This window comes from Castor canadensis, chromosome 3 (assembly GCF_047511655.1).
Source record: "Castor canadensis chromosome 3, mCasCan1.hap1v2, whole genome shotgun sequence".
Lineage (NCBI taxonomy): Eukaryota > Metazoa > Chordata > Mammalia > Rodentia > Castoridae > Castor > Castor canadensis.
The window spans coordinates 15094606-15382963 of NC_133388.1; the positions used below are offsets into that span (position 1 = coordinate 15094606).

The following is a 288358-nucleotide window of genomic DNA, read 5'->3' on the forward strand; positions in this document are numbered from 1 at the left end:
CAAATGCCTCCCACCCACAGCACAAAAGACTCTTTGTTGAGTCAGTGAACCCCACCTTGCCTGACTGCAGGTGGCTGTTTGGTGACTACCCCTCCTGGATGTTCTCATCTCCTGGGCTCAGTGTGGCCCTTCCTGATCCTCTCTCTCCCTCTGTCTCAGTGCGTCTCCCTCTCACACAGAGCCCATTGCCATGTTGACACTTTTTAGAGTGCATTCTAAGCCTTCTTTTCTTATTCTACAGTCTCCCTCAGGCAGCTGGACCACTCCAACAGCCTCTAACACTCCAGAGGGAGACTCCTGACTCTATGTCCAGACCCAGGTCTCACCAACCATTTGGTCACCACCTCCTTCTGAATGAAGAATCCCAAGTTCAGCATGTACCAAGCTGAAAGTATCTCTTCATGCCACCTCCTCCACCCTTCAGAGTCACCTCTTCCTGTTCCTCTCTTCCAAGACTCAGTACATAGCCCCAACTCCTGATAAACCCAGAACCTTGAGGTCCCCTCACCACCAGCTGGGGAGGTCTGGAGTTTCTCCTCTCTCTACACCACACACCAAAAGAGAACCCACATGCTGTGGTCTATGGCTCCCTTGTCTCTCTTCCTTCTGACCACTGGCCTCTCTACAGCCACTATGCTTATTCAAGTTCCATTTGTCTTACCAAAACCACTGCTTCTTAGTGGGTCTCAGTGGGTCTTCCTGCTTGTGGCTTACCTCCTCCAGCACCCTATCTCAACTTCCACACTACAGTCAGGGCAAATTTGACCTTGTACATCACTGTTCCAATCCAACTGTAACCCTTGGGATGATGTCCCCCAAGGAGGGATGGTGAGACCCTTAAAGGACCCAACCCTTGTTGACTCTTTAATCACATCTCGTTCCTCTCCCTATCCTTCCTCTACAGAAAGCTGTGACAGATTGGCAACATGAAAAACCATCCTCTCCCTTCCCTGTCCTGAGCTGCATAAACCCTGTTGCCTGTCAGCCTTCCACAGGCCACCACCATCTTGGAGTACCCTTTGCTCACCACCTCCCTAGCCAATAGGGACTCATCCTTCAGGGCCAGCTCAGAAGTTACCCCCTGCAGGAAGATTTACTTAACCAGCTCCTCTAGGGTGATTTGCTAGCTTTAGGAACAATACAAAGCAACAATAAATAAAACATACATATATTTAACAATTACTGTTCCTCTGAAGTTCAGGTTTACTGGACATGCTATATTTTATCTGGCAATCCTTCCCATCACCACCCCCAAGTAAGTGAGAAAAACTCTTTGGTTCTAAACACACTGAGTTTGAGGTGCTTCTTGGACATTTGGATGGAGGTGACCAAGTGGCCAGTGGGGATGTGGGTCTGGCATTTGTGAGAGGTACAGGCTGGGTAGAAAGCCAGGAGCCTTCAGTGGGCAGGACAATTTCAAGATGCTGGTGGGATTGACCTTGCCTCTCCTGTGTCCTGGCAGTGCCACATTCATCCCTTCTCTGAGGAAACATGACGTGGTAATGGTCTGACAACTTGTCCCAAGATCACAGGCTCCCTCGTGCAGGAAAATGGATCCATTTGTATAACATCTGACTTTGCAGCATACAGACATTGTCAAGGTTGCAGAGCTTAGAAAGTCAGTAGCTCCTGCCCAGTCAGAACTCAGGCCTCAGTCCCTGCCAGAGCTAGACATGGTAACTCCTGGTCAGAGCCTCAGCTGCCAGGCAGTGAAGGCAGGAAGCTGAGTTGACTCCCCCCACCCTGCTGCACCTGCCTGAGCTCTGAGCACACAAAGTGGCATTCCAGCTTGTCTGGCAGACACCAGAGGAGAGTACGCTATCTTCCATTTGGCAGAGTTTCAGTGAGCACAGTGATAATAAAAGTAACAGCTTACAAGTATTCAGGAACTGTTGAGTGCCAAGATCATACTCAGGGATTTGTTTCTTGCATCTTATTGAATGGTACAGGTACCCAGTAAGGGAGATACCACTACCCAGTTTACACAGGGGGAAACTGACAGACCCTTTCCCTCTGCTTCACCTTCCACTCACCGCTCCCTCACTCCTTCTGCTCCAGCTACACAGGCTTTCCCATGTCCCTTAAGCATATCTGGAATATTCCCCCCAGATATGCCATGGCTTATCCTCTCCTGCTGTCTTCCTCACCTTCTCAAGGAGATATTACATGAAATTATAACTCTCCCTCCTGGCGTCACTTCTTATCTCAGCTAGCTTTATTTCTCTCTATAGCTCACGTCACCACCTAACACATTTGTTCTCCTATTTACCCTATTCTTTGTGTTTCCCGCAGTAAGATCTGTGGGGACAGGGATCTCTCAGGTGTGCCTGGATCACCTACCTGGCATGTAGCAGTCTAAGTTATCTCCCAAATGGCCTGAGCCCTGGCTGGGTATCGTGTCCCTCTGAAGCTGCCTGCTTTCTTATCAGGGAAATGGAAATACCATTTTGACACAAAGCTCACCGAGATCAGACCATTCTCAGTAAGCGAGGGGCTCACGGTCCAAGTGCCCACCATGCAGCGACTGGGCTGGTTCCACATCCAGCATTTCTCCCGCCTACGTAGCCACGTCCTCCAGCTCCCCTATGCCTGCAACCTCACTGCAGTCCTCATTCTCCCTGATGTGGGGAGGGCCAGGGAGGCCGAAGAGGCAATAATGGAGGAGAGCTTTGAAACATGGACTCAGCCTTTACCCCTGAGGTAAGACCCCAGCCAGCTCTGTCCCCTGGGCAATGACACTGTCTCCATAGTCATCCAGCCTCACTTTGGGGGCTGAGATGCTTCTGGTTTTTGGGCCATAACATGAGGGTTTGGGATGAGATCACACACTAATCGTCGGATAGGATCCAGCCTCTCCCTCCTCCTAGAGAAGGGAAGAGTGTGCCAGCACAGAAAAGCCACCACCATCACCAGCACCTTCATCCCCATCTCACCACACTGCATCTTCCTCCCAGTTTGAAGCATTGGTAATGAAATGAACCACATGAGCCTAGACAGCTAAGACCCAGTATTTCCCAAGCAGGATTTGCACATGGCACACAGTATAGCCACAGCTCCATGGAACCCACAGTCAGATGACTACCATAGAATCGTCCTGCAGCTCATAAATGGCAGCAGTCAGTACAGCCCATAAGCAGCTCAGAGGGAGGCAGGACCAGGCTCCTTTACCTGTCACCTTGTGAGGCATGCTTTATAGAAAAGTCCTCTCCTGTGTGCCACCATGCTCAGATCATTTGATTACTCTAATGTTTAAGACCTTTGCTATTCAAAGTCTGCCCTATAGCCAGCATCACTGGCTTCGTCTGGGAGTTTGCCATAAATAGAAGATCTCAGGTCCACCCCACCCCTACAAATCCAAATCTTCACCTTCATCAAATCCCAGCTGATTCACATTAAAGAACAAGAAACCCTGACCTGATCCCAGGTAAATCCCATTGCTTCCAGACAGATCCTCCAGCTCCCCATCACTACAAACCACCAAATGGTGACCTGCATGCTGTCACCAAGCCCCGTCTCCACACTCCTCCTCAGTCCTCTGTCCTGGCCCTTTGTTCTCAACCTCAGCACATTACAGGCTAAAGCATCTTTGTTGTGAGGGGGCTGTCCTGTGCATTGTACGATGTTTAACAGCATCCTAGATGCTCTACCCACAGAATGTCAAAAGTATCCCTCCCCCAAGTTGTGACAACTAAATATGTCCTCAGTCATTGCCAGATGTCCTCTAGAAGTCAAAGTCACTCCTGTTCTAGACCATGAGTCATATGTGACCTGTGAGGTCTGGAAGGCAGGACCTGGCACTGCGTTCAGTCCCCTAAGTCTTCATTCCCCCAAGTCTTCATTGACCCCCAATATGTGTCTGAGACAACAAAGAATGAGCCACGATCCTAAAACCCTCCCCAAGCCAGCAGCCTGGCTCCCCATTGTCGGTTTACCCAGCTACACACGAAATATCTGGAGCTGGTAGGAGACTCTGTCCAGGCCAGCCACCAAGGCGTCATGGGGGAGGGAAGCAGATACCTTCCTTGTGGCTGAAGCAGTTGAGACACTAAAGCCGGCAGCATCCCTGAGCCTATGCCACAAAGCCACCATCAGGCTGCCGTGCAGGCAGAGTCCTCACAGCTGCTTGGCTTTGCTTTTTAATTTTTGCATTTCTCCCAGCTCTATTGAGGTATCATTGACAAATAAAACCTGTGTGTATTTAAGATGGGCAGCACAATGTTTCAACGTAATAGTTAAATGCTTACCAGAATCAAGCTAACTAGCATAGCCGTCCCCTCACACAGGCCCCACAGCTGTTCAGGTCTGCAGGCTTGGCTATTTCAAGACTGCAGTACAGCAGCAATGTCTTCAGGCCCCATGCTGCCCAGTGGTGGCCCCGAACCATCCATCCCACCTAAATGAAACTTCAGCCAGCCCTGTCTCCCATCTCCCCTCCTCCCAACCCACAGAAACCATCCTTCTGTTCTCTGCCCCATGAGTGCAGTTCCTTAGATTGTTGTGTGAATGAGACCACTTCCCCTCATATGCTTTTGAGGTGTAGATATGGAACCATTAACTAAGGAGCAAACAGGGCCTTCCCAAGACCTTCGAGGCCATTGGCACTGGACCTACAGAGAGAAGAACATGAGACAAGGCTGCATTAGGCCAAAGACAGACAGACAGACAAAGAGGTTTTCTTGTTCCACTGGATGAGGGGCAACCAGAACCCATCTGAGAAACGGCAGCACAGCTCAGAAATGAGCTTCAACTGTGAGTCAATCCTCACTGTTTAGAAACAGTGTGACTTTGGCCAAACTCTTTGCCTTTTGTCCTCCCATCCCGCACCACCATTTCTCATTTGCAAAGTAGACACTCTGAGCACCCATCCCCAGAACTACCGTGAGACCCAAAGGAAATTCTCTGCAGAGAACCTGCAAGGCCTGCTTACTGCAGGCTGGCAGTCTACACGGCTGGCACTTGTGTTGCTGTTTTGTGTAGTGAGATTGTGAGCAGGGCAGTTTGCCGGATGACATCTTTCAGCTGTTTTCTCTCATTGTCCGTAGTAGCAGGAGGAGGCTGTATTTCCCCAAACTCTCCCTTCATGAGAGTACTCAACTGGACGAGCTTGTGCTACCCGCCAGCAGCTTGGATATATTCAGTTACGATACAGACCTCTCAGGAATTTCCCTGCAAACCACATCCATGAAGGTCTCCAAGGTAAATTAAAAGCTTGTTTATAATGGTACATGCATTTTCTGCCTTCCAGATACACCCAGTAAGCCCTGACAGCCACAGCCACAGCCACTCCAGAGCTGTTTTGCTTAGTGACGTCAAAGGTGGGAAATAATGACAGATTACAACCTCCAGTGGGGTTCTGAGCGCTACTGGCTGGCTCTCAGAGAAGTCTGGGTAGTGAGGGTCCTGAGCTCACCACCTGCTGGGGTGAGGGGAGGAGCCTCTGGCTAGGATTTCTCTGAGAGCCAGCCAGTGTTCCTTCCACACCCAGGAATGGGCACCCCATAGTTAGGGGTAGGGGAATTACACAGGAATAGGTCAAGCTATAGAAGGGGGTTACATAGGGAATGTGAAGGGGGTTGTACAAGGATGGAGTGGGGATGAGACCCACACACACACAGATGGAGTCCTGAAGTTTTAATAGTACCTGGAATTCTCCAGGGAACAGAAAGAATTGGCCAGAAAGACTGGCTAGCTTCAGGGGAAAGGGTAGCTGCAGGGGATAGGCAGGAGCCAGTGGGGAGCTGGGAGTCAAGGGGGAATGGGTGCAGCATCTCAGCCAGTGGCCAAAGCGCCTTGATTGCCAGGCTGAGGCACTCAGAGTCATGCATCCTATAAACGGGGAGGAAGCTCCCAGTGGACTTTGAGCAGAAAGTGGCTGAATGGAACCTGAGCTTTACGGGACGGCGGTATCCTGGAGCCCTTGAAGATAAAGAAACTGAGTCTCCACCAGGGCATAGACACACCAGGTCCCGCCTCTAGTCAGGACATCAGGACAGGATTCTAGGTTTCCTGGGCCCAGCTCAGATTGAGGGACAGTCTGGTGCCTCCTGGGGGGAAAGGGCAGGCAGTTCTTGCTTGGTCAACACTGTGAACATTGGTCCCCAAAGGCAGTGCACAAGGTGGAGCTGACTATGAGCGAAGACGGGGAAGAAAAGGAAGACATCACTGACCTCCGGGGCCTCCCGAGGCAACTCATCACTGCTCTCCACTTCAATAGGCCCTTCCTGCTACTGATTATTGAGGAAAGTAGCCACAACCTGCTCTTCATGGGGAAAGTGGTGAATCCCAATGCAGTGTCATAGTCAGGTGACAAGAGGGCATGAATCCCAGTCCCCAACCCCAATCCTCCCAGTGGCTCTGAAGGAAAGGGAAAACCAAGACCAGAGTTCACTGGCACAAGTACACAACATAGCATCTTCAGGTCTGTACAAAGCCCCCTTGAACATTATCCCCATTTCACGGATTAGCAAACCAAGATCCAAAACACAACCTTGCCAATTAAAGGCTAAATAAAGTCACTACTCCAATATCAATCTTCCTCTGAGGATCTTAGACCCAACGTACTCTCCAGCTCACCAGCTTCCTGTCCTCTGCTGGTTTCTCATCTTTTCCTTCACTTCTGATTTTCTCAGACCCTTGCCACCCACATTTTAGCAAGCTATGTTCATTTGGAGGGTCGACTCAATAAAGCAGCAAATGACAGCATGGAGGGGGTGTCCTGATGCTACTGGGCAGGTGTCCCACTGGAAGCCTCCACTGAAAATGACCTCGGATCGTGTTTGTGATCCAGAGAGGGCAGAACTATCCTGTCATTGCTGCCTGCTGGCATCTAACAGGTCTAGAGGTTTACGAAGTGTCAGCTGAGTCTCCGTGTCCTCCACAAGGGCCTGGGAAGGAGAGCACGCAGAGAACATGTCTGGGTATCGTTGATGAATGAGCACGTGGTATTCTGCAGCTCCACCTACAGAAGATGACTGAGCGCAAACACTTGCTAAGCCCCATCCACACTGTCCTCTCCACAAGGGGACCGCCTTCTTTGAGACTGCAGAGTAGGCACAGACTTCTTGACAAGTCTCTGTCAGACATCTATCCTCCGTAATTCATTTGGATCAGCATCCATTGCATGTGAAGGCACTGTCCTATGGCCTAAGGATGCAGATGGAGGAGACTGTCCTCATCCTCGAGATCTCATCGTGCTGGTGTGTGTGACATTCGGCCACATTGCAGCCACTCTGAGTGCATGGGCCAATCTTAATAGGGTCCAGGTTCTTACTGGCAGGTGTGTCTGATGGAGCTTAAGCTGAATGAATAAGCAGCCTAGCAGTAGGTCACAGTCTGACCCACTAGGAGACAGGGAGAAGGGGACAGCCTCACCTCCAGCTGGTGCCAGAGAGCAGCTGTGAGTGGACAGGGACCCGTCCAACACCTTTCCTTCCTGCCGCCTCTCCACAGACACTGTCCTTACAACAGCCACCCCCACCTCAAGAACTCCACTCTAAAGCTGGGAGGATAAACCAGCGGTAGAGCATTTGCCTAACATGCAACTTCTGCCTTCTTTCTTTCCATATCATTCTTTTTGTACCCAACTCCAAAGATCCTTCAATCTCACAAGTATGCATAATTCATTCATTCTTTCAGTTTTCACTTCCTTCTCTTCCCTCTGGCACTCGTTGCCCATCTTAACTAACATGCTCAATCATAATCCCCCCCAGCTCCTTTGCTCTTTCCTGGTGTTTCTGGGCACAACCTCCCAACTGTCTCCATTCTCGCACTTGAACAGCTCAATGTTGCTAGAGACAAACCACACACACAGGATCACTAAGCTCAAAGAGAGCCTGGATCCTGGAGAGCAGTGACTTTACTTCTCCAGCCCTTTCACCCTCTGTCCTAAATAATTACTCCATACTTTCACTTTTATGCCTTCGCCTCCCACTTCCTTTTCACTCTCAGCTGATGAACTCACGTCCTCTTCCCCTGGCAAAATACATAGCCTGCCCACCTACCTGCAACTGCTCACACCCCTGCCTTCCCCCGTTACACCAGAAGTCCTGCCAAGCTCGAGCTGAGGCCACCCCTCCACTTATGCCATGACTCCATTTTATCTCTCACTCAAAAACACTGTGGCAGTCAGCCTCCTTCTCATTATAAGTCTTCCTCATCACTGGGCTTTGTCTATCAGGCTTCACACACATGTTCTTATTAAAATAGAGAGGTAGGTAGGAGATAGATAACAGATAGACGGATAATAGGTAACAGACACATAGACAGATAGACAGACAGACAGATAATCATTTCCCCTTCCAGCTAATAAACCATTGCTTGAAAAGCATTCAGATAAGGATACCCAGTCAACCTAATTTGCCTGGGAATGAAAAGGTTACAAAACATGTGGTCTCGAGTTTTATAACCAGAAGGCATGGGATGTAGAATTCTATGCTGAAACCAGAAATATTTCTGAGAAAACCAAGACAAACTGTTTATCCCACAAAATACTGTTTTGGGGCTTAGTGGTAGAGTGCTTGCCTAGCAGGCACGAGCTGGGGTTCCACTCCCAGCACTTCAAAAAGAAAAGTCCTCTTTTCACTTTCTTGAACATGCTCCTAACAAGCTCATCTCGTGTCCCCTCCAACCCCATCACTATGACACCAAACTGCTGACCCATCACCCATGATCAATCACCAATTCTTCTACCAGTCAGTTGCTATTCTGCTTAAGCATTAGTTGACAGAATTTGTCAATTCCAGCTCTAGAAGGATTTTCATCACTTGGTTTCATCATACCCCTGGTCATCTGGCACCCTTGCCGGCTGCTCTTTCTCAGCCTCCTTTACTGGTCCCACCTCACCTCTCTAACCTTTTACATTTGGGTGTCTCAGGACTTGGTCCTTGAGCTTTTTTCTTTCCTATCTATGCTCACTCCCAAGACAATCTCATCCGGTCTCATAGATGCTCCTAAACTTGTATCTCTAGCACCAGGGTACTCTGAACTCCAGACCCCATCCAGCTACATGCTGGCCATCTCTCTTTGCGATCTGATGATATTTCAAGCTTAACATGTTTACAGCTGAGTTCCTGAGCCCTACAGCCCCAAGTGGCTCCACCTGCCTTTAGTTAACAGGACTTTCATACTTTCAGCTGCTTGGTTCAAATATTTAGACTCATCTCTTTTTCTCACACTGCACTTTGCAGCTGAAAGCGAATACCATCAGCCCTACCTGCAAAATCTATCTTGAGTTGGGGGTGTGGCACAAGTGGTAGAGTGCCTGCTTAGCAAACATGAGGCCCCAAGTTCAAATCCCACCATTGCCAAAAATTGAAAAAAAATTTAAAAACCTGTCTAGAATTCAGCTACCTCTCACCACATTCACTACTCCCTCCTGGTCCAAGGCACCATTATGTCTCTCCTAAACCATTACAACTATTGCCTAAATTAACTTCCTAAAGGTGAAGCAAGGGTAAGGGGGGGAAGAAGGAGAGACAGGAAATATGGAAAGGCAGCTAATCCTGTAAGTACCATCTACAGAACTAGAGGGTTCATCACAGCATATAAAATTAGACACAAGAAATAAACTCATATATTAATACTCAGTTTTCAAAACAGATATCAAGAAAATTCATTGGGGAGTGAATAATCTTTTCAATAAATTGACCTGGGACAATTCATATTCCAAAAAGAAAGAGAAAGAGAAGGGGAAGGGGGAGAATTTAAATCCCACCTCATACCACACACAAAAACTAACTCATCATAGCCTAAATGTAAGAGCTAATGTTATAAAAACTTACAGAGTAAACCACGGGAGAAGAATTTTATAAGCTCGGGTTAGGTAAAGCATTCTTATATTTGACACCAAAAGTATGAACAACAGAAGAACAAAAATGATAAAAACAGACTTCACTAAAATAAAAGATACTATTAGGAAAATGAAAAGACAGTGAACCATAACCTTGAACCATAGGCTAATGCTTAATCCAACAATCATCATACCTTTTACCCAACCAAGCTGAAAATGTCCACAAAAAAACCTGTACCCAAGTGTTTATCAGTTTCATTCACAATCACTAAAAGCTGCAAGTAACCAAGATGCCCTCAATAGGTGAATGGATAAGCAAATTGTGGTTACATGCATACGATGGAGTATTATTCAGCAATTCAAAATTAAAGTGATGAAAAGAAATGACTTGTTAAATCACAAGAGACCGGAAGGGTCTTAAGTGCATAGTGCTGTGTTAAAGGAGCTACTGTGACAGGCTACATGCTATGCGATTCCAATTACATGACATTTCAGAAAAGGCAAAACCATAGCAACAGGAAGAAAATCAGTAGTCATCAGGAGTTCAGGGGAGGAGGGAGGAATTGAATAGGTGCAGCAGAGGTGATGAAACTGTTTTGTGTCATGTGGCAATAGTATATTCATGATACTGCACATTTGCCAAAACCTATAAAACATTATAGTACAAAATACGGACCTGAAAATATGCAAAATTTTAAAAAACATAGGAGTTGGGAAATCCCAGGATGAAAAGCAAAATGTGACAAAAGAACCAAATTGTGTCACAGGCATATGAAGCAACTTCACCAAAGGGATGGGGAAAGAGCACTGACCTAGGTGACTTTGGAGTGCGTAAGGTCAACGGCAAAAGAACTTGTACTGTATGCTAGTATAGAACTATGCACTGTGTGCTGGTAACTAAAGTTGTTTGCCACTGGGGTACTGCTTACAATTCAGGTACCACTATATGTGTATCCAGGAATTAAACATTAGCCAATTATAGTAAATGGAGAATGGACGATAGGGACCAGGTTGGAATGGAGGGTGACAGATAATCAAGGTGAAACTAAAAGGACTCAGATCTGGAGACATCAGCACAAACCCAGGTTTAGTTTAATATACTTAGAGTGTTAAACGTGTAAATGCTTACAGATACGTGCGTATACCCAGGTTTGTGTACATGTGTGTATTCCCTTGCTCAGTCAGCTAAGAGAGTCTAGAAGCAATAATACCTCAGGTGCAATGAGCACTTATACTTCCAACCAAGAGCTTCACTTCTAATACCGCCCTCCAGTAAAAATAACCAGGACTCCTTGGAGAAACAGCTGATTCTAGGACCAGGGCAAGGATGTGCAAGATGGTCCAGGAGCACCTACATTGCCAGAAAGCAAAGAAGTACTCTTTAAACCCTTATGATGCTGGGTCATGTCAGTGGGACACAACAGTCAACAGAAAGAGATAATGGCCCAAGCTGGATGTCTTTGAAAAAAATAATTAAAATAGCATCATAGATTATAGTGGTGTGTAGATATTCACACATACAGTAGATTATAACTCAAAGAATAAAATAAATAGCCATACTGACATAACTAGATTATTGAATGAATACACTGAGAAGAGAAAAATCTCCCATGCAGAAGAAGTCTGAGTAATTTATGTAGATTTTCAGCCTTTAAGGAGATGAAGCTTAATTCCCCACTCCCTAACTGTGGGCTACACATAGATATCCTTCCAAAAGAAGAATTATGGAAAAAGGGAGGAAAGAGTAACTTTACAGTAGAGCAAGCTGATAAATATCACCTCAGTCAGGTTACTAAGGCAACATCAACAGGGATAAGTCACACCACAGTGTGTCCTTTCAGCATGATGTGATGAGAATCACACTTTACCTCTGTGATCTGCCTCTGAACAACCCATAACCTCAGTTTAATAATGAGAAAAACAGATAAATTCCACTAGAGGGACATCCTAACTTTAAAAATGGCGGAACAAATGTTCACCAAAGAAGACATCTGGATGGGTAATGAGCACATGAAAAGGTGCTCTATTTCATTATTAAGGAAATACAAATTAAGATAACAACAAGTTGCAACTATACACCCTGTAGAATGGCTATAACCGAAGAGCAGACAATATTAAGTGTGTTGGTTATTTTTGCACAGCAGCGATTAAGATACCTGACAGAATGATTTAAAAGAAGAAGGATTTATTTTTAGCTCACAGTTTCAGAGGCTACCATCAAGAATACAAAACCAAGAAATATTGTCAGGGATGTGGGGGAGAAAGCAACCCTCACACACTGGGGGTGGAATGTGAATTAGTCTGGCCACTGTGGAAATCAGTAAGGAGGTTCCTCGAACACTAAAAACACAAGTCCCATGTGATCCGGCTCTACCACCTCTAGGTATAGACCCAAAAGAAGAAACCAGCATGACTGCTTTACCAATGCACCATTCACATAGCCAAGTCATGGAAGGAAACTAGGTATCCATCAACAGATGAAGGAGCAAAAACTGTGATATACATGAATCATGTCATTTTTATTCAGCCGTAAAGAATGAAATTCTTTCAGGAAAATGGATGGAACTAGAGATCATCATGTTAAGCAGAATCGGTCAGTCTCAGGAAAACACGTTCACATGACTTCTCTTGTATGTGAAATTTAGGGGGGAAGGCCATGAAAGTAAAAGGGGAAATATTAGGGGTGTGGAAGAGGAAAAGGGGGGAATAAGGAGAGAAAGGGAGTGAGTAAGATCAAAGCATATTATATACATGTCCAGAAATGTCATGAAACCCATTATTTTATACAATTAATAGGTGCTAATTGAAAAAGGTAACAAGAGGATATAAAGAACACTTTGTATAAATAAACTTTAAAAGCTAGAGTAAGTAGACAATTTTCTTTTTAAAATTTACTGCTTGAAACAATAAGAAATCTGAATGGTCTTCTGTGAGAGAAATTAAATCCACAAATTAAAAAAAAAAAAAATTCTCCCAAGGAAAACTCTAAGCCCAAATAGTTTCTCTGGCAAATCCTACCAAACATTTAAGGAAAAACAGTATCAACCTTACACACTTCTCTATGTTTTAAAATAGAAAAGACCACACTCCCTGTTTTGTTTAATGAGGCCAGCATGACACTGATACCCAAACCTAGCAAGCAAGGACTGTAGAAAAAAGAAAAGCTACTGACCACAGTGTATTGAACACGCTACACTGGCTATTTCCACTTACCACCACAATGGCCCTCCTTCATGGGCGCTAGTCTTTGCTTTTTCAATGTATAAGAAAATTGAGCTTTTCAGAGAGCAAGGAACTTGTCAAAAATCACATAATTAATAACTCACTGGAATGCTATTGCAGGCAGGTCTGAATGATTGTAATTGTCCTCACATTTTTTCTGTGTAGTTTCTTGATGTTATCCTTCTGTTTCATCTGTCTTTCAGGAAGGTCAAAAGTCAAGAAGCTGAGTCTCAAACATGCAAGGAAAAAGTTCAATTTTCTCTCTAGAAAACTTTAAAGATTCCACAAAAACAAATTAGAACCAATAAATTCAGTAAAGTTACAGGATATAAAATAAACATACAAAAAAATAAGTAGAATTTCTATACACTAAAACCAATTCTCCAAAAAAGAAATCAAGAAAGAAAGCAATCCCATTTATCATAGCTACAAAAAATAAAATTGCTTAGGAATAAATTTAACTAAGGAGGTGCAATGCCTGTAGACTGAAAACTATAAAACATTGATGAAAGAAAATGAAAACTGCACAAAGAAATGGAAAGATATAGCATGTTTGTGGATTGGAAGGATTAGTGTGGCTAAAATATCCATGCTACTCAAAACAATCTACGGATTCAATGCAATCTCTATCAAAATTCCAAAGGCATTTTGGAAAACAATCCAAAACTTTATATGAAACCATGGAACACCCATGGCAAACCTGAGCAAAAAAAAAAAAAAAAGCTAGAAGCATCACATTACCTGACTGCAAACTATATCCTAATCTATACTAATTAAAACAGCATTGGGGCTGACTGGCAGAGTAGCTCAAGTGAGGGAGCACCTGAGTTCAATCCCCAGTATTTTGATTTTCAACAAAAGTGTCAAAGACATACAATGGGGAACGGAGGCTACCTTTAATAATGCTATTGGGAAAACTAGGTAAACAACATGAAGAAGAATGAAATTAAACCTTTGCCTCACCCCATATACAAAAATTCATCTCAAAATGGACCAGACCCTTAAATGTAAGACCTGAAACTGTAAAAGTACTAGAAAAAAAAAAGGAAAAAAAATCACATGACATTAGTCTGGGTAATGATTGTTTTTTTGGATTTGATCCCAAAAGCACAGGCAACAAAAACAAAAATAGACAAGTGAAACTGCATCAAGCTAAAAGGCTTTTGTGCAGCAAAATATGCAAAGAGAGTGATGAGACACTCTAGGGACTGAGAGAAAATACTTATAAACCACACATTCAACAGCCAGCTAAATATCCAAAATACATAAAGACTTCACACCATTGAGAAGCAAAAAAGAAAATAGGCTGATTTAAAATGGGCAAAAGGACTTCAATAGACATTTCTCCAAAGAAGACATAAAAATAACCAACAGATACATGGAAAAAGTGCTCAACATCAAAACTCATTAGTGAAATTTAATTTAATGCCACGGGGAGATCTCACACCTGTCAGTTGGGTATCAAAAGATAACAGATATTGTCAAGAATGAAGAGAAAAGGAAACCTTTGTGCACTGTTGGTGGGAATGTAAATTAGTCTAACCATTATGAAACTGTAAGAAATTTCCTCAAAAGTCTAAAAATACAACTACCGTATGGTCCAGCAATCCCACTTCTGGGAATGTATCCAAAGCAAGTAATGCCAGTGAGTTGACGAGACGTCTGCACTGTCACGATCGCTGCAGAGCCAGGAAGGATAATCAGCCGAAGTGTCCAGCAACTGATAAGTGAATGAAGAAAATGAGGTATATTTGCACAACGAAATGTTTAAAACTAGAAGGAAATTCTGTCATTTGTGACAACATGGATGAACCTGGAAGACATTATACTAAGTGTAATAGGACAGACCCAGAATACAAATATTGCATGACCTCACTGAAAACAGCTGACTTCATAGAAGCAGGGAGTCGAATGTGGTTACCAGATTTTGGGGGTAGGGTGCTAAGAGCATGGGAAGATATTAGTCAAAGGGTACAAAGACAGGAGAGTAAATTGCAAATGTCCCCACCACAGAAATAAGAATGTGAGGTGATGCTATGTAAATTGGTTTGATTTCTTTACTCCATGTTTTACACATATGCCATTACTGCACACATTATGCTCCATTAATATATATAATTATAATTTACCAAAAATAAAAAATAAGTTTCAAAAAAGAAACCAAAAGTTCACATGTTGGAGGCTGTCCTCAGTGTGGTGGTGTTGAGATGGTGGGACCTTTAAGAGATGAGGCCTAGCAGGAGGTTCTTAGGTAACTGGGGTCATGCCCTTGGAAGGGATTAACGTAGCTTGTGGGACTTCACTTAGTCCCCAGACTGCTCTTTGGTTTCCTGTTTTGCCATATGATCACTCACTGGCGTGTGTTCCCAGCGTTCTGAGGTTCTTAGCAGAGCTGAGCTAATGCCAGTGCCATGCCCTTAAATCTCCAGAATTGTGAGCTAAATTAACCTCTTTTCTCTGTAAAGTAACTCAGCTGCAGATACTTCATTACCGTCATGGCAAACAGACTAATACACTGAGCCTCAGAGAATCCATGCAACTTGTCCAAGTTCATGGAGCAAATCGGTGAGAAGGCAGAGCTGGGACCCAGCCCAGTTTCTGCCAAGAGACTTGATGGTGCCTTCAGAACTTGCCCGCGCTTGTCCATGTTTCTGGGGCTTTCTCAGGATGGTTATGAACTCGTAGGACATACCTGGACCAATGGGGCCATTCATGCCACCAGTTCACACCCCAACTCAACACCGTGGGCTCAAAATCTGTCCTACAGAGTTCCTCAGGATAAAGTCTGGAATTATGCAACCTCTGCCTCAATGTGGGATGCGGTGGGGAAGGGCTGAACAAAGCAGAAGTACTCTATGGTAAGAGCAGAAGCTTTAGCTAGATTACCTGGGTTCAAATTCTGACTCTTCGACTAGTAGTGTGACTAACCTCTTTCTACCAGTTTCCAATCTTCCCAATAGCAAAAACCATCAACATCCGTTGTAAGTGTGCTGTGCTTGTAATATGTCAGGAGCTGTTCTGTGTTCTTTCCACATATTCCCTCGATTAACCTTCACAGCAATCCAGAGAGACTCTAGGTACCAGGGTGATTCTAGGAATTGCCCCAGGTCACAAGTAACATGAACGGAGAGCTCTGCTCTTGACTGCTGTACTACCCTGAGGACCACACATCTACTCCATAGGGTTCTTGTGAGGACTACAGAGGTCAACAGACCCCCAACACCAGGGCTGGCACCTGGTGAGAGCCCAGTAAGCAGCAGTTCCTCTTCCCATGAGGTGCCAGGCTCCATGCTCAGTCTTTTCTTGCTTCTGAGTAGAACAGGAACTGGAGGCAACATAGATACCTCATCAGGAAGGCTGGGGGAGCTGAGGCCAAATGAATGGCACCTCAAGGCTGTGTTCCTGCCCTTCCTGTCCCAGTTCCTGGTGGATGAGAGCTGAGGGGCTTAGGGAGCTGCTTGGTTCAAGAACTTCCCAAAGTCTGAGCTTGAAGGTTACCACCTTCAAGGTGGCTCCAGAGGCAATGATCAACAGAAGGGGGATCCAGAAAGTTCTTTTCACCCACAATAGCCAAAAGGCAGGTCTAGTACCAGTGACAGCCTGCCCAGGTTCAGCCCCAGAAGCCTGAGATTTGAAAGAAGAGTGAGTATACCCAGTCAACCCATGCTACCCCCCACACTGCTTGGCATCCCTTTTGCCAACACAGCTCATGATCCTTTGAGTCAACAGCCAGGCAGGGCCCAGGAAGGCCAGCCAAGATGCTTCTCTGGAAAACCTGATCACTGTAGTCTTTGGCTTGACATGACCTGTCCCCTGCCAGGCAAGGCCAAGGCCCTGTTTTCCTGGATGTGAGATTCCAAAGAGCGCTGCTTTACCCACACAGCTGGGTAAGATCAGAGGCCCTAAGCCGCCCTCCAAGTCCAGCTTTTGTGATCAGCAGGGTTGGGATGGTGGACTCAGAGCAACACATCTCTAACAGTGTGACTTCAGAGGATGAATGGTCATTTGTGGACGGCTTCAGCCATAAGTTCCTGCCAAGATTCAGGATAATCCCTGAAAAAACCAGCAAATCATTCTCATATGAGATCCCAATGCAGCAGTGTTTGGCCCAATGGCCAAGGAAGGATTCTGGGCAGATACAGCTCTGCCTGTGAAGGGATAACTGAGCTTCTAGGTAAGCAAGGAGCAGGTCTCACTCATCTGAAGGCCACTAGCTGGGGCCTGGTAGACACAGAACAGTGGTTCAGGAAACACGTGATAAAGGACTCAAAGGTGTTTATGAAGAACACCTTTGAAGAATGATCTTGTGTTTTTAAGGGATCAAGGGGTTGATGATTAAAGAAAAGGTCTTATCTGAACTGTCCACTCCGGATCCAGTATTTGGTGGGCACCAGTTGCCAAAGAGATAAAATGACATTTTTGCCAACAGTTCTCTTGACTGATGACTTAGCATGGGCCAACTACTGAACTAGGTTCACGGGATCACAGTAACTCATGAGGCAGGGGCTATTTGTAGTTCTGAGAGAGCTGAGTGGACACTCTCAAAGAAGGAAAGTCACAGCCAGAAGTTGGCAGTGCCAGCACCATACCCAAACTTTGTTTTAACTCCATATTTGGAAAAAATTCCAAACCTATCCTCTATTCTCTCTCTCTCTCTCTCTTCCTCTCTCTCTCTCTCTCTCTCTCTCTCTCTTCCTCTCTCATACACACAAACATATACGCATTATACATGTGTATGTATATGTTAATATTTGTGAAATATTTTGAGTAAATTTATACCTCATACCCCTTTACCCTTACAGTTCCTAAGAATTTGAGAAATTATATTTTGGTAAAGCTATCAACTCCAGGAAATTTATCACAGACACAAGACTTTTATCATTTATCCATATCCCAATTTCGTCAAGTTTTTCCATAATGTCTTCCATAGCTCAGCACACATTTCTTTCATAAGGGACCTAGATTCTGTATTTAGTAGGTCATCAAAGATGATTTTGTTTGAACTTTCAGTGAGTCACCCCAAATCCTGGAAGTAGCTTCTTGCCTAAGTCCTCCAAAAATGGCCACCTCCTTCTCTGAAAATCACAACATTACAGATGTCATTACTTTTTAGTCTTATCTAATAAGTAGCATATTTTGTATTGTGTGACACTGACTTCTTTTTGTTGTTGTTGGTACTGGACTTGAACTCAGGGCCTCGTGCTTTCAAGGCAGGAGCTCTACCATTTGAGCCATGTCCCCAGCCCTTTTAGCTTTAGTTATTTTTGGGGATAGTGTCTCAGATTTTTGCTGAGGCCAGCCTGGACCACTATCCTCCTATCTATGTTTCTTGTGTAGCTGGAATGACAGGTGCACACCACTAAGACCTTACTGGTTGAGATGTGGTCTCGCCCATGCTGGCCTCAAACTACAGTCCTCCAGATCTCTGCCTCCCAAGTAGGGGGGATTACATTTAATAAATTAACATTTATTAAAATTTTTTGGCAGTACTGGGGGTTGAGTTCAGTGGCTCATGGTCACTAAGTAGACACTCTACCACTTGAGACATGCCCCTAGCCCTTGTGTTGGTTATTTTTGACATAGGGTCTCACTTTACACCCAGGCTGGCCTGGGCCTCAATCCTCCTATTTGTGCCTCCCCACATGGTTAGGATGGCAGGCAGGTGCCACTGTGACCAGCCATTGATTGACAATGAGTCTCATGAACCTTTTGCCTGGACTGTCCTTGAACTTGATTCTCTTTATCTCTGCCTCCTAAGTTGTTAGGGTTACAGGCTAGAGCACCACACTCAGCACAGACACTGATATTTTTAAAGAACATAATCTCTGTTGTCACTAAATGGTGTCAACTTACAAATGGAAGAATATAAATTTGACCCCTACCTCACACCATACAAAATATATCAAATCCAGATAGATGGCAGATCTAAAAGTGAAAAGTAGCTGAATGTCACTGACTCATGCCTGTAATCCTCACTACTTGGGAAGCTGAGATTGGGAGGATTGTGGTTCAAGACCAGCCCAGTGAAAAATCAAAACCTTGTCTTCAAAATAAACAGAGCAAAATGGACTAGAGGTGTGGCTCAAGCAATAAAGTACCTACTTTGCAAGAGCAAAGCCCTAAGTTCAAACCCCCCCCAATCCTACCAAAATAATATAAATGAAATAAAAGTGAAAAGTAAATCAATACAGCTTTTGAAAGAAAACATAAGAGAATATGTTTCAGCATTGGAGTAGGCAAAGATTTCTTAAACAGGACAGAAGTAGCACTACCTGGAAAAGGATAAATGCATCAATTGGATTTCATTGAAATTTTGAACTATATTCATCAAAGAGTTCATTAACAGAGTGAAAAGGAAGTTGGGTGTGGTAGCTTACACAAGAAATCTCAACTACCAAGGAGGTGGAAGCAGGAGGATCACGAATTCAAAGACAGCCTAGGCAAAGTTAGCAAGACCCTATCTCCAAAACATAATAAAAACAAAAAGGCTAAGAGTAGGAGCATAGCCCAAGTGGTACACGGCTTGCCTGTCAAGCATGAGGTCTTGAGTTCAACCCCCAGTCTAGAGAGAGAGAGAGAGAGAGAGAGAGAGAGAGAGAGAGAGAGAGAGAGGAAATAAAGAAAGAAGCTATTTTCAATCCACACTCAATCAAATGCCTCATAATGCTTTGGTCAATGGTGGTCCCATAGGATTACATCACCTAGTGACATCACGGCTTACTTTAGAGTTTGGGTAAGTATACCCTATGATGTTTACGTAACAACAAAATTAACCAGCAACCTATTTCTCATGAGCTGTCCTTATTATAAGTTATGGGTGACAGTACATTTATTTGACAAAGTATTGTTAAAGAACACTTTACTAATCAATAAATCAAATGGCAAAAAAATTGATTAAAAAAAAATTTTGCTGGCAGAGTGGCTCAAGTGGTAGAACACCTGCCTAGCAAGCACATGAGGCCCTGAGTTCAAACCCCAGTACCACCAAAAAAAATATTTTTTAAATTAAAATTTAAAACTTCACTAGTCATCAAAGAAATATAATCTGAAACTATCTTGTGAGTGTGACACAACCACATACACTCACAAGAATGGCTAAAATGAAAAAGATGGACAATATTAATTATTAGCAAGACTGCAGAGCAACTGTATCTCTCATATACTGCTGTTGGGAGGGAGTATAAATTGGTCCAATCACTTTGGAAAATTGTTTGATAGTGCATACTAAAATGAACTATATGACCCAGAAATTGTTGTCTGTTGCTATATAACAGCTATTCCAAATTTTGATGGCTTAAAAGAACAATTTTATTATAAGCCACAATTTTTAGGTCAGGCAGGGCAGGCCTAAGTAGTTTTTCTCCTCCGTATGGCATCAAATTGGATCATCCAGTTGGGTAACTGATCTAGTCTGAAGGATCTAAGATGGCGATGTTCATTTATGGTATACTAGCAGGGAACATCTGGAAGGCAAGACTCTACTGCACTCCTTCCCCTCCACATGCTGTCCCATGGTCTCTCCACATAGGATTTCTAGCAGAGTAGTTGAACATTTCAAATGATGACCCAGAGCCACAAGAAAGAGCATTTCAAGAAGTTAAGACAGAAGCAGAAGATTGCTTACAAAGTAGCCTTGGAAATCCTACAATATATTTTCTACACTCAAGTGGTCAAAGAAAGTCATTAAGAAATGCCAAGATTCATGAGCAGAGCAGGAATAGACTCCTTCCCTTGATGAGGGTCCAAGCTTGCTCTCTGAGGGATGAAAGAAATGGATGGCAGCCATCTTGGAAAATAGGTACTATTGTCTATCCTTAGGCCCCTCGCACATGCAAACTATTTCCCTTATGATTCCCAAAGTCTCATTCTACCACAACAGTCCCTTGAAATCCAGGGTGGCTTCATTTAAATGAGTCATGATGCAGATGAAGATGCATCATGGGTCTTCATGATCCATGGTATGGATCATGATTTGGATAGCTTTCCTCAAATACAGCCCCTCCCAATCTGAAGCTCTATGAACAAAGGAGAAAAGTTACACACACACACACACCACACACACACACACACACACACACACACACACACACACACACACACACACACTGGACACTGGTGAGACATACATAATCCAACACAATGGGAACTCACATTCTGCTTTTCAGAATAATTCTCCTCAGTGCTTTGCTCTGTCTTTTAAGATCTTGCCTCTGCTCCAAGGTCACCCCTCCTTTTCCATAAGAAATGCCTCATGTTTGTGGCTGAGTAGCTTCCCAGCCTGTTTCCTGCCTCACACCAGTGGAGGTTCAAAGGTCTTTCCTCATTTGGTACTGTCTTATCCCTCTCAGACCAAGTTCCTCTATTTTTTTTTTTTTACTTGGGAATTTCATATGAATTAATCTATAAACCTTCTCTGTTCAAATAAAGATCACAACCACCAATCTTTTGAGAAAAGCTTTCTATTGTATTGGCTTTTATTAAAAAATAAAAACAATATGGAACATTGATTGCAAAATCCTTAGAGTATGAGGGCTTTCTGTCTGACAAAATGGTTCTGTAAGGTAATACCTTAAATATTGATGAGGCTTTTATAAAGGCTTTCACTGTTCTGCTCTATCTTTACGTTTACTTTGAAATCCTTGCTTAATTTGAAATTCTTAGAGACATGGGGAAGGAGAAGCTATATCGTTGTTTACCCCTAAAGTCCTAGGTCTTTTATATTTAACAAAAATTTTAAACTTATGTCTTCTCTCACATTTTAAATCAATAATTATTTTCCTTTCTTCTATGTCTTGTTTGGTTTCTATATATTTGCTATGAGTAGCAAGAAGAAGCCAGACCATACCTTCAAAAGCCTTCTTGGAAACCCCACCAGCTATCTTACTAGTTTGTTTGCTCTGTTTTCTATTTTCATGTGAGCACTGGTAAAGGATTCTTTTTCCTCTAGCTTCCATTAACTTGGTCCTCAATTTCCTTTAAAGTCTCACCAGCAGCCTCTTCCTCATGGTTCATCAGACTTCCACGAGCAGTCTTCATAGACTTTCCAACTCCATTTCCACGTGATCACTAAACCACTGTCACATTTTGGGGTTCCACATGCAGCATCCTCTTGTAGGTATTATGACTGCCTAACAGATTATCCAAAAAATCAGCAGCACTTTTATGCTCTTGGGTTCTATGGAACCAGAATGCAGAGACAATATGGTGGGGATGGCTAGGACCTCAGCTGGAGGTTTTCAGTAAAGAGCAACTACAATAAGACCAAGATTAGAATAACTATCTCTAAAACCAACAAAAGAAAACTCAATCTTTTCAATGCAAAGCAATCAGAAAGAAAACTTACAGAAAATGAAAAATATGAACTAAAGCAGTAAGTCAATACTAATATAATGGTAATTATACTAAATGTAAGTTGAATAATTTTGCCAATTAAAACACAAAAGCCTTAGCTGGGCAACAGTGGCTCATGCTTGTAATCCTAGCTACTCAGGAGGCAGAGATCAGGTAGATCACAGTTTGAAGCCAACCCAGGCAAATAGTTCACAAGACCCTATCTCCAAAAATCCTTCACAAAGAATTGGGCTGATGGAGTAGCTCAAGGTGAAGGCCCTGAGTTCAAGCCCCACTACTGCAAAAAAAAAAAAAAAAAGGCAAGGATAATAAAAATTAAATCCAACAAAATGTTATATAGACAAGGCACTCTTAAAATAAGAAGACATCTTGGAAATACAAGAATGGAATATATCAGGCAAGAGTAAATAAAAATAAAGTCTGGAAAACAATCTTAATATTAGACAAAAATGAATTTAAGACAAGTGTGCCATGTGGAGCAAAGATACAGGAGAAGTAAGTAGAATAAGAATAAAATAAAGCAACAAGTGACAGAGGGAGAAATAAATGAACAATCTTGGTTGGTGTTCCTAACATTTCCTTCTGAGAGCCTGAAATTTCAAGTAGTAGGTATGCAGAATTTAATAAGCTCAAGTTATTATACATACATGAGAATATATACATATGCATATTAAACAGGCACAGCCCACTGTTTTTTAAAGAAAACATGGAATATTTATAAAAATAGATCATGTGTGATTATAAAACAGCTCAATAAGTTCCAAATATTCAATATCACAATAGATAGCTTTCTCTGACTGTAGTGAAATACAATTAAAAAGTTAATAACAAAAGAATAGTCTAAAATTCTAAATAAATGGTTTGTTACTTTACTAATTGGGTTAAAAAGGAAATTAAGAAGTACTTAGAAAAAATGATAATGAAAATAATAATTGTCAAAAATGTCTGCGACATAACTAAATCAGTTTCTCAATGAAAACTTTTGACTTTATGTTTATATGGAGACTGGAATTTTTCTGACAATGGAACTATATTATGTTTTCATTCATTTTGCTCAAGAAACATCCTCCTGCATGTATTTAAAAAAAACTGAGCCTATCAGTCATGTCTGTTGCAAACAATTATTTTTTATAACCTAACCAAAATAATGAATAATTTATACTGCTTCATCTTACTGTCTTTTCTCTTATGAGGCCGAACATCTTTTTTAAGAAGTAAGGAAGCCTAGCATTTATCCCAAGAAAATTGAAAAAGGAAAACAGATCAATACCCAGAGAATTTTTTAAATGGTAAGAAAATAAAGACTAAAAATAGAAACCAATGAAATATAGACTTTAAGAAAATCAGTAATAAAACTAAAAGTTGGGTCTTTGAAAAAGTTAGACAGACTTCCTCAATAAGACTTATCAATGGGAGAAGAGAGAAAATGCATAAACAAAACGTAGATCCAAAGGAAAAGCATTACTGATGTAAAATAATTTAAAAATAACAGTATGTGTTATGACTTACTCTTCAGTATTTAATCCAAAAATCTAGATGAAATAAATTCCTAACTATAAACTCCAAAATTGGTTTAAAGAAGACTTGAAAAGGCCATGGTGCTAACAAATCTGCAGTGCCCTAAAACCATACCCAGGTGCCGGCCCTACTTTTCTCTTTTCCTGTGGAAATGCTTCCATCATCCTTGGATGGAAACAGTGGTGCCATCAGCCCAGCAGAGCGCCCAGGACTCTCACCGGGCACTGGGCATTCCAAGTGTTCTACTCTCCTGGACATCAGCATCAGTGCACAGATGGGCAATCATGTCCAGAGTCCTACCAGATGATCTATCATACTGCTGAGAAAAAGAGAGCATCTTTCCTTTTTCTAACAAATAACCAGCTATAACCAAATAACCTAGTTTCAGTGAACACCTTTGTCCCCACTGTAGCCAAAATAAAGAATTTTTAAAAAGAAGAAAGGGAGAGATCTAGTGACTAATTTGAGGCCCCTGGAACAAGTCATACCTGAAGCCCTTTCCACTTTTTGGAACTCTCATTCAGGAAACCCAACAAATATTCATTTTTGCTTTAAAATACTTTGAGTTTGATGCCTGGCAACAACAGAGAATTGATGAATAAAAATGTGCAGAAGTGTGAATGCTCGCTAGACCTTGGAGTTGAATGATCTTGGATTTGAAAGTCAAGGGCAGCTCACTTAATCTCCGTGTGCCTCAGTTTCCTTATCTAAAGAAGAAAAGTCATAAGAGCCACGCAATTGTAGAATCCTCATGAAGATTAAATGAGAGAATCATGGCAAGTCAGGGATATTATTCCTTGTCTGTCTCTCCCACCAGCCTGATCCATCTCCACCTGGAGCTAAGCATTTGTTTTTACATTGGAGTCTACATGTTGATGCTTATCAGGGCACCTGTGACTTCTCTGCCAGTGACCAAGGGGCAACCACAAACACTGATGCAACACCAGCCACATTTTTATATTAAAAATATCAACTGTACCACTGGATCTGGCCGTTGAGAATAGAGTAATTCCCAGAGGAAGGTTAATTTGCAGCATTGCTGTGTTTACTCACATTTCCTGAAAAGCCTCCCATTGGTTAATGGCGAGGGGGCGGGGACCCCGGAATGGCGAAGGCCACTGTCCACCTCTAATCATTAACCAGCAGGGAAACTGGAAAAGGACATTTAGGGGGCAGTGTCCCCCACCGGCTTACTGTACAAATGCTGGGGTCCCAGACAGCAGGACCCAGCCAACAAGAACAGCCTCAGCCCCCTGCAGACCGTGAGTAGCTCCAGAGCCCTCAGGGCCTCCTGGCCCTGCCAAGTCTGCTTTCTAGAACAAAGCCATGGCAGCCTTGCTGGTTTGCACTTTTTAAATGGAGCCTTGAACATTAGAGCAGCCAGCACTGACAGGAGGCAACCCCAGGAGTACTTCCCAGGTTTTGACCTGGGCTTTTGACATCCCCGGGGGTCCTGGCCTGCAGGGAGGGGCTGTGCCTCAAAGCTGAGCTCCAGCCCTGTGCTTTGAGGACTGATGCTCCTAAGCCACAGAGTGGGAGTCTGAGAGCTGGGATGAATTGGTGCAGGAGACCATGAAGATGGAGGGTTCCCGCTGGCAGGGGGTCGGGGCGGGGACTGTGCAGCTGGTGCAGTGCAGAGGCATCCTACTAAGTCCAGCACACGCCTCTGACACAGCTCCTTGCTTGATGACCTGGGGCAAGGCAAACGTCTGCATTCTATTTACAACATACCATGTGTTCTGTGGCCTAGAACCCTGCCTGACCCATAGGTACACATGTGGAAAGAGAAGACACAATGGTTATTGACTGTGTGACTCACTTCAGAGGAGGGACAAGGAGGACATGCCCCAAACCTGGGCATCCCATACCTGAAATGAAATTCATGAATAATATTGGTACCCTGGCTTTTGTGATGACTGGGTACTTTCCAGAGCTGTTTGCTCATTATTTTGCTTTCTGTAGACAGGCGGAATGGCACAGCACAGGTTCTGAAGTCAGGTTGCTGGGCTCGGAAGCCTGGCCCTGAATGGGTTTGTCTACCTTGTCGGGCTGTTTTCTCATCTGTAAAATGGGTTCCAGGATGACCCATGAAGTGAAGTAAGATCACATAAGGCAAGTTTTGATGGCAGCTGTGACTGGTGTTCGAAAGAATCTTGTGAGGCAGGAAGGTTTAACCCCCTTCTTGGAGGATTAACATAGGAAAATATGGCAGCGGCAGGAGGAGGGGGAGGGGAGGCACCTTTTCTCTCCAGAGACATCAGGAAGGGGAGGCCCACCCTGTTCTTGGCCTCTTGCTACTGGGGTCCTTGCTCAAGAGGGGATAACAGACAGGTATGCAGTGACCAGTGCTGTATGTGACATAGGAGCAGGAACAAAGAGAAGGACAAAAGAAGGTATTCCTAGGGAGTGAGGTAGGCCAAGCAGGGAGGGCCCAGGCCTAGATAGTAGATCTATTTGAGGTAGGGCTGGGACAAGTCCATCTTTATCTCCAGGGCTCATGCAGGAGCAGGGATCAGCAAACACTGGGGAACTGTAATGCCCTGCACTGCCCTGCCCTGCCCTGCCCTGTTATGCCCTGATCTGACCTGCAGTGGCATAAAAATCTGGTATGTGCCAGTAGGAGCCACTGACAGAGGATCTGATGGCTGCAGAGACCCAGGAAAGTGTGTGGTGTAATTCAGCCTGAATCTGAAGGCCTGACAACCAGAGGGGCCAATGATCTAATCCTAGTCTTAAACCAGAGGCATAAGAATACTGGTACAAGAGCTAGAGTCCAAAGGCCCAGGAACCAGGAGCTCCACTACCTAAAGGCAGGAAAACATGGACATCTCAGCTCAAGGACAGAATTTTCCCTCCCTTCACTGTTTTGTCATATCCATGTGCTCTGTGGATTTGATGATACCTGCCTACATTACTGAGGTTAGATCTCCTTTATTCAACGTTCTGACTCTCCTGGAGATAATCTCACACACACACCAGAGGTCATATTTTGCCAGCTGCTATGGCCCCCCCAATTCATATATTGAACCTAATCCTGCTGCATTATTGAAAAGTTCAGAAGGAAGTTGTTCACTCTTTCCACCTTGTAAGGACACAGCAGGACAGCAGCTTCTATGAGCAAAGAGCTTGCCCTCATCAGACACCAAATCTGTTGGCTCCTTGATCTTGGACTTCCCAGACTCTAAAACTGTGTGTAGATTTCCTATTGCTTACAATATACCAACCTAGGGTATGTTTGTGACAGCAGCCTCAATGAACTAAGACACTAGCTTTCTGGGCTTCCCTTTACTCAGCCATGTTGACACATAAAATTACCCATCATATCCATTCTGCATATCTCCACTCATTGATTGTAGAATTTGATCCATTTACATTTAAAGTAAATGCTGATAAGGAAGCACTTACTCTGACTTTTTTTTGTTTGCTATATGTATCACTGCTTGTATGTTCCTCATTTTCTATATTGTTATCTCCTTTTATGTTTTATTTTTTAGTGAAACATTTAAACTCTCACTCCCTTTTACACAAATTCTTTGTATTTTCTTTGTGGATACCATATGGATCACAATTCACATTCCAAGATTATAACACTTTAATTTGAATTTATACCCACTTAGCATCAATAACATACAAAAAAAATCTGCTTCTACATAGCTAAGTTGCCACTTCCTTTCTAGTTACTGATAGAATGAATTATATCTTTATGCATGTGTACCCTAAAACAGACTAATAATTGTTTTTGTACGTGAACCTTTTGTCATATAGAAAATAAAAGGTGGAATTACAAGCTAAAATTACAATACTATCTTTGATAATTGCCCCCACACTGCCTTTTATCAGGTATCTTTATTACTCCATCCAGTGTCTTATCATTTGATATGAAATGAAATGCCTTTCATTTCTTGCAGGACTGGTATTGTGGTAATGACCTCTCTCAGTTTTATCTAAGAATGTCTTAATTTCTTCCTCAGTTTTGAAGGACAGTATGGCCAGATATAAGATTCTTAGTTGTCAGTTTTTTGTTTTGTTTTTCTTTCAGCATTTTGAATATACAGCAAGCTGGATATTTAACCTTTCTGAGCTTTTGGCTGCCTAAAATCAAGTTAATAATATTTACTTTATGAGTGTTTTGATGTGGGTTTGATGAGAGAATACAGGCAAAGTGCCTAGATCAATGTTGGGCACTTAGTAGATTTGATCAATCACGTGAGTATCGTTCACGTCTTCAAATGAGGAGGCTGAGGCCCAGAGCCCTGCTGGGATTTGCCCCAAGTCACACAGCCAATGTGGAGAAAGGAATTTGGACCAGAGGGATCTTTTATCTATCTCCTGTGGCACCATGTCCCTCTGGTTCAGGGGCCACCACATCACCTAACAAGCATTCTTGATTTGGCAGGGCCTGGCCATACGGGATGATGCTACTCGCCTTTTGCACCTGTCTCCTCTGGCTTTCCACCATTGGCCTCTGGACTGTCCAGGCTAAGCTCCCCAATGCCACTGTAAGCACAAGCAGCCTTCCCAGGGGCCTGGCTCCAACCAATGTTGACTTTGCCTTCAGCCTGTATCAGCACCTAGTGGCCTTGGCTCCTGACAGGAACATCTTCATCTCCCCCGTGAGCATCTCTATGGCCTTGGCTATGCTGTCTCTGGGTACCTCTGGCCACACGAAGACCCAGCTTCTCCAGGGCCTGGGTTTCAACCTTACCGAGATGTCAGAAAATGAGATCCACCAAGGCTTCCAGTACCTCCACTGCCTCCTTGAAGGGTCAGACACCAGCTTGGAAATGACCATGGGCAGTGCCTTGTTCCTTGATCGAAGCCTGGAGCTGCAGGAGTTGTTCTCGGCAGATGTCAAACGTTACTATGAGTCAGAGGCCTTGGCTATAGATTTCCAGGACTGGGCTAGAGCCAGCAGACAGATCAATGAGTATATCAAGAATAAGACTCAAGGGAAAATTGGGGATGTGTTTTCAGATCTGGATAGCCCAGCCATCCTCACCATGGTTGACTACATATTCTTCAAAGGTATCCCTCCTCTTCCCCTTCCTAGGGTAAAAAGGCCCCATCCACCACTGCTAAGAACAGCAGCAGCCATGAAAATCCAAGTCATACTTTCAGGCAAGGCCTTTGATTTCACAAATCACATTCACATCTTGGAGTCTCTGCTTCAACACAGTCCTGCTGAGAAGGTGGGATTATATACCCTTTCACAAAATCCAGAATGACAGCCATTAGAGTTGAGCGAATCACTCCAAGTCTAGAGCTCTGAGACACTTACTTATGGCTCTGACTGAAGGGCAGTCTTCTTTCTGTCAGAGTTGATTGGTATTGCAAGGCCAGGGGGAAACACGCAGGCTGGGTGATGGACCCACCATCTGGGGGGAAGAGAGAGGGTGTCTGTGGCCCTGATGAGTCAGTCCTCTCATCCCAGTTGCATTCAGGAAATGAGGTCTAGAATACCTTCATTCCAGGTGGCAGGGGTCAGGAGCCAATAATCAGCATGGAGATGGACCTCCCTCCTGCTGTCCTCCACAGACCTTGAGTTCAAGGGTCAAGGTCTGCCACCACTTCAAGCATTCTCAGACCTGAGCCCCACTCTAGGCCAGAGGGGTCAAGTCAAAGTCTGGTTTAACTGAGCTCTAGCACCAAATCCAAGGCCCATAACTCCCCTCTTCTGTGTAGGAATCAGAAGCAGAGCTAGTCCTCAACCCATTTAAGAAGTAGAGGACGGAACAGACTTTAAGTCTCCAGGAATTGTCACATCTTACTGGAAATCCCTGGCAGCTCAAGCAGGGACATTCCAGGTGTGCAGAAGGCTGCTGTATAGCTTATTCCTGTGGACACACCTGGTGTTCTGCTACTGCCCACGTCTCTGTCCAAGCTGCATTTTGCTTCCAGCCCAAGGCCTGACCTCCCTCTCTCCCGCCTCTTCCCAGGCACGTGGGCACACTTCTTTGACCCAAAAAGGACCAGGGAGATGAATTTCTACGTGAATGAGACGATGACAGTGAAGGTGCCCATGATGTTTCAGTCAAGCTCCATCCAGTACCTTCATGACTCGGTGCTCCCCTGCCAACTGGTACAGCTGTACTACGTGGGCAATGGGACAGTCTTCTTCGTCCTTCCAGACCAGGGGAAGATGGACACCGTCATCAACGCACTGAGCCGGGACACAATTCAGAGGTGGTCCAGTTCCCTGACAAGACGGTAAGCCCTGCAGCCAGTCCATTGGTTGCTGCAACATGTGTCCCCAGAAAGCGGAGCAGGGGACAGAAAGAGGCATCTGGGCTTCCTTCTCCCCTAAGACTCACCCTCCAGTGCTCACTGCTCTCCCGCCCCCCACCCAGGTCCCTACTGACTCTGAGATTGTGTCACCTCCCTTAAGGTTACACTTATTTATCCATTTATCAGTCAGCACAGGGTACTTCAAGGCAGTCCACAGAGGAAAAAATGAAAAAGTCCCCTTTTCCTGTGAATTTCACAGCCACCCTCTATGTTATCATATTTCTGCATCTTCTCAGCGTGAGCTCACCAACCACCCCGCTCCCCTCTTTTCCACTTTGCTATCTTGTTTACTGGAAACCAAGCCAGGCTATAGATTCCTGGGACACTCTGTGAAATACAATGCAAATGACCTCTGCCTCCTTTATGGACGGTTCTTAAGTCACTAGATCTAATTCTTCTTCAATCCATCACTAAATAAGTAAGGCGGTAAGGACATAAGAGGGTAATTTAAGAGTAAGCAAAACAGGGAGGGTGTGCGTGCTGATAGGCTAGTGGCCAGGAGGAGAGCCACCAATGGACATCACGCCCAGGCACTCAGAGAAGATCGGCTGAGATGTGAGTCAGTGACCAACGAATGCACAGCTTGTTTTCCCCAAGCACCTCTGAGCTAAAGGGCAATTGATGTGATTGTCAGTCTGCAGCCCTTCTGCTCACCTGGGAAGGGGCAGCTGTTCTTGAGAACATGGTCTGGTTTCAGTGAGAAGCTCAAGGAGATTCATGTTCTGTTCTGATTCTGTACAGAGCAATAAGAAAACACCAGCCAACGTGGCACCAGGTGCCAGGTAGGGTATTGCAGACTCTAAGGGCAAAGGGGCTGCCGGGGAGGGATCTGGAGTAGCTCAGGAGTGCTAGCACTTCATCCAGTCAATCAATCAATGTTCATTAATGGAAGCTCCTGCTTTGCATGTGACGGGCTGAATAGTGAATAGGAAAAGACAGGGACCTCAGAGACACTGGCTGTAGCAGAGAACTTCCAGTAGAATTAAGGAATTAAGGGTAGTAGAATGACATACATTCTGCAAGAGGGAGAGGAGACAGAGAGAGCTGGTTCTTCCCAGGAGCAGATTGCAAAGCAGATCACGGTCCTATTCCCTGCCTTAAGGCCAAGTGGCAGTTCAGCCAGCAGGACTTGGTCCAAGAGTGTGTGTGAAGAGGGGATGGCACCAACCAAGTCAGGAGGATTGTGTCAAGCACATCGGCAAAGCAGGCAGCAGTGATAAAAGAGACAAATTCGGCTTGGATGGACTTTCCAAGGCAAGGACTTTGAGCCGAGGGATTGGTGGGCAGGGAGAGGTTGGTCAGTGAGCACCGGGTTAGGCAGGAGCAGGAAGCTTGGGTGAACACGGTAAGAATGGAGTGTATGTTTCAAAATAAAATGATAAACTTTGAGGGAACTAGAAGTTCTCTCTGATGTAAGCATTACACGATGTATACCTGTATCAAAACAGCAAGAGAACCTACAAATATGTGTGATTGTGATGTGTTTACCTACAAGTTTAAAAAATCATTTTAAGTTCGTTAAAAAAGAACTTTGCAGTAGAAAATCTAGCAAGGGTTTCTTCTACTTCATTACATATGTAGGTTTTGAGTTTATGGTTTTATTTCAAATTATACCCTCTCAGAGGGCTGTTCAGAAGCTGGGTCGTTCTGCTCAGGTTAACCCAGCTCTGTGGAAGGAAGAGTGGTGGGGTCAGCTCTGGCTTCAGAGAAGGAGGTGGGGAGGGGAATAGGTTGAAGAGAGAACATGAATGTTAGCCTCCTTCCACAAACAAGAAAAAGAAATCCCTTCATGAAAAGTGACAACATTAATCAGGAATCCAAGCCCTGCAGCCCCATCATCTGGCCATCAATGAGCTGGGGGACAGGAGCACCAGACAGGAAGTGACAGGGCTGTCCTGGATTCCTCGGTTTTGCTGCCTCCCATTTGTGTGGCTTTGGGGAAATTGCTCAGCCTGATCTGAGTTTTAGTCACACAATCTGGAAGTAGAAGTTGTTGATTCCAGCTTTGTGAGGTTTCTTTGTGTGCTGATGAGATGACAGAGTTGAGGTCCAGAGCCAGTGCACGGGTGCGTGTGGCAGTGGGTGGGTGTGTGGCAGGGTTGTGTGTGTCACTCTCAGTGGTGTTTCCCCAGTGTGGGAATCAACTTTCCCAAGCTGTGACAAAATAACTATGAACAACACAAGAGAGGAAGGATTTACTTCAGCACATTTAGTTTGAAGCCTTTGTCAGAGGTTTCAAGTCTATGACTGGCTCCATGACTCTTAGGTCAGTGGTGAGGCAGAAACACCAGGGTAAAGAGGAAAGCTCTCACCCTTGGGCACTGGGGAGTGGCGAGAGGGCGGACAAGAGTCTAAGACAAGCAAGACACACCCTTCAAAGGCATGCACCAGAGACCTACTCCTCCAATGGGTTGCATCCCCAAAAGCCCATTCAGCCATGATTAGCTAACTTCATCAATGACAACCCACCTACAGATGTCACATGTCCCTCTCCTCTTTGATTTCTTCTCAACTTCTTTGGAACAGTGTGGTTTAAACTAAACTTTGCACTAGCTGCTGGTTCACCCTCAGGCTGGAGCTCCAGGGCTGCTTTTGCTGGGTGAACACAGGGTCTGTGCCCTCCCTCCCATCTGCTAGGGGGCATATGTGCTTTTTCTGACACCCTCAGCTTCAGGGTTTTAAGCATCTTCTCTCACTTTGGAGAACAGGAAAAGGAAGAAACAGAAAAGTCAAACTAATGCCTTGATGTAATAAGAACTAAAGTGCCCAGCACGGCTTGGTATTCCCTCCCACTCCACTCCGGCATGATTCACTTACCTTCCTTCATGTCAACTGACTCACCAAGTTCTTGCAGAATCAGGGGGCTCTAGCCCTCAAGGGCCCCAACAGGACACGAGCTCTACCACATGTAGAGAGGACACCAGTACAGAGAGGGCAAGTCTTGACTAAAAGCCACACAGCCCTGGCAAAACAGCTGGGACCAGGTCTGGGTGCTCCCTCTACTCCTCTGCTTCTAGCAGGGGGTCTTTCCAGGGGCCAAAAGAACTTCTTTAGGAACCATTGTTTTTAGTGCTCTGAGATCACAGGGCTGTGTCATAGGTGGACAGCTCAAAGGCATCACCCAGAAGAAAAGAATGTGCAATTCAGAAGCCAGAGAAGAAGCTGCTGATGTGATGAAGGAAGAAGCAGGTCCTGCCTCCTGCCCTGTCCCTTCTCCTGTCCCCAGTGAGGCAGGAGCTGGAGGGATCACATGAGGAAGCAGGTATCTGGCTGGGAGGCGACATGCTGCTCTCTGAGCTGGCAGGCCAGCACTGGGACATCTAACCTCATCTGCTTTCCCTTCTCCCCCCTACCCCGAGCAGCCAGGTGGAACTGCGCATCCCGAAGGTCTCCATCGCCAGCACCCACGACCTCGGGGGTGTGCTGACTGACATGGGCATTGCAGACTTGTTCACGGAGCATGCAGACCTTTCGGGCATCACACAGGGGGCTCCTTTGGAGGGACCAAAGGTAAGTGTCTTGGGAACCCTTTTTTTTTTTTTTTTGGTTCCAGAATCACACTAAAAAACAGAAGAAGCCAGGTACCAGTCACTCATGCTTTTAATTCTAGCTACTTGGGAGGCTAAAGATCTGAGGGAGATAGGAAGGAGGTTCCAGATCAGCCTGGGCCAAAAAAAAAAAAAATTTCAAGAAAAAAAGTCAGGTGTGGTGACAACAGTAGGGAGGGTAAAATAGGAGGATGGTGCTCGAGGTCAGCCTGGGCAAAAAGTGAGACCTAGCTTCAAAAAGTGTTTGGAAGCATGGCTCAAGAGGTAGAGCACTACCTGGCAAACGCGAAGCCCTGAGTTTAAACCACAGCACTGCTAAAAGTTAATTAATTAAAAATCATAGGGTAAGGTATCCCTGAGTTCACTTGTGATCGAGCCTAGGTGCAAGGTTGAGAACCCAAGTACGTAAACAGAGACTTACTTAGAAAATGATCACACAAGAAGCTGGTGACAAGGGAAGGTCACAGCCCAGGCATCAATCTACCCATCCTCCCAGACCACAGAGGGGACACTGTGGAAGATGAAATTATTATGGCAAAACTGTGAGCAGCCCTTGGCCAAAAAAAAGTGAGGGCCGGGGGTATTGCAAATACCTAATCGGAATTGAGCCCCTACTCAATTACACTCATTCTTTCAGCTTGATATGCTGCCACTTAACCATTCAAACATTTTTATATAACATGGACTTTGTACCCCCACCTGTGCTAGGCTCTAGGTGTGTGTCTTGTGGCCACTGCCTTCAAATTCAGAGCTTTGCAGCCCTGGTGGTGACTGCTAAGTAAAATGCCTGGTACATCAAATGGCATGAGGCAACATGGCTGCCACCTTTTTTTTTCTTTTAAGCAAGAAAGAAATGTATTCAGTACACTATATCAGTAAGGTATCAGAGGGACCAAAGACCCTTAGCCCTGTCTTTGGGAATAATGATAGGTCTTCAGGTTTAAATAGGGAAAGAAGAGACAGCTGTCTCCTTAGAAGGTGGGTATTGTCCCATGTTCTCAGAGAAGGGAGGGTGAAGAGCTTGCCCGTGGTCACAGAGCTAGCAAATACAGTCCAGCACTTTCATTTGACTTGGGTCTGTGACTCAAAACCTCGTATTCTCAACACCCATTGCTGGGGGTTCAATCCAGCTCAGTCCCCTCCTAGCCAGGGGAGCTCGGGGCCTCAGAGGTCTTGCTGTAAGCTACAGTTGAGGGGAGTTCCTGTCACATAGGTGTTGTGAGTGAAAAGAATGTTTCCAGCTTTATGATGTGTCCAAGGTTTTCAAAACAAGCTAGCCAAACATTTTTGCAGGTGTTAGAATGCCTTCTAATTACACAGCAAACAGTCAAGGATTTGCATTTCAACTTCTGCCTCCGCTTTCCCACATCCGGTAGGCCCAAGACCTTTTCACAAATTCCATCTAGTATTTCCCTAGCGGAGTGGATGGAGAGTGAGACCTGAGATCCAGTAAGGATCACCCAGGATGGGTGTCATCCGTTCCACTGATGTCCACGCAAAAGGCACAGTCTGCCCCTCCAGCAGGGAGGAGGTGTAGGTGCAGCCTGGGGTATGGAGGTGGACGGACCTGCGCTCTATCCTGGGGCCGCCACTGAGATGGGGAGTCAGCAAGAGACTCTCTCGGCACCGCAGCTTCACCTTGCATGAAGCAAGGAGTCTATGTGATGTGGCATTGTCTCCTGACACATGTCCTGGGATCACCTCCTGCCTCTGGTGTGTTCCTAACAGGTGGTCCACAAGGCCGTGCTGCAACTTGATGAGAAGGGACAAAAGCCTGCTCCCCCCAGGAAGGTGGCACCAAAGCAGGATATGGAGCCACCCACCATCCACTTCAACCGGCCCTTCCTCATCATGATCTTTGACGACTACACTTGGAGCAGCCTGGTCCTAGGCAAGGTTATGAACCCAACATAAGAGCACTTCCCCTGCTATCTGACTTTGGGGGAACGGGAGCCACCCCCAGTATTCTCCAGATCCTCCCCCACCCACCAGAGTTGTCCCAACCTTCAGTATGTTGTAATAAATAACCGTTGTTCAAATCTCAAGACAAGTGGCTGAGAGAGGGTGCATGGGGACACACAGGTGACTCAAGTTATAAAGAAGTGTTTGTAACCCCCCCCCCCAGACCTGGCACCTTCATCCCTTTGGGCTGCCATAGTGAAGTGTCACAGACTGGGTGGCTTATAAACAACAAAATTTTGTTTCTCACAGTTCTGGAGGTTGAGTCTGCCAGCATGGTTGGGTTCTAGTGAGGGCTCACGTCTTAGTTGCCTTTTCACTCTGTCCTCATATGGCAGAAAGAGAAGAGAGAACTCTCTGGGGTTTCTTTTATAAGGACATTGATGCCATTTCTGAGAGTCCCATCCTCCTGACCTAATCACTTCTCAGAGGCTCCACCTCCTAACACCATCACCGTGGGCATTACATTTTAAAATGAGTTGGACATTCAGTCCCTACTAACACCTGGTCCACCACAAGCAAAGTAACTCCTCCAGCTAAAAAACCCATCCCTCAGGTATGAGGATAGGTAAGACACCTAAAAAGCTAGATAGCATTTGTTGCCCTCAACGCAGAGAAATTAAAGCAGATACTTTAAAGCAACTGAGGCCAATAGGAGAAGGGGACCAGGAACTAGAGAAAAGGTTAGTTCGAGAAGAATTAACTTAGAAGGTAACACACACGCACAGGAAATCAATGTGAATCAACTCCCTGTATAGCTATCCTTATCTCAACTAGCAAAACCCTTGGTCCTTCCTATTATTGCTTATACTCTCTCTTCAACAAAATTAGAGATAAGGGCAAAATAGTTTCTGCTGGGTAGCGAGGGGGTAGGGGGGAGAGGGAGGGGGAGGAGGGTTAGGGAGGGGGTGAAGGAAGGGGAGAGAAATGACCCAAACATTGTATGCACATACGAATAAAATAAATAAATAAATAAAAACCCATCCCTCTTCCCTGACAGGTGCAGACATACATGGCCTCTTGGATCTGTCATGGGTCCAGGGTTCAGTGACAACTGAAGGTGTACGGGAAAGGAGGGAGGTGTATGAGAAAGAGCCAAACTTCAGAGTGGGACTGGACTGAGGCAGACCCCAGCTAGGTCACTGAGAGGTCAGTCCCTGAAGCTCTGCAGTCCTCCTTTTAAGTTTGGGGGACAGGGATTGGAAATTTCTGGACTCCCACCAGAGGAGCTGACATGCGAAGCTTGTTGAGGGTGAACAATGCAGTTTGAGCCCAGAAAGCTGGAATGAGAGCTTAGCAGGAGTGCAGGGTCAATTCTGACATTCACAGTGTTCTAGTCTTATTACAAAGGCACTGCAGGCTAAAGGAAGACCCTCAGGTGGGCCATCTTGAGACAGCTGGCCACACAATCCCATACTCACAGCTCCAGAAATGTTGTTTCTCTTTGGCAAGTGATTGTATTTGTTTTGTGTTGGAGACTTTTTTGAGGGGGGGGGGGGTGGCACTAGGATTTGAATTCAGAGCCTCATGCTTTCTAGGTAGGCACTCTATCGCTTGAGCCATTCTGCCAGTCTGGTGTTTTTTAAATTATTGCCATGGTGTTGCCTTGTTTGTGGTACTGGGAGATTGAACCCAGGGCCTCAGCATGCTTGCTAGGTAGGCACTCTACCACTTGAGCCATGCCTTCAGCCCTTTTGCTCTGGTTATTTTGGAGATAGGGTCTTGTTTTTTTTCCCAGACCGTTCTGGTCTGTGATTTCCACTGTAGCTGGGGAGACAGGCACATGCAACCACAACCAGCTTTTTCCCATTGAGATAGGGTCTTGTGATCTTTTTTTGCCCACTTTTTTGTGCAAGCTGGCCTTGAACCATGATCCTCCCAATCTTAGCCAACCTTATAGCTTGGGATGATAGGCATGCACCATTGCACCCAGTTGTTGGTTGAGATGGGGTCTCATTAACTCCTTACCCTGGCTGGCCTCAACCTGGGATCTTCCCAATCTAAGCCTCCCAAATAGCTAGGATTACAGGCATGGGCCACCAGTGCCTGGCTTACTTGGGTTATTTTGGAGCCACGGTCTTGCTTTATGCCCAGACCTGCCCAGACCACAATCATCCTATGGCAGGTGCAGGCCACCACACCTGGCCACATTGTTCATTTTTATAACTTAAACAAAACAACACAGCATTTATAAATTTCCTTTCCATAATTCCAACCCATTGAATATAACAAATATGTGTGCATGCATCTCTATTCTGTTTATGTACAATATAACTTCAGAGTCTGCTTTTTTACTAATGGAAATTTAGAATAAGTTAGAAGTCCCACTTCAAATCAGTGGGGAAACAAATTGTGTTAAAACATTTATTTAAAATGTTGGAGGACAACCAGGTAGCCAGTTGAAGTACAAAGTAGAGGGTGAATCATTTGTGCACATCAGAATCAAGTCCAGAGGGACCAAAGACTTAATTAAGTATAAAAATTGAACTCATAACAGGAAGTAGATATGTTTTAAAAATTATCTCATAATAAGACTTATCTTAGAATGCTTAAAAATTCAGAACTAGTAAAGAAATATTGATACAGTCAACAACATAGAAAAATTTGACTTTTTTAAAAAAACTGTCAAACTCATAAAACTATTGAAAATGCTAGCTTCCCCTACAAATCAATTATCATTTTAAAGTCTCAGAATGAAGTTCGGGTCAAGCCTAGGGTACTGGTGGCTGATCGGATATGAATTTCATAAGCATCCTCCCTGCATACTGTAAAATCTATAGTAATGCAAGTGAAACGACAAGCGACCTCTGGCTTCAATGTTGCCTTATCACCTGAAATTGTCATCTTCCAAAAAGAAAGTAAAAAAGTCAAAAACAATCCTTCAAAAATGAAGACAGAGTAAAGATATCTCTAGACCAACAAAAGCTGAGAAGATGTATCATCTTCATTAAGTAAGTTTAAAAGTACTTCATTAGGCAGAAAGATGATTCTGGATGAACCCTTGGACTTAGAATAAAAAGCACGAGGAAGGGTAAATATGTGGGCAAGAAATACATAATATTTCAAAAATATAAACAACTACTTAAAACAAAAATAATAACAACATATTTTGGCATGTTAGTTGTCAGTTTACTGCTTCTCAGCCTCAAATCCTCTCTTCACTGCTGCTCTGCCAGAATGGGTCTGAACCTTTTCCACATTTTTGCTTTGCCGGTGGGCTCAGTGATGTCAGGCTTTGTCAGTAGAGGGCGCTAGAGAGAGAGATTGCAGGAGGAAGAGGCTTTGCCTTCCTGGTTTAGGCAAAAATTAATTAAATGAGACAAAAGAAAAAACCCTAGATGATAGATAATGAGATAGATAGATGATAGGTACATAGATACATAGATAATAGATACATACATACATATGTACTAAATAGATAGATGATAGATGGTTGATAGCTACATAAATAGATGACAGATGATAGAGCGGTAGTAGATGATAGATACATAGATAAATAGATAAATGACAGATAGATAGATGATAGATGATGGAGGATAGTTAGTGTGCACATTGAAAAATACTTCAATGATATTTTCTTAAATGTACATATTTATACCTTTCTAATACACACACACACACACACACACACACACCTGATTTCTAAAGTCAGTATCTTACTTAAATAAGAAAACACTAAATGCATTCCCACTAAAGTTAAAATTAAGGCAAAATTGTACTGGGATTATTTACTAGACAATGCAATTACACAAAAGAAAGCAGAAACGTAGGAATTGGAAAAAAGGAAATAAAGGTATGTGCTCATGTATGAAAATGGAAAAAATGAGACCTGTCAAAACTACTCCAGGAATGAGGGGAGGGGTGAATTCAACTATGAACTTTTGTAAATGTCACAATATCCCCACAGTACGACAATAATATGGTAATAAAAACTAGCTCTATTAGCAGATTATAACTATATAACCAACTAAAAGAGGTGATTTCTTAAAGAAATTAAACATGCAAATCAAGAGAAACAGAAATTCAATAAAAATTCAGCAAGATACCAGGATATAGAATTGACATGCAAAAATAACAGCTTTCATATAAACAAATAACAATTGGTGAAAACGTGTAATGGAAAAGAAACGAAATGACAGCACAAAGCTACAACATGATAGAATAAACTGAACAAGAAATGTGCAAAACTCCATATTGAGAAAATGAAAAACACTTCATAAAGATGTCAAATGGAAAGTTCTTCCTTCTGGAATACTGTTTCTCAAAACCATCTACATATTGGTTTTATCTAAGTTAATTTATTAATTTATTGGGATTCCAACAAAAATACCATTTTTTCTTACAGATAGATAAGATGATACCAACATTCATACAGAAAACACCCAAGAACAGTCAGGAAAGATGATACGATTATGATCCTATATTTAAAAGACCCTAAACACACCACCAGAAAATTCTTATGTCTAATAAACACTTTCAGCCGAGCAGCAGGAGAAAAAAAATCAACATACAAAAATCAAACATTTTCTATATGCCAATAGTAGCAGGCTGAGAAAGAAATCTGGAAAATACTCCCATTCCCAATAGCCTCAAAAGATAAAATACCTAGGAATAAACTTAACTAATGAGTTGAAAGATCTCTATAATGAAAACTATGAAACACTGAAAAAAATAAACCCTAAAAAGACACCAGAAAATGGAACCACCTCCCCATGATCAAGAAATGGCAAATTAATATTGTGAAAATGGCTACAATACTGAATGGACTTACAGATCCAACTCAATCCCCATCAAAATCCCAGTAGAAAAACAATCCTGAAATTCACATGGAAGCACAAAAAAAATCCTGAATAGCCAAAGTAATTCTGAGCAAAAAAAGCAACAGGGAAGATATCAAAATACCCGAGTTTAAATTATATTACACAGTTATAGTAACAAAAACAGCACACAAAAACAGACACATAGACCAGTGGAATAGAACAGAGGATCCAGAAACTCACACAGCTACAGGCATTGACTTCTCAACAAAGGGGACAAAAACACACTGGAGAAAAGATAGGCTTTTTAACAAATGGTGCTGGGAAAACTGGATACTCACAAGTAGAACACTGAAACTGGATCTCTATCTTTCCCCTGTTTAAAAATCAATTCAAAATGGATCAAAACCTTAGTGCAAGACCTGTAAATTTTGAAAGTACTAGATGAAAGCAGGGGAAACAAAGACGTAGGTGTAGGCAACAACTTCCTGAATAGGACTCCAATAGCTCAGAAAATAATGGCAAAGATTGACAAATGGGATTGCATCAATTAAAAAGCTTCTGCACATCAAAGGAAATAATTACCAGAGTGAAGGGACATCCTACAGAAAAGGGGAAAATCTTTACCAGCTGTTCATCTGACAGAGGATTAATATCCAGAATATATAAAGAGCTCAAAAAATTAAACACCAAAAGAACAAATAATGCAATTAACAAATGGACAAATGAATTGAACATACAGTCTACAAATGCGTTCAGCATCCTTAGTCAAAAATAAAGGAAATGCAAATCAAAACTGCAGTGAGGTCAGTCAGAAAGGCGATCATCAGGAGAACAAACAACAAATGTTGGCAAGGAATCCTCACACACTGTTGGTGGGAATGTAAATTAAGCTATGGAAATCAGTGTGGAGATTCCTCAAAAAAAAAAAAAAGCCCTACAGCTACCATATGATCCAACTTTGTGACTCTGGGGTGTAGAAGCAAAGGGATGTAAACCAGCACACATACCATAGCAGAATCCCTACACGAATGCTAACTGCAGCACTACCAACACTAACCGAGTTATGGGATCAGCCTAAGTGCCCACCAACGAACAAATGTATACAAAATGTGGTAAAGTACCCAACAGACTATTATTCAGCCATAACAAAGGATGAAATGATGTCATTTGCTGGAAAATGGATAGGACTGGAGATCTTCATGCTAAGTGAAACAAACCAGATCCAAAGACAAATATTGCATGCTTTCTCTAGACCTAAAAAAGATGTGAATGGAAAAGGGGAACCATGGTGGGGGGAAGCAGGAGGGGTGAGGGGGGGAAAGAGTGGGCAATGGGCAGGTGAATATGATTGAGGTACATGTCATATTGAAACTCATTAAATTGTCCTAAAAGGGGGAAGGTGGTGATAAGAAAGTAACAGAGAGGTGAATGATCAAATTTTATGCGTGTGTGGAAATATCACAATAACACCCCTTTGTACAATTAATATACACAGAAGGAGGAGGGAGAGATGGAGATGAGCCAAGGAAACACTGAAAATGAAAAGCTATAGGGCAAGAGAAGGGGACAATCCTGACACACAGTGAAGCATGTGCACTGGTTCTTTTATTTAAACTGCAGTAGTGACACTTGGACATCTAGGCAGACTAATTAGGTAGGTTAGAAAGTTTGGCGTTTTAATATTTCATGAAGACTCTACAGGTGACCTTGGACAACTGGAGAACTGGAGAGCCAATTTTAAAAAGCCATTCCTTACACCACACACAAGAAGAAAAAGGATCAGAAATCTAAATGTTAACAACAAAAAAAAAGAAAGAAAGTCTGTAAGTACAAGGAGGAAACAGATAAATTCCTCACCATTTCGGTGCAGGAAAAGGTTTTCCAATCATGAGTCAGAGCCCAGAGGAAAGTAAAGACCGATAAATCTGACTATGGGGAATAAAAACCTTCAAAAGCAACATCAAAAGACAAACAAAAACTTGAAAGAAACTGTTGGCAAATTGTCTCAACAATAAGGAGCTAAGATCACTAATACATAAGGACTAAAAAGGTAAAACTTAAAAATAAGCAAAGGACATATATAAACAGTGCTTAAACATATTGAAAATATGTTCAGCCTCACTAAAATAAAAAACACAAACTAAAATACCATCCATTGCCAATCCACTGAATTGGCAAGAATGGGAGTCCACGGGTAAAAAGAGTCCTTTCCACCCATTGCAGTTGGTGAAAAATGTCCCCTGGGGGAGGGAATTTGGCAATATTTAATGTATTTGCTTTCTGAAACTGATGTAACAAATTGCCACAGACTAGGTGGCTTAAACAACAGGAATAAATTCTTGCACAGTTTTGCAGGACAGGTCCAAGAGCAAGGCGCTGCCAGGTTCTTTCCCCCCAGAAGCTCCAAGAGAGAATCACCTCATGACTCCGCCCAGCTTCTGGGGGCTGTGGAAGACCCTCTGCGTTCCTTTGCTTGTGCACACGTCACTGCTTTCTCTGCCTCCATCTCTGCTTGGCCTTTTCCCATAATCCCCCTGTGCCTTTCTCTTTAAGGACACATGGCATTGAAATCAGGGTCCTCCCTAAATACAGGATGACCTCATCTTCTGATTCTTAATTACATCTATAAAGACCATTTTGCCAAAGCATGTCACATTCCTAGGTTCTCAGGGTTAGTTCTCAGAATATCTTTCAGGCAGCAACTATTCCCCCTCAATATATATTTTTAAAGATACAGATACATTTACCTTTGATCCAAAAATCTCACTTCTGAGCATTTAGCCTAATGACATACCTCTACAATTTAAAATAACCTACACAGTTATTAATAGAAGCACTCTTTGTAATTGCAAAATACTAGAAACTACTTTTAAGTAGTTTGTGGGCTTTTAAGCCCACAAAGGAAATTGGTTGACTAAACAATAGAGCTCCTTGAAGTTGTAAAAAGAAAAAAGAGAGAGTGCAAAAGAAAATGAGAAGGGATTTCATAAGGAAGAAAAAGAAAAAAGAAAGATATAGATATAGATATATACATATGATGTTTGCCTTTATCTAAAGAGATACCGGAAGTAGCCAGACATGGTGGCTGTAATTCTAGCTACTTGGGAAGCAGAGATTGGGAGGATCACAGTTTGAGGACAACCTGGGCAAAAATTCGTGAGATTCCATCTCAACCAATGAGAACAAATCTGGGTATGGTTGTATGCACCTGTAATCCCATCTATGAGGGAAACATAGGTAAGAGGGGTTCTATCCAAGGCCAGCTCTTATCTAAAAATCACTAAAGCAAAAAGGGCTGGAGATGTGGCTGAAGTGGTAGAATGCTTGCATAGCAAGTAGGGGCTCTGAGTTCAGGTATCACACACACGCAAAAAGTCTAGATCTTATGCCAGGCAGGGTGGTACACGGATGTAATCCCAGCACTCAGGAAGATAGTGAGTTCTTGCCTAGCCAGGACTATAGCAAGATCCTTCTTCAAAAAAACCAAAACAAAACCCTCCGATCTCCATTAGCAAGCCGGACTTTGTGTTTTTAGCTTCACCTGACCCTTGTCTTTCTTCTCTGGACCGTCACCCCTTCGGTCTGCCAGTCATGTAACACACATGAATAGCCTGAGGAAATAATGATCTTTACCAAAATAATCACCATTTTACTTGAGATCAGCAGAACTGAGAGACATCATGTGGCCAGAAGTGTGTCAAGGGGCCACCTCCACCTGCAAGAAGGTGCCCACCAGTTGGGATCACCTGTGTCCTATATAAACTTCTCCTCGGTCAGCTTCCTGCTAACATGGTCCTTTAGCAGGCCAGCCTACCGTCTTCCAATCAGCTAGCTCTTTGCATAGCAAAGCTCGTCCTCTGCCACCATCTTGCCTCTCCACGGACTGGTTTCTGTCACGTGGCGTGGCATGGAGAGACCAAACCTTGCACAGTGAGAGCATTACTATCTCTGCTCGTCATATCAAAGACACGATGTTTTCCTCCCAATTTTCTTTTCTTTTGCCTTTATGTTACAGTTTAGAGCATTATTCTTGTGCTCAATTTTATGGGTAGATCATATATATGCACATAACAAAACTGATTTAATAGCCTGAGAGGTCTGAGAAGTTGTGTCTCTGCAGCCTGGCACTGAGTCTTCAGATCAGTCCCAACATTGGGGAAACGCTGCATTTACCTTGAAATCGGCTCTGCGTGGTAATTAGCGATCCACCTGTCTGTCTCCTCCACTGGATGAATCTTCCTTGGGAACAGAACAGATATTAAACACATCTATCCCCCCCACAGTAGAGCTGGGTTGGGGGCTCAGGATCAGGGTGAAGTCCACCATCACCTCTCTCTCACGTGGTGTTCTGGGCCTAGAGCACTCAGAAGTCCCCTCACCCCTCCCGCGTTGGTGAGTTTCAGGGCAGAGCCTCTCCTGGTGAATTCCCATCCTGTCTGGGGCTGCAGGAGGAGCTGGGGAATGCCGGAAGTCTTCTCTTGGTCTTTGGTTTTCCAGAAATGCCACCATCTCTTCACAGTGTTAATCAGTAACAGCCCCAAGAGGGATCATACTTTGGAATAGCAAATATTTGCTGAAATCTTTGGGCTGCAAGGCTTACCGTTTTCATCTTTTCTCTGAATGATCGTCCAGGCACCAGAGGCCCACACTGGTAAGAGGTGGCAGATAACAGGGAGACCTCCAGAGTGTCTAACTGGGAGGGGAGGTGCTCTTGTCATCTCTGGGTGGGCTCCAAGGTGAGGAGTGGTGGCCGGGTATATAGAGTCCTCAATCCTAGGCTCCCTGGGGACTGTAAACCCAAGCTGGGTCTGGGAGGAGCGAGAGGCGTGTCACATACAGGAGCGTGGCCAGGCTTGATATTTGGACCGCTGCAGCTTCACTGTCCAGGTGAACGAGCCTGCCCCTGCTTCTGCTTCTGCCCCCTCCAGGGCTAGAACATTGCACCAGGTCCGAGTGGCAGGTGAGTGACTGATTTCTTGCCTCTGTACGGGAAGGCGCCCTCACCATACTCCATGGTGCCCTCACCATACTCCATGGTGCCCTCACCCAAAGATCCTGAACTGTTCAGACGATGAATAAAGGCCTGAAAGGACAAGGTGGGACTGGTCAGTGGGCAGGGGTGGGAGTGGCTAAGTGTTGAGGGGCTGCATTCTGCATACTGAAGACAGCTTCAGGACTTGTGAGGGGAGACTTAGCACTGGGAAGGGTGGCGTCGAGCCAGTGTGCTGGAATAATTTCCTGATGCCTGTAGCAGAGAGAGGTAATTCTGAATCCAGGGGTATTCGACTGTGGGCTTGATTTACAAAGTAGCTCTAAATGCTACTAATACAACTGCCCTAGTTAGCTCGAGCTGTCGTGACAAAATGCCTCAGACTGGATGCTTAAACAATAGATATGTATTTCTTACAGTTCTGGAGGTCCCAGCTGTGGTGCCAGCATGGTTAGAGTGCAGTGAGGACCCACTTCTTGGTTTTCAGATGGCTGCATTCTCCCTGTGTTCTTGGAAGGACAGAGGAAGGCACTAATCCCATCACAGGGGCCCCACTCTCATGACCTCATTTAAACCTAATAACTTCCCCAAAACCCCACCTCCTAATATGGTCACTTTGGGGGTTAGGACTTCAACTTATGAATTTTGCAGGGACAAAGACATTCAGTCCATGACAATAATGAGGGCATCAAACTGGAGACATTTGGTACACGGAAGGAGGCTCTGACTTACAGAAATGGAGTGACCTACTAAGTGTGCTCTTGCCATTTAAGACTAGAAAGCATTTCCTAAGCAGTGACCTTTGGGAAACACAGCAGAAGTACTTTACTGAATAAGGCAGTGCCACTCAGGATGCAAGGAGGGGGGCCTCGATTCTGTGGCACCATGTAGCAAAGCAAGGGGCAATGGACCAAGTCCTGAGGCTTAAGAGGACTCAGCACAAGGGAGGGGTGAGGATAGGTAAGACACCTAAAAAACTAGCTAGCATTTGTTGCCCTTCACGTAAAGAAACTAAAGCAGATACCTTAAAAGCAACTGAGGCCAATAGGAGAAGGGGACCAGGAACTAGAGAAAAGGTTAGATCAAAAAGAATTAACCTAGAAGGTAACACCCACGCACAGGAAATCAATGTGAGTCAATGCCCTGTATAGCTATCCTTATCTCAACCAGCAAAAACCCTTGTTCCTTCCTATTATTGGTTATACTCTCTCTTCAACGAAATTAGAAATAAGGGCAAAATAGTTTCTGCTGGGTATTGAGGCGGGGGGAGAGGGAGGGGGCGGAGTGGGTGGTAAGGGAGGGGGTAGGGGCAGGGGGGAGAAATGAACCAAGCCTTGTATGCACATATGAATAACAAAACAATAAAAAAAAAAAAAAGAGGACTCAGTCCCCTGCATGCAGGAGAAGCAGCCTGGGAGCTTCTGAGACCTTGTTGTCACACTTGGCTGCTGGGTCCCCACATCACAGTGAAGGTCTCTACTGATGGGAAATCAAGAGGCCTGAAGCCTCCCTCCCTTCCATACTGCCTGGGTGCCCTTTCCTACCCAGGCCCTCCAACACTCCAGAAGAGAGTGAGGAGGTGGGATTGGGGGCATCTCATGGGCTGCTCAGCCACACTCAGGGACATAGACCAGGAACTGAGTGCGTACGTACATAGCCTGGTGGCAAGTGCCTAGAGGGTCACCATGAGAATTGATGAGACTGCACAAGCCTAATCCCCAAAGAATCAGCTGTGTCCCTTGCTGCCATCCTGGGAGCTGCAGCTGAAGACCCACAAGGAACTAGGCAGGTGAGGTGCACGGGGAGGAGAAACTTTATAAAAAAAAAAAAAACCCACATGGGGAAGCTTTCCTGTCTCCTTGCATGATTGCCTCTCAGACTCTCCAAATCCAGCCAATGTGTCACACACTGAACTCCTGTGGCCCAGTGTGGAGGGGCTGCTTTTCTGCCAATCAGAGGCAATGCTTGAAGCAGATCTGTGAAAGGTTTATGAGGCCCTGATCCCACCTGACCCTATTGTGCCGCCCACCCCACGTTTTGCTGCCTCCCATCCCCAGAGAAGAGGCTGTGTGTGCCCTGGCCTTCAGGGAGGATACAGAATGAACAGAAAAGGGGACTGGAGGACCACAACCTGCCCAAGGCCCTGGCAGAGGATGGGGACTGGTGGAAGTTTTGCCCTGTGAAGTCTTGCCTGCAATTTGGGTGGACAAATGCATTCCTTACCTGCTCCAGGTTTCTCTTGGCAGGGCTCACCTGCATGAGGGTCCCCACAGGAAGGAGGTGGGTCACTGCATTGCACGGAGGAGCATTTCATTAGGCATTGAGACCATCTCTGTCCCCTTTTCTGTCCAGGAAGGAAGTGGACCTTGGCCTCTGCAGCTGACCACATGAAGGTGCTTCCCAGCCTCCTGCTCTCTGTCCTTCTGGCAGGGGTGTGGCTGGTGCCTGGATTGGCCCTGGGCCTTCATTGGTCGGAAGCCTGGGCAGGAGTAGAGACTCAGGGGCACCAAGCTCCTCTGAATCAGACTTGGGAGGAAGTGCAGGCTCCCCCCGATGATGAAGGCAAGGAGACCTGGCTGAGGGCCAGCGAGCAGCAGCTCTCCAATGAGACCTCGAACTTCGGGTTTAGTCTGCTGCGGAAGATCTCCCTGAAGCACGATGGCAATGTGGTCTTCTCTCCGCTTGGCGTGGCCATGGCCATGGCAGGCTTGATGCTGGGGGCCACAGGGGAGACCAGAGCCCAGGTGGAGAGTGGACTCCACCTGCAGGCTCTGAGCCAGATGGAGCCCAGGCTGCTGCCAGCCCTCTTTAGGAGACTCAGGGAGACCCTCTCCAGCAACCGGGAGCTGGGTCTCACCCACGGGAGCCTGGCTTTCATCCACAAGGATTTTGATGTGAAAGAGACCTTTCTCAATTTATCCAAGAGGTATTTTGATACAGAGTGTGTGCCTACGAATTTCCGCAACGCCTCACAGGCCAGAGGGCTGATGAATCTCTACATTAACAAAGAAACTCAGGGGAAAATTCCCAAGCTCTTTGATGAGATTAATCCTGAAGCCAAATTAATCCTTGTGGATTACATCTTGTTCAAAGGTACTCTCCCAAAGCCATAGGTGTGATCACTCTCTTCCTTTCCTTCCTCTGGCCAGCATAGGGTCAATGCTAAAGGATTTTCTGTGGATATGTTCTCAGGTTTCACAGGCACATTAGAGCATGCATTGAGCAGTGCCGGGTACGTTCCTCTGAGGTCCTGGCCCTGGTCACCCCACGTGCCTGCGGTCCTTATAATTTCCACAGCACTTCCACCCAGCTCTGGTATTTGGAAGAAACAGCAGCATAGAGTTTGTTTGTTTTAAAGCATATTATCTGAGAGACTTAGGATTGCACCTTTGCTTCTTCAATCTCTGCTTTTTTGACCTGGAGCAAGTGGCAAAAATCTCTGTCCTTGGCTTTTTAATACAGAAAATAGGGATACTCCCACCTGCTATGGTCATGAGCCATGTGAGCTAATGAACGTGAAGTGGCCAGCTGGACACCATGTATACATGACCAGTTTGCATTTGCTCTTCCTGACTGCCAATGCAGCCGACTGAGCAGGGCTGTTGTCTCCTTCCTAAAGGAGATGAAGGTGAAGGTCAGAGAGGTTAGCTTGGTCAGGGACACACAATGAGTACCAGAAGCCACACAAGACACGGGGTGCCTTCTGACACCCTGGACCAGGTTCTTCTAGCTCTGCTTCTCTAATGGGGCACAGGACGTGGTGTGGATACCACTGGAGCAGAAAGCCAGCACCAGGAGACTTGCAAAGCCCAGGGTAGGGAGTCACTTTTCAGACATCCAGGAGATAACCCATGACAGACGCTCTGGGTCTGTCATGCATCCACCCTCTGGTGGCTTGCCTGCATTGGGTGGGGGGCTGCTCTCAGAATCACATAAATCAATGGATGGGCCAGAAACACCACCAATTTGTGGAATGTGTGTGTGTTTGAGCTTGGGCGTGTATAGGACAAAGTGGCAGTAACGGAGTCCCTCATGCAGATGAGGGTCAGTCAGTGGCCCAAGGGTCCAGGTCCAGACTGAGGAAAAGAGGGGACCAGGAGGAGACATATCCTGTCCAATGAGGATAATGGGTACAGCTGCATTTTAAGCTTCGGGGAATGTGTCTGGCCTGCCTGAGCTGTGGCCCAAGCAATCTAGCCTTTCCTTGTTGGGGTGAAGGGATACAGACTGCTATCCCCTCTGACGCTTGGGTCAATGCTTTTCAAGAAGGCTGGTTTCTGCATAGGCTCTTTTCTGACCTGTTCAGGGAAATGGCTGACCCCGTTTGACTCTGCCTTCACCGAGGCTGACACCTTCCATCTGGACAAGTACAAGGCAGTTAAGGTGCCCATGATGTACAGGGCAGGTCACTTTGCCTCTACCTTTGATAAGAATTTTCGTTGCCACATCCTCAAACTGCCCTACCGAGGAAACGCCACCATGCTGGTGGTCCTCATGGAGAGAACAGGTGACCACCTGGCACTGGAGGACTACCTGACATCAGACCTGGTACAGACATGGCTTCGGAACATGAAAACCAGGTACGACCCTCCCCCACTTGTGCAAACACTTCCCACAATTTCATCCAACACCCTGTGGCTGAATGCCATCTCCCCCAGGCACCTGAGGCATGGATCCCAGGGCCTGGCTTGTCCATTCATTTACTCAGCAAGTACTTAGGAAGCTCCTCGTGCTGTGATACCTACACGGTGCTAGGGATACATGCCAGGGATGCTTCTGACAGGCGGAAGCCCTTGCTGCCCCCGTGGAGTTCAGGTTCTAGTGCAGGGAGACAACACAGGAAGAGGGCAGGAGCAGGTAGGAGGGTCAGCAGGGTGCAGGTGGAGGTCAGGGAAGGCCTCCCTAAGGTGACAATAAACAAACATCTGAAGCTGGGGGTGAACTGTTTGCATCTGTCAGGGAGAGGATTGTTAGAAGCAGAGATGGGAAGGTTCTGGGATACAGGGTGCCTGGCAGGCCAGACACCTGCAAGGTGGCTAGTAAGGCTGCAGCCAGTGAGGTCAGAGAGGAACCAGGGTCCAGCCACCTGGGACATCACCTCACAAGCCAGGAAAGACTTGGGCCTTGTCTGGGGCAGGGGCAGTCAGAGAGTTCTGAGCAGAGGCACACTGTGATCTGAATGAAAATCATACAAGCTCCTGTGTTGAGAAGGGACACCGGTGAATGCAGCAAGGAGGCCCGCCAGGAAAGTACTCTAATAATCCAGTTAAAACACTGTGGCTTAGACCATGGTGGTGGTGGTGGAGGTAAGGAGGGGTTGAATTCTGAGTCTACTACAAGGTGAGAGTTAGAAGAACTTGGGGGCAGGAGACAGACAGAAAGACCCATCAGTCAATGGTGACTGCAAAGTTATGGCCTTAGCAACTGGAAGGAGGTCCAGTGAAGAGTTTGGTCTTTAAATTTGCACCCAAAATATCAATCAGGCACCCAAGTAGGGATGTCAAGAAGGCACCCAGGCTTAGGCACAGGCTGGAGATAGGAATCCTGGAGTGATCGCATAGAACTGGGACTAAGAACGAAATCTCTTGAGGAGGCGTCTCTGAGTGGAGAGAAGGGTTACAAGCACAGAGTAGGACAAACTCAGAGGTTGGTCCAAGAAATTAATCCACATCTTGGAGTATGAGGAAGGCAGCTGCAACAGGAACCCCATGGTCGTGCCTTTGAATCTTGCCAACTCCGAACCTGTTGCAGAGACGAGTTCAGCTAAAGGGCCCTGCTGTTGGTTTTATCTTTGTTATTTTTCTTTAAATCTTTAGTACCTAGCAAAAGACCTCAAACATAAGGCCTCAGAAATGTTTGGTGAGTGAATAAACTATATAAATTAATCTCTAGGACATGTCATGTCTCATTATATTACAGTCTGACAGCCTAGCCCAACCAGAATGGAAAGAGAGAGAGAGAGAGAGAGAGAGTGTGTCAGAAGTTACTTATGAAGTCCCCATCATTGTTGTAACTACTTAGCATGCACGTGTTTTCTGAACAAGCCTGGGAAACTGGTATTGGTATTTTGGGTACACGTCACAGAATAAGAAATTAGGACTTAAAATTAATTTGGTATCAATTAGTAGTTTTCATGGTTTTTATTTCTGAGATGCAGAACTCATCCTTCCAAACATATTTTTGGAGAACTCAAATACAGAAAGTAGGTCATCTCAGAGTCTCCCTGGCTACAGATGTAGGGGTGGAAGTCCCTTTGCTCTCCTCACCTGTCCCTCCCGGGCTGCTCCTGGGAGCCCTGGATCTGCAGGATCTGTGGTTGGGAACAGCATCTGCTAGAAGGGTGCAGGGAGCAGTTGTTGGGTTGGTTTGGGTGGTTTTTAAAACACAGGGAAATGGACGCAAGGTATGACATTCTTTGCTAAAAAGAATGTGACTGATGAATAAAACCAGCTCACTGAAGCTGAAGTCCTAGTCTTTCATGAGCCACAAGTATCCTCCCTGATATCTGTTCTGAGACAGACCACTAAAAAAAGGAGGGCAAGCACTATACACTGCCAACTGAAGGAGAGTCCTTAATGGAAATAACCTTGGAGGAAGGAAAGAAAAGAAAACACGTCCGTTTCAGCATTCCGACTGTGGCTTTGTCTATATTTCACCATCATCTGTCCTTGTACCCCAGGAAAATGGAGGTTTTCTTTCCCAAGTTCAAGCTGGACCAGAAGTATGAGATGCACGAGCTGCTCAAACAGATGGGAATCAGAAGAATCTTCTCATCCTCAGCTGACCTCAGTGAACTCTCGGCCACGGCAAGAAAGCTTCAGGTGTCCAAGGCAAGTCAGGGTCTGGATAGGGCCCAATCCTAAGCATAAATGCCACCAAAACCAACAGATATTTTGCAAACCATTTAATGTTGATAAAATGCCTACTTGTAGTAGAGAATCAGATTTAAAGTCCAACAATTTGAAATAGCTTCTGAGTAGGGTACTTTAAGAATCTCAAGCCACACTGCTAAATACTTTTTCAACTAAGTTCTCTTCCGTAAATTTCTCCCTCTTCACCCCCTATGCACAAGGAGAACTTTACCCCTGGAATAGACTGGCTTACAGAGTCATCATCACTGTTGAAAATTGAAAATGCTCATGAAATTATACAACCTTTAGATTGAAAGTAACCTCAGGTGTCACCTGGCCCAAGCCTCCTATCCCTTGTGGACATCTACTTTCTAGCACCCCTGCAGAAAAGCCCTTTGGTTTCAGTCTCTGTCATTAATGCTTCCAGTGACAAGGGAACACATCCCTTCTTTGAAAACCAGACAAAGCCACAAATGGTTAGTTTTTAAAAGACATATTGGCCAGTAACTTCTCCCTAACACATGTTTTTTGGTCCTCCTTCTATCCCTAAAACTACTGAACATGAGTTTAGCCAGCTTCTGCATTATTGAGATACACTTTGTGCTGATTCTTGAGCTGAGCTGGTGCCCATATGTGTTTTGAGCTTCCTGGGTCCCCTGAATCCTTGGAGACCTTCTGGTGTGTGGGGTGCCAGGCATGGCTAGTCTTTGGGGACAGCTCCCAGAGTCCCTTTAGCTAATCAGTTTGCTCAAGGGCAGGGCTCTTGGTTCTGAGGGGACTGGCTATTGTCCCAGCGGTTCTGTGCGCTGCTGGGAACTGGTAGCATTCCTGACCTATGTTCACTAAGGCCTAGTAGCTCCCTTCTCCCTCCCTATCATCATTATAACCAAGAAAATGCTCCCACAAATCTCCAAGTGACAGCCATGTCTCACTATATTCTTCCTTAGCCATTGGGTTTGGTCCATATTTCCCAAAACAACTGTAATTCTCAATTCCAAGAGACATTAAAAATGGTATCTACTTAAGCAGAACCCAGTAAGGTAACTCTGGCCACAAACAGGCCTTCTCATCCCAGGGGATGTGAGGCAATTAAATATGGCAGCCCTGCAGGCTGGCTCCAGTGTATGGGAGCTGGAAGTGAGATTCTGCTGTCTTTCAGAGCACTGCCATGGCTGCACATTGACAGCTATTGAACAGTCTCCCTGTTTGCTCTGAGGAATAAACCTTCACCCCAGGAAGGTTCTAGGTATTACTATCATTGATGTTTTTATCATCTCCTCTAATTATAAAGGTACATCATTCATATCACATTAGGTGATACACCTCCCAAACAGGCAACCAGAGCTCAAGAAAGCTATAGTGACCCTTGGCCTTGCCCCAGGGACACTCTCTGTGAAGACTAACCATGCCCTGCCCCTCCCTCCCTGTTCCACCTGCAAGAAGGAAAGTCAAAGTGTCCCAGCAGCTCAAAACATCTTCTAAGTGAGCCAGATCAGCTCAAGAATCAGCAGCAGCGCAAAGTATACGCTCAATAAATCTTCATTAGACATTTGCCAGCCAGAGTCCCTGACTCCAAGCCCTGAATGCATTTCACATGCTCCACACTGCACATTGCGATTGATTTAGACTTCTGAGGCATCTGGGAGCAGACAGGCTGTACCACTAAACCCCCAGAGTACGGCCAGGTGGGCAGGACCACTGTGCAGAATTTCAGGTCTCAATTCCCTCTCCCCACTGCCACACAAACTACCTTCACATCATCTCCTTTTCTAGGTCTTACAACAATCAGTGATTGAGGTGGATGAAAAAGGCACTGAGGCTGTGGCAGGAATGATGTCAGAAATCGTTGCCTATTCCATGCCTCCCATCGTCAAAGTGGACCGGCCGTTTCACTTCATGATCTATGAGGAAACCTCCAGGACGCTCCTGTTTCTGGGCAGGGTGGTGAACCCAACTCTCCTGTGACTCAGATGTGCACAAGCTGTCAGAGTGACCGCAGGTGCTGAACCAGAGGCTTCCCAGCCCACAGGGCTTTGGCTCTGGAGACCTTGTCCCCTTTGTTCAGCTAGTTTGGGGTATTCTCAGATTAACACAAGTATTAAATTGATACACATCTTAAAATGTTTGTACAGTCTGTCTGGCAGTCGAAAATTGTTCTTAAGAGCCTTTGTTAACCAACTGAAGACTAGTGAGGAGACTATCTCTACCTTTCTCTGCTGCCCACATACCTGGACTTTGAAAACTGTAGGTCACACTACTATTTCAGGATAAAGGCTTTGAGGGAGACATGTACATTCTCTCTGAGCCATGCCTCTCTTTCTCCACTTCTCTCTGGTATAAGCTAAGTGCTTTACTTCAGTCTATTATAGAATTATTTTTCACTGACTAGCATTAGTAGAAAACTGACATAATTATCCTGATTCAGGTATCTGGCTTGGTGATGCCCATATGATGCCATGGTACAGAGGCACCAGGTAAACCACAGATTATCCAGTTCAATGGTTTTATTTTACCAAAGAAAGAAACAGGGGCCCCTAACCAGAACAGGATCACACTATGATTTCCATGGGCACCAGGCACTTCTGCCTTTGTGACGCCTTTCCTTCATAAGATATATGTACACATGCATACACTAGCAGCTTCATTTTATAACTGCCTTGGAATAAAGACGAATATACTCTGGATTAGAATCTTTTTTTTAACCAATGCAAAGTATGTATCTTGCTTCTTGCTAGAAATGAAACATCTTCCTGGCCTTTAAAGCATGGTGGACTTTAGGCATGGTGCCCAGAAAAGACAAGTCAAACCTTGTATCTCATTGAAGGAAGACACTGGTCCAACATCACCAAGTGTGGCACTAGCAAGCTGAGGCCTGCCTCTCCATGGCCAGTGCCCAAGCCCTTTTTACTTCTCCTTCCTTCTCTAAAACTTATTTGATTGGTTCCTGCTAAACAGTCAGCATGTGTCACCTCAAAGTCACCTCCTGTGGTTGCACAGTATGTAAGCATGAAATTTGTCTCAAGAGCAAATACCCCTGAGACATTCTCAGGCAGTCATTTTCTGTCACAGAAACAAGAAAGTACTTTAGGAATAAATTCATAGATCTCTGAATGATGATATCAAATGCCTAATTGCATTCCTACCTGTGGCTACCTAAAATTAATCCACTGATCGGTTTTCCTGATTACTAACATAAATCAGAGTAACATTAAGAGGCAGTCTTAGACTGACTTCATCATTCCCAAATCTGGACATTAATTCGTTCCTGCGGACCCTCCAAGAGCACTGACATTTCTTTAGGACAAGGAAATTCTTTGGAAAGAAAGGCAAAGGCAGAGGGCTACCTGTGACATTCTGAGGTATTTATGTTCAGTAAGTCGGATATGACAGTGGAAGGACAGAAAGAGGAATAAGAGGGGTACAGGCAATGTTTTCACTTTAAGAGATGCAATACAGAGAAGGAAGTGGGTGAGTATACAATACTCTGAAATAAACATGGCCAAACCCTGTTATGGAAAGGTCCGTTTTGGCCACAGAGGGGATGAGATCTTTCTCTGTCATACACCTCATCACACCTGGAATGCTGTCAAACAGACCTTTCATAGGAGAATCAGTCTTGTTTCCGGTGTAAATGCAGATCTATGCAGACATTCATAACTGTCATCAATTTTTTATTGTTTCTATTTATCTGTCCTTAGCGGTACAATCTTAACAAATATTTCAAAAATTTTAGAGGTTATCATGTTTGAGAAAAAAATTCCAAAAGTAATTTTGATTAACTACTGTAGTTGAGAACTTACTGCTTAGACAACTGCCTTCTCTACATTCCTGCACTTTATCAGCAGTGCTGATTATTCTGTCAAATCACTTTCCCACATTCACACTGAGAATATAAAAGCTTATAGCTTTGTCAAACGTATAACTTAACAATCAAATTGAAATTCTTCATTTTATTTACAGTATCAGTCAATGCTGACTATGAACCAAAGTACTAGAAAAATGGATGGAGCTTTGGCGTCCCATTGTGTACCACAAATTCTCCAGATCACAATGCATTTCAATTCCACATTATTGATGCTAGTAAGAGACATAATTAAAGCAGCTGAAGTCCACAAAAATATGCTGAATTTCTTTAACCAGTATTGTTAAGTTTCTCAGCCCTACTTACCTGACTGTTCTCTGAAGGGTACTGTGAGTTACTAGACATTGCCCAAAAGAGGCCAGGTGGAAGGAAAAGGGGAACAAAGGGCATGGGAAAGTCTCACCAAGCCATTGCTCCTGAATGGTTTTTAGTTGACATCAATATGGTTCTTTTATTCTTTACTTAAAAATGAACTCTCTCATTCTTTAATTATAGAAAAGTTCAGAAAAGTATTTAAAACTTTTTTCACAAACACAGGTATCTCATTGACCTATGTTTTATTTTGAGTAAATCCATTATCCATTTCACATTATAAAAAGTAACCACACACGCATATGCATTCACAACTTAGATAATCTTTATCATACATCAATATATTTCTTAAAAAAACAAATATTTTATAATATCAATATAGTTATATGCCGATTGCATTTTGAAATTAGAGAAGCTGACAATAGCTTCAAACAGTATATCTCAAGAACTGACATTTTAAAATTAACTGTATATATTCCACAGGCAGATTTTGATGGAAATATTAGCATCGGTACAAATAAATGCTGTTGACATAGCTTAAGCATGATAGCTCAGAATAACAGCTGATTCAAACTAGATTCATCATTTTAAATCAAGTAAGGATAAATACAGTCTAAAATGTAAACAAAGTATTTATGAAAGAAATTTTTCTAAGAAATAAAGGAAATCATCAATCTATTATTTTTAAGGTGTTTGTAGCTCAAAGCTATCAGAAATTTTTGCAGGATTTTCAATGCAAATCTAAATTTGGGGACATCCAGGTACCACATATTGTCACCACAATCCTAAAACTGACAAAACTGCACACAGTTGTTCAGTTTGCCTTTTCAGCTGGGCTTCTAGAGCCATGAGAACACACAGTATCTCCCTTCTCTCCTGAGGCTCTGTCCAGGAATTGCCTGCTGAGGGCAATTTCAGCTCATTTGGACTGTTATACAATTTCTAAATGCTACACTCTAGAATGAGACAGCTGGTCTCCTGTACAAAGGCAGCCTTGCCTATTTTGCAGCAATGGTTATAGCACACACCTAAAGTTGTTTTTCTTTACACTGCACTGTAACACTGGAATTCTGTAACCACATTATTGTTTAAGAAACATATATCATATCATACCTGCTAAGGAATCTAATTCCAAATATGGTAAGTTTAGTGTCAGTTGCCATTATGTCTCTTTTCCCATTCATAAAAAAAAAAAAAAGCCTAAAAAAAACAAAAAAAGCCCAGCCATTGCTTTAGCCTTTGTCCATCGATCACACTATCTTCAGTTGTCCTTGTTTTGCCTCCTTCATCAAGAGGTTGACTTAAGGGTTGGATTTTCTGGATTTTCTGGAGGAAAGAAGGAAAGAGAAGGAGGGAGGGAGAGAAAAAGAAAATCTGAAAAATTTCACCCATATAATGCTTCTAAAGTAAATAAGGAAATACTCACACAGCTGCTTTGAACAAACCTAATATATGAGAATGCTGACTAAGAGAAAAATGAATTCTGCATTGAAGATTACTCAGAATTACCTTTAATTACCAAAGCACATGTCTGCACCTAACATAGTATTCAATTTAGTTCATACAATTTTCCCATATTTTAAATTTTAAATAGCCAGGAAATTTCACAGGCCTAAATATACCAATTGTCTGGCCTTAGAAGACACAAGATATAATGTGCACCTGTACTTCCTGTAAGACACTACTATTTCTAAATACCAGATGTGCCATTCTGTATACTGCACAGAATTTTTTGAGAAGCAAAAATTGAGATAGTTAATAACCCCTGAAATCACTCCATAGGCTTACTTTAAATCAAAAGGACACATTTTCATTTGTATATGGCACATCTCTGAATTGTGGATAATACTTCACAGAAAAAGAACCAGTGTAAACACTAGTCACCCCCTAGTTGAATGGTAGCATGCACTCCTGAGGGTCCACGTTAGAACCACAATGGGTGGGAATGCGGTCAGACATCCCAGGCATAGAAGAAGCAACTGCAGATGCCAGCGGTTCTCCTTCCTCAAAACGCACAGAGAAGAAGAAACAAATCAATGCGATTTTCCTTACTGACCTTTGTTTCTAGATTCATTTTTGTGCTCATCAATGATATAGGCAAAGAGAAAATTCATCTATAAAAGGAAAGACATGCACAGCCATAAAAAACAGTGTCTGAAACAAAGGAGAGCTGGCAAGAGTACATTAGGTCAGTGGTCTTGACTTTTAAAAGTACCTGTGGCATTTAGAAACATAAGTGGAGAATGCTGTGCTGTTCCTAAGCAGGTTCCTGGGTAGGAAGTCAGGACAGCCCTCTGAGAGGAAGAGGCGTGAGAGTGATAGGGAAGGGCCACAGGATCCAGACTGGAAGCCTTTAGAGGATGAGCCAGAACTCAGCCCTGAGGCCTGAGCGCCAGACTGAGCTGCACTTGGCTACTCTGCTGCTAGGGCTGAGTACCCAGCTCCAGCTCAGTGTTCTGCAGAATGTCACCCTGTCCCACCTCTCCTCTCACAGCTTCTCTATGGAACTCACTAGGGCAGTAATTGCATGGGTGAAGACTTCTCTGCAGGAAGAGTGCCTTCTTCTTATCACTGCTAATCTGCAATATCCACATGACTCTTTCCATTACTATTGCTGTTCTGGAGTGATAGTCCTGCTCTTTTTTGAGGTCCACTCAATAAATTTATTTCTACATTTGCAATAAAGCTGGGTATACACATTTACATTTGTATATACCCAAGGGCCAATTAAAACTTGTAACCCCAGCAAAGAAGTTCTGCAAAAAGATGCAGGTGAGAAACTATTCAAAACTGTAGGCCAGGCAAGGTGGTGCATGCCTGTAATCCCAGGACTCAGGAGGCTGAGGCAGGAGGAGTGCAGCCTGGGCTACATAGCAAGTTCCAGGCCAGTGTAGGCTACATAGTAAGACCCTGATTCAAAATGGTGGCGAGAAAGAGAAAAGAGGGGGGAAGGAGGAAGGGAGGGAAAGAGAAAGAGAGAGAGAGAGAGAGAGAGAGAGAGAGAGAGAATATCCATGAATTTAGTTAAATATGTTTAAAAGGAAATTGGAATCTTGTTTAAGTTCTGTTCTGCTCAGAGGTTCAGGTGATCTTTCTGAAAGAAGAAATGTGTAACTGTAGTTTGTTACAGTTCCAGCATCCTGGTTGAACAATTTGCACCTTGGAATCATTCTTATGATGATTTTTACGGTACTGCCCTGCTAAATGTTTAAAAGAAACAAAGACTTCAGTAATTCAAATGACACAAAGAGCACACAGAAAGGAGCCACGGGAAAGGAGGACAGAGACCCTTATAACTTCACCTTCAAGGCACAAGTGTAGTCTGCAAACACATTCAGTTTCCCAAGTCCTCAACTGTGAGTCCCGTGTCATCGTAGTATTTCTCAGTGGCTTCCGCCGAGCCATCTTTCTCAGCATTAGCTGCTTAGCTACTATGGCTAGGTGTTTAAAGGGATTTTACTATACCTGGTGTTTTCTCAGAGCCAAATTCTGTGAACACAAACATGCCACAGGGGAGAAAAGCAGGTGTCAGATATTGTCAGAAGCCCTTTCAATGTTTTTTGTTGATTCGCCAAGGTTATGATGCCTTTGCCATGTTTCCATCATTTTACACACATACACAGCAAAGCCTCATGCGATAATAATCCCTTTTTCTCACATGTCCTTGTCACAAGCATTCTCTGCTCCTTGGAAAGTGAGTGAAAGGAAGACCCAGGCCACACACTCACAGCACGTCACAAAGTTACTTACAAGGTGGCCTTCCGGGGTTGTGGATCTTTGCTTCCAACGCTCTTTGCATCAGTTGTGTTGGCTGTCCCACGGGAGGTACTTGGTAAAGGAGTAGGAGAAAAGGAAGTCGGAACACTACTGGCACTGCGAGTCCGGAATGAGTCGTCTGAAAGTACGGCACGTAGAGTCAGACACAGGACATGTAGAGAAGACGAGGCTCAGGACATTCTCTCTTTTCAAATCAATTTTACGATGGCATAATTCATATACAATAAACTGCACAAAGTTAAGTTTTGGCATGTGTACACTCCCATGAAACCACTGCCACAGCCAAGATGTGCATATGACCACCACTACCAATGTCCCCTTGGGCCCCACTGCAGTCCCTTCCTGACTTCCTACCCCTTCGTTCTCCAAACCACTAATTTTTCTCCTGTCACGAGACATTAGCTTGCATTTTTCTAGAATTTTATGTAAAGAGAGTTATATATAATATACATTTTGGGTCTGACTCCTTTCATACGATCAGCACAATTAAGATTCATCCATATTGGGTATATCTTTTATATCGTTCTATTTCTAGCTGGTATTATATGGATATGCTAACATTTTTAAAACATGTTTGTGGATAGACATTTGGATTTTCTGATTTTTGATTATTACAAAACTGCTAGGATAGTCACATGCACGTCTGCATGTGGCTATGCTTTAATTCTCATCAGTAAACATCTAGGAGAATCCAGGGCTCACTAGTAAGTGTCTAGTGAGCTTCAGAAGAAACTGCGAGTTTCTTTCTTTTTCCTTTCCTCTTTCTCCCCCATCTCTTCCTCACTTCCAGCAGCAGTGTGTGATGAGAGTTCTGCAGAGCACGTCACATCTCCACACTTGACATCACGAGCCCTTTGCATTTCACATGCTAGCAGGTGTCCAGCAGCACCTGTGTGCAGTTATCATCTCCTTGCTTTTTAATTTGATTTCCGTACTGGTGCTAAGCATGTTTTTGTGCACTTGTATGTTTATTTTCCGGATTAAAGTTAGTTACCTAACAAGTTTTGAAGGCTTCTTGTATATTCTGAATACATGTCCTTTGTCAGGTAGGTAATTATGAATATTTTCTCCCAATCTATGCCCTGACTTTTTATGGTATATGGGCTCTATGTCAAAGCCCACAAGAAGGTGTATTTTCTTTCTGGCAGTGTCAGAGTTTGAACTCAGGACTCACTCTTGCTCTGCAGGTGCTCTGCCATTTGAGTCACTCCCCTAGCATTTTAAATGCACTTTAAATGTTTCTAACATGTTAACGTTCTTCTGCTATGGTTCGTGAGATCTTTGTCTATGCCAAAATTACAAAGACTTTCTTCTGTATCTTCTTGAGAAATTTTATAATTCTAGCCTTTATGTTCATGTTTACATTTTCAGTTATTTTTGTATAATGTGAGATAAGAATTGAGGTTCCATTTTTTTGAATTTTTTAAAATACACATACCCACTGGTCCCAGCACCAATTAAAAAATAGACTTAATTTTTTTAGAGCAGTTATAGGTTCATGGCAAAATTGAGAGGAAGGCAGAGGTTTCCCACACACTCCCTACCTCTACCCCTCACACCCAGCCTCCCACCATCAACATATCCCAGCAGGGTGGTACACTTGCTGTTATTGTCAAGCCCACATGGATGCATCATTACCACCCCAAGTCCATATTTATATTAGGGTCACTCCTGGGTCTTACTTTCTGAGCTTGGACAAATATATAATGACAGTAATATAATATTTTCACTGTCCTAAAAGTCCTCTGTGCTCTACCTATTCATCTCTCCTTCCTCCCAATTCCTGCCAACCATTGATCCTGTTACTGTCTCCATGGTTTTAGTTTTTCCGGACTATTTTACAGGTGGATCACAAAGTCATAGTGTTTTCAGGTTGGCTTTTTTCACTTAGTCACAGGCCTTAATGCTCCTCCATGTCTTTTTATGGCCTACTAGCTCATTTCTTTTTAGAACTGAACAGTATTCCTTTGTCTGAACTCACCTCAGCTTATTTGCCTATTCACCTACTAAAGGATGTTAGCAAGTTGCTTCCAAGTCTGGGCGATAATGAAGAGAGTTGCTATAAAACTCCATGTGTAGTTATTTGTGTGGAGACAAGCTCTCAACTGCTATGAGTGAGGGCCAAGGAGCACGACTGTGAACAAGAACACGGGAAGAGTTCCACAGTATGCATACATGTACTCTGAAACACGCCAAGCGTCCTCCAAAGCAGTTTCCATCAGCAATGACTGGGAGTTCGTATGGCTCCACATCCTTATCAGCATTTGGTGGTGTCCCTGTTTGGGGTCTGAGCTTTCTAACGGGTGTGCGGTGGGATCTCGATTGTTTTAATGTGCTTGACATTGAACATCTTTTCATATACTTACTCGAATCCAGGTATCTTCTTTGGTGATGCATCTGTTCAAGTCTATGCCCATTCTCAATTAGTTTGTTAGTTTTTCTTTCTAAGTCTAAAGAATCCCTTATGGATATTTATAATCATTTGCTCCATTAATTCCCAAGTTGAGCTAATTTAAACTGGCTTCCATGTACATTTACAGTTTCTAAAGGTACTCTATATTATAAATGAAGTTCTCAAACTTTGCATGTTCCTTAGTACTTCCTTAAGAAATCAGATTTGTTATGATAAAAGTTTTATTATTTATAATTCTAACTTCAAGATACAGGGCCAACTCAAGAGCTCAAAAAACTAGTCAGCAAAGACTAATCCAATTAATAAATGAGCAGGTGAACTAAGCAGACAGTCCTCAGAAGATGAAATACAAATGGCTAATAAATACATAAGAAGTGTTCGACATCCTTTGCCATGTGGGAAACGCAACTCAAAACTACACGAAGATTCCAACAACAAATGCTGGAGAGGGTGTGGGGGATAAAGGGAGCAACAGCATATGTTGGTGGGAATGCAAATTGTAAACTGGGCAACCACTGTGGAAATCAATATGGAGACTCCTCAAAAATAGACCCTACCACATCACTCTTGGATGTATAGCTGAAGGAACATAAATCAACACCCAAGAGACATGCCTGCATACCCACATTTACTGAAGCTCTGTTAACAATAGCTATACTGGAATCAGCCCAGGTGCCAAAAAAACTGATGAATAGATAAAGGAAATATGGTATATTACTCGTGGAATATTACTCAGCCATAAAGAAAAATTAAATTATGTCACTTTCAAGAAAATAGATGGAACTGGAGATCATTATGCTGAGTGGGATAAATTAAGCTCAGAAAGCCAAATATCACAGGCTCTTACTCATTTGTGGAACCAAGACCTAAAATGATGACAATGATAATGACAACAGCAATGGGACATGATGTGAAAAGGAGCACGGTCCGAAGGGGTCAACAGGAGAGGGTAGGGGAAAGGGGAGGATGCCAAGGGGTGAAGAGGGTCAAAGTACACCATACACACTCTCACTCACACACACTCTCACACACTCTCACACTCACTCTCACACACACACACACACACACACACACGATGACAGCATCATAACATCCACCAAATACTGTTTGAAGAGGGGGAGAGAATGGCAATATAATGGAGGGTGATCTTGTTCAAAGCATACTGTACCCATCTGTGGAATCGCCACAGTGAAACCCCCTTGTGTTATTACTGTATGCTAAGTCAGAATTATAATAAAAAAGTCTGAATTAAAAAATTCAGACTTTTGAGCAGAGTCATTACTACTTACGCTAAAAAAATTTCCATCCATCAATATTGCAACTTTCAACTAATATATCTAAGAAGATTAAAAATACACAGATTATCACAAGTAACTTTTAGTAATATATTCTAGTTTATTCACGGTATAATTAGGCCAGCAACCTATGGACTTTGGGGCAAATGTTGCACGCTGCACATTTTTGTAAGTAACATTTTATTGGAACACAGCCGCACTTTCCCATGATGCTTTGTCTATGGCTGTTTTCCCTCTACAAGAGCAGACTGAGTAATTATAACAGAGATCAATTTGGCCCACCAAGGCTAAAATATGCACAGTTAGCCCTTCACAGAGGCTTCTGACCCCAGAACAAATTTTCAAATACAAAAGATGGTATATATTTAACTATATGTGATTTGTAATGAATTCCTACTGTTTTTAGCTTCCTTAAAAATTATTGGGAAAGACTTTTGTTTATGCTTCAGCTGACCCTCTGACTATGGTAAAACCATCCTACCACATAGTCCTTCCTATCTGTTATCCCTTGTAAGTATTAAGCTCTGAGTCTTGACACAGTGAAAACAAAACAGTATAGTCAAGTATTTTCTCAGTTGCTAGGGACAAGTTTAATTTCTTAAGGATTTGATGAAGACATACGTTTAGAAAAAATACCATACATAGAAATAAAGACATAAGTCATTTAAAGCAAAAGATATTTAATTGTCTGTAGCTGTTTTTTTGGAAGAGCTTAGATGGCTACTTACCAGTTAGTGAAAGCACAGAAGTCTTCGCCAACCCTGAGACAGAAGACGTATATGCTACCGTAGAGCTTTTACTAGAAAAGAATGAGGCTTGGATTAAAACACAAGAGCACACTTCTTTTAGTCTCAGTTACCTAATACTTCAGCTGTTGTAATCATTTTTTGTAAATGTTTTTCTCTACTTTTTATAAATCACGCCTGTTGCTTTTATTTCTATTTTGTTTTTCATATTCCACACCTCAAAGTACTTACTTTGTCTATAACTTGAAATCATTTCCTTAAACTTTTGCTTCATCAGATCTACAGTTTTACTTTTGGTGCTGAGCCAAGTCAGTAAGATGAGTAAAATTTTCCTGAAATAACTTACCTTTAGTTATAATCCCTTCTGTCTACCCTGAGATCTCTCTATTGGCTTGGGAACTCAAGATAGATTGACTGATAATGCCTAAAAATATAGCTAAAAATCTGGAGTAAGTTATCATTAGTAAGGAAAATACGTTTTTATGTAACATGCTATTTATCTTGAGAGATAAATGGATACTTTTAAAGACATTTATGTCTTCTTAGAATTACATTGCGTGTCAATTGGCATGCAGCTGTTAAATACTATGCATGTACAACACTATAACAAATCATGGTAACTTATGCTGCTTCTCCCCTAATCTTAACTGTTTGTAATTTTTTCTCCTGGGCCTAAAAAGGAAACCATACATTCATCTATTGTCAGACACAATATGTCATACAGGAAGGTGTAGCACTTATGGTATAAACATGGCAGTGGCACTCTGGATGCAAATGGGGGTGCACACCCATTTGGCAGACGGGGTGCACTCATCCCATTTACAAGTTAAGGTGAAAGGTGTGAGGGCTTCACGATATTCTTAAATGGTGTCACAGCATTATTCTGCCTACAATGCCACGATATGCATTTTTATGCAAATGGTACTTCTCTTTTTTTAATATAATAATCTTTACAGAAGAAAACTGACAAAATTAGTGAAGATTAATTCTGATTTTTATAATGTAAATAAAAATGTTTGACTATAAAATAATTAAAAAACAAACAGCTGACAGACCATACCTAGCACACTTCTCTAAGTTGCCGTATTTTGCATGAAAAGCTTGATTATTAAAAGATTGGCTGCGAATCAATTTAGATTTCTTGATTTCTTTACCTAGAATCATAAGCAGAAAAAAGGAGATGCAATTGTTCAGTTCATCCTTGTCAGCCCAGCCTTCATGTCCTCCCCACCCCCACCATTTCCAGTGAACCCCACATGGGTGGGGTTTTCACCCCTCGGTCTGAGCTGACTGGAGGCTCTCTTACCCAACCATCCATTAAGAACTATCAAAACAACTAATAACAAAAGGCTAAATACACATTAAGAACTATCAAAACAACTAATAACAAAAGGCTAAAGACACATTAGAACAGTATGTCTCATTTAACAGTGAACTTCCCTGAAGTGAATTTTTTAGAAAGAAAAAATGTATAAAACACCATGAAAAGAAGCCACTGCTTACTTGCTGATGGGATGCTAGAAGAGGGTCCAGGAACAGACACAGGGATGCTCTTGGGCAGGTTTTGCGTTGGTGTCTTAGTGTCTCTGCCTAAAATAAACTGTGTTTTAAGGTGTATAATTTCCTCTGAGTCCTCATTAATGTCCATAAACATAAAACACAGAAAATACAAGTCACTCTGCCTAGTTAACAGTACTCTTTCCCAAACACTCTGTCGTTATCATTTCCATATTTCAGTCTTTGGCATCCAGTGATCAATTCCCAGTCTCACAGCTGATATCACACTTGAGCTGTCCTTTGAAGGCTGTGGGCGTCCTACTGTGTAATCATGTCTTCCTAGCATCTATACACATTAAGTGGCCAATTTTCAAAAACAAGTTGTGGAAGAAAATGAAAAGCAATTTTCCCTACCAAATTAAAAACTCAGCATGGCCTTTCAGAGTACCAGGATCCACATCAGTTCTGTAACTAAGTGGTGAAGACAAAGGAAAACCACTTACGTTTTTTCTCAAAGATTTTATCACTCGGGGGCCTCCCGTCATTCTGCTGCTTCTCCTTCTCTAGCTGCTCCTGTGATGAAAAGTTTCTCCATATTAAAGGTACAGCTTCAGTAGACTTGAAAAGTTGTCCTGATGAGGATTACTTTAAATTTACACAAACAAATGCAGTTCCTCACTTCAAACAGTGGGGTTTTCACCCAGAGATGTATCTAAAGAACTCAGGGTTCTTTCACATTTTGTGGCCTTTTAACATCTGCAGCATTTTGCCATTGGGGGTTTGTCCAACTCGAACAATGAGTTTGGTATGCTCATCAGCCTTTATTTTCTAGACAGTATTCACTGATTCTCATCAACGTAGCATTTGTTACTACTGGTTATTTCAACTTCTAAGTGGTAAATGGCAAAATAATATTTTTCTTTTAAAATCTTGGGAGAAAAGGAAATAGTCTACTGGACATATTTAAAATACTTTATTGATGTATAATAAAGTGTATAAATTATGAGTGAATTCTATCAAGCAGGTAAGGAAGAAATAAAGCCAACCTTATAGAAACTTTGTCAGTTGATAGAGGAAGGAACACTATTCATCTCGTTTAATGAGGCCACAATAATTCTAATACCAAATCTGACTCCAAATACACACAAAAAATTATAAGCCAATTTCACTATGGTTTGTTAAGGTAAAATTCCTTAACAAAAGCCTTAGCCAAAAATGCAACAATAGAGAAATGGATGATATGTCATCACCAGGCAGGTTTATGCCCCAAGTGCAAGAATGGTTTACTACTTGAAAAGTTAGTAGCTCACTGTATTAACATATGAAGGAGAAAGCCAAGTATCATTTCTAGATATGCAGAAAAATTATTTGACACAGTGCAATAATCATTGGTAAAAACTCTCAGCAAAGTAGGAAGGAACTTCCTCAATCTGATAAAGGCATCTACATAAAACCCACTTATAGGGTCAGGTGTAATGTTGAAAGATTCAATTGCTTCTTCTAAGGTCAGTAAAAGCAAGATGCCACTTCACACCCCTTTTATCCAACAGGAGGTCTTTAATTGTACAGCAGTTCCTAGGCCTTGCAATACAAGCAAAGAAAGAAAAGATGCAAATATTTCATATGAACAAGTAATCTTCCTGTGTTTAAAGAAGGAATATGGCTTACCTAGAAAATCCTAGTGAATCTAAAGAACAAATTTTAGAGTAAATAAATGTAGCAAGTTTAAGGTTAATATTTAAAAAATCAATACTAGTATTCTTAAACACCAGTAACAAAAAACTGAAAAGCAAAATTAAAAATCCAAGGGCTGGCAGAGTGGTAGAGCACCCGCTTAGCAAATGTGAGGCCCTGAGTTCAAAACCCATTACTGCCGCTCCCCCAAAACTATAAATCCACTCACAGTAGTGCCAAAAAACAATACGTTTAGGAACAAAGCTAACAAAACTCTTCTATGAACTCTATACTGAATGCTCTTAAAATCACTGAAGAAGAAAAATATACCCTACCCAGTTTCAAAAACTATAAAATTATAGTGCTCAAGGCAGGTTTTTATTGCCCAAAAGATAAACATATAAATGAGAATAGACACATATATGATGAGTAATATTTTTGAAAGGTGCTAAGGTAATTGAGTAGGGAAAAGAAGAAAAACTTAACAAATTGTGCTGGAATAACTGGATATTCGGGTGGGAAAATAAATACATATATAAATTAACTTGAAATGGCTCATAGACCTAAATGCAAAACCAAAAACTAAAGTTTCTAGAAAAAAAGCATAGCAAAAAATCTGTGATCTTGGGCTAGAGAAAGGATTTTTGGAGTGAAAAACTGATAAGCCAGACTTGATCAAAATTAAAACATCTATACTCGAAGGACATTAAGTAAATCAAAAGATGAACTACAGTCTCCAAGAACAGATCCACAGTATGTACGTGTGACAAAAGCAGAGCACTAGCTTGTGCAGGACCTCTCATACATCAGTAATGAGATAAACAACTTCTCTTAAATTCTGAAAACAAACACCATCACAAAAGAGATAGGTTAGCCAATAAACAAATCAAAAGATGTTTGAAATCTTTAGGCATCAGGGATATATAATTTAGTGGATACCATTTTATACCCACTAATATGGCTACAACTTTTAAAAAATTAACCGTACCAAGGATTATAGAGGACGGGGGTAACTAGTGCGGACCACAGCCATGGAAATGTAAAATGGAACAGCCATGTCATCAAACAGTTTTTGTCTATCTTTAAGACAAACATACTGATGGGCACCAGTGGCTCACACTTGCAATCCTAGCTACTCAGGAGGCAGAGATCAGGAAGCTCTCACTTTGAAGCCAACCCAGTCAGATAGCTCATGAAACCCTACCTCGAAAACACCTAACACAAAAAAGGGCTTGGCAAAGTGGCTCAAGTGACAGAGCACCTGCCTTGCTCAGCAAGCATAAGTCCATGAGTTCAAGCTCCAGTGCTGCAAGAGAAGCATATCCTACCACATGAACCAGCCATTTTATTCCTCCTGATCGCAGCATTCCAAGTAGCTAGGATTACAGGTTTGAGTCACTCATGCCCAACCTCTATTCACATTTAATAGCATTTGAATTACTTCTAGTTTGGGGATATTACATATAAACTCATTTTCGACATCAGTGAAGAAGTACTTAGGTAATAACACTGAAAAATTAATTTAAAGTTTAATAACAAAACACAGTTAACGTTGATCAAAAGTGTGTGTATTGCATGTGAAACCAACATACCATTTCAAAAAGAAGTATCTCTTCTCTTTCTTTCTCTTGATCCAACAAATCTTTTTCATAAAACTTTTTCTGAAACTGTTCGAAGTTTAAAATGACATTGTCAAACATTAGTGATGACTTCTTGCCAATTTTTAAATTTTCCTTTCATTATAAGGTGAAGAGTATACTTACCGCATCCAAAGACATTTCCATTCTGTCCAACTCTAAAACAGTCTACAAAGAAAAGTTTTCATAATTATTCAACAGTAATTCCAACCAACCATTCCTCAAAGAAACTCCTTTCCTAGGGAGATTCCAAGAGAAGACCTCTGCACTCTGTGGAAGACTTGGCAGAAAACTGTGAAATTCATCCAGGTCTCCACCATGCTTATATTCAACATCTATATACTGATGCCAGGAACCATCTTATCTTCCAGAACTTTTTAACCTTATAAGAAGAGCACTTCTACAGGCATATTTTAAATACTAAATGCATGCAATTTAATTTCTAATAACTCCCAGTGTTGATCTTTTCTGAATTTTCAAAAATAGAATATAGCTTTTGAATTTTTAAAAAGTCTTATAGGTAAACATACATGGAGTAAACTATCAATTGCTTAAAATCCTTAAAACCCTCCACAGAAACTGCCAATCATTATGACCCACTAAGCAATAGAAAAGGCTTTTCTGAAAGTTTTTCTCAATTTAGTTTTTGCCTTTCAGAATACACTGGTCTAAAACAAATAATTTCAATCAAACAATGGTCAATCTAATTCAGGGTTCTGTCTATGCTGTGGACAACACTTCTAAAATTTACTCTACAAGAGTAACCCTAACATTAGACCAAAATAAAATACATTCATAAATTTATATGCCCAAAGCTATCTATTGCAAACAGGTTTATTGGAAGTTTCATTTTTATCTTAAAATTTAAGAAAAATTTAAATTTATTTCATAAATCCTTGTTTTAAAATAAAACGATTTACCATATTAAAACAGTTAGGGTAAGCTATTTCATGATTGTCCCCAAGCTTTGTGTAGCTTCCTCAGAGTTCCCATACTAATACCTCAGTCTGATCAACATCAAACTATGAACAGATTGACTTCATCATATGACATGTAATGAAAAGTACGAGCTGTAGGCTCTTACTTAGCAAGCCAATAATTTATTAATTCAATTATATCGTTGTACCAATTTATGGAGGTAGCTTACGATAGTTCTTAAATTAATAATTTCTTTGGGAAGAGTAAATAACCCTCTCAAGCTTATGATTTTCACAAGTTAAAATAATTGCCTAAAACTCTGGGTATTTCTGGTGATCTCTAATGATAAAAGAAGAATTGATATTTTATTAAATTTATACTAATAACAAGATATCAAATGATTTTATTAGAGTTCCTCATAAAAAAAAGTTCCTCATGATATCTAACAATGATCTCTAGGGGAAAAAAAGGGAGAAATATGAGGATTCTCTTTTTTTAAGATGCTAATTTATTTAAAGCATTAATAAATTAATTTTTTACCACAAAAACTGTGATCTGAAGTTCACACCCAGATTCATAAAAGTGCCCTCTCTACTTTGACTTGATCTTACAACAATATTCAGCATTGTTTTTGAAAAATATAAGGTATTTTAAGGGTTTTTGGTTTTTTTGCCTTTTTGATGGTACTGGGAGTTGAACTCAGGGCTTTGCACTTGCTAGGTAGGTACTCTCCCACTTGAGCTACGCATCTAGCCCACATTTTAAGGTTTGATCTCACTAACCTGAATCCTTACTGATTTAGTTTTCCAACATTCCCAGACAATCCCTGTAATAAGGTCTCACGTTAAGGGCTAGAGCTGAGCACCCAATACATGCAAAGCTCTCCCTCTTGGAGTTTACACTCTCACATCCAGCTGCAGCACACACTACCCATATCACTTACTAATTCTGACTACTCCTGTAATGAGATATAATAGATGTTTATGCCTTGACAGAGTGCTAGCTATCAAGCTAAGCAGTAAAGGTATGATTAACAGTCATAGTGCAAGACGCACACTTTTGCAGCAAGAGTACTTACTTTTTTTACAATAGCCAGAACATCTTTATCTTTTTCTTGACAGAGGAGTTTTCTCACACACATTTCTAACTGCTGAAGGAGATGTTTGTCTGCAGGAATCTTCAGAGTTGATTTTACTTTGGGCAACAGGTAGCAAAGTTTCATCCTGTTATTTAGAGTGAACTTAATAAACCAAGAATAATAGGAACATGAAACTGAAAAAAATAAGTTTTTGATAACGTAGGAGTTCAGGTAGTCATGCAACAAGTACTTGTGGAATGCCTATTGTGAGTCAAGCATTCGTTATTCTGGATACTGAGACTCAAAAGTGAATACAACCAACAAAACTTTCTGTTCTTGGGGAGTTCACATTTTAGTGTGGAGGTAGAGAAGAGAGAGTAAGCAGGAAGTAAAATGTCTGCCTGATAGTTTAAGTGCCATGGAAAGCACCTAAACGGGGAAAGAAGGTAAGAGAGCACCAGAGAAGGTGAATCGATCCAAAGCAAGTGGTCACAGAAAGATTCATTGAAAAGGCCGTTTAGGCTAGAGCCAACATCATACTTAATGGAGAAGAACTGAAACCATTTCCCCTAAAATCAGGAATGAGACAAGGGTGCCCATTATCCCCACTCCTATTCAACATAGTCTTGGAATTCCTAGCCAGAGCAGTTAGGAAACAAGAAGAAATAAAAGGAATACAAATAGGTAAAGAAAGTATCAAAATATCCCTATTTGCAGACAACATGATCCTATATCTTAAAGACCCAAAAAACTCTACCCAAAAACTCCTAGACACCATAAACAGCTACAGCAAGGTGGCAGGATACAAAATCAACTTACAAAAATCATTAGCTTTCCTATAGACCAACAATCAACAAACTGAGAAGGAATACACAGAAACAATTCCATTCACAATAGCCTCAAAAAAAATCAAATACCTAGGAGTAAACTTCACAAAGGATGTGAATGACCTCTACAAGGAGAACTACAAACCCCTGAAGAAAGAGATTGAGGAAGACTACAGAAGGTGGAGAGATCTCCCATGCTCATGGATTGGTAGAATCAACATAGTAAAAATGGCTATACTACCAAAAGTAATCTACATGTTTAATGCAATTCCCATCAAAATCCCAATGACATTCATCACAAAGATTGAAAAATCTACCCTAAGGTTCATTTGGAAACACAAGAGACTGCAAATAGCCAAGGCAATGCTCAGCAAAAAGAGCAATGCTGGAGGTATCACAATACCCAACTTCAAACTGTATTACAAAGCCATAGCAATAAAAACAGCATGGTACTGGCACAAAAACAGACATGAAGACCAGTGCAACAGAATAGAGGACCCGGATATGAATCCACACAGCTATGCCCACCTTATTTTTGACAAAGGCGCCAAAAACGTACAATGGAGAAAAGATAGCCTCTTCAACAAATGTTGCTGTGAAAAGTGGTTATCCGTCTGCAAAAACTGAAACTAGATCCATGTTTATCACCCTATACTAGTATCAACTCAAAACGGATCAAGGACCTTAGTATCAGACCCAAAACTCTGAAGTTAGTACAGGAAAGAGCAGGGAATACTCTGGAAGCAATAGGTATAGGCAAGGACTTCCTGCTGAACCCCAGGAGCTCAGCAACTAAGAGAAATGATGGACAAAGGGTACTACATGAAATTAAAAAGCTTCTGCACAACAAAAGAAATGGTCTCTAAACTGAAGAGACCACCTAGAGAGTGGGAGAAAATATTTGCCAGCTATACATCAGACAAAGGACTGATAACCAGAATACACATTTTTAAGAAGGGAACTTAAAAAACTAAACTCTCCCAAAATCAATGAACCAATAAAGAAATGGGCAAGCGAACTAAACAGAACTTTCTCAAAAGAAGAGATTCAAATGGCCAAAAAACACATAAAAAAATGTTCGCCATCTCCAGCCATAAAGGAAATGCAAATCAAAACCACACTAAGATTCCACCTCACCCCTGTTAGAATAGCCATCATCAAAAACACCAACAACAACAAATGTTGGCAAGGATGTGGGGAAAAGGAACCCTCTTACACTGCTGGTGGGAATGTAAGCTGGTGCAACCACTCTGGAAAAAAATTTGGAGGCTTCTTAAAAATCTAAACATAGATCTGCTATATGATCCAGCAATCCCACTCTTGAGGATATACCCAAAAGACTGTGACACAGATTACTCCAGAGGCACCTGCACATCCATGTTTATTGCGGCACTATTCACAATAGCCAAGTTATGGAAACAGCCAAGATGCCCCACCACTGACGAATGGATTAAGAAAATGTGGTATTTATACACAATGGAGTTTTACTCAGCCATGAAGAAGAATGAAATCTTATCATTCTCAAGTAAATGGATGGAACTGAAGAACATCGTTCTGAGTGAGGTTAGCCAGGCTCAGAAGACAAAGAATCGTATGTCCTCCCTCATATGCGGACTTTAGATCAAGGGCAAATACAGCAATGTTGTTGGACTTGGGTCACACGTTAAGGGGATAGCACACACAGGAGGTATGGGGATAGGTAAGAAACCCAAAACATGAAAGTGTTTGATGTCCCCACTGCAGAAGAGCTAATACAGAATGGGAAGGTGACTGGGAAGAAGTGAAAAGGTCAGGTAGAGATGGATAAATTTGGGTTTTAACACATTTGTGCATGGAAGCAATGCTAGGAATCTCTCTGTATAGCTATCCTTATCTCAACTAGCAAAAACGCTTTGTCTTTCTTATTATTGCTTATACTTTCTCTTCAACAAAATTGGAGAAAAGGGCAGAACAGCTTCTGCCTGGAAGTGGGTAGGAGGCAGGGGGCAGAAAAGGCCCAAACACTGTATGCACATATGAATAAATGAATAAAAAAAAATCCCCCCTCCCCAAAAAAAGGCCGTTTAGGCAAAGAACTAGAAAAGTGAGGGAATGAGCCACGCAAGTGTCTGAGAAGGGCATTGGCAGGTAGACAGGGGTGCTGCTCAGTGTTGCCCCAAATTAGCAAACTGGTCCACATTAGCATTTGGCCATTGTATCAGAACGGAATGAAGATGCGATGAGCAGGAGACCTAAGTGGTGACAAGAGGCCAACTTGTGCAGGGCCCTGCAGCCACTATGAGGAGCCTGACTTCTATTTGCAGAGTGATGAGAAAGATGGGAGGGTTTTGAGCAGACATGTGAGGTGATTCACTTTAACTTTTAAAAGCATCATTGTCTGCTGTTTTGGTTGTGACTGTGGGTGGTCAAGGAGAGAAGAGAAGCAATAGGGGAGGGCCCAAGCAAGGGCAGGTAGCAGCGGAGGTGTGAGAGAGACTGCATTCTGCCTGTCTTTTGCAAGCAGCAGGATACGCTCAGAGACTGGAGGTGGAGTGACAGAGAGAAAGGAGTTATGGTTTTGACCTGAGTGAGTGAGAGGGTAAATTGGTTACTTTCTGAGCTAGGGAAGACTGCAGAAAGAATGAAAGCAGGACAGGTAGACTGGAGTTGAGGTCTAGACAGACAAAGTCTGAGGTGCCTGGGAGACACTGAATAAGAATGCTAAATGGCAGTAGGCTGCAGTCCAGGTGGGTGCTGCAGCATGCAGATGGCAGCTAAGCCACAGAGTAGAGAACTCAGCAAGGCAGTAAGTGCAGTGAGAGAAGGAAAGAGAGAAGAGGAAGCAGCCCAAGACCACCGTGGTCTAGTTAGGTGGGTAAGGACAAAACAAAGAAATGGAAGGATGCCAGGAAAGTGCAAGAAAATCCAGGAAAGTAAAGAAAACCTTCTCAGGAGGAGGTGGTTCTGAGGAGACATTCTGCTTTACTAAACTCAAACTCGCCTTGCTTGTGGGCTAGTTTTCGAGAGCGATGCCGGGTGGCCGTCTATCTTACATGGCTGTATTCATTCATTCATTGCGTGTTCTGTATTTCTTTTGCAAATCTGTGTCAGCCAAGTCCCATTTCCAGTTTCCAGGCTGCTGTGTCAGCAGAACCTTCAGCTGAGAGTTTTTCATTTACAGCACATTTGCTTTTTATGCATCCAGCAAGGGCAAAGAGGCTCCTCCAGAATATCAGCAGTGTGCCCAGTAACATTAGCCTCGATCTCACTCAGCACTCACCATGGACACTGGTAACACTCTAAAGAAGGAGGCCCAGCTTCCCTAAAGAGAAATTGTTTCACTTCTTCCCACCCAGGAGAAGGCTTCTCTGAATACCAATAGGGTTTTTCCAGCCTTGATAACGTCTACACTCAGTGAATGTAAAATTTAAACACTCACTTAGGGAAGAACAAGAACACTTAGTCTATGCACACTTCATTCTTTATTACTCAAGGCCGCTAGAAAATAAAGATTCAGTAGAAGCTATAAAAAGCCATGGTAGTGATCCATCTCTATGACATGCCTAGGCCCAGAGGATCATAAATTCTTGAGATTAATGACATCTTTCTGGTAGACTTTATATATTAACAAATTAAAAATACCTACTCAAACTTCTCTTGATGGTAATGTGTGTATCCAAAGCCTGCCAAGCTGGATTTGATTTTCTGCTCTCTCAAGCTGACAAGACAAAGGATCTGAGACAATGCTGCAAGACTATGCTTCCATGCCCCATCAATACTCATCAGCTGAGATAACTGAGATCTCATTGCAACACTATTTACAATAGTCAGGACAGGAAGCTAACTGAGGTGTCCGTCAACAGATCACAGAATAGAGGAAATGAGGTGCATATACTCAATGGACTATAACTCAGCTATAAAAGAGTGAACCTCTGCAGCAATGTGGATAAACAGGAAGACACAGAAAGCAAAGCACTGCATGGCCTCATTTATATGTGGAAGCTGAAGAGTCCATGTCTAGAAGCAGGGCGTGAGCACTGGCTGCTAGAGAGTAGGAAGGGGAGAGAGAAGATGGAGGAGGCAGGTCGCAGGTGGTAAAGTCCAGCTGATGACAGGAGGGGTATGTTCTGGTCTTCTACACACAGTGGGATGACTATAGTTCACAACAGTTTATTATATAATTTATAAGGAGCTGGAAGGCAGGAGTTTGAAGTCTCCCAACAAAGTGAAAAAGGTTTAAAGAGATGCAAATTGCCCTGATTTTATCACCACATACTGTGTAGTGTATAAAACAATCACACTGTAGCCATAAATGCAGGAAATTGTGGAGTCAATGTTTTAAAAACAACTACTAAGAATTTGAAGCCAAGTGCAAATTCTTTACTTGATCTTCCACTTGACTAAGGAAAAGATTTTGCAAATATTTGCAGTAATAGATACACAAGAAATACATTTTCAGATATTTTCTTAGAGTGGCAACATACCTCACATTTGCTACTGGATCATGTGTCAGTTCAATAGCAGGTAGAAAGAAATATCTGCAGAAAAATGACTTGGAAAAGATCTCTATGATAAATTCACAAGTATCCAAAAATCGAAGTCTATTCCAATAACTTTTTCCTTGACCCAGCTCTAGAAACAACAACAACAAAAATATCACAAGTTAATTTGTCCTACATGAAATTACATATAACAAAGATAAACACAATAAAAATCTGTGACAAGTTTCTTTATGCACACAATTTGTTTAGCAAATTGAAGAGGTAAAAGAAAAACAATCATATTAAATACTCTGGATATGTACACTCCTAAATTATTGACACTTCAAAAACCAGCAAAAAGTTTTATTAACATTGCATTAAATTTCATAAGCATTGATTAACTATTGAATGACTAGAACTACTATTTTTGACTACTCACTATGTGCTAAGTACTTCACCCATTCATCTCATCTATACCTGAAAGACAATCAAATGAAATGCACATACCTATCCCTCCTAAAACAGAAGGACACTGATACTCAAGTCAAAGCCAGCTACAATTCAAACGCAGGTCTATGTCATTTCAAAATCTCTTAACAATCAACATATTTTCTTCCTCTTGTTTCCTTAAAAATCTTCAAGGCCAGATGTGGTGATGCATGCCTATAATACCAGCTACCGGGGAGGCAGAGATCAGGAGGATCATTGTTCAAGGCCAGTCCAGGCAAAAAGTGAGTGGGACTCCATCTCAACAAACAAGCCAGGTGAGGTGGTGCAGACCCGAAGTCCCAACGCATAGGAAGCATAGGTAGGAGGATTGCCATCCAAGTACAGCACCAGGCAAAACAGTGCAAGACCCTATCCCCCATCCGAAAAAAATAACTAAAGCAGAAGGGGGGAGGGAGTGGCTCCAGTGGTAGATGGCTTGCCTAGCAAGTGTGAGGCCCTGAGTTCAAAGCCCAGTGCTGTCAAATAATGGTAAAGATCACACTGCTTGCAATAGACGAAGTCGTGTATAAATACAATCATCGACAGCAATTCAGGTTGGTATTTTACATAAATGTTCAAAAGCAAAACTCGCAATATTAAAATCAAATAGAACCTTTCAAAATAAAACTTATTCTGTGAGGCCCTACTAATGTAAAATGAAAACTGAATTAAAATAGATCACAAAAGATTAAAATACAGTGAGCATAATTTTTCTTAAATATAATGTCATAAAAGTACTCTAATTTTTTTTTAAGTGGAGAGCTATACTTAAAATGGTAAATTCCAAAACTGAGAAAATCCCATTACCTGCGTATGCTGGATGATATTTGAGTAAAGACACGCAAGGCGTAATGGTCAAAGTAGCGCTCAGCAGCTGACAATTCACTGAGTACGCGTAGGCATGTGCCACTGCTTCTAGAATTTACACCTCCAAGGCTTTTGCCTTGATTTTAGTCCTTAACTAATTAAAATAAGCTTGCATTTGGCGCCTTCAGTTCAGAGACATTGAAATCACCAAGGCTCACCAGGTTCACACTCACTATATACTGCAAACGGTATTCAAGGAAAAAAAACTATAAATCCACATTCTGCTAACTACTAATATTGAAAACAGAATAATGAAATAAATGGTCAGATTTATAAATCCTCTATTCATATTTTACCCCCAATTGCTATTCATCAAGGTGAAAACTAGGCTTTCAACATCATCTATATATTTTAATTTCTCAAGTGTTGGAATTCATAGAAGAAGCTTTGATGTAATTACTACTTTCATTCATCTGACCCTGCCATAAATTAACCTCCCCAAATCAAAAGCACACATCAGCCTGTGCCAGGGGCGCACGCCTACAATCCTAGCTGCTCAGGAGGCAGAGATCACGAGGATTGCAGTTCAAAGCCAGCTCTGGCAAATAATTCTCAAGACCCTATCCAGTATGAAAACACTCAACACAAACAGGGCTGGCAGAGTGGCTCAAGTGGTAGAGTGCCCACCTAGCAAGCATGAGTTCCTGAGTTCAAGCCCCAGAACCACCCAAAAAAATAAAAGCACACACTAGATACTTATTGACATCAACCCAATTACTCCAGGTAAAATGCTACACAATGCGAGTCAGACCTAATTAAAGCCAATGGGTTTGGTCGTTTTCTTTTTTTCAAAATAAGATGCAATGATTACTTACGTTCAATTAATTTTTGAATGACTTCATGTCTCTGTTCTTGTTTCCGATTATATCTCAGAAAAATGCATAGAGTCCGTGAAGCTGCTTTTTGAACAGGTAAGACGTTCTTAAAGAAATAAATCAGAAAGACAATTAAGCTAGCTCAACATGTGTGCTCAATAATCTGCTCCCATCAAATCACCATTAAAAGAAGAGCATCCGCTGCCTTTCAGATCCCTGCATTTTCACCCTTTTGGATGTGAGTCCATAACTCAATGTTAGCGCCACTCAGGTAAATCAACTAATACACCCCTTTACAAAGTTAATTTAATTTTCACAGTCACATCTAAGTTATCCAGATTTGACTCTCATTTCCTTGTCATGTCATCTTAAATAACATGCTTCGAAAATATGCCTGTCATCCATTCTTTTAGTCTAGATGCTATCACTCATTCATTCAACAAACATTTGCTAGAACATGCCATGTCTCAGCTACATCATCAAAAATGTGCTACAACATAAATTTAGAGACCTGTGGTCAGGTATACCTGCCCTCCTTCTGGCTTAATTTTGGCTCTTCAACCTCAATGTCACTCGCTGAGATCTCTGGTCCATGATACAGATAAAACAGAATCTGAGGGATATCACATCCGTCATTCTTACAGTATTTCAACACCTTTGTCCTCTGAATTTCTGTCACACTATGGGCAAACCTCAACTCTAAACGAATTCAACCAGTTATCTTTACTGGGTTTGGGTTTAAAATATGTAACAGACAAAAATCTCTCAACTAGGTGTGCCCATTATAAATTCCTGCCCACCATGCTGACTCTATGCAAATAGTCTACAGAGCGGGAGTCCTTCAACTTGAGCAGAAGTTTACAGCTCACTAGCGGCATAAGTTCGTGTCATTCATTGGGCACTATGCTACATGGTATTTTTAACTTTTGGATGTAAAAAGAAGATATTATGACTTAGAAGAGAAAATTTAAGAAACGTCTATAATGAGAAACACAACTAAGCTTAAAAATGAACTTCAGACAGTGAACTAAGTGAAAGCACATTACTCTTTTCTCTCATTTGTGTAGAGAGATGTAGCATTTCAAATGCATACATATCACTCATTTGAAAACATGTGCATTTTATACCTGATATATAATGTATATTATACCTTACAGTTCAATCCTTTTGGGACAGAAATCAAAGATAAATGTTAAAAGCATATAAAAAGCCAGCTTGAGGAAGTTGTTACAATTTGAACCCAAAGAATAATGACTGCAACCAATTAAAACATTGTTTAATGTTTTTTAAAGTGAGTCTAAAAGAGTGATACAAAACCACAAACAGAATTCATTCTTCCCATTGTGAGTGGTAACTACGGCTCCTATAAACGTAACAGCACTTACTACCTCCTGCTAGTATATTCACTTACTGTGTCACTCCCCTCCCACCTCCCAGCTTCCTTGGCAGGAGTAAGATTTCATCTGCCAGCTTGTCACTCTACTATCCCCAGATCTCAGAAAAGTGCCTGGTTCACAGCAGGTTCTCAAATAAGTGGCTGCTAAGTAAAATTAACTAGTAAGTTCTGCCCAATTTTATGTGGCTGTCCCATGTGGTACAGGCATGCTAAAACCATAAAACTGACAGGGAAGCTATAATCATCAAAATTTAAGATTTACACTACTACAACACAATCTTCCATCCCTCAGCTTCACTTTCTATGTACAATAAACTTGTAGAGTGGTGGTACAGTGTGTGTCTGTTACTTTCTTATGTAAGTTGCAAATAACACCAATAATATGGGTTTTTTTCTCTTTTTTAAATCTTTGAAGCTATAATTGATTTTGGACTTTTGAGGTGGGTGATTGATTCATTGTCTCCCTTTTATAGAGAACAAACAATGCAAAGTTACAACACATTTTTCAGGTTCTAAAACAGAAACATCTGCAACTTTTTTAAACTTCAAAAAGTGCTACAGGTTGTCATATTAAATGCACAATGAACTGTGGGTTAAACAACATCTCCGGGAATTTTTTATGAAAAAGTAAACAACTAACTTTAGGAGGAGGTTCAAGAAGAACCCCGTCTTGGGGATGAGTTGTTACTCCTCTCGCTCTGATTAAAGACTAAAGGCACCTGTGTTTTCAGTACAACCTTTACCGGTTACATAGGCACAAGTGAAGCACTGTGAAATAGAAAGCAGCCACACTAATCTGAAGAAACTTAAGGTAAGCTTTGGGAGAATGGCCTCTTTAGGCCGTAGGCAGGTCAGGGGCCACATCAGAGCAGAAGGTCCTTGGCAGTCGAGGTCACTGAGCCCTGTCAACCTTCCTCTGGAGAACTGTGTCCACACTCCCCCAGCAGTGTACAGAAAAGGATAGCACAAGCTGCACTACTCACACCTCCCTGCAGCCAGGTGGAGGACGGTCAAAGGGAGGACCACAAGAGAAGCAAAGGGAGGCCTGAGTGCCTCCTCAGGGGCCTGAGAAGCCATCCCTGAGGCAGAACGGAACCAACTGAGTTTGTCACTCTGTTTTGAAAATGTGAAAAATTCACGAGTTCAAGAGTCAGATGAAAGGTGCAGGGCTCACATTTGTCAACATGATGGAGAACATTCTTTGTAGGAAACGGAAATAGATTTGGTCGCTTGATATGACGTGTGGCAGACAGGCATACTTCTGCAGCAGCTTCTCGTGGGTCCTCCACTTCAGAGACGCTGCAGCTCGCTGCTCAGCGGCCGTGAGTGCTGGAATTAAGTCAGGCAGAGAAGACAACTGGGAGGAAACACAGGAAGATGCCGCGATAGCCAAGTGAATCACATGCAGCGTTCAGGCTGAGAACGTGCAGCGCTAAGTAAGACTTATGGTACTAGAAATCAGGGTTCTGGAGACCGACTCAGCATTCTTCCTGCCTGATTCATTACCGCAGCTATTTGTTGTGACCAAATAAGATTTGTTCTTACTGTCAGCAAGCTCCACCCTTCTAAATTCCTCACTACTTATTACTCTTGGGAAAATCATTTAATACTGAAGATATTAATACAGATTTCAAAGGCAATAGGGAAGGGTCATGACAGTATAAGAATTGTAGTGGAAATTTAAGCTGCTCAAACGTGAGCTGACTTTGACAAGCCACCTCCTGGTGTGGCAAATCACTATTTACTTATTCATTCATTGTAAAAGTAGTAAGTTTATTGGTTAAAAAACGCTGTTTGAAAAGTGCCTTCCTTCTTGCATTTTCAAATAATTTGCACACTTCATACAGCAGAAACATTGGAAACCAGAAAACAGAAGAGTATATGGCTTTTTGTACATTTAGGGGAACCACAGACTTGGAAGGTTTCATTCCTGGGGAAATTTGGGTGGAGGGTACCTATGGCTTCTTGGCTTTCTGATGCCTGGGAAATAAACAGTAATTCAACAAGGGTGCTTAAAATGTTTCAAATCATTGTCAATATCTATGGTGACTCTCCCTTACTCTAAATTTGTGAGCCAGCTGAGGATCCACTACCCACCATTTGTTGATCCTCCAGACACAGCACAGCAGGTGGGACACTCACCACCCCAAGGGGCAAGCACTATTTTAAATGTTTTCCTGACATTCTTCCACACAATCCTGCAGAGTAGGAGGACACTGATGAAGTTCAAAAACATGTTTGATGGGTGGGAATTACCTTATTTTCTTGAACACTGCTTTCTCCACCAGTGGACATAAGTTCCAAGATTTCTGGAAGATGATCTATAAGAGCATCTAGTACCTTTTAATAGAAATATTGGTTACTCTTACAGTGATCGCTATCATTTTTCTAAATTAGTTGGCTTCACATGTCAGTTTCTACATAGAAATAGCCTTATTTATCAAACAACATCTTGGGGGTTTCTATTTTCTTCCTCTGCCATCTTTTTGCTGGAAAGACTTAGAAAGATTTTGCCTTGATAAGTCTACTTAGAAAAAAGAGACAGGTGCCCTGCTCTTGGCATTGTCCAGTCGAAGCTGGAGATGGGTACTTGTATCTATTTAGCATGCTTCACACTGCCTCCAGACTCTGGAAGGACTCTGTGTCAGGAGGTCTCAGCAATGCGTCCAGCAGCGTCACAATAGTGATGAGTTATCTGCTAGCTATAGTCATTTAGGTGAATGGGAAAGACTAAGAGAGCATCAAATTGAAAGTATTTCAAAGTTTTCATAAGTATATACTAGAAGATAAAATACTCTCCAAACAATATAAAGAGGAAAACGCAGACTATAATGTATGAGTATGATTGTGTAAAATAAAAACTTTACATCGAAAAGTAAAAAATATAACAAAATAGTAACAGTGATTAGAATTAAAGGGACTCTTCTGACTACTTTTTCGCACTTCCTAAATTTTCCTTAATAAACAAACACACATTTCCTTTTTAAAGCTCAATATATTTTAAATCCTACTTTTTTTAAAGCTCTCCCAACTCCCAGGCTATGATACATTGATTTGAAGCTTTGAGACTAATCAGTTGAAGGAGTCCTTGCAAGTCTCAAGGAGGGAGAAAAGGCATTGGTAAACTTGTACTTAACATAAAAGAAGAAAAAACCAAAAAAAGGTGAGACAATATTACCTCCAGTGACTCATCTTGTAATAATGCTAGCAGTTCTTTGTGTATTAAATATACTCCGGAATTCAAAAGTTTAGACACCTAAAATATAGTAATAAAGTCTCTCAGATTTGAGACTACTTAAGATTAAAACAGTAACTTTTAAAAATATCTTTGCCAGATGCTTCTAAAATAAAGATAGGTTACAACATAAATGTATAATTAGGTTTCTAGAATACTTAATTGAATAGATAGCCAGTCTTTTAAATCTGCTTCTTAACATGCTGGACGCTGGGATAGGCGCATAAGGGGTAGGGAAGTATGGAGGATGGGATTATAGAGTCAGAACTTCCTCCTAACAAGCAACAATAAACCCATGGATGCCTGTGGTTCACACTCAAAAGTCTGAGAGCAGCCCACAGGGGGCTAATGGATAGGATATAGGCCTTCTATGTTAATGGCCTTTAGTGACATCAGGGTAGTCATAACTCCCAAGGATGCAAACTGACTTTCCTTATCCTTATCAAAAGCTTTAATCAACATGAGAGGAGTTGGGAGATTCCAAAATAACCAAGCTCCCCTTGAAAACAGTGCCCACCCCCAACAAACTCAGAGCCCGAAATGGTGGATTCACCAGTTTCTTCTTTACCTTTGAAAGGGAAAACAAATTTTTAAATATATTGAGCACTTTTTTATTTAAAAAAAATGGTTCCGGGAGAAAGGAAAGTGACCTTCCCTTAACAACATACATGCACATTATCTAGGAGGCTCTGCTGGGCAGTGCCTGCTACCCTTTCCCCTCCTCCAGAAGCAGGTATCTCCAGGTATGTTTACAAAGATGATTTGACTGTGCAACACTGGAATCAACTTAAGGAACTATACCATTTAAGGGGAATATTTCCCATATTTTGTACAATGTACATATATTTTACCCATTTCAGGAAAACTGTGATTTTCCTCTCTGCAAAATAGCTAAAGCCAAAAGGACTGAGGCATGGCTCAAGCAGTAGAGCACCTGCCTAGCAAGTGATAGGCCCTCACTTCAATCCCCAGTATCACCAAGAAAGAAAAAAGAAAAACTGATTTTATTTATATATCTACCACAATACCTGACTTAAAGTTTTAGTTTAGATATACTGAACAAATATGTTAATAAATGAAAAAATGAATACAATGTATTTATGTAAATGAATTCTGTGAACACACTAAAAACGGGAGAATTATGGGACTTTTAAAGTAAGATTTTGGAAATAGATATGGAATCTGCATCTTATGACAAATCTGTAAGCAGAAGTGTACAAAATATCACGAAAACATCTAGTACACACAGAATTAACAATAAATGCATAGTGGTATCAATCTTCAGACTTACTTCATAAAAGCAAATAGCAATAGTGTATCTGACTGGTGCTTCCGGGTCATGACACAGGCAGAAGAATGTAGAATAGAGTTCCATGTGGAAGTTTTTAGGATCAACAAAAACAATCATGGCCTGGTGGAGGCAGAAGGGAGGAGATGAATGAGAGGGAGAGAAAAACATGCATCAATTCCTATTATTATAATCATTTCACTTCAACTGAAATCATATCGTCTAGTCATCGTTTAATTGGAAATCACATTTGGAAGATCCAAATGCATGCACATAATTCTGACTTACAGAGAGAGGCAGACAAATTCCACAAATGTTTATGCAGTACATTGTGTGCATACCAGATACAATGCTAAGCCGCAAGTGCCAGTATGGCAATATTTTTAACACTGTCTAGTCACATATTTTAAAGTTACAACTAACATGCTCAGTAAATATAAATATACAGTGTTACCGGAAAGTTATAGGCACAGTTCTTCCGTACTGAAGTATATTTCTTCTCCTGTTCAAGGATTTGGGGTGGAATCTGGTTTTCAATGTGTCCATTTTCCTGTTGCAAACCCAATGTACAAAGTTTCTTATAAAACTCCAAAAACCTCAAATGTTGATCTGGAGTAAAAGTTCCTAAAAGAAATTTAAAGCCTATGTTCAACATTTCCACTGAAAACAAACAAACGAATGAAAATCAGAGTATAATAAAAGCATGTTTGGAACCAAATAAATAAATGATCACAGATAGTTCATAAATAAAAACAATGAGGAAGAAAGAACTATTATAAAGAAATCTCACAGGTCATATTTTCTCACCTATGTTCATTTTAGTAATATTTTAATTTCAACTTCAAAAGTATGGACTACATAATGCAGGAAATATGCCAGTATTAATTCTGCAGCTTATAGAAAACTTAACAGTCACTGCAATAACAAAAATACTGTGGCTACTTATACATGTTGCTATTTATTTCTGGTACATATTCTAATGTTGCATGCAGAAAAGATACGTGCATATGTCTGCAGAGAAGGAGTTTAAGACTCGAGCCTAAAAGATGGAAAAGTGAATTGAAAATATTTTTGATCAAGGGACTGTTCCCCATTCATCAACTATCTCAGGGAGCTAGGGATCTGTTACATGATGTGAAATGTTTTTCAACCATGGACTGTGTCTGAAATCCACATCAATAGTGTGTCATTATGCTAGAAGGTTATTATTTTCAAATGACTATAGTAAGAACTAACATGTTCAAAATGCCAAGACTCATGAGTATTATTCTACATTCTAAGATGCACTTGTCACATGATTTGTTTATTATTCAACAATGGTTAGGAAGGGAATGCTTCCTATGCACAATATACACCAGAGCTTCTATTATCACATACTAACTAATACAAAAGAATGCCATATCCAGAAATTTAAAGGGCTAAGTAATTTCTAAATACTCTCTAAATTATGTTATCAAAATTCTAAGATCTCATAACATTTTGCATACTTGAAGGATAGGTTTTACAACTGAAGAACTGAAGTGCAGTGGTTAAGGTAAAAAGAGAAAAAAAGAAAAATTATCAACAGTCTTGAAATTCTTAGTATATATCATACCATATAGTCCATGGCATAGCTTTCCTAAATGGAAAGATAAAGAAATAAGAATTGATTCATCTGCTTTGAAAGACTTTTCACAAAATGATTTTACTAAGGGAAGTATTGTTTGACTTCGGTCATCTGAAAAACAAAACAAAATATGCATACATTAGATCCACTTGTCCACACTACACATGGGGAAACTGGTACACACACAAATTCCATAAAGAAAAATTCCTATGTTAGACTCACAGTGGTAGGAAGTACCAGAAAACTGATGCTGTAGGAGGTGGTGAGGAGGGGTAGAGAAGGGTACAATCATCAAGAATACTGTGAGGCTGGGGAGCCTGAACATCTACTGTGGGCCTCAGGGGACGGAATACAGAATGGCTACCATTAAAAACCTACAGTGACTGAGGTTTGCAGTCTGAATAACTAGAAGGTTCTAACATCCTTAAAATGAATAGATGAGTATCAGGCCCAGGGAACTCTTCTAATTTCCTCTAAATTCATCTCTTACCCTGCTGCAGCTCAAGCCCATTTTATCATTTTTATTGAAAATGGTTTATAATATAATCTGTATACTGAATTTCTACACTTTTGCTTCTTAGATAGCTTTACAAAGTTGACTCATTCATTAAGTACATCTGCTTAGGTCACAAGTTTCTGATATATTAGTAATATGTAAGTGTCACATCTACTCTTCAATTAGGCACAGTATGTCTAATTTGGGTCTAACAACACTGACATAAAAGCTTCAATAGGCCAATGGTGTTGTCATTCTTACTGTAACTATAACCATCACATTTCAGACCATATCTTCTGTTCTTATTAAGCAACACTCATCCAACATTTCTTGACTTTTTTCCAGAACAAGCATTATACTAAGCAGTACAAATAGGAAAATGAGCAAATAATAAAAGGTCTCAGAACGTGAGAAACAAGTGAGCAAAGAAACCAAACACAAAAAGTGTAGACAATATGACCACCATTTTAATAGCTGGTATAAGACAGGGGTCTGAAAACCACGTTTGTAGACTATCCGTCCCAAACAAGTAAGCATGACTATAATCCAATAAACTTTACAAAAAAGACAGGCCAGAGTATGCTGTAGGTAGAAATTTGCCAATCCATGTTCTAAAGGATGTGGAAAAACATCAGAGAGGAACCATATTTGAACTAGGCACTGTACACAAAAGAAAAGTTGGCTAGGATTGAAGTCGAGGAATGGGAACACCAGGAAGAGAGGAGTGTGAGAAAGAATATAGTGATAGGATCTGAGCACTACAGTGGGACTAAGGCACCAACACAGGGAAGGAGTGGGAGGAGGGAAAGCCAGATCAGATCTTGGTAACACAGCCTGGGGCAGTGAAGGGGAAGAGATCACAGGTAATGCTAAAGTCTCTGTCTGCAGTCTGGGGCTGACCCAGTGTTAGGACCAAAGAGATTTACTCAAATACATGTCATGTACTACAGTTTTTGCTCCTTTGGTTCATCATAGTAGCTAAATGATTATTCTGCAATATTTATACATAATTATTACACACATTGCAATAATAAGAGGTTCTTCTAGTTCAAACAAAATGTTAGTAATCCCAGTGAATGTAATGCTACAACTACACAATTAAGTTTCACACGTAAGTGAAACTCAAATTCACCTTATCAAGATGGTTAAGGCTTACTGATAAACTGTTTATCACTATTTTATCACTAAAACTATCACTGTTTTAGTGAAGGGTGTACTAACTCAGTACAGAACTAGTAATTTCTGTGACTTGATTTGCATAACACTAAGAAGTAATTCCTCACCCATTCCCAAATACCTCATCCCAGCTTTCTCCTCCCCTGACCAGATTTCCAGCATTAAAAGATTAAGGAGAAGAAATTCATTTAGAAACTGATATAGGCAAGATCTAGCTTAACATCAATGAGTTGAGGAAGTTGAAGTCTACTTTCCAAGCCAGATTCTTAGTCCTAACCACAAAAAGAGAGAGGAGGCAAGGCTTAACATTTATCATTAAACTTAATGCAAAAACTTCTGAGTCTACTTCTACTTATTGCTATTGATACAAAACATATGGAAAAATACTGTTTCAAAAGCAAAACTGTGTGCATATGAAGATTTACCTGTATCAAATAGGTCAAGCAGGTTAACCAAAGTTTCAAAAGCTGCAAGTCGTACACTGCTGCCTTCATCCCTAGAGAGTTCTATTAATTCAGGGAGCACCACACTTTTTGTAAGTTCTGTCCTGCACAATAAGCCACAGAAGAAAATAAATAAAATTAATAAACTTAGAGTAAGAATGTAAAAACCAGAGACTTGGCTAGCTGCTGCAGAGAATATGAGAAAGCATCAAGATTTTCTGCTCTCTAGAAGCCTGTGGCCTGGGTGGGAAAGCAGATGGCAGTGTAAGAGACACTAATAGTAGCTGCAGAAGTATTAGGTCATAATACTGTTGCCTACAGAGATTTTAATGACTTATGAGTTCACAGTAAACTTTATACACTGACAATTTATAAGTAGTCTTTTCCATTTGAAGCAACTTTAGGAAACGATCCAGCTAACTAGAAAAACTATCAGCAGTAATTGCAAAGACTCAAACAAAATCTTTTGATCTAGATTTTAGGATATAAGTTAATTTTTCCTTCAAATAAAATATGACATTACAACAACTAATTCCCATACAGATGCATGATATATGATGAAGCATAACACAAATGTTTTTAGGGAATATAAAATATTTATAACACAATCTCAAATGGTTCTTATTCAACACAGTAATTTGTTTTTGCTTATTCCTCACAAAATATCATTGCAATGGCACAGACTGTGATAAACCAGTCTTAAGATGTGACCAGCTTTCTTGCGTACAGATGGAAGACAGAATGAATTCCAATTGACAGAGGCTGATAGAATTCAAGAGAGTCAACAGAAGGTATTCTTTAAGTCTTCAGATGCAAACCTTGAAGTTTTCTTCTATACTGTCTGCAATTATTGCACCTGTTATGTCATGTGACCACTACATTGTGAACATCAGCTGCTCAAAATCTCTAAGCAATTTCAAAAATTTATCTTTTCTTTCTGAATTCTGACAGGGCTAATTCATCTTCTATATCATTGATTGACTACAATTTTTAATCCATGACTATTTACTAAGCTTATTTGAATTTGTTCATCCCATTTTTAATTTTTAAAAATAATTCTTAACATTAACTAGGTTTAAATTTTTCCTTGCAGCTGCCTTTTTTATCTCAGTATGTCTCACCATCAAATTCTCAATCTCATTTTATATCAAAGGGATTTTAAATAATTTTTGAGGCTGGGCATGGTGGTTTACGCCTATAATTCCAGCTACTCTGGAGGTTGAGACTGGGAGGATCACAGTTAAGTGCCAGACTGAGCAAAAAAAGCTAAGCATCTCTATCTCAACAAATAAGGTAGACATGGTGGTTCACATGTGTAATACTCACTACATGGGAGACTTAGGTAGGAGGACCATGGTCCCAGGCCAGCCCAGTGAAAAACTGAGACTCTATCTAAAAAATAACCTAAAACAAAGGGGGCTAGGAGATAGGGGTATAGCTTAAATAGCCAAGTGCTTGCCTAGCAAGCACAGTGCCCTAATTTCAAACCCCAGAACCACCCAAAAAATTTTTTTGGAAATAGTTTTTTTATAATACTTTATAAGTAGTTCATTAATTTTCCTCTATTTGTTAGAGTACAATTTTAATTTTGGTTCTGTTTTCTTGATTGTTATTGGGAGGTGTAGAAACTTTAAGGGGAGGGGCCAAATGTAAGGTTTTCTGGTCTGTGGGGTATACCCTTCAAGGGGATAGTAGACCTCTGCTTCTTCCTTTTTTTACTTCAAGGCCATGAGGTGAAGGCTTTGCTCTGCCATGTGCACCCCACCACAATGTGCTGCCTCACCAAAAGTCCCAATAACTATGGACAAAAACCTCCAAATCCTTTAGTCTTCAAAGTTAGTTGTCTCAGAGATTTGCATCAGAATGGAAAGCTGACTAACAGAAATAGCAATCAAGTATTTGCAGTTTTTAACTATCACAACAGGGAAGTCTTATGACTATGTTCTTACCAGGGCAAAGAACTCAAAGTTAAGTAAAAGTGTATATAATCAACCAAAGTACCTTCTTAATTGGATTCTAACTTAACAAGCTAATTTTATGTTTATAAATTTATCCTAAATTTCCTAAATTAATTTTCAGAAAACTAATTTGAACACATTTGATCCTATTTTTGACCGTAACAAAATGTCAGATGACAAAAAATAAAAAATGCCTATTTCATATCTTGATATTAACTTTTTTTTTTTTTTTTTTGCAGTATTGGGGTTTGAACTCAGGGCCTCACGCTTGCTAGGCAGGCACTCTACCACTTGAGCCTCTCCACCAGCCCTTATATCTTGATAAAGTGATTGAAGCAACACTATGTTCTCCTAATAGTTTTGATTATGACTCATAAGCACAGACCTGAGCAAGATTACTTATGGTTCACAGTGCCCTAAAGAGTCACCTAGACTTATAAGACCTATTGCAAAGAAGGTGGTTCTAAGATCAAAATAATCATTGCATCATTAAGCTTCCAACACTTAAATCCTACTTAGCAAGAGTGGACAGAGGACAGTGAACAGTACTATGCCCTGGGTCTGCATGATAGTGACATCCTAAAGCTTTTCAAGGCCTTAAATATAAGCCCAAGCTTAAAAAAAAATCAACAGTGGTACAAAAGGCCACAAGCTCACTGTCCTCAAATACCCTTATAATGCCTGCCACCATACCAGGCACATTACCTTTTATCTCTTTTAATCTAGATACATCAGGAGGCATTTATGATCATTTTGAAAGATCACATAAAGCATAGCTTTCAATAGCATGCTTTCATGGAATACAGGACAGGATATGTTTATGTGACAATCCAGAAATAACACTATGACATAAGGAATTAAAAGTGCACTTACCCAATGCCCTGAGCTATATTTTCTAACTGCCGACACATACAAGATCGAACCTCATATTCTACATCTTGACAGAGTGATTTTACCAGGGGAAGTATTTCTCTTTTAATGCTGAGGGAGCAAAGGAAAGAAACATGCAAATGGGTGAATGTTTCACAATAATTAATGTTTTTCAATGATTATCAAAAGACTTTATGATTTATAATGTATTTTACACATGTCATTAAATTTGGAGTTATCAAGTAAAGTATAATGATTAATTTTGGATTGGTAAGTAAATGTGAATAGCTAACACAAGAGACTAGAAAATCAATTTGGACACTCTGGACCCTCCTATTGTTTGGGACAGTATGAAATATCTGATTTTGGAAACCGTCAAAAATATTCTTTAGCTTTCTATTTTCCTCTTGTGCTGTAATTATGCAACGTGTCAGTGCTTCTGTCCAGCATGCACCGTTTGGGCAGAGAGCAGCATATAGACTATAAACATGGTCCATATGAGGTTATTCAAAATAATAATGTAAGAAAGTAGGAACTCTATCTTTATATCATGGTTACTAACTTTGTAAGTCCTAAGACAATGCTATTTTATCCTCAAATATAAACTAGGTACAGGATGGGGAAGACCAAGACGGGTAGTAGAAAATAACCTTATTGGTCCTGAAAAACCATGACATTGAGAAGAAATGCTTCTTAATAAGTAGTTTCCATCTGGGAATTCCATGTTAAAATAGCGACACTTATATGTAGTAAGTACAGAATAACACAAACCTAATGTAACTGTCAACATACGTAAATCACACATTTTAAATCTATTTAATTAAAAAGACAAAAATATACACAAATACTCACGTATGGACATCAAATTTGTTGGTCAGTTTTCCTAAAATTTTACAACTAACTAAACGAGACTGGACAGTTTGGGAAAGCTGTGCCCTGGAAACAAGCGGATTCAAAATCTAAAGGGAAAAGATTCAGAGAACAAATTCACAAAGTTTCATACACTCTTGTCACGAATGTCAGCTATTTTCTTCAAAGAGTATTTTAATGTTCTAGATGTTTTTAAAGCACTTGAATTATAATGTGAGGTTCATGATTGCTCAAAACCTGGATCACTTTTGTCTTCTTGGTTAAGGAAAAGATGATGGTAAATTATGCAATTAAAGGCAATTTGAGACAAAAATGGAATGCAAGCTCGTGGTGAATTCTGCAATGATCTGAATGTATACAAAGTATAAATTTGACATAAACATTTTCAACAGAGGGAAGCAAATTAGTTATCAGCTACTCTAAAATCATTTTTATTCCATATTGATTAATTTTTACATTTATTCTAATGAGATAGAAAACAAATAAATTCTGCTTAAGTAATTCTGTCATTTGAAAATGAACCACGTCTGACAATGTATTATGCATCTGCCAGGTGCTCAAAACTCAACAGCATGACAGACTGCAAAGAACTATGAGGATGGATCTCCCACTCTCATCCTGGCTCCTTCGTTTGTCCAAGTACCCGTGCTATTTATCCCTCAGGTTCCTCATCTACTCATGGAAATCAGAATGTGCCCTACTAAGGTCTCTTCACCCTCTAAAATTCTATGACTTTCGTACAAGGGTCACGTATGGACTGTTTCATTTCCTCTCAACAAACTAGGCAGAATTACTGAATGTGTGCACAAATACAACTTAAAAGTGAAAGGTCTGAAATAAAATACGCATTCAAAAATCTTAAAATGTACATGTTAAAATACATAGCATTATAGAGTAAAACGTGTATTATAGCGCATACCACTCTTCAAAAAATGTAAACATCACGTCTCCACATTATGTTCAATAAATACATTAGAAGCTTGCCATCACATAAACAAACATTCTAGATAAATCTTCCCATTTACAAGAAACCATTCTGGCATTGCTGATAGAATCACAAATTATATGAGGGCAAAGAAAGGACAAAGACATTTAATGAAATCATTAGAGGACATTTCATTACTTGGTAACTTTTTTTTTCCAACTATGACATATTTGAAAAGAAATATATATGGGGATGTTCAAAGAATGCAAAATCATTTCATCAGATTATAAATCTCCTTTCTGCTTTTTCTATTCTCTTAACTTAAACTTTTCAAGAGGTATATACTGATGAAAATTAAAAGGCAAACAACAAATTGGGAATAATACTTACAATAATATTTGTGAACTTAATAAGAGATTGGCAACCTTATCAGGTAAATGGCATACACAAACAGTGCTTGAAGGGCAGGATCAGACAATTCCAGAACTCATATGAATACAACACATGGAAAAATAGTCAAGAGTATAATTTTAAAATTCTGATTAAAATATAATTCTATCTTTAGCTCATCAGTTAAATTAGAACACCATTCGTAATACAGCCCAGGGACCATTTTCATATATCATTAACCAAGAGCTTAAAAATATTAATGCCCTCCAACAGAATAACTCCACTTTTCTGGAAACTACAATTACAGAAATTATCTGAAAAACTGGAGAAGCTCTACAGCAATATTCCTTAAGGTCTTACCAGAAGAGTAAAATTTAAGACAGAAAACGTTTAACAAGCAAATAATTTGTAGCTACTACCAAATGAGTTTAAAATGAAAGAAGAAAGTAATGCTAAATAGAAAACAATCATATTCAGATTCAATATTATTACTAATATGGCAAGCAGCAACCCTGTATAGGAAAAAATCTGAAAGGAAATACGTAAGAATCTTAAAAGTGACCAAATATAGGGCTTGGGGGAGGAGGCTCAAGTGATAGAGCATCTCCCTAGCAAGTGTAAGACCCCAAGTTCAAACTAGTACCACCAAAAAGTGCCCAATTATAGAATCATGAATTATTTTTCTTCTATTTTCTGTATAATTCAGATTTTCTACAATGATCATATTTGCTTTCAGAATGGGAAACAACTTTGTTCTTTTTTGAAAAAAAATTTGACAAAAAATGAGAGTGATTTATTAGTATTTACAAAAGCTAGTATTACCTCATGTCTCAGGGTTTCTTTTGGCAACACTTCTATCACAGACAGAAGGGTTTCCAGCCATGCGTTGCTGACACCTGATGGACACAGATACAACATGCTAAAACTGTCTCACTAGCAAATTCTGTTTCAAGTCACTCATTAATAGTTACAGTGGCATTTAATGATAAAATAAGAATAATTATTTTATTACTATTTTAAGAAGTTTTTCTATTTTTCATCTTAGCCAACATTTTAGAAAACATTTATATATTCAAAAAGAATTTGGGGAGGACAGCTTTAACTCAAAATGTGGTCCTCTGCTGTATAATACTGTACATAAATGTAAAAGAAATAAATCTAAGAGGAAAGTATAAATCAAAAGATGAATCAATGCTTCTGCTTTCAAAGACACTGCATTTTGTGGGTTTTGTAGGGAAACAGCCACGGCTATTTTGTTACCCTGCTGCTCCGTTCTTAGCCTGGACTCATTCAGTTTTCTTCATCAGGCTCACAGAATGCAAACAACACTATGACCATTTACAGGAAACCATAAACAAATACATAATTATGCAGGGTTCTGACCTGCATCCCTGTGCTCCAGGTGCAGCAGAATGACTTGCAGGAAGGAGTGAGCATAAGAGTGGACTGACACTGATTCTTCCTGCAGAATGGTCAGAAATGACACCGCAGCTGTTAACTGCATTTCCACACTTGCAACAAGCAGGGCTTCCTGCATAATCAGAAAGAGATTGCTATTTAAAGAGATGAGAGGTCAGAAGGCATAATTTTTAAAAATCTAAGGTTACGGAAACCAAACAGTTCACTGCATATGAACTTTAAAGACATGTACTTCTTATTACTTTATTTAAGAGAACTATGTTAACCTGCTCCTAATATTTAATTTATTAACATTTAACTTATCTCATTAACCCTAAATGTCTTAAGAACTTATAAATGACATTCCATTGCTTTACTCAATGAAAATTACAAACAGTACAAAAACCTTTATACAACAGATTATGCTACTGATATTATGCAGACATCCTACCTGGAATAATAATATCAAAACTCAGACAATCCTATGTCTTTTCATTACCTGTATTTTTGCTTTGAAAATAAACATTATGCATTCTACTCTGGAAGAAACCAGAGAGTGTATAAATATAGTTTCCCCCTCCAACAACTAATAAGAACATAAATTGCCATGAACTGAACAATTTAAAACAGCTTCTTAAATATAAGAATGTTTTTAAGCAATCAATTATATTAATCACATCTCCACTCACCATTTAAAGAACTTAAAAATGCATATCCAAATTCAAAGTCTGCACAAGTTTTTACATATCAAAGAGCCAAAAATCTATGCAAGTAAACCTCATCAAAGAAATGACATCTCTGGAAGTGTGTGTGTGTGTGTGTGTGTGTGTGTGTGTGTGTGTGTGTGTGTGTGTGTGTGTGATGTAAAGGTAGCCAGAGTACTTTTGTTCCATCAGTTATGGAAAATATGAGAATTTCCTTTGTATGCCTATTTTATAATTAAAAGAGCAAGTGGTTCCTAGACCATTAAGGTACTTCCAGTCATGAAGTTTCATTTCTGTGATTTTACAAAAACAAATTTTTCTGCATTATTTTCTTACATATAAAATATGAATTATCGCATTGTCCCAACAGGGATTTAAATAATTTAAATAGCTTTTTATGACTTACCAACCTATTACAAGAAATGAGCATTTAAATAATGACCGTTTTATATCCAACTGTCTTTCTCTGCACTCACTTGGATAACTAGCAGGAACCTCACTTTATCCACATCTTAACTGATCTCTTCCCCAAACCTGCTCCTGCTCAGATCGTCATCTCAGAAAGAAGCAAATGACAGCTCTACCCTTCTAGCTGCTCAGCTGGACCCAAAACTTCAGGGTCCTTAGCTCCTTTCATTCCTCATTCACCCTAATCTAAACCCTGAAGGATCTACCTTCAACACATATCTAGAATCTGACCACTTGTCACCTCTACCACTGCTACCCTAGTCCAAGCTACCATCCTCTCCAGCCTGAATTATTCTAATAACTTTATCTAGCCTTTGATTCTGCCAGTGCCCTCTGCTATCTATTCTCCCCAGAGTAGCCAGAGAGACTTTCTTAAGAACTAAGTCAGTTTATGTCACTTTTCTGCTCAGAATTTTCCAATGGCTTTTCTTCTTGCTGAAAGGCAAAGTCCTCTCAGTGACTTACAGATCTGTTCTCAAGTCTTACTTTGCCAGTTTTCCACATAGTGGCTCTCGGACCTCTCTTAAGCTTCTACTCAAATACTGTATTTTCAATGAATCCTTCCCTGATGACCTTATTTAAACTAAAAGCCGCCCTCTATCCCATCTCTCAGCACCATCCCTACAGGTTTATTCCTTGCAGTTGTTCATTTGTCCATGGTCTGTCTCCCCCAGCCAGAACATGACTGCAGGAACTTTTGTCTGTTTGCTCACTGCTGTATCCCCAACTGCAAGCATACATCAGGCATCCAGTAATTGCTAGATGGCCAAATAACTCTTATCCTTTCACCTAAGTTATCTCCCTTCACACATTTTCCACATCTCCTAAAAGGTGGCTTCAAGGGATTTTGAGGTGAGTCCTAAAGATTAGGGATTGGCAGAGTTAGAGAGAAGGTAAAGCAAGATGGATCACAGAGATCAGTATTAGCAGTCCTCTTTCTATTGTACCCATAGGGAGTTTCTCCAGCCATGTTTTGCCCCAGCATCTCTGTCACCATGATTTATACCCTATACCCAGACTCCTTGTTTCCACACAGTGAAACCACTGCCAGTCATCACATGGGAGACTACATACCTAGTTTTATAGCAGAAGGAATACCAGAGCAGTGAAGTATTTTGTTGACGGCCAGTGAGCTAATAACTGACAACTCTACAATTTAACCTTTTGCCCAATGGAAGCCAAAGCACTGCTAACTGACTTCTATCTCACAGATCCTGCATGTCCATTCAACACTGATCGACACATGGCTTAAACCAATCCTATGTCTTCACAGGGTACGGTGGGAGATCTGGCAGTGGCCTTTGCTGTGGCAAACATTATGTGTTATGGTTAACTCCCAGAAAGCCTATCACATATTTGGGTGGCTAGTTCTTGTTTTGTTTTGTTCTAAGTTTTTGTATCACATGCACAAATATTATTTTACAAGTTTTTTCAACCAACAGTCAATCATGTATCCTAAGAGTTCTTGGCTGAGAGAAAAAGAGAAGGAATGATAAGGCATAAAACAATAACTGAAATCTGAACCTAATCTTCCCATCTCCCTTGCTATACTGTTTCCAGAACAAACATTTGTTCCACACTAAAAATTTGGAATTTGGAAAACACTTTTCAAAGATCTGATGTGGCCAGCGTACGTCACTTACAGGTTTTAGAAGTCATAGCTTTTATTTAGGAACAGAACGGTTTTTGCAAAAAGGATTAAAATAAATTGTGAGGGCCACAGTGTACATTCCAGTTCACATGAACCTGCTGTTTTAAGTTCCAAGAGCTGTGTTCTGCCCCCTATGTCATTAAGTCCTGGGCTTGCACATATGCCAACTGTATGCAAAGAACATGAAGAGCTCTCCGGCTTCATTCTTCTTACTGTATGACTTAGTCTTGACTCCCGCAGCAACATTTGCCCCAACTATTTTGCATTTAATTTTCGAAAAATCCTCAAGTCTTATCAGGATTTGGGTTTTTCTCTTGTTGTGCTGACTTCAACATCTGGAACTGTCCACTGTTAAGAAACCAGCACAGACTAAGAGATTTTATCACTGCTAAAAAAAATCAATTGATTTCTAAACATATTTTTCTGAACCATAGTACAATAAGCTTGATACTTACCAATAAGTGCTCTCCTCCACAGAGTCACACCCTCTGGACAAACATATGTGAGATCCATACTCTCTGGATAAATAAGTGTGCATCCTCATGGACCTTGGAAGACACTGAAAAGTAAATTCCTCTGTTGCTTAAGTGCATGCCTAGGTCAGTCACCATTCCTCTTACACACTAGCACATGGCGGGCATCCCAACCTGAACTCCTCAGAAATGAAATGAGACATTTGCTACATGAGATAACAGCATATTTCCAAATTTAAAAAAAACTATTCCCATTCAAGGAAGGAAAATGAACATTTCTGTGTTTAAAATTCACTCTTTAGTTAGCATGAATGGTAAAAGAGAGCGTTTTGTATAATACGTTCCTTACGGAAAGGGAAATAGCTCTGCCTCCAGTGAACCTGCATTTTATCCATCCAAAAGATATTTCTCTTCACAGTATACACGGTAGAGAAGCATTACATAAACCACTGCTTATTCCAAATGAGAAAATACCTTGGATTCACACATTCTGAAAGTAATCTTACTGAGGAAAACTGGAAAGCACATTTATGGTAAATGGTACTGGGAACAGGTAAAGGAGCTCTAAAATTACAAAGTGTCTTTGTGTATTGTCAGAAATAGCATCACTGATTCTTTTTAAATAACAGGGGCTTAATTATTAAAATATTGGAGAGCTAGAACCAATCAAATATCTCAGGTACTGGGGGAAATAAATATGGGAATTTTCAATAATTTTATCAATAGCAGTGAAAGTTCTTTTATTATAAAATTATAATATTTATAAAAGACTTTAAACTGAGTTAAAGGTGAATAATTGGAACATGTCAACTCCAAGATACCTTTAACAATTCTGACACTTCATTCTCTTCCCTATCCCGAACTGCCATGTTCCACATCAAAGGAAAGGGAGAGAGAGCTAGCCGAGAGCACAGAAAATCAGGCGAGAGGAAAATAAACTGTAGACAGTGAATGGAAGTAACAAAGGGACTGTCTTTCCCTTCTGTACATCTGCATCTCAGTGATTAAACACAAGGTTCATGAGGAGGTACACATAGAAGTCTCCTACAGAGCCCTTTCCATACAGGAAATACCAATATTGATAGCCACTATTACATGACTACTGCAAATGTGCCATGAAATGCCCTCCCTTGCAAAATCACAAAACAAATGAATTTCAAGACCAAGGTTTTAAAACTGAGCTTTGGAAAGAATATTAATCTAGGTCACTTTTACATTTAATGTTATAATCATGAATAATTTTGTGATTTAGGCTTAAAATAAAAAAGAGCAATTTGAAACTTGCAAAGAATGTATGTTCTTATGAAAGAAATATTGACTTGATGGAAGTGATAGCTATAAACAACTATTTCAAATGATCCCTAAAAGTTAAATTACTTAAATGTTTTGTGAAAAATTATAAACCATTTTCTTGAGGAAAAAGTACCAATGCAAAGTCTGGCAATTTCTATAAGTAGGTAGAAATAGGACTGCTTTTCTAGTCAATCATTATCCTGTGGCCTACCAAACTCTCTCTTAAGTACTCCACTAAAAATCTCATTCTGAAATAATGTAATTTTATTTCATTCACAGTTATTTATTAAGTACCAGTATCATGCTATGGACTCTAGGAAATTGGCAAAAGTCAAGGTTATGGTTCTCTACCTTCAAGTGACTCCTGCCTTGTATATACTCAAACACTCAAGAAATATTCACCCAGTTACATTCAGGGCAGTGTGCAAGGCACTGGAGCCCAAGAAATCAGTAATCAGGAGCAGCAATGCACCGTATGCTCAACAATGCTGCTAATTCTGTCTTTACAATAATGATAAGTGCTAAGGATGAAGAAGTACAAGACACCATGAGGTGACCTACGGTGACCTCTGAGGTGTCAGGGCTTTACTGAGAAGGGACAACTGGCCTGTGTAAAAGAAAGAAATCCTAGACAAAGGGTGGGAAAGGGAAGATAGGAAGAGGAGAAGCTGAGAAAAGAGAGCATATCCAGCACTGGGAAGCAAGGAGAAGCATGCAAGTGAGAGACCTGAAACACCAATCGGTGCACCTGCAGCAGAGAGAGAGAGTTTGCTGAGTCAGTGAGACACACAGCTCAGTTCCTCATGGCTTAGATTATGCTTTAAAATGCTTTCAAATATCATGCTGATTATAAGGCTGAAACTGAATCAGAAAGGAGAGAAATGGGATGGGATGGAAAGGAGGCAGAGGATGAGGATCCCTTGGAAAGAGATTGCACCTGCCTAAGCAAACCTCCATGATAGCTCAGGCTAGGTTCTCTAGTTGGAGAGAAGTGGATGGATTCAAGAAATATTTAAGACATAAAATAAACAGGATTACATGAATAGTAATAGTATAGTGAATAGTAAAAGAACTAATGGTATCAAGGATGGCTCCAAAAATCCCGGTTTGTAAACATGGAGACCACTGATGCACATTAGGATAGCAGACACAGGAGGAAACTCGGGAGTTGGGGAAATTTGGACCTACTAATTCTAAGATGTCTTTAAGATTGATAAGTAGAACTGTAAGCAGAAAATTGTATAAACAAATCTGGCACTCTGAAAAGGGCTACCTAAAAGTAAGTGAGATTACATAGATGATATTTAAAGACAAGGATGTGGGTAAGATTTCCTACAGAGAAAATATAGACAAAAGAAGCAAACTGTACTGTAACACACTTCAATGAAACAAGGGAAATTAAGAACACAACCTGTACATAAGAAGATCCATTGCAAATGCTTCAGCAGAATATTTAATTTTAGATCCTGGACTGCTCCTAACATACCATTAGAAAAGAATCAACTGATCTGTGTGGCTGTGGGAGTGAGGACAGTGTATGGGAAAGGGGTATATGTGTATGCAGAACCTATGCAGAGATACAAATAGAAACACTTGGGGTTAATATTGTTCTGAGATCAAACCAAGAAGGAAAAATAAAAGAACTCCCTCTTTCAGTAATGGCAGACTAGGAAATTTTAATCAACTCTCTTGATAAAGAAAAGTTTAAAAGCTGGACAAATTACAAAAATCACGTCCATAAAGGCACAAGGAAACTAACAAGGTAGTGAAAAGTTACCCATCCAAACAATGGAAATGCAGAAAAGTGAGCAGGTAATTGTGAACCTCTTCTTCCTCTTGGGGTGTTTGCTGATTCTAGATGAGGCTCGTGAGAGATTGAGAGCCTAAAAGACTTCTTTGACAGTCTTGCAGAGGCCCTGGTAAGCCCCTTTGCAATAGGAATAAGAATACTCCTGCAGCAGGCCAGCCTTCACAGGGGAGAGCAGCCCAGCTTTAACCATCCTGGGTTAGTCAGTTTTTCATCACTGTGATAAAATACCTGAGAACAACAGTTAAAGAAGGAAAGATTTATTTTGGCTCATGGTTATGAGATTTTCATCAATAGATGACCAGCTATGGGCCCATGATGAGGCAAAGTATCATGGTATAGAGTGTGTGAAGTAGAGATCACAGAAAAGCAGAGCAGCTCACCTCATGGTAGCCAGGAAACAGAGTTGGGGGAAAGACTAGACACACACCTAGTGATTTGCTTCCTCCAATTAGGCTCCACCTTCCAGTATCCCATTTTGCTATGAACTCATCAATGATGAGATTAGTGCCTCATGATCCAATCACATCTCAATAGGTGACACCAGCTGGGGACAAGCCTTCAACACTTGAGCTTTTAGGGTCATTTTATATCCAAACCATAACACATCCCATACCTGAAATGGGATTATATAGCTGCTACTTCAGTTCAGTGTTAGCCAGAAGAAAACATGTCCCTTTCCAAAAATATCGTGTAGGCATCAAACCACTTCTACAAATAATTTGTCAAATATATGATCAAGCATATAATCAATAATATCCAGGTACATGAGGAGATAAGACAATATGAATGAGAACCACAAAAACAACACATGATATAAATACACCAAAAGGAGCACCAGATGTGATACATGCCTGGTTCAAGAGAACAAAAGATGTAATTAAGATTTCAACAGAGAATTCTAGTATATTTCAAAAGATTGTGGCAGATTTATTAAAGAATTAATAGAAATTCTAAACCAGAAAAATACAATAATCAAAATTAAAATCAGGCTAGGTATAATGAATTATTGAACTGGAAGATGGATCAGGAATGAATCCCAAAATGAATCACAAAGAGAAAAAAGTATGGAAAAGAAGGAGAAACACAGAAGATAGTACGTAAAAGGTCTAATATATGTGAAACTGGAGCATTGCAAGAAGAGAGAAAATTAAACAGAAGCACATTTGAAAAAAATGATAGGTAAGAATTTTCCAAAACTGACAAAATAAGTCTCAGATTTAAGAAGCCAGACATATGCCAAAAAGAAATACATATATGGTCATTGCAAAATCCTATGCCAATGAAACATCTATTTAAAAGGAATGTGAAATACGTCTTGGACAAACACAAAGAGAATTTGTCACCAGCAGACTTAAATAAAATACTAAAGAGTATTCTTCACACAGAAGAAAATATTTGCAAATGGAAATAGTATAGGCAACAAAATGTGATAAATATATAGGTAAATCTCAATAAATTCTGGTATGTAAAGCAATAACAACAGTGATACCTCTGAGACTTGAAACACATAAGGAGTTAAAAAGCTCACAATAACAAATAAATCAGAAGAGAACTAAATGGAGTTAAAGAATTCTGAGGCTCCTGCATTATCTAGGAAGAGGTAAAAATACCAATGAACATTGCATTTGATAACATGTCTTTGTTGTAATGTACAGGGTGACTAACAAAAACAAAGTAAAAGAGTATATAACTTTCAAGCTATAGAAAGGCAAATGAGAAAAAAAAAACACAGCAGTTGTCAAAAAGGCAACTATAGTAAGAAGACAATACACAATTCCTTTAAATATAAATGGATAAAATCTCCTAGTTAAAATAGCATCAGATTTTTAAAAACCAATCATGTTTATGAAATAAAATCTAAAAGATATAGACAATCTACAAATTAGAGGAAGCTATTCCAATATATAACCAATAGAGGAATGTATAAAAAGTATGATCTCATTGGCTATGCCAAAATTTATTTATTCCTCACCTGTGGGTGGATATTTGAGTTGTCTCAGCTTTAACTATCACAAATAGCTACCAAGAAACTGCAGTGAACATTTATTTATGTGTGAATCTTTTTTTTTTTTGGCAGTACTAGGGTTTGAACTCGGAGCTTCCTACCTGTTAGGCACGTACTCTGTTGCTGGAGCCACACCCCCAGCCCTTATTTATAAGCCTTTATGTAAACATATACTTCAAATATTCTTAAACCTTAGGAGTGAAATGTCTGAGTGATTCAGTAGATGTATGTTTAAATTTTTGAGGAACTGTCAAAGTGTTTTCCAAACTAGCTGCACCATTTTACATTCCCACCAGCAGTGTATGAGAGTTTGACTTGTTGCACATTCTTGCCAATACGTGGTATGGCTGGGTATTTTTAATAGGTGTTTTAGTTGACTCACTCATATTCCTCTAAAGACCAATGACAGTCAACATCTTTTCTTATGCTTTTGACCATCCATGAATCTTTAGTAAATCTTTTAAATTTTTTGCCCATTTAAAAAACTGAATTTTTTTCTTATTACTGAGTTTTGAAAGTTATTTACATATTCTGAACACGCCCTTTACCAGATATGTGATTTGTAAATATTTCTCCCATTATGACTTGTCTTCATTCTATAGTGCCTTCTGAAGAGGAGTTAGAATTTTTCCTCTATGCATCAAGCTTTTAATGCCATTTGTAAAACCAACTTGCCTAACCTACCAACTTCTTCTGGAAATTTTTACAATTTTAGTTTTTAGCATTTAGGTCAATTACTGATATTGAGTCAATTTTTTTATATTGTGCAAGGTATGGACTTTCCCCCTCAATTGTTCCACACCATTTGATGAAAAAACTACCCTCTCCACACTGAATTGTTTTTGTATCTATGTTGAAAATCAACTGACAGTTTTTAGGGTATGTGTATAGTTTTGAGGGCTTTGTTGTTGTTGTTTATTTGTTTTTTGCAGTGGTAGGCCTTGGGCATGCTAGGCACGCACTCTACCACTAAGCTATACCCCCAGCCCTGGGTAGCAAGGGAGGAGGGAAGGGTGTGGAGTGTTGTATGTTTGTTTGTTTGGTGTTTTAGCTCTCTATATGTCTCGTTTTATCTGTCTTTGCACCAATTTCATAAGTCTTTGTGGCTAGAGCTGCATATATGTCTTCAAATCAGGTGGCCTAAATCCTCTGGTTTTGTTCCCATTTATCAAAGTTGTTTTGGCTTATTCTAGGTCCCTCACATGTTCGTATGAACTTCAAAATTAACTTGCCATTTCCTACCCCTCCTGAGCCATCCCCCCCACCAAAAAAAACCTCACCTGCTAGAATTTTAATTATTTTGCATTCAATATATAGATTATTTGGGGGGAAGCTCACATCTTAAAAATATTGAGTCTTCAGCCTATACACATGATCTATCTTTCCACTCACTTAGTTCTCTTTTATTTCCTCTCAGTAATATTCTATAGATTTTTATTATATAGGTCTTAAATATAACTTATTGGATTTATCTGCTCTAAATACTTTAATGCTACTGTGATGGTCTAAGAAAACCTTCAATTTTCAATTGTTTGCTATTGGTATGTAGAAATACAATCAATTTTTGCATATTACTCCTGTATCCTGCAACCTCTCTATACTCAATAGTTCCAATGATTTTCACCTTTCTTTTTTTTCTTTACTTTTTCTTCCTTTCCTTCCTTCTTTCCTTTCTCCCTTCCTTCCTTTCCTACCTCCCTCCCTCTTTGCTCTGTCACTTTCTTTTTCTTTCTGTTGTTGCAGTACTAGGGATTGAACCCAGGGTCTGGTGCTGTGCTCTGCACTACTTAAGCTACACCCCAGCTGCCCTGGTACTTTTTGGTAGTTTCTACAAAGACAATAATGCTATCTGAGGAAACAATGTTATCTGTTTACTTCTGTCTCTGCAATGTAGGTGCCTTTCACTTCTTTTTGTTGCCTTGCTATACTGACTAGAACATCCAATGCAGTGTTAAAAGTAACACCATGGCTTTTTCTTGATATTTGGGGAAAGCATTCAGTCATCTCTAACTATGATGGGGCATTACCTGTAGGGTTTTTTTCCTGAGAGAAAATTCATGTGTATTTCTAGTCTGCTGTGAGCAGGAATGGTTGTTTTGTCCCATGCTTTTTCTAAATCTACAGAGATGATTGGGTGTGGTGTTTCCCTTTCACTTTACTGATATAATGATTTATATTGATCAGTTTTTGACTTTTGAAACACTCTGAATTCCTGAAATAAATCCCAATTGGTCATGATATATTATCCTTTTGATAATTGCTGGATTTGACTTGCCATTTTTTAAAAGATGTTTGAACCGGGCTGCTGGCACATTCCTGTAATCCCAGCACTTGGGAAGCTCAAGTAAGACCATCAACACTAGTCTATGCTATAAGTTCAACACTAGTCTATGCTATATAGCAAGACCCTGTCTCAAAAAAAACCCTGAAAAAATAAAAACTATGTTTGCATCTAAGCTCAGGAGGGATATACACCAATAGTTTTTTGTAGTGTATATTTCCCATTTGGGTTATCAAGGTAATGCTAGGCCTCACAGAAGGACTTATAAAGTTCTTACTTCTCTATTTTCTGTAAGAATACCTGTAGAACTGTTATTTCTTTTACTTTAACTCTAATTTTCATTTATTCCTATCGATCCAAATATCCATCTGGTATCACATTGCTTCTGCCTAAAGAATTCATGTTACCATTTGACAGTGTAGCTCTGATAATTATTTCTCTCAGTTTCTGTTTGCCTTTAAAAAAAAAACAAAAAGTATTTTGTGTTCTGTACTACATAGTTTCTAACCAAAGTCTGTTTAATTCTCACCTTTGTTCCTCTGAATGTAGTATTTCCTTTGATCCTGACCACTCACTGTCTCATATTTTTTACTCTCTGAAATTCAATCAAAGCTGGGCACCAATGGCTCACACCTGTAATCTTAGGTACTTGGGAGGCTGAGATCTGGAGGATCGTGGTTCAAGGCCAGCCTGGGCAAGTAGTTTAGGAGACCTCATTTCGAAAATAACCAGAGAAGAATGGACTGGAGGTGTGCTCAAGTGATAGAGCACCTGCTTTGCAAGAGCAAAGCCCTGAGCTCAGACCCCAGTTCCACCAAAGAAAAAAAAAATTTGATCATGATGAATCATGTGTGTGTGTGTGTGTATGTGTGTGTGTGTATTTATCCTGTTTGGTATTCTCTGAGATTCTTGGATTCAGATGGTTTGTTATCTTCCATTAATTTCAGAAAAGTCTTAGGCTGGTACTGGAGTTTGAACTCAGGGCCTTGCTACTTGCTAGGCAAGTACACTACCACTTGAGCCACACCCTAGTCCTTTTGCTTTTGGTTTGTTTTCAGTTAGAATCTTGCCCAGGTCACCAAAAACCATGATCTTCTTACCTCTGCCTACCAAGTAGCTAAGATTACAGAGATACAGTCTCACTGTGTCCTGGGCTGGCCTTAAACCACAATCCTCCTATCTCCCAAGAATCTGTGTGCCACCACACCCAGACCCTTTTTGAATAGTTTTTCTTCCCTCTTTTCTCTTTCTCATTCTGAGACTCCAGTTACATGCATATTAAATCACTTTATACTGTCTAGAATGTTCTTTTTTATTTTTTTCACTCATTTTTATCTTTGTGTTTTGGTTTGGATAATTTTTCTCTTCATGCTCATTGATTCTTACCCCAGTTGCATCCAAACTTCTGATATCAGCCTTTTTATTCTAGCATTCCCTTTTGATCATTTTATACTACACCTCTCAGTTGAAATGCCTATGTGGCCATGCATGTAATTTTCCACCAGATTTTTTACATGTTAATCAGAGTTATGTTAAGTTACCTATTTGATATTTCCTGGGTCATTTCTGTTTACTTTTTGTCTTGGTCATTCTCCCCCTTATTTTATGTGTCTAGAAGTTTTTATGTTGCCTACTTATTTAATGTGCAGCCTGAAAGGCCAAAGGTTTTTCCTCAGTTTCTGCTCTATTCTCGGCTTTCAAGCAGGGTTCTCATCACACTCCAGAACCTTCCCTAGGTAGTAGAATTCTGTTGTTTATTACTAAAGGTTAGGCTAATGGTGGAAGCAGGGATTCTTGGTTATCTTGATTCAGCATTATCTTACACAGGGCCTTTGAGCATGTCAAGAAGGAGCCTTTTCAGTGTTCCTGTCCTATGCCCTTATATCTTGGGGAGGAGGAGGTCTTTGGCACACCCCACTGGCAGTAGACGTCTGCTTTACATCAGTGCAGGGTCTTGGGTCTAACATTCCTGCCCTTCCTCCTAGAAGTAGCCATCTTTTTGAGGTTCTGCAGGAGGGAGGGTTCCCTATCTTTTCCAAAGGCAGCTAATTTTGCTTCCAGCACTCCCACAGAAGCTATGGGCCTTCACCTGCTCTTCAGGAGAGCAGGAGTCCACTGCTTTTCCCCAGCAGAACAAACATTTGTTTCACAAGAGAGAAGGTTCTGAGGAAGTGGGCAGGCTCGCTTCGTTAATCATCAACACACCTATGTCATCAGAGGGGTTCTCTCCAATTTCCTGCTCTGCCCCACTCCACCTCGTGAGCAGATCTGTGAATGGAGCTTGCAAGTGAGAGTGCAACGCACCCTTGGATCTGGAGCTCCAAGTTATTCAAAACTGATACAGGCTCTGTGAGCCCATAGTCAATTCAGAAAAAAACTGCTAAAAGCTTCACTTCAGCTGGGCACAGTGTTACATACCTGTATAATCTTCCTCTTTTTTTCTTGGTAAACTGGAAGAACAAGTTAACGAATAATAAGTTAATAAAACCTCTTAGTGAGGTCAGTTCTTACCCTGACAATCACCTTCCAACAACCTTATGTTATAAGAATTATTTCATTTTCCTTTTTATCTTCCTTCATATGAAAATGTTCTAAATGTCCTGTCGACAAGTGCTGTACTCTACTGTGGGCTACTTATGATCTGTAGGGGAATCTAGAATCACGTTCTGCTTATGATGTATAATTATGTTGCTTTCACAAAATCCTTTAGCTTTTCTCAGAATTTAACTTGTATCTCAGAAAATATCACCTGTGGTAAAGAAGAGAGGGACATTTCTGGAGATGCAAACCAAAGGAGACAGCAATTTGCATCACTTGTTCATGTTCTTTAGTTCCTTGAGTTAAAACTAGTTCTTTTTTTTTTTTTTTAGTGAACTGGTAAAACACATTGCATGCTTCCTAGAAACCTTCTAACAAATCATTCACACTCAAACACTGAATATTAAGCCCATATTTTCTCAACTGTAAAATGAGTATAATACATCAGGTGGAACTACGACGACCTACAAAGGATGGGTCTAAGCATCAAACACAATACCTGGTCCACAGAGAGTAGTCCTCCATTATTACTGTCTGCCCACTTAGCGGGACTACTTGAAATAAGACCTTCAGAAAGTAAACATTTTCATTCACAAACATCTTTATTTACAAAGTAAATGGTTTCTGTAAAAATTTCAAAACAAGATCACTCTAAACCTCTACCTATGTTCAGTAGGTATAAAATACTACAGGAAATAATCGTATAGAGACCTTTATTATATGTATTATTTCTATATATGAAACTAATGTCATGCAAAACTACTGAAGTAGAACTAATGGAGCGTTTCAGAATCAGAATATTGCTGTGTCACTTCTACCAATTCCAAATAATCAAGTTTCATACTGATTTAATTTACTATGTCTTTATCTTTTCTCTGATACGTACCTTCACTTTCTCCTCCCATCCCCAATCAACACTCATTTTAAGATGATTTTTGAGTACTGGAAGTACAGTGATAAAACAGACTGACAAAGATACTGCCCTCATGGGAAAAAAAAGGAGGGGAAAAGACTGGTAGGTGCTGAGGTCAGAAAGGACATGGTAGGAAGTTTTATTCCATCTGAGGTGGGAAGTTATTTGTATTAGTTTTCCTGTGGCTGCTGTAACAAATTAACATGAACTGAGTTGCTTAAAACAACAGAAATTTAATCTCTCACAATTCTGGAAGCCAGAAGTCCTAGAACAATATACTGAGCCAACTTTCCAGTTTAACAAGGGAGGTGGCACTCCCTCCAGATGCTCCAGGGTAGAATCTCTTCCAGCTTCTGGTGATTGCTGTCACTCCTGGGACTGGGGCAATCTCTGCCTTTACACTGCCACCTTCCCCACGTATGTATCAAATCTTCATCTGTCTTCTTCTTAGAAGGGCACGTGTGATGGCATTTAGGCCCCACCCATATGATCCAGGATAATCACCCTATCTCCAGATCCTTAGTTTGTCCACATTTCTCAACGATCTTCTTTGAAATAAGGTTATTTGCAGTTTTCAGGTGTCAGAGCCACACACTGTGAGGGTAGGGGTAGAAGGGGGGAATGTTATTCTGTCTACATCACTACTAAGTAATTTTCATGCAAAATGATGATAAGATACAACCGGCACTTCTAAAACATCTCTCTGGTGGGTGGAGCCTAGGAGGCAAAATAGAAGTGACAGATTCAGTAGGCAGCTGTTGTAGTAACCAGACAAGATGACTAAGGCTTGAGAAGAGAAATTACACATTAGAGATCTGATCCAATAAGGATCAGCTAGGAGGAAGGTGAATATGAGTTAAGTTAAGTTAAGGCTTCCTGGTCAAACTTAATTATGATACTTGCTAGCTTTGTGACTTGGGCAAGTTATTTAACTAAGTTGTTTCTTCCTCTATCAAATACCTGTCATAGAGCCAGCACTAGGACTGGCATAAAAATGTTTAAAATGTTTGACAGACTGCAGTGTCGGACACATAGCAGGACTTCAATATATGTCCACTCTGGTTACATCATGTGGGCCTGCCACTGCACATTTTCCACCACGTCATTTCATGACCTGCATTTTGAGAACCAAAATATGAGTGAAAAAAACAATGAAATGAATCTAATAACTCAACAGGTAGAAATTTTTTACTGTACAACATTCTAAAGAAATCACCTATGGTATGTGGTGTAATTACATCACTACCATTTAAAATTTTACAAATGACTGAGGTATTTTAGAAATTAACCTTGACAACCAAGTTTTCACTTCTAGATAACAGATGTTTGAGTCAAATATTAAAATCTAATATCTAATATTTCAGTTTAATATATTATGGAAAAAAGAATTAAAACTTGATTTAATAAAGACCCCACAAAAAACTGTTCCCTTTCCAAAAGATACCCTAGGATTAAATCACGTAACATGAATATATTATATAATGACTGTATTTTAGAGAATTTAAATTGGAGGTAAACATATTTCCTTTCCTGATCTTACTTAAATTTAAGCTTGCGGTGAGTGACTTCATTGCACTGCCATTCCCTGTCCACTTTGTATACAATTCAGAAAAGAAGCTGTGGAAATACAATGGAATTAGTGTTCAGTTCGAATCCTAACTCTGTCTCTGCCATTTTCTTTTTAACCTTAGTTCCTTCATCTCTAAAACACTGAAAATAGCCTATTTTTTAAAAACAATTTTTCAGTTAATACATTATAGTAGGAATGAAATGCAAATGCAATGAAACAAAAATATCTGCATAAAATTCCCTAAAACTTAAGGTCAGTGACATCTCCTGCCATCACTTTATCTCGTGTTCTTTAAGGCAACGACAGGGCCAAGGGCAAGCTCTAAGAGCTACTTACGGCACTACTACAAATGTGGTAAGAATGTTTTGAATTACTACTTCTTGCATGAAATAGTCATTGTATCTTTAAATTTTTTCAAAGTAAATCATTCATAGAACACCTGTTAGTAAGTACTCAGGTCAATTTTCCCCATGAATTCAACAGATGATCAGCTAAGATACTAAAAACCAGCAGAACCAATCAGGTGCTCAGGCCAGAAAGTGGAGGTCATCCTTTGCTTCCCAAATCCAATCTATTTTGGAATTCTGTTCACTGTATCACAATACACATATCTCAGATATGCCCACCGCTCTCTACTGCACTAGTTAGTCATCCTAATCCAGGCCACCATCAACTCTCACAAGGACCATGCCGAAGCCTCCTAACCATCCCATTCTATCCACTCTCCACACACCAACCAAAATGACCACCGCAGGACTAGTTGGGATCATGCTTAGTCTTCAGAGGCCCTCCCCTGCCTCAGAATGAAAACCCAGTGCTTGCATGCTCTGTCCCTGGACACTTCTCAAACCTCTCTTCAAGGCCACACCCTGTCCTTTCCCACTAGATCCCACCAGGCTGTTCCACCTCAGGCTACCTGCTGTTGTCTTGACCCAGACTGCTCATTTCTGCCTCTCAGATAGCTGTTCCCCCACCTGTGGTTTTCCTGCTGCCAAGGCTCTGTTGACCTCCCATGCACAGCAGGTCTTCAGTTACTTTACTACTTTCTGTCAGTCTCTCCTGATCTTCACATCAGAGTCCCTACCGCAAACGATCAAGTCACATACTTTGCTTGTTTGTTTGCTTGTTAAAGTTTCAGTACTGCAGCCTCCCTGAGGACAGGTCCCCCATCCGTTTTGCTCAACTATATTTCCCCAGTGCTTAAAACAGTACTTAGCAAGTGCTCATAACTATTTACAAATGACTGCGAATGCCATTATTTCTACATGCTCACTTTGGCATACAACATTGCTTTCCCACAAAGTTAACTAAGCAATAATGGCCACGGAAAGACAAAGAAAGGGGCTCTGAAATTTTGACACAGCTTTGGCGTGAGGCACTCACAGAAGCCAGGCAGAACTGAACTGAGTGCTAACCCCAAGTACCAACTAAGTTTCCAGTCTCTGAGTGCAAGGATTATAAAGTGACTTGCACATAAACAAAGGCTTTATCATTTACAATGGGATGATTAAACATTTGGCCATCTATATTATATACTAAAGTCTCCATAAGCCCTTTTCTCATTTGCTTCATTCCTTAGCATTTTTAACATAAAGTCAGAATCACACAATGCTCTATTGTATGTACTTGTTCTTGCATTCTTTTTCATAGTTTTAGGTCTTCTTGACATAGATTGACTCTACCTTTCTCATATCTCTTTCAAACTTAGTACAGAGCACAAGAAATGACTGATCCTAAATAAATGGTTGCTTACTGATTAACAGAACAAATGAAGAAAATCATTCAGCAGTAAATAAAGGTTTGTCTGGTACAAATTCATTAGTATGTGGTTTCTTTGATTCCATCCAGTCAGTTAATCCTTTATCAATTAACTTCAATTACTATGAAAGCTTATTTAAACCATATTTTCTGTAACTGAACCATATCTTATAGCTTCAGAAGATACATTCGATATTTTGTATAAGTATGCTATATACATGCATATATACTCTTTTTCTTTCTTTCTTTGGTACTAGAGCTTGAACCCAGGGTCTCACCCATGCAAGTATACATTCTTTATATATTCCCATAAAACCAAGATTTCTTAGGAGTTGCTGTTAATTGCCTTGATTGGGAAAAGGGATTATGGCAAAAGAATTTAGACACCTCTAAAAACATCACTATTGTCTTTTATCTTTTATTTTTGCTTTATACAACTTTGGACATTCAATATGCACCATGCTCAACATTTTTGAGTTTGAACTCAATTTGCTTACTTACATTAACTCCATAGCCAAGAGAACCTAAAAACCTGTTCCTTTCCGCTATTGTATAACTGGCACTTCTGAATGTTATGCTAACAAGCTTAAGTCTGATAATATCACTGAAATGGATGGAAAAATACACCTGGTCTATGTAGGCTTACTTCCTTTGAAGTTATGGTATGATTTTGGGAAAAGTAGATATGAAAAAGCTTGATTCACTTGTGAGTCACAGTGATGTCAAAGTAAACCTCCTCTCAATTAACCATTAAGAAATTCACTGAAATGCAGCCTCTTGAAAATGACATAGGACATCCCTGATCTCAATCACACTAGCTAGAACCATGCTACATGCCCAGAAGTAAAACCCAAAGACACAACACAACAATAATTACAGCACTTTAAACATGTGTAAACTAATACAAATTAAGAAAAAAATTATAAACAAATGGAAAGCAAAGTAAACAAAATTAGCAAATATTGTCACCATTCGCAAATGCCCCCCCCCCCCCACTGCACTAGGATGTAAGCTCTCTGGCCCATGGTAGGGAAGCTCCTGGAGGACACGGACTGCTGTCTGCTCTGTTCAGTCAAGTTTTTGTGAAAACAGCACTTCGCACATAGGTGCAAATAAATAGTATGAATTCTTAAATATTTAACATGATCTATTAATAATCAATAAATGCTAAATAGAATAAAAACATGATAGTAGGTCTAACACTTGTGTTCTTAACAGAAAAACCAATTTCTGATGGAATCAATAAAACAAATATAAAACTAAAATTGTGATGGGCAAAATTCAATCTTTATTTGATAATCTTCAGAAGTTACCACAACTTTATTAGAAATATCAGTTAAATTATGTTTTTAATGTTGTAGAAATACAGATTAATGTAATAACATAGATTTTAGTCAATAGAATATTGAATATATCAGTGATTTTAGAATAAAAATTAAAAGTTTTGAACTAACTTTAAAATGTCCCTATTGAAAAAAAAAAGAAATCTTTGCAACTAGTTTCCCTAAATATTTTCATAATTCTAAACATTTATAATAATACTTCCTCTACTCTATTACAAGGTACAAAACATCATCCACCAAAGCTTCAAAATTTTCTCCGACAATGAGCACATGCTATTGGAAAAAATATGCGAAATTTAAATCTTATTTCATACCAACTTACTCTGACTTTGGGCAAGACTCTCCGAAGTGTCTCAGTAGGATTCTGTCGCATCAAAACTGGAAGATTTGCAATCACACTTGTTCCCTGGATATCTTGACCGGCACTTACAAAGAAAATACAAATTTTAAACTTGTAATTATAAGAGAATTCCTTATTTATCATTATAAAAGGAATGAATTACTTTGAAAAAAATGACTGCTTTTAATAACTTCCTACAAAGGTTTAAACATATCATTGAGATACAAAACCAAAAAAAATATTTATTAAATAACCAATACACAAAGATATCAATTATGGCTGTGTTAAAATAAGATTCTCTATTTTTACACGTCTCAAGTCTTAAAGTCTTGAGACTATTATTAAACACTTTAAAATCCTAACTCATTTTTCCCTGTCACCCGCCAGTTTGCTATACTTCATAAAATATATACAAATGATAAAATTTTATTATGGTAAAATAATAACCATAGCAACAACATAGATAAGCAATAAAAATAACTAGGCAAATCATACAACTTTCTGTCAGTACAACAAAATGACTTGTACTAGGGTGGCTCCATGAGTTGCCAGAAACTTCTTTTTTTTTTTTTCTTATTACATATCGCAGGTTTTATTTCCAGTTTTCAAGCTGAATTTTTTAAAGGATATTAACAGGATTCTGTGGATTTTACATAAGAAATAATGAACACATTAGACTTGTATACTTGGAACCCAGTGCTTAATGAAGAAAGTCTGTTGAGTGGGGCTTTGGCTTCCCACCTCCTATAATAATCCCCAAAGGGGTTATTCTTAATTATTTGCCTAAAATAATGAATAAAAAGAAGAAAATGAAGGCTGAATTAGTAGCTTAGCCTAACATTTTATCTGTTGAGATATATATTTATTACTGAATGAAAATTGAAAACCACACTTATTTTTCAGATTTGTGCATTTGGGAAAAGAATCATACAGAATACTAAGATATCATTTTAATATTCTTTGCACTAAATCTCAGTTTTTGCCAGAAACTTCTTAAAGATAAACTCAGTATACTGAAAGGTCAGTAAGGCATTTATACAACACCTTTCTGACATACATTTATTAAGGCTTTACCAAAATAATCTCTGTGATACTCTAGTGTCCTAAATACCCAGAAAAACTGTGCAGATTCTTCTGAAAAACCATTTCTGTGAACTGGAAAAATTGTTAAAATATAACATAAGTGACATAAATTCATCAAGTACTTGAAATGTACATCACAAAGATATCAGCAAATGACCTCAGAGGGAAATTCCACCCATTCTTAACTGATACCAACTCAAGTTCTACTTGCTAATATCACAACACTTACTTTATTAATAAAAATTATTTTTACTTCTCTTCAAATAGAATTACTATACTTACATGATATGTACTTAAGATTCTAATATATGTATTTAAATAATTTATAAAGTATTATGTTTTTGCTTCCAAGTATATAAGTTCTGTTCACAAGAAGCAGGTTCTGGTTGGGCACCAGTGGCTCACACCTGTAAGCTAGATACTAGGAGGCAGAGATCAGGAAGATCAAGGGTCAAACCCAGCCCAGGCAAATAGTTCATGAGACCCTATCTCAAAAACATCCCAAACAAAACAGGGCTGGTGGAGTGGCTCAAGTGGTAGAGTGCCTGCTGAACAAGCATGAGGCCCTGAGTTCAAACCCCAGCACCATCAGAAACACAAAACAAAACAAAAAGCAAGTTCTGATTCTAAATGAGGGTACCCTGCTGTGCCTGCTGTGAAGAAAGTCTTTTCTCTGCTGTGATATGGTAGGTTATAAGATACAGCACACATAATCATTTCCAATTGAATCCCTCCGTAGACAAAGTTAAGAAGGAAGAGAGAAGTGTATGAAATAGGGGAATATGCCAAGATAGGGAGAGGATAAAAAAGACAAATTAAAGCTGGATATAAAAAATATTACTTGTAGTGGGGTTAAATGGTAGCACCCTACAAGATGTTGCTGTATCATGATCATGGAACTTGTGAATGTTTTGTTAATTTTAGAAAGCATTTGGAAAGGAAGAGATTATTATTGGGTAAATGCAGTAACACCAATGTCCTTCAAAGAGTCACTCAGAGGAGAAGGCAGTGTGAGCACAGATGCAGAGATAGGAGTGACAATGCTGATGCCACGAGGAGCCGAGGAGGCCAGGAATAGATTCTCTCCTAGAGCACCGCTGACCTCTTCCGTTTCTGACTTCTCTCTACAAACTGAGGGAATACACTCTGTTGTTTCTCAGGCCACTTAGTTTGTAGTAATTTGTTATGGCAGCCACAGAAAACAAATACACTCGTAATGAACTAAAAAAGAAATATCTGAAAACATGGTGTTTAATAGGATAATGCCTGGCCCAAGGTGGAGGTTCAGTAAATGTCTCTTGAAAAGATGGATGAATGGACAGCTAGCTGCATAAATAGATGTCATGAAATTTTAAAATTGAATACTCATAAGTTCTACTCACTAACTTACAATTAGGAAAAAAGGAGTATGATCTGTAATACCTCACTAATATGAAGACAAAACACTTCAAGGAAAGGCAAGAAGAAGAAAACAGAAACAAAAGAGGACAGAGAACAGACATGAGCTATAAAGTATCAACAACTGCATTCAATATAAATGAACTACATTTATTTTCCATTAAAATGCATGGAAAGCCAGACACAGTGGTATTTGCCTGTAATCCCAGCTATTCAGGAGGCTGAAGCAGTAAGATCGCAAGATCAAAGCCAGACTGGGGAACTTAACAAGAACCCTATGTTAAAATATTTTTTAGAAAAGGGCTGGGGAAGTAGCTAAGTGGTAGCACTTGCCTAGCATGTGCAGAGTCCTGGGTTTAATCCCCAGAACTGGGAAGAAAAGAAAGAAAGTGAATTTAAAGAATACCACTTGGAGAGATTCCAAGATGGCGGCTAGAGGGAGGAAGCAGAAAGTGAGCCTCCTATAGTGAAATCTTGGAGAGACGCTGGAGACACACCTTGCAGGCAAAACCGCCAAGAAGAGGCATAACTTTGACCCCTCCACACCTCCAGCCGGTGCAGAGAATCTCCACTTCACGTTAAACAGAGAAACCAGGAGGGCCCCCAGGCTGCCAGTTTCACGCGCCCAGATGGCTTGGGAAGATGAGGACAAGGTGAGCTAAGCAGTATGCAGTACTCTCACAGACAACCCTGGGCCAGAACAGCATAGCCCCCTGGACAGACTGACCTCCACCCAGGGAAAAAAGAGAAACTAAGTAATAAGCAGTAAGAACAATAAAGACATGTTGCAAAGAGGGTGGGGCACCCTGAGCTCCACAGGGGGGAGGGGACTCCTTCCCGGGACTGTAAATAAACAAGCCAGGCCTGGCCAGAGAGGCTCCAGCGGGAGTGGGGGCATGCGCCCAGCAATGAGGAGTGGGAAAGCTTGTGAGAGTGACGGAGGGAGGAAAACTCCACAGGAGAGGGGGGAAGATCCACTTCCCATGTGAGCTGTAAATCAACATGCAGGCCTGAGAAAGCAGGTGCAGTGTCACCTCCCCCACTGTGCTTGGAAAGGGGAAAGCTTGTAGCAGCAGCTTGTGCACAGGAGAACTCTGAGTAAATAAAGACTGAGGGGCCAGGTGAGTGCTAAGCTCACCCCTGAGATCTGCATAAATAATGCCTCCAGCAACAGCAGGCTGACAGCAGTGGGCAGGCAAGCCACAGCTGCAGATACCATTCACAGAACTGTCTCTAGACTCTTTTTTTCCTCTCTCCCTACCTTAGATGAGAAAACAACCGAACTACACCTTCATGCTGAAAAACTTAATGAAACTGTGTTGCATTTGAACTTGGGACACTTTGTGGGTTTTTTGTTTTTGTTTTTGGTGCAGTTTTGTTCTACTTTATGCGTCCGCTTTGATGAGACAACTACAGAACAACATCTGAGGCACCATCTCCAAGACTAGAGGGTGAGACGGACACCAAAATTTTTAAGACTGAAACTTCATTGCATTTGAACTTGGAGGTTTTTTGGGTTTTTTTCTGCTTGATTTTTTGTTTTTTCCTACTTGTTTATTTGTTTTTCCCTTTTTCTTTAACTTCTTTGCTTTCCATCTCCTCTCACCCTTCCATTCTAAATATCACCATTGTTATTATTACAAGCTAGAAAATACTTAATTGCACACAATACTGGGACAATAACAACACCAAGGGCAATGACGGGAAGACAGAAAAAACAGGGAAACCAGTTTCCCCACAGCAAAAAACTAGTACAGGAAACAGAGAGAAATGAAAAAAACAGATACTCAGATCCAGACTCCAACAAACTATGCCAAAGAACCCATGAAGGCCACAAGAACAATTTAAAAGAAGACATACTACAAGTACTCAATGAGAATTTTATAGAGATGCTACTGGATAGGGTCAACCAAAATGTACAGGAGATACTCAAGAAATTCCAAGACAACAAAAATAGAGAATTTGAAAAAGCAAAAGAAGAAATAAAGGAGACCATAGAAGCACTGTATAAACACCAAAGTGAAAGAGAGAACACAATTAATAAAGAGATAAATGAACTCAGGACAAAAACAGACAACATTAAAGAGGAAACGATCCAGGATATGAAAAACCTCAGAAAAAAGAACGAAACAGAACTGCAAAACAAAATGGAAGGCCAATCCAGCAGAATAGAACAAACAGAAGACAGAATCTCAGAACTTGAAGATGAAATGGTAATTAAAGGAAAAACCAAAGAACTATTAATGAAACAACTCAAGACCTGTGAAGAGAAAATGCAAGAACTCACCAACTCCATCAAAAGACCAAACTTGAGAATCATGGGCATCGAAGAAGGAGAAGAGGTGCAAGCAAAGGGAATGCGTAATATATTTAACAAAACAATAACAGAAAATTTCCCAAATCTAGAGAACGATATTCCCATACAGATGCAAGAGGCCTCCAGGACACCAAACAGTCCAGACCAAAATAGAACTACCCCACGACATATCATCATTAAAACAACAAGTTCAGAAACTAGGGAAAGAATATTGAAGACTGTAAAAGAGAAAAAACAAACAACACACAAAGGTAAACCCATCAAAATCACAGCAGACTTCTCAACAGAAACATTAAAAGCAAGAAGAGTGTGGGGTGAGATCTTCCGGGCACTGAATGAAAATAACTTCAACCCCAGGATACTCTACCCAGCAAAACTATCATTCAAAATAGATGGAGCAATAAAAGTCTTCCATGATAAGCAGAAACTAAAACAATATGTGACCACAAAGCCACCACTACAAAAGATTCTTCAAGGGATTCTGCACACAGAAAGTGAAACCCAACTTAACCATGAAAAGACAGGCAGCACCAAACTACAGGAAAAGAAAAAGCAAGAAAGTAGAGAGTAACCTCAACTTAGGTACACACAATCACACCTTCAAACAACTAAGACAACTAAATGACAGGAATCACCACATACCTATCAGTACTAACACTTAATGTTAACGGACTTAATTCACCCATCAAAAGGCACCATTTGACGAAATGGATTAAAAAGGAAGATCCAAAATTTGTTGCTTACAGGAGACCCATCTCACCGACAGAAGTAAGCATAGGCTTATGATGAAAGGCTGGAAGAAGATTTACCAAGACAATGGCCCCCGAAAACAGGCAGGAGTAGCAATACTTATCTCTGACAAAGTAGACTTCAAACCTACATTGATCAAATGAGATAAAGAAGGACATTCCATACTAATAAAAGGGGAAATAGACCAAAAGGAAATAATAATTATCAACCTGTATGCACCCAATGTCAACGCACCCAATTTCATCAAACATACCCTGAAAGACCTAAAAGCATATTAACTCCAACACAGTGGTTGTGGGAGACTTTAACACCCCATTATCATTAATAGATAGGTCATCCAAACAAAAAAAAATCAATAAAGAAATCCAAGATCTAAAATATACAATAGATCAAGTGGATCTACTTGATGTCTACAGAACATTTCATCCAACCTCTACACAATATACATTCTTCTCAGCAGCCCATGGAGCTTTCTCCAAAATAGATCATATCCTAGGGCACAAAGCAAGCCTCAGCAAATATAAGAAAATAGAAATTATACCATGCATAATATCTGATCACAATGCAGTAAAACTAGAACTCAACAACAAAAGTAAAGGCAAAAAACATGCAAAGAGCTGGAAACTAAATAACTCATTACTTAATGAACAATGGGTCATTGATGAAATAAAAGAGGAAATTAAAAAGTTCCTGGAAGTCAATGAAAATGAAAACACAACCTGCCAGAACCTATGGGACACAGCAAAGGCAGTCCTGAGAGGAAAGTTAATAGCCATGAGTGCATATATTAAAAAGACTGAAAGATCCCAAATCAACGACCTAATGATACATCTCAAACTCCTAGAAAAACAAGAACAAGCAAATCCCAAAACAAATAGAAGGAGAGAAATAATAAAAATAAGAGCTGAAATCAATGAAATAGAAACCAAAAAACCATACAGAGAATTAATGAAACAAAAAGTTGGTTCTTTGAAAAAATAAACAAGATCGATAGACCCCTGGCAAACCTGACTAAAATGAGGAGAGAAAAAACCCAAATTAGTAGAATCAGGAATGCAAAAAGGGAGATAACAACAAACACCATCAATGTCCAGGAAATCATCAGAGACTACTTCAAGAAACTATATTCAAATCAATTTGAAAATCTTAAAGAAATGGACAGATTTCTAGATACATATGATCATCCAAAACTGAACCAAGAGGAAATTAATCACCAGAATAGATCTATAACACAAAATGAAATTGAAGCAGCAATCAAGAGTCTCCCCAAAAAGAAAAGTCCAGGACCTGATGGATTCTCTGCTGAATTCTATCAGACCTTTAAAGAAGAATTGATACCAACCCTCCTTAAACTGTTCCACAAAATAGAAAGGGAAGGAAAACTGCCAAACACATCTTATGAAGCCAGTATTACACTTATCCCAAAACTAGGCAAAGACACCTCCAAAAAGGAGAACTATAGGCCAATCTCCTTAATGAACATTGTTGCAAAAATCCTCAATAAAATAATGGCAAACAGAATTCAACAACACATCAAAAAGATTATTCACCACGACCAAGTAGGCTTCATCCCAGGAATGCAGAAGTGGTTCAACATATGAAAATCAATAAACGTAATAAACCACATTAACAGAAGCAAAGTCAAAAACCACTTGATCATCTCAATAGATGCAGAAAAAGCCTTTGATAAGATCTAACACCATTTCATGATAACTAGGAATAGAAGGAAAGTACCTCAACATTATAAAAGCTATATATGACAAACCTACAGCCAGCATTATACTTAACGGAGAAAAATTAAAACCATTCCCTCTAAAATCAGGAACCAGACAAGGATGCCCACTATCTCCACTCCTATTCAACATAGTACTGGAATTCCTAGCCAGAGCAATCAGGCAAGAAGAAGGAATAAAAGGAATACAAATAGGTAAAGAAACTGTCAAAGTATCCCTATTTGCAGACTACATGATCCTATAAAACTTAAAGACCCAAAAAACTCTACTCAGAAGCTTCTAGACATCATCAATAGCTATGGCAAGGTAGCAGGATACAAAATCAACATAGAAAAATCATTAGCATTTCTATACACTAATAATGAGCACACTGAAAAAGAATGTATGAAAACAATTCCATTTACAATAGCCTTAAAAAAAAATCAAATACCTAGGTGTAAACCTAACAAAAGATGTGAATGACCTCTACAAGGAAAACTATAAACTTCTGAAGAAAGAGATTAAGGAAGACTATAGAAAGTGGGGAGATCTCCCATGCTCATGGATTGGTAGAATCAACATAGTAAAAATGTCTATACTCCCAAAAGTAATCTACATGTTTAATGCAATTCCCATCAAAATCCCAATGACATTCATTAAAGAGATTGAAGAATCTACCATTAAATTTATAAGGAAACACAAGAGGCCACGAATAGCCAAGGCAATACTCAGTCAAAAGAACAATGCAGGAGGTATCACAATACCTGACTTCAAACTGTATTACAAAGCAGTAACAATAAAAACAGCATGGTACTGGCACAAAACACAGACATGAAGACCAATGGAACAGAATAGAGAACCCAGATATGAAGCCACACAACTATAACCAACTTGTCTTTGACAAAGGAGCTAAAAATATACGATGGAGAAATAGCAGCCTCTTCAACAAAAACTGCTGGGAAAACTGGTCAGCAGTCTGCAAAAAACTGAAACTAGATCCATGTATATCACCCTATACCAAGATTAACTCAAAATGGATCAAGGATCTTAATATCAGACCACAAACTCTAAAGTTGATACAGGAAAGAGTAGGAAATACTCTGGAGTTAGTAGGTATAGGTAAGAACTTTCTCAACAAAACCCCAGCAGCACAGCAACTAAGAGATAGCACAGATAAATGGGACTTCATAAAACTAAAAAGTTACTGTTTATCGAAAGAAATGGTCTCTAAACTGAAGAGAACACCCAAAGAGTGGGGAAAAATATTTGCCAGCTACACATCAGATAAAGGACTGATAACCAGAATATATAGGGAACTTAAAAAACTAAATTCTCCCAAAACTAATGAACCAATAAAGAAATGGGCAAGTGAACTAAACAGAACTTTCTCAAAAGAAGAAATTCAAATGGCCAAAAAACACATGAAAAAATGCTCACCATCTCTAGCAATAAAGGAAATGCAAGTTAAAACCACGCTAAGATTCCACCTCACCCCTGTTAGAATAGCCATCATTAGCAACACCACTAACAACAGGTGTTGGCGAGGATGTGGGGGAAAAAGGAACCCTCTTACACTGTTGGTGGGAATGTAAACTAGTACAACCACTCTGGAAAAATATTTGGAAAAAATATTGGAAAAAGCTAAACATTGATCTACCATTTGATCCAGCAATACCACTCTTGGGGACATACCCAAAGGACTGTGACACAGGTTACTCCAGAGGCACCTGCACACCCATGTTTATTGCGGCACTATTCACAATAGCCAAGTTATGGAAACAGCCAAGATGCCCCACTACTGACAAATGGATCAAGAAAATGTGGTATCTATACACAATGGAATTTTATGCAGCCATGAAGAAGAACAAAATGTTATCATTCGCTGGTAAGTGGAGGGAATTGGAGAACATCATTCTGAGTGAGGTTAGCCTGGCCCAAAAGACCAAAAATTGTATGTTCTCCCTCATATGCGGACATTAGATCAAGGGCAAACACAACAAGGGATTGGACTTTGAGCACAGGATAAAAGCGAGAGCACACAGGGGAGGGGTGAGGATAGGTAAGACACCTAAAAAATTAGCTAGCATTTGTTGCCCTTAACACAGAGAAACTAAAGCAGATACCTTAAAAGCATCTGAAGCCAATAGGAGAAGGGGACCAGGAACTAGAGAAAAGGTTAGATCAAAAAGAATTAACCTAGAAGGTAACACACATGCACAGGAAATTAATGTGAGTCAACTCCCTGTATAGCTATCCTTATCCCAACCAGCAAAAACCCTTGGTCCTTCCTATTATTGCTTATACTTTCTCTTCAACAAAATTAGAGATAATGGCAAAATAGTTTCTGCCGGGTATTGAGGGGGTGGGGGGGAGAGGGAGAAGACGGAGTAGGTGGCAAGGGAGGGGGTGGGGGCAGGGGGGAGAAATGACCCAAGTGTTGTATGCACATATGAATAATAAAACAATTTTAAAAAAATTTTTTTAAATAATATTATTAAATTTCTATAAGAAAAAAAAAAGAATACCACTCAACAATCTGCAGGCGTAGTGGCTTGAAGATGAAATAGTTCTCACAACACCTTCAAGTGTTGAAGGTTTAGTCCCCAGCTGCTGGCATTATTGAGAGGTTGCTGGCTCATGAGGGCTCTGACCTACTCAATGGATTAAATCACTGATGAATTCAAACTCTAATAGCATTACTGGGAGGTGGTAGAAACTAGGAAGTGGGGCTTAACTGAAGAAGGAGGTCACTGGAACCATGCCTTTGAAGGGTACATTTTGTCTCTACTCCTCCCCCTTGCTCCCTGCTTCCTGGCTGCCCTGAGGTGAGAAGCTCTGCACAGTCATGCCCTGTCTACCATGATGCTCTGCCTCACCTCAGGACCAAAGTAATGGAGCCAGCCGACCATGGACCGAAACCTCTGAAACTGTGAGCCAAAATGAATCACTCCTCCTTTAAGTTGTTTTTCTCAGGACAAAAAAAAAAAACTACTACAGCAACCTATAAGAAGCTCATTTCAAATGCAACAACATCAACAGGTTGAAAATAAAGGATGGATCATGACATATCATGGAAACATGAATCAAAAGAAAGTAGGAGTAGCTACATTAATAGCAGACAAAGTAAATCTCTGAGAAGAGAAAATAAGCAGAAGCGAGGACATCATATAAGATAAAAAGAGGTAATCGACCAAAAAACATAGTAGTCCTAAATGTGAATACACGAAGCAGGGTTGCAAAACAGTGAAGAAAACCTGATGACACTGAAAGAAGGGATAGACAAACACACAAAGTACAATGGAGACTTCAACACCCTTCTCTCAAGGACTGACAGAACTCCACCATACCATCATGCAACAAGACCTAGTAGACATCAACAGAACACACAGAAAGAGCAGAATACACATTCCATCTAAATATCCAAATAACATTTATCAAAAAAACCCACATTCTAGACCATAAAAAACTTCAAAAAAATTTTTTTAATTTCAATCATGCATAGTTTGCTCTTATTGCAAAACAATCAAAATAGAAATCAGTATCAGAAAGATAATAGAAAACTCTTGGGAGATAACACCACATTTCTATGTACTCCCAAAAGGATCTAAAAGGAAGTCTCAAAGGAAATTTAAAAAAAAAAACATATGAACTAAATGAAAATGAAACCCAACATATCCAAATCTGTGGAACACAGCTAATGCAATGCAGAACAGGGAATTTACCACCTTAAGTGCACTCATTAGAAGGGAAAACTCATTTCAATAATCTTAACTTTCCAGTTCAAAAACAAACAACAACACAGTCACAATGCAAGCAGAAAAAAGGAAATAGTAAACTGCAGAAATTAATAAAAACAAAAATAAAATATAAGAGAGAAAAAGTAAAAGACCTGGTTGTTTTTAAAGATCAATAAAATTGACTAACCTCTTTTTCTGACAAAGGAAAAAAATGAGGCTGGGCACAGTAGATCACCTCTGTAATCCCAGCTACTCAGGAGGTAGAGATGGGAAGGAATGCAGTGCAAGGCCAGTCAAAGAAAAAATTAGCAAGACTCCATCTCAAACAGTAAGCTGGGTGTAGTGGCACACACTTCTCATCCTAAGTGTACAGGTGTACAGGAGATGTAAACAGGAGGCTCATGGTCTCGGCTGTTCCTGGACAATGAGACACTACTTAAAAAATAACTAATGCAAAGGAGGCTAAAGCACTTGAGTGGTAGAGCACCTGCCTAGCAAGCACAAGACCCTGAGTTCAAACCCCAGTATTTAGAAAGAAAGATGAAAGGAAAAAGGAGAAAAAGGAGGAGGAAGAAGGAGGAGGGAACAGGAGGGGAGGAAAAAAAGAGAGAACACAAATTACTAACATCAGGATTGAAACAGGAGACAACACTACAGATCCTGTAGGCATCAAGAGGATAATAAGGAAATGCTACAAATAATTCCACATACATAAATTTGATGAGGGCTGGTGGAGTAGCTCGAGTGATAGAGCACCTGCCTAGCAAGCATAAGGCCCTAAATTCAAACCCAAGTATAGCCAAAAAAAAATTAATAAACACACACACATATAAATTTGATGACTTAGACAAAATGAATTAATTCCTCAAAAAACACAAACTGCAACAACTCACCCAATATGTAACAGACAATCAATAGTCCTAAAACTATTCAGTAACTTGAATTTGTACTTTGAAACTCCTAAAAGGGCTGGTGGAGTGGCTCAAGTGATAGAGCACCTGCCTAGCAGCTTGAGGCCCTGAGTTCAAGCCCCGTTACCACAAAAAAAAAAAAAGAAAAAAAAAACCTTCCTAAATCACTTAATGAGACTAGTACTATCCCAAAACCAAAGTCAGGCAAAGACAACAACAGTAAGAAATCCACAGAGCAATATCCCCCCAGAATATAGATGCAAAAATCCCTAACAAAATATTAAACTAAATATTATAAAATGTAAATGGAATAATTATACACCATGATCAACTACAGTTTATTCCAGGGATGCAAGGCTGCCTCAATATTCAAATCAATGTAACCCATCATATTAAAAGGTTAAAATAGGAAAATAAACACATGATCATATCATTGTAGAAAAAACATTTGACAAAATTCAATACATGTACACTGAAATTACAAATTCAGTAGCATTTACAGCCACTCAAAACTATACCAACAACACATGTACTTGTATGCTAAAAATCACACAACACTGATGAAAGAACTCAAAGCATATCTAAGCTATGACAGAAGCATGCTCTGCTCATGCATTGGAAAATTCAGCATAGTAAATAATGTCAAGTCTTCCCAAGTTAGTATATAGATTTAATACAATACCTATCAAAATCCCAACAAGATTTTGGGATTTTGGGTAGACATAGATAATAGTTTTCTAAAATTTATTTGAAAACTCAAAAGAATAAGAATAGCTAAAACAACTCTGAGAAAAAAAGAATGAAGCAGGGGGGAATTTGTCCATCCAATTTGAAGACTTATAATTATAGCAACCAAGACTGCACAGTATTGAGGGAGAGACCATCACAGGAATCAACAGAAAGGCAACTCAATGGACACAAGACATCCTTTGCAACAAAAGGTTCTGGAGCAACTGGACATCAATAGGAAAAAGAAAAGAAGAAAAGAGGAGGGGAGGGAAAGGAGGTGAAGAGGGAAAAAAGAAGAGAAGGGAAGCAAGAAAGGGAAAAGAAAAAAGATAAACTTTGCCTTAAGCCTTATACTGACTCAAAATGAATCACAGACTGAATGTAAAACATAAAATACTGAAACTTTTAGAAGAAAAAAAAAAACAGGAGGAAATCTTCTGGATCTAGAGATAGCCAAAGAGTCTTAAACTTTTATATGATCTATAAAAAGGAAAACTGATAAATTGAATTCTATCAAAATTTAAAACTTTTTCACTGAGAAAGATCTTGTAAAAGGATAAAAAAACAAGCCAACAGACCAGGAGAAAACATTTGCAAAACTACATGTTTGACAAAGGACTTGTGTCTAAACCACATAAACCTCTCAAAAGTCAAAAGCAGTAAGGCTAGGGGTGTACCTCCATGGTAAAACACTTGCCTAGCATGCAAGGATTGAATCCTGGTTCAATCCCCTGCTCCCCCTGATGGGGAAAAGGAAAGGGAAGGGGGTGTCAGAAATCAACAGTAATAAAACACACAATCCAATTAGAAAATGGGCAAAAAAGAAATAAAAGGACATTTCATTGAAGATGGTAAACAGACTGCAAATAAGCACAATAAAACATAATCCACCATTAGGAAAAGACAAAGTAAAACCACAATGAGATATCGTGGTACACTAATCAGAATGGCTGACATAAAAACAATTGCAACACTAAAAGTAAAGCAGTGGGATCGCTCACTCATTGTTGGCGGGAATGGAAACTGATACAGCCACTCAGGAAAACCATGTGGCAGTTTCTTTAAAAATTAAACACATGCCACCATGTATCCCAGCAAATGCAGTCTTGTGCATTTATGACAAAGAAATGAAAACTTATCCTCACACAAAAATCTGCAGATGAATGTTTTGGCAGCTTTATTTGAACAAAAAATATATATCTTAAATTGGTGAATGGTCAAATAAACTAAAGTCAATTCATAGCATAGAATGCTACTCAGCAATAAAAAAAATTTAAAAACTGATATTTTGTAAAACCTGAATGAATCTCCAAAAACCTATGCTGAGTGAAAAAAAAAACAACCACAAAAGGTTATGTGCTGTATGATTCCATTTATTTAACATTCTTAAAATGACAAAATTACAAAAATGAAGACCAAATTAGTTTCCAGTGTTAAGGAGGGGTGTAAGACAGGAGGAAAACAAGTGTGGCTGTAAAAATACAACATGAGAGCTCCTCTGGTGATGGAAATCTTGCATATCTTGAGTTTATCAATGTCAGGATCCTGGCTGTGGTGGTATAGTGATGTTTCTCTGGGGTACTGGCTAAAGGCTACACGGCTATCTATTATTTCTTACAACTGAACATAAATATATAATTATCTCAAAGTGAAAATTTTAATTAAAAAATCATCCAATGGAAAAGAATTTTCACAAAAAATGTGAATATCTAAAAGATGTATAAATCTGACAAATCCAAAATTTATTCATGATTTAAAACCATGGGCAACCTAGAAATAGAAAGAAATGTCCTAAACCAGATAAAGGGTACTATAAAAACTTACAGCTGGTATCATACTTAATAGCAAAGTGACAAATCCATCCCCCCAGTCAAGAACAATGATTTCACAATTACCACTTGTAGTCAGTATTATGTTGTAGGGCTGATAACCCTACAACACAATGGAGAAAAGAGATGAAAGGCTTACTTATTGGAAGGGAAAAAGTTAAATTGTTATTATTCACAGACAACATGGCTATCTATAGCAAAAGCCCTAAGTAGCCTAGAAGATAGCTAACAGAACTAACAAGGGAGTCTAGTAATTTGGCAGAATTCAAGATAATATGCAAAGGTCAATTATGGTTCTATATAATAGAAAAATCATAAACTATAAAGTAATTCAATTTATATTAACATATGAATATGAAATGTATTTGGAAAATTTTGAAAAATGTGTGCAAGACCTATAGACCAAAAATTATAGGAATTCTGACAGAAATAAAATAAACCTAAATATATGGAGAGATGCTAAGCACTGAAGGATCACTGGCTCAATAGTGGTGAAATGTCAATCTCCCAGACTGAAGTATTAATTCATGTGATCCCAATCTAAATTCCAGAAAACTTGTATAGACATGAACAAGTATATTCTAAAATTATATGGAAATGTAAAGGATTTGAAATTTCTGAAACAAATTTGAAGAGTAATAAAGGTATATACCTGATCCCATTGGATTTCAAGGCCTGTTACAAACTACAGTAAACAGGATGGTTTGCCACTGGCATATGGATCAATGGAAAAGAACAGAGTCCAGAAACAAATCCAACCATAACTGTGAATTTGCATGTTAACAGCTGTGACAGACAATTCAATGAGTAAACAATAATCTTTCAACAAGTGGTAGTGGAGCAACTGAAACACAGTAATTCTCTTCCTAACCTGAAACAACATGCAAAATGCACTCGAAAGCATAGTGGAAGAACCAGTACTATAAGCCATCAAGAAAACTCAGCAAAAAAATCTTAATGACTTAGGGGTTCAACAAAGATTTCTTAAATAGGGCACAGAAAGCATAAAGTATAAAAGAAGAATATCAACCAAATGAACTTTATCACAATTAAAAACATTTACTTTTTAAAGGCACTGTTACAAAAATGAGAAGGCAAGCCACAGACAGGCATAAATGTTTGCAAATCACAAATTCAATAAACAATTTGCATCCAGAATATATAAATCTAAACTCAACAATAAGAGCATCCAAAAGAAGGTAAACAAAAGATTTGCACACTTCATCAAAAAATGCAATGGCAAATAAACGAGGAATAATGCTTAATACAACAATTATCACATGAATTTAAATTACAACCAAAATAAGATACCATTGCACACTCACTAGAATGACTAAAATGATAAAGACTGACTATACCAAATGCTGAGGGGGGGAGAGAAACTGGCATTCTCATAGCCTCTGATTAAACCAAATGCTATGAAGCACTTAGGAAAAGCTTGACAATGTGTTACAAGGCTGCATGCACCCTGACCAAACAACCAACATTCCACTCTCAGATATTTACATGAGGAAAACCAAAGCACAGGGAACATGAATGCAATACCCAGCAGCTTTGTTTGGACACACAAAAACTGGAAACAACCCAAATGTTTACTAGCAAGTGGAAGTTAATCAAATTGTGATACAGCCATACAATGGTATACGACAATAAAAAGAAGTGAACCATCAATACACTCAAAAGAATGGACAAATTTCAAAATAGATATGATGAGTGACAGAAGCCATACTAATCAGGAGGCAGAGCTCAGGACTGCAGTGTGAGGCCAGCTCAGGTGAAAAGTTAGCAAGAATGTCATTTCTAGAAGTAAACTGATCCTGATGGTACACACCTATAATCCCAGCTATGTGAGAGGCATACACAGGAGGCTTATGGCCCAAGGCTGGCTCCAGCAAAAATGGAAGACCCTATCTGAAAACAACCTACAACAAAAAGGACTGGAGGTGTGACTCAGGCAGCAGAGCACCTGCCTAGTGGGCACAAGGCCCAAGTTCAAACCCCAGTACTGCCAAAAAAAGAAGGAAGGAAGCAAGGAAGGAGGGAGGGAGGAAGGGAGCAATACCATAAAGAATATGTCCTGCTGCATGATTCATTTATGCAAAATTACAGAAATTGCCAACGGAACACAGTGGTAGCCAAGCTGTTGCTTAGCAATGAGAAAGAGAACGAAGGCTGGGTTACGAGGGGACATGAGGAAAATTTCGGGGGCGATGCATAAGTTTATTATCGTGATCATAGTGAAGGCTTCTTGGGTGGGTGTGTGTGTGTGTGTGTGTGTGTGTATACACATCCATACACATTCTGAGTTCTTAGGTCAGAACTCATCAAATTGTACACTTGAAAATCTGTCTTCACTGAACATCAGTAATACCTCAAATATTTGTGAAAATAAAATTTATAAATATAAAACCAAGAAGGCTACCCAGATAAATGATAGTGCTGAATATACAATTTTTGAAATTTCCTAAATTTTCCTATAAAAGAAGACCAAAAAGGAGAGTAAATTAAAAGTTTTAAAATTCATGTACAATATCCACATTGTAACTGAGTATTAAGATTTCCCGCACAAACTAAAAATACATGCATGTATGGACAACAGCCAAAACTGCAAACAGTCTTGCATCTTCCAGTCACTGATGGGCTCAACAAGACTGCGGCAGTGACTGAAAGGGTACAGAAGTCTTATCCCCATGCACTTTCTAAACTTCTAGAACAAAGATCCACATGGAGGAAACATTGGAAATAGAATCCATATTAAGCAGCACAACAACAGATCACAAAGATTAAAGAAGGCACACATAAAAGTGTAGGAGAGAAACAGAACCGAGCAACCTCAGAAGGTAAAGCATCCTGCTACGAACACTACAAAAACAACACAAGGGACTCAAGAACCTGAAAAGTAGAAAGCTATCCTGAACCACACCTCCTTCTAAGATTTCAAGATCATGATCCAATTCCATAGAAACTTATTTTTACAAAGAGAGAAAACAAGGAACAGAGTAATATTCCTTATGACCATGGAATGCCCACAAGTCAGGTTACTACAACCTACTCTTTTTCTACAAGAAAAAAAAATTTTAAATGCTTGGATATGAAAAAGATCACAGTAATCATTAATTGTGGTAACTCAAAATGAGAAGATAAAATTCAGTTGACAATTACTAATCTAGAAAGGAGACATGGGTGAATAAATACAATACATAACACCTCAAGAGAAATAAAAGGGGAAAAGAAGGAAATTTTTAAAATATTAAAAAGATTTGAAAGTATAAATTATTTCTAAGACAGTAATAGATAAGATAGGACTCTAAAGAAGAAAACCAAAGCAAAGGAAGGATTATAAGTTTTTTCAAGAAAAAAAAACTTTTCTGAAATTAAAAATATTCTAAAGAGCACACCATTTTCCTGAGAAAATCTATTAAGTAAAACCAACACTGAAAAATACTGTTGAATTTTTTTAAAATATTCTTTGAGCATCTAAGCAAAAAGCTCAAAGTTAATAATAGAAAGAAAGTGAGATTGTCACCAGACTTTGACAGCAGTAAGATATTAGTTACATAGGATGACATTGCTTACTATAAATAGGAGATTAACAGGGAAAAAGTCAATCTAAATTGCAATTTCAATTGTATAATCTCTATCAAACACAAAAACTATAATTCTGCAATCAATTCATGTCTGATCCACCCAGAAATAAAAATAGATATATCTGGATAACGTGATAAGCACTGTTAGTTAGCAGGGAGCTAAGTTAGTGGTGAACTTGATTTCACCACTAGGCCAGCTTGTGGTGTTTCAATTGGGAAGAAGCTACCCACTCCTCTCCACCCGCACTTAAGGCACAGATGGCAGTGTCACCACACCTTGGGGGCTGTTATTGTAGTGCAGTGTGCGGACACCAGGGGTGCAGTGCCCACCTCAAGGAACAGCAGTATCTCACCAAAAATCTAGGAAACTCTGATTTATATGAAGCAACTATTAGTCAAGCCATGTGAAATAGCAACATTAGACAACTGTTGGCCTACAACGATGACTTCCTATTTCCACCTATGTGTTAAGCTTAGCAAATACACTGTGCCTTCAAGGAAATGGACACAGGTTGGTGACCACAACATGCTGGAGAAGTGGCTCAAACCTTAGCACGTATCAGAATCACCTTGGAGCACTGGTGAAAACTGAGCCCCACTCCAGATATTCTGTTTCCATCTGTCTTGGTGAGGCCTGAGAACTTGATTTCCCACAAGTGTCCAGGTGACAGTGCTGCTACTGTCTGGGGATAGCCACCATGACAGGAAGTCAAAAAAAAAAGAAGATGATGATAACAAAGCGTGGCGGGTGGGGGGAAGTGGGGGAGGAAGAGGAACCTAATCATCACATTTTTTTAGACTACATGAGTGGGATGAACCCAGCACACAGAAACAGTTTGCCCAAATGAAGCAGGCTCTTCTGTTACTGGACTGCATGTGTTCAACTCTTTTGTTGGTCCTAGCAACAGGGCTCTTCTTCATAATAAAAAAGTTAAAAAGTAATATGGTAGAATAATCTATAGAACGCACATTATAGGAACGTGTGATGAAAAGCCTGGAAGAGATTTCTTTTCCTGCTGCCAACCAGACAAAAGAATCATTAAGAGCAGACTTAGCTGTGTACTAACATGGCTACTGCACTTGCATGTGTGGGAATTTCCCAGGGCTGTGAGCATGCTGCTAATCCCACGCTGACTTTGGCAACAGCATAAATGAAGTAGGTGTGGTTAGCATGGATCTATCACTGAATGGGAGGAACTCAGAAATCATCAACATAGAGAAGTCAGGAGTAAAACTTACTTTACTGCTATTTGATGTGGTATATGCAATTTTTAAACAGACAACTGACCAATGTTATACTTTTTTAAAACAAATTAAGTTTCCAAGACTTCAAAACCTACAACTTTCAACTGAAAAGCCAGGCACAAGGAACAGTCATCACAGCTACACCTTGAGCTGCTTCTTTTTGCCCCAATTGTACTGTTCTTTGGGACATGCTCCTTTTTTAGGATACTCAGAAATGAAAAGTGACACAAGCCCACTCAGCAAACCACTCCTCTAAAACTGAAAAGAACTGGGTTAATCATCTAAGTTGTACACCCGTGGCTAAAAAGGGAAGGGGAGAAAAAAACAAGACTAGTTAAATACATAAATGTAGGCCAGCTATCTTCTAAATTCTAAATTAGTGCTACTAATTATTTCATTCCCATTGGGAGATGCACCTATTTTAGAGAGCTACTTATAGTAATACCTTAAAGTAATGGAAAACAAGTCAATGCACTCAAGCATTCTTTGCTATAATAAAATTTGTTGTAGCTTTTGTCAATGCAAACATTCTCATAAATGAGCTAGTTTTCAACCTCCTCTAACCTAAGGATGTTTTGCTCAAATTTTATTACATTCCCCCATGCCTAGAGCATGTAAGTAGCACACAGTAAGAGTTTCATAAACACTAATTGATTTGTCTCTACTTCACCTCAGCAAGTCAATCCCATCATCAAAGACTGGATCTCATTACCTGGAAACACTCTTGTGCCTAAAATCTTAATCTCTGCGATCTCCTTTGTTGGCCTCCTCACATTTCTAATCCCCATTTCCCCTAGTTTTACTTTTTTAACCTATTACTTCATTTAGACTTTACCAATAACCTTATTTCTTCAATTCTCCTCCTGATGACAAGATAAAATAGTATCTACTACCGTATCTTCCAGGCATTGTGGTAATGAATGCCTTACTTGCACTCACTTGCTTAATTCTCACAATGATCTTATAAAGGACTATTATACCTCCATTTTACTTACCTTTCCAAAAGTTATCCAGCTTGTATGACTCTAAACCCATGCCACCAATCAATACACTATGTGATCTCCCTTCCAAACTATGCATCCAGACAATAATATTAAACCCATCCATCTGTTTTATTCTAGCCCATTCCTGCTCTTAAGCTACGCAGTACTACTGGAGAAAAATACTCTTAAAAACATAAAGTTATCAAAAAAATAGCTGGTCCTCAAAAATGCAGGAAGGATAACTAATTTATGGCAATAAAGGAAGGTGCATAACAAAGCAAGGCAGAGCACATGCCTAGCATGTTCAAGGCCCTGGGTCCCCTCCTTAGCACCGTAAAAAAAAAAAAAAAAAAGCAGAATGGTTCTAGGTATTAAAAATATTCCCTTTCACTATTCTTATACCTTACTTCTATCATCTAAACACTCAAAATCTAATGAAAAAGACAGATTCACACACTAAGAACCTTCACTGTGTAGCAAAAAGTCCTATCTCTTTTCCTAACCTAAAAAACCTCCAAGGTTTACTTAATCCTAAACCAACTGGGAAAGGAAGAGAAGTACATGCTACCCACAAAAGATGACATGACCATGTCACTACTATATCTGAAAAACCAGAGTTTGCTATTGTCTGAATGTGTGCCTACAGTCACACATTCAGAATTAGCAATTCTCACCTAAGATCCAAACTACAACACAAAACTGCTGACACTGTGCTTGAATCTGTACTGGAGTAGATACCACACAGCCCTTACTTTGAGTTCACAATGAAAACTAAACTAAAGATCATTTTAATGAATAGAACAAAATTAATAAAAATAAGGATAGTTCTTGGAGAATTAACTTTATAAGAAAGAATACCTTTTTTTAAGGCAAAGATGACTGAGTGAGGGACTCAAGAATCTAAAACAGAAGATACTGAATATTAAAACCTTTAACATCAGTAACTTTTCAAATATGTCATATTTATTAAGTCTTCAAAACATGGACTTAAAAAACTTAGAAAATTAGAGAACCATTCAAATAGGGTTATAGTAATCCCACTTAGGGACGCAAAGTAACAAGTTATGTTTTCTAGTAGGACTTAAATCAAGGATGAAAGGAAAATTAACATAGGGCCTAATACGTGCCAGGCAAAGCATTATATGCATGTTATCTCATTAATCTTTATATGAGCAATATATTTCTATCCTTACTTTACAAATGAGGAAACCAAGGCCAGAAAAAAAAAAATGGCTCGCCCAAAGTCATCCCACTAGGAAAGATTAGAGCCACGATTTCAACCTGTGATCTCTGAGATCATAATCAGTGGCCACTGTACCCATCAGATCACAGTCCCTGCATAACTGTCAACTTTTTTAAGTTCTCTAGGGCACAAGGTCCTGAATTTGATCCCTAGCACAAAAAAAAAAAACTCTCTAAATTGATAATGTCGTGAGAATTACAAGATGATTTATATAAGAATACTCACACTGTAAAAATTCCTTTACTGATGTTTTCTAAACATACCCTTTGCTATGCAATGCCACATTGTGACAGTGCCCAGGGCTCTCACATTCACTGTGAAGAGACAAAGTCCCCTCCATTAAATACATGTCACCAGTTACACAGAGATTCTTGGCCACTGAATGGCTCTTCATTTTATCAAAAATGGAACCCATTTTCCCTCTCCCTCTTTTTACCAGCAGAGGGGCAAACAGCCCTCTGATGCTCAAGTGTACACCTTAGAATTATTTCAGCCTCCCCTTTCTCCCTTCCACAGGTTGTTGTGGGATGGAATGAACTTACTAAGGTGCAAGCATATCTGTAGCATTAATAAATCTTTTCTTATTTTTTATATTGTTTGTCTTGGATTTTTTCTACATTGTAATTCAATATTAACAAGATGATATTTGATGTTAACTTTGATATATCTTTATTAGGTATAATGACAGTTATTATCAAACTTTAGTTTCAATGATATACATTAATACACAAACACATGTGTATTAATGTATGTATGTATGCATGCTGGGTCACAATTTAAAATGTATTACTTACTATCAGAGATAGTAAAGGAAAGAAACAGATGAAAATCACTGCTCTGTAGTATTCTGTAGAGTAAACAGGAAGATTAAGAAGCCTATTTTAAATAACATGAGCTACAGTAGGAATATTGAAAGTATGTAAAATATGAGTTCAGGAATAATTACAGAAACTTGCAAAATGTCTAGACATACCAGAAGCTCCTCCTTGTTGCACTTTTTAACCAGCCTTTTGATTTCTCCATAACTAAAAGCAGTAAAAACCCTTTAAAAATGCTTTTTCTAATTATATGTTATGACACAGAAGGAGGAAGAAGCTAGTGAAGAAGATATACTGCCACCCCAATAAGAGAGAAACTTAGAAGGGAAATAAAATGGCAACCAACAGTTGTAAAACAGAGATAAAAGAAGTCCTAAATCCCTGGCACCTACAGGAGCAAGGGGTGATAAATAGCTGTCGCAGGAAAGAGCAGAACCCAACTACTTATCCTATAGAAGACTGGACGAATGGGTTCAATGTTCAAGATGTACTACTTATTCAGGACTGCTGGCTGCCAAGCATTGGTCCTCAGTTCTCCAACACAGCCTAAAAATGCTTTATGCCTAGCATAGAATTTGTCAGGCAATACATATTGGTTGAGTAACTTAGAGTACTAGGGGAAAAGGAAGAGTACAAAATTGCTCCCAGGTTTCCCACCAGAATGACTTAAAAGAATAGGCTTCAATAACAAACAGGCATACTTAGACAAAAAGTGATTAACTCAGTTTTGGTCACACAGAGTTTAAAAAGCCAGCAAGACATTCTGGTGGAAAAACCTTGGTAGAAGCACCCATCAGGGTGCAAGCAAACAGTCCCAATCCAAAATTTGAGAGAAATTTAGGAGAAAGGCTACCTACAGTCACAGATTTGGAAATCATATTATGGAGAAAATGACTGAAATACAGAGTGGATAGCATGACCCAGAAAGAGAGTCTCAAATAATACATAATGGTTCCTGTCTGCTCCTTTGACTAATATTACTGTAAATGATGCACTGGAACAGAAGAAATGTAATGCAAACAAATCAATTATAACATTTAAAAGCTCATCGATCAACCAAAAATCAATCTGTAAAAGCTGTGTGAAATGATTCCTTTTCTCTAATGCTAATAAGACAGATCAGGTGGTCTCTCACACTCCAACCCAGCCCTGGGGCACTTGGCTGAAGCTTAAACACTGTTATGTATCATTAAGAATGCTAATTTATTTTGCTGTGCATATACCCAAAGAAGTCTAAGTCAGCTTACTATAGGGATAACTGTATATCTATACTCATCATTGCACTATTCACAATAGCCAACTTAGGGAGTCAACCTAGGTGCCCATCAGTGTATTAACAGATAAAGAAAATGTGGTGTATAACACAATGAAGTTTTATTCAGCCACAAAGAAAAATGAAATCAGGTTGTTTGCAGGAAAATGGATGAAACTGGAGATCATTGTGTTCAGTGAAGTAAGTTAGTCTTACAAAGAAAAGTATTACATATTTTCTCTCATGTGGAATCTAAGGAAAGAGAAAAAAAGGACATGAAAGTAAAAGTGACTATTAGGGATGTGAAAGAGGAAAGGGGGATAAAAAGGGTAATAGAGGGGGTGAATATGATCAAAGTACATTATATGCACATATGGAAATGCCATAATGAAACACCTTTGTACAATTAATATATGCTAATAAAATGGTAATATTGTATTAGGTCTTAATATTATTAGCAAACTTTGATGTTTTAAATGAGCAAAAGCTGTCAGGAGTGGGCCAAATGGCAGCTTGATTGACAGCTGACAGACCATTCCCTTGTGCCTGACTGCTGCCTTGAACAGGGAGTTGTCAATTAAGCAACCCCTTCTGTGGCAACTGGCTGGAATGTTATCATGGCAGCCCTTCTACTTTGAATGCTCCCTTGCTGCTCTGAAGAAACTCCACTCCACCTGCAAGGAACACTATCACCAGGTCTGCTGCAGAAGCCATGGCATCTGCTTCAGGAGACCTTGTTCCAGCAATGACCACTCCATACAACTTGTACTTGCTATGTGCCTTGGTAAACTCTAGATGGCCCCTCCCATCCTACAGCTATTCTCACTCAGGACAGGCAAGGGAGCACCTCCTCAGTGACTCAGCAAAAAGTTTGTATATGTGAGATTTGCAATTGGTGGAAGCCATGTATAAGTAAGGTTATGACTGGTAAAATTAGAAGCTGTGCATACCATGCCCTTCTGACTTTTACTCTCTTTGGGTCAATCTAGAAGGCTTCTCTCCAGTGCACTGTCTCTCCCCACCCCAAACTTTGTACTGCAACTCTAGTCCCAATAAAGGCTTATCCCACATGGTCAAAGATTTATGGTCTTCACCAGCAAGATGAGCTGGTAACACTAAGAGCATATGAAACCCTTGGGCTTCCATTCCCAGGTACCCAGCAGCAGCAGCTGGAAGGAAGTTGGAGAACGACTCTTGATGCTATAAGCCTCTGGGATTCCGAAGGCCACATGACCTCAGATCACTCAGCAGCTAGGAAGTAGCTGAAGAGTTCCAAAAAGTGAGCAGGAGCAGAAACTGTGGGGCACTGAACTGCAGAAGGTGAGAAACTTGGAAGAGCCAACACTGTGAGGCCTGGTTGCTGGAAGATTCTAGAGTGCTGCCAAGGGTTAAGAGCCAAGAATCCCAACACCTGAAGCTCAGGAACTGTGACACTAGCTGCTATTAAGAGCTGGGGGTACTCAGAAGCAACTAGCTGCTATGTGCAAGGGGCCCAGAGCAATGCCCAGAGCAATCAGCCTTTGACCTGAGCACCTAGAATTGTAAGTCAGGATTTGAAAGCTTGGAGCCATAAGCCCCTACTTCTCAAGGCTTAGAGCTATAGGCCTCTGGGTTTGAAAGTCTGGCCTGTAAGCCTGGGGCACACAAGAGCTCAGAGATGTCAACACTAGGGAAGCTCTCCCTGCTAGTTCATGATTTTCATCTGAATAGATCAAAAGACCCCCAGCCAGCCATTTGTGACATTAGGAGAAAAGAAGATACACTAGTATGTTGGCATTAAAGAGAGTTTTGGAAATATAATTAACCTCCTTCACATTGTGATAGTGAAGAAAACAATGGAACTTGTTCAAGGTCAACCAACCAGTTGTTGTTAGGGTCAAATCATCTCCACAAAGCAAGAATCTGATTTTTAGAAGGCCTATTGGCCCTATAAGGTCTTTCATAGATTCCTAACCCGCTATTCATCTACATTAATTTCACACATGTATATTTTCTTCTTTAAGAGAAAGTCAATTTTCTCTTTGATGTCCCTAAATAACTATTTTAGACATGCCTGCCATTTCTTTTAACAAGTATGAATTACAAGTCCTCTAATTATCCTAGAGCATTTTTTTCAGTTTTACTAAGGCATGATTGACAAATAAAAATTGTATATATTCAAGATGTACAACCTGATGGGGTTTTTTAACCCTTTTTATGGTAAGTTAACAAATTCTTACTGTTTATATTTATGGATACAAAGTGACTATGCACATATACACTGTGAAAGATCTATTGCCTCACATGCTTTTTTTGTGGTGAGAATGCAGTAGCACTCTACATAAAGATGTTTTGGTCAACAATGGCCCACACATATGATGGAGGTTCTGTAGGATTATACTCCCTATCTTCATAGCCACCTTAGTTAGCTTAAGTACATCTGATGTCTGCACAGAGATAGAATCCCCTAGCAATCATTTCTTAGAATGTGTCCCTGTTGTTAAGTGATACATGACTGTACTTAATATCTACTCTCATAGCAAATTTCAAATATATAATTGTCTAAGGAAATATACTTGTTAATTACATCTTATATACTTCAATGAGTGACTAATTCAAGTAAGATATTTATAGATATAGATCTCTTTCCTTTCTATATATAGATATACGTAGATATACGTGTGTGTGTGTGTGTGTGCTATATCTATGTGTGTGTATATATATATAAATACATATCCCTAAATGTCAAGATTTTAATCTGTAGTCCGCATACTATTTATGTAGGAATCATGAAGAAACTAACAACTATAATGGGAGTATAGACTAAAGAGTAAAGTATAAACTAAAGAATTTAACAAGTGATGGTTTTTATTACAAAATATGATTTGATAAAATAACAAGTCATTTATTCTTATTTGTATACCATGTACCTGAACAAAACAAAGATTTAGAACAGAGTAGGATGCATTAAAAAAATACAAAAAAATGAACTTAGCATTTTTTTAAAAAACAAACACTTATCAAAAGAATCAGAGTTGACCAGCATACCTTGAACTCTGGTTTTTATAACTAGAGATAGTAAATATTTTTGAAGGAATGGAAAAATGGATGAACCATCCACTTCAGATACATAGGTAACTGGATTGAGCAGCAAATTTACTTTACAAAGTCACACAGGAGAAAGAATCTTAACAGCTTAACTAATAAATCTCACGTTATTGATAGAATACAGAAAAGCTAAATGATGTCTCCAAGGTCAAATAGCTCATTAGTGGCTATGCTCTATGTTTCTTTCCAACAAGGATTACAAGAAAAACACAGGTTATGTATCTCTCACTGCCTAATAAAAAGAAATTAGTCTAGCAACCAAATTATATTAATATATTCCTGTATAGTAAATAAGTGACTAGAGGCAAACTAGTAAAATCTATGGTACTTTGGAACATTAAGAAATATTTTTCCTGGGGGGGGGGAACACAGGAGACCACATCTATTTGCCCACTACATTAAAAAAAAAAGTGTTTTCCAAAATAAAAACCCTGGGACTTTGAACACCTCTTTCTACCAGGTTTCTGCTAATCAAGTATTGGAAAACCATCTTGACTAAGTAAATATTTTTTTTTTCTCAGATAGGCTTTTTATTTTGGCATAATTTCAAACTTGCAGAAATGTTGTTAATATAGTACAGAGGGTTACTGTGTATCTCATGCTGGGTATCTCCCAGCATGAGATAATTACAATGTATTGTCTTATATTATTATGGTATATTTATCGCAACCAATGAACCAATATTAATACATTTCTGATAACTAAACTCCACACTATTTTATTCTATCAACTTTTCCTTAATATCTTTTTTTCTTCTGCTCCAGTATCCTATCCAGGATACCACATAAATAAGAGTGGTTTTGTTCTGTTTTGTTTTTGGAGATGGCATCCAGGCTGACCTTGAATTCCTGGTCTCAGGTGCATACCTGGTTTGTAGGAATCTCTTATTTTTTTTTTTCATTTTTCTTTTATTATTCATATGTGCATACAAGGCTTGGTTTATTTCTCCCCCCTGCCCCCACCCCCTCCCTTACTACCCACTCCACCCCCTCCCACTCCCCCCCTCAATACCCAGCAGAAACTATTTTGCCCTTATCTCTAATTTTGTTGTAGAGAGAGTATAAGCAATAATAGGAAGGAACAAGGGGTTTTGCTGGTTGAGGTAAGGATAGCTATACAGGGCATTGACTCACATTGATTTCCTGTGCGTGGGTGTTACCTTCTAGGTTAATTCTTTTTAATCTAACCTTTTCTCTAGTTCCTGGTCCCCTTTTCCTATTGGCCTCAGTTGCTTTAAGGTATCTGCTTTAGTTTCTCTGCATTAAGGGCAACAAATGCTAGCTAGTTTTTTAGGTGTCTTACCTATCCTCACCCCTTCCTTGTGTGCTCTAGCTTTTATCATGTGCTCATTGTCCAATCCCCTTGTTGTGTTTGCCCTTGATCTAATGTCCACATATGAGGGAGAACATACGATTTATTTTTAATGCGTATATCAGAAAACTAAGGAAATCTTGTGAATGTTCTTATTTTGTATATATATTTTTTTTAATCTGCTTAAATAGCAGAGATGAGAGTGGGTAAAAGTTTGAATACTCCCAAGTTTTTAATCTGTGACATTAGGTAAACGATGGTGCCACTACCTGAGGTGAATAAGCAAGCCACATTTGAGTAAATATCTGAAGGAAATGATGGTGCTAGCAATGCAGATAGCTGAGAAAAAGCAAAGGGAACAGCAAAATGCAAAAGGTATGAGGTATGGGTGTACTTGACCTGTTAAAGGAACAGCACAGATGACTGGAGTAGATGCTGAAGGAAAAAGGGAAGAGCAGGAAGTCAATCAGAGGAGGACGAGGTCATAGAAATCACAGGAAGCACATATTCAGACCATTATGGGAACAAGAAATCAATAACAACAAAAAAAAAACATGGAAAATTCTCAAATATTTGGAAATTAAACACACTCTTAAATGACCTATGAGTCAAAGATGAAATCTCAAGGGAAATAAAAAATATATTTTTCAAATAAATTAAAATGAAGATACAACATATCAAAGTTTGTGGAAAGCAGATACTAAGAAACTTAATGAAATAAAAAACTGGTTATTAAAAAACAGTAAAATTGAAAAAGCTCTAGTTATGCTAACTAAGAAGAAAAGACAATGCAAATTATCAATATCAGGAATCAAAGACTGTCACAAACATTGAAAGAAAATAAGGAGATGTCAGCATAGCATAACTTGATAACCATAACTTATTTCATCTCAGATAACTTAGATGAAATAAAGTACTTGACAGATAAAAGTACCAAAACTTATTCAAGAAGAAATAGCCCAAATTCCCTTGCATCTATTAAAGAAACTGTATTTTTTGCTAAAAAAATTAAAACATTCAAAGAAAAATAAAATTAATGACCCAGGAGGCTTAACTGATAAAATTTACCTAACATTTAAGGCAGGAATTAATACCAATTGTACACAACTACTTGCTGAAAGTAAGAAATCACTTCTCAAGTCATTTTATAAGCATTATACCAAAACGAAAACTAGGCAAAGACATTACTAGAAAAGAACTGCAGACCAATCTCTCATTAACATGTATTAAAAATCCTCAACAATTCAAAATATTCAACATATAAGAAGACTAATACATCATGATCAAGTGAAATCACCTACCCATGTCCATCCCAACATCATGGCAATAAGAAGTGCCCTCTCCCCAATAGGCCTTGCTGTCCTTTTGTGACTCCTTTCCCTCTTCAAGACTGTCTACCTTTCAAGCAAATACAGTTCATGGTTGTACTTCCTAACAAACATACTTTATAAACATTACCAAGAGAACTCTTATGATAATTTTAGTTCCATCAGGCTTCTCATTTTTCATACTTGAATATATAAAATTTTTATTCTAACCATAGAACTCATTTTGGCCAAAACAATTCAAACCAAATCTACAATGTACAAACTTTTTTAAAGAAAAGAAATATTATTCAACACCATTTGTTTCAGTTCAGAAAACTGAAAGATATTTTTGGTTTTATTATATTATTATTGTCTCCAATCTTTAACAAAACACAGCCACTTTCTGAATTATGAATATCTACCTTACACATGACCCTGTTTTTAAAAAAGATTCAAACTTCATCTATCCACGCAGTTTCTTTCCTATAGTCATCTCTATTAGCACCACCTCATGGATAAAATAAGAAACTGACCTCCTTACTTTTTCTTAAAATTGAGGATATCTTACTAAAGCAAGATGAAATTTTAAAATCTATCAGGCTTAGTCCATAATTTTACACACCACTGGAGAAATAGTACCTGAAGAATTTAAGTGACAGGAATGCTATCACAGAAAAAACAAATACTCTGATTTTTACAATAGCAGACTGTTCTTACTGTTGTATACTAAAGATCTAAAGATCTCTTAAGTACAAAACAGAAAATACTAACTATAAAGAAAAATGTGAGGAAGGAAGCAGTGAGGAAGGAAAGCACACGTCCATCTGATGGATAAAATTAGACCTCTTCAAAATTAAAAACCTTTACTCTTCAAAAGACACACTTAGTAGGGAACAAAGGAGAATCATGAATTCAAGTATGATATATTTGATATATTCTAAGAACTTTTATAAATGCCACAATATACCTCTACCAGCACAACAATAAAAATAAAAAAGACACACTTAGGAAAATGAAACGGCAAGCCACCAACTGGAAGAAAATATTTGCAAACCTTATTCAATAGTGGGAAAAGATTTGAACAGATATATCACAGACAAGATGCATGGCTGCCTCATAAACACATGTGAACACACAGAATCTCCACTGGTCACTGTGGAAATTCAAATCATAAACACTATGAAATATCACTGCACACCCACTAGAATGACTTAAAAATAAAAAGATTAATCATACCATGTCTTATTGAGTAGATGGCACAATGTTCACAAGAAGCTAATACAAATGTATAATGGCACAGTCGCTCTAGAAACAGCTTTGCTATTTGACAAAAAGGTAAACGCACACCTACTACATGATATGACCCAGTCGTGCCTGAAATTAAAGATGTACTTTAGTTGGGCACCAGTGGCTCACACCTGTAATCCTAGCTACTCAGGATGCAGGGATCAGGAGGATCACGGTTTGAAGCCAGCCCTGGGCAAATAGCGAGACCCCCCCCTCCATCAACTGAGGAATGGATAAACAAAATATGTTATATCCACAAAACAGAGAAATTATCAATAAAAAGGAGAAAACAATTGATACATGAAACCTTATGAACTTCAAAATAATTATGTTGAGTGAAGGAAGCTAGACAAAAGAGTACATGTTGTATTATTAATTTCTATAACATTCTAGAAATTAAAAATAATCTGTAGTAAAGAAAGCAGATCAGCAATTACCTGGAGTTGGAGGGGCTCTGACAAAGACACGTAAACTAACTTTCAAATACTTTATGAATGATAGACTTGTTTATTATTTGATTATAATGGTTTCACAGGTATAGACATATGTATATCTCATTAAATTACACTGTTTAAATGCATACAGGTTACTAGATGTCAATTATACCTCAATAAAGATATACATATATGTGTGTATGTATATGTGTATATATATATACTCACCATATTCCATTCTAAAGCACTTATTTAAAAGATATGAAAATATATGTCCACATTTTAAAACAGGTGAAACTGATCAATAGTGACATAAAGTAGATCAGTGGTTGCCTAGAGTCAGGGACAGGGCATTAACCACAAAAAGATTACGTTTTTTGAGGGGTGAGGTAAATATTCTATATTTTGACTGGAATACTGATCATACAGGGGTATCCATTTGTCAAAACTTATCAAATTGTACACTTATTTAAATTATATATCAGTAACATTATTTTCAAAAAATTAGAGGAGGGGTTAGATATCCCAACCTGGAAAACCAATCATCTGGAGAGAAAACTTTGTAACTGCACAAAGCTTCCTCTATATCCAAAGTAAAATATGTTCTGAATTGCAAACAGGTGATTTTAAAAGACATTAACAGTTTTCCTTTACTGAATATACAACTCCATACCAAGCCTTATGGCCTCATAGCCATAGTTTACAGCACTGTGTTCACTTCCACTGATTTGGCAGCAGAAATCCAACTCTGTTATATCACTAGGGGGAGCACTTACTTCTAATAAAAAATAAGAGTTTCAGAACAAGATTTTTTAAAAAATCAAATTAAAGATGTACTTTAGCTGGGCACCAGTGGCTCACACCTGTAATCCTAGCTACTCAGGATGCAGGGATCAGGAGGATCATGGTTTGAAGCCAGCCCTGGGCAAACAGTTAGCGAGACCCCCCCATCTCGAGAAAAAAAAAAAACATACAAAAACAGGTTGGCGGAGTGGCTCAAGCAGTTAAGAGTGCCTGCTTAGCAAGCATGAGACCCCGAGATCAAAACCACAATGCTGACAAAAAAAAAAAAAAAGGATGTACTTTATTCAACCATCCCTGGGAGACAAAGTGCAAAGTGAGAAACAGTTTAAAACTCCCACGTAACTAAAAATAAGCACTGCCAAATCAATGCATGTAATGCATAATACAGACAGAAAATACTGTTTAACATAGGGGGTCATTTATAAGAACACAAATCTGTAAAGCAGGCTGACCTTACTATCACTCAGTTAAAAATACTTCACTATAACTTGTGAAGATGCTGGTTTCTGAAAAATATTAAGATATTTATCAGAATATTTTAAATATTAAAAAAGAAAGTTAATGGCTATCACAATTAATTTATTAAATTATTAGAAGAAAAATTTAAAACCACTGTCCTCTTTAGGAGTTTGAAATGTATCTTGAGCACCTAAGTGACTGATGCAGGGAAAGGAAACAGAAGGGAATTGACTTTAACTGGGTTCCCACTGTGGCTGGGCACTCTACACATAATAAAACCCCTCTAGGAAATAGGGATTGTTCCACTTTACAGATGAGAAAATCAAGGCTCAAAAACCATGATCTCAAAGATAATGAATAACAGAATAAGATATTGTCTAAGTCTGTCTGATTCTACTTCCCACAATTTCAAAAAGATCAGAAGTTGCTTAATTCCACTAGCATTTTGGTCATCTTACATATACTTCATACCATTAAGAGACATATGTTTATATCACAACAAAGAATAAGGATGTACCACAAAATAACAACATAAAATATGGCTTATCCTCCAAGAGTTTAAAATCTATTTTTAAAAATGTACATGTACACACAAGTTAAGGAATATAAGCAATGATTAATTAATTGCCTCATGAGGATTCCAGTCACAAAAAGTGATCTTGGAACTGAGGAAGCCTGGTGTCCATGTGGCTTCAGCAGTTAGGGAAGGCCTTATGGCAGATGCAAAATTAAGGCTGGATCCTGGAGATGGTAAATATTAAACAGGTCTAATGAAAGGGTATTCCATGATGAGGATAGGCAGAGTTAGGGATGACCACAATAATCTGAGTAATGGTGAACAGCCCAGTGTGACTGCTTCAAACAGTGCAGGTCTGAGTGGAAACAGCTCAAGGGTCCATCCCCTGATAAATGGATAGAATGTGGTGTAGTAGAGCCTCCTTACAAAAGGTTCTGCTTTCCCAGGTTTCAGTTATCCGTGGTCAACCATGGTCTGAAAATATTAAATGGAAAATTCCAGAAATAAACAATTCATAAGTTTTATGAATGTGCCATCTTAATGAGTCTGGTGAAATCTCTCATCCATCCCACACCATCCTGTAGTATAGCCGTGCTTGTGTTCAAGTAATTCTTATTTTACCTAGTAAGGGCCCCAAAGCATAAGACTAGTGATGCTAACAGTTGGGATATACCAGAGAGAAGCTTCCTTTGAGTGAAAAATAAAAGTTCTCAACTTAATAAGGAAAAAAAAAAACCCTACACTAAATTTGCCAAGGTATATGGTAAGACAGAATCTTCTATTTGTGAAATGGTGAAAAAGGAAAAAGAAATTTGTGCTAATTTTGCTGTTGCACTTCAAACTGAAAACATTATGGCCACAGTGCTTGGTGTGTGCTTGGGAAAGACAGGAAAAGTATTGAATTATAGGGTAGAGTACTAGTTGCAGTTTCAGCATTCATTAAGGGTCCTAAAACACATCCCCTGTGGTTAAGGGGGAATTACTGCATACGTGTACAGTAAATACTACTCAGTAATAAAAAGGAATAAAGTACTGATATATGCTACAACATGGATAAGTCTTAAAAACATTTAGCTAAGTAAAAGAAGTCAGTGACAAAGGCCACATATTACATGATTCCATTTATTATTGGCCAGAAAAGCAAGTTCACAGAGACAGAAAGCAGATTAGTGAGTGGTTCTAAAAAGTTGGGAGGATTTAGAACTGAGGTATAACTGCTTACACTGGAAGCCTGGCTCAAGTGGTAGAGCACCTTCTTAGCAAATTTTAAGCCCTGAGTTCAAACCACAGCACTGCCAAAAAAACCATTTTATAAAGGAGAATGGTGGAAGGGGTGAATTCAACTATGATATATTGTAAGAACTTTTGTAAATGTCATGATGTACCCCAAGTACAACAATAATATAATAACAAATAAATTTTAAAAATCATTATAAAGATGTAACTTCTAAAACCCCAGCATTTCTTCCTGGGGTGATAAAAATATTCTAAAATTGATTGTGGAGATGGTAGTACAATTCTGCAGATACACTAAAAAGCCCTAAACTGAGTGAACTGTATGGAATGTGAATTACATTTCAATAAAGCAATATTTAAAAGTGAGGGACTAGTGAGACATCACACTGAACAGCTAAGGGAGTAGCTTATGGAGCACTCTGAGCACCAGGCTTATGGGTCTGGGTCTGTCTGGTAAGCAATTAGTAAGTAATTAAAGACAAATGAGTAAGGGTTTACTTAGTGAAAGCACAGTATACATACTCAGGACTCTTCTCTAATAAAATTAATCATATATTTTGAGTACATTTCCAAAATCACACAGAAGAGTGAGAACAGGAAAAAGATGCTGTGATATGACTTTGACTAAGACACAAGCTGTGACTATTAGGAAAGTTGTTTTGCTTCAGTGTGAAATGCCACAGATGGGAATATCAGCATCATATTTATGCAAAACCACAAATTTATCTGTGTTAAATCTTCAAGTACCATAATGTTCTAACTTATTGTGAAAACTGCATTAATAACTGACCTGTCATATTTTAGGCTAAGATAACAATAAACTGTATAATTTGTTTTCACTGGATGACAGTACTCTGTATTCAATGCTTTTTTTAGATGTTGGATTCAATTTAAGTGCTCTCAGAATCACCACTAACAAAAAGCTTTTCCTACTATTGCTTATATATTTGTCTCTAAATTCTAATTTAACATAATGTTCCAAAAGTTTCAATATGCAAAATAAGAAAGCTAAAGAAACAAACCTAACACACAAAAGCAGAGAATAATTATACAGAGAAATATACACCCATGAATATTAAATATCCAATACAAAGAAAAAGTAAAGCACTCAAAACTAAACCTGAAAACCATCCACAGAGGAAAAAAACAGGAGTCAGTATTAGGTTCTATAGCACTGGGAAGAATAAATTTTTAAAAAGGAATAAATAACATTTAAAGCAGAAAGTTTACTACAAGAGAGCAGATGAGGAGGCCTTCACAGAGGCAATTTGGAACACATCTGTGAGACAACCCAGCCCCCTCCCCTGAATCCTTGAGAAGAAAGAACCTTTCAAGCAATCTTGGCATGATCCCTCCAGAAGCTGGCCTGTAGGTGAAACCCCACGTGCCCTCAGGAGGTGGTGAGATGGTAGGAATACAAAAGCAGAACTCAGATGGAGAAGCCAAACACAACCAAACTAGTGTTCCCCTTCCCAAGCACCTTGCAAGCCTCCTTAAATGTAAGCGAGCCACAAGAAACTAAAGGAGACATCGGATCTCTGTTAAAGCTCTCTTCTATAAGCATAGGGGTTGGGAGGGGGGAGGATCTGTCTCTACAACTCTACAAGGGCTTTGTAAGTTCCAGAACTAAGTGAAACTTATGTTCTACGCCTAAAAAATAAAGTAAACTTAGACGACCTGTTACTCTAACCAACAATAAAGCAAAAAAGAAAAAAAAGCTTTCCTAAGAAAGGCTTATCACTGATATCTAGAATAAGGTGTCTCCTATCACTAGTAAGTAGAGCAGGACTCTCTGTTTCCTAATTGTAAGCCAGTGTTTACACTAAAGGAAAGAGTTCAGTAGGAATAAGTAGGGGTTTATTTCAAATCATTGTTAAATTCAGCCAAATGTTCACCAATTGCCAACCTACTTCCAGTAAAAGAACTGTGGGAAAAGGTAAATGTAGACAACCAGTGTTCATCATTTTAAATATACTATTATGAAGGGAAAGTTACTTCAAAAATAACACAATAAAATATCAAAATTAGTTAAAAGTTGGATTATTCTCCAATTACACACCAAAAGCACATACGGTTAATTGATACATAAATAAAAATTTTTTTTAAATGAAGAAGTAGAAAGGGTGGGAGCACGCCACCGTAGATGACCAAAGGTGGGGGATGATATCAAGATGAAGCCTGAGACCCAGCAGCATCTGCGAATGATAGACTTGTGGGGCGGGGTCTGATGATAAGATACTGATCCCTCACTACAGCAAGACTGGAAGTCCTGGAGAAAGATTCAAGTCACGGAATTATTCAGTGAATAACATAGGACTCAAAGCATGGTCTAGAAAAAGAACAGAGAAGAACAAGCTGGCCAGCACCTGAAAACTGACAAAGTAGACCTAATCTAAGGGAACAAGGATGACAGTTATCCTCAGAGGTAAATGACACCAGTTTTAAAGATCTGATTCTGAAAAACAAAAGTGAAGACTAATTTTGCCAGAGGGGAAAAAATGTGCAAGTTAAGAAAAAATTTTAAAGTCAATATACACAAAATGCCTTAGGAAATTATCTGTTTCTAAAGAATTTTTATCAATATATCCATTAATATCACTATATTTAAGACGCTAACTCTATAACACAATTAAAATAATTTTAAAAATTGTTATAAATATTTGCAATAACCATTTGCCATAAGCAATTCTGTAGCGCCTCTGAGATGGTTTGAAACTTAAAAAGACAGAACCTAACTAAATTTAAAAAACCTTCCAAGGCAAAGTTATAAAGCTTTTATACAGCCAAAATAATATAAACAGGATGTTCTGAGCAGCAAATCCGTATCTGTATTTTTCTACATAGTAAATAGCATGTAATATTCATACTCTATGTTGAACTTCAAAATTAATCACTAGGTATTCTTAAATCTTATCTAAATTGCTTTAATCTTCTGTGAGCAAAACCAAAGCTGGAAACCAAAAAGGATGAGGTTCAACTCAAACCACTGATTGTTCCTCCAAGCAGTATCTTATTTGATTGCAGTTCTCAAATTCATTAAGTCCAAATCTAATCTAATTCTTAGATCTAATTAAGTGTCATACATACAAAGTACTGTTCAAGGAGTAAATCTGAATATAACTGAAACATGACATTTCAGAAAGCATTCTTCTGTGCCACCACAGAAAGAGAACAGCAATTTCACAAAAAGACTAGGAAGGAAATACCTGAGCAGATAAACAGCCCTTTCAATATCACTGAGGTCTTCATCAACTGTCAATTTTTCTATTTCTTCTGGTGTCTGTCAAGTATAAAATACAAATTAGGTACACAAACATTAGTCAGTCTTGCCCCCTAGTCACTCTCTATAAATACAGAATAATTTTTAAAATTTTACAATTAAGCATTAGCAATGAAAACTAAACAAGGGTCTGATAACTCTAGGCTACATCAACCACAGAGGTCTCTAATTGGGTGATCTACTTTGGGGGAGGTTGTTTTGTTTTTTTCTGTCTTTACTCTTCCAGCCTCTAGATTGCAGCTTGAGAATAACATCGTGGCTTCAGAACCTCGCTGAAACCAACTTCATACGCATATTCAGTATATGCTTATATGGACATGTAGACCTACACACAATTCCTATCTCTAATACTCCAAGACTCTTCAACATTTTCCTCCCCAGAAAATACTAAAAGGGGGATGAATGAAGACTGCAATGAGTGGGAATGACAAGGAGGAGATCTCGAGAGGGGGGTTGGGATGGGAATAAACTCTGGGGTTGGAAGGAAATCAAAGGTTGGAGACATTGCGGCAGGTGGAACTGAGGCTCGCTAAGGGAGCTATTAAGAGACTGGCCAGGAGGGAGGAGGGTCTTTAAACGAGGCTCGCCAGCAGTGGAGCCCCTGGGAGGCTGGGAGGAAGATGACTCTGCGGGGTGGGGAAGCGCGTGGGGGTGCAGGCTGCAAGCAGAAGGTAGAGTCCGTCGCGAAGCTTGGGAAGCAGGGTCCCAGCTAGAGTCCTGGAGGGGTTGGGAGGAAAAGATGCGCGGTGACTCAGGATGGGAGTAAAAGACTGAGAGGGCTGTGAAGACCAGGACCAGGAAGACTCAGGGAGGGAATGGGTGCCGGCCAGGAGATGAAGGGAGGCCGGGCATCCCTGGGAACCCCGACCTGAGTTTGATCTGATTAGCGGGGAAGAGGGTAGAGTAAGAGGATGGTACCTGGGGTGTCTCAGAGAGAGGTGGGGAGGCGTTAGGTTGTGTGGACCTTGGGGTGAGGGGACTAGGTGCGGGAGCGGGCTGCGGTTGCGACCAGCAGGAGGGGGCGCACTGAGGGGCCAGGGCCCGAGAGGGTGCTGGAGCTGTCCCCGAAGACGGGGGTGGGAGGCTCGGCCGTTCCTAGGGGCGGGGCTGGGGACACTAGGACGCCAAGGGCCAGAGCCACGGGGGTCTGTCCCGCGGGGATGGGGATCCAGAGACGGGGAGCCGCGTCTGTGTCGAGGAGGGAGCCCAGGGAGGAGCCGGTTCTAGGGGACACAGCGACGGGCGCTGCAGGACGGACAGGGTCCGGGCCGGCGCGGGAGAGGACGGTGACGGGTGGGCGGGGGTCGGCGGCGGGCCGCTCCGGGATGGCCGGCCGGCGCCCTGAAGGGAGTTTGTCTCCATGGGGCGCACCTTGAGGCTCCGGCGGACCGGCCTCTCGATGATGGTGAGCTCCTGCAGGTCCTCCATGTAGCCGAACAGACTGTTCTGACCGAAATCCATCGCGACGCCGGCGGCGGGCGGCGGCGGATGCATGGACCACCCGGCCCCCTCGCCGCCCGGGCCGGAGCGGCTCCGGGATGCCGGACGCGCGCAGCCCCCCGCCCCAAGCCCCGCGCCGCCCGCTAGCAGGACTTTTCTCCCGCTCTCGGCCGCCGAAGCCGAGCGTACAGCCGCGGTCCGCAGGAGCCAGAGCGCTGCCCGCCGAGGGGGCGGGGCGGGAAGTGGAGGGGGCGGGGCGAAGCGCGAGGGCGGGGGCGGGGCCAGGGGCGGAGAGCCGCCCCAGCCCCCGCCTAGGCCCCGCCCCCTTCTGGACGCAACTGCCGCTCAACGTCGCGCCCTGAGCCAGCTCCTTGATGCCCTCCTCTACCCTCGCCCCGCCCCCACCGATCGTGGTTCTTCTCCCACCCCCGCCCCCAGCCTGCGCAGCGCGTGCGCAGAACCCATCACCTTCCGCGGCCCGCGGGGGCGGGCTGGGGGCGGGGGCTGGGCGCGGGGAGGCTGAGCCAATGACAGGGAAGCAGGGGAGAGGCAGGCTGGGGTCTCCTTCACGTGGAGAGTAACTTTCCACTTATTCCTGTGCACTTGGTCCAGCTTACTGGCTGCTGACTCAGAGACTCCCCAGCTCAGGTCTAGCCCTGGGAGAGGGGTGCATGCCCAAAATGAAGCAGCTAGGACGGATGTGTACCCAATGGACGGGGAATAGGTCCTGGAAGGGCTGGCATTTGAGGAAGGGTAGCATCTCAAAAAGGGCTCCTGGAAAATCCAGACACCTAAAACTGAATCCTAAACTATCAATAAGGCTTTACAAATAGGCATAAGAGCCGTTTGGAGTGAATCCTGAGCCTGTTTGAGTTGTGAGGTGCTTAGGGAGCTGTAAACTAGTGCTGGGCAAGGTGGGTGGAAGAGAGAGGCACCTGGGTCCTTTATGGAGCAAGGCCTTGCTCTGGGCAAGCTCAGGTGAGTCGCTTACACTTGGTTCAGGTATGACCAGGAGGCGATGGAAGGGAGGCTGGCACAAGTGTTTGGACCTCAGGAACAAGGATCATGTTGATGAGTCAGCAAGGGCCTTTGCTTACTTTGCACTCATGCCTTCCTCACTCCTATTCCTCCACTCCCCATAGGCACCTCTGTTGAATGTTTACGTAGCTATATAAGGTAATGAAATTGTGCTAAGAACTCATTCTGTTTCTTGTTTTATTTTTCCTCAACATAAATATCTCAGCAATTGTGTTAATTAGCTTTCTATCACTGTGACAGAATACCTGACAGAATTAACTTGAAAGATTTATCTTGGCTCAGTTTGAATCCATGGTCACTTGGCTCAGTTGCTTTGGGCCTTGGCAACGCAGTGTGTTAAGAGGGCAGGAGCACATGGCAGAGAAAGACTGTTCACCTAATGTCCACAGGAAGGAGAGAGAGAAAGGGAGAGGGGAGGGAGAAGAAGAAAAGGGTCCCTAGAGTCCCCTCAAGGGCATACCCCAATGACCTAATTTCCACTAGACCCCATCTCCTAAAAGTTCCATATCTCCAAATAGCACTCCAGGCTGAGGACCAAGCTTTCCACACGTGGCCTTTGGGGAGTATTTAAGATGTAAACCATAACAAAGATCTAGCTAGGCATGTGGTTCCATATACCAGGGATTCATTAATTGTAACACTGATTGTATTCAATTTGTGTGTCTAACACATTTTACTTATCAGTTCCTCAAAAGTGGAGTTAGATGCCAACAGTTCCTTTCGATCACAGACATTGCTGAAACGGGTATTGCACCTGTCCCTTACAGGCCATAAGGATGAAATGAAATTTCTGGGCCATGGAGTCTTCAGGGCTTGGTTTCACTGCCACACTGTCCTCCAGAATGGCTTTACCAGTTTATATTCCAACAAATGGCATGTGAAGATTCCCATTCCCCACTTCATATGCTAACATCTGATATTATGTGATGTGATAATTTATATTAATCTGATAATAAAATACTATCACAATTTTCATTTGTATTTTTGATGATGGGTATGTTTACCATTTTCCCATATACTCAGCCACTGAATTTTTTTCCCTTCTGTGATTTACCTATTTACATCCTTTGCCTGTTTATCTGCTGGATTTCCTAATATTTTTCTGAATGAATTGGAAGAATTTCTTATATGTTCTAAACATTAATCCCTTGTCAGTTTTGGATATCACCTATTTCTGACAATCCTTTATAGATCCTGATAGTTTGGTCTTTGCTGTTCTACAATGAATGAGAAATGACTAATTTTGATGTCACCAAATGCACCATTTAGCCTTATGGTATGTACTTTTTGGGGTCCTATTTGAGAATCTTTTCTCACCCAGAGTCATAAAATAGTTCTTACATTTTCCTCTATCTGGCTTCATATTTTCACTTATTACATTTAGCTCTTAATCCATATGGGGTTCATGTCAACATATAGTGCTAAGGAATGCAGTGTTATTTTCTCTACATAGTCATCCAGTTTTCAAGCAGCACCCTCTTAACCATCCATCTTTTCCCCACCAATGTGTGATAGCATCTCTATCATATGCCAAGTCCCTGTAGACAGTCATGTCTGTTTCTGGGCTCTCATTGCTGCTCTGTTGATCTAGCTGTTCCTGTGCCAGTACTGTGCTGACTGTACTACTGTGGCTTAGTTGTATTGAATCTGCATTTTCACATTCATGGGGAAGGTGGTTTTTCCTGAGTGATGCTGTGTGACTCCCCTTTTCTGTCAGTTTCTGAAATTCTCCCACTTTTTCCCTTGATCCATAACTAATACTAAACATTGTATATGATGTTAAATAATATAAATATTACTTGTAGACTTTACCCTGTTTCAACTAAAAAGTATCATTTCATATTTGAACTTTGTGACAGTTTCACCTAAGACTTAGTAACATTCTTAATGTACAGTTGATTGAATACACAGACAATTGCTTTGATACTGGCTGTTAAGGGCAGGAGGTTGGTGAAGGAATATCGGTTTGATGATGGAACTCCATAACTGCTGTAATTACCATCCTGCCTCAGCCTGGCTGCCAGGAAACCCGAGTCCCAGTCCTGTTTGTGCCAGTGGCAAGTGGCAGACAACTCTTGGAGCCCTGTTTTTCTTGTCTGCACTGCTTTGGAGCATGTTGCCTTGATATGCCCTGTGTACAGCAGGCCTGTAGAGTGCAGAAAAGATCCTGTACTACTCCTGTGCAACAGGAAATGAAACCGAGGCTCAGAGAAACTATGTGACTTTGGCATGAATATACATGTAAGGAAAGCTAGATTTCTCCACTAACAATAGCATGGTGCTAAGCACATGGACTTTGGAACACAACTGCCTAGGTTTCAATCCGGACTCTGCTACTTCCTACCTTCTTACTTAACTTCTCTGTCCCTCATTTACTATCTCTAAGATAAGGATAATAATAATAGTGTTTAGCACCAAGTGTTGTAGGGATAATTAAATGAAATGGTATGTATAAAAGCTTAGTAAATTTCTTGACACATGTGTTTGGCTGTTATTATTATTGCCACCAGACCAGTACACCTCTAGACTCAAATTCAGAAAATTGTCAATAAGTTATGCTGAATTCATTGGTTATTATTGGAGACAAAACAATGCTTCCCCAAAGAAATCCCTATCCTAATCCCCTAAGCCTATGAATGCTATCTTACATGGCAAAAGGGACTTTGCTATAACCAATTTAAGGTATAAAGTGATCTTAAGACTGGTAGATCAGCCAGGTGCCAATGGCTCACACCTGTAATCCCAGCTACTCAGGAGGCAGAAATCAGGAGGATCATGTTTGGAAGCCAGCCTGGGCAAATAATTTGTGGGACCCTATCTCAAAAAAAACCTTTACAGAAATAGAGCTGGTAAAGCGACTCAAGATATAGGCCCTGAGTTCAAGCCACAGTACCACAAAAATAAAGATTAGTAGATTATCCTGGGTTATACAAGTGGCCTGTAGTCCCAAGGGACCATATATGTGAAAGATGGAGGTAGACATGTCCTCTTTAGAGTGATCTGTTGCAAAAAGGACTTAACCAGTCATTACTGGTTTTCAAGAAGGAAAGCAGCCTGTAGAAGTTGGGAAAGGGGGAAAAGTTTCAAAATCTTGAAAGTTCTCCCTTAGAACATCCAGAGAGTAATGCAGCCCTACTGATACCTTAAATCCAGCCCAGTGAAAACCATTTCAGACTTCTAACTCCCAGAGCTATAAGGTAATAAATTTGTGTGGTTTTAAGCCATGAGTTTGGTTGTAATTTGTTACTGCAGTCATAAGAAGGTAATGCAATTATCTATATGAGAAAAATAACCAAATTTAATTTTTACCTTAAATCATATACAAAACCAGTTTCAAGTTAATAAAATACTAAAACATCAAGACAAATATCTGGGACTTTTGGGAAAAAAACATAGGAGAACAGTTTATGATATCTGAATAGGGAAACTACTCTTAAACAAAAAAGTATAACCTGTGAAAGTATGAAAAAACATTTTGAAAAATCTACTTTAAGAATTTGTGTTCATCAGAATATGTCAAGGCAAAGCATAGACTAGGAAAAGATATTTACAACAAATTAATCATTGTCCAGAATCAAGAAGTCTTTTTAAAAAAATCAGAAGACAACTAAATAGAAAAATGAACAAAATATATAAACAACTATTTGACAGAAGAATCACCAGTAAACCTATGAAAAGGGGCTCAACATAAAGTCTTCATTAATTATAACTAATAAAACCTTCATAATTAAGATCAAAACTCATTAACAAAATGGGATGGGCAAAATTTACACACCCACTAGATAGGCAAAATGTACAAGTCTGACCACATCAAGTGTTTTACAGGTGCAAGCAAGAGGAACTCTTACATATTATTAGTGAAAGTGCCCTGAAGAAGAGGTACATTCCATTTTACAAATTAATGCCAAATTATTTTCCAAAGTGCTTGCACCAATTTGCTTAAAGAGATGCGTCAGAAAAGTCATAGCAGTACAAATTATATCAGCAAAAACCTGGAAACAATTCGACTGTACCTCAACAGGCAAATGATGCATGAACTCTAGTTTCACTATAGTGGAAAACAGAGTGAAAATAAAACACAGCTCTATAATTGAAGATTTATAATATAAATCTCACGAAGATATTGAGCAATGAACACAATTTGCCAAAGATTATCTGCACTATGATAGTATTTATATAATGTTCAAAAAACATAATATATGAAACATCCATATGGTTAAAATGATCCCAAAAATATTCAAGGAAGAGGAGATAATGAACTCAATATGGGATCCTACTCTGAGCTACAGAGCCCACTGCTCCCTCTACCTAGAAATCTCTCCCTTGAATTTTCAAATAAGTCCCTCCATCCACTCCTTTGGGTTTTAACTCAGATGCACCCTTCTTGGTGAAGCCAATCCAGGATCACTTTTAGGAAATTAATATCCTACTGTATTCATTTGCTAGAGTTGACATAGCAAAACACCACATGCTAGGTGACTTAAACAGAAATTTATTTCCTCATGTTCTGAAAACTATAAGTCCAAGATCAAAGCATCCAGTTTTGGTTTCTCTGAGCCATGTCTCTTTGGTTCGCAGACAGCCACCTTCTCTCCAGAGCCCTACAACACCTTGCCTCTGCAAGCAAGCACTCCTAGTTTTGTATCCAAACTTCCTCTTCTCACATCTAGTCAGTTTTAATGAGGACCAATTTTAACCTAATAACTTCTTTAAGTGTTCTCCAAATGCTGTCACATTGAGCATTGAAGATTGTAGCTTCCACTTACAAATTCTCACCAGGACTAGCAATGATGAGTCTGACATTCTGAATAATTTACTTATTCATCTTGATTATATCTTTTCCTCTTCCAATCCTTCACTGGAATGTCATGTTCCATAAAGGCAGGGGGTTTTGTCCATTATATTCAGCACTGCATTTTTAGTGTCTAGAATAATGCCTGGCATGTGGCAAGTGCTTGCTACCTGCGTGTGACAGTAATGAGTACATACAGCTTCTCTACTAACTAGCTGTATGCTTCGGAAAATCACTTCATCTCCTTCTGTCAAATAAGGGAGTCGGGCTAGATGATAAAGAGCAAGAATTCTGTTCTATTTGAGTCTGAGTGCTGACCTAGCTCTGATTTCCTAGAAGACAGTCTGAGGCAAAACTTGGGTGGGAATACTTCACTGGGAGCTGCAATCCCAGGACAGCAGAGTGTGGGAGAAGGGGGTGCTATGAAGACCAGCTGGTCCCACCTCATTCATTGACAGATGCTTGGCCACACAGACATGTCCAGACAGACTGTACAGAACCCCCAAACTTGGGAACTGCCCAAGGGAAGGAAGCACATGAGGCCCCCCTCCCACTTCTGCCTCCACTGGCCCGAATTGGCTCTTGGAGATTAATGCCTGCCCATGCAATTTAATGGTCTCAGCTGGCTCTTTTTTTTTTAATGGAACTATTATATTTATTTTATATGAAAATGTTACCTTCCTTGTTTAAGAATCTCACATATAGAATTTTAATTTATCCAGAATTTATAAAGTAAGGCATGAAGTCAGTATATGCTTTCTGAAGACTTGGAATTCTATATTTGCAGAAGTATGAAAGAAGCTAGGCCTCAGCGTTAGGGCAACCATGAGCTTCAGGCCAAATCCAGTCCATCACCTGTTTTTTGCAAATAATGTTTTATTAAACTGTCACCCCTACTCATTTTCATATTATCTGCGGCTGCTTTTGTGCTGCAATGTAGAGTAGTTGTGACAAAGACATATGTCCCATAAAGCCTAAAATATTTAATACATGGCCTTTTATAGAAAAAAGTTTGCTGATTTTTGCCATAGAGGTCATTTTGAAGTCCTAAATAAAAAATGCCAGGGTAAGTTAGAAAGATACATTTTACTTACATGGTTGAGGTAATTTTTGGTGAACTTGGTAAGAAAGGGATCTGATTGGATGTACCTATTTATGCTTTTGGTTAATTAGGGATGAGACTCTGGGGGAGCCAGATTCCCAGTCCTCACGACCAAGGCTTCATTCCACTCAGGAAGTGGGCATCTGAGGGACCTGAGCGGTTGACCCCAGACTGCAGGAAACTGAGGAATTAGGGTAACCAAAACCTAATTCTGGGGGCTGGTGACACTCTGAGATAAGCCAGCCTAGGATGTGTCAAAGATAGATGGGGGAGGAGGAATAAATGAGGGAAACAGCTGGAGCTTCAGACATAGAAGCTGGAATAGTGTTTGAAGAAGGGGTACGGGTCAGCATAGCAGAGTAGGCAGCCCTTGGATGGGCTCCCAGGGAGTAGGAAGCTGGATGGAACTGGTCCTTTGACAGTCCAGACCGAGAATGCCTATCCCCATCATCTTGGCCTCATGGAACTGTCCTAGCAGGGACCTTGAGAGGGAGCACACCCACTTACTGCCAGGTTCTACTCCAGGTGTCTATGGCCATAGAGGCCCTCTCATCTCCTCTGCGTGGAGCCTGCGGCCCTGGCAGGGAGCCCAGAGCTGCTTCCTTAGCAACTGGCAGTGGGCGCCCAGCTTCACACCCCCTTCCCTGGTGGCTGCCCAGCCTCCCCTCTGCTTGTCACTTTGCAAACTCTTCTCAACTCCAGCCACCCCCACAGCTGGCTCTTACAGGGGAAGAGGGCATTGCCTGCCACCACACCCCTTCTCTAGGAGGGGGTGTTTTCTTCTGTGTGGGCTGTGTGTTGGGTTATGCCTCCCCTGGAGAGCAGATCCCTCCCTCCAGGGGTGATGCTACCTGGGAGAGCAGATTGCACATTCGTCTCCTGGGAGGCAGTGGGCGAGGGAACCAGACCGTGGTGTGCAGTGTGTGAGCATGGGGAGGGGGTGTCTGCAGAGCCAGGCAGGGTGATGGGCCTCTGACTGTCGCTGCTGCAGAGGAAGCGGGAGGCTGATTATAGGGCTGGGTCCCTGGGCCCTGGATGTGGGTGCAAGAAGCTGCATATGCACTTAGCTGTCAAGGTGGGGGTGATGGTTGCCCTGGTGACCAAGATGGGAAGTGGGCTGGCCTTGCAGACAGAAATGCTGGAAAGAAAATATAATAAGCACCAGTTAGAGATCTTCTCTTTCTTTTCTTTTCCCCGATTGGAGAAAACAAAAGGTGGAGGGAGTCTTGTGGGTTATAAGCCAAGGATGACATTCAGCAGTTGGACCCAACATATCCTATCCTGGTTGCCTATAAAAACTCCACTGTGCTCCTCCAAGTCCACTGAGCTGGTGCAGAAGTCCTAACTAGTTAGCCGTGGACTGGGCACATGTCTCTGTCCTTCTCTTGGCCTCACTTGGACCAGGTGCTCTCCAAAAGCCTTCCATGTTCTGACTGTGGGCCCCCAGCCTAGGAATTTTTGCATTTTAGTCATTTTGCCCACTACACCCCACGATACACTTTACCTGCATTTCAGAACCATGGCCATCTGGCACCCAGAGCACTGACTTCGGGATCAAACAGGATAATTTATTTGTAGCTGACATGAGCCTCAGTTTCCTCGCCTCTCTAATGAGGGAACGAGGACAGCCAATCACACAGTTATTGTGAGGATCAGGCAAGATGAAACCACAAGCATAGCACAGTGCTTGACATACCAGGTGGGTCCCAAAAATGCAGACTTTTTGGCTTAGCATTTCTTTATGAATCCACAGTGGCTCTACTACCCTTCTCCCCTTCCCATCTGCTTGCCCTCCTCCAGCCAAATCTCACATCCAGGAAAATGGTTTGCACTTAGCAGTGAGCAAAGAATCATCAGGCTTGAAGGCAAACAGAAGAGGAGGCAGTTCTCACAGCTGGGCCCTCAATACCAGAGTTCCAGCTCCATTTAGTCCGTTACCATGGTGATCACAGCTACAACAACCTCTGTGGGGTAAAGACTTCCTCCAACATCAGAGGGCTCTGGATGTAAATGGTCACTTTACAGGGCACCAGGAGATGGAGGGCTCCCACTCACCCCATCCCACCCACCAGCTCAGCTCTTATTTCAGGATGGACCAATGGCTTCTAGACACAAGGGCTTAGCTGAATTTCCCCGCAAAGTCCTAGAACCTAACGCAGTGCCAGGCATGCACTAGGCACCTGGTAAGTGCAGGCTAAAGGAAGAAATCCAGTACAAATCTGCTTCTCCTGAATCTCTCAATAAATAATGAGCTTCATTTAGGAGAAAGATAAAATGCAAATTAGAATTCTGATATGGTTCGGATAGGAAGTATCCTCCAAAAAGGCTCATGTGTTGAAGTTGTAGTCCCCAACACAGTACTCAGAAGTAGGGATTTAGGGAAGTGGTTGAATCCTGAGGGCGCTCACCTAATCAATGGATTGATCCCTTGATGGATTCATAATTTGATGGCATTATTGGAGGTGATGGAAATCAGGAGGTGAGTCCTATTCAGAGGCAGTAGTCACTGGAGGTATGCCCATGAAGGGTACACCTTTGCCTCGGTCTTTCTCCACTCTCTCTCGCTGCTTCCTATTTACCATGAGGTGAGCAGCTTTCCTCTGCCATGCCCTGTCACCATGATGTTCTGCCTCACCATCTCAGACCCATGACAATGAAGCCAGCCAATCATAACCATGAACGGAAACCTCTGCAACTGTGATCCCAGATCAGTCTTTTCTTCTTTAAGTTGTTTTCTTTGGTTGTTTTGTCATGGTAGTAGAAAACTGACCAACACAGTCACAGGCATTTCTCACTGAATTTCTTCCCCACCTATCTCCTTTACAAAAACTGCATTTCAGCCCCTGTTAATGGCCTTAACACAAGGCTCTCCTAAGAAAGCTCAGGTCAGCCAGCTCTCACATAATTTTTTTCCTATGAACTATGAACCAGAGTAGCTATTAATACATCAAACTCTATACGCCAAAAAATTCATCCTGCCCTTGCTGGACTTGTTCCCCTCCACCATGAATTTTTCATGCCTCATCAATTTCCATCCCCTTCTCTTTTGAAGACTGCTTAGAAAAAAATGTAATTAATGGAACTCAAATCTGGTCAACATTTTAGCTGATGAACCAATCTTCAAATAAGAAATTTTCAGGGGTTTGTTTTGGTTTTTGTTTTCTGCTAGTACTGGGGGTAGAACCTAGGGGATTGTACATGCTAAGAAAGAGCTCTTTCACCAGCTACTTCCCCAGTCTTTGATTAGCCAATCTTGTATGAGAAAAAGAAATTAAAACTCTCAGTTTCAAAATTTTAAAAAGTCCAAAGAATTCGTACATTCTTCCACCAGGCATGCAGCACCATGCCTTTAATCTCAGCTATTCCTGAGGTGGAGGCAGGAGGATCGAGAGTTGGAGGCCAGCCTGGGCAAAGTTAGCAAGATTCTATCTCAAAAATAAAATAAAAACAAACAAATTAATAAATAAAAGAACTAGTGGGATGGCTGAAGTGGTAGAGCACTTGCCTAGCAAGCACAAGCCTCTGGGTTCAATCCCAAGTACCACACAACGAAAGTAACACTTGTTCATTCATTAACCAAACATTTATTAAGTTTGCTATGTGCTAGGCAGGACCACTACATAGGCATGCTGCCTGGGGTGTTGCACTGAAAAAGCTTCTGAACTTGTTTTTCCACTATGGCCATCTTGAGATTCCTAACAATTGCAACTTTGAGCATGTGTTTTGCAAATGATGTCTAATGGAACAATGAGACGTGAGTGTGAGCAGAGCGATAGTGCTACGTGTGTGTCTGCCTTTTCTTGCTGCCCCATCTGCATAATATGTTCAGGATGCCCCCATGAACATGGAATCCTAATGGACCTGGGACACGTGGAAGTTCAAAGAGGTTCAAAAGGCACCCAAGGTCAATGTGTTCCCCTAGAGGCCATGCTTACCATTCACACCAAGACTTGCTTCAAACGCAGAAAGAAGACCATGATGCTCTGTCCAACATCAATGGCCAAGGACCCACCATATCCTTCTTGTGCCTCTTCCTTCTCTGCATTGGCCCCCCACCCACCCCCAAAATGACAGCAGGGAAGGATCAGACACCCAGAGCACCTTTTCCTCCCAGGGAGAGAGGATGGTAGAAAGACGACTAAAATGTGCCTCTGTCAAGAAGGAAAAGAAAAACAGGTGTATTTGATTTCTGCAGTGCTTCCGTTAGCCTGGAAAGAACAAAACGCACATGTGTGTACAAGCTATGAAATATACATTGTGTGATTTCCATGATTTCACAAATGAATTAAAACACACTGATATTTGTGATTAAAACTGACATTGTACAACATAAAGATGTATGATAAAATTCATGCTAATAATAGTTTTTTCTTAGAACAACATTAAATAACAAATTAAAAAATCACATAGGTTGAGGGCCAGGTGTGGTTGCTTGGGAGACAGATCTCCAGAGGATTGCAGTTCAAGGCCTGCCTGTATAAACAATTAGCAAGACCCCCATCTTAATCAGTGGTTGGGTGCAGTGGTACACAAATGTCATCCCAGCTACTCAGGGAAGCACAAATAGGATAGTGGTCCAGGTCAGCAGGAGCAAAAAGTGAGATCCTAGCTGAAAAATAACCAACACAAAAAGGGCTGGTGGCATGGCTCAAGTGGTAGAGCACCTGCCTAGCAAACACAAGGCTCTAAATTCAATCTTCAGTCCTACCAAAAACAAAACAAAAGAGTAGGCTGAAAAAAAGCCTACACTTTAGTACCTTTAATGGTACTGCTTTTTGAGAAAGGAACCACCAGCAAACTATGTAGCCAGTCCTGATACCCAGTAGACACTAGGGTTATGAAAAAACAGTGACTTGCTCCAAAGATCACATTTCTTCTTTCATTCTTTTGGAAAATGTCCCAGTCCTAACAGAGCAAGCAAATCAACTATTTTATTGGGGGAGGCATGCAAAATATTCTGTACATATATTGTCATACATAAATAATATGAAGGGATTTCATTGTGATAATTCCATACATGTGCACAGTGTACTGGAACAAGTTCACTCCTCCATTATTTTCCCATTCTCCCTCTCTCTCCTCCTCTCCTTTTTCAAACAGTGTTGGTGGGTTTCATTATGCTGTCTTCATGTGTATATATGCAGGGTACATCCATCCTCTCCACCCCTCCGTACTCTTTCCTTTCCCCTCACCCTCCTGCTGATCCCCCAAGCAGTCCCCCACATACCTTCATGCCCCATTATTACTATTATCTTCATCATTTTCTTCATCATTTTACATCTAGGTTCTACAAATGAGTGAGAACATGTGATATTTAGCCTTTGAGCTTAGTTTATCTTACTCTCTCAACCTGATAATCTCCCATTCAATCCATTTTCCTGAAAATGATATCATTTCATTTTTGCTTTATGAATGATTAATATTCCATGATATATATGTCACATATATCATATTCCATGGTATATGCATATATACATGTATATACACCATATTTTCCTTATCTATTCCTTGGTTGTTGGGTACGTCAGCTGATTCCACAGTTTGGCTGTTGTGAACAGAGCTGCAATAAACATGGGTATGCAAGTATCTCTCTTGTGTATTGACTCACACTCTTTCAGATATATGCCCAAAAGTAGCATGGCAGTGTCATAAGGCAGGTCTATTTTTAGCTTTCTAAGGAAACTCCATACTGATTTTCATATTCCTATTCACAGATGATACTTAAATAACCTCATAGATTCCACCAAAAAACTTCTAGATCTGATAGACACTTTTGGCAATGCATCAGGTTATAAAACCAACATAAAAATCAGTAGTTTTTCTATATACCAACAATGAACAGACTGGGAAAGAAATCAGGAAAACAATCCCATTTACAATAGCCTCAAAAACTTAAATACCTAGGTATAAACTTAACTAAGGTGATGAAAGACCTCTACAATGAAAGATACAAAACCTTGAAGAAAGAAATTGAAGAAGACACCAGAAGATGGAAAGACCTCCCATGTTCATGGATTGGCAGGCATAGTATCACGAAAATGGCTATATTAACAAAACCAATCTACAGATTAAATGCAACTCCCATCAAAATTCCAATGCCATTTTTCACAGAAATAGAAACATCAATCCTAAAATTCATATGGAAGTTTAGCAAAAGACCCCAAATAACAAAAGCAATCCTGAGCAAAAAGAGCAATACTGGGGGTATCACAATACCAGACTTCTAATTATACTACAGAGCCATAGTAACAAAAACAGCATGGCACCAGCACAAAAAAGACACAAAGACCAATAGAACAGAATAGAAAATGCAGAAATAAAACCACACAGCTACAGCCATCTGATCTTTGACTAAGGAGCCAGAGACAGGCACTGGAGAAAAGACAGCCTCTTCAACAAACAGTGCTGGGAAAACTGGCTATCCACATGCAGAAGACTGAAACTTGATCCCATCTCTGACCCTGTTCAAAAACCAACTCCAAAATGGATCAAAGATCTTGATGTAAGACTTGAAACTACTACAGGAAAAAAAATAGGGAAACCTCTAGAAGATACAGGTTTAGGTAATTATTTTCTGAAGAGGACTCCAATCACTCAGGAAATAAAAGCAAGAATTGACAAATGGGACTGCATCAAACTAAAGTTTCTGCACATCAAAAGAAACAATCACCAGAATCAAGAGATAACCCACAGAATGGGAGAAAATCTTTGCCACCTATTCAACAGACAAAGGATTAATATCCAGAATAAATAAAGAGCTCAAAAAACTAAATGGCAAAGAACAAATAATCCAATTAAGAAATGAGCAGATGAACTGAACAGTTCTCAGAGGAAAAAATATAAATGACTAATAAATGCATGGTCAACATTTACAACCGTAAGAATATACAAATCAAAACTACACTAAGATTCCATCTCATTCCAGTCAGATTGGCGATCATCAGGAAACAAACAACAAATGCTGACTGGCCAGGCTGTGGGGGGACCTTACATTCCCACTGTTGGTGGAAACATAGATGAGTGCAAATCAACTATTTTAAAGAAAGTGAGAAGGGGTGAAGGCCTGACTTCACAGAGTCACTGAGGACTGAATAATGCAGTGTAAATAAAATGCTGAGGCTACTTCCTGGAGAAAAACTATGCTATTATTGTTGTTGTTGTTTTATTACTAGTATTATTTTGAACATCCTGAATCCAAAAAATGTGAAAATCAAATGTTCTGAATCCAAGGCTTTTGAGCGCTGATATAACACAAGTCGAAAATTCCATACCATGAAACTGCTTCATGCACAAAATCATTTAAAATATCATGTTAAATTACCTTCAGTTTCTGTGTATAAGGTGTATATGAAATATAAATGAATTTCTCATTTGTCCTACCCCCATGATATATTATATATGTATGTGCATATATTTCAAAATTTTGGATTTCAAAAAATCCAAAATCCAAAACAAAACATTTCTGGCCCCAAGCATTTTGGATAAAGGGATACTGATCCTGTATTATTTTTATTTATTATGTTATTATTCCTAACAATAGCAAGTGCCCCTCATTTATTGGTTCCTAAAGTTAGATTTCTGTGTTAGCCAGCACTATATTTCATTTGGGGGGATGGGGATTTGAATTTCAGAGCTGGGAAGGGAAGGGGTACTACCCAGTTGCCTCCTGCCTTACAGCTTCTGGTTAGAGTCACACTCCACATTTGTTACTTGACTAGGTGTTGTTGTTGTTGTTGTTGTTGTTGTTGTTTTTAAATCCTGGATCCATTCACCAGTTACTTCAACAAGCAGAGTTGAAAGGACATTTGCAGTTTCTGTCTTGCATGCTCAGCTCTGTTGCACTCAGGAATTGCCTCATTTATTCAAACCCAATATGAAGAGCTGATGGAGTGGCTCAAATGATAGAGGGCCTGCCTAGCAAGAATGAGGCCTTGAGTTCAAACCCCAGTAGTGCCAAAAAAAATTAGACCCAAATCCAATATGCAAAGTCTTCTCTACCTAGCAAAAATATTTATGAAGCTTCCGTCTACCCATGGAGCACCAGGCCTGGAGCTCAGAGAAAACAAAAGGGGAAGAGAGGAGAGAGTTTAGGAGCTAACAGGAAAAGCAAGAGAAGGCCACAAGTGAGCTTCCTATGATGAGCTGCTAAGTGGTTAAAGCCAAAGCTGATGGTAATTGCTCAGAAGTTATTCCCAAGGAGCAGGGCAGGGGCTGGAGGGGAGGAGCAGGTGTGACATGACAAGACAGGTCAGAGGAGTAAGAGCCAGGGTAAGGGCTCCCTGATTGGGAAGGAGGGGAGCTTGCATTGCTGAATCTATGGCATTCCGGGTATTCCAAGTCCTTTGGAAGAGCCAGAGAAGATGCCTAAGACAGGAGATTGTAGTGCAAACACCTTTAAAGACAATCCTATCTAATATTCAACATGGCGTTGCTTGCACTGCTGAGTGTAAAAGCCCCCTTTGCCAGTAAATCTTTAATGAAAGTAGTTTCAGGGACAAGGGCATTGTGTTCTGTGAGTAGGGCTCTGGTACCATGAAGAATGACTGAATCATTTTTACATCTCCCAGTGTGTCTGACACTTGGGGAGAAATTGATGACAGTTTATTATAAGGGAAAGAAAAATAGAAGAAATGTTTCAGGAGCAGACACATGAGAGAGTGAAGGATGGTGCTGGCATAGAGATTGCTCCAACCATCACGTCTGGGCACAATTCGAAAGGTACACCCATGTACACTGTGAAGTCTCCTCCAGAGGGTGTGGGTTGGGCAGGGAGACCTGGCTTAGAAATAAACACTGCCCCCTCTCCCAAAGCCTCAATGCACTTCAGAACAAGGCTGTGTGAGAATGGCTCCCATTCAGGATGGAGGACAGGGCTGGGATCTGATCACCCCTATAATTCCCTAGCCAGCCTCTGCAAGGATCCTGAAAGTTATGTGCCGTCATGGCACTTGTCTTGGCAAATAGAGCCAGAAGCAGTCCGTTGCCACCCGTTTCACCACAACGCCTGCTAGTGCTCATTCCTGACTCACACCAGCTCACTGTTTCATAAGAGGGGGCAGCTCCGTTCCTCTCCCTGTGTCACCACAATAATTACCGAGAACAATAATTTGAACAATGAGAACTTATAATTCTCTAGCAACAGGCAAAAGTAGTGCCATTTACAGAAAAATAATCTTCTGAGTATTGGGTAACAGAAACTATTACATCCTGCTTAGTTCACATGGCAAGCACAGACATGGCTGTGAATGGAACAGAATCAGTCATTCATTCCTTCATTCATTCACTCAACACATAACAACAGAGCCCAGTGACGGAGCAGGCAGTGTAGACAATGAGCCTACAATTGCCTTTCATCTCCTCCCTCATGTTGACCCAGAGAGAGGGCCTGCTGGAACAGTAGCCATTGGTTGCTGGGCTTTGAGACAATTGTTACATCACAGACATCCATGAACAGCTTGGCTTCCATGTTTGAGAAGTCACACTACAGGGATTCAAGTCTCAAATCAGGGACCTACTATAAATTCCATGGACTTGACAGAGTGCACAGATCTGGGGTCGGTGAGGGAGTCAAAGAAGGAACGAAGGAATGGTGAAGGGACATAGGAGTCGTCATATGACAATCTATAGGCCTTTCCAGTAACCACACTTAAACCAAGTAGTAGCCCACCATCTCTTGTCCTTTTTCCCCTTGTTCTACTTGTCAAACATGGTACCTAGGACTTGATGCCATGACATCACACACAGAGCAGAAGAGGTCACTGGTACCCTAAGCCTCTCCCCACTGACAGCCTAAGGAACACGAAGCCTCTGGGAATTTGGCAGCATTCTCCTCCTTCGGGAAGGGGAGGTCAAAAGTTATTGGCTTGTCCTCCTAGTAGCTCTGTCACACCATCCACTTTGTCCCAGAGGCTGGGGTCCAAGAGCCAGTTGGAGACTCCAGTTTCCCAGAATTCCACAGTCACCCTGGAGCCCAGAAACTCTCGCCAGAGGTTGGCTTCTATCTGAGATGCTGGGGGAAATTTCGTAAATCAATTCTCTTAACAAATCGTTCAAGGTAACTCAAACTTATTTTCCTCCTTTAGCTGGAGGAAGTATAACTGACCAGAATTGCATATATTTAAGGTACGGGACCTGATGTTTTCATATACACATTGTGAAATAATTGCCACAGTCATGCTAATTATCACATCTGTCACCTCACCTAGTTACCTGTGTGCATATGTGCGATGAGACTACTTCAAATCTACCCCCTTAGCAAATTTCAAGTATACAGTTCAATGTTAACTACAGCCACTGTGCTGTACATTAAGGTTCCAAAACTTAATCGTCTTAGAACTGCAAATTTGTACCACTGGACTGACATTTCCCCTTTTCTCTCACCCGCAATCCCTGGTAACTACCCTTATGCTCTGAATTTGACTTTTTTAGATTCCATCTCAAAACTATTCATTCACTCAGCTGGTCTTAAAGTCACTTACCATGTTTCATTGGTCATTGTTTCCTCCTGGTGTTGGGATGCAACCCAGGGCCTTGTGCAGCTACGCAAGTCTCTATCACTGAGCCACACCCCAGCCCTAACGATCAATGTGTTAGTACATGGAGCCCAGCAATGGCACAGTAGCCCTGGGAAAGGGGTAGGAAGACCAGAATGCTAGCAAACGACCATTCCGTGTGAGAAGGGACAGGGTCAGTACCAACACATGGGTCTGTGGAACCCCTGGAAAGATGCCTGTTCCCGAATGGGATGGAAGTGTCTTTGGTGAGGTGACATCCTAGGACCACAGCTTTGGCTTCTGCACTTGAGAGAAGAGATTTGGTTCAGTTGTCTTTTGAGTTTTCGCTGTACCTAACACAGCTCCTCCTGCAGGCCAGATAATGTAATAATCACTGGCTTTCTCTATCACTTGTCCAGGTGTTTCAGGTGCCCCACATGGGCTCAGGGATTGGTTCTTCCTTTCTCCCACTCCTCATTCTTCAAGCCCTTGGGTAAATTCAGGTATATGTGTTCAAGTTTGATTTGACATTTTATAAAACCAAATCACAACCATCCTCCAGGCTCTCACCACACCTTGATGGAGGAGATTCCTCCACTACTAGTCTAACGGGAATCTGGCAGCAGGCCATTCTAGGCGCCATGTCACTCAGCACCTGCACAGAGACTCAGGCAAGGCGGGGGCCATGGCAGGACTGCACTACAGTTGCCACTGTCAAGGCCACGAAGGTCTTCTCACAGTCACTTGGGCACACACATTCCCAGGTCTTCCAGGTAAGGAATGCAACTGTGGTTAAACTCACTAAGCCAGAAAAGGGTGGAAAGCCCATAGTTTACATGTTAGCTACATTTTGAGGGCCACCCCTTTGTTGTACTACATAACTGATGCTAAAGGAAAAACTTAGCCAGTGACCACGTTTAAGAGCCGTTTGCCACAAAGAACTAACTTACACAGCTGCATCACACAGTAAGCCCTGTCGGTGGCCGTGAACTGTGTACCTTAGACTTAGTCTTCCTTAATCACTGTTTTCATCCTGTCACTTTTCTGTTAAAGACTTGAGCTGATGCCTAAGTCCTGTAGAAGCCAGTCCAGCCCCTTACCCTGTCCTTGTCCTACAAGTCCCTCCCAGCTTAGCCTCCCACCCTAATCAGGATTGTTTCCTCTGCTGAGACCTCTAACTGTGCTCATTCCTGCCTCCAGGGTCTGCTTGGGCCCTTCCCTTCTACTGGGAGCCACAGCCCATCAAAGTGCAATGTACACCCGTTTTCCTCCTGGAACCTTCTCATCCCTTCTCTAGTCAGTCTGCACATGGTCTCTTCTGGTTCCTACACTGCCTCAGTGTTTTATTTCTCTGTTTCAGATGCAGCACATACAATAAGAAGCTTACTGAATTGCAATTGAGTCTTGACTTTGTCTACTGACTGTGTGACCTTGGGCAAGTTACTTAATCACCCTGGGCTTCGGTTTCCTCATTCGTCAAGAAAGAGACAAAATCCCTACCTTGCCAGAGCGTGGTTATTAGAGGGAATGGATGTCCGTTCACCTGGCACACGCAAGGGGATCTTAGTAGTGAGTGCCACCATCAGTGCTCATGACCTCAAAAGCCTCCTCTTCTGACCTTCTCAAAGGCAATAAGTAAAGACAGCTAGCTGGCTGCAGCAGGGGCTGGAAAGTGGTGACTTCCTCCTCCTCCTCCTCCCAGTCCTGTCTGAACACGCACACTCCTCCTGACCCCTTCCTTCCCTCCCTCTGGGCACACACAAAATGCCACTCACTATTGTTGGTTCCTGAGATCAATTGTTTCTGTGGACCCAGGGGGGCTGTTTGCTCTTTTTTTCCACCCACAGAGCCCAGCTCAAAGCCACCTCCCCCTGGAGCCCTCCTTTCCTTTCCCTCCCTCCCTGCAGCCTGTGCCCTGTCAGAATGAAGTTAATTAAGTGACCTATGAGAACCCCAGAGAGTGAGCTCCTTTACCATCCATCACCCATGCCAAATGCCTTCCCCAGACCCTGACCCTTTCTGGGGACTGCAGAAGGAGGCTTCCTTGCCTCTGGTTTCATGTTGGGCTCAGCTAAAGAGGAAAGAGGAACACACACAGGACAAGGGACAGGAGGAGGGAGGAATCAGGGTATTGTTTCCTTCCAGGCCCTCTCTCTGGGCTGCTGGTGCTAAGGTCACAGCCTCCCTCAAAAGCCCCGCCCCCATCTCAAGCTCCTTCTCCCCATCCTGGCAAAAAATCCTCCCCTTACCCCCTCAGGCTGCCTGATGTCACTAGCCCCACCCCCTTCTGGTTTCCCTACACCTGTTCTCACCTGTGTGAATGGTCCCTTTAGCAAATTATCCTGAAATTTCTCAAGGTGACAATGTCAACTTTTCTTGCCAGGACCCTGATCAAAGCACCTAGTCTTGAGGGAGAGGGAGGGGGCGGGGAGAAGGGGGAAGAAATGACCCAAACATTGTATGCACATATGAATAAACAAACAAAAAAAACACCTAATCTCTCAATATGATACATAACATTTTGTTTAGTCAAGGTCATAGGTTGGTCAAGTTTCTTAAAACTCTTCCAGTTACATATTTTTTAAAAGATCATTTTAACCAGGTGGTGTAGCTCACACCTGTAATCCCAGCTACTCAGGAGGCAGAAATGGTGAAGATCATGGTTCAAGGACAGATAGGGGAAGGGGAGTGTGGTGAGATCCTATCTCAACCAATAAGCTGGGTGTGATGACGTACACCCATGGTCCCACTTATACCAGCTACATGGAAGGCCTTAGATAGAAGAATGATCTGATTCAAGGCTGGCCTTGCAGGGGGGTCGGGGGGAATGCAAGACCTACCTGAAAAATAACTACAGCAAAAAAGGCTGTGGATGTGATTCATTCAAGCAGTAGAACTCCTGCCTAGCAAGTAAGTGCAAGGCCCTGAGCTCAAATCCAAAAGGAAAAAAGGGCCCATTTTAAATACAGATGTCCTTTTAAGGATTATTACTAGTGTGAATCACAAAAGCTATGTTCGTTTTAAATATTTGTCCTTGAGGCTCCCTGAGAATACAGCCCTGGTCGCCAGAGGGAGAAACTGGTCCTATGGCCCTGCAGTAGCCTAAAGCAAAGGGGCCTTGGGTGAGGGGTGGCTGAGAAGAGACTGCAGGGAACTGTACTGTGAAAGCCATTGCTGTCATGGCAGGGGCAGGCCAAGCCCCAGGAAAGGATCATTTTCTGTCCCCTCCTCAAAGTTGCAGTGCCCCTCAGAGAAAAAACAATCTGCCCTTGTCAGAGCACTGCCCAGCAGAGGGAGCGATGCCTGACTCCATGTTGTTCTGAACAGCAGAGGCTGATGAGTGGGAGGGAGTCTCACCCAACAACTGAGTCAGCCTGGCCCAGACCTTGACAATGGCAGCTGCAAGCCAGTTTGATTTGGTTTTAAAAATAAAGAAATCAGACACTTCTCGAATCTTGTTGCTGCTGACTAATATCCCTCCTGTCTTACAGAAAAGGCTGGAGACAATGGCAGTACAGAAGCAAGACCTTCCCAGCATCCTTTGCAGTTTCCCAGCATCTTTTGCAGTTAGACGTGAGCAGTTTCCAAAGCCTGCGTTCTCCTTCCTGTCCCCACTGGAGCTCAGATGAAGCAGTAGAACGCAGACCTCACAGAGGGAAGCAGTATCCAAGGGACAGAAGCACGTGGGCTCCCAAGGCTGCACAGAGCTCAGCTAAGTGAGGATAAACTAGTATGTATGTCATGGAAGCTACTGTTATTCAAAGTTCCTGATAGACAGCCACTAGACAAACCTTACACGTGAGAAACACTAAGTGCCGTGATCACCATAGGAAACTCTAAAAAGGAAACACTTTCCAAATCAACAAATAAGTTTAGCAAGTAAGAAAGTAAATATCCCAATCTTTAAAAATAGCCAATGCCAAGCACAGGACCCATCCTGCAGAGGGAAGATGTCAAGTTTGTTGGAGAAGAACACTTCATCTCATTCAACTGACAAACAGAAGCAATGAACGCTAACATAAGACAGATAGAAATACTAGCTGAATAGCGACCCGGGAAAGAGTCTGCCCTACACAGGGACCAAAAAGGGTGTCCACCTGTTGGACTGTACCTTTCACTAATGTCAGAGATTTGGCCTTTGTACATGTGCACCCCCTTGTGTTAGTCAGCTTTCCATTGCTGTAACAAAATACTTGGAACAACCAAGTTGTAAGGAGGAAAGGTTTATTTTGGTTCATGATTTTAGCCTTGTTTGCTTGGCACTCTAGCTTTGGATGTAAGGCAGAACAGTGCATCATGGAGGGAGGGAGTGACAGAAGAGAGCTGCTCACCTCATGGCAGCCCAGTGCAAAAGAGACAGGAAGGGGCTGAGGGCTCAATATCTCCCCCGAGGTCATGCCCTCAGTGACCTAACTACCTTCCCCTGGGTCCTACTTCCTAAAGACTCCATCACCTCCCATTACTGCCATTAGGCTAGGACCAAACCTACATCACATGGACCTTTGGGGGACATTCAAGATCCAAACTCTAACACCCCTGAATGACTCCTTCTCTCCAATGTCTACAGTTTGCAGCCATGTTGGAATTTTTCCTGAACCCAGACTACCTTCGTGTTGCTTAAGAAAAGTCAGACAAGCCAGGTGCCAATGGCTCACACCTGTAATCCTAGCTACTCAGGAAGCAGAGATCAGGAGGATCATGGTTCAAAGCCAGCTCAGGCAAATAGTTCTACAGATCCTATCTCAAAAACACCCAACCTAAAAAAAAGGGCTGGCGGAGTGGCCCAAGTGGTAGATTGCCTGCCTACTCACGTACAACGCCCTGAGTTCAAACCTCAGTACCACCAAAAAACAAAAAAGAAAGAAAAACCCAACAAGATCTGGTCCATAATGGGATCAGTGGGAGGTGCAGGGGGGACAAAAGAGGATAAGTAGAGAGGGATGAAAAAACAATTGGGTCTGTGAGAAGGCAGAGAGGTGAAGCCAGGTGAAGCTGGGCAGTCTGGAGCAAGTGTCCCTGCCTGTGGTCTCTGTTTCCCCAGCTGTTGAGCAGATGCACTGGACACACACACATGTTCCCCTCCTCCCCTCCAACCTAGACATTCTCCGCTGCCTGGGGCTGAGACAGTCACTCACTGATTGGACCACTTCTCCTTCTCCTGCCCAAGATCTGAAACCTGGAACATATTGTTCTTTTGTCAAAGACCAGCAAGCTTTGACCACAGATAAAAGCATGCATCCTGGCTGATTGGAAATCTAGAAGTTGAACAAACACTTGGCCTCAACGTCCCCTCCTTTATTGAGTTCTTTTGGTGCCCTTGGCATAGCACGCAGTTTTCCTGCAAAGAAGGTCGTCATCTCTACCATCTCAGGCCTCCTGGCAGATTGCAACAGCGTCTATTATTTCAATGTATAATTTATACGGCCCATTTTCACTGCCAAGGACAGCCTGCAAAGCACACTTGATCCAGCACAAGAAAACAGCGAGCTTTGCCCTCTGGGATGTGTTTGTGATCTCCACCTCTGGCCACGCACGACTTGGCCAAAGTCTTTGCGCTTTACTGGGGCACCTCACTAGGCCAGGAACAATGAGACCTCAGAATAGCAGGACAATCACCACAATTTCAAGGCTGCTTTCAGAAGGAGGGACATGAGTGACACAGCGTGAGTGCTGTCTGTAGCAGCTGCAGAGCCATCCCTGGCGGGCTGGGGCCCACACTTCATGACAGTCACATCTTTGCAGTAAGCAGTATAATAGGCCAGGTCCAGGAATCCTAATAAGAAACCTGGGCTTCATTTCCTAGGTGGTAGCTGCCTGCTACCTGCCAGGGATCTTTGGTGTCATGGGCTGGTAAAAGAATTCACCAAGACAAGCAAGAAATGTATTAGGACACAGAGAAGCAGTGGGCAGCTGAGCACAGGGAGTGTGGCTGCTGCTTCAATCTGAGGGTCGGGGCAGGTTTATTTTTGCAAAGCAAAGATGCACCCTCAGCAGGACAGTGGGCAGGTTCAAGAGGGAGCACTGTGCTGGGGTTCCCAAAACTCAAGCTTTCACTGGGGGTCTGCAGAGATAGGGGTGGTCGATCCTGGCAAACTGGGTTATGTGTCATTAACTCTCAGAGACTGGGCTACGTGTCACCAACTCCGCCCACAAGTGTGGGGAGAGCTTTGGGCCTTGGATGGTCAGACTGGAGCTGTTATTTTCTGTGGACTCCAGGGGCTGCAGATCAGCAAGACCCTGCTGTGTGTCACAGCCATTCTGTTAACGTCATTGATCCAGAATGTGATTCCTTGTCAACATCCACACCACGGTTCTCAGCCATCAGGTGTCTGAACTTACTGCTTTGTCCTCATCACTACCCAGGGCACTTCAAACATGGCATGTCAACTTTCTGGACTTTGGCCAACTCTCCTATAAAATATAAATGCACCAGCTCCTGCCCTGCCAGCCTCACAGGGTCAAGAGAAATAATTTTGAAAAGCATAATTTTTTTTGTAGTGCATGATACCCTCAGCACAGAAAGTTTGCTCCATGGACGGATGCATTGGCATTGCTAGAAATGCTGAATGACCCTACCAGACCCACTGAATCAGAAGCTGCAGAATTTGCTTTTTGTTCTTCTCTCTCTCTCTTTTATTTATTTATTAATTTTTTTTTGGTCATACTAGGGATTAAACTCAGGCAAGTGCTCTCTACCACTTGAGCCATACCCCTAGTCCTTTTGCTTTTCATTTTTTTTTCAGATAGGGTCTCTTGCTAACTTTCCCTGGGCCAGCCTCAGACCATGATCTCCCTACCTCTACCTCCCAACTAGCTGGGATAATAGACGTGTACTACCACATCTGACCCCAGAATCTGCACTTTAACAAGTGATTTGTGTGAAAAACCACGTGGATACACAGACCTAAGTGAATGTGAGACAAGAATGTGTGTCTTGAACCTGGAGTTCTGAGTTTGAATTCACCTCTGCCACAGAAGGCCTTCATGGCCTTGGGGAGTCTCTGTTTCCTCAGCAGGAAAACAGTGTCAGACTTCTGTGGTCTGAGAAGACAGAATGGGAGGGGAGAGAAGTTGAGGGGTGGTAAGTGGCAGGGAACATTTTCCTAGTGGGATGAAGGGAAAATAGGGGTGGGGGCTGACTGTGACCAGGCAGGAAATAGAGAAGGAGGAGATAAAACAGTGGAGAAGATCAAGAGTAGGTCAGTGCCGTCTTCTGCCAGCTGTGTTCACCTCCTCACTGTCCCTTCCCTGTCACCAAAGCCCTTTGGCACACACCCTCAAGCTAGCTGTTGACCAAAGGCAGCTGAAGACACACAGTAAACACATGGCTCTCAGTTATCCGCGGTGGTACCAGGAGGGCTGGAGGGCTTCCAGCCTGCCCTAGGTCACAGAATGTCCCCTGTATGGTGTCTGGAGACCTGGGACTGGGGTCAGTGAGCAAATGGGGGACCGTGAAGCTCCAGCACACAAAGCAGGTTCTTGGAGGCGCCTTGTTGGCCCATTTAGCGAGTGACCCATCACCTGGCTTTTCCACGAAGCGAGTGTCTTGCTGTGACTCGAGGGTCAGGGCACTTGACCTGTGTTTCCAAATTCTCAGCAATGCCGGGAAATGATTGTGTCACACTCCACCAGATCTCTGCCCAGGGAGAGCTACTACAATGACCAGGATGTAAGTGCTCCATCCCATGGGCTTAAAAATACCAGCCTTGTGGGAATGTGAGGACCATTAAATGAGGTAACGTGGAACCCTCCCGGCACAGGTTGATGCTAATCCCTGTCCACCTCCGCAGCCCCGCAGCAGTCTTGCAGGTGGATGGAAAGCTCGCTGTGACCCTGCAGCCACTTCCCTGGCAGCCGCACACTCACGGCTCTGCTGATGGAGTTTTTAAGTCCACGGGGCTCAACAGCCCTGCCTCCTGGCTAGTGGCTCTCCTGTTTTTTTCAAGGCTAGCTTGGCCCTCTGTGCTTTCTATAGCTGAACCCAATTCCTTGAGGAAGTCAAGTTCAACACTGCTCTCGGCGTTTTAAATGCTCCAGGGGCACTTTCAAAACCTGGAGTTGGGGTGTGGGGGCAAACTGGTCATAGACTTGCTAAGCACTGATGGTGTGGTGGATCAAATCGCCAGCCCCAATTCTGCTCCCTTCCCTGTAGCCGCACACACTGGCAGTGGCCACAGTCTGGGGCTGGTATTTCTATGCCCCATAATTTTGGGCTTGACTCTGTGGCTTGCCAGTGACAGGGTCACCAGGTGCAAGTCTTAAGAAGCCTCCTATGTTTCTACCATAAGAAGGACTTCCACCTGGATAGCTGCTGCCCAGCAAGCTGGACTCCAGATGGACACACGAGGAGCAAGGCCACCTCACCCACCCACAGATGACCATGAGTGTCAAAGCCCCCCAGCTCAGATCACCAGAACCGCCACCCAGCCCAGCCCAGGCTGGACAACAGAACCGCTCCTGCCTGCTGGCAGACTCACAAGAAGAAAAAAAAGATTGTTTTAAGCCATTTTTAAGCCATTGTGTTTGAGGACAGTTTATTAGTCAGCATTATTGTGGCTGTAGCAAATTAAAACACTGTGTGATCAACGCGACAAAATGAAATGAGAAGAAATGTTGGGAGGAAGGAGAAGAGGCGAGCAGGGCAGAAGGAGCAGTGAGCCTTCCTCCCGCAGCCGCCCCCACTGTCCTGGGTTCCACACCTGCAGATGCACCTGGCAAAGCTGGCAAAAGGGACCTTCCAAATGATGCCTGGAGCAGGGTTGCAAGACTTTAAAAGAGGCCTTGCAAAGAAAGCACCATGGGAAGTGGTTATAAGTGATGTCACAGGCTGAAGAGGAGCAGTCCTAACAGTGTGCAAGAGGACTCTTGGTTTGGAATTAATTTTCCGTGGCAGCGTCTTTGCTAGATTTAAAAAGTGGGATGTGGGCACTGTTGAACAATCCAGGTCACCAGGACCCAGCTGCTGTGGTGTCTCACCTGCTTCCCAGGGCAAGGTGCCCGAAATAGGCCTGTTAGCTCTGCTTTGCTGTTCACGGTTAACTGATGTGTAGAAAGTGTACCTAAATGTTTGCTGAATGAGCAAGTGAACTCCTCTCTGATCCGGGTGCCAATAATCCCACTGTGGGGCCATGAGATATCCCACAGAGTGCTGGGAGCTCGGCCTAGTTCTCCAGCATGTCAGGGAACAGAAAAGGGAACCTTAAAGTGAGCTGGCCCCCTCTGGTGGCCTGCTGGCTGAAATCTCCCCATGGCTGGCTGTGCCGGTCGGTCGCACAGAGTGGTTGTTGTTGTCTATATGTAAGACTGTCCAGAGACTTCAATTCTCTTCAAAACACCTCTCTCTGTCCCCTCCTTTGCACAGGACAGAGACAGCTCTCTGGGTTGCCTAAGCGCCCCCCTCCCAGCCTCTACTTCCCATCTATCATGGATTCAGACTGTGATTTTCCTTACAGTGAAATACTTTTTCCTCAATATGCATTGAGAAAAGTACTCTATCAGAAGAAGGACAATAACCCTTGTGTTGGGAAAACCCTGTGTGTCAGCAAAACAGGAGAGAGGATTTAATTTGTGAACTTGAGGAGGCACCCGGCTGTTTAATACACAAACACCCAGGCAGGTCCTTGATCTGTGGCTGCCAGGGGACATGAGCCCCAGGCCAGCTACAGCCTCCCTCCGCCTTTGGGTTCCTCTTCCCAAACCAGTCCAGGCCAGACCAGAACCATCTTATAGCTCTCAGTCTCCCAGGACAAGAAAGATGGAAATTCCCCCAAAGACAGCAAGCCAAATGCCCAAGAATCTGGAGATAAGTGCCCGGCACCCCGGCCCATCTTGTTCTGGGCTGAGGTCACATTCTTCCCACAGACACATGCCAGCTGCCACCAAGAACCCAGGCACGCACACTCCAGGGGCTGTTAGCACCAGCCCTGAGGGGAGGGGGAGAGGGGGCTTTTTGGTTACAGAGTCCCAAATGGATCTCCCAGGCTCCCCAGATGAACACCAAGATCTGATTATTCTCTTTTTAAACAATTTTAAAAATAGCAGGATCGTAACACCAACTTAAAACTCTCCAGGTGTCCTTTACCTCATTCAGAGCAAAGCCAAAGCCTTTTCTGAGTGTCCCATACACAGCCTGCCCCTGAAACTCCCCAGTCTGTCTGAGCTCATCTATAACACTAGAAAATCTCAATAGAATAAATGAATGAGTGGATGGATGAGTGACGCCAGAAGCACACACCGAGAAAAGATTCGTTAGGACTCTGGTGGCTTGAGACACACACACAGCATACATCATAGGGCTGAGAAGCCCCTTGGGACCCACGATCTCTGAATGCAGCCAGACCTCAGAAGGGTCTAGCAGGAGAACACAGGGAGGGTTCTCTCTGTCTCACACTCTGCCTTCCCCCTGAACGTTTGCTCCATTGCTCCTGCTCAGAGGATCAGCTTTTTCTGTTAGTCAGGGCAGACATAGAGGGCGGACAACAGCTACCCTACGACTTCCCTGTTACCTACTAAGGACACAGCCACCAGCCTGTTGCCTCTCTATCTCCTTTTTCCAAACTCTGAGGGAAAGAGCCCTGGTTGGTTTAGACTTGTCAAACGCCCATCCCTGGCCTCATCAGAGTAGCCAGGGAAGCGAGACTGTATTCAAAAACATGGTTTCCGGAAGCCAGTTACAGATGAAGGAACAGCAGCAAAAGGCACAGTGGGGGGAGGGGGGCATCTTACAGAATGGTAGTGTACATTTCTCTGCCAGCACAAAAGTTTGCTCCAAGAAACAGAGGTGTCCTTGCAACATTTTCCATTTGACGTTTAGGACAAGCATGTTCAACCCTCAAAAAACAGTCTCCATCCCCACCACCCAGCTGAGGGTCTGTCACCCACTCCACCTGCCACTGTGTTTGCAGTTCCAGTTATTGCCACAAGAGGGCACTCCAAGGCAAGAAGTGAAGAAGTGACTTCTCCCGCTTCAAGGCAATTCAACTGCGGCAGTTCCATGTCGGTTGTCTGCAAGGTTGGTAGAGGCTGTGACAGGATGAGCCCGGGGATGTCAGAATTCCTGGCCCATTAACGGGAGCTGCCCCATTGCTTGAAGGATGGCACATTCCAGGCAAGTTCATCCACTGTGTTCTAAACTGGATGGTTGGCTCACAACTCCAGCAGAATCTTCAGAGCAGTGAGAGGAGCCCTCAGCCTTGAGGCAGTGAAAGGCAGGAGAAGGGGAGGGGCTGGAAGCCCTGCAGCAGAAGCGAGGGTGGGGGCGGCAAACCAGAGCACTTGGATTTCCTTCTCACTGTCATCTGTAGCTTCTAAATGTGCTAGTGAACATGTATTGCTTGTGTAATTCCTCTGTTAACAGACCTTTCAGGTTATTGTCTGTTGGGGAATTATGACTGTGTACAAGTTTCATGTGGGCAAGTTTTCATTGCTCTTGGGTAAATACCTAGGGGAGGGATTAATCAATGTGTCTACGTATCCATGCTTAACTTTGTATAACAGCCAACCAAAGTGGTAGGACATTTTAAATTCTCACCAGGAATAGATGACAGTCACTCCAGATCCTCACCGACACTTGGTGTGGCACACCTTTTTAATTTTGGCCCTTTTAGTGATGGCAAGTGATATTCCAGTGTGGCATTATTTTACATTTCCCAAAAGGAAAACAGGTGATGGAAATTTCTCAGCTGGCTATTTACATCTCACCTTGTAAAGTATTTGCTTGAAGCTTTTGACCCTTTCGAGTTGAATTCTTTGTCTTTTTTTTTTTTTCTCTTATTGTGCTATAGGCATCCATTTTATGTTCTGGGCAAAAAGCTTTTATCAAATAGCTACATTAGAAACAATGCTTACAGTGGCTGGTGTGCCCTTTATTTTCTAAATGATGTCATTTATGTGCACAGGTTTTTTTCTGACACATAATTTCTCATTTTCTTTTAATGTTTGTCCTTTCTGTACTCTAAGAAATCTTCACCTGTCTCAAGGTCACCAAGATAGTCTCTTATGATTCTTCTGCAAGTTGTATATTTCATATTTACTTATTTGTTCCTGCTGCCGGAGTGGAACCCAGCACTGGGGTTCCACTCAGTGGAAAACACTTTCCCGTGGAGCCATGTCCCCAACCCTTTATAGTTACGTCTGTGGTCCATCTTCAGTTCATGTTTTGAACCTGGCACAAAATAGGCATTGAGGTTCCTTTTTTTCAATATGGACTATATTCATTTCCTACAGTGACTGTAACAAATTGGCATAAACTTGGTGGTTTAAAAGCACAGAATGTTTTTGTCACCGTTCTGGAGACAATCCAACTTTAAAAGATATTAAGAAAATGGAAGACCAGGTGGGGGTCACAGGATGGGACCTATAAATGAACATGTAAGGAGGCACAGCTTCAGGTAAGGCTGGATCCAGGGCTCTACCATTTTCACCAGGCCCACAGTTGTTTTATTCTGGTGGGTCTTGTGCTGACAAGGGGTGTCAGAGGGCTCCTCTGCCCATGCTGTCCTCCTGACCCTTCCAGACCACTTGTGTGGGCTGTTATGGACCCCAAGGTCCTGCAAGGATTGGCTTTTGTCCCCCTCATAATGGCCTCTGCTCTGGGTAGGAACCCAAAGCTGCCTTTTCCAACCAGCTCGGAGTGATGTGGTGCCTCTGACCTCCAGATCACACTCAGCAGCGAGGCTCCACCACCCTCAGGGCCTGTGACCCAGGTCCAGTCATGCTCAACCTTTCCAGAATCACAGAATCAAATCGACATCTCAGAAGAACCAACAGATAATGTAAAACACCCAAGTCCTTCCTCGCTTATGAGATACGATGCTACGAGGCACCCCCTCCCTTCTCCTAGACACATTTATAGGATGAAATATTCCCAATTTACAATCTCTTTCACATGGCAACAGATTGTCTTCCACTGAGAAATATTCTTTGGGAGTGCCCTCAAACTTCGGGTGCATCGTACTTGTCTGGGGGAACTTGGTGAACCGCAGACCCAGGCGCTATCTCTTTTTACCCCTCGGAGGGATTTGATTCACTACAAAGTGTGACAAGTCTTGTTCTACAACATGGCTTAAAAAATATTTCACAAGCTGAGCGTGGAGGTACACAGCTGTAATCCCAACCCTCAGAAGGCCAAGGCAGAAAATTTCAAATACAGCATGGGCTACACAGTTGAAACGCCATCTCAAAAAAAAAAAAAAAAAAAGGAAGCAAGAAATTACTTCACTATATTGATTAACTTAATTGTTCACATCATGAATCTAATTCCACATGTAATTGGTTTCCAATCCATTTCTTAGTGGTTTTTAATCGCTACCTTGTTTGTTGTGAGTTTTAATCGCTCCTGGTACGAGTTAATTCCATTAAACAGAATTCCTTAAATGGAACTGTCTGCTTTGCCTACAAATTGCCAAGAGGGCCCCAGAAAATTGGCTCCCCGGGGCCCCAGGCAGCCCACGCTGATGATCACGCCCGAGAATCAGGCAGGAGTTGGCATTGCTGTTTGTCACCCATTCACTGAGATGATGTCCAACATTTATTCCTGTTTCTCTGATTCTTTGTCAGTCCACAAAAGGAACAAAGGAATGCGCTCTCATTGGAAAGAGAATTGCTGGGCCGAGCGGTAGCGAAGGAGAGGAAACTCGTCCTTTCGCAGCTCACAGCAAGGACTAGAGCAGAGTCCACTCCAGGGGTGGAGCTAGCTGGCCACGCCCACTGAGGGGAGGCACCTTGCCGGAGGAGAAGCCCCAAGATTGGCTGGCTGTGCTGCTCATTTCCCTTAGCCACGCCCGCTGCAAGGGCGTCAGGGCTCCAGGCTGTGAATCAGGAACCCGCCTAGTGCTGGGGCCTCAGACCTGGTCAATTTCTAGGCACAGCCATTCCCTAAAAATGTTCACACTTTTAAATGTAAACCCAACAAGCCTGCAGAAATAGATACAAATCATACATGTAGAGCTGGAAGCACTTTCACAAAGTGAACCCTCCCCTGGAAACCATGCTTTGGAAGCCCAGCGTCTCCTTCCCAGGGTGAACCCCTGTTCTTATCTTCAAGACCCACGGAGGGTCAGTGTTACGTGGAAGTGAACCGTATAGACAAGGATGCACGCAACACATTCTCTTTGTGTTGGGTTACTCAGGACTGTGCAGGTGAGACTTGCAGGTGGTCATGTGGACTCGTGGTACCCTCATTCTGTTCGCTGTAGGAGAACACACAGCTTCCTTGCACACTGTAGTTGGTGGATCTGTGGCTCTCAGTACCTGTCCTGTTATGTGTTCATCCTTGGAGGCCACTGCTGGGTCACAGGCAGGGTGCAAGTTTGGTAGACACTGCCAAACACATGCCCCAAGGGGTTGTTCAGTTGTGTACTCCCATCTGCCACGTGTGAAGTTTAGGGGCTGGGCATCCCGGATGACTCTTGGAATTGTCAGTTGTTTTCATCGTAGCCTTTGATGGTGTGATTCTATCAAATTTTGGCCTTATTTGATATTCCATTAATAACTAAGAAAGCTCAACACTTTTTACATATTTATTGGCCATGCAGAGATCTACTTTTTTACTGTGCTATTTAATCTTTAAGAATCCAAATTTTCCATTTTATCTTCTGCTTTTCCTTTTGATTTGTATAAGGGTTCTTTTTGTATGAGTAATTTTCAGATATGTGTGTTAAGGATGCCTTCTGGGCTGGGCATAGTGAGTCCCACCTACTCAGGAGGCAGAGACATGAGGATAATGGTTCAAGGCTAGCCTAGGCAAAAGTAAGCAAGGCCCTATCTCCAAAACAAGCCTGGGATCCTAGCTGCTCAGGAGGTAGAGGTAGGATGATCCTGGTCCAAGGCCAGCTTGGGCAAAAGCAGGAGACTCTATCTGAACAACAAACTAAAAGAAAAAGGACTGGAGGCATGGTTCACTTGCCTGACATGTATGAGGCCCTGGGTTCAATCACCAGTAACACACACACACACACACACACACACACACACACACACACACACAAAAGCTGTCTTCTGGAACCCTGTGGCTTCCCTTTTCACTTGATATTAGTGTGAAATGAGATTTATAGAAGGCCATTGATTTGCACTGAGTTCCTGCCCTACATCCAACCAGCCAAACCAAGATGGAGCCATTCACATTAAGTCCTACACCTCCAGTCAAAAAATAAGTGGTTTATCTGACCTTCCATGAAAGCAGGGAAGGAGAAAACACCCCAATTCCCAAACAGGCCAGAGTTACCTGGCATGATGGGGACATCCTATGGACTTCAACCTTTACAAGGAAGGGGACTTTGAAACCACCATGCTCTTTCTGCCCTCTCTTTCTCTTTTCCTTACCCTCACCTGTCTGTGAAGCCAGCCTCTTCTGTTCAGCTCATAGAACTTTCTATTTTATAAGGATGAGGTGTTGCTTGATTCTAGAATGACAAATAAAAGTTAGTTAGATTTTTTTAGCTAAAACCACTGCAATTTTGTCTTTTGACATTAGAAACTTGAGGAAACACAGGATTTTCATTTTCATATTATCCTACTTAACTTCCCCTCTTTGAAGAAGTGAAAAGCTGGAGCATCCTCTGTTCCCTGGTGGTGGCCTGGCCTCCTGCCTGGGCCCATTGTCCCTGCCATTGAAAATGAAGCAGCTCTCAGAACACTAGGCTCAGACAAGGTCACTGAGACCTCAATAGGATAAGACAGGGCAAGGTCAGTTGGTACCTCTGTCCAGGCATAGACACAAACAAGCGCACTGTGCCAGGCACAAAGTGCCAACGGCCCCCTTTGGCTGACATGAGAGCCACCAACTCCAACGCCATCTTCATTGGGGTCTGCCCTCCTGTAGAATCAGTTTTATGCAGAGAGCAATCGTAGGCTTGCCCGTTACCCACAGCATTCTATTTGGATGGCCCCCAAGTTCTAGGACATCCCCCTAACCTGTCTAAAGCCCAGTCCTCTCCCGTGTTCCTCCTACGTCCTGGTCTGTGAGGCCCTGTAGTGCCCCGTGGCATGTGTCCTCCTTCCCTGCACAGGTGAGAAGCCCACAGTGCTGGTGGCCTTTGGCTCTAGGGCATTGACACTGGTGTATTGAGAAATGACAAATGTGTATTATTAAACCTTTGTCTGAATCAAAGGCAGGAGTGTCGCCAGAAGGGTGGCAACTAACCTGTTTGCCCAGAACTCAGGGTATCCAGAGAACCTGAGATTTTTTTTCTTTCAAAATAGGAAGTCCCCAGTGAACACGGACAAGGTGGCCAGCTGTCTGTTGGCTTTCCTCTTGCAACTTTCTGCCAAGTCTACAGAAGTGGAGCTTCTGCTTGGAAGATTTGGGGCGGGGTGGACAGCATGTGACAGTCAGGACCTACCCATGGAGGAGAATGAAAAATTTTACAGCTCTTTATTTGCATTTAATTCCAAAGTCCAGTTATGAATTAGTCATCAAGTTACAAGACAGAGAATCAGAGCTATTTCCAAATAAATTTAAGTTACCCAGGAAACAATCTCTCTTTTTATGATGTCTTATTTTAGGGGGCATAAGTGTACTTAGAGCTACATGGAAATTAACATGCTATTGCTTCATTATGCAAAACTCTGGCATAGATAAACATGAAAACTCACAGAATCTTGTACTAAATGGATAGTCTTTCAAAGCACACGGGACTCTCAGGACAGAGAGTACACAAAACACACCCCACAGTGCCGCCTCCCGCAGTAAGGCCCACTTCTGTCCACACGCCAGCATGACCATGGTGTTTAGACAGCACAGCCTCTGGGCTGGCAGAGAGAGAAGCCTAGAGACCCTGTTTCAGGACATAGATTTTACAAATATAGTGAAACACAATATTCAGAAATGAACAAACACCACTGGCTGAGGACTCCGCTCACTCTCCATCCTTGCTTTGTTGACAAATGATACTTGACTCTGAAAATGTAACATTTTATATACTATATATATAAGCATTTTATGGCTAGTATTTTATGGCACTTTACTTAGTCACAGTTTTTATAAGTGACTTCTGTCTCCATAAAGCTGCTTTGTAAAAATACATGGATTCCTGCTTTGGGTCCTTGGTAAGATGTCAGTACGGAGGTTGAGGTGGGTACAGACTCACTATGTTTATGACTTATTGTGAGTGTATGAAGGTTTCAAAATCAGAAGGTTTTTATAATCCATTAGTAAGACTTTAAAAACCAGTGCTGGGCAGGAAGGAGCTGCACAGGGGGAGGGTTCCCGGTGTGCAGGGCCCCCGTGAGTATGTCAACCATGAACTGATTGGTGCCCAAGTGGAAAGAAACTAGCTGATGACATGGAAAGAACCATCCCAAGGAACCAGAGGGAACAATCTCCAGCACTTACAAAGAGCTTTGAACAGCGCCTATTCCCTCCAGCCAGAGTGGAATCCATCATGCAAAAGTCCACAGAAAAACAAAGGTGACTTTAATTTGATAACTCACTTGTAGGTCTAACACCAAAAGCACCTTACCCGAACAACAAATTAATAATTTATTAAAGCTAAAACATTTTTCTCTCTGAAAGACAATGTTAAAAAATGAAGAGAGGCCAGGCGTGGTGGTTCAAGCCTGTCATCCTAGCCACACATGAGATGTAGATCAAGTGGATTGTGGTTCAAGGCCAACCTGGGAAAACAGCAATACCCCAATCCCAGCCAGTGGTTGGGTGCAAGGGTGCACACCTGACATCCCAGCTATTCAGACAAGCACAAACAGGAGGATTGCAGGCAAGACCAGCCCAGGCACATAAAGTAAGACACTTTCTTAACAATAACCAACACACACACACACACACACACACACACACACACACACACACACACGGCTGGCAGGGTAGCTCAGTCCTAATAAGTGCAAAGCCCTGAGTTCAAACCCCAGTACATCACACATCACACATACACACACAAAACAAGTACTGCCAAAAAAAGAGAAAGAAAGAAAAGAGAGCTGAGTGTGGCAGTGTACACCTATAATACCAACAAAGTGGGAGGAAGATGGGAAGATCACAGTAGGAGGCCAGCCTCAAGCAAAAAGTGTGAGTCCCTATCTGCAAAATAAATTAAGAGCAAAAAGGGCTGGGAGTGTGGCTTAAGTGGTAGGGCACTTGTCTATCAAGTCTATCAAGTGCAAGGTCCTGAGTTCAAACCAAAGAAAGAAAAAGGAAAAGACAAGTTACAAATAGGAGAAAAACATGTGTAGATCACAAATCACGTAAGGGCTGGCATCCAACAGTGAGAAAATTAGTAACCCCACCAAAAATGGGCAAAGATCTGAACAGACTCTTCACCATGTAAGACAGCACGTGGAAAGATACCGGTGAGAGCTCAGTCCCCAGAGGGTGGCCCTGAGGAGAGGGAGAGGTAACTGGACCATGAGGACTCTGGCCCATCAATGGATTAATCCGTTCATGAATATGATGCGTTATTGGGAGGAGGTGGAGGGGCTAGCTGGAGGAAATAGATCACTGGGGCCCCTTCCTCCCTCTCCCTCTCATACTCTCTCTTTCTCACTCCTCCCAAAATAAATCCTTCCTCTCTTAACTTGTTCTGCCCAGCGTTGTCATAGCAATGAAAAATTAATTAATACAGATACTTGACACCACAGGTCATTGGGGAATTGCACATTTAAACAGCACCTATTAGAATGTGGCCAAAATTATTTTTAAAAAATTGACAGTACCAATTTTGCTGGCAGGAATCCAGAGCAACAGAAGCTCCCACTTATTGCTGGCGAAAATGTAAAATGGTGCAGTTAAAGTCTTAACATAGGACAATACAGCAATCACATACCTAAGGATTCTCTCAACTGACTTCAAAACTTAAGTCCACACAAAAATCTACATGTGACTATTGATATCCACTTTGCTTATAACCACTGAGAAGTCATCTACATATTTCCATAGGTGAATGAATAAATAAACTCTACAACATCCATACAACAGAATTCTATTCTGCCTTAAAAAGAAATTGACTAGCTGGTCACAGAAAACATAATGGAATCTTACACACACACACAGGTGGAAGTGGATTTGAACTCAGGGCTTTGTGCTTGCAAAGCGGGAGCTCTACCATTTGAGCCACAGTTCCAGTCCATTTTGCTCTGTTTATTTTGGAGATGGGGTCTCATGAACTGTTTGTCTGGACTGGCCTTGAACCAAGTAGCTAAGATTACAGGCATGAGCCACTGGCACCCAGCTTAAACACATATTTTTAGGGAAAAGGCAAGACCATAGAGATGCTAGCCAGCTCAGTGACTACAGAGTTTGGGAGGGTGGAGGCTGAACAGGTGAGGCACAGGGGACTGTTACAGTACCAACACTCTTCTGTGTGATTTTGTAAACATGAGTATGTGACATAATAAGCTTGTCGAGCCCACAGAACTCTAACGTCTACAAAATAAAGGAAAATAATTTAGGTGTCAGGGAACCAAGGGATGGGTTGAAAAATGTGATGAAGGAATTCCACCATGTTACAAATATCTGAAACACCTCATGAAGGGGCTGAGGGATGGTGCTGACCTAGGTAACTTTGAGAATGAGTGAAATGCTTCGACTGAGGACAAAAGAACCCACGAATCAGCACTGTGCTCCACGCGATGCTGTGAGTATACATTCTGTATTGTAAATAGTATATACATTCTATATTGAAAATGTGCACGGTGTTGTATATGGACCAAGTGAGTAAGTGGATGGTAAAAGGCAGGGGACAGATTTTACTGTTGGAGTTTACAGGTAAGGAAGGGAAGGGAAGATCCAGGTGGTGACTGATGAGTGAGAGAACTCACGTTCAACTCCCTGTACAAGCAGAAAGTCATACATAGAAATACTTGCAGGCGTGTGTATATGAGCAAGCTAGCGTGCACACATTTAGTTCCTTGTTATGTCAGCTGAGAGCGCCTAAAAGCATAGCAAACCCAGTGGCATGGAGCAGGTCCATGTCTTTCTGGGGACTTGCTTTATTCTGAGTCACCTCATTTCTTAGTACTAGCTCAGGTGGGATCCAAGGGGCCCAGGACTAATAAAGATTTTCCTGTTGCTCAGGAAATTCCAAAGATTTACAGTATCCTTTTCAGGAACAAAGAGACAAAGGAACAAAGGCTACTTGTATGCTTTATTTCCAACAGAATTAACAGATGAAGACAGTTCTCAGAACTGCATTCCAAATATTCACAGAGAAGTAAACACATAGAAAATATGGGGAAAGACCCAAGACCAACTTCCGGAGATTAAAACTGGTCCTGAGATGAGTAACGCATAGAATGCAGGTTGGGCAGATTAGACATTTTAGAAGAAAAGATGAATGAATTCAAAGTCATAGCAATAGATAGAAACTATCAAAAAAATATGAGAAAAAAACTGGACAAAGCACCAGTGAAATGTAAAATGGAAAGAGGTTAGTTGCATGTATAATTGGAAAAAGGCGTGGGTTAAAGAAATAGTGGCCAAATTTGTGAAATTTGATAAATTCTAAGTCCTCAGGCCAAAGAAGCTCCCCGAACACCAAGCACAAGAAATGAACAATAACAAAGACTACACAAGGCAGATCATAACCGAATTGCAAAAAAACAAATATAAAATCTTAAAAGCAGCCAGGGATGAAAAGACACATTACATACAGAGAATCTAATAACAGGATAGAGGTAGAGTGTTCTAGTTGAAAATAATACAAATTGTATGAATAAAGTTGACTAGAAAAAGAGTTACTTTATTTCAGGTGGGAATGAGGGGAAAGAAAACAGAAAAAAAGCAAACTGCGAACCAGGGTGCAAAGCAAATGTTTGCTCTAAGTGAACAAAGGAGAGATGGGGGAAGACATACAAAGTTCCTCCTTAGGTTCCCAGACAAGTTCTGCTCATGCAAATGTGTGAGGGAGGGCTTTGCAGTACAGACTCTTCATTCCAGGAAAGTGAGGCGTCCCTAAGCAGTGTCCTCTTGCAGGACACTCACCAGAAGCCATACGCTCACCAGCAAGGAGAAGTATCTGCAGATTTCCATGGATGTCGAGGGCCAGGAGCAGCAGAGCTCCAGGGCATGGGCACCAGGAAGGGATTCCTGTGTATTCCCAAGGACCCCCAGGACACTTACCAGATTGGTGACCCAGTCCACACCCTCAGGGATAAGTAACTGGCCCAGGAACAAAAAGGCACAGGCAGCTGGGGTGGCCAGCTGTGTCTGGAAAGGAGCTTCCCAGTCCTCTTCCTGCATGCATTGGATACAGCTGTGCCTGTAGCCCACCAACCGGCTCATGCCAACCCCAGAAGCCATGAAGGACCCAGCCTGTATGTCACAGTGCTGCTAGGGAACAAGCGTGACTTGGCTCCGAGTTTTGTGTATTTGCTGCAGACTCTGGACCTCACCAGAATCTATTGCCTTCCCTACCTAGAAACATTGGCCAAATGGGACAGGAAAGCTGTCTCTCTACCCCACAGGTAGCCAGAGACTGAACCCTGCATGTCTGTCCAGAGGGACCCAGAGCCTTCAGTGGGATGCCAGGGCACAGACCCCTATTCAGACTGGAGCTATGTTCATGCCAGACACGAAGCCCTGGAGGGTCCAAAGCCTTCCAGACTTGTGGGAGAGCTTCAGGGAGCCAGCACCCCTAGGGGGGTGGTCCAGGAGACCTCGAGAGAAAAGGAGCCTGGCTTCCTTTTGTGGGCCTGGCAAAATCTGAGAGCCTCCGGGGCCAGGATCTGCCTGATCCCAAGGGCATAGCCTCACCCAAGCAGACATCAGCAGGCTGCCTCCCTGTGGAGACCCAAGCCTGGTCCCCAGCAACCAGCACCTCCCTTCCCAGGGCAGATGGATGCCTTCTACATGCCGGTACCCAGACACAGCAGCAAAAACCGGGAAGCATTCTGATCTCCCCATAGCAGTAGCCCTGGCTACCTGAGCTGCAAATGTGTGCTCTCCTGCGCAAAAAGAGAGATGCTCCCAGCTACCAAAATGAGCCACTGTGGCTAGTCTGCCATTCGGAGGTTCCCCCTGTGGTCAGTCACAGATGGGCCTTGTGCCTCATCCTGGCTCAAGGCACGGAGGTGCTGAATTTGGGGAGGAAGGGAAGACGACGCTGAAGCCCAGCCAGCCCAGGATGGTGGACAGAGGTGACCACAGACTAGAGCATGGACTCTTTATATAGCCTGTCATTAACTCTCACAAAGGCCAAGGCCACAACAGCCCTTGTATCTTCCCAGCTCTCTCCTGCCCTCTATTGGGTACAGGGGGAATCTCAGTAACTTGCTTGATGGCTTTGACCCTGGCCTCTGGCTGCAGGGCCTGCAGCCTTCCAGAACAGTTGATTACTGCAGAGCTCTGGGGACTACAGGAACAGGGCCAAACACTTAACAAACATTAATACTTAAGTAACAAAGCTTTGGGGAAGGGGCTGGGGACCATCCCAGCTTCCTCATGTGAGTTAGGGAAGTGACCTGCCAGCCTGCTTCTGCCACCCCATGCCAGACTGGTGTGGATGCCTAGGCTCCAGGGAACCAGGCTCTGCTCTTCAGGGCTCAACTGTATTGAACCCAACACCGGATACAGGGCAGGGCCACAGAGGTCAAAGTGTCCATGGTCCCCATACCAGCTGCAATGGAGCACCCTGCCAACCTTCTTACCCCAGGCGCTAGATTGATATTGGATAAGCCCCCTCAGGGATAGTGACCAGTGCCCCTGAGTGGAGGCCTGTCCAGCAGGGAGATTGGTAAGTTCATCCCTCCAGAAGTTTCCAAATCTTGGACTTCCCTGAGGCCAGGAGGTACAGAGGCCACCAGGATATGTGAGGACTGAGGACATTTCACCTAGCGTAGCCCTGGCTCTTTGGGGCTCTAGAGGTCCCAATTGCAGAGGGCCATAGGCAGCAGAGTGCAGGTGTGTGTCTTTGGCACTGTCACTGTGTCCTCTGCAGGCTGAGTGGATCCAGTTCACAGGACAGTGTAGATATGGAGTTGGTTCAGGGTGCCTCCTTGATGCTGACCTCTGAGCCACAGCCAGCAACTTTTAAGGTACATTGGCAAGTTTACGGTTGGCAGTTCATTGTGGCAGTTCATTGTGGCAGTCCTCTTCCACCCCAAACCGTTGTGGCTCAGGGACCTGAAGGCCAGAAATGGGACCTTTGGAGCCCCACAGAGAGGTCTGGACTGTGGGGCTCTGGCACAGCCTCTTCATTCCACCCTTCCTCTTCCTTTAGGAGTCTTGCGGAAATTTCCTTGAAGAACATTACCTGGTAAACCTGAGTGCTTCTTGGGATCAGTAGGCACAGGGACGCCCACCCTACCCTCTAAGGCCATAGACAATGTTGGGCCTTAGGAGTGTGGGGAGAAGCCGGACTGTGGGGACTCACTCCCCCGCCTTGGCAGAAAGGAAAGCAAACTTGGTTAGCTTCTCTACATCGCCCATGTGCCCTGCAGCGTGGAACCGTGGGCCTGAAGCCTCAAGGTCCCTGTCTAGTCCCTAATCTGACCCTGTAAGAAGAGTCCTCCAGGCACAGGAGGGAGGGTGTGTGCAGCCTGGACCATGGGAGATGTTGGTATACCCCACTCCTGGGTAGGCCCCACATACTCATCCCAGGGGTCCCTAACATCCACTCAGAACTCAGATGGTCTTAACTGTCACCTAACACCTACCACCTTACGTGGATCTGCTATGGTGTGAATGTGTGTGTCCTTCCCAAATCATGCTGCAACATGAGGGGCTGCTATTCAGAGGTGAGGCTCAGGGAAGGGGAGGCTTGAGTTAGCATCCTTCCTACAGACGAGCACTTTTATAAGAGGTGGAAAGGAGCACTGTTGCACCTTTGCTCTTCTGCCATGTGGGAATCCAGGGTTCATCCCTTCTGCTACATGAGACATAGGGAGAAGGTGTCATAGTGAAAGCAGAATGCAATGTAGGCCCTCTCCAGACAGCACAGGTGTCAGAACCTTGATATCAAGGTGCTGTTCAGCCTCCGGCATAGAAGTTGCTCTTAGTTACCCAGTCCCATTGTAGTATGACTGGTCCTCCTCTTGGCCAGAGTAACTCTATCTTACAGCAAACCACCACTAATTTGTCCAACATACCACACTGCAGCACAACAAGCCCTCCTTCCCAGGGTGGACCAGTGAATTCAGAAAGGCCCCAATGCAAGCAAGGATGGAACCAGGCACCAGTGGCTCATACCTATAATCCTAGCCACTCAGGAGGCAGAGATTGGGAGAATCACTGGTCAAGACCAGCCCAGGCAAAAAGCTCCCGAGCCTCCCATCTCAACAGACAAAGCTGGAACGTGGAGTCACGTGCCAGTCATCCCAGCTACCGTAGAACACAGTCCAGTCCAGGCAAAAAGAGACCCTATCTCAAAAAGCAGCCAGAGCAAAAAGGGCTAGAAGTGTGGCTCAAGCAGCAGGGCACCTGCCTAGCAAGCACAAACCCCTGAATTCAAACCCCAGAACTGAAAAAAAAAAAAAAAAAGCAAGGGGTGAGTCTTTTTCAAACTTCTTTCTAGGAGCTGAAAACCAAAGTACACATGAGTCAGCTCTGTGATGATCCTTCCTTTCTATGTTGACTTCCTCCCAAAGGTCCCATCTGCCTGTTTTCCACTGACACCCAGCAGCCTGGGAGACAAGGTTATTCTCACCCTTAATTGTGTTCAAAGCACCCTGAGAGTGACCTGTCTCTCCCATTGTCCCCAGCTCCATGTCACCTGGGATAGGCTGGCAGGGTCCCACCCACACCTGGGTCTCCACGTGTAATAGCAGACCTCAGCCCACCCAGGTTGCTCTGCTCCAGCCTGAGGCCTTGGGAGGGAAGAGGGGGGCAGGCAGGCTCACCTGAGCTCCAGGTGTGGGAGGCCCACAGTTGCAGGATGGCACATTGAGCCTCTGGTGAGACGGCATGTGCCTCTCCTACCAGAAAGCAGACTAAATAGGGCAGCCAGTGTCTTTCAGGAGCAGACCTGTGTCAGATGAGACTGGCCATCCATCACCCACAGGAAGCCGAGAGTTGCAGCCCTAGGCCTTCCAGGTGTTCCAATCACTTCCTCCAGGAAGACCTTACCTGAGGCCTCTGGCCACAGCCAGGCTGGCTCCCCTGCCTGACCCAGCTCTGCCTAGTCTGCTGCTCTGCAGGAGGTCCCTTGGGGTGGTACCCAAATACAGGGCTGCTCCATTGAGGGCTTAGAAAGGGCCCAAGAATCTGAAGATCAACCACTCATAGCCAAGCCTTCTGATAGAGGCACTACCTGGAAGGACAACCCAGCCAGTGAAGCCAGATGGGGGATACCTGACTTGAAGAAACTGTTCTGCTGGGGGCGGGGGTGCTTTGGTTCTAGAGCAGGCCAGGTCTAAAGTCATTTCCCCAGCAGGCAGAAGTGCTGATGTGGGAACAGCTGTGGGTAGGGAGCCAGGAACCTCCCCGGGAGGATTTTCTTCCATGTGAATGCTGCCTTCATGGGGACAGGTGGCGCCACTGTAGACAGGACCGTTCAGAGCTGCAGGGACAGAGACCTGGGGGGGAGGGGGGGAGAACTGGGGGAAGCAGCAGGGGGGGGGCGGGGATGTCCCTAGAGACTTTGGGCCAGAGGTGGTCACCACCAGAGGCCTTCCTGGAGGAGGTAACTGCCACAGTGGAGGCTGAGGGGAGAAAGGCAAATAGGGTGCCAGGGAGGGCTCAGAGAAGACAAGCCACAAACAGATCCTGGGAAGAAGGTCCAGCTTCTTGTTATGCAGGGGCCACCCTAACACACAACTAAGTAAGGGAGGAGAGAGGCTATCAGGAGAGCAGAGGGAGGGCTGAGGGGGGAAGAGAGGCAGCAAAGTCCACTGGAAACATTTAACCAGTTAACACGGCCAGGGCCTGGCCCAGGGCCACCTCTCATTCCAGGGGAAAGAGGGAGGAAGGGGGGGTGGGGAAAGAGGGAGGAAGCAGGGGGGTGGGGAAAGAGGGAGGAAGCAGGGGGGTGGGGAAAGAGGGAGGAAGCAGGGGGGTGGGGAAAGAGGGAGGAAGCAGGGGGGTGGGGAAAGAGGGAGGAAGCAGGGGGGTGGGGAAAGAGGGAGGAAGCAGGGGGGTGGGGAAAGAGGGAGGAAGGGGGGGTGGGGAAAGAGGGAGGAAGGGGGTGGGGAAAGAGGGAGGAAGCAGAGGGGGGGGTGGGGAAAGAGGGAGGAAGGGGGGGTGGGGAAAGAGGGAGGAAGCAGGGGGGCGGGGAAAGACCAAAGAGGAGGAGGAGGCGGCAGGATGGGAAACAGAAGGCCCTAAGATGTGGTCTGAACAAGGCCTGGAGGTTTTGAGCCTAAGTGTTCCTATCTGGGGGCAAGGCAGCTGTGAGTCCTCTGGATCAGACCTCACCGACCTGCTAGGGTCCATGCTCTTCGCCAGGCATTAGGGACCCAGACAAGACCTGACCCAACATAGGGGCAGGAGGGGAAGACGACACAGGGTCCATACCCTCCCTCCTGCCCTACAACCCACCTCGGTGACCCATGGCCTATGTCCAGGGGCCCTGGTCCACACACAACCCTTTTCTTTCATCTGTTCATGGTGATTAGACCACAGGACCCTGCGGTCACCATAGGCAATGTGTGAGAAAGTTTGAGGACCTCCAGAGGCCAGGCCTCCTATCTATCCCTGCTAGACCAACCCAGGCACAAGGAGAGGTGTAGCCTCTAGGTCTCTCCATGAGGAGAGTGTTTAGGGGGCTTCTGAGCCTCCAGGCCAGAAGATGGGCTGTGGGCATGCCCTGCTCCCCAGCTACAAAACCCAACAGGAGACTTGAGACCAAGAATCCAAGGTCAGGTGTTAGGATCCCTGAGGGCAAGGGCTGGTCCATGGCCTAATACTGAAGTAAGGTAGGGTGAGCCACACACCTGCCCTAAAGTCATCCCCTAGCCTCTCTCCCCCGAGCACGACTCACCAGGAAGGATCCAGAGCCTTGGAGGGGAGGCCTGGGAACTCCAGGAGGTAGAGGAAGGTACCAAGACAGGGCTGTGAAAGATGACAAGTGCTCAGTGTGTGAAACAGGAAGGGACTGGATGGGTCCCTGCAAGAAGTGGAGAGGATGGGTGTGGGGGTAGGGAGAGCCTTCATTAGGGTGCAGGGGTGGAGGGGGCCAAGAGGCCCTCTGGGCAGGGCCATGTGATACAGTACTGCAAGTTGAAATACTAGCCAGTAAACATCAGGCAGGTCCTTGTTCTTTATGTGCTTGTGTTTGTGGGAAGAGGGAACAGGATGGGGCCCTACAGGGAGGGAAAGGGAGAGGAGAGAGAAAGGGAGGAGCCTTCTATGGGGGTGGAATGGGATACACAAGGCTGCCAAACTCAAGTACCATCTGGTAACCTTTAGACAGATGGCTGCTAGAAGAAGCAGCCAACCTTTGGTGGGGGGTGGGAGAAGAGTTGGATAGGGCTGGAGGCCCAGGCTCCATGAGGTCTGGGTAGGTCAGGGTTCCCCGAGGCAGCTCTGGAGATGATGGTCCCTACTGTATAGTCGGCCCAGACCCTGTGAACCACAAGGCATCATGGGAAGTCAAAGCAGAAAGGAGGTGACCAGAATGCTGGGCATAAACAGGTGAGGTCAGGTCTGTACCCAGAAGGGGGTTTCTGGAGCCAATCCCAGGGACAAGGTTCCCCCTGTCTAGTCTTCCTGTCCCATCAGTTAGGGAAACTGAGGCTCAGAGAGGTTGATGTTTGTTCAAGGTCACAGCCATTCAGAACCCTTAGGCACCATAGAAAAGACTGGAAGAAAGGAGTGTAGGAAGACTCTTGCAGGCTTCAGTCAGCCCCTGGAAATCCTACAGATACTGCGGGGAGAGCCTCAGAGTGCTAAATGTCATGGGAACAACTAGACTGGACTATCCCCCAGGGGGATGAAGACCAGAAATAGCAGGTTGGATGGCCCTTCAGAGCCACTCTCTGGCCACCTGAGCCCAAGTCACAGCCAGGGTTACGATGGTTCTGACTAGTGCCTTCCCCAGGACTGATGGTGGCTTTCTACCCTGAAGGGAACCTGGCTAGGCTGGAGCCCGAGTCCAACTTGTATCTGGACACATGTTCTCACTTGCCTCAGAGTCCCCAAAGGGAGAGACCAAGGAACAGGACACATTCTGGCTAGTGAGTTGTTGACCCAGGTGGGATGATAGGAACACTACTTCTAGAGGAAAACAGATTGGGGCAGACAGAGGGTGAGAGTCAGTGAGGGCCCCTAAGCAAGTTGCCAGGAGGGATGAGAAGAACAAAGATGAGGAGGCAGCATTCAGAGGGAAGAACACAGGTAAGGATTGAGACCCAGAGATGAAGGTGGGCAAGAAACACCTGAGGGCTGGGGGGGGGGGGGCGGGGAGCTGCAGTGAGCAGGCAGGGTGCAACAGATCCACAGACACAGCCCTCTCAGAGCAAGCGATCCCCCCATTGAAGACATCCATGTCCAGGGACACACGTGGTCCTGGCTAGCAAAGCTGAACCCCAGCTAGTAAACCCTCTCCCACTGGATGCCCTATGCCAGGCTTTGGAAGAAAGAGCAGAGGGGCACAGCCAGCTGGGTGTGGAGTAGAGGAGGATAGGCCCACATTGTCCTCCAGGAAGGACATTGATCCAGCTGTCAGGAGAACAGCCCCAACTCCTGCCCATCACACTGGTGGGTGGGGTGAGCGCTGGAGATCACCAGCTGGGTTTGTAACCTGCAGCCTGGAGATGAGTCAGTGACTCAGGTGGGGCAGAGGTGGCTCTTTAGTTCCTGTGGTGATCCTGGTGCGGCCTGAGTGGAGAACTGCAGAAGACCTTAGAGGGTAAAAGAGCTGGGCAGAGAAGGGCCTCCCAGCACCAGATGGGGGGCTTACCCCAGCAGTGCACTGTGCCAGCGAGAGGGACTGGCATCAGGAAGTCAACAAAGCTCACCTGGAGAACATGTCAGAATATTCAGACCCTTAAGACGCAGAAGGTCCCAGGTATCCCCCACCCCCTCCCAACCACAAGCAACCACAGCCAGCACAGGAGTCTCAGGACTTAAAGAGCTGTCCCCTAAGCCCTGCTTAGCAACAGAGCTTATCTGCAGTGGGGCCAGCCCTCTGCCCATCTACCTGGGCATCAGCAGGCCCAGCACCTGGGCCAGATGCTTATCAGCCACATTCTGGACTCAAGACCCAGAAAAGGGAGAGAGCTTTGTGGCCACCTCTTTGGGCCACACAGGGATTTTGCCAAGGGCAAAGGGACAGACCCATTGGGGTGGGCAGAGGAAGGTCAGGACAGGCTGGGAGGAGGCATTGTCCAGCCTCTAGGCAAGGGAAGGTCTCCACCAACCAGGCTTTGGGTTTTCTGGGAGTCTCAGGACAGAGAAAGTCCAGGCCCACTTCACCTTTCGACAAAGCAGGCGTCAGGACTGGGGCGGGGTGAGGGTTGGGCCTCCATGCAGCTCAACAGACAGCCAGGCGCACCGACATGTGTTGAGTAAGCCCTACCATTCTCTGGAGATCATAGACTCTGACCATGGCCTTTTTATTTACTTCTCTGGCTAGAATTAGATCCAGGTGGAGGCAGGCTTACCTCCTGGCTGAGTGAGTCCAGCTGGGAGTGGTGAGAGAGCAAGAGGGCAAATAGCTGGGCAAGACACGTGGCTCCAGCGGCAGAACCTGTGGCAGGCCCTCCACAGGTGCCAGGGCAGGGACAGGTGTGGATAATTCTTGGACAGACTGGCATCCAGACAGTTCACTATGGCCACCCTCTGTCCTCCTGAGCCCAAGACTCCTTCAGAGACTCTAGGTGTCCCTCCTCTCAATGTGTCATGACAGACGCTTTTATACACTGATAGATTCAATTTGCTAATATTTTGTTCAGGATATTTGCATGCACACATGTATATTTGTAGAGGATATGGGTCTGTAGTTTTTCTGAAATACTTTGTCAGGTTTTGGTCTTCAGGGTGTTGTTTATCTTGTGAAATGAGATGGAAATACTAACCCCTCCATTTTCTGGAAGAGCTTATACAGATCGGTAGTGTTTCTTCCCTAAATGTCTGATAGGCTTCATCTGTAAAGATATAGGGGACTGGAATTTCCTTTGTGGAAATAATTTTAATTATGAGTTAAATTTACTTAACATATGGGGCCTTGGGATTTTCTATTCTTCTGTCAGTTTTTTTAACATAAACAGAAGTGGCAAGGCTCCAAGGGGGGTCTCCAAAAAGGAGGAGATCTCTACCTGGCCCTTGGGTTCCAAGTTCATGATGTTGTTGCAAAAAGAACTTTAGGATACATGAAAATAGAGACCAATAACGTTTTTCAGCAAAGAAAAGGAAGGTACACACCCAAGCATGGGTGCAGGCACACCTAAGAAGAGGCATGCTGAGGGCCTCATTGGGAGTATTATGGGGAAAATGTGGTTGTGGGGGTTGGCTTAAATTCACCTAAGGATGAATGTTTGCCCCTTGCTCTGGACTCTGACACATGAAATCGTTTTTGCTCTTACACTGTACTATCAGGCCCAGAGATGTCAAGTCTGCTCGGTTTACTAAATGTGGGTCATTGTGATAAAAAATGTCTTTTCCTTTAAACAAAGGGGTTTCTCCAAATGCACCTTTTAAGCCAGGTGTCCTTAAGATAATTTTTTCCTTCTTTGCAATCACTTCTGTGATCAAAGGAGTCATTTTATCAACTGTTTTTGCCCAGGATCAGTGTCTTCCTCTAAGATATTCTTGCTCGTTTCCCAGAATGAGGTCATCATTTTGAAGTGGGCAAAGTCAAAGGGAGAGCTGCTATTTTTACTCTATGTTGCTTCTCAGTGAGGGAGTGAGCAAAAAGCAAGTGGTGCTGTGTGCTTTTCACCAAGCTAGTCACTAGCACAAGGTTTATCTCTGAATTTCTGGCTCCTGTTTCACATGCCTCATTTTCTCTAATCTATGCTGACTCAAATTCTCAAGGAATTTTTCCACTTTATCTATATCGTCAAGTTTATGGAATAAAATTGCTTATAAGATTCACTTTTCAATGTTGTGACAACTTTTTATTCTTAAAGACAGTAATTTGTTTTCTCTCATTTTTACTTGATCAGAAATTGTGCTACTCAAGATGTTTTTTTCTATAGTTTTCCTGTAATTTCTATTTTACTTATTTCTGTTCTTTATTTCTTTTCTCCCTCTTACTTTGGATTTAATTTTCTCTTGTTAATTTGGAAACACATTGCATTTACCTGTACTTGATTTTAGCCAAAGTTCCAAGAAGTGGTACTGCATTTGTCTAATAAGCAAAAACCCATAAACACAGGTAAATTTTAAAAATATAATAAAATGCTTATTTGGTTTTGAACTTTAAATGTTTCCTAAACACTGAGAATCAATTAAAGTAGTTAACATATGATAAATTTCTATATATTAGTAAGGAAAATAAGTTCATCTCTGCTGCCTCTCTGATTTACAGAGAAGGAAACCAGAGCTCTGAGATGGAGCCAAACTGGAACTGAGGCTGTGGCTTGGGAACACCATTGGCCTTTGTCTCTATAACATCTAAGGCCCCTTCTGTACTCCAACCCAGGTTCTCCCTTCACCCCTTTGTTCTTGGATTGTGTGACTCCCTCCTGACTTCCAGTCAGTCCCTTAGCCCCAGACTCACCTTTGCAGTTCCTCCAGCCAGAATACCTGAAGGGACAATGCCAGTCCCTGGGTCCCCTAGGATCCAGGACAAGCTGGAATCAGGCAGCAGCCAGGTGGAAGGAGCCCTAGCCAGAGAGACTCCATTAGACCCCTTCCATGCTTCCTTTGTGTCCCCATATTTAGCGACTGTTAGGTCGATGTGGATGGGAGCCAAATAACAAAGCAAGCAGGCTTTATTAAGAGCGCGCTCTCTGGCAAGTTCACCGTCCCCAAAGAACAAGGCCGGGGAAGTCACACCTGAGAAATGGCAGCCCAGTTTTTTATGATCTGGGTGAAGTCAAGAGTTTAGGGTATTGCAGAACGCTGGGATAGGTTGAGGCCTAGTGAAGGAGGGGCTCAGGGTAATATGGACCTATAGGATAGGTTGAAACCTATTGCCCGACTGCAGAGTTGCCGTGGTAACCAGAGAGGGAAGAGGAAGAGGGAGGGTGGACTGGAAAGTCCCTGGTCACCATGTGGTGGCTGCCCACGCGACAAACGGCGACCTTGGGTGGCAGTGATGAGAGAAGAACCCAATACCCAATGACAAATGAGCTAATACTTCTAAAGCAGTTCGTTTAATAAACACATTGTTCTCTCCCATTAGCCCAGAGAGGCAGAGGGAGGGAGGGAGAGGGAGGGAGAAAGAGGGGGAAGCAAGGGGAGGGAGAGGGAGAGGGAGGAGATTGAGGGGAGGGGAGAAGGAAAAGGGGAGAGAAAGAAAGGCTTGGAAGGAAGGAGGCGTGGAGACAGGCAGAGGGAGAGAGCGCTTTAATGTACTTTGGCACTTTGCCAGGAGTGGGCAGGCCGTGTCCCCACTGGCTCACAGAGAAGAAAAGCAAAGAGGAAGTAAGCCATAGAGCTTTCTCATTCTCTGAGTTGCGAGAAGGACCTCATCATGTGGAGTGAGTCTCCCCTTCCCCCTGGGGCTGGCAGACTGGAAGGAAGGCATGGCGTCCCCACCCCCACCCAAGCAGGGCTCCCTCCATCAACCCACTTTCTCTCCCTAGGACAAGCTGCGTTTGCTGCAGTCGGAGGAGGTTTGTTTCCTGGAGCAGGGAATGCTGCCAGGCTGTGCAGCTGGGCTGGCCTTGTTTACGACCCAGACTGTAATCATCCACTACCTGAGCCACCTGGGTGAAACTGGGTGAAGCATGAGGGCAAGAGAGGGACTCACCAGGGGAAGGCTCACCGGGTCCCCTCCTTTCCTTCCATATAATGGAACAGCTCCTTGGGGAGGGAAAAGAGGGAGGACTGCTAAGCAGTGGTTAAGGTCACCCCCATGATTAGACACATACCTCAGGCCCAGTGAAGGATAGCAACTTCCCCAGAGTCACACAGCAGGACAGAGGCAGCACCAGGCCTGGGCCTGATTCTCAGAGGACCTCTTGGACCCCACCTGGCTCTACACTCACTCCTTCTTTACCTTGGGATCCCTGTCCAAGCTGCTGTCTCCCAAATGCTCTGAGCAGATAGCCCCAGAAACTGTGAAGGAATTCCTGAGGGGTCCTGTCCCCTGAGCCCAACCCAACCCAGCTTCTCTTCTCAAAGCTGTGGCAGTGGGGGCTGTGCCTGTGGCGCTGGGTGCCGTGGGCTTCACTGGGGCAGGAATCGCTGCCTCCTCCATAGCGGCCAAGATGATGTCGGCAGCGGCTATTGCCAATGGTGGTGGAGTTGCAGCGGGCAGCCTGGTGGCCACTCTTCAGTCAGTGGGTGAGTGTTGGGGTGGGAGGACCAGAGCCAGGCATGGGCCAAGTCCCAGGGAGGCTTCTAGTGTCTTTCTGCAGTTCCTTGATCCTCGGTGTCCCTGGTCCTTTGTCTCCCCTTCTCTGTCCCTTTGTCCCTTTCTGGCTCATTCTGAGTGAGGTCTAGGGTGGAGTGGAGAAGTGTGGGATCACTGGGTAGGGAGAAGAGAGAAGGAGACCTCGCCCTGCCTAGGCTCTGGGTTCAGCCTTAGCGAACTCTGATATCTGGGTGACTCAGGCAGGTCCCTTCCTTTCTCTGGATCTCAGTGGCCTCCTGTATAAAGTAGGTCTGACTGCGGCTGGCTCTCCTCCATCTCAGTTTGTACAAATCCATCCTGTGTTCTCCCTCTCAGCCACCTCCAGCATCCTCTGTCCAAAGCAGAACCCTGGGGGCTTCAGAAGGGGATGTCAGGGATTTCTGGGCCTCTGGTCACTGCAGGTTACCCACTGTGCTCACTCTCTCTCCTCCCCAGGGGCAGCTGGTCTTTCCACATCATCCAACATCCTCCTGGGTTCCATTGGTTCAGCCTTTGGGGCCTGGTTGGGATATTCTTCTTCCTCAGATGGAACCAACGCTGAAAATGACCAGTCCTCTTCAGGGGAAAACCAGGAATAAAGACCACATGCTGACATGCCTCCTGTCTTTGCTTCTTGAGGCTCTGTTTGGAGAGATGTGAGCTGGGGGTTTTGAGTCCTCCAGGGTCTCCCAGCTAGCCTTGCCCTGGAGGGCAGAGGGAGCTGCAGGTTGATCAGGCACACAGTCAGTTGGCAGAAGGCCTTAGGTGGTCCCAACCATAGAAGGGGTGGGCTGTGTGGTCAGGGGCTGTTTGTGACCTTCTATGAGTCTCAGCTTGCCACTGATTGAGTGCTGGATTGGCAGAAGTTCCTGTTGGGAGACAGAGGTGAGGGGTGGCCGGGACACATAGTGAGTCACTGATCCAGAGTTCTCAGTCCTTCCCTATTCCTGACACCAAACACCTAGGATGTGTAAGACGTAAGACATCATTCCTTCTTTGCCTGACCTCATAGTCCTGTTAGGAGGCAGACAAGCAAACAAACCACTGGGAAAATGCTTTGTGGCCAATGTTACAGTTGGCTCTGGGCACCTCAGGGAAAGAGACTAAATCAAGAATGGTCACAACACTGTCTGGAAAATTGAATTTACTCATGACATTCTGGAACCCTGACAATGTAGTCATCTGATGTCTACTGTCCTGGTCCATGTGATAGATACTACAGTGGGTGGGAGGAGTCCCTACTGCTCTCCAGGATTCTCTGATCAGGAGGAACTGGCACTTAGCATAGCAGTGTGACTGACATAGAACACCATGGTTAGTTCAGCAGTGGGCTCCAGCCAAAAACAGGGAGCACAGAGTGGCAGGGATCTATTCTCATGGAGGGGAGGGGAGAGACTTCCTACAGGAGAGGCAAATGGGCAGGGCATGGAAAGGCATCCAGAAGTCTTAAGAGGACAGAGGTAAGGGAAAGGTGTCTTGGGAAGAAGCAGGTCAGAGTGAAACGTGGAGGAAAATAATGTAATTAGATGATTCCTGATGCAACATGCACTGCGTCTGAACCTTCAACACATAAATATTTTCATTTCTGCTACCATTCAGATACAAAAAATCCTGACATTTGGCAGTTCTGCTGTTCAAAACATGGTTTACATCTATTGCTTTGATGAAATGCATATTTTATTATTGTATATATGAGATACACTTGTGTATCAGGAAATAAGTCTACCAGTGGTCACTATCACTTTCTCCTACACTTAAGAAATCTAAGGCTTTGATTTTTGTCAGCACTTATTATCCTACCACACCAAATACTCTAAATTTTGCTTCAATAGAGGCTAAATTAATAAATAAAGGACTTCTGTGTGATTTTGATTCTAATTCTTGCTGGCTCCTTTATATGCTAAATGTATTTATGTTCCCTGAGTATAGAAATCCAAAGTGCAATGTATAGGAGAACACTTTATCAAACTACTGTCCTCCAAACTGAATTTGGTAGTAGTGCTAGCATTTTCAGACTTGTGTTCCTGATTGCATCAAGCTGTTATCTGTAAGCAAAGGTAATTAGACATGCCCAGACACTATAACTCCAAGCAGTGCCACTGAAATAAGTTAAAAGATCAGGCATTGGTCACCTAGAGTGTACATCTGCAAAAAAGTACATTCTCCTTTATTTAAAAGACAGAATAAAATCGGGATTTATATATAAAAATAACCTATTGACAAGATGTATATATAGATATACATTATGTATCTTTGAGAAGATCATAAGGAGGGCTCAAGCACAAGGGAGGGGTGAGGATAGGTAAGACACCTAAAAAACTAGCTAGCATTTGTTGCCCTTAACGCAGAGAAACTAAAGCAGATACCTTAAAAGCAATAGAGGCCAATAGGAAAATGGGACCAGGAACTAGAGAAAAGGTTAGATCAAAAAGAATTAACCTAGAAGGTAACACACATGCACAGGAAATTAATGTGAGTCAACTCCCTGTATAGCTATCCTTATCTCAACCAGCAAAAACCCTTGTTCCTTCCTATTATGGCTTATACTCTCTCTACAACAAAATTAGAGATAAGGGCAAAATAGTTTCTGCTGGGTATTGAGGGGGGGAGAAGGAGGGGGCAGAGTGGGTGGTAAGGGAGGGGGTGGGGGCAGGGGGGAGAAATGACCCAAGCCTTGTATGCACATATGAATAATAAAATAATAAAAAAAAAAGAAAAGGAGATAACACGCTCAACAAAGGTGAATGGGATGGTTTTACCTAAATGGGTCAAAAATCGGACGAATAAAGTCAACCATACATTAAAAAAAAAAATAAGGAGGGCTCAATTGCTAAACTGTTTTTCAAAATTCTAACCATGACTGTTCTAAGACTTTTATATCCACCATTGTGATTCTTCTCTAAAGTTTTTTTTAATTTGTGTCTCTTCTTTTTTTTTAAATTGTTTTATTATTCATTTGTGCATACAACGCTTGGGTCATTTCTCCCCCCTGACTCACCTGCTCCCTTACCACCCACTCCTCCCCCTCCCTCTCCCCCCCACCCCCTCAATACCCGGCAGAAACTATTTTGCCCTTATCTGTAATTTTGTTGAAGAGAGAGTATAAGCAATAACAGGAAGGAACAAGGGTTTTTGCTGGTTGAGATAAGGATAGCTATAGAGGGCTTTAACTCACCACATTGATTTCCTGTGCGTGTGTGTTACCTTCTAGGTTAATTCTTTAGAATTAACCTCTTGATCTAAACTTTTCTCTAGTTCCTGGTCCACTTCTCCGATTGGCCTCAGTTGCTTTTAAGGTATCTGCTTTAGTTTCTCTGCATTAAGGGCAACAAATGCTAGCTAATTTTTTAGGTGTCTTACCTATCCTCACCCCTCCCTTGTGTGCTCTCGCTTTTATCATGTGCTCAAAGTCCAATCCCCTTGTTGTGTTTGCCCTTGATCTAATGTCCACATATGAGGGAGAACATACAATTTTTGGTCTTTTGGGCCAAGCTAACCTCACTCAGAATGATGTTCTCCAATTCCATCCATTTACCAGCAAATGATAAAATTTCGTTCTTCTTCATGGTTGCATAAAATTCCATTGTGTATAGATACCACATTTTCTTGATCCATTCATCAGTAGTGGGGCATCTTGGCTGTTTCCATCACTTGGCTATTGTGAATAGTGCCGCAATAAACATGGGTGTGCAGGTGCCTCTGGAGTAACCTGTGTCACAGTCTTTTGGGTATATCCCCAAGAGTGGTATTGCTGGATCAAATGGTAGATCAATGTCTAGCTTTTTAAGTAGCTTCCAAATTTTTTTCCAGAGTGGTTATACTAGTTTACATTCCCACCAACAGTGTAAGAGGGTTCCTTTTTCCCTGAATCCTCACCAACACCTGTTGTTGGTAGTGTTGCTGATGATGGCTATTCTAACAGGGGTGAGGTGGAATCTTAGCGTGGTTTTAATTTGCATTTCCTTTATTGCTAGAGATGGTGAGCATTTTTTCATGTGTTTTTTGGCCATTTGAATTTCTTCTTTTGAGCAAGTTCTGTTTAGTTCACTTGCCCATTTCTTTATTGGTTCATTAGTTTTGGGAGAATTTAGTTTTTTAAGTTCCCTATATATTCTGGTTATCAGTCCTTTATCTGATGTGTAGCTGGCAAATATTTTCCCCCACTCTTTGGGTGTTCTCTTCAGTTTAGAGACCATTTCTTTCGATAAACAGTAACTTTTTAGTTTTATGAAGTCCCATTTATCTGTGCTATCTCTTAGTTGCTGTGCTGCTGGGGTTTCGTTGAGAAAGTTCTTACCTATACCTACTAACTCCAGAGTATTTCCTACTCTTTCCTGTATCAACTTTAGAGTTTGTGGTCTGATATTAAGATCCTTGATCCATTTTGAGTTAATCTTGGTATAGGGTGATACACATGGATCTAGTTTCAGTTTTTTGCAGACTGCTAACCAGTTTTCCCAGCAGTTTTTGTTGAAGAGGCTGCTATTTCTCCATCGTATATTTTTAGCTCCTTTGTCAAAGACAAGTTGGTTATAGTTGTGTGGCATCATATCTGGGTCCTCTATTCTGTTCCACTGGTCTTCATGTCTGTTATTGTGCCAGTACCATGCTGTTTTTATTGTTACTGCTATGTAATATAGTTTGGTCATGGTGAATAATCTTTTTGATGTGTTGTTGAATTCAGTTTGCCATTATTTTGTTGAGGATTTTTGCATCAATGTTCATTAAGGAGATTGGCCTATAGTTCTCCTTTTTGGAGGTGTCTTTGCCTGGTTTTGGGATAAGTGTAATACTGGCTTCATAAAATGTGTTAGCCAGTTTTCCTTCCCTTTCTATTTCGTGGAACAGTTTAATGAGGGTTGGTATCAGTTCTTCTTTAAAGGTCTGATAGAATTCAGCAGAGAATCCATCAGGTCCTTGATTTTCATTTTGGGGAGACTCTTGATTGCTGCTTCAATTTCATTTTGTGTTACAGATCTATTCAGGTGATTAATTTCCTCTTGATTCCGTTTTGGATGATCATATGTATCTAGAAATCTGTCCATTTCTTTAAGATTTTCAAATTTATTTGAATATAGGTTCTCAAAGTAGTCTCTGATGATTTCCTGGACTTCCATGGTGTTTGTTGTTATCTACCCTTTTGCATTCCTGATTCTACTAATTTGGGTTTTTTCTCTCCTCATTTTAGTCAGGTTTGCCAGGGGTCTACCGATCTTGTTTATTTTTTCAAAGAACCAACTTTTTGTTTCATTAATTCTTTGTATGGTTTTTTTGGTTTCTATTTTGTTGATTTCAGCTCTTATTTTTATTATTTCTCTCCTATTTGTTTTGGGATTTGCTTGTTCTTGTTTTTCTAGGAGTTTGAGATATATCATTAGGTCATTGATTTGGGATCTTTCAGTATTTTTTTTTTTTTTTTTTTTTATTTATTTATTTTGTTCTACTGCTTGAGCCAAGCCTCCAGCTCTTTTCACTCTAGTTATTTTGGAAACAGGTTCTCCCTTGCTGTCAAGGCTGGCCTGTGCTGTGATCGTCCTATTTTATCCTTCCCACTGTGGCTGAGATGACAGGCACACACTACCATACTGGTTTTTTGTTTTTGTTTTGTTTTTCTGTTGAAATGAGGTCTTGCGAACTTTTTTTGCTTGGCCTGGCCTAGAAGCACAATCCTTGCAATCGCAGCCTCCCTTGTAGCTTGGGATGCCGGGCATGCACCACTACATCAAGTCTTACAAGTGTTTTGGTACTTGAACCACCATCCTCCAGATCTCAGCCTCCCAGGTAGCGAGGATTGCAGGCGCAAACCACAGTGCCTGGCTCTCTTCCTGTTTTCTTTCCTTATGCATGTTTTCTTAAATCATTACTGTATTTTATTAAAGATTACTCTACCAAGTTCCTCAGTATTTTTAATATATGCACTCATGGCTATAAACTTTCCTCTCAGGACTGCCTTTGCTGTGTCCCATAGGTTCTGGCAGGTTGTGTTTTCATTTTCATTGACTTCCAGGAACTTTTTAATTTCCTCTTTTATTTCATCAATGACCCATTGTTCATTAAGTAATGAGTTATTTAGTTTCCAGCTCTTTGCATGTTTTTTGCCTTTACTTTTGTTGTTGAGTTCTAGTTTTACTGCATTGTGACCAGATATTATGCACAGTATAATTTCTATTTTCTTATATTTGCTGAGGCTTGCTTTGTGCCCTAGGATATGATCTATTTTGGAGAAGGCTCCATGGGCTGCTGAGAAGAATTATATTGTGTAGAAGTTGTATGGAATGTTCTGTAGACATCAAGTAGGTCCATTTGATCTATTGTATATTTTAGATCTTGGATTTCTTTATTGATTTTTTGTTTGGATGACCTATCTATTGATGATAATGGGGTGTTAAAGTTTCCCACAACCACTGTGTTGGAGTTAATATATTCTTTTAGGTCTTTCAGGGTATGTTTGATGAAATTGGGTGTGTTGACATTGGGTGCATACAGGTTGACAATTATTATTTCCTTTTGGTCTATTTCCCCTTTTATTAGTATGGAATGTCCTTCTTTGTCTTGTTTGATCAATGTAGGTTTGAAGTCTACTTTGTCAGAGATAAGTATTGCTACTCCTGCCTGTTTTCAAGGGCCATTGGCTTGGTAAATCTTCTTCCAGCCTTTCATCCTAAGCCTATGTTTATTTCTGTCAGTGAGATGGGGCTCCATTAAGCAATAAATTTTGGATCTTCCTTTTTAATCCATTTCGTCAAGCAGTGCCTTTTGATGGGTGAATTAAGTCCGTTAACATTAAGTGTTAGTACTGATAGGTATGTGGTGATTCCTGTCTTTAGTTGTCTTAGTTGTTTGAGGGTTTGATTGTGTGTACCTAAATCGAGGTTACTCTCTACTTTCTTGCTTTTTCTTTTCCTGTAGTTTGGTGCTGCCTGTCTTTTCATGGTTAAGTTGGGTTTCACTTTCTGTGTGCAGAATCCCTTGAAGAATCTTTTGTAGTGGTGGCTTTGTGGTCACATATTGTTTTAGTTTCTGCTTATCATGGAAGACTTTTATTGCTCCATCTATTTTGAATGATAGTTTTGCTGGGTAGAGTATCCTGGGGTTGAAGTTATTTTCATTCAGTGCCTGGAAGATCTCACCCCACACTCTTCTTGCTTTTAATGTTTCTGTTGAGAAGTCTGCTGTGATTTTGATGGGTTTACCTTTGTATGTTACTTGTTTTTTCTCTCTTACAGCCTTCAATATTCTTTCCCTAGTTTCTGAACTTGTTGTTTTAATGATGATATGTCGTGGGGTAGTTCTATTTTGGTCTGGACTGTTTGGTGTCCTGGAGGCCTCTTGCATCTGTATGGGAATATCTTCTTCTAGATTTGGGAAATTTTCTGGTATTATTTTGTTGAATATATTATGCATTCCCTTTGCTTGCACCTCTTCTCCTTCTTTGATGCCCATGATTCTCAAGTTTGGTCTTTTGATGGAGTTGGTGATTTCTTGCATTTTCTCTTCACAGGTCTTGAGTTGTTTCATTAATAGTTCTTTGGTTTTTCCTTTAATTACCATTTCATCTTCAAGTTCTGAGATTCTGTCTTCTGTTTGTTCTATTCTGCTGGATTGGCCTTCCGTTTTGTTTTGCAGTTCTGTTTCGTTCTTTTTTCTGAGGTTTTTCATATCCTGGGTCGTTTCCTCTTTAATGTTGTCTATTTTTGTCCTGAGTTCATTTATCTCTTTATTAATTGTGTTCTCTGTTTCACTTTGGTGTTTATACAGTGCTTCTATGGTTTCCTTTATTTCTTCTTTTGCTTTTTCAAATTCTCTATTTTTATTGTCTTGGAATTTTTTGAGTGTCTCCTGTACATTTTGGTTGACCATATCCAGTATCATCTCTATAAAATTCTCATTGAGTACCTGTAGTATGTCTTCTTTTAAATTATTCTTGTGGGTTTCATTGGGTCCTTTGGCATAGTTTATCTTCATTTTGTTGGAGTCTGGATCTGAGTATCTGTTTTCTTCATTCCCCTCTGGTTCCTGTACTAATTTTTTGCTGTGGGGAAACTGGTTTCCCTGTTTTTTCTGTCTTCCCATCATTGCCCTTGGTGTTATTACTGTCCCTGTACTGTGTGCAATTAAGTATTTTCTAGCATGTAATAATAACAATGGTGATATTTAGAATGAAGGGGTAAAGGAGATGGAAAGAAAAGAAGTTAAAGAAAAAGGGAAAAACAAATAAATAGGCAAGTAGGAAAAAACAAAGCAAAGAATCATACAAAAAAGTTTCAAAGATATAAATGGAGCATTAGTGTACTAATTGACAGTAAGCTGAACAGGCATTAGAGAGACAGAGAGAAGATTGAAAATAAAAACTAAAAAGAATAAAGATTAGAATAAAAATTAAAAATAATAAATGAAAGAAAAAATATATAAATAAAATAAAATAAAACAATATGAAAAATAGAAAAAAAAACCCTTCAAGTTTAAATGCAATGAAGTTTCTTTTTTAATAATTTTTGTGTCTGTCTCAGCCTCCAATCCTGGAGATGGTGCCTCAGATATTGTTCTGTAGTCGTCTCATCAAAGGGGACACATAAAGTAGAACAAAACTGCACAAAAAAAAAAAAACCCACAAAGTGTCCCAAGTTCAAATGCAATACAGTTTCAGTAAGTTTTTCAGCATGCAGGTGTAGTTCGGTTGTTTTCTCATCAAAGGTAGGGAGAGAGAAAATAAAGAGTCTGCAGACAGTTCTGAGAGTGGTATCTGTGGCTGTGGCTTGCCTGCCCGCTGCTGTCAGCCTGCTGTAGCTGGAGGCTTTATTTATGCAGATCTCTGGGGTGAGCTTAGCACTCACCTGGCCCGCAGGCTTTGTTTACTCAGAGTTCTCCTGTGCCCGATGCCACTGCTACAAGCTTTCCCCTTTCCAAGCACACTGGGGGAGGTGACACTGCACCCACTTTCTCTGGCCTGCGTGTTTGTTTACAACTCACATGGGAAGTGGGTCTTCCCCCTCTCCTGTGGAGTTTTCCTCCCTCCATCACTCTCACAAGCTTTCCCACTCCTGGTTGCTGGGCGCGCGCCCCCGCTCCTGCCGGAGCCTCTCTGGCCAGGCCCAGCTTGTTAATTTACAGTTCCGGAAAGGAGTCCCCTCCCCTGCCTTCAGCGCTCAGTGTGCCCCACCCTCTTTGCCACGTGTCTTTATTGTTCTTATTGCTTAGTACTCAGTTTCTCTTTTTTTCCCCGGGTGGAGGTCGGCTGTCCAGTGGGCTATGGTGTTCTGGCCCAGGGTTGTCTGTGGGAGTACTGCGGTACCACTTAGCTCACCTTGTCTGCGTCTTCCCAAGCCATCTAGTCACAGGCAACTGGTGGCCCGGAGGCCCTCCTTGTTTCTCCGTTTAACGTGAGGTGGAGATTTTCTGTGCCAGCTGGAGGGGTCAAAGTTTTGCCTCTTCTCAGTGGTTTTGCCTGCAAGGTGTGTCTCCAGCGTCTCTCCAAGATTTCACTGTAGGAGGCTCGCTTTCTGCTTCCTCCCTCTAGCCGCCATCTTGGAATCTCCTTCTCTAAAGTATTAGTAATCAACTTAAAATAATTCTAATACATGCTTATTTTTCAAACAAATTAGTTTTTTTAAATATTTGCTCTTTTTTTAATGTGTGTGTTTTCCCTGTAAAACTTTGTAACTGTTGTCTGTTAACATTCTGCAGAAGTACAACTTCTAACAAATGAACTTGAGATGGTAGGATATCACCTACAGAACAGATAGAATTTAAATTTAGGAATGGACTCTAGGTAAACCCAACCTAAAATCCATTCATTATAAAGCTCTTAGTTGCTTAAATTAAGCCAAAAAGGTCTTATTGTCACTGACTCTCAACTGTCTGTCACTTCCCCTCCAACATGGAATCGGATCAGGCCAACAAGCCCAGATCTCATCCTGGCAATAAATGATAATTAAAACAAAACCAGAGAAAATTGTTCAGACAAGAAGCCGTTTAGAATCCAAACAGAATCATACCAGGCATAGTGGCACATCGTAATCCCAGAACTCAGGAGGTTAAAGCAGGATTGTGAATTTGGGGCCAGCCTGGGCTACATAGTGAGACCCTGTCTCCAAAAACAAGGCAAAATTGAGTCATTAGTGCCAACCCTTCCAAAAATAACTAAAGCTTAGTTACTTTTGAGAGATTCTGAGAAATTGTTCTTATGCTTGGCTATCTGACAAAGCCTTCCCAGGCCTCTCTGATAAAAGGTCACTCTTTACCTAAGGTCTTCTGTTTAAGCAGACTATTTCTCCTGACTGCAAACACATTTTGGGTTCTCTGTGCTCATGGAGTTAGTTGAAATGTATTTAATTTGATGTAACTCTGACTTCTGCTTGTATTCTGCTTTATAACAATGTATCTACTTTTAATCTAAAACCACTGGCTCTTTTCACCCACTCACTTCAGCCAATACAACGTGTTCCCTTCTCCGTACTAATTACCACCCATCCAGAAAACCTACAAAGCCAGATCGAGTGACACCCGAATTCTCTCAGGATTGAAAAATGTGCAAAATAAGGGAGGGAATTATAACAGGTTCTTAGAAACCACTTTTGTTAAAAGCATTGACTTTTCATTTGGGCCTCCATTTTGCATCTCTCTCTCCTTTCCCTCCTAGCCATTGTTTTCTGAGGTCACCTTGGATTCCAGGAAGGATAGAACTGATGGATAAACATCTTGTGACAGGAGTCAAAGCTACCCACCAGGCAACAGTAACTTGCTTTTCATGGCAAGGCTCTGCCTGACCAATCCTAAAACAATAAACAATTGAGCCATACCTTTGACCATACTTTGACCTGAACTGCTTAATTATATTTACCTTTCCTCCTGCCCCAATTCTTCCTCTATGTAAATCTAACACTCACTTCTGTACCCCAAGGTTGGCTCAAAATGCTTATTTTGCCTTTTCCCATGGTGTGTCTGTGCACTTCAGCACTACTCATCTCTTATTTGGTATATTGGAGTGAGTGCCTGGACCTGACAGGTTGGACCCCCTGGAGTCAGATCTCTGGCCTTAGAACTCCAGTTACAACTTGATTTCAGATTTGTGAGACCCTGAGCACAGAACTCACTCAAGCACACTTGAACTTCTGACATCCAGAACTGTCAGACAGTAAACACATTCTGTTTTGAATAAACTACGTGTGACAGTTGCTGAAGCCAAGATGAAATCAGATATTAGAGGAACCAGACTAAAGAAGAAGAAAGAGGTTGTGAAGGGAGACAAGTCATGCTTGTCTGTCTGTGATGAGCTCTTTGTCAAGGACTTCCGAAAGTCCCACGAAAAATCCCTTCTTGTGTTATACACATCTTGGCATACCTTGCACATATGCACAGATTTGTGTAACCAAGTTTATCTTAACAGTTTTAAGATTGCAGCATTTCAGATAAGGTGCTCTGGACAGAACACTTGCAGTGGCACCTCTAACCAATGAGGTGATGCCAACTCCTACTGGGGTTTCCAAGACCAGTGAACTGGGCCTTCAAGCAGCCTATGAAAATGCCTCCCTTCCCAAGGGAGGAAAATTTCCCAAGGGAAAGTCTTACCTCAACCTCTTTGAATATGTCCAGTTTGCCATGGTACACGTATTTCCATTGCAATGTTCTACCATTCCCAAATAAATATTAGTGTTCTTTTGAGACTCTCTCTCTGATTGTTCTTCATGTTGGCATCAGTTTGTGGCAATTGGTTGTAGAAGAGCACAGTCTGGAGACCTGTCTTCCTTTACTGGGCGGCTGCTTATTCCTTTAGGAGCTGGTTGAATCTACTGTGGCAACTCCAGGATTCCTGAGACTGCTGGTCCCAACTGGTCTCCAGGTCCACAGGTTCTGCTCCTACGGGATGCCAGAAGTCCCCACCTGTCCTCGGGTGCCACCAATGTCAGGAGAACCCTGCTGTGGCATATAGTGGCTCAGTATGCTAATGAATAAAGCCCAGGGACACAAAGGAAAAGTCTCTGGGGGATTAGGGAGGCTCCTGGTAGAGGCTGGTAATCTCATTAGAGTGCCAGAGGCTGCCGGTAATCACCCAGTGCCTGCTCTTCCCTGAGCTCATGGGAAGGGAGCCCTACCTTTTGGCTGGGCAGATGATCTCCACAGAAGGGCTGCATTCCCAGTCTGTCTTGCAGTTTGATGGACTCAGGGGACTGAGATGTGGTCAGTTAGAGGGAGGCAGAAATAACGTTCTGGGGGTGTAGTTCAAGGGAATGGGGGCCCACTTTTACCCTTTTTCCTCTCCCCCAGGCTGCATTGCAGGTAGGCAGTGAGCATCTCACAGCCTTGACAAGAGAGTAACAACTTGAGAAAAGACCAACAGCAGGACTGAGGAGCCTGGTCTCTCTGAACAGGCCCACCACCCCACAGGACTTTAGAAGACCAAATAGCAGAGAAATCAACATCTCTTGTTTAAGCCAAGAGGGTCCCTTTTCTGCAAACACACATGCATCCTAATGAGCACACCAGGGTTCTTCTGACAGCAAGCAATAGAAGAGTTAACCAACAAAGAGGGTTGTTGTGACCTGTTTTCTCTTAAAACACCACTAAAATAACAGTCAAGGATTCAGGAAAGGCCTAACCCATAGGGACAAAGAGAAGGAAGGAGATGACAATAGCAAAATTTTAGAAATGAGATAAACAAGGGTTCTATTTAGCCCCAAGAAAACTGAATCTTAAGTTGTCAGTAAAGAAGGAAGAAAGAGGCAACTTTTCCCTGTAGGTCCCTCTTCTTCCCGCAGGCTCAGCCACTGCAGTGACCCATGTCTCTGGAGGTTGGCATGAAGGAAGACTGATAGCTGGAGGGCTGCTGGGAAGCCTGTTTAAGAAGCTGGCCCACCCAGGGTATCCCCCTCCAGCAGACCACTGGGGATTTACCTTTGGAGAAGGTGGTCTCTGGGCCAGGGGGATCAGGTACAACTGAAACTGAGCTTCGGAATGAAAATGAGCCTCCAAACTAGGCATTGAGACCATTGCTATTTCTTATCCACAGTCTCCTCAGGTGCTGGTGGCCAGGATATGGCACCCAGAATAGGCAGAGTTATGGATTGAATATGAATGTCCCCATAGGGTCATGTGTTAAATACTTGGTCCTTAGCTGGTGGTCCTATTTTGGGAGGTGCTGGAAATCTTAGAAGGTAAGGTCTAACTGGAGGAAGTAGGTCACTGGGTGTATACCTTTGAAGGTTATAGTTGATCACCAGTCATTTTCATTCTTTGTCCACCGTGAGGTGAGCAGCCTCCTCATTCAGTCTCTCCCACATCCATGATGTTCAGCCCCACCTCTGCCCAAAGCAACAGAGCCAGCTGACCAGGGAATGAAAACATGAGCAATAACAAATCCTTACTCCTTTAAGTTGTTTTGTCTGGTGCCTTGTCACCTGACAAAGTCTCACTAACCCAGGTAGAATTGTGTATTATTATACTTTCATGTTGCCTCAACATCCATTTTGAATATCAAGTATACTTTCTCATATCAGAAGTGGGGCCTAGACACTCAGCTCAGTTTCTAGTTTTTTACTTCCTTTAAGTTCCTCAAGGTGGTCCGTCCAGATATCTGCCTTATAGGACTTCCTCCTGGTGACCACCTCCCTATGGAGCAGCTGGGGACAACCTACTTGGTTCATACCACCAGCCCTCATTCCTCAAGTGTATGCCAGAATTGCCACAGTGACCACCTCTCTATCACAGTGTCTGGGACTGTGCCTGCTTGCTCTAAAGCTACCAGTCACAAGTCTCCAGGGGAAACCCATTTGGGCAATGCCCTGAACCACAGTAAGGCACCAGCCCATAGGACTCTTACTCTTGCTGTCTTGTTGTCAATTACTTATTGAGTACATTTGTCCCGTGTGGCTCCCCTGTCCCAATGGCCCTGTGAGAATCGCCACCCTCTCCACTGTGGGGTCTGTGAGTAACAAACTGTGTGTGTTATTTCTTGGGTTTGGTTATTTCATGGGCTGCTTCTTCTGTCTCACCTGACCCATGCCCCAAACCTAACTCTCCTCCCTGGTCAGAAAGAGTTGACCTGGGAGGAATAGCTGGACACAGGCCAAGCAAGAGCCACAGGAGGGGCTGCCAGCATAAACAAGTCTCCTGTGAGAGGGACACTTGGTCATGGGTCAGATCCTTTGGCATTGGTCTATCTGCCAAAATAAAGCAGTATCGTGTGAAAGGCACAGTGACGCCCACAGCTACATCCCTGGAGCTCTGTCAGATGGGATGTCTTGAGAAACCTCACAACCCATTAGATGAGAATTCAGCATGGCTTCTAACATATGCCATGGGTCACACAGAGCAACTCTGGGACAATGCAATGGGAAGAGTGTGAACCCTGGGAGGTGGGGATCTCTAGGGGCCATGTTCAGACCACTCTGTCATACAATAAAGTAATGTATCTGTCTTGCACTTGTGGCACTTGTACCATTATACTTCCTATACAATGGTGACCTATTTGACGTTCATTACCCAACACATTGTTCCAAGTAGGTGCTCAAGAAATCCCTAGTGACTAAGTGAACAGAAGATCTCCTGCTTACATTAAAGGCAGGTGAGGATTAGGGACAGTGTACTGAAAGTGCCTGGCTCATCAGGAGTACCCCACCATTGCTGTCCCCACTTCACACAGATGAAGAAGCTGAAGTTGGATATACCCACAGTTCTAAGCTGAGGGTAGCAGAGTATAGACTCAAGCCCAGGCAGATTCACTTTGCTCTTAAGCCCCTGCTGTTTCCACTGTATAATCCTAGTTTCCAGACAAAAACTCTCTCTCTCTCTCTCTCTCTCTCTCTCTCTCTCTCTCTCATGATCAGGAGCTGTGAGCTCTCACCATTTCCTGCATGTCTTCCCAGCACTCTGTTGTAGTGTGCTGATAAATGTTTAACCAGCAGCTGTCTGATGAGGGGAAAGAGGAAGTCCTGATTTGTGGCTTTTGCCAATTGCAGTGGTGTAAATATTCCCACCACGGCCACTTTCAAGCTACCAACTTGATGCCTTTGAACACAGAGTTCAATCTGCCATGGTAAACATGCATGAGCCATCTCCAGCACACCACCCCCTACCTGGAAAGTAAGTGAAACTTCCAGAAAGAATGTAGAATGGCCCATGCCACTTGAAACTCCTAAAATGTTTCTGCCCTTCTGAATACTCCTGTTGCCACCTGTCTGTGATGTATACACAGAATTCAGAGCCTGCTGTCAGTCTGGCTCTGAATTTGGCTCCCCCTGAGCCTAATCCATCCCATAGCCCTGACCCAGAGTTTGTGTATGTGGGACATAGAGGTACAGACCTGTTCCTCCACCCCTCTCATAGCAAGTTCTAGACTAGACCTCAGCCACCCCCCTCAAGTAATGCCATTGCCTCAGGCTCAGTGGATGTGGCTGGGGTCTTACCTAAAACACCAGCACCAAACCTCTATTGGTGGGAGATTGAAGGGCATTGATTATTAGATATCCTCATATGAGGGCAACCAAGGACCCACATGCTCCAGAAGAACGTACAAAGCAAATGCTTTACATGTTGGCTTTGACTCTTCTTCTCCACCTCCTCCTCTTTCTCTTCTTCTTCTTTCTTCTTCTCCTTCCCTCCCCATCCATCTCCTTTGCCTTCTTCTTCTTCCTCCTCCTTCTTTTCACTCAGACAAGATACTTTATTTTCTGTCTTCCTTTTAAAAATCATTGTGGTTGTGGTTAGTCACATGAGTGGGGTAGTTTGTGGGGATTTCACATTTTTGCCAGTTGTGGGATTGTTAACCCCCCCTCCCAAATTGTTCATTTCTAAACAATTTTCCTACTCACCCAAACTATTAAATTGTTGGAGCCAACCTGGAAATTTTTCTGGGATTTACAGTGTGTCTAGATTTCCAGAGCACTTGGAAACTGAATAAGCCTAGTTAAAAGTGTCCTGGTCCAGGCTTTAGCAGGCTGAAGGGAAGGGATCAGAGGAGACAGGAGGAGGAGGGCAGACATCCTGGGATGAGTCGGACAGAGAGTGGAGAAGGAATAAACCAGGCTGGGTGGTCCATGGACCCAGTCAGAGCCCAGGTAGCCGCCTCCAGGCAGAGATTTTAAAATATCTCCAAGATTTTGTTATAATCAGGTAAGCTGAGAGGCATGGAGATGATTGAAGAAAGAATTCACTACTTATACTTTCCAGAGGAATGCTTCCATCCATGAAGTTGAAGAAGGAACTAATTGTCCTGATAGAACATTAAAAATATGTTTTTCCTCAGTACTGGGGTTTGAACTCAAGACCTAATGCTGTCAGGCCTAATGCTCTACCACCTGAGCCATGCCCCAGCCCTTAAAATTCATTTTTGACAAGAGAGAGCTGTGTCATTTCTGGCACGTGACTTGGAAGATGTTCCAAGACCTGAGTGACAGCTGAAGCAGAAGCACCTTCCATTCTCAGTTTAGATGTTTAGACTTGACATCCACACTTCACCATGAACATGAAAAGACGTGATTGTAATACAGGATGGATGGGGTCCCGTTTGTGATGAATCCTTTGAATTTTTAAATTTACATCACACTGATCCCATAGCTAAAAGGTTGAGAAGCACAGTGTTTGGTCAGTAAGGCTGGAAAGGTGAAGGCAAAGCTAACATGGTACTGGGAAAAGTCATGTAAGCTCAGTGAGTGAAATTCCTCCTGGATGTGTCCGGAAACTGCTGGCTGGGACCAAGAGGGAATAACAGCTATTTAACATGCTTAGCAGCACTTTAGACTCAAACACACTCAGCCAAATAAATTATTCACCATTGTTCTAGTCCTGTGGCCCTCCTGAACACAGCAGGACAAACACTTCTGTGTGCAGGAGCCAAGAATGGGAAAACACAGGCCAGCCAGTTCCCTCTGGACCAATGCATTAATGGGTGGTGTGTGAAATTGGCCTTGTCCCTCCTCCCTCCCTTTCCTGTCCAGCCACTCAGTGTGCAAGATGGGGCATGCTTAGCAAGCTTCCAAAACAGGGTTAAGAACTCCCAGCACACCCCCACCACATATCCTGTGATGTGCAACTCCAGGAACTCAGCAAGTACAAAACACCAACAAGAACTCAACGATGCACATAAGAGTCAAGTCTGCCCTCTCATTTCCCCCAGCATGCACCAAGTGCCTTATGCAGACTCACTGACAAATCTGTGCAGTGTAAATATTGTATGTAGAGACTGTTACAGAACACAGTGCTCATACCAGAGAAGAACATAAGTCCAAAGTCAATATTCTAAGTTTCTGTGAAAGGAATTAGAAAAAGAAGAGCAAAGGCAAAGCAAAGTAAATACAGGAAGAAAGCAATAAAGATAACAGCAGAAATTAACAAATAGAAACTGATATGCAGAAAAGTAACAAACCCAAAAGTCAGTTCTTTGAAAAGATAAAAGAAAATATGATAAACACCTAACTAGGCTGAAAAAGAAGAAAAGTAAGTACAAACTACCAATACCAAGAATGAAAGAAGTGTTGAAAGTTTATTCTGCAGACAGAATCAGGCAATGTAACCCTAATACTGAAACTTGACCGAGACAGATAATAAAAGAAATTGCAGATGAATATCCCTCAGGAATACATACCCAAAATATATTAACAAAAAAATGCCAAACCCATTACTATATAAAAAGGATAATGTATTTATGAGTTTTATTGCAGGAATGCAAGGTTGGTTTAATCTTTCAAAACTGAACACTGCAGATTGATATATTAACAAGACGGAAGAGAAACACCACCGGATAATTTTAGTCCATACCAAAAAGAATGAATTTGACAAAATTCAGCACCTATTCATAATAAAATTCGCAGAAAATTCCAATGAAGTAGTGTTTATGAAGCTACTATAACTACTCTTATTTAGCACTTTTCCCCTGATACCAGAGGCAGGACAAAGACATACTCTCATCTCTTCTGGTGAGCACTGCACTGGAAGTTCTAGGATGTCATAGACAAGTAAAGAAGAAAGATATTGAGGCAAGAAAGGAAGAAATAAAACTTTTCCAGGAGGTGTGATTGTTTACATAGAAAATGCTAAGAAAGTTACAAAACAATCACTGTACTAGAATTATTAAATGAACTTAGCAAGGTCACAAAATTTAATGTAAACATATGCAAATCAGTCATATTTCATATGCTAGCAGCAAACAGCTTGAAATTTAAATTTAAACAGCAATTTCTTTCACAATATATCAAAACACTTAAGTATTTAGGAATAAATGTAAAAATAAATGTGTAAGACACTATACACTGAAAATCACAACCAAGAGAAATGGTGGAAGGTCTAAATAAACAGAGTTCTATCATTCCCTGTCATTGTGAAAATACAGATTAAAAGCACAATGAAAAGTATTCATACCACTTAAAGAGCCTAAAGTTTAAAAACCAGACAACACCAAGAGTGGTAGGACACGTGGAACACACATGGAGTATGCACTTACGGTATGCTCTCATATGATAACAGGGGTACGTGTGTGAAGATCTCTCTAGGATCTTATCAGCCCAGGAAAAGAAATGTTTCCATTCAGATTCCCAGCAAAGGTAAGGCAGGAAATTTAGGGAAAGCACCCAAAAACAGGTCACAGGGAACAGGTGGAACCCTCACAGATCATCTCCTGGGGAACAGATGCCCTTACTCTACCCAGAAGCTCTTCCAAATACCCCTTTTGTTGTTAAAAACTACAGCACCAACTAACTACAGCATCTTGTGTGGGTGGGATGCTTGACTACAGGGATTTACCCAAACTGGGGCATGTGCACAAGGGGACAAGCTTGCCCCAAAGTAACCTGTTGTTCCAGATTCTGTAATTATAGCCCTATGAATACAATTATAATAGAGTGAATTCTAGATAGTCACACGTGTAGTTTTAGAGTTATGTAACTAGCTCTGTCAATCAAGTCTGTGAATCACCAAAAGCCACTCCTAAGAACCACCCAGATTTCCTCCTTTGCTCACCCTTTGTAGAGTATAAATACCTACCCAAACCAAGGCACCAGTGCTCTTGAGCCACAGGAGCCGCTCTTAGCCCCCTCACTCAGAGCCTAACCAGCTTCCTCTTTTGGAGTGTACTTTCTGCTTTCACTTTCCATAAAACTTTGCTGCTGTTTTGTAATCTGTGTGTCTCCACCCAACTCTTTGGGATGCCAAGGACCTCAGATCTTCTTGAACAGAGTCTTTTAAGACCACTCACAGGTAAGAAAGAGGTTGCCCTTGGAAGGGCTCAGATAGATCACAGTCTGGTACCAGGGCTGACAAGAGCATCCCTTTGGCAGAGCCTGTCTGTCATGGACATCCAGGAAGGTTCTGACATGAAAGGGAAGCAGTGTAAGCCCCACTCCTCTGCTTCTGATCTGCTCCCTTCTTTTGCCCCCAGCAGCAGCCAGTCCCTTCTTCCCACCCACCTGGAGACATAAGGGACCAAAGTGGTTTCTCTAAAGTCATAGAAAACAGTGGGCACAGAAAGAAGTCCTGAGCTGAGGGCAGCGTAGGGGGCACAGGAGGGATGTGCGTGGAGGTGGCATGACTTCCATAGTGCTTAGACTGAAGGAAGGAGAAGGGCTCTGTGTCCTGAGAACCCTGCACTCTGTCCTCCTGAGTCCCCACAGCAACTTCCGAGCCTCAAGAGCACCCTAGACAGCCATAGAGAAATCCCAGAAGCACTACAACAAGAGGATCAAAATAAATGACATTTAAAAATATACACTGTGGTTGAGCACAGAACATAAAATCATCTTGCTGTTCCAGGAAAGGCGATGACACTGACTCTATTCTGTGCATGCTGTTAAAGAACTTGTAAGAACTGATCTTAAGTATCATTTGGGTACAATGCTGCTACTGCTCATGCAGATGGCTTGTGGCCAGAGGCTGAGTTTGATTTACTTGGTGGGTTATTTTCAGAGGATCTGGACCGGTAAGCTGGTTCCCAGCCAACTCACTGTGTCCCAGCTGCCTCCTCAGGACACCAGCATGTGTTCAGAAAGGTAAATTTACTTTCACAATCACACAATTTCAAACTGATGACGAGGCTTAGGAGTGGGTATAGGGGATACAGAGTTGTTCAATTTTTGTTACAAGTCAACTGAGGCACAACCATCCAAGAAAGATTTTTAAAAAGAGTCTTTATTAGCCAGCTGTTGACTGCTCTGACCAACAGGTTGTTGAGTCTCAGACAGCAGCCCTGTTCCAACTTTTAGCAGGATTTATAAGGCAAAAATCCCTGGCAATCTTTGCGAAGCAAGCAAGCCTGGATACAGAAGCGAGACAATGGCTATTTGCTCAGGTACAGAAATGAGACAATGGTTATTATCTACGAGTATGAATGATCACAATCAACACAATCCACACAATCATTTGACCATATCCTAGTTTGGTTCCTTCTGTTCTTTTAACTTTATGAGAACCAGACTCCCTCCTAAACCTCCCTCAGCAAGGAAATTAAAAACAGCACCTGATTAATAGCTCCCCTCTACACCTGATTAATGGCTTCCCTCTGGCTAAGTTGTTAACCATTTCATTTTAACCATTTGGGGGCCAGTCCCAGCCAAACTCTCTTGGGTAATAGGGATTTGACAAGAAACATTTAAAACCAAAATTGAGCCAGGCTTTCCCTAGACAAATTGCAAAGATTGAAGGACTGTGTCCACTGTCAGTGATTTGCCCCATGGCTGCTGCCTTGGTGCATGGCATAGTCCAAACAAGCCAAGTAGAGGGCCAGCCTCAAAGCTGAGCTGTGTTCTCTGCTGGCTTTCTGACAGATCCCAGCCAGCTTGGGGTCATGAGCAGGTGGATCACTCTGCAGAGATGGTGACCCTTATCCTGTAAGGGAAGGGGCTGGGTAAGGCCACCACACAGCCAGATATCAAAAACAATTTGATACAGTGATCAGCCCAGTTGGGACCTGCGTGGGCACTGAGAAGAGGGTAGGAAGCTGGCTTAGGTTGAGACATTGAGACAATTCCAGTGCAAATTGTTCATTTGGGAGGCTGTGAATCAAATACCTTGCTTCAAGTAGACAGGTCCTTTAATTCATGCAGACCAGAGCTCAAGCAGGAGGGAGTTTATATTGCTTTATTATCCATTGCAGTCATCAGCCACCCAGTCAGCCCCCATCAGCAGCAGCAACAGCAACAGCAGGAATCAGTGCTCAGTGCAGCGAGTTTTATACCAATATAAATAAAAGCAGCAAGTAGCCAGATTATTACATCTACTGCACATGTACTAAGTAACAGTGTACTTATCTCTAGAGTGCACCTCATCTGTGTACCTTACAGAGGCGAGGCCAAGAAGCACCAATGAGGGAATGAGGAAGGAACAGGGACAGGCCGACAGCCAAGAAAGGGTCTGTCAAAGAGGGAGTTGCACTGTGGACAGCTATATTAATCAGACTTTCATAAACTGTGGTAAAATTGTTTGGATAAAATTGCAAACAATTTTAGGAAAGTTTTTTTTTTTTGGCTCATGATTTAAGTCCATTATGGCAGGGAGTGTGTTGCAGGGCAGCTTATATTATAGCAGCCAAGAAACAGAGAGAAAAGGCATGTCCTAGTGGGCTTTCTCTTTTCTTCATCTTTTATTCTATCTGGGCACCCCCAGGTCCCCTCAATGGGATGGCGCTGCCTACATCAGGCCAGTCTTCCTCCTCAGTTAATCCTCTCTGGAAATGCCTCACAGACTTACATACAGTGTTCTGTACTAATCTAGATGCTTTTCAATCCAATCAAGTTGACAATCAAGATTAATCATAGCAGCTGAGGCTATGGAGGCCATGTGGAAGTGGCCAGAATTGTCCCACTGAGGGGTATTTATCCTCTAACTCCCATCCTTCCTGGCTGAGGGAAATCCTGAGAGAGAGAGGGAACATCTCAACACTTCCAGTCTGCCTATGGACTTCCTGAGCAGACCCTGGGATGGGAGTCAACAGCAGAGACTGACGAGTGACCACAGGGAGAGGGCAAGGGTGGGGTCAACTAGGCCCTTAAAACCTACCTCTATGCCTCAAGGCTGCCTAGATGTCTACTTCTTCTACCCAGGCATGTCTCCTCTGTACCTAGCATACAGTCTGACCACAGCCCCTGCATCAAAGGTGTTTGGACAACAGAGGGGTCATTGTGGGAGCTAAGTTTCTGATGTTCTAGAACTGACCCAGTTCTAGAAGACTGTAGAAGGCCTTGTGCTGGGAGGGGAAAGACATTTCAGAACTGGGGTCTGAAGCAAAAAAGTCAGAGCCACCTGGCAAATCAAATTTTCTTGCTGGTTGTTGGGGGAAAAGGCATGCACGGCTAGGGAATGAACTTTGACTTTGGTTTGGCCCAGTGACACTTCTGAGCCTGAGTCAGCCCACTAGAGAAATAGCCACTGTGTGCATAGAGGCTGGGGTAGAACCAGTGCAAGGACATGAGGCTCTGGCTTTGAGGTCAGTGGCTCAAAACAGGATGCTGCTCCCCCTACCCCAAACCCCTTCCTGACTCTTCACAGGAACTGAGCCAAAGACCCAACTGGTGGGAATCTGGGAGTCATTTAGTTCAACTCTCCACTTAGGGAGGGACAAACAGAGGCCTGGGGAGGAGGTGACCTGCCTGGAGTTACATAGCAGGGAAGGGGAAGCTTCTGTCTTCACATTTAAATTCATTCTAGCTCAGCACATACTCATACCATGTCACTCTGTGATGACATGGTGAGAGAAAAAGTTGGGTCTAACATGTCCCCTCCCCACCCCAGTATCAGAGAGGTCCCTGCTGGGCCTTTCCCAACCATTGCAAACAGGACAGAAAGGCTCAAGGGAGCTTGCAAGAAATCATTTTTATTTTATTTTCCCCTTGGTGGGGAAGCATTTGGTGGATTATTCCACCAAGACCGGTCCCTCCATGGGTAAGGCCAGGTGTGTGGCAGTCCTCTTCTTTGCAGGACATGGTAATGCAGCTCTTAGAGGCCCACCACACGGGCCACAAGGGCAGACCCTATGCTGCCCACAAGGGCTTTGGATGACAAAGAGAGTCCAGTGGCTCCTACAGAAAAAGCACAGAGTGAACAAATGGAACAGGCCTGAGCACCTCAAGAGGACAGAGGGTCAGAGCCAAGGCCCCCAGAGCAAGAACTCCAGTGAAGAAGCCAGCTGGAAGCAGCCTTGCTCTGTTGGGAAGCAGGCTGACCTCCAAGATGGGGAAAATGCCCCAAGTAAGCTGGCCTGAACCCAGCAGGCCTCAGGTAGGGCTCCCTCCTCTACCTCTCCCAAAGAAACCAGGAACGAGAAGGTAGAGGGTGAGACAGGAAGAAAGACTGAGGGGCCCGGGGCTAAGATCAGGGTTGGGCCTTTGCCTGACTCTGGTCCTCCCATCCCAACACTCACCCACTGACTGAAGAGTGGCCACCAGGCTGCCCGCTGCAACTCCACCACCATTGGCAATAGCCGCTGCCGACATCATCTTGGCTGCTATGGACGAGGCAGCGATTCCTGCCCCAGTGAAGCCCATGGCACCCAGCACCACAGGCACAGCCCCCACTGCCATGGCTTTGAGAAGAAGAGCTGGGTTGGGTTGGGCTCAGGGGAAGTGACGCCCCCCACACACACAGAGACACAGACACCGACACTGGTTCTAACCTGGGGAACCTCATGGAGTCTGGAGGAAAGGGTGAGCACAGTAGGATAGGATGGCACCTCTAAGGGACAGAACTACAGGGCCAGAGATTCCAGGGCCTCATAGCAGGGCTCGAGACTCCACAGTACCCCCTGCTTCCTAACCACCCCCGAGGATCTGGCAGAAGGGCTACTGTAGGCAGGTTGCCCATGACACGAATTCCAGTGGTGAATCCAGCTGGATGCTGCTCCACTCTATAGGAATGGTTGAACTCCAGGATGGAGGAGATGCCCCAAGAAAGCTGGCCTGAACCCAGCACGCCCCACGCCACAGCTCCTTCCCTTCCTCCTTTACCTCCCTCAGAGAAACTCAGAGAGATAAGCTAGAGGGTGAAACAGGAGATAGGCTCTGAGTTTGGGAGAGACCAGGGCACTGGCCAGGTGGAGAAAGGGGAGAAAGGAACTGGGGTCACTGGGGACAGGAACAGTATATGATTGGTAGCAAGACATTCTTTGGGAAAGTTGCTTGTCCAAGCCTAGATCTGTCTAATGCTTGGACAAGTGTTGAGCTTTGTGTCTTTCTGGGGAGCAAATGTTTATACAGGAGGATGTCTTACACAAGATGTACTGCAGGCAAAGACAACCAGCTGCTTGAGCAGGCAGCTCAAGGGCCCTGCTGTATCTCCCCAGAGCACAGTGGTGCCACTGAGCCAATGGCACCTGTGTGGTATACCTAGTGTATGTCACATCCAATGTACCCACCTTAAAAACCCTGGGTAGGAATTACTGGCCTGTTTATCAGGGTTGGGGAGGAAATAAGAGCCCAGGAGTTCAGAGACATGCCTGAGGTCACACAGTAAGTGCTCTGAAAAGGGGATATGGGCCCCTGCAGAGGGTGTTGCCACCCCTACTTGTACATGACACTCTCTCCTTGTGTCCAAGTTCCTTGTGTCTTATTTTTGGATCCTTATTTCTGGCTACCTTCCTCTCCATCATCATCTCCATCAGGCTCTAGGGAAACCAGTTGCTCCCAGGTCCCTGTGTGCAGAGGCAGGAATCACTTCTATGCAGAGACTTACCTCCTCCCAATGCAACTGTAGCAGCCTTGGCTAGAAAAAAAAGAGAACATTTTGTGAGAGGATCAGTTAACATAGCAGCTAGGTAGAAGCAGAAACAAAGAAACCCCAGGCTAATCTAGCATATTCCCCAGATCAGGGTTAAGTATGGGCCTATAAGTATGATCACTACATTCTGGAAAGGGCTAAACTAGGACAAAAAGGATCAAATGTGCAGACCCCTGCCCTCATCTTCTCCAAAAGCCTGGGTATGGCTTCTCACATCCAGGCAACCACTGACACAGCTGCCAAACATTTGGGGATGGCCACATAGGGAGGGCCCTAGTTTTGCACCACTTAGTTACCTTACCCTATTGGATATTAAAACCCCAAGCCCCAACAACTTCAGAGCAGTCAGCCCTTATCCAAACCGCCTGCCTCCCATCTCCAGGTGTACTTTGTGTTGCTAATAAATCATTCCTTGCTGTTTTCCTACTCTGTGGTTCTTTGGCTGCACCTGGGGCAGTGTCTTAATCTTTGATGTTGTACATGAAGAACCTAGGTACACCCCATCCACTGGTACTGAGTCCATACCACCCTCCATCCCAGCCACCTGTCCACCTATGAGGAAAAGCAGCCCAAGGCAGGTTCACAGGAAGGAATGACCCCTACTGGCACTTCCCTATGTCACTCAGAGAAGCAGGCCTTCTGAAGAAAGTGGGGACTGCTGGGGAGTCTGAATTAGAGACAGAGACCCTGGCCCGAATAAGTTTATCTGCCTTGAGATTGGGGTCCTGGCTCCAGAAAATTCAAATATCTGATATAGGTTTGGTTCTGAGGCAGGCTAGAAGCAGGAAGAATTTGGGGTACATGTAGGTTGCCCGGGGATGGCCTAGACCACCCTCACTGGCTACAAACTGCCCATGCACCTCCCAAAAATTGATTATTGGCTGGGAATCTCCTCCTTCTTCCCTTCCGATAGGTTATCATAGGTTTTATTTTTTATTTATTTATTTTTTTCATTTTTATCATAGGTTTTAAAAGCACCTGATAGGGAGAAACACGCTCTCTCAGGTTCTGGCTTCCACCTAAGCCTATCCTGTTTCCCTTTGTATTTCTTTTACCTAACTTTTAATAAACTCCCTTTACGCCCACATGTCCTCCCATGAATTCTTTCTGGTGGGATATGCAGAATTTGGAATTCTTCTGATCATAGAGTGCACCAGTGCCATTAACAGTTTGTTCTTTGTTTATCTGCCTGCCTGCTGAAGCCAGGTTTGTTTCAAACAAAAGCCAAACAAAACCCTATGGATGCAGCTAAGAAAGCATGTTGCTGTGATGGCCCTTCTCAGTGAGCACAGTGGGCCTACAATTTAGGGCTCAATGGTTTGCTGGAGGGAGGGACAGGCCACAAGGATGGGTGCCGTGCTCTCTGGGTAGGGCAGTAAGTTCATCTGAAGCAGGCTCAGTGTTTGTTAGTTGAGGGGTTATATGACACTCTTCTATGGCCCAGGAAAGTCTCAGATAGTCATAAACCCTCCTACCTGTCTGATGCCAGTTCTCTTGACACCTCTGACACCATGACTGCCTCCTCCCCTGATTCTGCCAGTCTCTGTGTCTCTGTGTCTGAAGCCATAGCACCAAGCCATATTTGGGTATGTGTGAACTTGTCTCCCAACACTGGTGAGTCCCTGCGGGCAGGCAGAAGTCCTAGTCCCCTGAAGCCATAGTGTTTTATTCTCATGAAATCTCTGATGCATGGAAGCATCCAGGCAGGACAAGAGTCCCTATTTCTTTTATGTCCTGGCCTGCCTCAATAGGGGCCAGGAGTTCCAAAGGTAGCTTGCAAAGCAGTGAACTTAGTCAGCATTCCAGGGTGAGGGTGTGACAGTGACAGTGACAGAAAGGGTGACAGCGGAGAAAGGAGACACAGGCTTTGGAAGGTCAAACTCTGAGTGGCTAGGGGGCTTTCTGGATAGGGTATGGATCCAGGGACTTAAGAATCGGGAGCTTGGCTTGAAGGCATTTGCTGGTCAACTTTATTTATAAGCAGAAGAGGTAGCACCAGTCTAGCTGGCAGCTTGGTATACCCTGATGCAGGCCCACAGGAAAGGCCTTTTCTGCTGAACTCAGTCAACTGAGAACTGAGGAGGAAGGGGCAGAGAGGGGTGGGGTTGGCCTTCCAGCCAGAATCTGCCCAGTACGCCTCCTCCCACCCTGTTCCCTACTGTTGGAACAGCTTTGCATTTCATTCCCTTCCACACCCAGACATTTCCTTCCTATCCTGTCCAGGGGACTGAGACAATGATAAATGGTCCCAGTTGCTAAAAAGTGTTGGGTAGGTATAGCAACTAAGACATAAAGGCACTTGGTAAAATTTTGCTAACCTTGTTATTTTAATCTTATGAATTGTTAAATCATAAACTGAGGATTCATCTGCATTTCTTCCCCCTCCCCCATTTTATTTTTTATTGGTGTATATTAATTGTACAAAGAGGTTTCATTATGATATAGCCATATGTGTATATAGGTGCTTTGGTCAAATTCACCCCTTCTATTACTTTTTTTTTTTTTTTTGGGGTGGTGGTACTGAGGTTTGAACTCAGGGCCTTGCACTTGCTAGTCAAATGTTCTACCATTTAGGCCACACTTCCAATTCTATTATTCTTCCTTATTTCCTTCCCACCTTCATTTTTTTTTTTTACAATTTTAATGGGTTTCATTTTTCTATTTCCAAGTTGTGTATATAAAGTACTCATGGATCATGTACACCCCCATAACCCTCACCTTTTGCCCTCCCCACTCCTCTGATTCACCACAATCTCCCCTTTTACGTTTGTTATTGGGTTTTGTTTGGATGGGTTTTAGATCTAGACGTGCATTTCTGACAAGCAGAAAGGAATGATGAGTGTGGTCCAGACCCTAACCCACTTGTCACACTTATTCATGCTTAATAGGGGCCCAAGGAGGGGTGTCTAATTACCTAGAGACAGTTACCTCCAACTGGCAAAGCAGCCAGGGCAGAAGCAGAGCACCTTGGCAGTAAGGCGCCAACATTCAGTTTCCCCAGCAAGGGTCCAAGGGTAGCTGCTGCAGGGCCCAGGGCAGTCTGGGATAACAGGGTGAGTCCTGGGGAAGAGCAAAGCAGAGGGTCAGAGGTCAGCAGAGGCTCAATGGCCCCAGTCCCCCATTCTATGCTATGCTGTTTGTGCCACGGAGGTTGAAGAACCCTGGGACCCACCACCCTCCCTCAGAACAGAGGAAAGGGCAGTGGAGTGGGTTCACATAGAGCAACACTTGGCAGCAGTTAAAAGTCAGGGTCAGAAGCTCCCCTAACAAGGATCGATCTCCAGTGAAAAAAGCCACAGAATGAGCTGTACAACATGTTCTCCTGCACAAATGAAAACTCATGCAAATGACAACCATTCTGCAAAAACTCGTATGAAAAACTCATGCACACATTAGATATGTGAAAAATGTTGACTTTGAAAGACAGGAAGTTGGGGGTGAAAGAGAAGATAAGTGATAAGAGTAAATAAAACCAGAAAGGAGGCCTGAGCCAGGTGCGGATGCTGGTGGCTCATGCCTGTAACCCTAGCTACTTAGGGGGAAGAGATCAGGAGGACTGCAGTTCAACACCAGCCCAGGGCAAATAGTTCGTGAGACCTTATCTCAAAAATACTCAACACAAAAAAATGGGCTGCTGGAGTGACTCAAGTGGTAGAGACCCTGCCTAGCAATCATGAGGTCCTGAGTTCAAAGTCCTAGTACCAACAAGAAAGAGAGAGAGAGAGACACGGAGAGGAGGCCTGCAAAAACTGCCAGACATATTTCACTTACAAGGGGACACTTATGTGAAAACCTAAAGCAGATGAATTCTGGTGGCAAATCCAGGGGAACAGGAGAGCCAGAGAGAGCTTGGGGAGCCAGAGGCATGTCTGCAAGGAGGGGCCTTACAGAGAACCTAGATCCAAGCCCTTGGGGGTCCAGAGCCCCTGGCCCATGCCAGGGGCTTGCTTCCCTCAGGCCCCTCTCTGAGAGGCCACCATGGTGGACACATGGAGGTGTTGGGGAGCATGGGGCAGCTCTGAGGACAGGACACTGAGCTCTCCCTAGCTGTCCCCTTTGCCCCAGCACCATGCCTCCCAGGAGCACTCACCCTGTGATGAAAGGCCAGCTAGCATTGCCCTAGAGGCTGCCCCACCAGCTTGAGCCATGGTCGCTGCTGCCATTATCTTGGAGGCCAGGGATGAGCTCAGCATGCTTATTCCAGCTAATTCCATGGCTCCCAACTCAGGCCAGACCTGCAAAAGGGGTGCAGCTTTGATGGAGGATGGGGGCCTCAGAACTGGCCTCCTGCCCACTATCCTGAAAACCCGGAAGGGCTCCAGAGTAGGTGGTGAGGTTGCTCTGAGCTGGTGGGGGCAGGAACAGGTCTTGGGTAAGGGAAGGACCCACATTAGGGTAAGGAGAGGGCCAGAAGGATTTTTCCCTGAGTAAGCTGCTTCCTACCTCCTGAAAATCCCCACTTTGTAGACACTTTTGTGGCTCTCTTATATCTCCACAGATTAATTTAAGAGGCAACAGAGTTAGGAAATGGGAACAACGACATGTCTGGCACACACTGTAGCCGAGGTACTGTGGGTGCTCACTTTGCTGTGACCTCTTCCATAATAGAAGAAAGTTGGGATCCTGTCCCCATTTATAGATGAAGAAATGGGGGCCAGCTCACATAGGACAAGTGATTTGTTCTATGTCAGAAAGGTCCACAGCAAAGCAAGACTCCAGCCAGGCCAGCTGCTTCCAAATACCAGGCTTGTGGTGGCTCTGATTTTGTTCCTCCTAACACTTTCCTCTCCCCTCTGCCCACTTCATGCCCACTGACCTGTGAGCTTCAGAGAAACACAGACATGAACAAGTTTCCTGGTTGCCAAATCCCAGAGTATGTGCGTGGAGGAGGGGCAGTCCCTTCCCTCCCAGCACCCACTAATTGCCGCTGCTGGAATGAGAACAAAAGGTCGGTGGAAGGTGGGTACACACTGCTCCCTTTCCCTCTCTGAGGACACTGCCCACCCAAGGTCAAGGTTGGGGTGCGTATGGAGGGGCATCAGGAAGGGGCAATCCCTCTCCACCCTCCTGGCCTTACCCAGTGAAGGGGATTTCCGGATAACAGCGAACTGGTCCCACTGTCTTGCTCCTGGTGTGACTCTGGAGGGCTGATGCTAGAAGCTTAAGAAACCCACTCAGCTGAAAGACACACCCAGGGATCCAGGCAGCCAATGAGATAGGTTTCATTTTCTTGGGAAACCAAACTCATCTTCCCATTTCTTTTCCAAGTCAGGAAAGAATTCTGTTATTCTAGAACTGGTATTTGGCAGTCATGTCCATCATTGTTGGTTAATAGAAAATGTTTTGTTATTTTTAAATAGTTATTTTATCACTAACATAATGTAATGACTTTTAATGGTCATTATTGTATCTGCAATATATTGTAGAAATATTGCTGCTTTTCCAGAGGGTTTTTTTTTGGGCGGGGGTTGAGTTTGTTGGTTTTTAGGGATTTTTTTTTGTTGAGTATTTTGGTAGTACTGGGGATTGAACACAGTGCCTCACACTTGCTAGGCAAGTGCTGTATCACTTGAGCCATGCCCCCAGCCCTTTTGGCTTTGTGTTTTTTTTTAAAGAGGGTCTCACCATTTTTGCCCAGGCCAGCCTGAATCGCCATCTCCTAATTATGCTTTCTGTGTAGCTGGGATGACAGGCACATGCCATCACACCCAGCTTTTATTAGTTGAGATGGCAGCTGGACAACTTTATGATAGGACTGATCTTGAACCCCTCAATCCTCCCAATCGTTGCCTCTCAAGTAGCAAAGATTGTAGGAGTGAGCCACTAGGCTCAGCAGAGGTTTTTTATTGACATCAATGACAGCCTTAAAAGTGGGTAACATTTCAGATTTTTTAATGTCTTTTTTAAAAGCAATTCCTGTTCAAGGTTAAAATGGAGAGGTGTTGTCTCATAACTGAAAGGTGGGGAGAAAGAGAAAGATTGACTCTTACGAAGCAATTGCATTAAATATTCTCTCAGGAGTGGGAGTGTCAAAAGCCAGAGAAGTTGTAGAAATTAATTTCTTATAAAAATCATTTTTCATGTCATTAGAATATTTGTTTTCAAATGCTAGAAACAGATAAAATAATTTTACTGCAGATATTGTGTCAAGAATAAACTAAAATTCTCAGAGTACTTGAACAATGAAGAACATAAAACATCCCAAAGGTGTTAAGACTAAATTGAACACTGAGGCTGGGGCGCAGTGCCTCACACCTGGAATTCTAACTACTCGGGAGTTGGAGATCAGCAGATCAATTTGAGGCTGGCCCGGGCATAAGTTCAAGACCCTATCTCAAAAATAACAAAAGCAGAGGTTGGAGGCATGGCTCAAATGGTAAATCCACCTAGCAAGTGCGAGGCTGAGTTCAACCCCCAGCACCACCAAAGAATAAAAAAAATTAAATTAATTAAAAAGACTAAACTGTGTGCTAAATAGAAAAAAGCTGTGCTCCTTGTGATTGAACTTTGAGCTGTTTCTGTTTGGATTTGGGATTAGGGTCACATAATAAAATAGTATTAAATATAGTTAGCCTTATCTGCTAGCCATATTTATTAAGGATTGATTGTACACAGAGCACAAAGATGCCATCCTATGTTGTCGTCAATATAAAGAAATTTCAAAATGATGTTAGGACAAATCACCTGTCTTTGCCTCCTGTTATAAATCTTCCCCTTACTGTTTTTCTCTCTCACTATTAACAAACTTCATTTCTTTGGCATTTGCAGACATCCAACTATTTGAATAACTTTTAACTTTTTCTTTTCCTTTCTTTTTTTAATTTAAATTTATTTTAACAGATACACAAGAACAAAGATTATATGTATTTATGGAGTACTATGCAATATTTTAATACATGTATGTAACTGTATAACTGTAAAATCATATTAGACAAATCTATCACCTCAAACATTTATCACTTAAGGCAAAAACATTCAAAATCCTTTCTTTTAGCTTTTCAGTATGTACAGTATTATTGCTATCTATAGTCACCTTACTGTGTAGTACACCCCAGATCCTCTAACTACAACTTAGTACCAATGGATCAATCCTTCACATTACACACACACACACACACACACACACACACACACACACACACACACACACACATGCTATCCCTGACCTCTGCTAACTACCATTCTACATATGAGTTAGATCATGAAGTACCTGTCCTTCTGGCTTATTTCACTTAGTATAACTATCTCCAACTCCATCATGTTGTAACAAATAATAGGATTTCATTCTTTTTGTGACTCAATGGTACTCCATTGTGTATATGGACCATATTTTGTTTATCCATTCATCAGTTGTTAGACACTTAGGTTGTTTCCATTTTTGGCTATTGTGAGCAGTGCTACAATGAACATGGCAGTACAGAAGACTCTTGGACAGACCGATTTCATTTCCTTTGAATATATACCAAAGGGGAGATTGCTGAGGCATGCAGTATCTCTATTTTTAATTTTTTGAGGAATCTCTGTACTGTTCCTCATAATGACTCTCCTAACTTACATTCCTCACCAGCACTCTGGTTTTTGGTAACAGTTATTCTCACTGGGGAAAGGTACTATTTCTTTGTGGGTTTTTTTCACATTTCCCTGATGTTGAGTGATGCTGTCAGCCCTTTGCATGTTTTAAGGAATGTCTATTGAGATCTGTTGCCCATTTTTAACTGGGTAACTTGGTTTTTGCTGTTGAGATTCTGAGTTCCTTATATTCTGGATATTAACCCCTTGTCAGTTGAATAGTCTGCAAATATTTTCTCACATTCTGTAGGTTGTCCCTTCACTCTGTTGACTGTTTCCTTTGCTGCACAGAATTTAGTTTGATGCAGTCCCACTTGCCTATTTTTGCTTTCTTTCCTTGTGCTTTTTGGGTCCTGTCCAAAAAATACCCGCCCGTACCAATGCCATGCCATTTAATTTAGGGATGGGTGTATGATCTCTGTGTAATAAGGTCTACAAGAAATATGATCAAAGTTATATAAGCAGATATCCAATTTTCTGTTTGTTTTTTTTAAATCCCTACTGGAAGTCCACTGTGCTAGAGAAAGACCAAGCACAGGCATAAAACAAGGAACAAAACAGCCCCAAATTCCTGCCCTCAGAGCTTACAAGCTAATGAGGGGGAATTAAACAAGATAAGTAACTAAATGCAGTTATCACTTGGTACCTGAGAAGGACTGGTTCCAGGACCCTAGACCCCAAACCAAAGCTCAAGTGTTTCAATACAATATATTGAATATAATATGTCACAGTCTTCTAATACAGCCAGTTCACAGCCACCTGTATGTTTTAAGTATCTAATGCAATGCAAATATTGTTATACTGTATTGTTTAGGGAATAATGACAAGAAAGAATGGCTGTTCATGTTTAGCAATAAACACTAATTTTTTTTTGGAAATTTTTTATGTATGTTGGGTCAGAGCTTAGCAGGAAGTCAAGCTATGTGAGGCCTCAAAAGCACTGCAAGGACTTGACCTTGTCCCCTGAGTGAGCTGGGAAGCTACTGCAAGGCTGGAATCATAGAAATGACACCATCCCATGGGCCATACGTGGCACCTGACTAACAGAACTGGATGAGCTGAGGATTTAGTCATAAGTACTGTCCGAGGGGGGTGTGGGAATACATAGAGAAACCCAAGCGTAATAGAAGACTGGAGAGCTGTGGCCATGGACAGAACGGGAGGTGTCCGGCCAGGGCAGACCACCCCCTGCCAGGGACACTGTTGATAGGCCACACCTGGTGATAGAAGGAAGAACTAGTAGTTTGAATGTTCCCCAACAGAGGGCACCAAACACAGACTGCAACAACATCACAGCCTGTTCTTGGTAACTGACAAGCACTGTGCCAAGTGTTTTGCATATACAAAGTACTTTATCCTCACAACAACCCCATGAAGAGATGCCATTATCCTCACTTCACAGATGAGACAATGAGTCATAGGAAGAGCTCTTTGCCACTACCCAAGGGGCCCTCCTGACATACCATTTTGCAGGGTGGTCAAGGCTCCCTTATCTGTACCCCACTCCTACCCCCCACTCCCAACTTATCCATTACCTCTTTCTACTGGGGTCCATGGTTAAACCGGCATATGGCTGGGCCCTTTCAAGACCTCAAGCCCACTCCCTTCCCAAGGCCTCGTGCAACCCTCTGCAGTGCAGGCTTCTTCACCCACCAAGCACACAAAGTCCTGCCATCCTCAATTCACCTGCAATTGGGTAGCCTTAGTCTCTCTGGCCAGACAAGTGGCAGATGCAGACCAGGTGATCTCACACATCCTAGCTCCCAGAGGCTCCAAGAGTGGAACCAACAAAAGCCTAAGCATCCCCAGCCCCATAACGTCAGAGACTCTCTGTTATTAACTAACCTGTCACTACACTTGGAGGTCAAGTGGGCACTCAACAAGTATTCGCTGAATGAGTTCCTCTGAAGCATCTTTTGCAATGGCTCCCAGGCTCTCCATTGTACAGGTTACGCCCAGGCGATAGGGGCTGAGAGTCACAGGATGTCATACTCTCTGGTGATTGACCCCATGGGGTATATCCAGCAGCTCTCTTCAAAAATGGAGATCCTTGTCCCCCCACTCTTCTCAGCTTTGAGGTTTAGGTTGAAATTTCCCAAAAATAGAAAATGTTTCTTAACATCTTACTAGTAAAAGAGAGAAACACAACTTTCTAGTAAAATAGAGAAAGCGCTAAATAAAATATGGTGTGTTCTTATAGAATACAAAGCAACAATTAAAATGATGAAGCCCTACAGAATAGAAAAAAAGGACACCTGAAGAACAATATGTATTAGGCAAAACAGAGGCTTAGCAATACAAATGCATATACTAGCACTACATAAAATGTTTTCTTTGGAGAGATCTACATATCTCTATCTCTTTTATGTCTCATCTATTGACAGAAATAACTTTAAGAGGGCATGGAGGACTAAAGAGCTAATTGTGAGACCCAAAATTATAAGAAAATAGGGGAAAAGATTCATGACATTGGACATTAGCAATGATTTCTTGGATATGAAACCAAAGGCACAGACAACAAAAACAAAAATTAATAAATGTGGGTCTACATTAAGCTTAAAAATTTTGTACATCAAAGGAAATAACCAGCAGAATTCATAAATGACCTTCAGAATGGGAGAAAACTATTTGTAAATCGTATATCTGCTAAAGAGCTAATATTCAGAATGTTATGGTTTGAGTATGAAATAGCCTTCAAAAATTTCATGTACTGAAGGCTTGGTTCCCAACACAGCAGTATTCAGAGGTGGGGCTTTGGAGACCATGAGGACTCTGCATTCATCAATGGACTAATCGACTGATGGATTCTTAGTCTGGTGGCATTATCAGGAGGTGATGGAAAGGTTAGGAGGAAATAGGTCACAGGGGTTGGCCTTTGAAGGAAGTATCTTGTCTCCTGACCCTGCCTTGTCTCTTGCTCTGCTCCCTGGCCACTGTGAGGTAAGCAACTGTGCCATGATTCTTGCCACAGCCTAGAAAAAACAGAGCCAGCTAACTATGAACTAAAACTGTGAGCCAAAACAAATGTTTCCTCCTTTTAAGTTGTTCTGTTAGGTATTCGTCACAGCAATGAAATGTCTAACAGAATATATAAACAACTGCTATGACTCAATAATAAAAAGTCAGATACTCAGGAGGCAGAGATCAGGAAGATCATGGTTGGAAGCCAGCCTGGGCAAAAAGTTAGACCCCAATTTTAACAAATAACCATGGTTTGGTGGTATCTGCTTATAATCCCAGTTACACAGGATTGTGTCTTCTGATCTGAGCTTAGAACCCAGCTATGCTCCTGATCTGAGGACAAACAGAAGTCATTCCCTGATCCTTCAGTCCTCTGATCATTTACACGCCAGATCCATGCAAATGTCTGAACAAAGAAGCACTGAGTATTTCAGAAAAAGATGCCTGGATCAAGAGTGTGCCTCTGTGCATCAAAAGAGGCACTCAACTGAGTGAAAAGGCGACTTACAGCATAGGAGAAAATATTTGTAAATCATATATATAATGAGGGGGTATTATCCAGAATATAGAAAGAATACTGACAACAAGAACAAAAGTAACCTGATTACAAATGAGCAAAGGACTAGAAGAGACATTTCTCAAAGAATACACACACTGACGATAAGCAATGATCACCAATCATTAGGGAAATGCAAGTCAAAACCAGCTCGTACCTGTTGGGATGGGTGCTAATGAAAAAACTGAAAATAAGTGGTGGGGAGGATGTAGAGAAGTTGCAGTCCTTACGCACTGTTCAATGTAAAATGATACAGTTGCTATGGAAAGCAATGTGACAGTTTCCTCAAATAAAATAAAATTACCCTGTGATCCAACAATCTTACTTCTGGGTACATACCCAAAGGAAATGAGAGAACTGAAGGGATCTTGAAGAAATATATTCATGTTCACAGCACATCATTCACAAAAGCCAGGAGGTAGAAGCAAATCAAGTGCCCATCGATGGATAAATGGATAAATGAAATGTGATACACACACACACATCATATCACATCACAAAGGAAATTCTGATGTATGCTACAACATGGAACATCATTAGGGAAATGCAATGAAGACATATTAAGTGAAATAAATCAGGTACAAAAAAGACAGATACTGTATGGTTACTTATATGAGATATCTGGAGTAGAATTCATAGAGAAAGTAGAATTATGGCTGCCGAGGGGCTGTGGAGAGCAGGTAATGGGAAATTGTTTGTGGGTACAAAGTTTGAGTTTTGCAAGATGAAAAGAATTCTGGAAATGAATGCTGGTGATGGTTGCACAACAATGCTATGTCCTCAGTATTATGCAATGTATGCTTAAAAATTGTTTGTATGGTAAATTTTCTTTTATGTGTATTTTATCACAATTAAAAAAAAAAGTGTGGAGCCTCTGTTGCCCTGCCTTTGGCTGGTCCCACACTGGAGGTAGTGGGAGGTGGGAGGCTCTGCACAGGAGTGTTGGGGAGAAGGGCATTAAGGACCAGGTGCTGGGACACTGTGAGAGGCGCACCTGGAGCCAACAGTTCAGTGAACTCTGACCTGGAATGAAGCAGACCTCAGCTGTCCCCTCCAGCTGCCAGAAGGTTTTACTAAGAAGTGAAGCCGGGGTGAAGGGCCTCTGTGTCACCCAATCAGGTATAACCCAGCACTGGGAGTGACCAATCCTACACCTGCATTTAGAAACCAACTAACCAAAGCCCAGAGACCAGAGGTGTGGTCTCTCATTTCCCACAATGTACCCCACTTCTGACCAGGTGAGTGTAGTAAAGACTCCATTCTAACACATCCCAAGAGAGGGAGCATTACTGTTCCTCTCAAAGCCCCCTTCTTGGTTATGTGAGGAATTCATACTCTCATTTCATAAAACTTTTTCTTATGAATTTCATTTTGTATTGAGATAATCCTCCACCCCCAAATTGTGGTACACAACATTCTACATCAGCTGACAAATAGTACATATTTTTGTGTTAAATAAAAAGTATAGGAGGCCACTTTTTTTTTAAAGTAAACTGTGCTAGACCCCAACAGATCCAAACAAAACAAAACAAAGTCACCCCTATTGGTTCCACGTCCTCAAACCAAGTTGTTACCTAACCTTCTAGAAATCAGGAGAGTTAACAGCTAAATAATGGCCCAGCTTTGGTCAACACAATACAAAGTCCCCTCTGCTGTTATCCTTACCCAAACAAAGAACCTAGCATTAACTACTTAGTTTGCTATCTTTCTGTCCCTGGCCTCAATTACAAGGAAAGTAACTTTGAAACAACCAGTCTGTTGTTTTTCTTTGTTTTTGCTTTCTTTAGCCCTTTTCTAAGAAACCAACCCTGTCTCTGGTCAGCACATCAGAACACTTAATCTACCTTATGGAATGAAGGGTTACCTGATTCTCAAATCACAAACAAAGCCAATTAAGATCTTTAAACTAAATTGCTATAACTCTGCCTTTTGACACATGTGAAAACCAGGGAACCAATGTGAGTTGGTGGCTAACAACACAATCTTGCTCACCACTGGGCAGGGTCAGTCATCTGTGCTTGGGAGGGAGAGGGGAGTTGGTGCTCCTTTCAATGACTATTAAATCTCCTTCAAAATTGTTTTTGTTTCAGATAAGGCCCTCCAGAGAATCCACCAGGAGCCAGCCAATTTAGGTGACCTAGGGTAAACTTTGCTTATGATCATAGTAAATTCTCCACTGGTAGTGAGCCACCAGCGCCCAGCCTCTTGTCTGCCATTTTTGAATGTTCAGTTCAAGGTCATGCATGAGCATGCTCAGGAATCTAATCACCTGTACATATGACAATGAATCTTTGTGAGTCTGTTGGGAGGCACTGCTTTGAGAATTATCACCAGTGCATTCATTTGCACTCCTTAAAAGAAGTCACTGGGTGCCAGTAGCTCATGCCTGTGAGAATCAGCTTAGGTTGGGTCTTTTCTGTCAAAGTATTTAATCAGTAACCACTGCTGTTACAAATGTTAGTCTCACTAACTTGCTTCAGTATGCTCACTTCATGGACTCTGCTTAACGTGATAAAAGTTTATATTAAGAAAAAAGGGTTATTTATCCTTAGCCCAACAAAATTCTACTACATGCCCGAGTTCCCGAGTTGATAACCTAGAACAGTTATTGCTTCCCTGAACCTTTAAACTTCATTGTTTTCAAAGCCCTCGCCCCATGTCCTCTTTCCAATGGTCCTGTAGAGTGTGAACACCAAACCTGCCCAGTTCAGGGGGAAGGGGGCAGCATGGCATTAGAGATGAAACCCCAGGGGATTCCCAGCTGAGTGTGCTTGCTCTTTGTCTGTGGCACATCCTTCTGCCAAAGCAAATTTTGCCTTGCCTGTTGACTTCTGAATTGTGCTCTCTCTCATGATACCCCAATATCTTAAAGATATTTCTAACAACACGGGGGCCTGCTTGGGGTTTTCACGTCACCCAGGGAGCCATGGAGACACCCTCCTCAGGGGAGATGCATCCAGCCATCTTGTTGAAATGGCCTCAGGCTGGGGGAATCTGCTAACTCTGTGACCAACAATGAATTCCAAATCAAAAGTCAATTGGCAACGCAGGAAAAGGGGCCAGTCCAAGCAAGCAACACAGAGGACCAGGTTAACTCTGTGCATCGACCAAGGTAGGAAACTCGAGTACTACTTTGGTGGTTGGGACATCCTGGAGGCTGTGTGGGTATAACTGGGACTTGTCTCAGACGCAAAGCAAGTGCTGACTCCTGAGGCAGAAGAAGCATTTTAGGTAGAATATAAGAAACCTCCAATACAGAGGGTTAAATATTTTCCCAGGGATTTGGCTAGGTATAAGAAACCTCCAGTATGGGAGGTTGAATATTCTCCCAGGAATAAGAGTAAAATGCAAGAAACCTCCAATAATGGGGGCTTGAGACTTTTCCTGGGGAAACACACAGCCAAGATTAAGGGATGGGTAATAAAATTTCAGTTCCAAAGAGGGAGACCTACGGGGCTGGAAGGCTTGGCTCAGTGGTAGAGTGCTTGCCTTAGCAAGTGTGAGGCTCTGAGTTCAAACCCCCGAACCACCAAAACAAACAAACAAACAAAAACAAGAGGGAGACATACAAGAGCACAGATATATCATCCACTATTCCACTCACTGGATAGCCCTCCAGTGGTATCATTTAAAAGGTTTTTCTGGGAGCTCACTCTATTTTTTTTATGTGTCATTTTATTTATGTGTCTAAAAGAGCACTGGGCAAAATTTAATTTGCTCCTGGAATTCCAGCTCATTTTATGCACACTTAAATTGACATTTTTTTGGCATACTTAATTTATAAAATTTTATGTGTGTGTATGTAAACATCTTCAAAATGGTTCTTAGACTGCTGTTATAAGGTTAATGTGATATTCAAAGTAACAACAACAACAACAAAAACCCAGGGTGTTTGTGTTGGAGATCTCTGTTGTAGACTGCTTTAGCCCCCTTTTTTTTTTTTTTTTTTTGCACATAAATATGTGAACATCTTCAGGATTGTCCTATTGTTGAGTTATATATTTAAAAAAATTGTTACTTCTGCTCTATTCTACTGTAACTTAAAAAAAATTTTCAAACTTATTTTAATCAGATCTCACTAACTAATGCAGGCATTCAGGATTTAACACCTAGGCTTAGACTAGTGAAAAAAAAGGAGGCCAGGCAGTAGTCTGCAACAGAAATCTTAAACAGGAATTTAGATAGTTTAAAAAATGACCTTGGCCTGTTTCATTCTGTTGTAAATAAAATCTGGGATTTAATTGTCTCTTATAATACATGGGCTTATTAACAAATGGACTTTCTGTAAATTGTTTTTATAAAAAAAATTCAAGTTTGTGTTCTGTTTTTTATACAAATATAAGACTATGTTTAAAGGTTTTATGAGTTATTTCCAACAAGTAACAAAAAATTATAAAAGATATTAAGGATATGGGTAAAGGAACAGGCTGGTGGAGTGGCGCAAGTGTTAAGTACAGACCTAGCAAGCATGAGGCCAAGTTCAAACCCCAGTGCCAACCAAAAAAAAAGTAAAGTAAAAAATATTTTTGGATTAAAAAAAAAAGATTATGTAAAGAAAGGTTTCTCCTCAAGAATTACCTCAACATGGGGGGAAAAGGACAAGGACAAGCTCCCCCAGGGGTACAGAGTCAGCTGTCATAAAAATACAGAGTAGGTATCATAAAAAGATGGAGATTATAAATGCTATGTAAGTTAAGTTAACTAAAATCTAAGAGTTACATTAAATCTTGGTAAGGTCAAAATTTAATGTACTGATGTTTAACTAAAACTTATTTCTCTAAGCTCATAACAATAAGGCTGTCTTAAAAAATATTGGTCTGCTCTTTGTAACATTTACCAAAAAAAAAACTGTCTTAAAGGAAAGGTTTTTGTTTTATCAAGATAACTGTCAGTTTGTTTTGGTGCTACAGATTAATTCAAGAATTTACCAAGACAATCAAGTAGGAGAACAAGAGTTTATTAAGACACAAACAGACAATAAGCAGCTGAGCACATGGAGTGCTGCTGCAATGATATGAGGATACAACAAATTTATTTATGTAAAGCAAAATAAAAGCAAAAGTATGACCCCCAGATAGGATTAAAAAAAAACTAAAAAAGGAACACTGAATTGGAGGTCTTGAGACCTCAAGATTTTACTAGAGTCAACAGAGTGAAGGTAATTAATTTTTTTAAAAATTGAGTTATGTGTCATTAACTCTCAAACACTGGGCCATGCATCATCAACTCCTTCCACACATCAGGTGGAGGGAATTCTTGGCCTGGGATGGTCAGATTGGGCCTGTTAGTTTTGGGGGGTTCCACTGACTACAGGTCAGCAGAACCCTGCTATATATCATGAGCCATCTGTTAATGTCAGCCATCAGTTTTCCTAACTCTACACTTAGTCCATAAATATGTATTTGTGTTCTCTGCTGATTTTTGCAGAGTTTTGACTACTGAAGTAACTGAGTCACAACTAAATAAAAGTTTATTTAAGAGTCTTCTAGGTGACCTCATAATTGTGGTTAAACAACTAGTGTCTTGGGTGATTCTAATGCAGTTAGTACCCTATATGTGTCTATGACTTGGCTATTTGAGGTCACTGACATGGCTCCCTCAATTGATGGGAAACCTAAGGTTTTACTCCAAGGGTAACAACTAAATTAATATGTATGTATAACCTCTATAGAGCTATGATGCTGTTGCTGGTACCTGTATATTAAATATATTTGTGTTTCCCAAGTATATCAAGCCTTTTAAGATACAAAGTTTAGATAAACACTGTACCAAGCTGGTGCCCTTCAAATTAAAACTCAATGCTAAAACATTTTATAGGTTTTATACAAGTGCTCCTAATTATAACAAGAAAAAAATTAATGGTGCTGATATAATTCTGCCAATCATAATTATTCTGTAAACAAAAAAAATACCTAGACTGTTCTGTTGGTTGTTAAACTGTCCATCAGAATTTTAACCATGGCCATTTAAAGTTTTTGTTTGTTTGTTTTACAGTACTAGAGTTTGAACTCAGGGCCTTCACCTTGGGTCACTCCACCAGCCCAATTTTTGATAGGGTTTTTCGAGATAGGGTCTCTCCAACTATTTGCCCGGGCTAGCTTCAAACTGCAGTCCTCCTGATCTCTGTTTCCTGAGTAGCTAGGATTACAGGCGTGAGACACTAGTACCCAGCCATTTTACGTTTTTATCATTACAGTTTTGATCCTTCTGGAGCATTTGCAATCAATCCATAAAAAAATAACTCTAACAAGTACTCATCTGACAACCAAGTTAGCTTTTTAAATATCTACTTTTGTTGGATTTTGCTTTGTATTGTCCTTGTCTAGAAGCCCACTGCCTAAAAGCAACTACTTCTAAGCCTCTTTGTTGCTTAAAGGGTCTAGTTGGTGCTGACTCCCTCCCACCTGACCTGTTTGTTACTTACCCTCCAACATGGGACACCCAGGAGAAAGCTAATTCTCACAAAGAAGGACAAGAATGACCAATCAGAAAAATTTTCAGAGAAGATTGCTCAGAGACAAACAGTTCAAAGACAAGGGGGAAAACCAACAAAGTTCAAATGGAGTCACTTGTGCCAGATCTCTCAAAAATAATCAAAGCCAAAAGGGTTAAAGAAGTGCTTCTTAGGCATGTGTGGCTATCTGACATTAAAGCCCTTTCAGGTACCTCTGACAGAAGACAAACTCATATATTTTGGCCAGGGTCTTCTACTCATCTAGAGACAAACTGACTATTTCTACTGGCTCCACACACATCCTATGATACTTAAATATGGTGTTTTTAATTTTGGATTTAAGCAATGGGTTTTTCTTGGACATATATATAGACCTGGCATTTAGACCATCATGAGACAAGTTAGTTGCCTACTGATAATGTATTGTTGCCATGGTAATCCTACTCAGTATTACAGAAACCACAGGTTTAGACATTTTTAAAAAAATATACTATAGCCAACACCTTCTGCTACAGGTGCATCAATACCCCTGGACAAGTGGAAAGTTGTACAAAAATAGTTCTCAATAAATCTAAATGGTTAAGGAAACAATCAATAAATACACAAGTTGTTAGGCAAATATGGGGAGAAATTAAATCCTGGCTACCATCTCTAACCTGGTTCCTCCCTCTACTCAGCCCCCTGGTTGCAAAAATTATTCTCCTAAAGTTTTGTCCGTGCATTCGCAGTCTCCTTGTCAAGTTTGTCTCTTCAAGGTTGGAGACAATCACGCTCCAGATGATGATGGCGGCAGAGATGCACATGCCAAAGATCCTTTCCTGGTACCAAAGACCCTTTGACAAACCCCCACCATCTCTGAGGAGGCCCTGACTAACTGTCCGGGGGCCCCACAATGTCCCCTCTCAGCCTGAATCAGTCAGAGCCAGCACCCCTTTTCCTGACAGAATTCAGAGCCACCTCTGGAGGGGGGAATGTAAGGGGACAAGTGTAAGGGTAGAAATGTCCCCAGGAACAAATGACAGAAATAACCATAGGAATGTAAAGGGACGAATGACAAAGGTAACTTTATTTTAGATAAAGGAAATTCAAAAGGGATATTTAAAAGCAAAACATTTACAAAAACAGCTTCACACACAGACTGGGAGACACAACAGTTTTGAGAAGAAAAGCAAGATAAAACATTCCTAAAGTAAGACATCTAAAGGGATAAAATATACACTCTAAAGGAGAGTAACACAATAAACTCCTTAAGTTTTCACTGGGATCCCATAGTTTTCAGAGCTAGGTTGCAAAGCCACAAAGCCCTGCCACACACACACGCACAGCCAGAAGTCACCATCAATTCTAACTTCACTGCAGAATATGAGGCATCAAGGACATCCCCCACATGGAGACACAGGAAGACTGGTTTCTCTGAATTTTCCTATCACTACAGAATAGCTAGAAAAACCATCTCTGGGCCAAAAATGAAGTGATCTACTGAGGGAAAAATAGAACAGACAAGCAAACACTTTTTTACTATTACTATTCCCAATGTGACACTTCTTATGAATCAATTTTCAGAAAGAGCTGTCTTTTAAAAAGGAACTCCAAAGATTACAAAAGGCAGTTCCCCAAGACTAATAAAAATTCAAAGAAGATGTTCAATCTCAGAAACTGGAAAAGAAAGGAGATATTTTCTGTATGTTAGTGTGTGTGTGTGTGTGTGTGTGTGTGTGTGTGTGTGTGTGTGTATTTCATGGCTCAGTTGAAGATAATAGCAGTCTCTCTAGTTAATTTAAGCAGAATGTGTTTTAAACACAGGGAATCAGGTGATTCTAAGACTGTTCTAGGCAAAAAAAAAATGTCAATAAAGAAACATCAGCATTAAACTACACTATAGATTAAATGGACTGAAAAGACAGCTACAGAATATCCCACCCAACAGGTACAGAATACACTTTCTTCCCAGCAGCTCAGGGAACTTTCTCTAAAATAGATTTTATTTTAGGACATTAAGCAAGTCTTAACAAATTAAAAAACTAGAATAATTTATTGTATTTTATCAGATCATAATATAATAAAACTAGAAATCAACAGTAACAGAAACGATACAAACACAGGGAAATCGACCAAAACACTTTTGAATGATCAGTGGGTCATTGAAGAAATCAAGGGAGGAATTAAAAAATTCCTACAGTCAAATGAAAACAGAAATAGAACACATTAGAATCTGTAGGCTAGAGCAAAGGCAGTTGTGAGATAGAAATTTATAGTTATGAGCGCCTACATCGAAAAATCAGAGAAATCTCAAATAAACTAATGACCCATCTGAAGTTCTTAGAAAACAAGAATAAGCCAAACCCAAAACCAAAAGGAAAGAAATAATAAAGATCAAAGCTGAAATTAACAAAATAGAGATCAAAAGAATAATACAAAGGATTAATAAAGCAGAGTTTGTTCTCTGACAATATAAATGAAGTTGACAAACTCTTAGACATATTAACCAAAAGAGGAAGACCCAAATTGAAAAAATTAGAGATAAAAAAGGGAAATTTGCAACAGATATTACTGAAATCCAGAACATCCTTAGGGATTATTTTGAAAATTTATATCCCAATAAATTTGAAAATCTAGAAGCAGCTATGTGGGAGGTAGACATAGGAAAATCATGGTTTAAGGCCATCCCAGACAAAAGTTAGTGAAACCCTATCTCAAAAACAAGCTGGGCATGGTGATGCAGCACTACAATCTCAGCTACTTAGAAGGCAGAGGTAGGAAGATCATGGTCCAAGGTTGGCCCAAGCAAAAGCACAAGGCCCTCTATGAAAAACAAACTAAAAGAAAAAAAAAAGACTGAGGATATATTTCAAGTAGTAGAGTATGTGCCTGCCACTGAGGCCCTAAGTTCAGTATCCAATACTAGAAAAAAAATTTAGAACAAATGGACAAATTTCTAGACACATACGTCCTTCAAAAATTGAACAAAGAGATTATTTTTTAAAAACCCTGAACAGGTCAATAACAACCAATACTGGATTAATTCCCTGCTGACTTTTACCAAATCTTTAAACACCATTGCTTCTCAAAATATTCCATAAAATAGAAAGAGAAAGAATGATTCCACACTCATTTCATGAAGCCCTGAGACCAAAAAAAGTACTGATCAATATTCTTGATGAACACAGATGCAAAACTTTTCAACACAATACTGCAAACCAAGTTCAAAAGCTGATACATCACAAACAAGCTGGTTTCATTCCAAGGATACAAGGATGATTCAACATGAACAAATCAATAAATGTAATACAGCACACAAATATAATCAAGGATAAAAATCACATGATTTCTGATATAGTCAGAAAAAGGCTTTGACAAAATTCAACATTCCTTCATGATCATAAGCCTTGAAAAAACTAGATAACATAATAAAGACTATATCCAAAATAATACTGAATGGTGAAAAACAGAAAACTATTACTTTAAAATAAGAAATGAGACAAGGGTGCCCACTCTCATCACTAATACTAAATATTTTACTTGGAATTTTATCCAAAGCAATAAGGCAAGAAAAAGGGGGAAAAAGGTATAAATAGGAAAGGAAGAAGTCAAATTACAACATGCAGTAAAAGCTCGTTTGTCTAAGAAATTTTACATTTTGGCACTTATTGTAAGGAAAGAATCAGAAATGTCCACAAAAACATCTGCACATGATTTTCATGGTGTTACTGATAGCAAAAGTTTGAGATAACATTGTTGGGCATTTTGTTGAAATGTGTTTCCCCCCAGTCTGTTCTTTTTTGACGTGCTCTATATAAAAGGTAGGTGTAGAATTAGAATGAAGCGTGTGATGGCAGTTAACACAGATCACTAAGGTCGATCTGGGCTCACCAAGCACTAGGCACCACTATAAGCACTTCACATGTATTATCGAATTTAATCCTCACAACTCTGTTACTCCTATTGCTGTCATTTGGCAACTGAGAAGATTGAAAAACTTTCTAAAGCCACACAGGCTAGTGTTACAGAGTTCACACGTGAAACTAAGTAGACACTCAACCCTCCCTAGGACCCCTCTCTGGCTAGCTAAGTCACTTTAGTGAGCTCAGCTGCCCCAACGGCTCCAACTGCATTCTTGATAATTACTGCATGGTTCATATCCACTCTTCTGTTTGGGAAATAGATCTGCAAATGTGTAAGTACATCCACTCCAGCCACTGGCATCGGAGTCCCCTGACAACTAGGATTCATCCCTTACTGGGTGTCTTGATCTTGATTGTTTGTGATACAGAAGACTTGTGCAGGTCCAAAGCCTCTATTCAACCTTGCTGGATTAAGTATTACAGCATTTTAGCCAGAGGGAGTATGGGCATTTGGGGTTCTTTGTCTCACAAAACCGGAGAATGAACTTCAGGGCAACAAAGGGTAAGCATCAAGGTAGGAACGTTTAGTAAGTGAAACAAAAGCTCTTGCAGAAATGGACAGGCCCTGAGTGGGTTGCTGGTAACCAGTAGGGGCTAGGGGTTTTAGCAGACCTTGTTCTTACATGGTAATTAGATACATAAAGGGCCATAGGGTCATTGGCTGATTGCCAACACAGGCAGAACAGATTGGAGGGCTACAGTCACCTAATTAGCATCAAGGGCAACCACCAGTTCCTATTTAGGTCCTTCCCCCTCCTTTTCCCTTCTCCCTTCCCCTCAGGTCAGGGGGAAGTAAATAAGATGTTTTTCTGCACAGTTGAAACACTCTGTTGTAACCTTGTATGCAAAGTAGTTTTGCAAAATAAGCCTTTACTAGGTATGCTTTCTAGGAAATTTTCCTGGGACCCTAGCTATTCTTTACTCACTTGTACCAACTCAGAAAGTCTTGCTTCTATTTCTATCAAGATTATTATGTATTTTATTGTTTAGTAAATAACTACATTAGAATATTGAGAAGAGGGGGAACAAAGCTGTGTTCCCACTGATGTAATACCACCTTTGTCAACCTTTTGCTCTTGGCTGGAATCTCTTCTCTGCCCCATTAAAAAAATTAAACCAGTTTCTTTTTAATCTACAGTCGACACACATTCTACTGCTTCGGTTTCTCTTAACACAGTTGATTTCAGTTTTCAGAGACCCCCACTGAGGATCTCCAGAGTGTACCATTAAGATGCCTCCTAATTCCCACTCTAGGGGCCCTACTTCGCACTTTCTCTTTTGGGTTCCTTTCCCCAGCAGACATTCCTGTTAGAGTCTGTAAAGACAACCTACACCACTCCAGGGTGCATAACTGCGCAGGTTGGAGCCGCCCTTCCTCCTCATTCCATCAAGGAAAATCTCAGTCCTTTTGTTAGCAGACTTCTTTAGGCACAGGCTCTTTGCTACCCCAAATTTTGGACATACAGTGGCAAGTCTTCCTAAGAAATGAGTTAGGACCCACGGTGCATCTGAGAGGAATGGGGGGAGGGTGCCCACTTCACTGAAGCTGGAGAATTCCCTGCGATTGTCCTTTTGTAATTCCCCACATTGTCAGGCACAATGTATCAGAAAGGTTTCCCGCGTGATAGCCACATCCAAAAAGGTCCCTGTTAAACTGATTTCTCTGTATTATAACAAGGAATCCGGTTTAGCTTGGTGGTTATATATACATCATCTCGAATACATCATGCTGTTTGGTTTGTAAATTAAATGAGAAAATGCGTGCGAAGTTTCAGGCACACAGTAGTACGCAATACGTAGAAAGGCAATGCACCAAAACTAGACCAAGAGGGGGTGTGGCTCAAGCGAAAACCCTGAGTTCAAAGCCCAGTCCTATTAAAAAAAAAGCTAGACCAAGAATACAAACGCGTTTCCGTGCGTGAGCTAGTGAACAGCGGTTTGGGACAGAACACACCTCCTCTGACTCGTACAATTCTGCTTCACAGGAGCTTCTCCACTAAACGCCGGGCCCACATGCCACATCGCTCTCTACGATTGCGCGGTAGAAGTCCGTGCGTAACCAATCAGATAGCCGCACTTGGCATGAAGGCGGGACTTCCGCAGTGCGCACGCGTGAGTGGAAACCCCGCCCCGGAACTGCAGAGGGCCCTGCAGCTAAGGGACGACGGTGGGGGTTTCTGAGGCAGCTGACCGGCATCTAAGGGAGCTGCGATGGCGTCTCCCCACGGTGAGTGTCGGAGACAGAGCGGGGTTGAACCGGGTTCCAGAGGGACTGGGGCGGGATGCGGTGCTCCCATTGCGGGCCTCTCCAGACCTCTGGGTTCGGAGGAGGAGACCGTCGGCCCCGGCCACCTGGCCAATTTGTATGGCTGTCGCCGCGCCTATGATCCCTCCTTTGGGAATCAAGGCTTCGTGGCCTTAGCTTTGAGGGTTCGTACTCAGCTTAGTACTTGAGAGAGGCCGGCGCCGAGGAGGGACCCCTGCTTGCTCTGCAGGTCGCGCTATGCGTCTTCTTCCCATTCTGTGACATCCCGCCTCCTTGTCGGACTCAAATCGTTGGTGATGGTGGCGCAGCTTGTGCGCCAGGCGGACCTTCACTACGGGCCAACGTGCCTGCCTGGACAGGCGCCATGCTCAGCGGATTTTGACATGCGTCACCGTTGCGTATTCGCTAGCGATCCAGGGAAACAAGTGCTCTCATGATCCCCATTATGCAGGCGAGGAAACTGAGGCTCCGGTTGATACGGTCATCACACACTCAGACTTGAACCAAGGTCTGTCTGTCTTTTCCCTAGAATCGGTTCTTTCATAGCTTCTCCAAAAAGGGGGAACATGGATCGAGTTGCACCCAAACGAGTTGTGCTTAAGTGTTTTTTTAATTACTTAAAATGTTCATGGAAAAGCTGAATTAGTTTTTAGCCCCTTTGGCAAAAGGCAGAATGATGGAACAGGCATTTGCCTTCTTAAAAGGTAAGACAGCCCAGTGCACTTTTCATAAAGCACACTCCAGGCCCCTAAACACACCAACAATAAAAACACCTCAGATTTTTATTCTGTCTTCCAAATGACTTATGTATGGCAAGACTTATTATCCCTGTTTTACATAATTTCAATTATAAAAATTATATATCATGCCTCTCCCTCTTTTATAAGAGAGAGGCATAAGAAGCACTGTTCAGGGTCTCACACACATTAAGTGTTAGATCTGAAATTCAAATGAGGTTTAGTTCACACATCTTTCCTCCTCCTCCTGTGTGTTACCTGTTCCAGGCCAAGCTGGAACAGTGAGTGTATTTCTTTATTTTGGCTGGAAACATCTGCATTACAGCCATTTTTGTGTCCTCAGATCTTTGCAAGGTCTATCACATGATACATTGCTTAAAAAATATGTGTTACTCAGAACCCTGTTCTCAGTCACCACCTAAAGGAACATATATCTCTCCTTTTCAGCAACCATGAAGTTGAAGGAGACAAAATCAAGACCAAAGTCATCAAGCAAATTTCAGACAAAGGGTATCAAAGTTGTGGGAAAATGGAAGCAGGTGAAGATTGACCCAAATATGTTTGCAGATGGACAGATGGATGATTTGGTGTGCTTTGAGGAACTGACAGATTACCAGTTGGTCTCCCCTGGCAAGAATCTCTCCAATCTCTTCTCAAAGGAGGAACACAAGAAGAGAAAGGTACAAGTTGTTTCAGAAGGAGAGGAGGAAGGAGACTCTAGCTCTCCAAAGAAAAAGATCAAATTGAAGAAACAGAAAGATGTGGTACTGGTTACTGAAGGAACCACCACCCAGAAAGACTTTGAAGTCAAAGATTCTGAGCCAGAGCACCAAGGAGATGACACCATTTGTTCCGATACAAAGGTAGGGGAGATGGCATCAGAAAGCACAGTAAAGACTGTCCCCCAAAAGAAGAAAAACAAAGGGAAAAAAAAATCAGAGCCTTCCCAGATGACTGCCCTGAAGGTACCCAAAAAAGCAAAAACATGGATGCCTGAAGTGCAAGACCAGAAAGCTGATGTGTCAGCTTGGAAGGACCTGTTTGTGCCTAAGCCAGTACTCCGAGCACTCAGCTTTCTAGGCTTCTCTGCACCCACACCAATCCAAGCTCTGACCTTGGCACCTGCCATTCGTGACAAACTGGACATCCTTGGGGCTGCTGAGACAGGTAAAGGGAAGCTGTGGCCTAGGCAGGAGCGTCTGTAGCTGGTAAATAGGCTGGAAGACTGGGAGAGAAAGGGAAGTTAAGAACATAACCACAAAAGCAATGTTGAATGGAGTGTTGAGAATGCAGCCGGCTCTGGGTTGAAATCTGCTCCTTTATGATTTCGGTACCCTACTTTAATCTTGACCCTGTAGACCCCATTATAAGATGAAAATAACAGCACTCTTATGTCTTGTATTGCTGTGAAGGTTAAATGGTAAAGTTTATGCAATACATTGCAGTAATACGCAAATATAATGTTTTCTGTTCTCCTTTTTTTTTTTGTTGTTGGTACTGGGGTTTGAATTCAGGGCCTCAAGTTTGTTAGGCAGGTACTCTATCACTTGAGCCATTCTGCCCACCCAAGTTTTCCTGTATTTAAGCCTTTTCTAAATGATTCAAAAGAGTAAGATAGGGTCCACTGGAGAGGTAGGCAGATCTCCATCAGTATCAGGAAGAACTGTCTTAATTCTCTCAAGAGTTGTCCAAACATGATAAGAGTTGTTTTGGAAGGTGGTGAGTTTTTTGTCATTGGAAGGATTTGAGTGTGGTGGCTAGCCGTTGAGTGAATTTTGTAGGCAGATGGAAGTATGGGAAGACTAGCTATGTTCAGGTTTCCCTCATTCCTTGCGCCAAGACTTTTGGAAGCAGTGACATGTTGACTCCTGAGAATAGACTACTAGCTGGCGAAGGAATTCAAACTACATGAACTGTTAGTCTAATTAAACTAGCAGGACCCAATATATAATACATAATTTCAAAGTTTCCAGGAGCCACGGTTTTAAAAAGTAAAAAAAAGGTAAAAATTAATCTTAACAATATATATTTAAGCACTTATATCAAGATATTTCAAAAAATGTAACTTGTATAACATTATTATTTTTTTTTTTGAGAACACTGGAATTTAAACTTAAGCCCTTGTGCTTGCTAGGCAGGAATTCTATCATGTGAGCCACACTCAACCTCATGTAAGATTATTAATGAGATCTTTGCATTCCTATTTTTGTACTAAGTTTTCCAAAATCTGGCATGTTTTAAACTTAAATTACATGTCAGTCTAGAGTAACTACATTTTAAGCATTCAGTAGCCATATGTTCTAGTGACTGCTATGTTGTACTGTGTAACACTAGACTGTCTAGGCACTTGTGCCTTAGATTCCTGAAAGAGTGATTGGGAAAGTTGGGATGAGGTGATATGTGAGAAGCGTGTTGATAGAAGAACAAGGAAACCTGAGGAAAGGAGAATGGAAGTAATAATTACTTAGAGCATTTACTGGACATTTAAAACATACAAGAGCTTTATATCGATGAACTTAGTTCTCATAACCGTTCTAACATATAGATATTATTTCCATTCTATAGCTAGGAAACAGCCTTAGAGAGGATAGACAGCTTCTCTAAAGCTGAAAGAGTAGCACCTGTAATCTAGGCCAGTCTGTGAGCTGTTTGCATCCTGCTATATCTTTGCTATATGTAGAGTCTTAGAAGTGGATCTCTGGAGAGGTCTGAGTGAACCACTGTGGCAAGGGCCTGACATTTGGATCCATACCACAGCTTTCCCGCATGGAATGCCATGCACCTGCAGATCCAGGACTCACAAAGACTTGGAACAGGCAGTGCAGTTGGGGCTGTGGACAAAGATGCCTTGGGTTCCTTTGTAATCCCTTCTCCCTCCTTGCCACACCCCCTCATTTGTCTCCGTGTAACTTCTGATAGGCTTTCTAGAATTTTCTAGAATTTTTTATTTGCGTTTTTTACAATTTTATATAATGGGATCATGCAGTATGTGTTTTGGGGGGGGAGATGTCAGGCTCTTTTTTTTCCCCCTCACCATAATTTGAGATTAAGCCATGTTAATACAAATACCAGCAGTTACTTCTTTTTATTCATGAATAGTATTCCTTATGACTAAAGCGTGATTTGTTCATCTGTCTATTGATGGGACTTTATGGGTTTTATTCTTGTGTTTGGATGTTACAGATAAAGCTGTTAAGGATATAAAGTCCTTCTGTGGGTACATTGTGTAAATGCCTGGGTATGGAATGGCTAGGTCTTCTGGTAAATTTATCTTTTTTAGGAGTTTCCCAATGTGATTGTACCATTTTACCTGCCACCAGATGCTATGAGTTCAAGTAGGCCCATATTTTATTTTAGTCTTAAAAAATTTTAGTATTTCTTTGTGGTTTTAATTTGTATCTCCCTGGTAACTAATGACATAGGGCATCTTTCCATGGGTTTATTTGTCATCCATACCATTTTCTCTGGTGATACCTGTTCAGTTTTTTTGCTTTTTTTTTTTTTTTTTGGCACTACTGGAGTTTGAACTCAGGGCCTGCACCTCAAGCCACTCCACCAGACGTTTTTTGCAAACTCTTTGCCCAGGCTGGTTTCAAACTGCAATTCTCATGTCTGCCTCCTGAGTAGCTAGGATTGCAGGTGTGAGTCACAGGCGCCTAGCTCAATTTTTTAAATTGAGTTCCCTTATTATTGAGTTTTGGGAGCTCATTATATATTTTAGATACAGACCTTTTATCAGATATGCAGTTTGCAAATTTTTCTCCCAGTGTGTGGCTTATCTTTTCATTGTCTTAGCGTTTTTCAAAGAACAGAAGTTCTTTATTTTGGGATGGGAGTGAATTTTTTTGTTGTTGTTTTCTCTCCCTTTTTTTTTTTTTTTTTTTCTTCAGTACTGGGGTTTGAGCTCAGAGCCTTCACCGTGACCTGCTCCACCAGCCTTTTTTGTGATGATAGGGTCTCACAAACTATTTGCCTGGGCTATCTTTGAACCTCAATTTTCCTGATCTCTGCCTCCTGAGTAGTTAGAATTACAGGTGTGAGCCACCTGCACCCAGTGTGAATTTGTTTTAATGACGTTCAGATGATCCTTTTTCTTTTACAGATGGTGCTTTTGGTGCTTTATGTAAGAACTCTGCCCAACTTGCTATAACAAAGAAATACTTTTTCTGTTTAAAGTTTCAGTCTGTCATTCTTACTGAGTTAACTTTATATATGGTATCCATCAAAGTTGCTCTTCTGCATGTGGATATCTAATTATTCCAGGTAGTAAGAAAGTCTTTGACTACTGAATTGACTGTGCATCTTGGTTGAAAGTCATTGATCTACTTGTTCATCTATGCATCAGTCCCTCGTTTACTTGGTTATAGTCGCTTTATAGTTAAGTCTTAAAATTAGGTACTGTTTGTCCTCCAACTTCTGCATAAAAGGTTTTGTTTTCTGTTTATGTTTTTTGGCTATTCTAAGCCTTGCATTCACATATGAATTGTAGAATTAGCTTATTCTACAAAAAAGCAAGCTGGTTTTATATTGGAATTGCATTGATTATGTAGCAAATTGAAAACATGTCATCTTGACATGGGTTAAGCCATTTCATGGATTGGAATGACCCAAGCCATTTCATAAAATGTAGTATATTCATTTCTTTAGGTCTTTGAGTTCTCTCAGCAATGTTTTATAATTTTCAGCATGTAGATTTTGTATGTTTGTTGTTAGATTTGTCCTTAAATATTTTCACAGTTTGATACTGTAAATGGTAATCTAAAATTTCATTTCTGATTGTTGCTAATAGAAATATGAAGGGGTTTTTGTTCTTTTGGTGGGACTGGGATTTGAACTCAGGGCTTTGTGCTTGCAAAGCAGGAACTCTACTTTTAGCCCATTTTGCTCCGGTTATTTCGAGATGGGGGTCTCATGAAGTATTTGCCCAGGCTGGGCTCAAACTGTGATCCTCCTGATCTCTGCCTCCCAAGTAGCTAAAATTATAGGTGTGAGCCACTGGCACCCAATTGAATTTTTTTTTTTTTTCTTATTGCACTTAGCTAAAAATCCTCCAATAAAATTGTGAGTAGAAGTGGTAAAGTGGGCTTTGTTTCCGATCTTTAGGGACACGCAGTCACCACCGTTAAGTGTGGTGTTACCTATAGGTTTTTGATACATGTTCTTTTTTTTTTTTTTTTTTTCTTTTTGTGGTTCTGGGGTTTAAATTCAGGGCTTCTCAGGAACTCTCCCACTTGAGCCACTGCTCCGAAGAAAGACCTTAGGAAAGTATTGCATAGATTTCCAATCCCTACCCTCCATCCCTCTATCTTTTCCTTCATGTTCCATGAATTTTCTGGGAGTTACAAAGGATTGTGTTCCTCCAATCTGGATATAACACTGCTAGCCCCAAAATGACTCATACAACTTCAGTTTGAATGAGTGAAAGTGAGTTTTAGTAGTTGCTCTTAAGAGTGGTGCATTCACATTAACTCACCCAAGACATTGAGTCTGTCCCTTTGCCCAGTAGATCTAAGTCTGTAAACTGACTAGGACTTAGAGTGCCACCTAATATCAGAACAGCAGAAGTATAGACTCAGTTAACATAAGATACAGACCCTTGGAAAGTTACATGTTTATGTAAACTCTGTCCTTGTTCTTATCAAGGATTTTACTGGTCTTGGCAAAGTGTGGGAAGTATGGCTTGTTTAGCTGCATAGAGTGTGGCACAGAGAAGAGGTAAATGGTGACTTGTTGCAAGATGGAGTTACTCTGGCTAGAATTCAGAGGACTATTCTTAACTACATTTCACAACAAAACACACATAACTTGCCCTTCATTTCCTTATTTTTTCACTCTTGCATGTTTATAGTTACCACTGATGACCTCTGGTCTCAATACTAGTCTACCAAACTTTTCCTTGGACCATCTTATTCTGACAGCCATGCTCTATAAAAACATGTAGAGTGGTAGAACTATGGTTTAGTCAAGGTGGCACTTGACTATTTCACCTATGCAAAAGAAAAAACTCCAGATAAAATATATGTCCATCTGTTGATTCAGTTTTGTTTTGTTTTACTTTTAAGGAAGTGGGAAAACTCTTGCCTTTGCCATCCCAATGATTCATGCAGTGTTGCAGTGGCAGAAGAGGAAGGCTTCACCAATCTCAGATAACACTAGAGTGCTACCAGAGGTGATCAGGACTGAGGCTGGAGCCAAGCCTGGATCACCAAGCAATGTGAGCACTGAGTCTGGAATGTTGCCTGATGAAACTGAAATTCAGAGTGAATTGCCCACTGAGGCTGGAGATAAGGCCAGAGCCAAGACAGGTGCCTCCATCTCAGACCAGACTCTGCTCTTCTGTGATGATGATGATGAAGATGCTGGTGAAGGGCCTTCTTCCCTGATCAAGGAGGAGTCTGTCCCCAAAAATGAGGATGAAGAGGAAAACCTTGGTGAGGAGCACACTGAAAAGATTATACAGGACTTGGATGACAAAATTGCTACTTGTAAAGTACATCCAAAATGTCCTCTGCTTGGGCTGGTTCTGACTCCCACTCGAGAGCTGGCTGTCCAGGTCAAACAACATATTGATGCTGTGGCCAAGTTTACAGGTGAGTTTAGTTCCACTTAATAAATATTTCTAGAGCAGTGGTAAAGATGAGTGAACTGTGGCTCCTGCCTTCTGGGGGGAACTTTTCTCACCTGCCATGGAATTAAGGCCTGTAGAAAAGAGATAGAGCTGGGAGTGGCAGACCATGTGCAGTCCCAGCACTGAGTAGACTTAGGCAGGACCATCACAAGTTTGAGGCCTGCCTGGGCCACATGTCGAGACTATCAAAAAGAAGAAAGAAAATTTATTGAATGAAATTTTCTTAATTTTTCCAAGGCGACTATGGAGATAAAACCATTCTAGATATATAGGAAATTAATTTATTGAGTATAATGGATGCTTAGGGCAGGAGTAGCAACCTGTTTTTCTAAGTAAAGTTTTATTGGAACATAACTACCCATGGTTACATGTTGTTGGTGACTACTTTTGTACTGTGATGACAGAGTGGAGTAGTTAGTTGTGACAGACCATCTGGGCCACAAGGCTAGTAATGTTTGCTAGTGACCTTTTAAGTTCTTTTAAGAGAACTTGCCTGAAGGTAAGAAATGAATACTTGGGCTGGTGGAGTGGCTCAAGTGGCAGAGCTCCTGCCTAGTGAGCATGAGATGTAAGACCCTGAGTTGAAACCCCAGTACCACCAAAAATAAAGAAGAAGAAGGAGTGAATTCTCTTAGGGAATTCCTTTTGGGAATGGTTGTTCAATGGAAAATTTAATTTTATGCTAATAAACGCAGTATTTAATTACTGAGTTCTTACTAATTGCAAGGCACTTTACCTGAATAACCCTATACTGGATACTGTAAGAGGTCTTCCACTGGAGAGAGAAACAGAACACTAGGCATTAGTAATGGCACTTCAGATTAATTGTAACTGAGGTGAATGGGAAGGACTTCTTAGTAGAGATGTGTCACAGCTGCAGCTACCATCCTTCCCAGCATTGTAGTACATGTATCACTAAGTTTCCCAGAGCATGGCTGAGTTCAAATACAGCCCTTCTTTTGTGGTTAGAGGAGAGGGAGTAGAAAGAAACTGGATTGGAGATGCAGACAGGACTCAGATCACTAAGTCCTCTAGGAGTGGGTTGAGCAGTCATGTTAGGCCAGCTCTTTCAGCATTCTCCTGGAGCTGGGAGCTGTGTTGCTGACTATGTACTAATCTAGGAAAATTTTATTATCTGTGAAAGAAAAATACAGATTGTATAACAGAATAATGTTTTCTGTCCCATAGGAATTAAAACAGCTATTTTGGTTGGTGGAATGTCCACACAGAAACAACAGAGGATGCTGAACCGCCATCCTGAGATTGTGGTTGCCACTCCAGGCCGGCTATGGGAGCTAGTTAAAAACAAGCATGCTCATTTGAGCAACCTTCGGCAGCTCAGGTGAGAGATGGTACCTCTCCCTTTTCCTTTACCCACTCTGAAGTGAACCTGAGGTACTGTAATGTCTTCTTCCAGTCACAGAATGTGTGGAATGGTACCATTCCAGGCCCTGCCCTGAAAAAGCATGAGGGAGGTTTAAGTCCTAGTGGTGATGGTGGGATACCTGCATGGGTATGTGGTTAGGACGGGAGGAGACTGTGTACTATAGCTGATTTCTCTAATCTGCCATTTACCAGTCATGTGGCTCTGTCTGGATCTGCAGGTGCCTGGTAGTGGATGAAGCTGACCGCATGGTTGAGAAAGGCCATTTCGCTGAACTCTCCCAGCTGCTAGAGATGCTCAATGACTCCCAGTACAACCCAAAGAGACAGACACTTGTTTTTTCTGCCACACTAACCCTGGTACATCAAGCTCCAGCTCGAATCCTTCATAAGAAGCACATAAAGAAAATGGACAAAACTGCCAAACTTGAACTTCTCATGCAGAAGATTGGCATGAAATGTAAGCCGAAAGTCATTGACCTCACAAGGAATGAGGGTACAGTGGAGACGCTGACAGAGACCAAGATCCATTGTGAGTCAGATGAGAAAGACTTCTACCTGTACTACTTCCTGATGCAGTATCCAGGCCGCAGCTTAGTGTTTGCCAACAGCATCTCCTGCATCAAACGCCTCTCTGGGCTCCTCAAAGTCCTGGATATCATGCCGCTGACCCTGCATGCCTGCATGCACCAGAAGCAGAGGCTCAGAAACCTGGAGCAGTTTGCCCGCCTGGAAGAGTAAGTTGAACCTGTCTCCAGAGGCCTATCCTCTAACTCCTAGCCACTGAACCAAGGGGTCAGGTAGAGCCCCTTGGTAGAGGGTAGAGACATGGTGGGAAACTACCTCCTGTCATAGGGCCCTCTTCAGTAGAAGGTAGCCTTTATTTATTTATTCATATTTTATAGTATTTAACAAGGTCACTCTCCTTGAGTCTATGTGGTTGGTATTAATGCTCTACAGAAACTTAAATAATGAGTTGGTGACAATACATACTGTATTGAACACTTTGACAACTTTGATACGTTATCATTCAGTCACTTCTAGCATCCTTGAGAAGCAGAAGAATAAGTTCTTGTTAAGAGCACAGACTGTGGAACCAGAATGCCTGAGGTCAAGTCCTGACTCCTTTTTTTTTTTAAATCCTGACCCCTTTACTTCCTAGCTGTTCAGCTCACTTAACTTCTCTGTGCTTCATTTTCTCATAATTTGGGTAATAATAGAAGCTCTGTCCATAGAGTTATTATAAAGATAAAGTGAGAATTCACACATACAATAGTGAACACAATACAAAATGTTTGGAATGGTCTTTGGCTCATAGTGTGTGCTTGCTAAATGTTAGCTTTAATAATCACTTGTCCAACTAAACCACTTATTATCATTTCTTGTAGATGAAAAATAAGGTCTAGAAAAGCTAATCGGCTTGCCTGAGGTTTTCCAACCTGGAAGTGGCAGAGCTGGGCTCCAAATAAGTCCATGCTATAGATGATCTTGCTGTTTGTCCATCTGCCTTTGAATCAGACTGATACTCAAGGAGCAGGGTGCCCAGAAGTCTGTGTGATTGGGAGTAAAGTGGGAGGGAGCTAGGAGATGAGGTCACCATCTCCTAGAATATGTATAGCTTCGTTTAATTCATTGGAAGGGGACTTTTGTCATTGCACAGAGGGTCTGTTGCTTGAGGTGAATGCGACCCAGGTTTGGGTGTTGACTACATCTGAATAGGCATGTACATACCTTGGAAGCTTATCTTTTTGTACTGCAGGTTCTTAATTTATAGTATTAATCTCATAGGGTAAGGATTGTAGTGTTTAGAGTGCTTAGCAGGTGCTCATGATTGCTGTGTTATAATTACGAATGTGCATTCTGTCTCCATCATAGCTGTGTTCTCTTGGCAACAGATGTTGCAGCGCGGGGTCTTGATATTCCTAAAGTCCAACATGTCATTCATTACCAGGTAAGTGTGTATGGGGATTTGAAGGCATCTTTCTGCACTGAGTGACCATTCTTTTAAAGCAAAGGTTGAGGGGTGGGAGCCAAGCTTTTCTTTAAAAAGTCCCCCTGCAATAGATGTTACCACTGGTATCTAGTACCCCTTGCTGCCTCTTTTGGAACACAGATAAGATTTAGTCTCAGAAAAAGCTTCTTGGTGTTATCTAATGTCAAGTATCTATTCTCTCCAAACTACTTGATATCATTAGGTTACTCTTAGTTTTTTCCGTAAAAAGGCTAATAACCATGTGCCTTAGCCTGTTTTCTTTTGCTCTACTGTTGCTATAATAGAATACCTGAGACTGGGCAATTGTTTTTAATAAAAACTTTGTTTTGGCTCATGATTCTGGAGGCTGGAAAGTCCAAGAGCATCTGCTTAGCTTCTGGTGGGAGTCTTGATGTAGAAGGGTAAGGAGGTGGTGGGAACAGATGCAAAACATGAGGGAAGCACCTTGGTTTGTAAAGCACCTTCTCAAGGTTAACTAATCCGTCCCTTGAGAACAAGAACTCACTCCCTTGAGTCAGCATTAATCTATCATGAGGACTCTGTCCCCATGATCCAAACACCTTCCCCTAGGCCCATCTCCCAACCTGCTACACTGAGTAATTAAGCCTCAACTTGAGTTTTAGTGGGGACAAACCATATTCAAATCATAGCACCATGTTGGTAGGGGGTTATCCTGATGCAGAGAAGAGTGGGGTAGTTTAAGACCTCCTTTTGCTTAGATTGCAGCTGTGTAATGTTGAATTAGTTATTTAATCTCTGTTCTTCAGTTTTTTCATTTGTTAAATGGCAGTTATTATGGCACTGACCTCTTAGTGTTCTCATAAAAGCAAAAGAAGTTAATGTGTAAAGCCCTTAGGAAGCCAGCTGGCATATCACAAGCACTTACTAAATGTTAGTGTATGTTCATAGTGGCAGTGACATTGTGCACCTAGTAAAGGTCAGTACATACTTGTGGTTAGGAATAAGAGCCCTAGAGAGCCAGACTGCCTGGGTTTGAACCCTGGTCTTATGCTTCATAGTTGTCTAGCTTTGGGTAAATTATTTAGTACTTCTTGTTTCAGTGTTGTTGTTCGTAAACTGAAATACCCTGCCCGTAGGGTTATCATGACAACTAAATTGAGCTGGTAATGAAGCACTTAGTACAGTAAAGTACTTAGTAAATGTTATCTATTATGACATTTTGATTTTCTTTCATTGTAAATCTTTGTGCTTTTAAGAATCTTTTAGTGCCAGGCACCAATGGCTAATGCCTATAATCCTAGCCACTTAGGAGGCAGAGATCAGGAGGATTGTGGTTTGAAGCCAGCTTGGCAATAGTTCCCAAGACCCTGTCTCAAAAATACCAACACAAAACAGGGATAGAGGCATGGCTCAAGTGGTAGAGCCTGCTTAACAAGGGTGAAGCCCTGAGTTCAAACATCAGTTCTGTCAAAAATAAACATCTTTTGGTTAACGAATCTCTACTCCTGTTAGGGGAAGTGACTGGGTCAGTCTTTGAGGGAAAGGCCAAGGTGAACCTAATATAGCAGTCTCAGGTCTTAAGAAGTCTCACATCCAGTGGAGAAGCTGAATGACCACTTCCATAGTTTAAGGCAGAAGGCATCAGAAAGTTATCAAATGTAATGGGAAGGAGAGGAAACTTTTTGTTTTATGTTGGCAAAGTTTTATTTTTGAAGTAGCATAGTACTCATGTTGTTATTTATACTTTTTTGTATGTCATAAGTACAGTATTTTAAAATTTAAAAATATACTACAGAGTGTTATTCTTGGAAAGGAGTCATAATTAAACCATACACTGAGAATGAAGAAATGACAGTTTCACACTGACATTGTCCCTTTTACCCAGCACTTGGTGATGGCTGTTTAGTTTAGTTCAAACAATCCATGAAGAACCAACTGAATGCTTTCCTTTACCCATATATAAAGTTTACTTAAAGAGAAAGGAATTAATATTGAATGACTATGTGCTATGCACAGTGTTAGGACAATGGAACAGACTAGAGTTGACTAACTTGTAAAAGTGCTGTGCAGGAACTTACTTTATGATTCTCATATTCTGATTCATTCATTTGATGCCCAGTATGTTTGGTTGCATGAACAGTGTAAGCTAAGATTTGCTCCTCTGAAGACAGTTTCTGAATTAATTCACGGGACACACTGTGTTAAAGTTAGTCTGGCAAGAATGGAAGCACAAATTCAAAGGAGTCTGCTTGCTTGTCTTTGAGAACTGCTGACTGAACACCTGCTGGAGTACAACCACCCTATTTTGTACCTACAAACCCACACTGACAGTTCACAAAATACAAAGACTATTGATACCTTTGAAAGAAATGAAGTGGGTAAAACTTGTTCAGCCATACGATTTTATTTTCTCCCTTTGACCATAATAATATGATATTCACATTTCGTTTTAACTGGCGGGTCTGTAACCACAGGCTTATCCATCCCACTTACAGGTAAGGCAAATGCTGCTTCTTGAAATGGTCCCACGACTTTGGTCATCCAACCCAAGTCACCCCCTTGCCTGGCTTTATCTTCACTATATTGTGTGGCCACTTCATTGAATCTTTTCTATGGCTTCCATGATTTTGCTGTGTTTTTCACATAAAATGTGTCTGACCTGTATTACATTACCACCGCCTTTGGGGCCCTGAGCCTTCTTGTCAGCACTGTCACTCCCAGAGGCTGTATCCTCTTTCCTCCCTTTTCCAGAACCACTTTTTCCTTTGGGTGGCATATTCTAACCTTGCTGTTGAACTCTCAACTGCTCCCATAGCCATCAAGAGCCCCGAGAGGTAACTTCTAATTTGGGAGGTTGGAAAGTGCTTTCTAAAAGATAGTTGGCATTCAAGGACAGAGAGAATTTGGACATGAAGAGGGAGAAAAGAATAAGTAGAAGTGGGAGTGTTGTCAGCTGTAAGAAGAGGGCTGTATTGGAGAATAGTTGAGTGGTTGCTGAGGCCCCGGATAACTTGAGGACAGGTCACTGAAAGATCTGGACCCCCATCCTGTAAGTGATGAATGGCAAATAGATCTCGTTTCTGTAACCATGATGTTCATAGTGGCTGTCTAGAGTACTGTGTTGAAAAGATACTGAGCTGTTACCTGGGCCCAATGGAGAAGACTCCTGTGCTTGATGAGTGGCATGTGCCGCAGGAGTTGGGCAGGAGAGGTGTCAGCTCCCATTCCAGGTTACCTGTGGCTAGTATATCCAGTATAGATTGGGATAGAGGCAGTGTAGCTCAGGGGCTAGCAGCCTGTCGGAACTGGACTGCTTCACTTTAAATCCTTAGTTGGATAACCTACAGGGAGTTTGACTTCTGTGTTTTAGTTTCCTGGGTTACAAAATGTGGATAAGCATAAGGTATTGATGATTTCTTATTAGGAGAAATGATGGGATAATGCATGCAGAGTGCTTAGAATTGTCCAGCCCTAATGCAGTCACTCAGTAAATGTTGGTTGTGAGTACCATCATCTATCATCCCTGTGGACTAGTGAAGAGCTTGCGAGTTTTAGCTAGAAGGGATTATTATGGTCAGAACTGAGACTCAGGAAGACAGCACTGGCAACAGAGGAAGTGGGACTGGAGGACTAGAGACCAATTAAGAAGTGACCATCACTGTCCATCTGAGTGACCGTGAGGAGCTAAACCTGGGTGGGCTGTGTGGGAGGGCAGCGCCTGCACTGTGAAGGGCTGAACTTAGGTAGAGTTTGAATGTGGGACTAAGGGAGAAGAGCTAGCTTGGTCCATGGGGCTTGGTCTGCCTCTCTGGCTGGCAGGGAGGAGGCCCCAGTTAGGGGGTGTGGCCCCAAGGAGAAGAATAGTGTTTGGTGATGGCTGTGTGCTAATCCCAACTCCTGTTTTGGCAGGTTCCTCGCACCTCAGAGATTTATATTCACCGAAGTGGTCGAACTGCTCGTGCCACCAGCCAAGGCCTCAGTCTAATGCTGATCGGTCCTGAGGATGTGGTCCACTTTAAGAAGATTTACAAAACCCTCAAGAAAGATGAGGACATCCCACTGTTCCCTGTGCAGACAAAGTACATGGACGTAGTGAAGGTAAAAGGAAAGTTCCAACCCCAGTGCTGTTGAGGGGACTATGCTTCTCCCTCAAAGCACCTTCCTGTCAGACCAGTCAGCAGCATTAGCCTGGCAAACAGAAAAGGTTCTGCCAGCAGCTGCACAGGAGTGAGCAAAAGTGTGGCAGTTTATCCCTCATCCATTTCTTGATTGTTTGGCCCTAAAGTGTCCATCTGCCCCTACCCCTGTTGAACAGTGCAGTGAGCATGGTTACTGTGTGAATGCTGTTTATGGTGGGCCTCAGGGATCAGAGGGGGGTGGGGAGAACTCTCGTGAGCAGGCTGACCCATGAGAAAGTTCAGGTACAGATGAAATACTATGGGGTTGGTAGATGGAAGAAGTTTGATTTGCAGCAGAGATTTGGAGAGGTAAAGAGATGGAGTTCAGGGAGCAAGAGCATGGAATGGGTTAACGACTAGTGACTAGCTTGGAAGTAATGTTAGCTGTGTGTGTGTGATGGAGAGGGGGGAGATCATAAAGAATTCCCAGTAGTAAGGAGGCTGGGAGCTCCCCTGGCTGTCCATGGTTCATTTTCCCTCTATCACACGATCTCTCAGTTTTTGGGGTATGGGGAACATCCTTTCACTGCAGTCTAACCTCAAAACCCATGATCTGGAATAATTGTGGAAGCTAGATATGACGTCTGGGGTTTTCCCACATTTACTCTGGACCTGTAGGTTGGTAGTCAGGCTGGGACAGGCTTCCAAGGGAGTATAGTTTTAGTTTACTATTGGGAAAGCTAGTTCTTGTGATTGACTGTATGTATGGACTGGCACATGTAATGATTGCCCTCTGGACTTTTATCAGGAGCCTAGACGAAACACATTTCATAGGAACTAAGCTGATCTCAAGAGCTTCTTTAAAATACAACTTAAGTGAGACTTTGCTTCCCAGAGGCCTGAACCCTCTTCAGATGAATGCTTTGTTACTGCCCCACTAGGAGCGAATCCGTTTAGCTCGGCAGATTGAGAAAGCTGAGTATCGGAATTTCCAAGCTTGTCTTCACAACTCTTGGATTGAGCAGGCAGCAGCTGCCCTTGAGATTGAGCTGGAAGAAGAGATGTACAAAGGTAAGCTCTTGAACTGGATGGGAATTGAAGAAGCTACATTTGGCTTTTTTTTCCCTCCCTCCAACTCTTGCCTGGTTGCAACCATCCATACTACCATGGTCCTTTCAGAATCAGCAACGCACCCTTGGCTCATGGCCTCTAGTCCTAAATGATCTTAAAGCCTCAGACATTATTCCCTCTGGCTTGCCTGTTTCTGTCTGGAGCCCTCAGCTGCCTCTCTCACGTGGACAGGCTATGGGACACAGCGCGGGGAAAAGACTGTCTGGCCAGCCATGTTTGGTGTAGCCCATTTCCTTATCTGGCCATGTCACTGAGCCAAGTTATTTAACCTCTCTGCTGTACCTTACTTCCCTCATCTATAAAATTGAGGTAATAAGTGACCTACGTCACGTGGTTGTTGTGAAGATTGAGTTCAGGAGTATAAAGTGTACACAATAGTGCCTTCCAAATAGAAGATATGTGATATGTTCTAAGTTGTTACTATCATCATTACTACTATACTTGCCTTTCATGCCAACAAAGCATTTCCATATCATCATCTCATTTGATCTTCTCCACAATTTCATGACATGAACTTAGTGACAATTATTATCCTTTTGCATGTGGGAACTAGAGGCTCACAGAAAGGAGATTTTTGCAGTGCTTCACCTGGCGGAATTTCCTGAACCCGGCTCTGTCCATGGGCCACAAGCCAAGGTTCATGGATGAGTCTTCAGGGGCCTACTTAAAAGGGAAGTGACATATCGAGAACTGATAATACTAAAGTCATGGCCCACACTCCTTCCTCCCCACCAATGATGCAGCTCAGCTGAGGTGTTGACATCTTAGTACCAAAGTCAGCATGTTCAGTAGCTAACTTACTGGTCAGCATGGGAGCCTAAGCAATGGCGTGATGATAGTGAGCTAGTCCTCCTCATAGCTCTGGCCTGGGGCTTAGGTAAGACTGTGGAGGCCCTGGTTTCTCTCCCGTGTGGACAGGGTTTGTGGGGCCTGTGTCTACCTGTCTCTACACGTGCAGCCACAGCACTGGTTAGGGGAGCTCAGGAACCAAGCTGCAGAGAAGTGTTCACAGACTTGAGGGATATATAGCTGTCAAGTTGCCAGACGTTTAAGTAGGTAGCAGGTGGGTTTGGAAAGAAAACAAACCCTTAGTCAGGAGGCTTAGGTTCTGAGATGTTTGATAGCTAGCTCTATAACTTAAGGTGACCACTAAGACTGAGTTGACTTAGGTGTAAATTGAAGATAATTCCTGTCTTTGAGCATTTCTGAGGAATAAAGGACAGAATGGTCCAGTGTATCCCTCCTAAATGGTTGGAAGTTGGCCATTTGTGGTTCTTTTCAAGCCACCACTAGCTTATATTACTAGTCCAAGGAATGAAATGTTTCTACATACCATAGTAAATAGGATCTTGTATCATGTCTCAAGGAGGAAAAGCTGACCAGCAAGAAGAGCGCCGGCGACAAAAGCAGATGAAGGTTCTGAAGAAGGAGCTGCGCCACCTGCTCTCCCAGCCATTGTTCAAAGAGAACCTGAAGACCAAATATCCCACTCAGTCTGGCAGACTACCCCTGCCTGTGGCAGTCTCAAGGAATGGCGAATCTGCGTTGTGTTGCCTCTCCAAACAGAAAAAGAAGCAGCAGCAGAAGCCAAGAGTGCAACAGCAGGAACCACCACAGCCAAGTACAAGTGCAAGTTAACTGCCCCTGCTTATAGTATGTTGGTACCTGCTCAGTGTTGTCTGTTCTCTGGTTATATGTGGAAACCTCCTTCCTATCCTTGAGTTACCCTGTACCATCCACACCCATTAGGAAAATCTCCTGTTCTTCCACCCCATAGCAGGAGAAACCTCATGCAGATGTGTTGTTTTAGAGTAAGAATTCTGTCCAGTATTCCAGTATGTATTCCAGTGTTTACAGGCATCTTGTGTGTTCAACTTGATTTACTGAATTAAAAACAGTGGTGAGAACCAGTGTTGTCCTGATATTTGTAGCCAGAAGATGGGAGGCAGGGTGGGGAATGGGGGTTTGCAACTGGCTTCATCAGAAACTTAGTGAGCCCCTTGGCCAGCACAGTGCTGGTCTCTTGACAGGGTGGAAATACTGTCATGGGCTTTGGTTGCAGGTCACTGGCACATTGCTATCAGTCCTCAGTAGCAGTCCTATCCTACCCTACAGCAGCTTCCTATCAGCTTCTCTACTCATCCCACTGTTGCTAGCTGCTGTCTTGTCTGAGCAACCTGGGAGGTGGGCAGGGGAGGGCTGGGTCATGATGGGGACACCCCTGGCCCTCAGGATCTGAGCCTTGTCTCCACTCTGTGTGACAGAATGGGCTCCTGCCCATGATTCCACACACCCCTTTCTTTTGTTCCAAACCTTTTTGCAAAAGGTTTTGGACTGGATTGCTTTGCTGTCTCCATCCTAGAGCTACGCTATCTGTCCTCCAGAAGGGTAGTGCTCTTCCTGTGTGCACCTACCCTCCTTGTAAGCACTGGCCACACTATTGTAGCAGAGCGCCCAGAGGTGAAGGCCTGGTATTGAGCACTACAGCAACAGTGATCACTAGCTTTCCTTGAGTCCACTGTCACAATTTGGAAGGAGCAAAAATTTCTACAGAGCTCAGCCTAGACTTCTGGATGTTCACTGGGAACACAGTACAGCTGTTTGGCTTAAGGGGTCCTGTGGATTTAAAGAGGGTACACAATTGGACCAAGATATCCCAAGGTCCAAGGAAGGACCATGAGGCCTCATGGTTAACAAGTTTGGGAGGATGGCCACAAGGTTCTCTGAGCCCCTTTGGGTGACTGGCAGGATGGTTGTTGGCCTTATACCTAAATTCAGATTCCAGTGTCACTGAGTTGACCAAGTGCCATACCTTGTTAGGCACTTCTTTCTAGTCATTTAAGACTTCCTTGAGACCAAGACACAAAACTAACCTTTTTTTGGAATTGAGGAAGCAAACACTGGTTAATATTTGGTCTGGGTTGGCTGGGGATTTAGCTCAGTGGTAGAGCACTTGTCTAATACGTAGAAGGCTCTGGATTCCATCCCCATCTCCACAGGAAAACAAAGATTTGCTCAGAGTTACACAGGAACCAAGTAGGATTGCAACTCAAGGCATCTTCCTTCTGGGTAATTCAGAAAGATATTCTCATCTTAGGAGATATCTGTATTACTGGGAGATGCCCTTTCCCTTATGGCAGAAATAGCCATAAGAAAGTGCCCTAGTCTGGGAGATGAGCTACTAACTCAGAACTTTCAGAAGATGGCAAGGGCCTTCATTTTCCAAATGATGCAGTGGAGGTCAGTGGGATTAGTGAGCAGGCTCTAAAGTGTTTACCTGCACAAGAGCCATGGGAGACCCAAGGCCACTTATCCTGGGCCAAACAGCTCCTTTAAAAGATAGGGCAGCCTCTGAGACCATTCTCTCACCTAAGTGTGGTAAGGTTTTGGTGAGATCTGGGCAGTTTTCTGTATGTTCTGATTCTGCTATTAAAACGAACTTTCTTCCCCACATAATCCACTTCCATACATGCCCCATAAAAGGTGGGTATTGCTCTTAGGCAAGTGCCAGGTATACAATATCAAAAAGCCAGGACAAAAAAGTTGTTTATAGAAACCAGTTTAATGCTAGGAAAATGTTCTCACCTACTCCCAGGGAAACTGTAGGGCTTGGCCACAGCCCCCTTACTCCATTACTACTTAGGCTGCAGTGTGTTTCACTCTTAAGACTGCTCTGATGGTTCCCCTGAGGTTTACACTGTTTGAGAAGCCATGGTCACTGCTGAGGTGGCACACTTCCCCAGCTAGCAGTGGGTGTGTTGGGAGCATCTCTTCTACAGTTCTTCTCACAAGCATAATCTCACTTCATTTTAAGCAAAAATCCTGTGGGTGTAGGCATTGTCTCCATTTCACTTATAGAGATTGGAGCTCAAAGAGGTGAAGGTTCTTGGACAAGGTCACACAGCTACTAAGTAATAAAACTGAGGTTTGAACCCTAGTAGTCTGGCTCCAGAGCCCTTTTGTTAGAATGGAAACCCAGCAAAGGACAATGCTCTTTATGTGGCTACATTTTCCCATTGATTGTTTCCTCTGGGAACAATGTAATCCACATCCAGTTGTAATGACTGGCCTTCCAAGCACCTTTCCTTCCAGAAAAAGATAAGGCTCTTTGGGATGTTGAGGGGTCATCCATGAAGTGCGACTGACAGCATGACTGAACCATAGACAAGCCAGGTGACCACAGTTGACCATTTTTTTTCTTGTGAAGAAAGAAGAAAAGCAGTGGGTAAGACCATAGAAATAACCTGGCCTGCCTCTGCCAGTTTGGGCATCAATCCTAACATTGTCTACTGGAAGATGGTCCTGTATGGGTGTCAGCAGCTCCCAGGCCTGGAAGTACAGTATAGGTAAGCCTCAGAAGGAATGTCAACCAGCAGATGTGCACAGCCAACACCCCAAGCCACAAAATGCAGAGAAGTAGCCCAGGACCCATATATACCCCTGGCGTGACCCAGGGTATCAGTCAGGCTCCATGTGCATACCCTTCTGTTTAGAAACATGCCCAGGAGACTGGTCTGGCAGAAGATAACAGTAATGAATTGTGTGCCCCCATTCTTTCAGAGTACTTGTCACAGACCCCAACACTAATACTCAGAGCAGGGTGGGACACTGAACAGATTCAGAGACAAGGGTCAGGTTTACATTCTGTGGAAAGTGACCATCAGTCAGCTTGAGCCCTTGGATCCAAATGGCAGTCAAGGGCAGTGTGGGACCCGGGGTCCCCACCTGGAACTAAAGCACCCTGACATCTGAGTACTGTTGGCTTTCACCAAGGCAAGATAGGTGATACAAATACGACATTTGTGTCACCAAAACTCAGGAGTCTGCTATACAGTTCTGTGCAGTCTGTCAGCAGATTGCACAGCAGCACCAGTGGATTCCACCAAATCCCTGCAAAATGAGACCTATGAGAAGGTGCCCTTCAACAAGGAAGGACCCCAAAGGGCAGTTTCATACCCTGTATTGTCCTACAGAGAAAGAAGGAGCCTGTAGTACCTCAGCCTGGCCAGGTTGGTTCCCTACTGGTGCCCTCTTCCTGCCAGCCCAGGGTGGGCTTCTAGAGGACCTGAGGCAGCAAGGTGAGGAGGCTATTTAGAGGGTGGATGAATGAGGCAGTTTCCATCAATGGAAATCTCCCATACTGCAAGTTTCCATCAATGGAAATCTCCCATACTGCAAGTTTCCATGGCTCTTACCTTATTTCCCACCTAACTCCCACCCCCCACCCCAACAAGGCCATGGGGAGGGGCAAAGAGCCTTGCAAAACATCTGCTCTGTTTAGCTAGCATTCATGCTGTATGCATGCCTACCCAGTTGAGTACCTAGATTTTACTTCTAGGATTTGGTGGGGATGATAGACAGCTGCAGCCTCCTGGTCACGGATGTGAACACACAGAATCTGGCTCAGGCCCCAAAGGCCTGACCCAAAAGTCAGGAGTTCTGCCCCTGAAAGTTAGAGACCCCAACAACCTGAGCTTCATGCTGAAAGCTAAAGGCCCTTTTCTGGACTTCAGCATAAAAGTCTTTTTCTCCTGAAGTGGGGGCGGGAAAGCATGCCTATTGTGAATGGAACTACACGGACGCCCTCACATTCAGTCATCTGCCAATGCCCAGCTTAACATGATGGGATGACGTGACTGGATTCTTTTTGATAGCTGCTAAGTCACTTGAATCATGATCTTGAGCTTTTCTTCCCTGCGGAGGGGCACTGCCCCCGGTGGAAAGAAACCAGAAGACACTCTTTTTAAACAATAGAATGTCAACACTGTCAGGAACCTCCTCCAGATGAATAAACAGGTCCAAAGAGGGTCTCACAGAGAACTGGGGTGCAGAGCCACAAGTCCTGGCTTTCTGGCCCAGAGTTAGCAGGCATTAAGTCCTCCATCAAAATAAATACTAAAAATCCCACCAAGTTACCACAGTCCATAATGGGCAGGTCTCACTCCCAATGGCGTGGCCCAGAAGGCTGTACATAATCTAGCTACAGTCTAAATCGCTTAAAAAATTGAAAAGCCGGAATGTTCCATTTAGAATGCAGTCCGTTAGGTGACAGGTTCCACTGCATGGCCTAAAATTAATGTTTATCGGCTACATAAAGGATGTTGTAGTGGGATGTTTTATAGAGCAGGTAAACGGAAGGAATGGCAGCCTCAGGGAACACGTGGTGGTTCAGGGCAGTGTCCATCTCGTCCACGTACTCCACCTGCAGGGCAATGTTCAGTGCCTGGGACAGGGCTGTGATCTGGATGTGGTCACACTCCATGGCCATGGGCTCCACTTCCTGCAAAGCCAAAATGAGAATACAAGCCAGCTTAGGAGGGTGGTCAGGCAGAGAAGGTGAGTTCAGCTGTAGCTCTCAGGATCCTGGTCATAGCTGCTATGCTGGGATGCAATCTTCGTAACAATCTGACACCCTCATTTCACAGAGGAAGCTGAGGCTCATGGAGAGGAAACAACACAGCTAGAAAAGGCTGGGGTTTCAGAAATCGAGCCTGGATATTTTTATTTCTGCTTCTTTAGGGTCAGGGACAGGGGCAAGAATCTTTCAGGTTAGCATCAAAGGATCTTAGAGTTGAAAGAGACCCTGTCTGTCATAAAGGGATTGATTCCAAGTTTAAGCGCTATAGAGGTCAGGCCAACAGGTGTGGGTGAGTCCAGATGCCAAAGAGACGATGAAGGACAGAGGTGGTGGCAGTGTCCCACAGAGAGAGGGTAGCTGCTATTTAGTACCTACTGATTTATCACCCAAGAGTTAGTGCCTGGGAGGGGTGGGGTTGATCTGATTATTAAAAGTCCAGATAACCATATGAAAATGGCCCAATGTTTACATGTTGGCCATTCCTTCAAATAAATTCATTATAAATAAGAACATGTCTTGGGGTGAAATGTGTCTAGAAGCTACTCTGCAACTGTGTAAAGAGGCCAGTGCAGAGTCTTTTTTTTTTTTTTTTGGTGGTATTGGGGTTTGAACTCTGGGCCTCACATTTGCTAGGCAGATATTCTACCATTTGAGCTATTTTGCTAGTCCTATTTTGTGTTGAGTGTTTTCAAGATAAGGTCTGGAGAACTGTTTGCCTGGAACTGGCTTCAGAGTTCTTCCTGATCTCTGCCTCTTGAGTAGCTAGGATTACAAGCATGATCCACCAGTGCCAGTCCAAAGTCTTGACTTCCTGATAGGAAATCCCTACGGAGGAGAGTGACTTGCCCCAAAATCATATGTTCTGGCAGCTCAAATACAGATAAGGGCACAGCCCAGGGTTGGGACTGTGTCCCCAAGGCTGGAGACCCCAGGGACCTACATGAGTGCAGAAGTCTTTGATGTCCATCTCCTCATCAATGAAGTGTCGGAAGAAGTCGGCTCGGTTCTTGATGAAGGCTGATGTGAGCAGGCGCAAGAACTGCACGATTTGGTCCGAGGAGTTCTGGTCATTGAACACCTTCAGCAGGCTGGACACGGAGCCGTCTTTCTCTACCAATTCTATCACGCTGTAAAACTGCACCCCACTGCCATCAGCAGGGCAGACACTGGCAAGACCCACCCTGCCCATGGGACTCCCTCAGACATATTTGGAGATTCTCAGGCTGTGACAGAAAATCAGCCAGAGATTCTGCCAAAGCCAAGCAAGTGGGGGTTAGAGCCGCAGCCAGAGGTACACCTAAGCAATAGGCATTAGGTCTCCTCCACACATTCGGACCTGCAGGGGGCTGAGAAGTCGGAGCATGGGTTCTCTGCAAACATACATCTCCACACAGCCACCCATTCAGGAAGTGACCCTGTCCTTCCCCAGCCCCAGCCAGGAGCAGCAGGAGGGAGTACAACCACAGAGCTGAGGTGCTTCGGCAGCACCTGCTCCTGTCTGCTCTGCCCACATGCAAGGCCCTGGCTCCTCAGCTGGCACAGCCCAGGTGAACTCACGGCATTAAAGAAGTTTCGGAACTTGTGCTCCTCAAAGCCGGCAGCCAGAAGGTCATTTGGGGTCTGCAGTACACGCTCTTTGAACCTGGAGGGGAGAAGACTGGACAGTTATGGGGGAAGGCCGGGTGCTGCTGCAACACACCAACCCCACACCTGATGGGGCTGTGTCACTAAGAGAAACCCTTTTGACCTTTCAGAGCACTTCCATGTGGACCCCACATTAACTGGCTCTGCACTTGCCACGGTGAATGACCCCAGGAGGTGGCTGGGCACCCATTTTGCAGACAAGGAAATGGAGACAGTTACCATCCATTCCACCTAGACATGGTGCTTCCACCTTTCAAAGGCCTCTTGACCCAGTCTCTCTTTCCTGTCCCTACAGCCCTTGCCTCTCATCACTGTCTGGCCTGGATAAGCCCAGTATTTCCTTCTTCCTTCTGCATAGCAACCTCCAGAGCGACTGACATGCTTCTCCAACATATCATGTTTTCTGGCCTCTGCCCTCAGCACAGAGCTCCTCACAGGGCCGTCCCTCCCTCCTTACCCTCATCTCTTGTCCAAGCACACACCACCCACCCACCCCCAGCCATTTGCACTTCACTGGGTGGCACCTGCTGGACCCTCTGCAGGATGCTCCCAGTTTGTATCTGCTCACTTGAGAGCTAATGAGCTGATGTTTGCAAGAATTATGCTACCAGGAGTTAACACCCAAGTGGTTACAATGAAATAGTAATAATGAAATAAAATTACAATGACAGTGGCTTCCATCAAAGGAAGAGTGTTGTCCTCTGCACAGACCCTGGCAGACAAGAGGCATGCTGGAGGAGTGTCACTCAGGTCTGTGACAGCCCAATAAGGGAGCAAGCAATTGCCATGGTTGTCTGGGCAGACTGCACAGGGTGCCTGGCGCACTGCAGGGGATGAGAAAGGGCGGTAAGAGCAGACACAACATGTAGTTATGAACAGCTGGCTCGGGAGTGGGGTAGCGCCAGATACCATGCAAGCGCTCATGTATTAGGACAAGAGTCTTGTGCCTGAATTCTGGGTGGCTGTGAGGGGCTGCAAAAAGGGGGAGGGCCTGCTTTGGAGAGTTTCCCATGAGGGTTTCCACAACTAGAGGCAAGGGGACATATTTCATGCCTCAGAGTGATTCAATCCCAAAGCTTGTGTGTAGGTACATGTCTCTGGTAAGTAGAGCAGGCCTTCAGTAAATCCTCTAAGAACAAGGAGACACTGAAGGTTCAGAACCAGCTGGCTCTCCATTCCTTGCTACTCAAGTGTGCTCTGAGGCCTAGCAGCATGGGCATCACCAGGGAGCTGTCAAGCAATGCATTACCTCAGACCCACCCTAGACCTACTGACTAAGGACTAGCATCCTAAAGAGACCCCAGGAGCCATACAATCCCCCAAGCGTGAGGAGCCTTGGACCAACAAAACATGAAGGGCTACCAAAGGGTCACCACAGGATCAGCTCTGTACAGAAAGACTCTCTGGTATTAACCTAGAGTTGAGCTTGGCCAGGCAACACTCAAGACCAAGGTCAGAAGGGATTATTCACAACCCAGGGAACAGTTTCACTTTTTTTTTTTCTTTTTGCAGTGAGTTACCAAGTACCCACCCAGTGGGATTCACCTGGACTGACCTGCACCTGCAGGCAAAGCAGAGAGCTGGAAAGCATCATCAGACAGACCAACAATGCCCTCCTTGGCCTCTGGGCTGCCCTCAACTCCACCATGGCAGGCAGTTGGGCTTACTCAGCATCAGGTTCCTCTGCCAGGCAGCCCTCCCTTCAGGAGATCCAAGGCTGACCAAGCCCCAAGAACCAGGGAAGCCCAGTGAGCCCCTCCAGCGCCACTCACTTGAGAACCTCTCTGCTCTTGCCCAGCAGAGACTCCAGGTAGGAGTAGCCCAAGGCCCGGTAGAAGCAGTTCCCATCGCCTTTAGTCTTGCGGATCGCAGTGAATCTTTTGCTCAGTTCCTGTTGGGCAGAGGACAGTGGACATTTATAGCAATAATGGCTTAGCTGTCTTCCTATGGGTCAGGCACTGGCACGGATGCAGGCTCCAGTCCTACCTCTCCCAGATAACACCACTCCTTCCCTTCAGTCTCCCCTCCCATGGATACATGAATACACTGACTGTGGCCTGGGTGTCAGGCATGGAGGAGCTTGCTCTTGACCCCTGGCAGCCTGTATTCAGGAAATGACAGAATGTTAGATGATGGTGATTGAGGATGGGGAGCACTAGCTGGGGTGCCTTGGAGCCAGAAGTCAGGAAAGGCTTCCTAGAAGGAGGGTGCTAACAGGAGCAGCAGCTGGAGCAGAGCTGGAAGTGTGGCCATGTGCAGACAGTTGGTGTAGGGGAATGTGGCAGGTGGAGAAGAGGCTGCAGAGTTTGAGGAACAGGCCCCCTGGGCAGTCCTCCAAACATTTCTCCACAGTGAGAAGTGCTCACACCATCCCTCCTGCAGCCCTGCTCCTAGTGTCCCTCTGAAGTGGTCTGGACTCCTCCCTCCCTGCCTCATGGGGCAGCAGTCAGGGTTCTGCCAAAACAGGGTAGTTTTCAAGAGGTCAGGAAGCCCATCCCACCACAGTGACAAGAAGGCATGGAGCTGGCCTTGGGCTACCTGAGACCGGCTGGTGGGGGACAGTGCTCCACAGAGATTTGGTTCTCATCTCCTGAGAAAGACATGAGAGTCAGCATGCCCCCTGGCCCTTGTTCCTGACCCTTAGGCCACATGTGAATCTCATGCCAGCAACATCACCCAGAGTTGCTGACTGACGACTGAGCCTCTTGGAATAAGTAAGGGACCAGCGGCTGTTGTATGTCTGCAAGGAACTCAAAGGAGAGGCTGGTGGGGCTGGGCAGCATCTTCCGTTAGTCCTAGAACTTTCCCCTGACGTGGTCCGGAGAGATGGGGGCCCTGTTCCTCTTACTGCCTGGTTCCTGGAGTGAACCCTGTGGCCCTGAACCCATCTCCTATGTGCTGAGAGGTGCCTAGTACAGCAGTTATGATTGTGGTTTATGAAATCAAGCTGACTGAGTTCAAATCCCAGCTCAGCCACTCAGGAGCTGTGGGACTGCACCTCAGTCTCTCCACTGTAAAATGCAGAGGACAGAAGTACTTGCCTCACAGTGACAAAGGCATGGTGGGAACTCAAGTACTTAGATTTATACTTGGCTTTAAAAAATGGTTTGGGTTTTGTTTTAGCAAGGAAAGATTTCCTTTCTAAAGGCAAATGGCCAACATCCGAATATTCTGGAAGTGCTTTTCATTTGCCTGGTCTGAACTCTTAGTTACGTCTTCAAAGAGATATTAGATGACAGCTTTGCTGCCAACTCCAGCCCTCTTAACTTAGTATCCTTGTCACCCACCCTCTGCCTCACCTGGATTTTCCTCTGGTAAATCCTGTTTTCAGGATGATCCCGAAGAATTGACAGAATGTCACATTTTTCTGATATTAGGTTGAAAGATGTTTCACTCTGAAATCCAGGAAAAGAAATGTTGAGATGATTTTAAAGTTGACCATGCTGATGACCTCTGAATGGCCAGTTACCCAAAACAGTAAACACCTTTTCTCAGAAGGTATGAGTGAGTCTGTGACTAGCAGCCTAGACCCCTGCCTGGGCCATCACAGTCCCAGGACAGGGACCCTTATGAAGAAGTATCCATGGTTACAGGGAAACTCATCTGGTAACCTGCAAGCAGATTCATTTTATAAACTATCATACCTCAAACCTGTTGAGTCTCCATGCCAGAGCGTGATATCCTTATGCCCCCTTCTGTCCCTCCTTTCTCATTCACTCCTTCATTCTTCCACTCATCCACTAATTTCTGAATACCAGGTTTATGCCAAGCCTGGTGTCACCTGCTGGAAATTCAGTGTTGTATTTTCCATGTCATGGCCCCTCCACCCAACAAGCTCACACTCAGAGGAAAAACTAATGACATGGGGTAGTAAGGTCGGTCATAAGGAGACCACACCATGCAGCACTGGAGAGAGGGCTGGGATTGCCAGGGAAGGGTTTGATGATCTGAGTTCCCAGAGGAAACAGGATATGGAAGGTGTCTTCCCATACCACCTTGCTGGTCAAGTTCACACTGCAGCCCAGGCTTGAGTCAAAGTCAATTCCATCCCAGAATTGCAGGCCTCCCAGAGGCAGGGTCTCTGCAGACCTGAGAAAACCAAGGGGGCAGGGAGGGGACCAGGGAACATGGGAGCCACCTCCAATAGTCCTCATCTCTGCCTTGCACTGTCCTGCCAAGTGCCAGGGCTTAGAGAAATGGGCACTGCAACCCTGACTTCAGTGACAAATTAATAAAACATTTACATGTTTTGATGTAAAGCACAGATAACTGACACCGTTAGCATAATACACAATGGCTGGTACTCAGCTCAGCTAGATCTGCATTCATACTGTGCCACCAAGGCAAACAAACACCCATGGGGACCCAGAAGGCTGGGTCTTAACACCCTCTCCAGGCCTTGCATGGTCAATGAGATGACCCCAGGGCCACCCTGACAAGTAGCAAGTATAACCTGTTTGGCAATGCCTCTTCTTGCTCCATCCTGACTTCATTCATTCCTAACATCACTAACCATTTGTTTACACTGAGGCAAGGCAGACCAGGGGCAGCAAGGCATGAGAAACAGGAGACAGAAATTCAGAGGTGAATGCTGCACTGGTGACTAGCATGGTGACAAGCACACAGCACTACTTGATTTGCTCTAAGCTTCGCACTCCCGCACTGAGCCACAACCTACAGTGAAGAGGCAGCTCTCTCCCCTGACCTCACCCACTTCCCAAATGCTCACTACACTCTGGGAAATGAGCAAGGACATCTCAGGGAAAGATGCTGTCCTGGGAATAAAATACTTGATAAAATGACTCCTCTGATCACAGAAGTGATTGCAAAGAAGGAACACTTATCATAAGGAAGGACACCTGACTTTAAAGGAGCATCTGATGAAACCCATCTTTGCTTAAGGAAAAGACATCTATGTCACAATGACCCACATTTAGTAAACTGTCTGGACTTGACATCTCTGGACATACTGATAGTGCAGTGTGATGTAAGAACGATTGCAAGTACCAGTGTCCACAACAAAGGGAAGTACTTATCCTGAGGTGAATTTAAGCCAAACCCCAGCCACCTTCTCATCATAAACACCCTGATGTTAGGGCAACTCAGCATGCCTCTTCTCAGGTGTGCCCGCAGCCATGTCTGGGTGTGTACTATACTCTGCTTTGCTTTACTAATAAACTTCTTGGTCTCTACCTCCATGTGTCCTACAATTCTTTTTTGCAACGACATCACCAACCTGGTACCAAGGGCCAGATAGAGGCCTCCTCCCTTTTGGAGACCAAGCTGAAGCCGCATGGGTTCCAGTAACAATACTTTATAAAAGGCTTATTGTTTTCACACACACATAGCTGACTTAAAATGATGGCTTGGAGCAGTTTAAATAATGGACTAAAAACCAGAACAGTATTTAATGTCGTTTGTGTTCTGCCCCAAACAAAAACCAGAAATCAAAAATGGTTGTGGGAGGGGAGTCACAGAACGACATCCAGCCAGCTACATTTACTTGGCAGTTTCTGAGAAGGCACCGGGACAGAGTGGCAAGAGTTTAAGGAGTTAATCTTTTTAAAAATATCTCTTTTTTTATATTTTTGTTTACTGGGGGTACAGTGTGACATTTACAAAAGTGCTTATGCTATATCTTAGTTAAATTCACCCCCTCCATCATTCTCCTTTATCCCCCCTCCCCCATTCTTAGTTTCAACAAGTCTCATTTTTCCATTTTCATATATAAGTACATAGTATTTCTGCCATATTCTCCCCTCCTTCACCCTTTTCTTATCTCCTCCCCCCTTCCCACTAGTACCAACCCCCAGACAGGATCTGCTTCACCTTCCTGTGCTCCATTTTTTTTAAAAAAAGACATTTTTGTTTGTTTAAGAGATTTATACAGTTTCCTTATGACATTTCCATGTATATATTTATTACATCCAGAACTGGTTCATCTCCTCTATTCTCCTTTCTACCTTAGTCCTCTTCTTAAGGCGATTTCGACAGGTTTAAAATTTTTATATTATTCTTATATCAACAGTTCATCAACCATATTCACCTTTTTTCTTTTTTTGGTGGCACTGGGGCTTGAACTCAGCCTCAAACTTACTAGGCAGGTACTCTACTACTCGAACCACTTCACCACCTTCTTTACTTCCTTCTTTTATCCTCCCCCTCCCATTAGACCTCCCCTTAGGGTGGACTGTTTTTCATTCTTGTCCTTCATTGTAGGTGTCTGTTCATTGGTCAGAGGGATTTTTGCCTTGCTGTTACCCATACATGCACTGTGCTTAAGTCAACGTAACCTCCTTCCACTGCACTTCTTCACCCTTTTCCCCTATATGTGTTAACAGTTTTCAGCATATTTCCTTGCATTTTGTTCCTGCACAGATGAATGTACTTCATTATTATTCGCTGTCTTCTTTCTCTTCTTTTCCTCCTCCCTTAGTCTGTATCTTGCTAGTATTTGTATTTGAACTGGGTCTGTATTCCACATGAGAGAAAACATGTGACCTTTGGCTTTCTAAACCTGGCTAACTTCACTTAAGATGGCACAAGAAAAGAAATGGCCACCAGACTAAACAGGTAACCCACAGAATGGGAGAAAATCTTTGCCAGCTGTACATCTAACAAGGGATTAATAACCAGAATATACAGGGAGCTCAAAAAACCAAAATCCCCCCAAAAATCAATGATCCGATGAAGAAATGGGCGAATGAACTGAACAGAGCCTCTTCAAAGGAAGAGGCTAAAAAACACATGAAGAAATGCTCACCCATCCCCAGCCATAAAGGAAATGCAAATCAAAACCACACTAAGATTCCACCTCACTCCTGTTAGAATAGCAACTATCAAAAACACCACCAACAACAAATGTTGGCGAGGATGTGGGGGAAAAGGAACCCTCATACACTGCTGGTGTGAATGTAAGCTAGGACAACCACTATGGCAAACAGTATGGAGAGCCCTCAAAAAAACTAAACATAGAACTGCCATAGGATCCAGCAATACCACTCTTAGGGATATGCCTGAAGGAATGTAAGTCAGTTTATAATAAAGACACCTGCACACCCATGTTTATTGTGGCACTATTCACAATAGCCAAGCTATGGAAACAGCCAAGATGCCCCACCACTGACAAATGGATTAAGAAAATGTGGTATCTATACACAATGGAATTTTATGCAGCCATAAGATGAATAAAATTTTGTTGTTTGCAGGTTGATGGATGGAACTGGAGAGCATCATCTTAAGGAGTTAACCTCAAACACATAAGGATGAGTACTTCATCGTGGAAGACTACCATCGGTCACACAATGAGGAATACTGAAAGGTGGGGAGAGGTTGTTAGGCCAGGGAAGACTGTCTGGGTTCTCCACATGCTCCATTACTATAAACTTGGCATTCTTGACCAATTTACTTAAGTTATTTGAAACACTCCTGCTACCAAAAAGATACTACACAGCAGTTGAGGGCCTGTGCACCACTGAGAGCCACACACACCCTGGGTTTTCAAGTCTCTGCCAGCAGCGGCTTTGGTGAGGCAGTCTTCCAAGTTTATCCCCTTCAACCCTGTCCCTGTTCCCATCCCTCCAGACCCCAACCCTCTGTGTTCTCTATGGCATGACTTCAGATACGTATCTGTCTTTGAAAATTATTATTATGGTAAAATACTATTTGAACCATACTTAGGAGAACGGTTCTGTGGCCTTAAGTATACTCACACTGTTGTGCAACCATCACCACCATCTCTCCCCAGAACTTTGCCTTCCCAAACTGACACTCTGTGGCCATTGAACAGGGACTTCCCGTTTCCCTCCTCCTCCAGTCTCCCAAGCACCTTTCTACTCTGTCTTCACGCATTTGACTATCTATGAACCTCATTTAAATGGGGTGCATTTGTCTTTTTAAAAACAGAGTTGTTGTAGGTGTGCATGTTTTAAATTTGTTAAATTCATTATTCTCTCCATATTATTGTGCATATATTATATTATTGTGTGTATATATACATACATCCTTCTATAGATATTTTGGCATGTTTTTTCTTCATTCAGTGCTACTTAAGATCCAGGCATAGTGCACAAGTGAAATCCCAGCACTCAGGAGGGTGGATGAGGATGTGAGTTTGAGGAGGCCAAATAGCAAGACCCTGTCAAGTCTCAAGACACTGAGCTGTACAGTGGCTCAAGTGGCAGAGCACCTGCCTAGCAAACATGAGGTCCTGAGTTCAAAACCCCCAGTAATGCCAACAAATAAATAAATAAAATAAAATAAAAATGAGCAGGTGGGTGACTGCAGCACCCCCTAGTGGTTCCAGTGTTTAGTAGGGCAACTTGGTGATAAGTAGTTTTCCATCTTGGTCCTTCAAGTCTCTGTCTAGGACATCTCCAGAATGACTCAAGTCTTCACTCCTGTCCCCAGAACATAGCACTGGTCATACCCTCGAGTAAGACTGGACTCGAGTTCCAGGGAGACTCTTCTGTTTACCAGCCCCATAAACCAGGAGCAATGCTGAGAGCCTGACCTCAGCTGACACTAAGTGGTATTTGCTTTGAAAATTCTGAGCATTTCCAGGATGTTATGGAGAAAGACAGACAAGCTGCACTTGACTATCCTGTCAGACCTAATGAAAGATGTTAGTGCTTTAATTGCTACTTTGCAAATAGATGCTAATTAATTAAGTCAGACAGCACCTCAGCTTGCAAATAGTTTTTTGGTAGGAGAAGCAAGCGATGTATTTCACTGACAAGCTCAACAGTCAGGCCTTGGCTCACACCTCTGTCTATAAACCCCCACCGATGCACCCTTCTTTGGTACACTTGAACGCACCTGCATTCCAGGATTTGTCGTGTTCACCAGCCTCTTCCAGGCCCCAGTGGGTAATGCTAGCACGAGGCCAGCCCACTTCCCTTGGGGCTGCCTCACCAGGGGTGGTCCTGGGCCGTGCGTGAGCTTCACTAACCAGGTCCAGCAGCCAACCCTGGAGGCTCCAGCCTCACCTGCTAGCATGGCACATTCGGAACCCGGCACCACCCCCCATCTTGGAAGGTCCAAGTTACCTCTACAGGCCACCCAAGCTGGAGCCCTGGTCCTGCCTTTCCAGGGTCTCTGCAGTGTGCTGTCCCAGGTATTAGAAGGAAATTCCCCTCTCAATGTCTCTGTGGGTATGTAGAACACAAGAGTATTCGAAATGTTTTGATAAGATGAGTGATCCTAAAATGTTTGGAGGCCACAGATGCAGCCACAGATGTACTGCTGCTCTAACAAATGAGGAGAAACTTGTTATCTTAAAACAGCAGCAATTCATTCTCTCGCCATTAGAAGTGACAGGTCCAAAATGAGTCTCCCTGGCCTAACGTTAGGACATGGATGTCTGTGCTCCTTTTAGGGCTCTGGGGCACTGCCAACTTGCCTTTCTCAGCTGCTAGAGGCTGCCTGGCTGTCCTTGGCACAGGATCCCTTCCTTGTACCCTCTGACCTCTCCTTCCACTGTCACCTCTACTGACTCTGGGTCCCCTGCCCCTCCTCTTCCTTATAAGGACCCTGTGGTTATATCATCGAACCTATCTGGATATCTCAGGGTAACGTCCCAGCTCAGATCCTGGATTTCATCACACTGCACAACCCCTCTCGCCATGGTAACAAATCCACAGGATCTGAGGAACACACATGGACATCTTCGGTGGTAATAACTCAGCCTACTCTGCTGTTTGCCTGAGAAGATCCTGCATCCGGGCCCCAGCACCCTGTGCCACAATCACTGGCTGCTTTATAGAGCCCCTAAACCTTGGCACTGTCCCTCTCATATAGTGCCTGGACAACACCTTCCCAGCAGGCCCTTGAGTCTTCATCTTTTGCCTGACCTCCTCCTAGGGCTCCAGCCTTCAACAGCCACCATCCACTCAGATGTCTGCACAGCATCTCCAGTTCACCTGTCTATCTGTCCTTCAGGCTTCCCTGGCTCCCCAGAATACCCCTCTGCTTAGCCCAGTGTATACCCCCAAGTCCCCGGAGCCCTCTTCCACTCTCTTCCCCCACTGGCTCCTTGGTCCTGTCTGAACCTCTACCATCTCCCCCTCAGACAGGCCACATTGTCCACCCAAGAGGCCACCTGGCTTCCACTCCTGACCCAGCCCAACAGTCTCCACAGGCAGCCGGTGCAGGCCGCCTCCCAGATGAGAACCCTCCCCCTTCCTCAATTCCTTCTGCTATGATCTGAATGTCTGTCCCCTCCCAAACTTGTGTTGATATTTAACCAAAGGCAGGGCTCTGCCCTCATGAATGGACTAATGCCATTACCAGAGTATGTTGGTCCCCCCGCTCTCTCTAGCCCTTCTGCCATCTGATGCCTTCCGATGAGGTGTGACACACTAACAAGACCCCTGCCAGAAGCCGGCACCCTGACATTGGACTTCTCGGCCTCTAGAACCATAAGCCAAATAAATGTCTGTTACTCATAAATTATTCAACCAGATTAAGACACAAAATTGGAACCAGGAGCAGGTGTTACTATAACAAATACCAGAAGCTACGGAAGTGGCTTTGGAATTGGGTCATGGGTAGGGGCTGGGAGAGTTCTGAAGTGAATGCTGGAGTTAGCCAGCATCGCTGTGAATGGACAATGAAGGATGATTCTGGAAGCGAGCTCAGAAGAGGACAGCTGAAGGGAACGTTTGAACCTTCTCAGGAAGCATTTGTGTGGTCCTGAGCAGCAGCTGGTAGAAGTGTGGCCAGTGAAGGCCCAGCTGATGAGGCCTCAGATGGAAATGGGGAACCAGGTATTAGAAACTGAAGGATGGACCACCTCCTCATGACGTGCCAGAAAACTTGGCTGCCTCAAGTCCTTGTGGGAGAGCTCACTGGAAGGCAGAGCCATGGGCTAGGACACCTGATGGAAGAATTCTACAAGCAGAAAAGCATCCAGGCTGTGGTGTGGCTTCTTTTAACCACGTATACTCATCTGTGAGAAGAGCTAAGACTTCAGAGCTATTGAGAGGGCAAGAATGTATTTTGTATGTGAGTTTGGGGGGACCAGGGGCAGAACCCTGTGGTTTGAAAACAAGCCACGTTGAAATTCTGTAATAGTTGTGGGAGGTGATTGGGTCACAGGGCTCCACCCTCACCAAAGGGCTCATGCGGTCATCATAGGAGTGAGTGGGTTCGTCCTCCTGTTTTCCCTAGCCCTCCCTCTTGCCCTTCTGGCATGGATGCCTTCTGCACATTGTGACACAGCACAAAGGCCCTCGCCAGATGCTAGCACCTTGATCTTGGACTTCTCAGCCTCCAGAACTGGAAGCCAATAAATGTCTGTCCATTATAAATTACCCAGTTTGATATTCTGTTACAGTAGCACAAAATTGACTAAAAGACTGGGTGTGGTAGAGCACACCTGCAATCTCAGAACTCAGGAAGCTGAGGCAGGAGGATTGAGCATTCTAGGCCAGCTGGGCCTAGTAAGACCCTGTCTCAAAGAATCAAAACAACAACAGCCAAAAAGACAAGCAAAAAACTAAGTAAGGCACCCTGTACTGGCTTCCCTACCTAGGAAAAGACTCAACCTTTTCAGAACCTCCCAGCCCTGAGTCCCTTTGGCCTTTGCCCTCTCTGAGCTCCAGCCACAGTGACCCTTTTTTCGTTTCTACAACAGGACACATTTCTACCTCAGGACCCTTGCACATGCTGTTCCCTCTTCCTGGAATGCACCTTGCTTCTATATGACTCAGGTGATGCCACTCCCACAGAAAGGCCTTCCCTGACCACTGGCCAAAGGCTGTCCTCCCCCACTGCTACCACCTGACCTTGCTTTACTTCAGGTCATGATCTGAGCTGATGGGTGGGTCACATGTTTACTTCATTTTAGTGGAGGGATCCACTAAAATGTCAAACTCCTGGAGGTCAAGGCCTTTGCCTGCTGGTCGCTGCTGGACCCCACAGTGCCTGGCACATAGGTAGTGCTAGGAATGGAACTGTGCCCTGCCAGAACCCCCATGTTGAAGCTCTAGCTCCCAGGACCCAGAAGGGAGCCTTGTTCAGGAACAGGGTCATTGGAGATGTAATTAGTTAAGAGGAGGTCATACTTGAGAAGGGTGTGGGTCCCTAGTCCTATGACTGTGTCCTTATAAACAAAGGGACACAGAAAGATCACTATGCACGCTGACATTCTGAGGCCATAAGCCAAGGGCCAACCAGAAGCCCCAAGGGAGGCCAGGGACAGACCACTCCCTGGTGGTCTCAGAGGGAGTGTGGCCCTACCCACACCTTGATCCCGGACACCTGACCTCCAGACCTGTGAGAGAGCAAATTCCTGTTGTTCTACACCATCAACCTGGCGTGCTCCGTTACAGCAGCCCCAGCTGCTAACACTGAATGAGTG

At 42.4% G+C, this 288358-nt stretch overlaps 7 protein-coding genes and 1 pseudogene across 20 annotated transcripts in view; 4 read left to right on the plus strand and 4 right to left on the minus strand.

Annotated features, from left to right (window-relative positions):
- The first annotated feature begins 24998 nt into the window (after nucleotides 1-24998).
- On the plus strand, nucleotides 24999-35756 carry Serpina6 (serpin family A member 6). Of its 2 annotated transcripts, none has more exons than XM_020185377.2 (5): nucleotides 24999-25140; nucleotides 28275-28903; nucleotides 29815-30085; nucleotides 33526-33673; nucleotides 35440-35756. In XM_020185377.2, the coding sequence occupies exons 2-5, from the start codon at nucleotides 28291-28293 to the stop codon at nucleotides 35623-35625; spliced, it is 1218 nt and encodes a 405-aa protein (XP_020040966.2). In that variant the 5' UTR covers nucleotides 24999-25140; nucleotides 28275-28290; the 3' UTR covers nucleotides 35626-35756. The 2 variants fall into 2 exon arrangements, with proteins under 2 accessions (XP_020040966.2, XP_073923331.1); XM_074067230.1 differs by lacking the exon at nucleotides 24999-25140 and adding an exon at nucleotides 25236-25990.
- A 9184-nt stretch (nucleotides 35757-44940) lies between these two features.
- On the plus strand, nucleotides 44941-54955 carry Serpina10 (serpin family A member 10). 6 transcript variants are annotated; one of them, XM_074067231.1, is made up of 5 exons: nucleotides 44941-45081; nucleotides 47773-48513; nucleotides 49727-50000; nucleotides 52100-52250; nucleotides 54045-54955. In XM_074067231.1, exons 1-5 carry the CDS (start codon nucleotides 45051-45053, stop codon nucleotides 54234-54236), a joined length of 1389 nt encoding a protein of 462 aa, XP_073923332.1. In that variant the 5' UTR covers nucleotides 44941-45050; the 3' UTR covers nucleotides 54237-54955. The 6 variants fall into 6 exon arrangements, with proteins under 6 accessions (XP_073923332.1, XP_073923336.1, XP_073923334.1 ...); XM_074067235.1 differs by having other exon boundaries at nucleotides 45058-45081; nucleotides 47777-48513; XM_074067233.1 differs by lacking the exon at nucleotides 44941-45081 and adding an exon at nucleotides 45253-45390.
- A 101-nt stretch (nucleotides 54956-55056) lies between these two features.
- Nucleotides 55057-202185, minus strand: Ppp4r4 (protein phosphatase 4 regulatory subunit 4). 5 transcript variants are annotated; one of them, XM_074067226.1, is made up of 25 exons: nucleotides 201865-202185; nucleotides 151379-151452; nucleotides 114119-114221; nucleotides 94975-95122; nucleotides 94414-94487; nucleotides 92259-92365; nucleotides 91410-91517; nucleotides 88561-88682; nucleotides 86452-86574; nucleotides 85312-85481; nucleotides 84861-84980; nucleotides 83513-83590; nucleotides 82591-82674; nucleotides 81509-81691; nucleotides 78939-79044; nucleotides 76771-76918; nucleotides 71481-71625; nucleotides 69611-69652; nucleotides 69440-69514; nucleotides 66677-66746; nucleotides 66180-66266; nucleotides 65737-65830; nucleotides 64659-64729; nucleotides 60196-60340; nucleotides 55057-57771 (listed from the first exon to the last, which is right to left on the minus strand). In XM_074067226.1, the coding sequence occupies exons 3-25, from the start codon at nucleotides 114167-114169 to the stop codon at nucleotides 57747-57749; spliced, it is 2376 nt and encodes a 791-aa protein (XP_073923327.1). In that variant the 5' UTR covers nucleotides 114170-114221; nucleotides 151379-151452; nucleotides 201865-202185; the 3' UTR covers nucleotides 55057-57746. The 5 variants fall into 5 exon arrangements, with proteins under 5 accessions (XP_073923327.1, XP_073923326.1, XP_020040948.1 ...); XM_074067225.1 differs by lacking the exon at nucleotides 201865-202185 and adding an exon at nucleotides 152824-152978; XM_020185359.2 differs by lacking the exons at nucleotides 114119-114221; nucleotides 151379-151452; nucleotides 201865-202185 and adding an exon at nucleotides 98268-98371.
- A 423-nt stretch (nucleotides 202186-202608) lies between these two features.
- Ifi27l2 (interferon alpha inducible protein 27 like 2) lies at nucleotides 202609-204264 on the plus strand. 2 transcript variants are annotated; one of them, XM_074067236.1, is made up of 4 exons: nucleotides 202609-202789; nucleotides 202895-202993; nucleotides 203436-203597; nucleotides 204103-204264. In XM_074067236.1, the coding sequence occupies exons 1-4, from the start codon at nucleotides 202783-202785 to the stop codon at nucleotides 204243-204245; spliced, it is 411 nt and encodes a 136-aa protein (XP_073923337.1). In that variant the 5' UTR covers nucleotides 202609-202782; the 3' UTR covers nucleotides 204246-204264. The 2 variants fall into 2 exon arrangements, with proteins under 2 accessions (XP_073923337.1, XP_020037187.1); XM_020181598.2 differs by having other exon boundaries at nucleotides 202619-202789; nucleotides 202895-202924.
- A 22153-nt stretch (nucleotides 204265-226417) lies between these two features.
- Nucleotides 226418-233520, minus strand: LOC109697758 (interferon alpha-inducible protein 27-like protein 2). Of its 3 annotated transcripts, none has more exons than XM_020181595.2 (6): nucleotides 233414-233520; nucleotides 232427-232571; nucleotides 231265-231396; nucleotides 228292-228321; nucleotides 226985-227146; nucleotides 226418-226643 (listed from the first exon to the last, which is right to left on the minus strand). In XM_020181595.2, the coding sequence occupies exons 2-6, from the start codon at nucleotides 232548-232550 to the stop codon at nucleotides 226561-226563; spliced, it is 531 nt and encodes a 176-aa protein (XP_020037184.1). In that variant the 5' UTR covers nucleotides 232551-232571; nucleotides 233414-233520; the 3' UTR covers nucleotides 226418-226560. The 3 variants fall into 3 exon arrangements, with proteins under 3 accessions (XP_020037184.1, XP_073923339.1, XP_073923340.1); XM_074067238.1 differs by lacking the exon at nucleotides 233414-233520 and adding an exon at nucleotides 233153-233284; XM_074067239.1 differs by lacking the exons at nucleotides 232427-232571; nucleotides 233414-233520 and having other exon boundaries at nucleotides 231251-231273.
- Nucleotides 233521-251847: 18327 nt separating this feature from the next.
- On the plus strand, nucleotides 251848-269902 carry Ddx24 (DEAD-box helicase 24). Its single transcript, XM_074067237.1, has 9 exons — nucleotides 251848-252005; nucleotides 253229-253948; nucleotides 258844-259371; nucleotides 260598-260751; nucleotides 261014-261529; nucleotides 262668-262743; nucleotides 266656-266844; nucleotides 267806-267935; nucleotides 269362-269902. The coding sequence occupies exons 1-9, from the start codon at nucleotides 251990-251992 to the stop codon at nucleotides 269631-269633; spliced, it is 2601 nt and encodes an 866-aa protein (XP_073923338.1). The 5' UTR covers nucleotides 251848-251989; the 3' UTR covers nucleotides 269634-269902.
- On the minus strand, nucleotides 263568-266659 carry LOC141421495 (peptidyl-prolyl cis-trans isomerase NIMA-interacting 4 pseudogene; annotated as a pseudogene).
- A 1636-nt stretch (nucleotides 269903-271538) lies between the features above and the next one.
- Nucleotides 271539-288358, minus strand: part of Otub2 (OTU deubiquitinase, ubiquitin aldehyde binding 2) — a 19965-nt gene continuing 3145 nt past the window's right edge. Inside the window, exons 2-6 of the mRNA XM_020181596.2 lie at nucleotides 279297-279392; nucleotides 277770-277888; nucleotides 275911-275995; nucleotides 275294-275488; nucleotides 271539-274275 (exon numbers count right to left, since the gene is read on the minus strand). Coding sequence (XP_020037185.2) covers nucleotides 274069-274275; nucleotides 275294-275488; nucleotides 275911-275995; nucleotides 277770-277888; nucleotides 279297-279392 — 702 coding nt within the window. The 3' untranslated portion in view covers nucleotides 271539-274068. The remainder of the gene's footprint in view (nucleotides 274276-275293; nucleotides 275489-275910; nucleotides 275996-277769; nucleotides 277889-279296; nucleotides 279393-288358) is intronic.

Coding starts and splice junctions, on each gene's coding strand:
- Serpina6 (XM_020185377.2), top strand. CDS start 28,291: ATGATGCTACTCGCCTTTTGCACCTGTCTCCTCTGGCTTTCCACCATT. Junction 28,904..29,814: donor TGACTACATATTCTTCAAAG/GTATCCCTCCTC, acceptor GCCTCTTCCCAG/GCACGTGGGCACACTTCTTT. Junction 30,086..33,525: donor TCCAGTTCCCTGACAAGACG/GTAAGCCCTGCA, acceptor TACCCCGAGCAG/CCAGGTGGAACTGCGCATCC.
- Serpina10 (XM_074067231.1), top strand. CDS start 45,051: ATGATCGTCCAGGCACCAGAGGCCCACACTG. Junction 45,082..47,772: donor GGCACCAGAGGCCCACACTG/GTAAGAGGTGGC, acceptor TTTTCTGTCCAG/GAAGGAAGTGGACCTTGGCC. Junction 50,001..52,099: donor CTTCGGAACATGAAAACCAG/GTACGACCCTCC, acceptor CTTGTACCCCAG/GAAAATGGAGGTTTTCTTTC.
- Ppp4r4 (XM_074067225.1), bottom strand. CDS start 152,946: ATGCATCCGCCGCCGCCCGCCGCCGGCGTCGCGATGGATTTCGGTCAG. Junction 84,981..85,311: donor ACTGTGCCTATAACTTTCCG/GTAACACTGTAT, acceptor TGCCTCCACCAG/GCCATGATTGTTTTTGTTGA. Junction 83,591..84,860: donor TTGCTATTTGCTTTTATGAA/GTAAGTCTGAAG, acceptor ACTATATTTTAG/GTGTCTAAACTTTTGAATTC.
- Ifi27l2 (XM_074067236.1), top strand. Junction 202,994..203,435: donor CCTTGTTTACGACCCAGACT/GTAATCATCCAC, acceptor CTCTTCTCAAAG/CTGTGGCAGTGGGGGCTGTG. Junction 203,598..204,102: donor GGCCACTCTTCAGTCAGTGG/GTGAGTGTTGGG, acceptor TCTCCTCCCCAG/GGGCAGCTGGTCTTTCCACA.
- LOC109697758 (XM_020181595.2), bottom strand. CDS start 232,550: ATGGAATTAGCTGGAATAAGCATGCTGAGCTCATCCCTGGCCTCCAAG. Junction 231,397..232,426: donor AGCTGGCCTTTCATCACAGG/GTGAGTGCTCCT, acceptor GCTCTTCCCCAG/GACTCACCCTGTTATCCCAG. Junction 226,644..226,984: donor GGCCACTCTTCAGTCAGTGG/GTGAGTGTTGGG, acceptor CTTTTTCTGTAG/GAGCCACTGGACTCTCTTTG.
- Ddx24 (XM_074067237.1), top strand. Junction 262,744..266,655: donor AACATGTCATTCATTACCAG/GTAAGTGTGTAT, acceptor CTGTTTTGGCAG/GTTCCTCGCACCTCAGAGAT. Junction 266,845..267,805: donor AGTACATGGACGTAGTGAAG/GTAAAAGGAAAG, acceptor CTGCCCCACTAG/GAGCGAATCCGTTTAGCTCG.